The following is a 285,870-nucleotide window of genomic DNA, read 5'->3' as shown; positions in this document are numbered from 1 at the left end:
GCTGGATCTTCTCCCACTTTCTGAATCTAATTCGGAAAGAATTACCACATTAACCAGCGTCAAGGTTGTTAAAGTGATGGATAGCTCGTTAAGACGCGGTTCTCAAGAGGGAAATGCTGTCTGGACACCACAAAGTGGGCTCTGTCTGCCTTTGCAGGAGTCATTTGGGGCATTTGAAACAGAAGCATATACCCCTTCACACATACACACAGACCATCACTTTTCTTCCTTGTGCACAGAGTGTGATTTGTGTGTCTGACAGTTGCCTGAAGCAACCGACCAGCTTGGCCACTGTGAGAGCAGGATGCTGGGTTAGATGGGTCATTGACCTGATCCAGCAGCCATATATATATATATATATATATATATATATATTATTCCAAACACCACATAACATCTCTTATCTTATACAATGTTTTGGCTATAAGCCTAGGACTTCCATCAACTCCGTCTAATGATTTTCATTCTTCATCACTTAATCCTGCATTTCATTATTTTCACTATTACTTTTAATAGTCCATAACTAGTAATCCTTTTCATATGTTTTCCCTGCAATATTTCATACGGTCCTCCTTACAAAACGTCTTGCAATCCTACTAGCGTGGGCATTTGTTTCTTTACAGTTGGTTTTCAAATAGCCCACATATTTTCTCCAATCTTCTACGAACTTCTGATCCCGCCGGTTTCGAATTCTCCCTATCCTCTTATCCAATTCTGCATAGTCCGATCCAGCAGGCTTTTCTGATGTGCTTATGCTCCCAAAGGAAATCCAGGGCTTCCTAGTTTTGGCTCTGTCACTAGAGCTGTCAAGAAAGGGGCAGGGAGAGGACCCAGGGGACCAGGAGGATCACAGTAAGGCAGCCAGCACAACTCACATATCACAGAGCCCACATCACCACAGAGCTCCCTTCCAAACTGATGTCTATGGACTTCTTGGGCCTTGCAGAGAGGGCTCAGTGTGGGGTGTAAACACAGAGCAGTCAAAACATAACATTGCTAGAGTGGACATAGAAGGGGAAACTCTAGGCCAGCCAGTGGAAACTCGCTGTTTCTCCTGAGCTGTCCTGGACTTCCTGTGTAACTGGAGGTGAGTGTGGTCTCACCTGTGTACAAACCTCTTGAGACCAGACGCCATCTCTCTTTTGGATTCATCTCTTCAAGGAACAACACCTTAGGAGCCTGCTCCCTTATGGAGATTGTTGTTGTTCAGTTGTTCAGTCGTGTCCGACTCTTCGTGACCCCATGGACCAGAGCACGGCAGGCACGCCTATCCTCCACTGCCTCCCGCAGTTTGGCCAAACTCATGCCAGTCGCTTCGAGAACACTGTCCAACCATCTCATCCTCTGTCGTCCCCTTCTCCTTGTGCCCTCCATCTTTCCCAACACCAGGGTCTTTTCCAGGGAGTCTTCTCTTCTCATGAGGTGGCCAAAGTATTGGAGCCTCAACTTCAGGATCTGCCCTTCCAGTGAGCACTCAGGAGATACATGTAGGAAGCTATCTTACATGTAGGAAGCTATCTCATGGAGATAGCTTCCTACATGGAAATACATTTATCTAAGCTAGCCTGCCTTCTGAGATTGTGCTGTAACTCAGGATAAAAAGCTGTGAGTAAACTCTTTATACTTTTAAAGAGCACTGTGTTGTGTCTTTTCTTTTAAGAGGGAAAAGGGGGGATATACCAGGAATATATATTCTTTTAGAGGCTTTAGCAAGCCTGCGCAACCGTTTCTGTTGTGTTTTAAAAGGGGAATGTATGCTGATTTTGGAGCTTGTTAACACAAGCTAGGATAGGATATATCAGACAATATGTCCTCATCCACATTCCTAAACATTCCCACACTAAGGAGGAAGGCAAACCTGTCCAGCTTTTCTCAGGGAAGACTGGCTGGTGGGTAAGAAGCCTGGAAGGGCAGAAGACCAGATTCCCCACCAACCCCACCACCAGCTCCTACCAACTGCCTCATCTTTTGCTCTCAAAATCCTGGGCATGCCTTGCCTGGGTGATACAGTGGTGCCCCGCTAGACGAATGCCTCGCTAGACGAAAAACTCGCTAGACGAAAGGCATTCGCTAGCGGAAGACTGCCCCGTAAGACAAAAAAGTCTATGGGGCTGCCTCGCAGGACGAAAAAAAAATTTTTTTTTGCGCGAAGACCTCCGCGCTCCATTGCCGCTTCGCTAGACGAAAAATTCCCTCTACGAAGACACTCGTAGAACGAATTATTTTCATCTAGCGGGGCACCACTGTAACTTGTTCATTGGCCATCTAATTAATTGTGTGCTAATCACTAATGTGCAATTAGCCAGCATTCTCCATCTGTCTCAAATATTAGTGCCTTTTCAGAGTTCAGGCACTAGCAAGACTCAGCGTGTGGAAATCGAGAGGAAGAGTCCATCCTCTGAAGGCGGTGGGCTCTCTTTCATTGGAGGTTTTTAAACAGAGGGTGGCTGGTGATTCCCAAGAGTTGTGCATTTCAAAGCTTTGCCATAGCTTGTCTTTGAGGACTTAGAGAACATAAGCACTTGAGAAGAGCCTGCTGGATCAGGCCAATGGGGGCCCATCTAGTCCCTAAATGGCCTCGGTCCTGTATACCTGAAGGGGTGTCTCCACCCCCATCATTCAGCCCGGACACTGAGATCCAGCGCCGAGGGCCTTCTGGCGGTTCCCTCACTGCGAGAAGCAAAGCTACAGGGAACCAGGCAGAGGGCCTTCTCGGTAGTGGCGCCCGCCCTTTGGAACGCCCTCCCATCACAGGTCAAGGAAATAAACAACTACCTGACATTCAGAAAATACCTGAAGGCAGCCCTTTTTAGGGAAGTTTTTAATGTGTGATATTTTTGTATTTGATTTCTGTTGGATGCCACACAGAGTGGCTGGGGAAATCCAGCCAGATGGGCGGGGTACAAATAATAAATATTATTATTATTATTATTATTATTATTATTAAGCATTCATTCAAGCACAAGAGCCCTCTTCATTCAAGCACAAGAGCTGCTGTGGTTTCCAGCAACTCATGTTCAGTAGCATTGCTGCCTCCGACTATGGCTAGTAGCGTCCTCCTCCATGAATTTGTCTAATCATCTTTTAAGGTAAAGGTAAAGGGACCCCTGACCATCAGGTCTAGTCGTGTCCGACTCTGGGGTTGTGGCACTCATCTTGCTCTATAGGCCTCGGGAGCTGGCGTTTGTCCGCAGACAGCTTCCGGGTCATGTGGCCAGCATGACAAAGCCACTTCTGGTGAACCAGAGCAGCGCACGGAAACGCCGTTTACCTTCCCACCGCAGCAGTACCTATTTATCTACTTGCACTTTTGACATGCTTTCAAACTGCTAGGTTGGCAGGAGCAGGGCCGGCGCATCCATTTAGGCGAACTAGGCAATTGCCTAGGGCGCCAAAATGGAGGGGGCGCCGGCCAGGCTTGGGCAGGGGGGTGGGATGGGCTAGCAGCAGCTTCTCAGCTACAACGGAGAAACTGCTGCTTGCCTCTCCACCACCCCCCACCTCCCACTAAAGCAGGCTTTAGCGGGGGTGGGTGGCAGGACGGGCGAGCAGCAGCTTCTCAGCTACAGCTGAGAAACTGCTGCTTGCCTCTCTACCACCCCCACCTCCCGCTAAAGCAGGCTTTGGCGGGGGGGGCACCAGAAGGTGGTTCGCCTAGGGCGCAATAAGCCCTAGCACCGGTCCTGGGCAGGAGCTGGGACCGAGAAACGGGAGCTCACTCCATTGCGGGGATTCGAACCGCCGACCTTCTGATCGGCAAGCCCTAGGCTCAGTGGTTTAACCCACAGCGCCACCGGCGTTTTAGAGCCATCCAAATTTGTGGGCATCACGGCCTCCTGTGGGAAGGTTGTGGTCTCCCCGCTTACGAAAGAACAGCAATGGTTTGCCATGAATATGAGATTCGCATTAAACAATTAGCACTGCTGAGAAACATTTCTGAGTGTTTGCGAGGCAGGTGTTTTGAGTTTTCTGTACCTGAATTTGTTGAGGGGAGGCTTGAGTGTTATCTTCTACAATCAAAACACCATTAAAGTGAATAAATGCAGATTATACAAAAGCCTGCATTAAAGCAATAGCAGTGAAGGTGACCTGGAGATGTGTGGGTGGATTTGATTCATCATCTGTGTGTGTGTGTCCCCCCCCCCCCACGGATCGGCCGTGGACAGCAAATGGAGAGGTGCTACAGCTCAGTGGCAAAGCGCAGGCTTGCTGTGCCCAGAGCTACAGGATCAATCCCCAGCATGTCCCATTAAAAGAAGCAGGGAAGTGATGATGGAAACAGCCCCTTTGCCACCACCATCGCAGGAGACCCTGGAGAGCTGCTGCCGTCTGAGCAGAGAATTTGGGGCGAGATGCCTTAGGGCTCTGACTCATCCAGCCTCGGTCAGTTTCATCCATGCAGTGCTGGGGATGAGAATCGGTGCCACCGCACTCCCAGCCCTTAGCACAAAGCTGCGCAGCTTTGCATGGATTTTAGCAGTGAAAGGAGCATGCCTTTTGGGACACAAAATGCACACACTTCAACATTTCTCTGATGAAAATAGGGACACCCTATTCTGTTGTTGTTGTTGTTGTTGTTGTTGTTGTTGTTTTACTATTAATACCCCACCCATAGGTTGCCCCAGCCGCTTTTGGCAGCTTCCAACATATAAAAACATAATTAAACATTAAACATAAAAAACTTCCCTATACAGGGCTGTCTTCAGAAGGCTCCGGGGTGAGAGCCAGTGTGGTGTAGTAGTTAAGAGTGAAAGACTCGTAATCTGGGGAACCGGGTTCGTGTCTCCGCTCCTCCACATGCAGCTGCTGGGTGACCTTGGGCTAGTCACACTTCTCTGAAGTCTCTCAGCCCCACTCACCTCACAGAGTGTTTGTTGTGGGGGAGGAAGGGAAAGGAGAATGTTAGCCGCTTTGAGACTCCTTTGGGTAGTGATAAAGTGGGATATCAAATCCAAACTCTTCTTCTTCTTCAGATAAGTCCATACCCTCCAACATTTCTCCGATGAAAATGAGGGCATCCTAAGGAACAGTGGGACGTTCCCGGATCAAATCGGAAACCAGGAAGGCTTCTGTAAATCTGGAAAATAGGGTCACTTGGAGGATCTGAAAATATTCAGGTCCAGCCCAGGGTGAAGGAGGTGATGGCACCAAGAACGCCCATGGATATGGGACTCAGGCCTGCTTCCTCAGCCCACAGCTCAGCCACCAACTTCAGAAGGGGTGCTTGGTCTGCCTCTGTCATGCAGGGCCTTGCTGGACCTTAGCCTGACCCCCAGGTGCCACATTTCTTGGCCTCTTCAAGTCCTGACCACTGCAAACAGTTGTGCTGTGCACTGACCCCAAATACTGAGAGAGCGTTTGGTGCCTTGTGTGGTGTAGTGGTTAAGAGCAGTGGACTCGTAATCTGGTGAACCGGGTTCGCGTCCCCGCTCCTCCACATGCAGCTGCTGGGTGACCTTGGGCTAGTCACACTTCTCTGAAGTCTCTCAGCCCCACTCACCTCACAGAGTGTTTGTTGTGGGGGAGGAAGGGAAAGGAGAATGTTAGCTGCTTTGAGACTCCTTCGGGTAGTGATAAAGTGGGATATCAAATCCAAACTCTTCTTCTTCTTCTTCTTCTTCTTCTTCTTGTATCAAGCGGCCTTTGCACAATCTTGCAACAGTTGAGAAACACTTTGGTCAGTGACACACGCATCCCTCCTCGCCTCCCTCTCGTCCCGCAATCTACCAGGATGACACATGCATTCAGACCCAGCCAGCTTCATTCCCTGCTCCCAGCCACTTTCTATCTCCTCCCCCCCCCACTCCTTAAGGCAGCCTTCCCCAACCTAGTGCCCTCCTGATGCACAACTCCCATCAACCCCAGCCAGCATGGTTCTGCTCCCAACACACACACCCAGCAAGACAGACCCATGCTGGTTAAGGCTGAGGGGATTTGCAGCCCACACCTTTGGGAGGGTGCCAGGTTGGGGAAGGCTAGCATAGCTGCGATTCATACATTGCACAGAATTAAACTAGATGACCCTGCAATTATTCTACAGTATTATTTTACCTCCAGGCATTCTACAGGATAGGAAATATTATGTTACTCTAAACAAAATATAAAATCAAAAAATCCTTCCAGTAGCGCCTTAGAGACCAACTACCGTAAGTTTGTTCTTGGTATGAGCTTTCGTGTGCATACACACTTCTTCAGATACAGATGTTACTCTGTTGTTGTTGTTGCTGCTGCTGCTGCTGCCACCTCCTCTGGCTGGAGGACCAGCCCTGTAAGTTGTTTTTCTGCATTAGAATTCACAGATATCCAATGAAGCTGAACACTTGAAGATTCAGGCAGAGCCGGCCCACCTATGAGGCAAGGTGGGGAGACAGCCTTGGATGGCAGGATCCACAGGAACAGCAGATCTGCACGTTCATCTTTATTCCTCCCTTGTTCCTGATGTAGATCTTAACTCACTAGTTCTTCCCTGGCAGAGAGGGGGGCGCCGTTTGGTCATTTGCCTCAGGCGTCAAAATTTCTTGGGCCAGCCCTGGATTCAGGAGAGATAAAAGAAAGGACTTCTTCATGCAGCCCATAGTTAAAGTATGGAACTTGCTCCCACAGGTGGCAGAGATGGCCACCAGCCTAGGTGGCTTTGAAAGTTGTTGTTGTTCAGTCGTTCAGTCATGTCCGACTCTTCGTGACCCCATGGACCGGAGCACGCCAGGCACTCCTGTCTTCCACTGCCTCCCGCACTTTGGCCAAACTCATGTTAGTAGCTTCGAGAACACTGTCCAACCATCTCATCCTCTGTCGTCCCCTTCTCCTTGTGCCCTCCATCTTTCCCAACATCAGGGTCTTTTCCAGGGAGTCTTCTCTTCTCATGAGATGGACAAAGTACTGGAGCCTCAACTTCAGGATCTGTCCTTCCAGTGAGCACCCATGGCTGATTTCTTTAAGAATGGATAGGTTTGATCTTCTTGCAGTCCATGGGACTCTCAAGAGTCTCCTCCAGCACCATAATTCAACAGCATCAATTCTTCAGCAATCAGCCTTCTTGATGGTCCAGCTCTCACTTCCGTACATTACTACTGGGAAAACCATAGCTTTAAGTATACGGACCTTTGTCGGCAAGGTGATGTCTTTGCTTTTTAAGATGCTGTCTAGGTTTGTCATTGCTTTTCTCCCAAGAAAGAGGAATATTCGTGGAGAAGGATTACGCTATGGGTGGCTATTAGCCAGGATGGCTCTTCTTAGCCTCCACAACTGGAAACAGCAATGCTTCTGAATACCAGTTGCTGGAAACCACCAGAGGGGAGAGGGCTCTTGTGCTCGGATCCTGCTTGCAGTTTCCCACAACAGGCATAAGAACAGGATGTTGGACCAGAAATGCCCTGGTTGGCCTGATCCAGCAGGCCCTTCTCAAATCCTTGCGTTCCTTTGCTCTGATCCTGCTTGCAGGCTTCCCACCGGGGCATCTAGGTGGTCACTGTGAGAACAGGATGCAGGGGGCTAGATGAGCATTTGGCATGATGGAGCAGAGCTCTCGTGCGCTTACCTGGGGAAATGGCCATTTCTCTTCCACCCACTTTGTTGTCAGTGCAGGGTTTTGTTTTATTGTTTGAGTCCAGGGCAGAAGCAAAATGAGAAAAGTCCCCACCTGGGGAAATTAGATCACCCAGCGGGGACCCCTGTCGGCACAGCATTCATCCTCCTGATTAATCCTGATGTGAGCCTGATGAAGGCCTGGAGGCTGATTGCCAGGGTCTTCCCCCCCCCCTGTGTCACCTTGCTCAGGAAGCCACAACCACCTCCAGCTGATTGAAGCTTCTCACGGGCTCAGGGATTGTTGCTGTCAGAGAAGCTGCCTTGTTGTGATTACAGAAGTGAAGGTGAGCCATCGGCATGGCAGAAAGAGAGTCTCCTGACAGCCGTGACCCCTCTGAATAAATACACCTCTGTTTGTCAAGCCAGAGAGCTTCTTTGGAACAGCGCCCTTGTCTGGGGAATTTGCTCACGGACACATCTGACCAGGACAAGCCCCCATTAAGAGAGCCCTGCTGCTTTGCGTCCTCTCGGAAAGATGGCAATTAAATCCAGGCATTGCCTCTGCAATGCAATGCAGGATCCTGTCACTTGCTCACTGTCGAGGCAGGAGGCGTCACTCACCGAAGGTCACCCTCCTCTTCTCTCCATAGCTCCGCTGTCTTTCCTCTCCCAGCTGCTTGTGGGGCTCGAGCACCAGAGGAGAGGAATCTGTCTGGGGTGCAGGTGATGTAAGTGGGGAAGCAGGGGTAGCACACTTGGGCAGGAGCAACAAGGCCTGTTCTAGAGAAACTAGGCTGGCTCCCTCCTTGCTGTCCTTTGAGAAGTGACTGTGTTTTAAGGAAAGGGATTTAAAAGAGCGCTGTGCTGTTTTTATTAAGGTAAAGGTAAAGGGACCCCTGACCGTTAGGTCCAGTCGCGGATGACTCTGGGGTTGTGGTGCTCATCTCGCTTTATTGGCCGAGGGAGCCGGCATACAGCTTCCGGGTCATGTGGCCAGCATGACTAAGCCGCTTCTGGCGAAACCAGAGCAGCGCACGGAAACGCCGTTTACCTTCCCGCCAGAGCGGTACCTATTTATCTACTTGCACTTTGACGTGCTTTCAAACTGCTAGGTGGGCAGGAGCAGGGACCGAGCAACGGGAGTTCACCCTGTCACGGGGATTCGAACCGCCGACCTTCTGATCGGCAAGCCCTAGGCTCTGTGGTTTAACCCACAGCACCACCCACATCCCCGCTGTTTTTATTACCTGCATTTTAATAATAACCTTCCATGAGTCCTTTTGTCTTTTTTTAACTAGCCTGCCACTGAGGCAAACTATCCCCAGTTCCACCAGTGCTGTCTAGAGACATCTCAAAGGGATTAGGAGGCTCAGCGTCCCCATCATGGGGAATTGTAGCACATGGCACCTTACGCTTCGGAGGGGGGGCAGTTGTGGATTGGGAGAATTGGCCCTGTATTGGAGATGATAAATGGGCCACGTCACTTGAATAGACCAGTCCCCCTTTTCCTGTGGCCTCGTTGGCCTAATCTTCATGCCACATTGTGACACCATGGTAGGGTAATCACATTAATTTTGTGAAACGGCCCTTTGCTGTATTTCCACCGTTATCCAGTCTAGGGAGGAATAAGTGGGACCCTAAATATGGGAACATCACACCAGTAATTAAATGCAAGGAAGCTTTGAAGACTTTTCTTGGCAAAATATACTGCTTTAATTCTATTTGTGTTAATATATCGTTAATATCTTTTTAGCTTTTTGTATTTTATCTGTGCTGTCTTAATTTGTATAAACCACCTGGCATCCTGGTCTGGGAAAAAGATGGGAGAGAGAGAGAGATGGACAGAATGTGGCTGGGATTGCAGCCCTTCACAGACGAAAGAGACACAAGCAGGACCACATCCAAAGAGGGCGAATGTGAGCCATGGTTGCGCTGTGGTCTAAACCACTGAGCCTCTTGGGGTTGCCGATCAGAAGGTCAGCAGTTCAAATCCGCTTGACGGTAGTGAGCTCCCATTCGTCTGTCCCAGCTCCTGCCAACCTAGCCGTTCAAAAGCTTACTAGTGCAAGTAGATAAATAGTTACCACTGTGGCGGGAAGGTAAACAGTGTTTCTGTGCACTCCGACTTCCATCACGGTGTTCCATTGTACCAGATGTGGTTTAGTCCTGCTGGCCACATGACCCAGAAAGCTGTTTGTGGACAAACGCCGGCTCCCTCAGCCTGAAATCAAGATGAGCACTGCAGCCCCATAGTCGCCTTTGAATGGACTTAACCGTCCAGGGGTCCTTTACCTTTACCAACTGTTTAGCAATGTCACAGTGTACCACCAACGGCTCCTTGAACAGTTCCCTGTGAGCCAGCCATGCCAATGGGAAACTCCCAGAAGGCTCTCAGGAATCTATCAGGATCCATCTGTGACCAAGTGGGGAAGTCCGAGAGAAGCCTCTCAAACCCCCTTCCTTGCCCAACAGCAAGGGAAACCACTGGGTCTTACGTTTCAGTACTTGTTCCCCCACCATCCCACTTACTCCTGCAAACCAGGTGGACCTGGGACGCACTAAAGCAATCGCTCTGAGAAAGGTTCGGAGTCAGTGCCCCAGCACTGCTCAGTTCACACCCTTGTGATTCACACTGAGTGTAAAGGCAGCCCTCCCTTTCTCGGAGACCTCAAAAGGGTGCTTTGGTCTCCAATCCTAAACTCCCAGTAGCCTGAATGCCAACAAGCACCTGGGCACGCATGGATTCCAAAACCCCGAGGGTGGCAAACATACACACTTCAGCAGTCAAATTAACTTTGCTGTGAATAAAAGTTAAGGGGGAAACAGGCAGAAGGTCAAAACAGAACACAAAATAAAACGGAGCCCTGTGGCTCTGAAACTGAACTACCAGTCATCCTCATCCACTCACTGCACTGGTGGTTCTGGTTTACTCAGAAAGGCTGGTCAGCTTCATAGAAAGTCGGTCTTGGATCCCTGGTGCTGGAAAGAGAACGGGACCCCCTGGTGTTGGGAGGGGAACAAGCTGCAAGAAGAGCTCAGCTTCTTAAACCCTCTCCCCTGTCTCCAGGGAGGGAGGAAACCTTGGCTCTTTCTGGTCAGGTATCTCACATTTCCCAGGTACGGTAGTACCCTTTTTGCTTATGAAGAGGACTGGCAAGGGATGCCCCTCAGATGGACTGGCAAGGGGATGCCAGCCCAGGGTCCTTCTTCACACCATCAGCCTCCAATGTTGGACCCAGACCCCTAGAATTCATGCTGCTTAAAGTGTAGGATCTGCGGTGTAAGAGACCTGCATGGTCTTCTGAGATCTGAGAGAGACCCAGGGAGTGTGGATTGCCTTTACCCTCTGAGTAACTGACAAGGTTGCCACGGGTCTCAGAGTTCCTGGGTTTTAGGAAGCTGAGAGGGCCGTGCCAGGGAAAGGAGCGAGCTGCTTACCGTATTTTTCACTCCATAGGGCGCACTGGACCATAGGGCGCACCTCATTTTTAGAGGAGGAAACAAGGGGGGAAAAAATATTTTTCTGGTTTTCCTCCTATAAAAGCCCTGTTTTTTTGAGGATCAACTAAAAGTTTTGCAGCTTTTTTTGCAAATGGAAAAGCCCTGGTTTTTTGAGGATCAGCTAAAAGTTTTGCAGCTTTTTTTGCAAAGGGAAAAACCCTGTTTTTTTGAGGATCAGCTAAAAGTTTTGCAGCTCCTTTTCCAAAGAGGGAAAAGCAAAGAGAAAAAGCCCAATTTTTATGGGGTTGAACTCACATTTCTGCAGCTTCTAAAGGAAAGGGAGCCTTTTCTGCAGTTTCCAGACAGATAATCTAATCAGCCAGTCACATGTCGCTGGGGAAACAAACAACCTCCCTCTGCAGCACATTCAACAAAGGAGGGCGGGGCTGAAAGGGAGCCGGGGACTCTTATCTCTCTCCCGATCTCTTGCTGATCAGCTGCTGAGTGGGGTCCTTTCAAACCCCCTTTTCTCTTTGCAAAATAAAAAGCATGATCCTCTTTTGGCCCCTTGGCAATTCAGCTCCGGGGACCACCATTTGCTCCATAAGACGCACAGATATTTCCCCTAACCTTTTAGGCGGAAAAAAGTGTGTCTTATGGAGCGAAAAATGCGGTATATCTTGGACGGGCATAAGGCAGCTGGAAGCTTTCCCCCAGCAATTTGCATGTGGGTTGGACCGAGGAATGCTGGGCACCCATCTGAGGATCCCAGGATAGGGGAGCACGAGTAGTTTGGTTGCACTGGGTGTGGCGCCTCAGGGGCACTGCAAGGGGTGCTACAACTATGATGTAGAATGGAAAGCGAGAGATACCCGTAGCACATGGGGAAAGACCCTTCCTGGAACCTGGAGCCATCCAACATGCCTCCAAGCCGAAGAGTCCACTGGGCTGATCAGAACTGCGCAAACCTGCCTCCCTGGGAACCAGCTGCCCCATCCTTTCTTCTGCATTTCTGACGCAAGCCTACCTGTGCGAGCTGCTCTCCCCAAACCCCGCAGTTGAACGAGGGGCCAATTAACTCCCAAATGCTCTGCATTAGGTCCGCGCAGGAGGAAGATGTCGGGCGTCCTGGTCACAGGCCCATCAGCTTCCACAGCCCCAAATTATATTTGACATTTAATTAAGCCCCCTCGGGCACCTAAGCAAAGAGTGCCAGCTTCGGAAGCAAGATGACTGGGGATTTTCTTCCTAAGGAGCAGATTTGTTTGACTCCGGTCCCTGCTTATCATTTTGATCAGCGACAATCCAGCAGCTTCATGAGGCCGGCACAGCGGCGTTAGGGAGACTTGCTTAATGAGAAAGGGAGATGGGGGCGAAGTGTGGAGGGGGGAGGACAACCAAATCCGGGATTGCCTCTGAAATTGAGCAAAGCTCTTCATCCACTGTTCTCTGGGGCTCCCGTCACCTTCTCCCCCAGAAGCTGCCTACCTTCCCCCCCCCCCCCCGACTTGGGTTGTAGGGCAAGGAAAGGTGACTCGCAGACCCAGAGCTTGAGGCTCAGGCAGCCTGAACATAAGCAGAGGCTGCTGGATCAGGCCAATGGCCCATCTGGTCTAGTCTCCCATTCTCATAGCGGCCCACTAGATGCCCACTAGATGAGGGTGAAAGAGGAGAGTGCAAAATATGGTCTGAAGCTCAACATCAAAAAAACTAAGATCATGGCCACTGGTCCCATCACCTCCTGGCAAATAGAAGGGGAAGAAATGGAGGCAGTGAGAGATTTCACTTTCTTGGGTTCCATGATCACTGCAGATGGTGACAGCAGTCACGAAATTAGAAGACGCCTGCTTCTTGGGAGAAAAGCAATGACAAACCTAGACAGCATCTTAAAAAGCAAAGACATCACCTTGCCGACAAAGGTCCGTATAGTTAAAGGTATGGTTTTCCCAGTAGTAATGTACGGAAGTGAGAGCTGCACCATAAAGAAGGCTGATCGGCGAAGAATTGATGCTTTTGAATTATGGTGCTGGAGGAGACTCTTGAGAGTCCCATGGACTGCAAGAAGATCAAACCTATCCATTCTTAAAGAAATCAGCCCTGAGTGCTCACTGGAAGGACAGATCCTGAAGTTGAAGCTCCAGTACTTTGGCCACCTCATGAGAAAAGAAGACTCCCTGGAAAAGACCCTGATGTTGGGAAAGATGGAGGGGAGATGCACAAGGAGAAGGGGACGACAGAGGATGAGATGGTTGGACACTGTTCTCGAAGCTACTAACACGAGTTTGGCCAAACTGCGAGAGGCAGTGAAGGATAGGCGTGCCTGGCGTGCTCTGGTCCATGGGGTCACGAAGAGTCGGACACGACTGAACGACTGAACAACAACAGATGCCCATGGTGGCAGACCCACAAGCAAGACCCGAGCACAAGAGCCCTCTGCCCTCCTGGGCTTTCCATAAAGGAGATAAGAACCTGCTGCTGGATCAGGCCAACGGCTCATGTTCTTACGTTCCTCCTGGTAACAAAGCCATAGCTGCTCTTTCTGGTTTGTTTTCCTGCAAAACATCTTCCCATTATCATGTCTCCCTGCTGCTGCTCTTCCTTTCTCTCTTTCAAAAATGCTCCCATTTGTTGTTGCATAATTAGACATCAAGTGTTTGCTGGCGCACTGAAGCAAGGCCAGGGGAGGAGTCGTAGTTACAGAAGAATACAGGTACTGTTTTCATCCCCCACCCCCAATAATGCTCAGATTTTTGAAAGTGCAGCGGGGGGAGGAGGGAGGCTTGCTTATATATTTTATTTACATATCTCCCTATACCCACAGCTCTCAGGGCAGTCCACAAGATTCCCCTTCGGGATCCTCTATCAAAAATATGTCCCTCACACTCTAAGACAGTTCAGGAAGTTTGTTTGTTTGTCTGTATTCTTTATTTATTGCATTTATATCCCGCTTTTCCTCCGAGGAGCTCAAGGTGGTGTACTTGGTTCTTCTCCTCGCAACAACCTCACAACAACCCTGTGAGGTAGGTCAGGCCAAGAGACACAAAGTCATCACTCAGTGAGCTTCGTGTCTGAGTAGGGATTTGAACCCTGGTCTCCCAGTCTTAAAGGTAAAGGTACGCCTGACCATTAGGTCCAGTCATGTCCGACTCTGGGGTTGTGGCGCTCATCTCGCATTAATGGCCGAGGGAGCCGGCGTACAGCTTCCGGGTCATGTGGCCAGCATGACTAAGCCACTTCTGGCGAACTAGAGCAGCGCACGGAAACGCCGTTTACCTTCCCACCGGAATGGTACCTATTTATCTACTTGCACTTTGATGTGCTTTCGAACTGCTAGGTGGGCAGGAGCAAGGACTGAGCAATGGGAGCTCACCCTGTCGCGGGGATTCAAGCCGCCGACCTTCTGATCAGCAAGCCCTAGGCTCTGTGGTTTAACCCACAGCGCCACCCGCCAGTACAGCCTTTTCCCTCATTTAATCTTCACAACAACGCTGAGAGACAGGTCTCAGACTTTGACCACTACACCACACTGCCTCACTCTGATAGCAGGGAGTTCCCCAGCTCTTCCTTCCTTATCTCATGTAAAGTCCCTCGAATCCTTTCTTGCTCCTCAGCATCCTCTTCCCCAACCTGGTACCCTGCAGTAGCCCAGAACAGCTGGAGAGGGGCACAGCTGGTTGGCAAAGGCTTACTTTGAGGATGAGCAAGGAAACTCTGCCTCGGCCCCCCTCCCACTCCAAGTAGGGAAGTGTGGGGGCATCTGATGGGTTTTTTGGAGAGCCGCTCCTGGGGAAATGGCTTTGGGGAATGGAGCAAGCAAGGTGCTGAGCTGGGCAAGTTCTGTTTTCATCCACTCAGCCTTGCTCCAGGCCAGGCAGCAAATTGAGTTTCGCTAAAAGCTTGGGAGGCCGGCCTCCGATCCTGCCCAGGCAGTTGAGGGGAATGAGTGCGCCATCCATTAGGGGGATGTAATCAAGAAGGTTCCAACTGGGAGCAGAGACAAGGTAAGTGGATTAGGAGCTCCCTTTGTTGAAAAAAAAGGATGGGCAGACTTGGGCTTCGTGTCAGAAAACAATGTTAAATCTTCCCCGGTCAACATTTCTTTACTCTGGCCAAAGGGCTTTGGAGCTGGTGGAGGGATGGGAGGAGAATCCTGGAGCAGAGAGGCAGAGCGGAGAAACTGGCGTCCCTTCACTTAGTTGTAGCACTCACAACAGAGCACGTTCTTTTGAGATGCCGATGAGGACACTCAAGCAGCCGGCCGAGCTCATTGTCTTACAAAGAAACTGGGCATGGCTAGCTCAGCAATATAATCCTCACCTTGATTCTAACCCGCACTGGGTATAGGACCCCAAGAAGAGACTCGGGGCTGACTGCCCCCAACTACTGGTTACAAAATGGGAGGTTTTAGTCTTCCACTAGATGACTCAATTTAGCAGTTGGGCAAACATCTGGGCCATCCATCACATCTGGGCTTTGCCACAGCCACATCCTTCCTACCCACTGATCTTTGCTTGTTGCCTTTTTATCCCACCTTTTCCACCAATGAGCTCAAGGTGGCATGCATTATTTTCCTGCTTCGTATTTAATCACAACAACAACAACCCTGTGAGGCAAACGAGGCTGAGAGGCAGCAAGTGGCTGAGGGTCCCCCAGTGAGCTTCATGGCTGGGCAGGGATTTGAACCCTGGTCTTCCAGGTCCTCATCTGGCATTCCAAACCACTATGCCACACTGCCTCTTATACCCCGTGGCAAATAGCGTACAAATACGGGCTGCCCAAGGGCTTGATGAACTGAACTGAAATTTCCAGGGCTTTAAGGCAATCTGGCCGCAGAGAGCAAAACATTCACTTGGAATAAAATGAGCATTTACCAAACTGCTGAGAGCTCAGGTCTGCTGTTTTTATCAATTAGACGTGGAGGCACATTTCACTTACACCTGAAAACGTTTATGAAAGTGTGGTTCTTAAGGTGCCCCAGTGGGCGAGGTGCCTGTGTGTGTGTGTGTGTGTGTGTGTGTGAGAGAGAGAGAGAGAGAGAGAGAGAGAGAGAGAGAGAGAAGAGAGCAAAACCTGGGAGCCAACAATTAGCTTGGAAAAATTTATTCTGCATACACCAGCAGAAGACCACTGAATTATTTCAGCTTATAATAACAGTAATATCAGAGACACAAACAGCACATTATATATAAATAAATCTCAGAGAAGAGAGGAATATAATGAACAGTGTAGATAAGTCATGATTACATGGAAAACAAAACAGAATATGAATATGCAATTTAACTTTTAAACATAACTTTATGCAGGACAACACGCAACTTAACTATTGCAAACAATAATTTGGGCATATGGAACTAGTAATTTAAACAATTACTCAACTCGGTATTTATTTATTTATTCCTTTAAGCTTCCAAACCAGCTGAAAGGCTTTGCAGCGTTGCAGCTATATAGGAGCGTATCCTAAATATTAGGAAAAGAGAAAAGAGAAAAAGGGAGGCAATGATAGCAGAGATGCAAAGGAAATGGTTTCTGAGCGCTCAGGGAAGAGCTGAGAGATGAATGGGAAAGGGGAGAAGAAAAGGTTGGGGAAATAAAACGGGGAAGCAAAAACCTCGGCTGGGAATAAGCCAAAATATTAAATCACAAACAGGTGTATAAAGACTACAAAAGCTAAATCTCTTCAAAGTTGTTTACGAGCCAAAAGCCCAGCTCCAAAGGGCCGGTTTGGAGGAGAAGGGCCGGGAAAAGTTTCAGAAAGTGAAGGAGTGACAGGTTCAAAGCAAGGTCTCGGTGCTACTCTCAGTTTCTCTCAGCTGCAAACAGCACGAGCCAAAAAAAGGATCAGAAAAACTTGGAGCTTAGCACAGATCAAATTAAGCAAAGAAGAAGTGAGCTGTAAACCAACCAGTTCAGCAGGGATCAAGGAGACTCGGGAACGTCAACCAGCCCTGGTAGTCGCCCAGAACGACGAATCTTGTACCTTAGTCACATTGATACACTTTGGAACTCCCTGCCTATGGATATCAGGCAGGCACCTTCACTGTACTTTTTTTGGGTGCCTGCTAAAAACATTTTTGTTTAGGCAAGCCACCTCATATATTTAGAAAACTGATGCGAGCTCTAATCTGTTATTAGCCTATTGTTAACTTACATTTTCAAACTTCTTAAATTATTGTTTTTAATTGTTTTATTGATTCATCATTTTTTGTAAACCATTTTGAGGTCATCGTTGCTTTGCAGTCAAGCAGTGTATACATTTTATGAAATAAATACAGAAATAGGTAAAGGTAAAGGGACCCCTGACCATCAGGTCCTGTCGTGTCCGACTCTGGGGTTGCGGCGCTCATCTCGCTCTATAGGCCAAGGGAGCCGACGTTTGTCCGCAGACAGCTTCTGGGTCATGTGGCCAGCATGACAAAGCCGCTTCTGGCGAACCAGAGCAGCGCACGGAAACACCGTTTACCTTCCCGCCGGAGCGGTACCTATTTATCTATTTGCACTTTGACGTGCATTCGAACTGCTAGGTGGGCAGGAGCTGGGACTGAGCAACAGGAGCTCACCCCGTGGCAGGGATTTGAACCGCCGACCTTCTGATCTGCAAGCCCTAGACTCTGTGGTTTAACCCACAGCGCCACCTGGGTCCCTCAAATACAGAAATAGGTAATGGTAAAAGGACCCCTGACCATTAGGTCCAGTCGTGTCCGACTCTAGGGTTGTGGTGCTCATCTCGTGTTACTGGCCAAGGGAGCCGGCGTACAGCTTCCGGGTCATGTGGCCAGCATGGCAAAGCCGCTTATGGCGAACCAGAGCAGCGCACGGAAACGCCGTTTACCTTCCTGCCGGAGCAGTACCTATTTATCTACTTGCACTTTGACGTGCTTTCGAACTGCTAGGTGGGCAGGAGCTGGGACCGAGCAACGGGAGCTCACCCCGTCGCGAGGATTTGAACCGCCGACCTTCTGATCAGCAAGCCCTAGGCTCTGTGGTTTAACCCACAGCGCCACCCGGGTACAGAAATACATATGGCCAAAATGTGAACTTTCAAGGAAGATTTTTTTTTTAGGACTTTTTTTTAAAAAAATTCTCAAACAGAAATGTGGAAAAGTGTAGTTAAATGAAGGTAAGACTGGGGGAAAAGAATGCGGACAGGTTAAGCCCCACAACAACCCTGTGAGGTAGGTTAGGCTGAGAGGCAGTGGCCATGACCCAAGGGCACCTGGTGAGCTTCGTGGCCAGGTGGTTTGAACCCTGGTCCCTCCTAAGTACTGGCCAGACACCTGAAAACTGGAAGGGGGTACAGGTGGAGAGGGAGAGGGTTAACCCCTTGAATTACCAACCAAACCTTAATTATTAAAAGAGATCTTGTGTACACTGCCTTGCTTTCTGAAAAGAAAGAGGGGCGGGAAAGAAGCAGGGAAACTGGACTCTGGTCTCCTGGTTCCCAGACTCTTCAAGCTTTTCTGAGAGCAATCGATATTACGGTATTCTGTATCCAGCATATGAATGAAATCACGTTCTCTTGCCGACTATTTCTCCTAGCAAAGCCCAACACATTCTGCTGCGTCTGGCTTAGACCGTAGCCACCCGTGATCAAAGAGACTGCGATATCTTTCTCCTAGCCAACTTCAACCCCATTGCCCGGGTTCTCCGATATCGTGCAGAAGACATGGCGAATCAAAGGAAGAGTGTGCTGCAAGTGTGTGTGTGTGTGTGTGTGTGTGTGTGTGTGTGTGTGTGTGTGTGAAACAGCGTCCTGTTTATCCTCTTGCAAATGCTTCACTGATACGATCCATCACAAAGCTGGTGATCTTTATATAAGAGCAGCGAGACAGGGAGAAGAAAATCTCTTAGAAAGTTTACGTGGCTAGACAGAGATGATTATCTTAACAGCCACTTTTGATCTTAACTGACTTGGAGAGAAGAGTAATTATGAGAGATTATCTATCTGTCTATCTCTCTCTCTCTCTCTCTATCTATCTATCATCTATCTATCATCTATCTATCTATCTATCTATCTATCTATCTATCTATCTATATTATATCACTGGAGTATATGAAGGATAGAGGAAGGGGGTGCTAAACTTTTGATTCGTTTTGTTTAAATTTAAAAAAAAAACTTGCAAAAACAGAGATACCAGAAATATTGAAAACACCAGATGTCCCAGCAAAAATAGAAATTCTGTGGAGAGTATGTATTGTACAGTCATTAATAAAGCTAACAAGCTGGATTTGGGCCAGAAATGCAAGGAGATTAATGATTTTAAAATAAAATAGGAACAATTCCTCATTTTCTGGTATCAATACAGAATATCAGCCTTGAATTTCATTATCTCTCTGCAGAAAATAATGTGTATCTGTTTGAATTGTTTATTGTATGCTGTATTTCATCGTTCGGATGTTGACTGCCAGAAAATTGACCAGGGTACTCTTTTCATTTAAAAAGTGACACAAATGACATTATACAAATCTACGGGGCAAACCACACACACACACACCCTTGAAATACCACATCGCCTCGCTGCAAAAAGGATATTATACAGTTGGGAAAGATTCAGAAAAGGGCAACCAAAATGATCAAGGGGGTGGAACACGATTCTCCTATGAGGAAAAGTTGCATCAACAGAGCTTTTTAATTTAGAAATAAGGCAAGTGGGATCCCTCTCTTACAGTATTAGGACCCAGTGGAGGCACTCAATGAAGCTGATTGCTGAAAGCTTCTGGACAGGCAAAAGAAAGTCCTCTCTTGCGCAGAGAATAGTTGAAAAGCTCTCTCACAAGCTGTGGTGATGGCCACCAACTTTAAAATAGGATGAGTCAAATTCATGGAGGCTGGCTATGAATACCAGGTGCTGGTAGAGTGCTGTTGCCCTTCCAAGTGGCACCTGGTTGGGTACTCTGAGATGCTGGTTGAGATGAGCCTGATCCAGAAGGACTCTTCTTACGTTTCTATTTTCTTTGAGACGGTCATGTCCACAATGGAAGGGACTCAACATCCCCTTAACCCAGCTGTGGGAATGTTCAGGGAGGCAGGAGAAGATATATTGTTTATTAATACCCTTCCTAACTTGCACTAGCAAGTTCCTTTACTTAGCAGAGTTTTACATTCCCCTTTTAAATGCACAGCAGATAGCTGGTTGCAGACTTGTATAAGCCTCTCACTATTAGGTTCCTGGTAAGTTCCCTTATATTTCTCTTCAAAGAATAAACACGCCACAATCTTGTTTAAAGTCAATAAAAGAAGTTTACTCACACCATCAGTTCACAGTTGGATCCCTGAAGGCAGACTTAGTTACAAAGTATATACATGTGGATCTATCCCATGTAGGGATAATCCCAGTGTCCTCTGTTGGCCAACAGAGCATTTCTAGCTAAAAAGCTGTTCCAGTGATGGAGGAAGTCAAGGAGAGAGAGTATGGCAGCATGCCTTGTCCTTTTGTTACCTGAACAGGTAAGGTCATGCCCACCTCTAATCATATGCAAAAGAAGTATGCTCCAGCCCAGGAGGAACAAGGAAGTTTTGACTGGCTGGACCAAACATTCCCTTGCATGTCCACTCTAGGAAAACAAGGAATGTTGTATTTGACCGCTACTTATGTATCACATCCCACACCAGCTAACTAGCCTGAAATGAGGGCTGAAGACTGTGCAGATCCACTTAGATGCCAGAGTTAGCTCAGTGAAGAAGCACATCCTTCAAGAGCAGGAGAAGCCCTCAGGGGGGTGCTTCTTTCATCTTGGCAGGTGTCCAGAGGATCGAGGTCCTATGTGACCAAATGCTTGCCAGTGCCAGCACATTGCTATTTGCTTTCTCATGCACACTGGTGGACCTACATTTGAACAGTCATGGGGCCCTTCCACAACCAGCAACAAGGGTAACCCCTGTTTTCTTCTTCCATGGGGTTGTTCCACAACAGATCAACATGTCTTTAAATGTCTGCACAACTGACTCTCAAACTTTGGGGTTGTTGTTACAGGTAGGTTAGGTAGCCGTGTTGGTCTGCCATAGTCAAAACAAAATTTTAAAAATTCCTTCCAGTAGCACCTTAGGTAAAGGGTAAAGGGACCCCTGACCATCAGGTCCAGTCGTGTCCGACTCTGGGGTTGCGGCGCTCATCTCACTTTATAGGCCAAGGGAGCCAGCGTTTGTCCGCAGACAGCTTCCGGGTCATGTGGCCAGCATGACAAAGCCGCTTCTGGCGAACCAGAGCAGCACACGGAAACGCCGTTTACCTTCCCGCTGGAGCGGTCCCTATTTATCTACTTGCACTTTGAAGTGCTTTCGAACTGCTAGGTGGGCAGGAGCTGGGACTGAGCAACGGGAGCTCACGCCGTGGCAGGGATTCGAACCGCCGACCTTCTGATCAGCAAGCCCTAGACTCTGTGGTTTAACCCACAGTGCCACCTGGGTCCAACTAAGTTTGTTATTGGTATGAGCTTTTGTGTGTATGAAGAAGTGTGCATGCACACGAAAGCTCATACCAATAACAAACTTAGTTGGTCTTTGGGGGTTGTTGAAACACATACAACAAAAAAATCAATCCATTTGATGGTAGGTTCCAGTGGCAGAGCAGCTGGGGTGCCCACAGGGGTGCCACCACAGGCGTGTCTGCTGCCCAAGGCAGCTGCTTCACCCAGTCTTATGGGTGGGCCGGCCCTGCCTATCAGTGGCCACTAACCATGATGGCTATGCTGTGCCTCCATGCTCGGAGACAGTAAACACTTCTGAATACCATTTTCTGGAAATGCAGAAGGGGAGAGGGCTCTTGTGCTCAAATCCTGCTTGCCGGTTTCCCACAGGCTTCTGCTTTGCCCCTATGGGAAGAGGATGGTGAGCTAGATGGGCCATGGGCCTGATCCAACAGGCTCATCATATGTTCATTGGGAGGGGTGGCTAATACCCCAGAGGACAGGATCACACTTCAAAATGACCTTAACAGATTAGACAACTGGGCCAAAGCAAACAAGATGAATTTTAACAGGGAGAAATGTAAAGTACTACACTTGGGCAAAAAAAATGAAAGGCACAAATACAGGATTGGGTGACACCTGGCTTGAGAGCAGTACATGTGAAAAGGATCTAGGAGTCTTGGTAGACCACAAACTTGACATGAGTCAACAGTGTGATGCAGCAGCTAAAAAAGCCAATGCAATTCTGGGCTGCATCAATAGGAGCATAGCGTCTAGATCAAGGGAAGTAATAGTACCACTATATTCTGCTCTGGTCAGACCTCACCCGGAATACTGTGTCCAGTTCTGGGCACCACAGTTCAAGAAGGATACTGACAAGCTGGAATGTGTTCAGAAGAGGGCAACCAAAATGGTCAAAGGCCTGGAAACAATGCCTAATGAGGAACGGCTTAGGGAGCTGGGTATGTTTAGCCTGGAGAAGAGAAGGTTAAGGGGTGATATGATAGCCATGTTCTGATATATAAAAGGATGTCATATAGAGCAGTGTTTTTCAACCATTGTTCCGCGGCACACTAGTGTGCCGCGAGATGTTGCCTGGTGTGCCGTGGGAAAAATTGAAAAATTATATATAGTCAATATAGGCACAGAGTTAATTTTTTTCAACGTTTTCTAATGGTGGTGTGCCTCGTGATTTTTTTCATAAAACAAGTGTGCTTTTGCCCAAAAAAGGTTGAAAAACACTGATATAGAGGAGGGTGAAAGATTGTTTTCTGCTGCTCCAGAGAAGAGGACACGGAGCAATGGATTCAAACTACAAGAAAGAAGATTCCACCTCAACATTAGGAAGAACTTCCTGACAGTAAGAGCTGTTTGACAGTGGAATTTGCTGCCAAGGAGTGTGGTGGAGTCTCCTTCTTTGGAGGTCTTTAAGCGGAGGCTTGACAGCCATCTGTCAGGAATGCTTTGATGGTGTTTCCTGCTTGGCAGGGGGTTGGACTGGATGGCCCTTGTGGTCCCTTCCAACTCTAGGATTCTATGATTCATAGGTTGCTATGTGGACCCAGCCCCTTTGCAACCCGTTTCCCTTTGGCCTGATCTGCCGCTTTGGCAAGCTAGTCATCGGCAGCAGCTAACTGCCTTGGCTGCTCTTCCAGACAGACAGATGGGCCTGTGTCATCTGAAGCGTGGAGTCGAGGCTCAGCCCGGACAAGTCCAGCCAGCACTGGGCAGGTGTAGCAGCTTCTTGTCATGCACCCAGCTGCAGAGCCCCCAAAGTGATTTCCGCCTCGGGAGGCTGGTGGAGTGAGAAGGCAAGTGGCCGGTCACTCCAGATAGCCTCCTTCTCATCGCCCAGCCTCCACCGAGGCTGATCCCTCCGGCAATATCAAGGACTCTGGGCTTTGGGTTCACCTTCACAGGCAGGCAGCCTCCCCCCTCTCTCCCCCCCCCCATGAATGCCTTTTGCTCTTATGCCAGGAACCATAATGTTGCACTGAGAGGGCCAGTTCCCCAGGTCTCCCGTGCCACCTGCTCAGGATGAAGTCTGGACAGGAAAAGGGCACAGGAGCCAAAGGCAAATGGAGATAGATCTGCTGTTGATGGGAGGGGAAGAGGAGAAAGGATGGCAGCAGGCAAAGGAGGGGGGGGGCGTTCCAAGCAACAGGAAAGAGAAATTTTCTGGCATCAGCGCCGGAGAACCCTTTTTTTCAAGGCAATAAACGCACAGCAGTTTCTTTTCCTTTCTGCTGCATTTTTTCCTACCCCTCACACCGCGATGTTCTGTCATTGGGGGGCGGGGGGAGAGCCGTTTTCTCCACATCACCTGTTCTTTGCTTTTGATGGTAAGGTTGTGCAGAATGTGGTGATGTGGGGGGGGGGTCAAGGGTGCCAGCCGGCTAATGCCCATCAGACATCACAAGTGATGAGTAACCGCCAGGCGTCTTAAGCCGGGCAAGGAGCACCTGGTGACCCTTTAAAAGGAATTACGTCTCATCTCCAGACTTCCGCAGGGACTGAGCAGCCTTCTCTTCGGCCACTTGAGCACACCCAGACCTTCAAAACACGCCTGGAAAGGGCAGCTCTTTTCCCGTGTTCAAATTGAAGTTTGTATTTTATTTCTCTTTGAAGGATAAGCGCTCCTTGCTTTTTCCAGTGCTGAAGGATTCGAGCAGAGCACGGCCATTGCAAATCTCTGCAGCATGGAAAGCTGTGGGAATGTTTTGGGATGCAGGAAAGGATACATTGTTTAAGATATCCTATTCCAACTTTGTAAACAGAAATTAACAGGGTTCTCATTCCCCTTTTAAACACACATGCAGCAGATAGCTTGCTCAAACTCAGCTAGAGTCTCCATAAATATATGTCCTGGTATACACAGTCTTCTATAAAAGCATAAAACATTTACTCACAAGAAAACATCTGTTCACAATTGGGTCCCAGAAGCAGGCTTAAACTTAGCAAAAGTGATTCCTGCATTGCAGGGGGTTGGACTAGATGACCCTTGGGGTCCCTTCCAGCTCTACATGTCTATGATTCTATGGTCTCAGTTCTTCTCAGGGGAAAGGGACAGCTTAGCCATGAGCCATCAAGCTTTCCATCCGCATTTTCCATTAATTGATGGCAAAGTATTAATGACAAGTGAGATCAACTGCAATTGACAGTGGAGAAGAAGGAATATTCATTGCACGGCTCTTGCATTTGCATTCTTATTCATTTTGCATGAATGCAAAAAAAAGTGCACCCCACTCCTGTCCCCACATAGACGTGAACCACACAAGTGCCCCCCGCTTTGGCTTCTGGTTTCCTTTCCTTCTATCATTCTTTCACCTCGCTTTGGAAATGTTGCCAAGCACTAAACCGTCTGTCTGTCACAGCTGGTCAAACATGATGCTACCAGCAGAGGCTTCCAGGAGGCAAAGATAAACATGAGCATAAGGGGGTTTAGGAGAGAACAAGAGGGTAATCAAAGAGGGAGGGTAAACAAGAGGGAGGACAATTTAATTTCCTTATAATTGGAAAAGAAAGTCTCGCTCTTTGAACAGCTGTGTCCTCCTACAGGCTCCAAGATGCTTGGGAGATAGGCGAAGTGTTTCTGCAGATCGATCGGAGTCACCTGTATGTTCCAGTACTGCCACTTCCAGCCGTCAACCAACCTGATGCTCTCAAGATGTTGGGGACTAAGAACTCCCACCAGTGGCAGCTGTTGTAAGAATTCTAAGGTCCCAAATATAAAATGAACGTTCATAAATGTACAAGGCATAAAAGGTTAGGTTAAAATAGTATAGAAGTAGGTAGAATTGTAATTAAAGTTTGTTGATTAAAATAAGATAATGATTATGAGATTTAGTTAATAAGTAAGATAAGTTTAAAGAAGAGTATGATTAGGAGATAGACAATAAGTAAGATAAGTTTTAAAAGAAGTTTGAAAGTTGTTACAAAGTTACTACAGTATATTTGAAATGAACGCAGAAGAGAGGGTGTGAGGAAGTCCACTCAATAAGATTTTGAATAAGTTGAAGTTATCTTGATGAATTTATGCTTTTGTTTTTTGTTTTTGTTAGTTAGTTGTATTTTTGTATTGTATTTTTGTAATTTGTATTTTTGTAGAGTTTGTAGTTGTTGTGTAGTTGTAATCTGTATGTGTATTTTGATTGTTTCTATTTTGAAAATTTCAATAAATTTCTTATTAAAAAAAACATAAATGTACAAGGCAAACACATACATAAGTACCGTATATAAACCACGTGTCTGAAATAGTACAGGAGAGCAATCCTGAAGCCATTTCGACTCTCCCAAATTGACCTCAAATATTCCTCTGCAGTAAGGGAGGAAATGAGGAAAGCCTTTCCATTGTCCTTTTGCTTACAAATCCTGTCTTTAGGGCATATTTGTGTATGAATAGGGTGAGCCTGTGACCTGGGTGGCGCTGTGGTCTAAAGCACGGAGCCTAAGGCTTGCCGATCAGAAGGTCAGCGGTTCGAATCCCCGCCACGGGGTGAGCTTCCGTTGCTCGGTCCCAGCTCCTGCCCACCTAGCAGTTCGAAAGCATGTCAAAGTGCAAGTAGATAAATAGGTACCGCTCCGGCGGGAAGGTAAACGGCGTTTCCGTGCGCTGCTCTGGTTCGCCAGAAGTGGCTTAGTCATGCTGGCCACATGACCAAGAAGCTGTCTGCGGACAAACGCAGGCTCCCTCGGCCTATGGAGCGAGATGAGCGCCACAACCCCAGAGTCGCCTGTGGCTGGACCTAATGGTCAGGGGTACCTTTACCTTTACCTAGGGTGAACGTGTGACCTGGATTTAGGAACTAAAGTATTCACCATCACAAAAAAATGGCCAGGCTGCCCAGGTAAAGCAATCAGTGACCATTATCAGGTTACCTGCCAGACAGGATTTCTGCTGTAGACCGCCTCCTTCTGTGATGTATGTATGATGTTTTTAGGGGCGGTCTTTGTGGGAATGTTTAGGAATGTGGATGAGTATATATTATTTTATATATATCATCCCAGCTTGTGTGAGCAAGCTCCAAACTTAGCAGAGTTACATTCCCTTCCAAAACACAGCGGAAAACGGTTGCATAGGCTTGCTAAAACCTCTATAAGAAATATGTATTCCTGGTATATTCCCCTTGTTCCCTCTTAAAAGCAAAGACACAATACAGCACTGATTATTAGATATAATAGAGTTTACTTACAGTCATCCATGAGTCACAGTACAGGCTAAAAGAGGCAGACAAACTTAGATAAATCTATTTACACGTGATGAAGCTGCTTCCATAAGGGAACAGGCTTCACCCCTGCTTCTCTCAGCAGCAAGCTGAGAGAGAGCATCCTGCTTGTTCAAACGACGAGGCAAAATGGGAAGTCTTCTTTGGGATCTGGTTCCCAGGTAAGACCACACCTACTTCTGGTTCCTGTAACTCAGTCCAGGTAAACAGGAAGTTAAGCCTGGAGGACTGAGTTACCTTCATGTCCTCTCTAGCAGTGTTGGATTTGGCTGCTCTGCGTTTACATCCCACAGTCTTGAGCTACAGAGTGGACAATGCGCATCATTGTTCTGGGTCCCTCCTGCCTCCTGCGTGTGGTGAGTGAGGGCCCTGTTGCAACAGTTTAATAAAGATCAGGCTTACTAGTAACTTTGCTTCTCAATATACTCTGGTTGGCCTCTGTTATTTCCTCCTACCAGTAGGGAACCCACTTAAGGACTCTATCCGGGCTCTTGGACAGAGCCGTCTCATTCATAGGGGCAGGTGGCGCGGTGCACCAGGGCGCCAGGCCCCCCAGGGGCGCCCCCGCGAGCCCGCCGGCATACCGGGCGCCCCCTCCCCAACCTGCCCCCGCCCCTATGGGGCGGGGGATGAGGGGCCTGGCACTGCAAGCCGGCCACCCTCCGGAGCCCCAGCTGGAGTGCTGGGAAGGGCGCGCAAAGCTCCGCGCCGCTCCAGCGCCACGCCCCTCACCCCCCGCTCGCCCGCCTCCCTCCCGCGCTGGCCGCCCCTCGGGGGATGATGGACGTGGCGCTGGAGCAGCGCGGGGCTTTGCGCGCCCTTCCCAGCGCTCCAGCTGGGGCGCCGGAGGGTGGCCGGCTTGCAGTGCCACGCCCCCTCCCCCGCTCGCCCACCCCCCCTCCCGAGGGGCGGCCAGCGCGGGAGGGAGGTGGGCGGAGAGGCAGCCCACCGGGGGCGCCGAGGGATCGTCGCGCCAGGGCGCACGATCCCTTTGAGACGGCCCTGCTCTTGGATATGGAAAAGGGAGCAGTATTTTTCTTATAACACACCCAGTGGGAGCTGTGGTCCAAAACATCTGGAGGTCACCAGACTTTATATAGTTCTTCAGAGTATTTAGAGAATTTGCATTGCTTCAGTAGAAGCTGCTAAGCTTTGGAAACCCCCTTCCTAGAGATGACAGGCTGGCTGCCTCCTTGTCCTTTCACCATCAGCAGAAGACCTTCTTATTGCAACAGGCCTATGGGAACTGGCTCTTTTCTAAGGAAAGGGCTTTTTTATCATCTGCATCCGAATACAATTTGTTCTATGTTGTTTTAATTCTATTAGAGTTCAATTACTTTTCTACTATCACCTTTTATACTGTAATGGAAAAATCCCAGGTGTGGAACTGCCCAGCCACCTGGCCCTTAGGGATAGGCCCACTGGTTTCTGCGGAGTTAAATAAAAGAAGTCCAGCCACTGGAGCAAGGACAAGACAGGGTTTATTGCGCAATAGGTTACAGTCAAACTGCACACCCAGAACAGTGTTACAAGAACTTTTAAAACTCCTATCATATCCCAGAATACAGTTTGGAAACATCATCACTACATCATCACTACCTCACAAAAGGGAAGGGTTATACATGATTTACATATAGGAAAAACAGGAAAGACAAGATTAACATATGGGGAAAACAGAGCAATATCAGGGAGATAGCCCTGAGAAGTGTGAATGGGTGTTAAGTACTGGCAAGGATACCTTGAGCACTTATCTGGGAGAGAACAATGGGATTCTGGTTGAGGGATATTAGCCTGAAACACCCAGAGATTACCTGCTGAGGCATTTCCCTGTATACGTGGTCTCTCGCCTACTGGATCATGGCAGAGAGATGGGTCCCCTTAAGGGCATCACTCCATACCCCAAATGAGTTTACTCAGGAGGAGACTTTGCTTAGGTGACCCCCCCCCCATAATTTCCGTAACAATACGTTCTTCGCTTTCTGTAATATTTGTCCCATGTTCTTTTCATTTGTACAGGCCACCTTGAATCCTGGTCTGGAGAAAAGGCAGGGTATCAATCAATAAATGTAATAATATCGTAATGTTATTTGCACTGATCTGTTCGTTAATTAATTAATTAAACCAACAAACAAACAAACAAACAAATGAAGCAGGTCTTCGAATTGGAAAACTTGGGGGAGCTGCCAACTGTTTTGAATTTTTTTGCCTTTTATTTTACTGACTTCTGCCTACGTGCTTGCATTTCCAAGCCTTCATATTAGCAAACCATATTGGATGCGAGGAAAAATAATAAAGTAGCAAAATAAATAACAGGAATGCAATGAAAATAAATCATCATGAAATCGTTCTGTCATTTCCCCCTGCAAGTTTTTTTTCTTTCTTTTTTTTAAGGGTGGGTGTTGGTTTGTGCTGATAAACCTCTCATCCCACACTTGCTTAGTTTGTGCTCAAAAGTGGAAATAACAAATCAGCAGGCACCCGGCGTTGAATGACACACCATGTGGGGAATGCCCACAAGTACAAATGGAAAGCAGGTAGATTTGCAGAGGATCAGAGCCAGATCCCATTCACCCCAGCAAGCATTACAGAATCTTAGAACTGTAGAGTTGGGAGGGACCCCCAAGGGTCATCTAGTCCAACCCCCTGCCATGCAGGAATAACAGGTGTGCACCTGCGAAAACATGCAAAGGCAACTGTGCGTGACAAGATGAAGCTTCGCTGCCGTGCTGTCAAAGCGCAGAAGCGAATGTTCACAGAGAGTCGGAAATGCTCGGTTCATGTCACAAGCCGCTTTTCAGAACTACGTGCGCATTGGACATGGACTATATATTGGTTAAGAATTACATAAAACATAGGCAAGATAGCCAGGCCCTATGCTCCTTTACAGACTGCTGGACCCCAGTAATTTGTACTGGCTTCCCCTGCTCTCCCAATGGCCCTGGCCGTGGGTCCTGTGTTCCTTAGGCTTTGCCTCTGCAGACCCATCTTCTTATTCTGAACCCAGGATCAAGAGGCTTCCATCTCATGGTCAGGGCTGACCTAGGGAGTATCAAGACATCCCAGTGCCTAAGGCTGCTCAGCCCATCCCAGTCCCCCCAGGCCCATGTCCACTCGACTGTCTGTCTCCACATCAGTTGCCAAACACACACACACACACACCTTCCAGCAATCCTCTCCACCAGGAGGCCGGCCAGTAGGCACAGCTGCTATCTTGTTAGCGCAGGAGCAAGGAGGAAGGATTAAGTCTGATTGGCAGGCTGGCAGGCTGGCTAGCTCCATCTCTTAGCCTTTAGACAAATGGTTTAGATGTTTGCTCAGTTTTTGCCAGGCATTTGGGCTGAGTTTATATATTTCCCATGGCTGCTGTGGATGTTTCTCACGTCGCTGTTTTCCCCCGCCACCACCCCCATTTCTCTGTGTTGCAATAAATGTGATAAATAAATGCAAATGCGATAAATGTTCTTTAATTGTATGGTTTGTTTATATATATATATATATATATATATATATATATATATATATATATATACACACACACACACACACACACACACACACACACAAAATATACAAACCATACAATTTGGGAGGCTTTGATGGTTGAATATCCTAAAGAAGCATACTCACGTTGCATAATGTTGTGGGTTTGGAGGTCAGTCTGGATGATGCCCTGAGCTCTTTCAAGTTTTGGGGGTCCTGTATCCAAGGAGAGTTGGAATCTAATATTGCTGAACTAGTCATGTGTGTTGCTTTGTAAGACCTTCGTTGGCTACTTAAGTGTCTTCGGGGACCGTGGTGAGAAGGGCTGCGCTGAGGTGGAATGGTGGGAGCCTCCCCTTCCCCCGGCTCCTGGTCAGGATTCTGAATCTTCCCAGCAGCAGGAGGACAGTATGGATTTGGAACAGTGGTTTGCAGAGGGACATAGTTCAGAAGGCAGAAGCTGGGAAATACTGGATGGGGAACAGCTAGGAGAAGAAACACTGGGGGAGAGAGGGTTAACGGACTCACTGTATCTGGAAAGCATTCATCCGCTCAGCCCAAGGTCAAGAAGAGCAGAGAAGGTGGCAGCACAGAAAGCACAGTGGTTACGAGATCAGGTTACAAGATGTGGTAGCGACATGGGTGACTAGGGAGGAAGTAGGTGGAACCCTTAATTGGGAGCACCGCCGTTCCTAGGAAATGGATTCTTTGTTCTCTCACTGTGATCATTAAAGGTTTCTAACTGGTAAGAAGACTCCTTTTCCTTTGTTCTGCTTATCTACTTCCAAAGGGGGGAGGAAGCCTGAAGTGTCCTCATCAGCATCCCCAAAGAACGAGCCACGTTGCAAGAGCCTCAGCTAAGTGATGGGGCTCTCCAGGCTAATGGGTCTGCAGCCCCTCACCTAGCTGCTATCCAGCGTGTGAGACAGAGAGCTGAGCTGGAAGCAGACTGGAAGCTGGAGACACAGAGACCAGCTTGCTCTGCACTGGACCCAAAGCTAGTGACTAACGGAGAAGCAAGATCTTTTGGGGGGTGTTAGTGCTGTGAGCCCCTCCCACCTTATTTTCAGGTTGTATGGATGTGCAATAAAACCACATAACCTAAAGATATCACAATCTCCGCTCACCTTCATTCCAAAGTAACCGAATCTGAGTAAACATCTGGAACACCTTGGGCTCGGAAATTGGGGTGGTGTGGCACACTAATATCTTTGCACAGCCTCATGGCACCTGTGAGCTGTTCACGGCGCTTGCAGACACACCTTGATGTGGCAGAGGCAGAGAAGGAGAGGCAGCAAGAAGAAGCAGCTCCCAAGTTCAGCCATCAGCCTCGATGTTAGTGTCCCTCCTTTGCCTGCTCTGATCAAACCGTACAGGAAACCTCTTTTGAGATGTCTGAGCCAATCTCCCAAACTGCTGTCAGCGGCTGCCCCAGAGGTCCCTAGCAACATACCTGAGTCCCTTGATTGCTTTTATTGTCTCTTCCTCTTCGAGGCATCACTGCTGTGTCAGCAGGGATATTTATATACCTCCCCCTCTGCAGGCTCAGGATCCTGCCTGCTGGTTGTTAGCAACCTTGCCTGTCTTTCAGTCCTGCTCAAATTAGGCTTGGGATCCCTTGAACATCATATTCCTTGTGGCAGTCATACACTGACTCACCACAGCAGCGAAACCTTCTCCACAGACTGCAGGGAGCTGCATCTCTATGTCTCCTCCTAGGGTGACTATTTCCAACTCAGTTACAGGTGGGTAGCCGTGTTGGTCTGCCATAGTTGAAACAAAATCAAAAAGAAAATAACAGAACACCACTAGTAATCACATACAACTCCCAAATTAAAACAGTACAACGCATCATCAGAGATCTACAACCTCTCCTAGACAATGACAGTTCTCTTTCTCAAGCTCTGGGAGGAAGACCCTTCATCGCCTACAGACAGCCACCCAATCTCAAACAGCTCCTCACCCGCAATAATACAACAACAGAACTCAACATGGACACTGGTACCAGAGCCTGCAATAAACCCAGATGCCAACTTTGCTGCCACATAAACCCGGACAACACCATTACTGGTCCCAACAACATCAAACATACCATCTCAGGACTATTTAATTGCTCATCTTCCAACATTGTGTATGCAATCAAATGCCAACAGTGCCCTTCAGCTCTCTATATTGGACAAACAGGGCAAACCCTACACCAAAGGATAAATGGACATAAATCTGATATCAGGAATCACAAGACAGAGAAACCAGAAGGAGAACACTTCAATCTCCCAGGACATTCTATCAAAGATCTCAAAGTAGCTGTCTTAATACAAAGAAATTTCAGAAATAGACTGGAAAGAGAAGTGGCTGAATTGCAACTAATCACCAAACTTAAAACCATGGAGAAACCTGGTCTGAACAAAGACATTGGATTATTATCTCATTATACATAACAAAGCTATCTTTAGCCATCTCACCCCTTGCCTTTCCCTGCAAGACTAATTGCAGCCTCGTCAACAGGTTTTCCATACCTATCAGCTGATCACCCATTCCCACCCCCCTTCTGAGTAATACCCCTCCCCACTCCCTCACTATATTTAAGGGTGTGGTGACTTCTGTTTCAGTGTATCTGAAGAAGTGTGCATGCACACGAAAGCTCATACCAAGAACAAACTCAGTTGGTCTCTAAGGTGCTACTGGAAAGAATTTTTGATTTTATTTCCAACTCAGGCTCTCCCAACTACTGGAACTCCCTGCCTATTGACATCAGACAGGCGCCTTCATGGTGCTCTTTTTGGTGCCCGCTAAAAACATTTTTCTTTAGACAAGCCTCTCCGGACATGTGGAAAGTTGCTATATGTTTTAATCTGTTTTTAGTTTATTGCTGATTTTATCTTATGGGTGTTTTAAAGAGTGGTTTATGCTGCTTTTGCTGATAATCTTATTGTATTATTCTCTTTGTAAACCACAGTGTATAAATTTTATGACCTCTCCAGAGACAGACCTGACAAGTCTTTGCCTTCCCAGAGCCTCAGAGCCAGGAGGCCAATCGTGTCAATTTCACAATGCCACACAGCGGCTGGCAGCTGGCTCTTGAAAGCCACAAATCAGTTGGTGTGGGTGAGGCCGGGAAGTCAGTGGGAAAGAGGGTGGCACACGTGATGTGGAGGAAATAGAGGGGATCAGGAAGCAGGGGTGGCTCAGGACATTTGGGTGCTCAGAAAATTGTATCCCCTCCCTGGTAATTCTGTAGTGAAGGCGGTGAAGGTGTGAGTGTCTAGAGGCAGTTGGAGGATGGATGGCAGCTAACAGATTGAGGTTGAATCCTAACAAGAAAGAAGTACTATTTTGGGGGGACAGGGGGCGGGCAGTTGTGGAAGACTCCCTGATCCTGAGTGGGGTAACTGTGACCCAAAAGACCAGGTGCACAGCCTGGGAATCACTTTGGACTCACAGATGTCCATGGAGGCACAGGTTAATTCTGTGTCCAGGGCAGCTGTCTACCAGCTCCATCTGGTACACAGGCTGAGACCCTCCCTGCCCGCAGACTGTCTCGCCAGAGTGGTGCATGCTCTAGTTCTCTCCCGCTTGGACTACTGCAGTGCGCTCTACGTGGGGCTACCTTTGAAGGTGACCCGGAAACTGCAATTAATCCAGAATGCGGCAGCTAGACAGGTGACTGGGAGAGGCCGCCAAGACCATATAACACCGGTCTTGAAAGACCTACATTGGCTCCCAGTATGTTTCTGAGCACAATTCAAAGTGTTGGTGCTGACCTTTAAAGCCCTAAATGACCTTGGCCCATTATAACTGAAAGAGCATCTCCACTCCCATCATTCTGCCCAGACACTGAGGACCAGCTCTGAGGGCCTTCTGGCGGTTCCCTCCCTGAGAGAAGTGAGGTTACAAGGAACCAGGCAGAGGGCCTTCTCGGTAGTGGCGCCCATCCTGTGGAACGCCCTCCCATCAGATGTCAAGGAAATAAACAACTATCTGATTTTTTGAAGACATCTGAAGGCAGCCCTGTTTAGGGGAGATTTTAATGTTTGATGTTTTACCGTGTTTTTAATATTTTGTTGGGAGCCGCCCAGAGTGGCTGGGGAAACCCAGCCAGATGGGCGGGGTATAAATAATAAATGGATGTTGTTGTTGTTGTTGTTGTTGTGTTGGTTTTTTATTTGTTTATGAAGAATAAAGGCAGCAGGACTGAACCAGAGGTGGGGCATCTCAATTTTGTGTGTCCGCCCCCCCCCAAAAAATGAGCCATTATCAGCAGGGTGGAGGTGATTCTGTGGGCCATCAGCTAAGAAAACCAAGGCACAGAAGTGGCTACTGTGGGAGAGAGTTCCACTGTTTAACCGTGTGCTGGAGGAAGAAGGACTTTATTTTATCAGTCCTGAATCTTCTAACATTCAGCTTCTTTGGGTGTTCACGTGTTCCAATGTGGATCTTTTTTTGGGGGGGGGGGCAGCTTGAGCTCACAGTTGCAGTACATCATGGGTCAAAAGAACAGCTACCCCCAGGTGAATTAGTGGCAATATAGACACCAACGGTTAGGGTCAAAGAATTCGCCATGTATTAGGAAACAGAAAAGGATTGATTAGAATGCAGCCTGTTGCAAAAAAATGTAAGATCATTAAGTCCAGGCTCTGCAATTACCTCCCTGTGAGATCTGCAACGTTGATATTCTTCTCTGTTGCTGGTTTTATCCTGTATTTGATTTTAGGGTCATGTGGGTCTGGTTTTAAATTTAATAGTTTCAGATTTTTGCAGTAAGTTCCCCAGAGAATTTTCATTACTGCTTGGCACGTCAATACCATAAAAGAAATAAATGGAGTAAAAGAAATAGTGGCCAGCCTTCGGGAAGCCCAGAGGCAGGGCTTGAGAGCAAACTGTGTCCCCCCTGAGAGCAAACTGTGTCCCCCCCTGCCTTTTAGGGCCCTTTGGACCTGGAGGAGGTTCCATATCTAGCCAGGACTATGGCTGTGTTCTTATCCCAAGTGCAGATTTGCCTTATTCATTATTTCACGTACTTGTGTTTTTTCCCCTCTCTGAAGTAGTTATCTACTTGCCAGTCAATGTGTTGGAGGGACCGTTGCTTTAGGATGTTGAGAGGAGATAAATCATATCCCTGAAGAAAACCTTGGGAAGCCTGTTCCTTGGCAGGCTGGACTATTAAATCTGCTGGAGAGGCGAACGTGTCACGTGTATCGGTCTGAACAGCGTGTGATGTTGAAGCAACATATCACCTCTCAGTCTCCGCTTCAGCAAGCTAAACATCCCCAACTCCCTCAACCATTCCTCACAAGGCTTGGCTTCCGGACCCTTGGTCCTCTCTTGGTCACCCTCCTCTGCACACTTTCCTTCTAAGACTAGGGTGCCCAGAACTGGACTCCAAATGGGGTCTGACCAAGGCAGACCACAGCAGTACAATGACTTCTCTTCAGCCTTCTTCTCCTTTGCATGAGAGCACAGCATTGCAGAAGCCTTCCCCCCCCCACACACACAGTTAAAATCAGGTTTGTTTAAGCAATGAAGCATCTCCTAGCCTGTGAAGAGCACAGCCCTGACACCAGGAGGCAAGGAGTGGGGAGGGGGGACAATGTGGACAGTGAGGGCATGCCTGGGTCCCCCATTGCTTGTCTCCAAGAGCTTGCAGGGTTGACAACATAATGGCCCGGCCACTCGCTCCAACCATCTGTTTTCCCTCCTGTTTGATTTACTGCGTTCATTCTTCTTGGCAACGGAAGCTGAGCTTAATTAAAGGTATTTTTATGTGCATTAATAGCATTCGTTGTTCTGCTAGCCAAGTCAGCAGGATGGGGAGGGAAAGCAAAACCAGCTCTCCCAGTTGTTTCGAATGGCTGGGGTGGAATTTCTCCTTCCTGCTTCCAAGGAAGTGGGTCCTTTAATTCTGGACCTAACCACAGGGTCACAGGATTTATGCACAAAGATTTGATACCCATGCCCGATCCCAGGGCCGGCCCAAGAAATGATGCTGCCTGAGGCCAAGGACAAGATGGTGCCTCCCCTCAACCCAGGAACAAAAGCTAAACAGTCTGGCAATTGCATGCCACTTCAACTTCCTACAGTACCCCAGAGGGCAGGAGACACACCACTGTCTTTAGGATATATGGTTTTATTTACACATCTATACAAACTGAACAAGCATCTTAAAAAGCAGACATCACTATGCCGACAAAGGTCCGTATAGTTAAAGCTATGGCTTTCCCAGTAGTGATGTATGGAAGTGAGAGCTGGACCATAAAGAAGGCTGATCGCCAAAGGATTGATGCTTTTGAATTATGGTGCTGGAGGAGACTCTTGAGAGTCCCATGGACTGCAAGAAGATCAAACTTATCCATCCTTAAAGAAATCAGCCCTGAATGCTCACTGGAAGGGCAGATCCTGAAGTTGAGGCTCCTCATGAGAAGAGAAGACTCCCTGGAAAAGACCCTGATGTTGGGAAAGATGGAGGGCAAAAGGAGAAGGGGACGACAGAGGATGAGATGGTTGGACAGTGTTCTCGAAGCTACTAACATGAGTTTGGCCAAATTGCGGGAGGCAGTGGAGGATAGGGGTACCTGGTGTGCTCTGGTCCATGGGGTCACGAAGAGTCGGACACAACTGAATGACTAAACAACAACAAAACAAACTGAACAAAAGATGGAGGAGCTCACAGCCCTGACACCCCAACAGATCTTGCTTCTCTATTACTCACAACTTTGGATCCAGCACTGAGCATGCAGGTCTCTATGCCTCCAGCTTGCAGCCTGATAACAGCTCACTACCTATAGAACACTACCTATTGTTCTCCTCCCTAGCAGCTAGGTGAGGCCCCCTCCCTGCCCCATAGCCTGGGGGGGCCTTGTCACATAATTGTAGATGTTGCAACCTGACTCATTCCTTTGTGATGCAGATGAGGACACTTAGCGGCCAGCTAAGGCCATTGTCTTCTCAAGAAACCTGTCCTTTCAGCAACTTTCTCTCTTAGATTCCAACCATCCCTGGATACAAGATAGAAGACACCAAGAACTGGAAGGGATTCGGGGCATCGGTCACACTGACACAAACACACGCACCCCAACCCACAACAAAATGTTGAATGCATTTAATGTATCAGTTTTTGTTATTTCAATAGCAGAAGGAGTGGCATGATCAGAACGTAGGAAGCTGCAAATCATATATCAAGTCAAATTGTTGGTCCAGCCAGCTCAGTCAACACCGAGTGGCAGTTGCTTTCTAGGTTTTCAGGGAGGGGAGGGAGGTCTTTCTTTGCCCTACCTGGGGATGTTGGGATCTTCTGCATGGAAAAGAGAACATAAGAAGAACGTGCTGGATCAAGACAACAGCCCATCTAGTCCAGCATCCTGCTCTCACACTAGCTTAGCAGATGCCTGTGGGAAACCAGCAAGCAGGATTTGAGTACCAGCCCTCGCCCCTCCTGTGGTTTCCAGAAGCAAAGTTGCCTCCAACTGTTGAGGCAGAGAATAGGCACCATGGCTAGAAACCATCAGTGACCCTCTCCTCCATGAATCTGTCTAATCTTCTAAAACCATCCAAGTTGATGGCCATCACAGCTCCTTGTGGAAGGGAGTTCCATGGAACAATTATATGATGCATAAAGCCAGTGTGGTGTAGTGGTTAAGAGCGGTAGACTCATAATCTGGGGAACCGGGTTCACGTCTCCGCTCCTCCACATGCAGCTGCTGGGTGACCTTGGGCTAGTCACATTTCTCTGAAGTCTCTCAGCCCCACTCACCTCACAGAGTGTTTGTTGTGGGGAGAGGAAGGGAAAGGAGATTGTTAGCCGCTTTGAGACTCCTTCGGGTAGTGATAAAGCGGGGTATCAAATCCAAACTCTCCTTCTTCTCCTCCTCCTTTTATTGGTCCCATGGTGCTCTGCTACTGAGTTGTGATCCAGGATTGTGGTGCAGAGGGAAGGCAGTTGATCCCCACGCCCCCTTGCCATAGGCATGGCACAAACAGGGAGCCCTTTCAGCAGAGAGGACACAGGAGAAGCCGGCCTGTCCAGGATGCTGCCCCTCTCCACCCTGTTTCTGCCTGATTTGAATCTGTGCTCGAAGGCAGCTGCTGTGATGGCCTGGGAGTCAGACTCTGATGCTGAACCTGAGGGATCCCAGCCTGCACAGGATTCCCCGCCTCCAGAACCAGCCGAGCCGGGGCCAGGGCTTGAGCCTGAAGGATCCCCACCTGTGCTGGATCCCCAGGTGCAGGCATCAGCAGAGTCTGCTCTGGCTCCTGATGGGAGGGAGGACCCATTGCCTGCAGGTGCTCCACTCCCAGCCTCTTCAGAGGAAGCTGAGGCATCCCCTGGGTCCAGTAACCCACCAGCCTCTCCTGAGCTGCAGAGGCTCAGGACAGAGAGGCGAAGGGAGCTAAGTGCCTACAGGAGGAGTGCTCGCCTCCAGGCCCGGAGGAGAGGCGAGTCTCCGGAGGATCGGGGCAGCCCTAAGCATAGGGCCAGATAAAAGCCAGCCAGACCCAGCCCAAGTTGCGTGAGCAACTTAGTTGCAAGCGTGTGCTCAACCTGCAACCTTGTGCCTGAACCTGCCTTGGACCTTGACCTGCTCCCTGCCTCGCTCCCCACCGGACTGACCTCCTTTGGACCCCTAGACCCAGGACTGGACTTGGACCTCGCTTCACGGACAAACCCTTGGGGCCAGCACAGCTGCCATCTGAAGCGGAGTCAGCCGAGCAGTTCAGCACAGGGTTGTCCGCATAACAGCGCTGGCATTGATGTTGCCCAGCAGTCCACCAGCCAGCCAGCCAGCCAGGTGGAAGTCTATTAACTGGCCCCATAAATCTCACCTCCTCCCATTAAGACCCCCGGGTAGCAGGAAGGTCCTGCTCCAGCTGCCTGCCACACCTGCTTCCACGGTTCAGCAGCTCCTTCCTCAAATGGGAAAATATTTCACAGCCTCCGACACTGGGGAGGGGGGTTAATAATGCCAGACCTCATGGAGGCACCTCAATGATGCTGGGCCAAGTAATTCATGGTGCAGGACCGAGGCTGGCTCGTGGCAGGCACTCCATCTCCCCAAACTGCCTGTCTCTTTCACGCTCCCCTGTGAAGTCTCAGGGTGAAGCCGGAGCTGGCAAGTGAGGGGGCGCTGAAGGGCTCATCTCCTGTCACCACTGTAAGGTAACAAAGATCAGGTCCCCTTTGCCTATGAAAGCACGAGAAAGGAGGCACGGCCCAAGTGGTCCCAGTTAAGTGCCTTCACCATAGCTGTCAAGTTTCGGATTTGAAAATAAGGGATCAGCAGTCTCACCTATCCCGGGGACAGTCACATGTCAGTGGTGGGCGGAGCCAGAAGCAAAAGTGGGCGGAGCAGCAATGTAAACTCCAAGCGGGCTCGGGCTCGGAGTGGAGCAAAGAGGAGGGCAGCCAGCAAAGAGGAGGGCAGCCATGTTCTCCGCGCGATGGAGCCCCATCGTCTTCTTGTCTGATCCCATCAAAACAGGACAGGAAGCAGCAGCTGCTCAAAGGCAGCCAGGCTCCGCCCGCCAGCTAACCCTATTGCCTGGCTGAGGGGCTCGGTGGCAACAGATAGGGGCTGATGCAGGGGGAGGAATACACCCCCCTGTAAGCACGGGAAACGGCTCCCACTTGCTTTGAGGGCTGAGGCTTTTCTCTCCAAGTAGGCGAGGTCTTCCCACCCAGTCCCTGGCCAGCAGGGGAGGAGCTGCTTCCATTAAAAACGGGAAATTTAAGGGAAATAAAAAATAAAGGAGAGCAGCCGGAAACTGCTTGAAATAAGGGAGAATCCCGGGGGAAACGGGATACTTGACAGCACTGGCCTTCACTGGAGCAGAGGAAGGAGCAATTGTCAAATATTTGCTGTGCCTGGAGAGGAAAACCTGAGGCTTACCATTCACAAGGATCTGGTGTGAAATGAAAGACCGGCATACTATAGCATCTGTCAAGAGCACTCCTGTGTAAGGAGGAACTAGAGAATGAATCTTCAAAACTGCCTGCAAACCTAGCCTTACGAGGAATGGCGGCAGGAGTTGAGTGTGTTCAAGCTTCGCATGAATCAACAGTGTGATGCAACAGCAAAAAATAAATAAAAATAAAGATTAAGATTAGATGAGAAGGAGGATTTTACAATGTTACAAAGTTACTAAAGAGGATTAGAAATGAACGCAGAAGAGAGGATGTGAGGAGGTCCCAATATAATGTTATGAATAAGTTAAGGATCGTTAGATTTTTGTATTTTTGTAGTTTTGTAGTTTTTTTGTTTGTTTGTTGTTGTTGTTTCGTTGTATTTTGTATTGTAGGTTTTATTGATAAAATTTAATAATTAAAAAAAAAAAATCTAATGCAATTCCAGAGTGCATCAGCCAAACTTGAGTGCTCAGATCAAGGGAAGTATCATAGAATCCTAGAGTTGGAAGAGACCCCAAGGGCCATCCAGTCCAACCCCCTGCCAAGCAGGAAACACCATCAAAGCATTCCTGACAGGTGGCTGTCAAGACTCTGCTTTAAAGACCTCCAAAGCTTTTAACCTCTCTAGCAAGCCTGAGTTCATTCTGTGCTTTAGCTTTCCTGACTTTGTTTCTACACGTGCTGGCTATTTGTTTGAATTCCTCTCTGGTGGTTTCCCCCTTTCCCCATTTTTTGTACATATTTTTGTACATATTTTTGTACATAGTATCAGTCCCTGCCTGGAGTCCCATGTCCAGTTCTGGCCACCACAGTTTAAGAAGGATATCGACCAGCTGGAAGGCTTGCAGAGGAGCTGACCAAGATGATCAAGGGTCTGGAAACCAGGACTTATGAAGAATGGTTGAGGGAGTTGGGTATGTTTAGCCTGGAGAAGAGAAGAATGACAGGGGATATGAGAGCCATCTTCAAGTATCTGAAGGGCTGCCATGTGGAAGACGGAGCAAGTTTGGTTCCTGCTGCTCCAGAGGGTGGGCCTGAACCAATGGATTCATTTTTGAATAATTTTTACTCATTTTATCATATATAACAAGACAAACACACAACAACAAAAGAAAAACATAACATAAACAATTAAACGCTACAGTGAAATATACTATTTTTTATCTAATTTTCATAACATCTTAATGGGACTTCCTCCGATCTTCCCTTCCTGGTTTCCAATTTAACTCCTATTTTAAGCAAATTCATCTTCATATTCAATTTTGCTACCTCTTATTATCCATTTAATCATTTATTCATTTTATAACCCATTTTTGCATATTATCTTAAATATCGTATTTATTTTACTCAATGCTATTTACCTTTTCTTCTTTTTTATCTACTATTACTAATAATTCCAGGAACCGCTAGGTATAGCCTCTGAATTTCTTATCTTAAACCTTAAAATAATACATTCATTAACTTTTATAATTTTACAGTTTTCCAGCTCCCCGTCCCCCTCCCAGTCTCGCAATATCACTGTCAATTCAGCAAATTCCTCTTTTCTACCTTCTCTAACTCCTCCTCTTACCAGCAGGTTCTCCCCCCCCCCCCCGTGTCAGTGAATTCCTTAAAATCTCTTCTTTTAATTCATTCTAATTCATTCATCAACCTTTTATTGGCATCAAACAAACAAAAATACATACAAAACAGAAGCAGATTAATACTTTCACAGTGGCACAGACTATGTTAGAAGAGAAAAGAGACAAGACTCCGCTGTCCACAATCACATCTCTGGGACTCCTGATAACTCAGACGACTGCAGAATATTACAACGAGAAAAGAGCAAATGTAGGTATTGAGCTACCAATTTGGTAAGCTCCTGGTCAGTCCCCGTTAGTAGGAAACGTAAGACTTCCCGCTCTGGCCTTCTCCTAGGGATACACAGCTGGTCCAGGAATTGCTGGCGGAGATCAGCGTAAAGTTTGCAGTGAAAAACCATATGAACAAGGCTTTCCACCTGATGGACATCGCATGGACAAATCCTCTCGCCCTCCACCCTGCCTGAGAACCTTCCCCATAGGAGGTTCGATGGATTTGCATTGAACCTGGCCAACGAAAAAGCCCTTCTTTCTGGGGGGGGGGGGGGTTCAGTAGAAAATCAAGATAATTAATAACATAATAACAAAAGAAAGATGTAACAGCAATCGATCTCCCTATCCCAACATTCCAGTTCTAATGAACCAATGGATTCAAATGACAAGAAAGGAGATTCTGACCAAATGTTAGGAAGAACTTTCCAACCGTAAGAACTGGTCAACAGTGGAACAGACTCCCTTGGAAGATATTGGGCTCTCCTTCATGGAAGATTTTCCAACAGAGCTTGAATGGCCATCTGTCGGGGATTCTTCAGCTGTGATTCCTGCACTGCAGTGGGTTGGACTAGGTGATCCTTGCGATCCCTTCCAGCTTTCCAGTTCTGTGGCTCTATGAAACACTCCGTGTGAAATAGTAAAATCCAGTCTGTATGACGTCCCGGAGGCCATGCTGGAAAGAACAAGCAGCTCACATTCTGTTAGGCAGTGTGTGGGTAGTACATCATCACAGTTTTCGTTTCTAGTCCTCATTAGTGGCAGTGGGGTCCCGGCTGCCCCAGAAGTGGGACGTTGCTTCTTCACAAGATTTGGCACAGGCATGCAAGGGAGATGAGCTTAGCAGCCCAACTTGCTCTTCTTCTGGGAACTCAATATGTGCTGGTAGCCACATTATTTATTTTTAAAATTTTATTCCACCTGCTTAATCAACAAAACCTCTAAGTGGTATATATGAATCGCTATAAAATATTCATCGGAAATACATACAAGGTTGAAAACAAACAGAGAAGGCACCTCCCTTCCCCACTTAGCCCTACGCTGGGCTTCCTGGCACCCTCATCCGAGGAGCAGGAGGCAGGAGGGAAGATTCATTTTTCCATCCCCGCCGTATTAGGCAGTTGGCCCCCTACCTCTCTCGCCCTGATCTGGCCACAGTGATCCATGCGACGGTCACCTCCAGACTTGATTATTGTAAGTCGCTCTACGCGGGGCTGCCCCTGAAGCTGACCCAGAAACTCCAGCGGGTGCAAAATGCCGCGGTGAGGCTCCTCACGGGGTCTTTGCCGCGGGACCACATTCATCCTGTGCTTTACCAGCTGCACAGGCTCCCGGTGGAGTACAGGGTCAGGTTTAAGGTGCTGGTTTTGACCTTTAAAGCCCTATGTGGCTTAGGCCCTCGTATCTAAGGGACCGCCTCTCCTGGTATGTCCCGTGTAGGACCTTAAGGTCCTCAAATAATAATCTTTTGGAGGTCCCGAGCAACAAAGATGCTAGGTTGGCCTCAACCAGGGCCAGGGCCTTCTCAGTATTGGCCCCGATTTGGTGGAACAGCCTATCACAAGAGACCAGGGCCCTGCGGGATTTGGCATCTTTCCGCAGGGCCTGAAAGATGGAGCTGTTCCACCTGGCCTTTGGGTTGGTTTCTGTTTGATATTTATGCTTCATTCTTTTATTGGTGGGTTATTTGAAAATGAGACTGCAGTTTTAATATTGAATTTTTAAATTTGTATTTTAATCTGTTATTTTAAATTGATTGTGTTTATGTTTTTGCTGTGATTTTAATTAGTGTTAGCCGCCCTGAGCCCAGTTTTTGGCTGGGAAGGGCGGGGTATAAATAAAAATTTATTATTATTATTATTATTATTATTATTATTATTATTATTATTATTATTCTGCTCCCAGAAGAGGCTCATTGGGCTTTCCTGGGCAGTGGCAGACATGCCAGCTTGGCTGTGGCCCTGCCTTTTCATTAGCAGACTGAAGCCCACCTGCCTTCCTAGGCCTCTTGTTCACATCCGGGCATCACCAAGGGATGCTGAGCTGGCACTGCAGTCTGGGAATCTAGTCCATCTGCCACACAACCCTCTTGCCAGGGAGGTGGTGGGTTCTCCTTCACTGGAGGTTTTTAAATGGAGGAGTTCTTTAGCTGGGGTCCCTGCATTGCAGGAAGTTGAACTAGTTGACCCTCCGGGCCTCTTCCTGCTCCACAATTCTATAATACTATGTTGCGCTGGAGGGTTTTAAACAGAGGTCAGATGGCCACCGGTCAGGGATTCTTCAGCTGTGCTTCCTACATTGCAGCGGGTTAGACTAGATGGCCCTAGGCGTCCATTCCAAATCTACAGTTATATGGGAAAGTTATTTGGGGTGATTCAATAGAAAGTCTGCATGGGGCACTAGGGCCATTAAGGGGGTGGGCAGTGTTTGGCCATTGGAGGGCCCCCTGGAGCCAGAAAGCTCCTTGCTTTGCCTGCTCAGATGTGTTGCTGGTGGACTCCAGCAGCCTTGGCCTGGAAAAGGGGAGCACCATGCAGCTGGAGGTAAGAAGAGTCCAGCCTGCTTGACCTTTTCTGGTTAGCAGAGGCAGGCCTTGCTCACATTTCAGCAGTGGCGTAGCATAGGTTGCCAGTGCCCAGAGGTGGGGAGGGAAACGGATGGAGTATGCATGTGTCCATGTCACCTAGGAGATAGCAGCTGCAGAGATAAGAAAAGAAGAGTCATTCCGTTGTCTGCAGAGGTCAGGGGTGCCAACTATAGAGGGCGGAAGGGGCTTTGGCAACCTCAATATTTGTGGGCAGGGCAGCCGAGCCCCCCAATATTGAGGGGCCCCCCATACAAACAGGAAATCCACAAGTAGGACCCGAATGCAAGAGCACTCCACCTACTCTGTGGTTTCCAGCAACTGGTCTGCAGAAGCATTGCTGCCTCCAGCTGGGGAGCCAGGGCAGAGCAGAGCCATCCTGGCTAGGAGCCCTCGATAGCCCTCTCCTCCGTGAATTCGTCCAATCCTCTTCTAAAGCCAACTAGGCGGGTGGCCATCACTCGATCAAGATGCTATTTTCAGACACAAAACGCCAGCTGAGGAAAAGGTGCAATTCCACACTAAGAACCATCACAGTACAGTGGTACCTGTGGTTACGTACTTAATTCGTTCTGGAGGTCCGTTCTTAACCTGAAACTGTTCTTAACCTGAAGCACCACTTTAGCTAATGGGACCTCTTCCTGCTGCTGTGCTGCCAGAGCACGATTTCTGTTCTTAAGTGGAGTTCTTAACCTGAAGCATACTTAACCCGAGGTACCACTGTATACCTGAAGGAGCGTCTCCACCCTCATCGTTCTGCCCAGACACTGAGGTCCAGCTCTGAGGGCCTTCTGGCCAGGGGCGTAGCAAGGGGCTTTTTTGCCACTGCGCTCCCTGAGGCAGCGGGAAATGGAGAGGGGCGGGCCAGCGAGGAGGGGTGTCACCCCTCTCGCTGGCCCAACCCCTCTCCATGCCCCGGGACGGCTCCGCTCAGGGAGCACAGCAGCAGAAAAACCCAAGAAGTGAGGTTACAGGGAACCAGGCAGAGGGCCTTCTCGGTAGTGGCACCCGTCCTGTGGGACGCCCTCCAATCAGATGTCAAGGAAAGAAGCAACTACCTGACTTTTAGAAGACATCTGAAGGCAGACCTGTTTAGGGAAGTTTTTAATGTTTGATGTTTTATTCTGTTTTAATATTCTGTTGGGAGCTGCCCAGAGCGGCTGGGGAAACCCAGCTAGATGCGTGGGGTATAAATACTGGGTAAATGATGATGATGATGATGATGATGATGATGATGATCACAAAGGTGATCAAAAGTGGAAACTTCCACTACCAGAATAGTTTCATTCCAATCTGTGTTGTGACCCCCACATGGAATGCCGTGTTCAGTTCTCTTCACTGTAGAGCTGGAAAGGGTTCAGGAATGGGCAAGCAATGTTATCAAGGGGATGTAGAAAGACCTCTGTGAAGCAAGTCGACAGCATTTGGGGCATTTTAGTTTAGAGCAATGGTTCCCAGTGGGAGTAGTACCACCCCCTGGAGGGCAGTGGGATTGCCTAGGAGGGCGGTAGAAGGCAAGTGGGTAGCCGGGGGGGGGGCACTGGAGGTGTAAATGACTATCAGAGTTTCAAAAACCTGGTACCACTGGATCAAGTCCATCCATCATGTTGAATTAATTGGACTCAATGGTTTTAATCGGATTTTGAATAAACGTGTGTGGGAATATGTTTTGAAAGGTGCTTTTGCACCTGTTTGTTTGGGTTTATTTTAGGTATCCTTCCGCTTTTGGGAGAAAGGGTAAAAGATCCTGCAGAGACTTTCACTGCATGGATCCCTCCGCATTTGGTTAAAGCGCGGTAATTAGCCACTGCAACGGTCAGCAGTTAGTTTTCCCGCCCAAATGCTAGCGCAGTAACAAGGTTGTGATTGGTTATTGCACTTGTTATGACGTTGTTTGAGTATTCAATAAATAGCCCTAGCTCCTTGCAGCGTGTGTGGAGAAAGCGCGAGACAAGCTAGAGAGAACATCGTTGCGGACAAGCCAAGATAGAAGTTGAAAGTGAAACCCGCCACTCAGGGCAGTCAAGAGCTTCTTCTTCACCTGACTGCAGTCTCCTTGTGTTTATTTCTTTTACTTCTAAAGCCTTTATTTGGCCGTCTAATTTTTGGCCATCACTTAGCTTAGCCTATCTTTTCACCCGGAGACCTCCGGAATCTCCGGAACCTACAGACCACTGCAGAAACCTTTGGAATCATCAAGCAACCTTCAGAACTCACGACGAACTACCTTCAGACCGTAGCCAGCGGACCTTTTCACGGCGCAGTGGGAGCGGGATCTCCAGGATTACTGGCCATCCCATCTGCTGGCTACCCCCACAAACGTGTGATTAATTGTTATTGTTTCGAATTTTGTTGTGTTATTATCTTCATTAGTTGGCTGTGCAAACCACTACAGGTATCTCCCCACCTGTGCATGATCATCACACACGTTCCCACTGACACGTGTGACGCAGAGCTGTCAACCTTCCTTTTTTTTGCATTGGGAAACATCCATAGCTGTCAACTTTTCCTCTTTTTTTTGCAATGGGAAACGGCGCTGGAATAAGGGAATTTCCCGCAAAAAAGGGGGAAAGTTGACAGCTATGGTGTGATGAAAATGGCGCCAATGGGGGGCGGGGTGGGTCCCCACTTGCAACACACGAAGCGGCCTGGGAGGGAACCCCTGCATAAGTGGGGACCCCCCTGTATTCGGAATAATGCATTTTATAGGGTAGGGGGCACTGAAGGTGAGTTTATGGAAACAGAGATGGGTTGTGGCCCAGAAAAGTTTGGGAACCACTGGTTCAGGAAAAAAAGGCAAGAAAGAGGAGGCATGATAGAGGAGGCATGATAAAATTAGGGAAAGCAGCAAGGCATTCACCTATTTGGAATCCGGCAGGAAACAACATTTTGGCACATAGGGCTCCATTAGCCACCGGCTGTTCTCTCCTCCACAGCACTCAAGAGCAAACACACTTTGGACTGAGGCTAGTTTTTGAGATCGACACTAAAAGACGAATCGACAAAGTCATGGAGGAGAAGGCTAGCCATGGCTACTAGCCAGGAGGGCTATGCTCCGTCTCCACAGTTGGAGGCAGAGATTCTTCTGCATACCAGTTGCTGGAAACCGCAGGAGGGGAGAGAGGGGCTCTTGTGCTCAGATGCTGCCAGCCTGTGCACTCCTTTCCCAACTCTACGATTCTATGTGCTATGCATTTGTGAAGTCTATATCATTTTTACTTGAACTGGCCATTTCACTCCTCTGTCATTGTTGCATTCTGACAATTTAAAGCTCGCAAACACCTTGCCCCTTAATGCCATTCTGCCACTACTAAAAATAAACAAATGATTTTTGGACTTATGTGGCTAAAAGGTTCTTGTTAATTCCTCCATGTAATCAGGAGCAAAGGGCAACTTCACCCAGCCTGTGTCTCAGCCCAGGATTGCTGCGTTTGTAAGAACTTGGTCTTTTAGTGTGGCAGCCCCTACACTTTGGAACTCCCTGCCCATTGACATAAGGCAGGTGTCTTCACTGTCCTCTTTTCGGCACCTGCTGAAAACATTCTTGCTTGGGCAAGCTTACCCAGACATTTGGAATGTTGATGTATTTTTTTTTAAATCTGCTTTTAGTTCACCACGGGTTTTATTTTTTTTGAATGTTTTAAAGAATTGGCTTTCCTGTTTTTACTTATAAACGTACTAATAGACCCGGCCACGCATTGCTGTGGCACATTTTGTGGAAACAGCCCTGAGACTTCCCCGTCACCTGTTGTTTTCCCCTCTCCTGTTCCCCCCTCCCTGTCCTCTCTCGTCGTGGACTCTCTCTCTTTAGTTTGTGCGTGGCTTCCCTCTGACGACCCCCCCCCCGCCTCCCTCTCCTCTCTCCTCCTGGGCTGCCTGACCCCCCCCCCGAAAGGAGACCTCGTTTTCGCTTCCCTCCCCACAGTTTTTCCATTTAAAATGCTGCCTGCCTGCGGTAAAAATGCTAGCTCCGTCCCCCGTGCACACGACCCCGCTTTCGCCTACCAAACTTGGGTTGGTTCTCCAGAACCAGCAATGGTGTCCAGCATGCTTTCAGGTTTGCTACGTTCCCCTCCCAGTTTCTGGGCTGTTATCAGAGCGATAGAAGAAGAAGAAGAAGAAGAAGAAGAAGAAGAAGAAGAAGAAGAAGAAGAGGAGTTTGGATTTGATATCCCGCTTTTCACTACCTGAAGGAGTCTCAAAGCGGCTAACATTCTCCTTTCCCTTCCTCCCCCACAACAAACACTCTGTGAGGTGAGTGGGGCTGAGAGACTTCAGAGAAGTGTGACTAGCCCAAGGTCACCCAGCAGCGGCATGTGGAGGAGCGGAGACGCAAACCCGGTTCCCCAGATTATGAGTCTACCGCTCTTAACCACTACACCACACTGGCTTTATGCATCATATAATTGTTCCATGGAACTCCCTTCCACAATGAGCTGTGATGGCCGTCAACTTGGATGGTTTTAGAAGATGATTAGACAGATTCATGGAGGAGAGGGTCACTGATGGTTTCTAGCCATGGTGCCTATTCTCTGCCTCAACAGCTGGAGGCAACTTTGCTTCTAGAAACCACAGGAGGGGCGAGGGCTGGTACTCAAATCCTGCTTGCGGCTCACATTCTCCTTTCCCTTCCTCCCCCACAACAAACACTCTGTGAGGTGAGTGGGGCTGAGAGACTTCAAAGAAGTGTGACTAGCCCAAGGTCACCCAGCAGCTGCATGTGGAGGAGCGGAGACGCGAACCCGGTTCCCCAGATTATGAGTCTACCACTCTTAACCACTACACCACACTGGCTCTTTTAGCTATTTCAGAGTCACTCACATAGCAGGAAGATGGTCTGTGTGTAAAGGAGCTGCAGCAATAAATCTCTCAGGAGCCGGCTTCTTCCTTATGCAGAAGTTTTACTATTTACAGTTACCAGTTACCCGGCATGGCTAACTCCTGGCACAGCAGAACAGAAAGAGAAAGCGTCCCAAACGCTGACTCACAGAAAAACAGCACGTCATATGATCAGAGCAGTTTTCACCCTGTAAGCTCTGAAATATATCACAGCATGTGGGCTTTGACGTCCACTGGAGGGCGCTTTTTTTGCACAAATTCACGAATTTACCTGGGAAAGGTGTGATATTTTTGCAATCTAGGTACCTAAGATCCTTCCCATATGGCCAAGGAATGTTGTGTCCAAATTTGAAGGCAATTGGTCGAGCGGTTACGGAGCATTGCGGATACATCAAAAGACCCATTTTGGACATTTATATATATATATAGATTCTCTTTGTTAACTGCTTTGAGTTTGGTTTTTTTTTTTACAATCTAGCTGTATACTGATGTCATGAAATAAATGAATTAATAAATAAGATTTCAAAATATCCTATCTGTGTGGTTACATAGGTGTAGAGGCCTGGTAACAAACGCAAAACGAATTCAGAAGGAAACAATGAATCAACGTAAATTAGCAAAGACATCACATGCAGTTTTGAGCCATAAGCTCCTTTTAAAGATAAGGTAAACAGTGATATATAACCACATAACATTTGTGCTTTTCCAAAAAGATTAATGGGCCAAGTGGGGGCTTAGGGGGGCGGGAAATTGGTTATGATTAATATATGATATAAATAGATAGCAAACAACATATAAAGCATCACGTTTGACCAAGCCTCTGGAGAGGCAAGCCTTCAGAAGAGAAACCTACCATATAGGTCCTTGATCAATAGTAATGGTTTGGTGAATAATGTCCTAGCGATTTCCTAGAGAATTTGTAAGCAGACGCCAGCCGGAACATCGCAAATCCTCCACTCATTCCGTCTATGCCTGTATCCTCCATCACAATATAGAGGGTGAACCACTCCTATGGCTGGTGGACAGCCCAGAAGGAAGGTACCAAGGATGCGGGGATCTTAAAGAGGATGAATGAAGCTGAATGTTCTAAAATTCAGGACAGAGAAAAGAAAGGACTTCTTCACACAGTGCATAGTTAAATTGTGAAACTCCCTCCTGCTGGGGGCAGTAACGGCCACCAACGTGGACGGATTTCAAACCTAGATGGCTTTAAAAGAAGATTGGACAAATTCATGGAGGAGACGCTATCAATGGCTACTAGCCACAATGTCTATTCTGTGCTTCCGTGGTCAGAGGCAACAATGCTCTTCCCAATAGAGGCATCTGGTCGGCCACAGCGAGAAAAGCAGATTCTGGATTAGATGGGCCATAGGGCTGGTGTTATGTTCTTGTGTTCATTGGTTCCATAGTTCACAAAGAGGACTCCCCACATCCCCAGGACTCTGGCAGTGATCATAAAGAAGGCTGATCGCCGAAGAATTGATGCATTTGAATTATGGTGCTGAAGGAGACTCTTGAGAGTCCCATGGACTGCAAGAAGATCAAACCTATCCATTCTTAAAGAAATCAGCCCTGAGTGCTCACTGGAAGGACAGATCCTGAAGCTGAGGCTCTAATACTTTGGCCACCTCATGAGCAGAGAAGACTCCCTGGAAAAGACCCTGATGCTGGGAAAGATTGAGGGCACAAGGAGAAGGGGACAACAGAAGACGAGATGGTTGGACAGTGTTCTCGAGGCTACCAACATGAGTCTGACCTAACTGCGGGAGGCAGTGGAAGACAGGAGTGCCTGGCATGCTCTGGTCCATGGGGTCACGAAGTTGGACACGACTGAATGACGAAGAAGAAGAAGAAGAAGAAGAAGAAGAAGAAGAAGAAGAGGAGGAGGAGGAGGAGGAGGAGGAGTTTGGATTTGATATCCCGCTTTTCATTACCCGAAGGAGTTTCAAAGCGGCTAACATTCCCCTTTCCCTTCCTCCCCCACAACAAACACTCTGTGAGGTGAGTGGGGCTGAGAGACTTCAAAGAAGTGTGACTAGCCCAAGGTCACCCAGCAGCTGCCTGTGGAGGAGCGGAGACACAAACCCGGTTCCCCAGATTACGAGTCTGCCGCTCTTAACCACTACTCCACCCTGGCTCTGAGCAACAACCACCTCTGGTTACGAACTTAATTCGTTCCGGAGGTCTGTTCATAAGCTGAAACCGTTCTTATCCTGAGGCACGCTTTTGCTAATGGGTCCTCCCACTGCATGCGCGCCTCTGGAGCACGCATCCGGGGCAAAGTTCGCAACCAGGAGCAGCTACTTCCAGGTTAGCGGAGCTCATAACCTAAAGTGTTTGTAACCAGAGGTACCACTGTATCTGATCTTTCAAATGAGCTTGGGTAGTTAACACCAGCCTCTCAGGGCCACCATGAGGGAGTAATTCCTGCTGAGTGACAGTTAGGGTTTTTTTTTTTATAAGATGTTGGATGGCACAGCCCAAGCCAATGAACCTTAACAGTTTGGATGCACTCCAGTGGAATGATAAATCACACATGCAACAGATAAATCAGATACTGCTCTGGGCCTCTGAATAGCAGTTTTGTTTTTTATTTTTACATGCTTCCAAGGAGGTCCAGAAAAGGAAGGAAGTGAAGGGGAGAGCAAAGGGGGGAGTCAGCATGCAGACCCTTTCTCTGAACAAAGAAGGGCTCATAGAATCATAATATTGTAGAGTTGGAGCAAATCTCAATGGCCTTCTAGCCCAACCCTCTGCAATGCCGGCATCACAACTGAAGAATCCCAGGTAGGCAGGCAGCCACCCAACCTCTGCTTAAAAACCTCCAATGAAAGAGAGTCCACCGCCTTCTCAATCTTCTCCTGTGGGAACCTGCTCCCACAGGAGGCTGGAATGGCCACCGACTTTGCTTTAAAAGGGAATTCAACAGATTCATGGAAGAGCAGGCTATCAATGGCGACCAGCTATGATGGCTCCACTCTGCCTCCACAGTCAGAGGCAACGATGCTTCTGAATACCAGTTGCTGGAAATGGCAGGAGGGGAGAAGCAGGGGTGTCTTACCCATAGAGGCTAAGTGGCGTGGGGCCCTGGGGCGCCAAGTTCTGGAGAGCATCAGGGAAGAGGCGGAGGAAGTGCCGTGCCCGGAGCCTCCGTCTGCCGTGGCCACTGTGGCACGAAGCAGCCAGCTGAGCCAGGAGGCGCTGCGTCCAGCCTCCGCCTCTTCCCCACCAGAGGAGCCACCCTCCAGCCGCTGCCTGCCTCCTCCAGCCCCACCGGCAGTGCCGTCCTCCCTAAAAAAACTCTGGGAAACCGGGGGGGGGGAGCGCCGGAGGGAGCTTTGCACCACGGCGCTGAATATGCTTAAGGCCGGCCCTGGGGAGAGGGCTCTTGTGCTCAAGTTCTACTTTTGGCTTCCCAGAAGAGGCATCTGGTTGGCCACTGCAGGAACTGGATGCTGAAGTAGATAGGTCCAGTGGCCTGATCCAGCAGGCTCTTCTGATGTTCTTATTTTCTTATGACTTACACAGAAACCCTCTAAGTACCTTCTTCTCTGAACAGGCTCAGAACCACCAGCTTAAACAGGACGTGTAATGCTTTTTCTGTGGTTTACTGTCAGGGACTGGGCAGAGGAGGAATTATGGAGACCGCCTCCCCAGCCTGACACTTCCAGAGAAGGAGACAGTTCAGAATTACAACCGGGGTTTGAGGAAGGTCACAGCTCAGAGGAAGATGAGGGGGGAAACTGGGAAATAATTGGAGAGGAGGAGGGGGAAAAGAAGCACCAGGGGAGCGACGGCTGATAGACTCAGTGTCTTTAGAGAGCATTCCAGACCCTCCCTCCCAGAACATGGCAGGCCTTGAAAGTAGGAGAGCAAAGAGCTCAAAGGCACAGGGCACATCCCAGCACCTGTAGTGATGACTCATGAGGAAGTGGGAGGGAGTGGAGATTCACTCAGAGCAATGCCATTATTCCGAGAGGCCACATTCCCAAGCCTCTCTCTGCGAATATTGAATAAAAGCAGGCGGTAAGACTTTCCCTTGTCTTGTCCATTCCTGGCAACCTGCCATGGGGGTTGGTTCCTCTGCTGCCTGACATTTACTGTCCAGGGTTCATTTTGGGTTGAGAGGTTCCTACGGGGAAATAGAAAGCCTCTGCTCCTCTTGAAGTATAGGGAAGGGGGTGTTGTTCCCCTCCCCCCCAAATCTTTTATTTTGCATCGCCATCCCATCCCAGCAGCATCCAGCTCACTTTGTTTTTGCTGGAGACACAGCCTCAGCCTCTCTTGCCACAGCCACCCGCCTCTACCCTGCCCACCTAGTTAGGGGTCTTGTTACCCACCTCCTGATGGAGGGCTTCCCTCGGCTCCTCAGTGTCAGGATCCAGGCTCCCTGGAGCCACCGAGATCATCTGCATAATCTTATCCAGGCAATTTGTGCAGGCCACCTTCGGGTCATAGCGATCAGTTGAAACCACTTATCTGCCCATTTTCTCCCCCATAATATTAGGCTAATTTGATTACTCTGCAACCTGGCTGTGCTGTGGCAGAATAATTGGGAGGCTTTTCACCCAAGGCAGGTCAGTGGCATTTGGATTCCCAGACTCTGCTCTGTCTATCAATGCCAACTTCCAGGCCCACTGAGAATGGAGTGAGCACATCTGTGGGCTCGATTTGGCTTGTCTCCTTCTCACCGACCCTCTGCAGAGTTACAGGGAAGGAGCAGGACTATTTTGGACAGCTTTCAGCCAGCCTGGGCTGATGTCTTTCAGGCTGATGCTGAGGCCTACCTTGCAAAACTGTAGGTAAAATGGAGGAAGCAAGGAGGTCTCCCTCTCCTCCTTCAAATTAGCTTCCTTCACAGCTATATAGAACAGTCAGTGGTGCCTATTGGATGTTGTTGTTGTTGTTGTTCAGTCGTTCAGTCGTGTCCAACTCTTCGTGACCCCATGGACCAGAGCATGCCAGGCACTCCTGTCTTCCACTGCCTCCCACAGTTTGGCCAAACTCATGCCAGTCGCTTCAAGAACACTGTCCAACCATCTCATCCTTTGTCGTCCCCTTCTCCTTGTGCCCTCCATCTTTCCCAACATCAGGGTCTTTTCCAGGGAGTCTTCTCTTCTCATGAGGTGGCCAAAGTACTGGAGCCTCAACTTCAGGATCTGTCCTTCCAGTGAGCACTCAGGGCTGATTTCTTTAAGAATGGATAGGTTTGATCTTCTTGCAGTCCATGGAACTCTCAAGAGTCTCCTCCAGCACCAGAATTCAAAAGCATCAATTCTTCGGCAATCAGCCTTCTTTATGGTCCAGCTCTCACTTCCGTACATTACTACTGGGAAAACCATAGCTTTAACTATACGGACCTTTGTCGGCAAGGTGATGTCTTTGCTTTTTAAGATGCTATCCAGGTTTGTCATTGCTTTTCTCCCAAGAAGCAGGCAAAGGTGCAAATGTTGGGATACGGCATATGTGCTGGTTGTTGTTCAGTCGTTCAGTCGTGTCCGACTCTTCGTGACCCCATGGACCAGAGCATGCCAGGCACCCCTATCCTCCACTGCCTCCTGCAGTTTGGCCAAACTCATGCCAATCGCTTCGAGAACACTGTATGTGCTGGACAGGACTCCAAATCTTCCACAAGCATCTCAAGAAATTTGGGATAAGTAACATCTAACTGGTTGAACAAAAACTATCACTGCATTACAAAGCCTTTTATTCTTGGTACTCCTTGTGCTTCTGATGGTTTCAGTTACAGCTTAATGTCTCCGTATATCTTGCAAGTCATGTGCACAACATCCTTTGTTCTCTTTATTTCTTATGACAGTACTCTCCCCTTACCTGCCTGTATCTTATCACAAATATCAGGATTGACTTATTTCTTTTAAAAAGGAAAACTGAGGAAAAGAAGAAAATTATGGGAAGATACAGCAATGGAAACTGAAGTAATAACTGACTGCACTGTTCCCACGTATCTAATTTTTACCATTTAGCTACAGTAAAGAAACTGAACTATCAGAGGCAGGGAATTAATGTAACACCTTTCAACTGCTGCCAGAATTATTATTTTTCAAAACTGGGGGGGGGGGGATAAGAAGACCATACACGACAGATGAAGAAGAAGAAGAAGAAGAAGAAGAAGAAGAAGAAGAAGAAGAAGAAGAAGAAGAAGAAGAGGAGGAGTTTGGATTTGATATCCCGCTTTATCACTACCCGAAGGAGTCTCAAAGCGGCTCACATTCTCCTTTCCCTTCCTCCCCCACAACAAACACTTTGTGAGGTGAGTGGGGCTGAGAGACTTCAGAGAAGTGTGACTAGCCCAAGGTCACCCAGCAGCTGCATGTGGAAGAGCAGAGACGCGAATCCGGTTCCCCAGATTACAAGTCCACCGCTCTTAACCACTATACCACACTAAAACCTGGGACACAGAATGCATGGTTAAGTTTACATGCATAGTGAGAACCAGAGAAGGGGGGAAAGGGGGGGGGAAATGTATTGGATTGTATTGTTTGATAATCTGTATGGATTGAAAATTTTCTCAATAAAGTTTTTTTAAAAAAGAGAGAGAGAGAGAGAGAAATGGGGCCCTTTTTTAAAACATACAGGAGGATATAAAATACAGATAATGTTAACCCATTTTTTTGTTATTTGGAACCCTGTAATATTTATTTATTATGTTTGATTTTTTGGTACAGAAACCTATTCCTATATATTTAGTTCTATATAAAAAGGTAAAGGTAAAGGACCCCTGATGGTCCAGTCCAGTCGCAGATGACTCTGGGGTTGCGGCGCTCATCTCACTTTACAGGCTGAGGGAGCCGGCGTTTGTCTGCAGACAGTTTTTTCTGCGTCATGTGGCCAGCATGACTAAGCCGTTTCTGCCAAACCAGAGCAGTACACGGAAACGCCGTTTACCTTCCTGCCGGAGCAGTTCCTATTTATCTACTTGCACTGTGACATTCTTTCGAACTGCTGGGTGGGCAGGAGCTGGGACCAAACAATGGGAGATCACCCCGTCGCAGGGATTCGAACCGCCTGTTGTGTATTGCTCCCAGAACCCAAGACATAACACCGCCGACCTTCTGATCGGCAAGCCCAAGAGGCTCAGTGGTTTAGACCACAGCACCACCCACGTCCCTAGTTCTATATACCCCCTACTAAATTTTATTTAGCATCTGTTATTATAGTTCATTATGTTCCGAGAGAGAGAGAGAGAGAGAGAGAGAGAGAGAGAGAGAGAGAGAGAGAGGGAGAGGGAGAGAGAGAAGCTCTGGCAGAGGGCAGCCAGCAAGCTGCCTCTGCTCTGCTGTGGGTGCCATCCTCAAAATGAATCTGGTTGTCTCCCTGTGACCTTTGCTTCTTAATAACCTGCTTCAACCACCACATCAGTCATCTTGCCCTTCTCGCCACCTTTGCAGTGGAAACATGGATTTTTCTCCTTCCTGATGTAATGATTACACGAGAAATATTTCTTCGACGCTGGGGAAATCACCAAGGAGAGGACCGTCAGTTCAGGCCAAACCCTGGGAACCAGAAACATGCCTTAGTTAGAATCTTAGAATCATAGATCTGGTCCGGCCCCCTGCAATGCAGGAGTTGCAGCAAAAGCATCCATGACAGATGGCCACCCAACCTCTGTTGAGAAACCTCCAAGGAAGGTTTTGATTTAAGGCCTTGCATTAAGTCATTCCAGAAAGAGAGAGAGCAAGGAGAGAAGGAGGTCTCTCCCCACCCCCTCCAGTATGCCCACTTGCCCCACTGATGAGCAGACAGCGAGGCCCAACTCTGCTCCAGCCTCAAGGGGAAATGTCCCATGTTTCCTGTATGTGTGTGTCTCAAGTTAGACAAGGCAGGTATTCCCCTCCATACCTTCCAACATTTCTCCAATGAAAATAGAGACGTCCCATTCCATAATGATATTTTTTACTATTTATACCCCCCCAACTGACTGGGTTGTCTCAGCCCCTCTGAGCAGCTTCCAACATATATAAAGGTAAAGGTAAGGTAAAGGGACCCCTGACCATCAGGTCCAGTCGTGTCCGACTCTGGGGTTGCCTTCCCGCCGGAGCAGTACCTATTTATCTACTTGCACTTTGACGTGCTTTCGAACTGCTAGGTGGGCAGGAGCTGGGACCAAGCAACGAGAGCTCACCCCGTGGCAGGGATTCGAACCGCCAACCTTCTGATCAGCAAGCCCTAGGCTCTGTGGTTTAACCCACGGGGCCACCTGGGTCCCTCCCAACATATATAGAAACATATAATTAAACGTTAAACATTAAAACAGTTCCCTATACAGGATTGCCTTCAGACGGCTTGAATGTTTCAGTGTATCTGAAGAAGTGTGCATGCACACAAAAGCTCATACCAACAACAAACTTAGTTGGTCTCTAAGGTGCTACTGGAAGTAAAAAAAAATATTTTTTAATTTGTTTTAACATATATAGAAACATTAAACATTAAATGTTAAAACAATTCCCAATACAGGATTGCCTTCAGACGGCTCAGGGGTTGGAGAACTACATTCCGGGATCAAATCAGAAACTGGGGCAGCTTCTCTAAATCAGGGGCGTCCCTGGAAAATAGGGACACTTGGGGGGTCTGCCCTTCCATAGGGATAGCATTCACTGTCCATCTTGCTCCTCAGCAATGGGAGAACAGCCTGCCTCTTGGGGATCAAGGGCAAGACAGACAGTAAAATCAGCATATCTGGGCCTCAGGTAGATGCTTCAATGAAATCTAACTGTGGGATTTCTCCACATGTAAAGGTAAAGGTACCCCCTGACCGTGAGGTACAGTCGTGGACGACTCTGGGGTTGCGCACTCATCTCGTTTTATTGGCCGAGGAATCCGGCGTACAGCTTCTGGGTCATGTGGCCAGCATGACTATGCTGCTTCTGGCGAACCAGAGCAGTGCACATAAACGCTGTTTACCTTCCCACTGGAGTGGTACCTATTTATCTACTTGCACTTTGATGTGCTTTCGAATTGCTAGGTGGGCAGGAGCTGGGACCGAGCAACGGGAGCTCACCCTGTCGCGCAGATTCGAACCGGCGACCTTCTGATCGGCAAGCCCTAGGCTCTGTGGTTTAGACCACAGCGCCACCCACATCCCTTCTCCACATGCAGATTTGTGAAAATTCTAGTTATGCCTCCGACACTCATCACTTATTGGCTTCCAGCAGTAGGAAAACAGGCCATGTGCTACCACAACCCAGCACAAAGTTAAGGGTGCTGTGCTGCACAGTGGTTAGAGTGTCGGACTAGGACTTGGGATATCAGGGCTTGAATCTCTACTCAGTCATGAAACTCAGTGGGTGACTTTGGGGGCCATTCACTGTGTCCCAGTCTAACCTACCTCGCAAGGCTGTTGTGAGGATAAAATTAGGAGAGGAGAACCATGTACAGACCCTTGAGCTCCTTGAAGTAAAAAGGGCAGGGTATAATTGAAACAACTAAATAAATAAATTGCAATCCAAGGGTTTAAGTGATGACAAACCCATGACAATTGCGTGGCCAGACCATAAAAGGTGAAAATAACAGGAAGTCACCCGGTGACTGGAGGTCGACAGAATAACCAAAAAGCTCATTTGCGCTTGTATCGTGACTTCCCTATGAAACGACGGTAAAAAGTAGAAAAATACAAGTGGAAAAGCTGCCACAAATAAAATATTTTCCCTGATGTTTAGGGAAGCAGCACTTGAAGGAAATAGTCTTTGACATTCTACTAAATGTCAATTTTATGTGGGACCCAACTCTGAAGATGAATCCTCCAAACGTTAATTGGAGACATGAGGTTCCCATTAGCTGGGGCAAAACGTTGTATCCTCCTGCTTCAGATGCCTTGATTGATAAAATTATTCTTTTATGGTCTAATTAATCAGAATGTCATTCTGCCTGCTGGAATTTGTTCAGGGAGTGCCAAGGTTCACTCAGCTGCAGGAGGAGGAGGAGGGGGGGGTGGGACTTCCTCTGCAAAGGGGGCAGAAGGAAGGGTAGACCCACAAAAGGCAGAGCCAGTTGGCATGCAGACACACACAGAGAGAGAGAGAGAGAGAGAGAGAGAGAGAGAGAGAGAGAGAGAGAACGCAAACCAGGTTTTCTGGTGCTTTTCAACTTTCTGAAAGCTCTGAATGCTAGGTCGATTTTCTAGTTCAGGCAACAGTATTTCAGAGGAGGCATCAATATAGAATCATAGACTAGAGTCACAGAATTGTAGAGTGGAAAGAGATCCCAAGGGTCATCCATTACAACCCCCTGAAAAGCAGGAATCACAGCTGAAGTTTCACCCAAAGATGGCCACCCAATCTCTGCTTTAAAAAAAACTTCCAAGAAAGGAGAGTCCACCAGCTTCCAAGGGAGTCCATTCCACTGGCAAGCAGCTCTTACTGTCAGAAGGTTCTTCCTAATGTTTGGTCAGAATCTCCTCTCCTGCAATTCAAATCCTTTGGTTTAGGCCCTACCCTATGGGACAGCAGGAAACCAACTTGCTCCATCTTCCACGTGACAGCATTCCAGGTATTTGAAGAAGGCTTTCCTATCACCTCTCAGTCTTCTCTTATCCAGGATAAATACTGTTCTCCCCCTCCTCGTTTAATCCCCACAACAATCCTGTGAGGTAGGTTAGGCTGTGGTCTTCTCCAGGTCATAGCCCAACGCTCTAACCACTACACCACACTTGTTTTCTATACCACACTTGCATTAAAAGAAGCAAAGAGGTTGAGTTTCCCACCTTGCCTTTCTTTCGAGACAGCCGGAGGTCATCCAGCCATGTCAAGCACTGGACAGCTCCCTTGGAGTGTCTTTTTGGGGGTGTCTCTGGAGCAGAGGTGCCCCAAGACAAGATGATGCCTCCTTTCCATGTTTAGAAGCGCAGAAGAAGAGAAGAAGAGGAGGAGGAGGAGGAGGAGGAGGAGGAGGAGGAGGAGGAGGAGGAGGAGGAGGAGTTTGGATTTGATATCCTGCTTTATCACTACCTTAAGGAGTCTCAAAGCGGCTAACATTCTCCTTTCCCTTCCTCCCCCACAACAAACACTCTGTGAGGTGAGTGGGGCTGAGAGACTTCAGAGAAGTGTGACTAGCCCAAGGTCACCCAGCAGCTGCATGTGGAGGAGCGGAGACACAAACCCGGTTCCCCAGATTACGAGTCTACTGCTCTTAACCACTACACCACACTGGCTCTCAGCAGACTGGCGTCAGAGCTGACTCAAACCTCAGTGTGGGCAACAGGATAGCACAGTGTTTTTCAACCACTGTTCCGCGGCACACTAGTGTGCCGCGAGATGTTGCCTGGTGTGCCGTGGGAAAAATTCCAGCCAGAATATCAGCTTTGTGTTCAGCCAAACAGGCCCTGGTTGCGCACTGAATAAAGTATTTTATAATTTTTCATATTTCTGTTTACTTACTATTTCATAATAAAGTAATTATAAAATACTTTCTTTGTGTTTATTTGATTCCTATTCAAGAGAATTACTTTATATATAGTCAATATAGGCACAGAGTTAAATTTTTTAACATTTTCTAATGGTGGTGTGCCTCGTGATTTTCTTCATGAAACAAGTGTGCCTTTGCCCAAAAAAGGTTGAAAAACACTGGGATAGCAGCATCCTCAAGCTCACCTGAGGGCTACTGGCTAGAGTAGGGGGTGCAGGGCACTAGCCCCTCTGCACTCCAACAAGGGGGAGCAGCCAAGGAGACATTGCTGCTGTTGCCCCTCAGCTTCTGCCACCCGAAGCAGGTGCCACCCTCTGCCCAATAGTCAGGCCGGCCCTCTGCTTGAGTGCTGTTGGGGTGGTAGCTGAGCTGAGTCTTCCCCCTGCATCTTTCTAGGAGCCTCCCCATCTCCCTTCTCCGCCTTGCCCAGAGACACAGGACCCCAAAAGTACCCTCAAGGCACAAGGTATAATAAAACAGCAAGTGCCTTCATTTCCTTTCAAAAGAACTTTCTTAAAGTATTCTGAAACACCATAAACAAGCAAAGCCACCCATCCGGCTAAGTGCGCTGGGATTAGATGTGGGGAGAAATGGCCATTATTACCGCTGGCTAATGGTCCCTATTTTGTTTACACTTTCCACTTTCCCCTCTAATAGCTGCTCCAGGTCTCCCTGTCATTTTTCTCTCCTCGTTGCTATTGCTGGCAATTACTCCCCAAGTATTTGCATTTAATGATAATGCCAGGGTCCTGCTTGCCAGGCGCTCTGAATGTGCATGCGTGGCTCTAACTAGGAATGCCGTGATTGGGAAGTGAAAAGAAGGAAGGGGGGGTTGAACCAAAAGTCCCTTCCTGGCAACACCTAGAAACTGAAAAGCCCTTTTGGCTGCCATTGAAATTTGAATTTCAGCAGTAAATATGAACTGGGATTTTGTACATGTTATGCAAACAAGGAACCAGAAAATGTAGCTTTTCAGAGATGTGGTAGACTGTGGGGGGAGGGAGGCATATATGGATTCACTATGAGACAGGAAATCCTAATAGCCTCCCCACCCTGCAGATGATGGTTAAAAAAGAGAGGTGATGATTTAAAAAAAAAAAAATACCAAACCATAATCAAGACATGGTGATTTTAAAAAGGAATCATTTCCCCGTTGGCTGAGGATACATGACTGTTGCATGCCTCTGTGTCTCGGGAATTAAGCCCTTTCTGGACACAATTGCTTAAGAATATTGGCCGGATCAGGCCAATGGGGACCCATCTAATCCAGCATCCTCTTCTCACAGTTGCCAGCAGTATGCCTGTGTGGAAACTGAGCACAAGAGCAGAACGCTCACCTTCTGTGGTTTCCAGCAACTGGTGTTCAGAAGAACTCCTGCTTCCAGCAGGAAAAGCAGAGCAGAGCCATTGATATCCCTCTGCTCCATGAATTTGTCTGAATGGTAGTCGGTGACCATCACAGCCTCCTGTGGGAGAGAGTTCCAAAGTTTAACTGTCTGCTGCGTAAAGAAGGACTTTCTTTTATCTGTCCTGAATCTTCCAACATTCGGCTTTATTGGATGTCCACAAATTATGAGAGAAAGGAAAACTTTTCTCTCTCCATTTTCTTCCTCCCAGGCATTACTTGACTCAAATGATGTGCAAGGGAGGAAATCTTCTCATTGTAATCCTGACCCTTTTCTACAAGAAGACAGACTAATGTCCATCCAATGGGGTCATAGAATCATAGAATCATAGAGTTGGAAGAGACCACAAGGGCCATCCAGTCCAACCCCCTGCCAAGCAGGAAACACCATCAAAGCATTCCTGACAGATGGCTGTCAAGCCTCCGCTTAAAGACCTCCAAAGAAGGAGACTCCACCACACTCCTTGGCAGCAAATTCCACTGCCGAACAGCTCTTACTGTCAGGAAGTTCTTCCTTATGTTTAAGTGGAATCTTCTTTCTTGTAGTTTGAATCCATTGCCCCGTGTCCGCTTCTCTGGAGCAGCAGAAAACAACCTTTCTCCCTCCTCTATATGACATCCTTTTACCGGTATATATTTGAACATGGCTATCATATCACCCCTTAACCTTCTCTTCTCCAGGCTAAACATACCCAGCTGCCTAAGCCGTTCCTCATAAGGTGTCGTTTCCAGGCCTTTGACCATTTTGGTTGCCCTCCTCTGGACATGTTCCAGCTTGTCAGTATCCTTCTTGAACTCTGGTGCCCAGAACTGGACACAGTATTCCAGGTGAGGTCGGACCAGAGCGGAATACAGTGGTACTGGGCCTAATAGGATGCTAGCAAATAATACAAAGGATCATGGGTTCGAGCCCCAAGTTGGTCAAAAGAATCCTGCATTGCAGGGGTTTGGACAAGATGATCCTCGTGGTCCTTTCCAACTCTAAAGTCCTATTTCTCCCAGCCAGACCCAGTTATGAGCTTTGGCATCAGAAGCCAGTAGCAACTTTGTCCCAAGAACTGAGTATGTTCTGGGTGAGCTGTTGCACCATGATGGTTGTGTTGGCCTGTTAGCAGGACAAGGAGGCACAGCAGGCTCCTCCGTTGCCCATGGGGCCTTTGCTCTGCCCCTCCTCTCTGGCCTCTTTGTGTCGCAGAGTTTCTGTCCTCTCTATTTGCTCTGAACATCCAGACAGATCAGATTTACAGCCTGAAGGCTCGAAACCTTTCAAAGGTCAGCGTAGCTTCCTCTTGCTTAATGTGAGAAAAGCCAAGGGCCGTCCTCAGATACATCATCCCAAGTGCTGTCCATCACAGATCCAGAGAGGACAAAGGCATGGGACTCACATTCCAAGGGATCTCCAACCTGCACGTTCCCCAAAAGGATATTATTGTCTCCAGTTGAATAGAGCAGATGATGTGTTAAGAGCAAGGATATTATTGCCTCCAGTTGAACAGAGCAGATTATGTGTAAAGAGCAGAAATATTAAGATGTTGTGGACCACAAGTCCCATCAGCCACAGCCAGGATGTCCCATGATCAGAAACGTTGAGGTTGAACAACCTTGAGAGGGTGCCACAGTGACTGGCTGCCCCTCTGTCAGAGCCTGGTTTTCCTTCCTCGGCAGATTCATTCAGCTTGGATCACCCTAGACCTGAGAGCAAAGGAAGGTATCTGCTGCTACAACAAAAGGGCCATCTAGTCTAACCAGATGCCCCAGTGGGAAGCAGTGTTTCAATGCAATAATCTGGAGTAAGTCAGTGGTGGGGCAAGCAGGAAGGAGAGCTTTTCCCCAGATGGAAAGGGGAAATTCTAGCACATAGAATCATAGAATTGTGGAGTTGGACAGTACCCCAAGGGTCATCTGGTCCAACCCCTTGCAATGCAGGAATCACAGCTAAAGAATCCCTGAAAAAGAGCCATCCAACATCTGTTCAGAAACATCTGTTCAGAAACCTCCAGTGAAGGAGAGTCCACCACCTTCCGGTGGAGCCTGCTACACTGTCAAACAGTTCTTACCATCATAACGTTCTTCGTAAGGTTTAGATGGAATCTCAACCAGTTTGGTGTAGTGGTTAAGAGCGGCAGACTCGTAATCTGGGGAACCGGGTTCGTGTCTGCACTCCTCCACATGCAGCTGATGGGTGACCTTGGGCTAGTCACACTTCTCTGAAGTCTCTCAGCCCCACTCACCTCACAGAGTGTTTGTTGTGGGGGAGGAAGGGAAAGGAGAATGTTAGCCGCTTTGAGACTCCTTCGGGTAGTAAAAAGCGGGATATCAAATCCAAACTCTTCTTCTTCTTCTTCCTTGTCATTTGAATCTATTGCTTTGGGTCCTCCCCTCTGGATCAGCAAAAAACAAGCTTGATCCATCTTCTATGTGACAGTGCTTCGATATTTGAAGACAGTTCTCATATCACCTCTCCGTTTCCTAGTCTCCAGGCTAAATATCTCCAGAGCCTTCAACCGTTCCTCATAAGGCTTCTTTTCCAGACCCCAGATCAGCTTGTTTTTCCTCCTCTGTGCATCTTCCAGCTTGTCTCTATCCTTCTTAAACTGTGGTGTCCAGAACTGGACACAGGACTCCAGTACAAGAATGGCAGAAGATCGACATTTCGCAGAGGGAGGATGAGCCTTCGATTGCCACTGGCCCAGCCCTTGTGGGAAACCTGCGGTCAGACACAATGAGCTCCCCGACATTCTCAAAGGGCATATAAAGAGGAAACATTGCAAGAGGCAGAGAATCGGCATCACCAACCAGCATGTTCGCACAGTGTAGTTATCATGGATCACTTTCCTAAGCTGAAGGGTAGACCAAATCAAGGCATGAGGATTAATTTTCTAGTCAGAGCTGGTAGGTCTCATGGGGAAAGCTGTTGCGAGTTGTTACATTTTAAACATCTGCCTTGCAAGCACCAAGTCTCATGTTCAATCCCTGCTGGCGTCTCCAATGGGGTTGGGAAAGACTCCTGCCCGAAACCCTGGAGAGTTGCTGCCAGTCAGTGTAGACAACACTGAGATAGTTGGACAAAGAGTCTGATTTGGTATAAGGCAGCTTCCTATGTTCCTATATTCAAGGTGAAGGAAAAGCCTCTACAGAGGAAGGAGAGGTGCTGGGGAGGAGATCTCCAGCCTCTCAAAAAGTCTTTTCCTCTGCTGCTCTTTGCAGCTGCAATGAACATACAGAAAGCCACATGAGATTCCAGAATTTGGGAAGGGGGATTTTCCAGATCATATGTCAAATATTTCTGGGGCAATAAGTTTTGCCCACAATGCATCCCAGGAAGGAGCTGGTAATGGGAGGTCATGGTAAAGGTGAGAGGAAGACAGTAATTGCAGCTTTTCCAAGAAGAGATTCACTCTGTCTGTCTGTGTGGGAACTGGGCTGGTCTTCCCTCACAGTGGGGTCAGTCTCACTTGGTATTCAGAGAGTGGAGTTCACAGAGAACAAGAAAAATTGATTCGTCTGGTTCAAGGAAAGCCCTTCCTAGGCACTGCATTCCTGGAGGCTGAAGAATTCGCCATACTGGAGCTCTCTCTCCCTCACTCTGATTTCATAAAATCGTAGAATTTTAGAATTGCAAGAGTCCTCCAAGGGGAATCACAGGAGTTGTGAAGTTGGGCATCTGCCAACTCAAAGTTGCAAAGGCCAGCACTCTCCTTCATGCGGCTGCAGGAATAGGAAGGACCCAAACTCTCTGTGCAGATGACTTAAATACCATGATGGGTCCCCATTCATCCATAGTGCTGACTGGCCAGGAAGGACCTTACAAAAGCCAGCCTTCTCCAACCTGGTGCCCATGCAGGGGGTTTGGAGTACAATTTCCACAGTCAGCACAGGGACAGATGGGAGTTGTCGTTCAAAGCACACGGGGTTGTTGAAGGGAGATATAGAATCAGAAAACTATAGAGTTGGAAAGGATCCCAAGGGTCATCTTATTATTATTATTATTATTATTATTATTATTATTATTATTATTTGTACCCCGCCCATCTGGCTGGATTTCCCCAGCCACTCTGGGCGGCTTCCAACAAAAATCAGATACAAAAACCCTGCAATGCAGGAATCACAGCTAAAGAATCCCTGACAGGTGACCACCCAAGCCCTGTTGAAACACCTCCAATGATGCAGAATCCATCACTTTCCAAGGGAGTCTGTTCCGCTGCAATCTTTGAAGTGTTGTTTCCTGTTGCAGACTTGGCGTTCAGCTTTGAAGCTGCCTGTATTCTGAACGCTTGCTGCTGAGCACTCTTTAACCCTAAAGCAATCACACTGAGACTCTTGGTACAGAAGATGAGAAAGCTACGTTCATTATAGGAAATGCGTGCTTAGGTAGATAGGACCCTTTGCTAACTAAGCTGGAGAAGCAAGGAGCCAGCACTTGCTCTTTCATCTCTGCAGGAGAGAGAGAGAGAGAGAGAGAGAGAGAGAGAGAGAGAGAGAGAGAGAAGGTGTCTCCTCGCCTTTGCAGCTTCATAAAGGAGAAAGAGAAGGAGCAGGGAGCTAGGTCAGCAGCCCTAAGAATATCAGTTCAGCATTTTAGGAGAGGTCATAGAATCATAGAATCATAGAATCACAGAGTTGGAAGAGACAACAAAGGCCATCCAGTCCAACCCCCTGCCAAGCAGGAAACACCATCAAAGCATTCCTGACAGATGGCTGTCAAACCTCCGCTTAAAGACCTCCAAAGAAGGAGAATCCACCACACTCCTTGGTAGCAAATTCCACTGCCGAACAGCTCTCACTGTCAGGAAGTTCTTCCTAATGTTTAGGTGGAATCTTCTTTCTTGTAGTTTGAATCCATTGCTCCGTGTCCGCTTCTCTGGAGCAGCAGAAAACAACCTTTCACCCTCCTCTATATGACATCCTTTTATATATTTGAAGATGGCTATCATATCACCCCTTAACCTTCTCTTCTCCAGGCTAAACATACCCTGCTCCCTAAGCCGTTCCTCATAAGGCATCGTTTCCAGGCCTTGGACCATTTTGGTTGCCCTCTTCTGGACACGTTCCAGCTTGTCAGTATCCTTCTTGAACTGTGGTGCCCAGAACTGGACACAGTATTCCAGGTGAGGTCTGACCAGAGCGGAATACAGTCTTACTATTACTTCCCTTGATCTAGATGCTATACTCCTATTGATGCAGCCCAGAATTGCATTGGCTTTTTTAGCTGCTGCATCACACTGTTGACTCATGTCAAGGTCAGCATAACACAGCCTAGGAAGATTGGAAGTCCCCCCCCCCTCGCTCAGTCTCTCCCTCTCTCTCTCTCTCTCTCTCTCTCTCTCTCTCTCCTCTCTCCTTGCTCCTGTGAAATCCCATCAGCCTTAACACAAGCTGAGTTGCACCCCAACATTTCCCATGTGTAGAGAATTCTTGATGCACATTACAGAGGACTGTGCTGGATTAGAAGAAGTTGGGTCCAACCAACAAAGAGAGATTTAAAAAATAATAATAATCCTGCTCTTCAGCCAAAGGAGGATTGGGAGGGAGGAAGAAATAACTAAACCCCTTTAGTTTTGGGGAAATATCAAAATGGGCAGGCACTGTGGCATGAAGCAATAATGAATGGTCAGAATCAACTTTCTAGCAGAATCCAGCCAGCTACCTCTAGGAAGCCCATAATGAGGGTATACACACACACACACACACACACACACACACACACCCCTTGTCCTTCCTCATCAGTGGTCTCCTGCCTCTCCTGCTTGGGTTCTGTCACCAAAATGAAGCAAGAAGAACCTCTGAACAAGATGGGGGCATCCAGGGGCGTAGGGAGCTGCTTTGCTGCCTGGGGAGGCAAACGCGGGGGCACCCCCCTGGGGGCGGGGCACCACTCCCTAGTGCATGCGTGCCCCATGACATCACGGTGCACGCGCAGCATCCCAGGTGGACTGCACATGTGCAGACATGCGCAGTCCACCCAAGATGGCAGTCGCAAGTGGCTGGCACCCCTCCCAACCATGCGGTGGTGCAGCAACTTTTAAGGCTGCAGCACGCGAACAGCTGCACAGCGGCTGTGCTGCTGTTCATGCGCTGCAGCCTTAAATGTTGCACCCCACGCGCCGTCAGCGCCGATCGCGGAGGCGGGGCACCGCCCTGAGCGTCACCCCCCAGGGCAGGACCCGGGCCAACCCGCCCCCCCCCGCCCCCTTGCTCCGCCCCTGGGGGCATCCCAAGGGACAGCTGGTCCTCTCCATGCTCTGCAGCCATCTGGATTGGGTCAGGGAAACAAGGTCCAAATGCAATAGCTTGCTGCACACAATGGTTCACCCTTCATCAATGAATGAACTGCGTGGAAAGAAAAGGTTAATCCGGCTGTCCCCTGCCAGCATGTTTGTCAGACTTGCTGTCTACAAGAATCAGCCCTGCCTCATGCAGACCTGCATCAGATCTGAGCTGGCCTTGTTGCCGGGGGGGGGGCAGGTCCACAGAGGAGATGTAAGAAGCCAGCTTCCCCTGCCCCCCCCCAACACCCCTCCTGCCCTCCAAGGGTGACTGAAGGCAGCAGACAGGCCACCTGGAGGCAGCTTTTGACTTTGTAGTGCAGCACATGGTGTGTCTCTCCTCTCCAGGGATTGGGAGTCCCTGTCTCTGTACACAGCCTGGTTTGGGTTGTAGTTTTGCAAGCACAAGGAGAGAAGCTGGCCAGCAGTGGGGAGTTTGGGGGCAAAGGTGAACTTCCCCCAGATATGTGTGCATGTAGATAAAAAGGAATTATGTTTGAGTGGCAGCCAGTGGGGGAAGCTGAGAATAAAAATTCTCACCTGTCAATTTGTGTAAATACTGCAAAATTAGAATATACATTTATGTAAAGATTTAAACAAAACCATAATAAGAGCTCTTCTTCTTCTTCCTTTGGCGATCACTCGTAACTGAGTAAGATTGTCTTCCATAAACACGGTTTTAACAGTGAGTCCGTAAATGACTGTGGAGGCCAATTCTGGATCCTCATGTCCTTCCACAGCAATAACATTGGTTTCCAGGCAGGAGTTGATCACAGTGTGGATTTGCCAAGCGTGCCTTCCTCTTAGCACGTTTCTCCCTTGCATCCTGAGTTCGAGTTTCTTCAAAGCCTATGACACCATTGGTAAAGGCTGTTCTCCAATTGGAGTGCTCACAAGCCAGTGTTTCCCAGTTGTTGGTGTTTATACCGTATTTTTTTTAGATTTCCCTTGAGAGAGTCTTTAAACCTCTTTTGTTGACCACCAGCATTACGCTTTCCATTTTCAAGTTCGGAATAGAGTAGTTGCTTTGGAAGACGATAATCAGGCATCCGCACAAAATGACCAGTCCAACAAAGTTGACGTTGAAGAATCATTGCTTCAACGCTGGTGATCTTTGCTTCTTCCAGTACACTGGCATTAGTTCGCTTGTCTTCCCAAGTGATGTGTAAATATTTTCGGAGACACCGTTAATGGAATAAGAGTCTGCTGTATCAGGCAGTGGCCCTTTTTGTCCAGCATTCTGTACTCACACTGCCCAAGCAGATGCTGCAAAAAACCCACAAGCAGGAGCCCAAGAGCCTTCTCCCTTCCTGCTGTTTCCAGCAATTGATTTTCAGAAACTTTGCTGCCTCCAACTGTGGAGGGAGGAGGGCACAGCTTACAAGGCCAGTACCCATTGGTAGTCCACTCCTCCATAAATTTGTCTAATCCTCTTTTAGTGATAGCACTGTAAAATTGTAAGGGACGCTGAGGGTCATGACATCCAACCGCCCGCAATGCAGGAATCCCAACTAAAGCATCCATGGCAGATGGCCATCCAACCTCTGCTATAGAATCTCCAAGGAAGGAGAGTCCATCACCTTCTGAGGGAGTCTGTTCCACTGTGAAACAGCTCTTACTGTCAGAATTATATTCCTGGTGTTTAGTCAGAATCTCCTTTCTTGCACATTATATCCATTGGTTTGGGTCCTACCCTCTTGAGCAGGAGAAAACAAGCTTGTTCCATCTGCTACATGGCAGCCCTAGAGATATTTGAAGATGGCTAATCATATCTCCTCTCAGTCTCCTCAGGTTCCTGTGTATCAATGAAGCTAGTAACCCCAGTGCCGGGTGTTCCCCTGTTGCCTGCAGTATTGTCTCCCTCACCCTCAGGATTTAGTTTGAAAGCCATCTGGGTTGGTGGCCAACACTGCCTCCTGTGGGAGAGAGTGTTTGAAGAAGGAATTTCTTTTATCCATCTTCCAGCATTCAACAAGGGGGGGGGTGGAATCTAAGAATTGAAATTCTCTCTTGTAAATTTGTATAAATGCAAAATTAGGATGTATGTTTTTGTAAAAATCGAAACATACATTTATTTAAAAAGGGATTCTACTGTGCGGTTTTACATCTGCTGTAATGCTCACTCAGAGCCAAGAAGGCTCTACTGGCAGTTGTACAGAGGCATTTTGTCAGCTGCCAGGGTGCCAAGACCCATTAGAATCATGGAATCATAGAATTGTAGAGTTGGAAGAGACCCCCGTGCAATACAGGAACCCATGACAGATTCTGATTCCAATCTCTGTGTAAAAGGAATGAGAGTCCACCACCTCCAAGGAATGAGAGTCCACCACCTTCTGAGGGAGTCCATCCAGCTATCGAACAGCTGGATGAGCCAGTGTGGTGTAGTGATTAAGAGTGGTAGACTCATAATCTGAGGTTTGAGTCAGCTCTGATGCCAGTCTGCTGAGAGCCAGTGTGGTGTAGTGGTTAAGAGCGGTAGACTTGTAATCTGGGGAACTGGGTTCGCGTCCCCGCTCCTCCACATGCAGCTGCTGGGTGACCTTGGGCTAGTCACACTTCTCTGAAGTCTCTCAGCCCCACTCACCTCACAGAGTGTTTGTTGTGGGGGAGGAAGGGAAAGGAGAATGTTAGCTGCTTTGAGACTCCTTCGGGTAGTGATAAAGCAGGATATCAAATCCAAACTCTTCTTCTTCTTCTCTTACCACCAGAAAGTTCTTCCTAAAATTTAGTAGGAATCTCCTTTCTTGTCATTGCAATCCAGCAGTTTGGGCCCTACCCTCTGGAGCAGCAGAAAACAAGCTATTTTGGATCACCACTCCCATCAATCCCAACATCATATGGAAACTCCGCATGAGTTGAAGCTTCATAGATTTCATAACGGAAGCCTGCCAAAATAAAAACTATCAAAAGATGCCATGAAACTTTAGATAACTGAAGTTGGAGATTAGCATTGGAAGCGTTAGTTGATATTCCTGCAATGCAGGGGGTTGAACTAGATGACTCCTGGGGTCCCTTTGAACTCTACAATTCTATGATTCTGTGAAATATTCACCTTCAGAAGTAGTCTTTTGCTCATTCAGGAACCAGGTGGACCTGTCCATGGTCCTGAAAATCTCTACACTTCCCTACAGAGCTGCTTCAAACACCGGACCACCACTTTCCCAGAAAATGCCTAGAGTTTCAAACACACACACACCTCAGCCAGTGTGATATAGTGGTTAGAGTGTCAGACCATGACCTGGGAGACCAGGGTTCGAATCCCAACTCAGCCATAAACCTCTCTGGGCTACTGCTTCTGAGCCTAACGCACCTCACAGAGTTGTTTGGCGGCTTAAATGAGGAGAGGGAGGACCACATATGGCACCCTGATCTCCTTGGGGTGTAACTAAACAAACTATGAACAAACGAAATGAAGGAAAAGCCATGAATAGCTCAGAAAGCCTGGCTTGTGGACCTAAGCAGCACCTTTTCCTTTAAAGCAGGCTTACCATAAAATAATCTCAATCATCGCATGAGCTTTTTCCAAGGAGAAAGTGAATGAATGCAGGATGGAGAAAAGGGAGGTTTTTCGGGAGGCCAGCTGGCCCCAAAAGAGCCCTTTTAGGGCCAGTAAGGCTGAGTGGGGAGATGGTGTGAGAAATGAGGGAGAAGCTGGTCAGCATCTGCCCCACTTGTCTCCCATGATTAAGGGCCTGCATGTTTCAGTGGGAAGCATGGCTTGCATTTGTGACAGTTCCATGCGAGATGAGTTATATAAGCTGTACAAAACCGGAGTCAGCAATAATGAGGCTCCAGCAAAATCTTGCGCTGATCTGTGCCGGTGTCCTAATCGCAGCCGACAGCCAGGCTCTGTGGCTGGCTGACAATGATAATATTAACGTCAGGGCAGGGGAATATCAGGCAGGGAAAGCACTGTTCAAGCAGGGATTACTCTCCTGGTGGATAATAACCAGGCCTTATCGCTGTGTCCCTAAAACCCAAGGACATGTAGGGCTGGGTGAGACATGCAGCTGGAGCCAGCAAGACTCATCTCTGGATGCCTCGTCCTTCCTGCATGCGCCCATCTCTAAGTAGACTTGTCCTTGAAAGAGAGAGAGAGAACCACCACAATGCACAATACACAAACGCTCACAACCATTCACTGCCAGGCTTCTGCAAACACACCAAGGAAAAGCATGCAAACAAATAAATTCCTCCTGACTCAGAGTTCTGGGGGCCACTGCCTCACAGTGATGCCTAAGAGGGACTCTGGTTATCTAGGTGAATAAAAGAAGACTTTATACTGGTGGGGAGGGGGGGTTGAAACATTTTGCTCTTGGCCTGCATGGGATACTAACAGGTTGAGTTGCGACCAGCATGGGATTTTCATTTTCCTTTGTAATTTTCCTTGTTACATTTTCTGTCACTTATCCTCAAGCATAGTTCAGGGTCAGGATAAAAAATGCTCTTGCTCGTGATGCACAGTTTCCATTACATAGCAGCAAAAAGAAGCTGCCTTTTACTGAGTAAGACTAATTCGTCCCTCTAGCTCCATACTGTCTACACTGACTGGCAGCAGTGGCTCTCCAGGTTTCAGGCAGGGAACGCTCCCAACCCTACCTGGAGTTGCCGCCAGTGGGAATTCAACCTGGTGAACTCTCTTTCATGGGAGATCACTGCCAGCGATTCTTGAGCCATGGTTTACAGAGGGGTTGGACTAAATGACCCTCAGGATCCCATCCAAACTTGACAATTATATAATTCAAACAGAGCTGGAGCAGTGATGAATGCCAGCAGCAACTGAGAGAGACATCTCCATATCCTCAAGGAAGGAGATCATGAAAAGACACAGTGTCAAATGTATAGCAGTGAACAGATAGACAGAAACACAAATATTTTTGCTGTTTTGCAGTCATGAGCCTGTGATGTACCCCAACTCCAGACAGACAAGTCCCTCTGACACATAAATGCATATTCAGTCCCCCCCCCCAAGGACACAGAGAGAGAGAGAGAGAGAGAAAGAGAGAGAGAGAGAGACCTCTACGCACAGCTAGAGAATTCAGGGCCTCTGCACCAACATTTCAGCCATTTCTTTTTCCAGGGTGGCTGGAAGTAAGTCAGAGCATTGCCAAGATCACAGGAAAGGTGAAGGATTTCCTGCAGTATCCCCCCAAATCTTCATTGAGTTGTGGGGGCTACAGCTTAGGAATCCCATGCTACCAGTAGGGACAATAAGAAGCATCCACACTTATCTTTGGCCCCATGCTTTCTAGGCACATGTCTGCACTTTAAAGTGCCATGTCTTTAAACATTTTTTCAAACGTGTTTAAAGGGTGTTTAAAGAATATTTAATGAGTAATGGTATAAGCAGAATCCTAATGTCAGATTTAGACAGAACCTATATACAAACAAGATGTGATAAGAAGAAGTAATTGAGTAATAAATAGAACTACATAACTGTACATTATAATAATACAATAATATAAAATACAGTGAGAATAATTGGAAGTTGTTTTTAACAAATTAATATTTTCATTTATTTGTTCTATTAGTTTTGTTTGTGTTAATTTCTAGTGCATGTTGTAGAATGTATGTGATATATATGTTTCGATTATTTTTAATCAATAAAGAATTTAAATCTCAAAAAAGTGCCATGTCCAAGTGTGTGTGTGTTTGTGTGTGTGGTGTTGTTGTTGTTGTCGTTGTTGTTGTTGTTGTTGTTTTGCCTGAATGCTTTCACCAGGAAAACACTGCCCTTTAACACTGAATCAGAGCAAACAGTGAGTTTTCCCTGGGAAGGAAGTGGGGGCAGAGCCATGCATTCTAGGCACAGAACAAGCAGAAGTGTGGACAAGTTCGTTGTGTCGATCCCACAGCTATTAATATGGCCCAGGCATCCCTCCAGAAGACCTCTGGCTAGAAAACTGCCCTTCTTCTGTCCTCATGATGCCTCAGATAGAAAAAAAATGCAAATGCTCCACATGGAGGCCAGTGAAAACCAGCTGTACACTGGTGGGCTGTGGAATTACCAGGGGGGGGGGGGCGCATAATATCTGGAAGATGGTGCAAGCTTGTTTTCTACTGCTCCAAAGGGAGGACCTAAACCAACATTGTTTACCTTCCCACTGCAGTGGTACCTATTTATTTACTTGCACTGGCGTGCTTTCGAATTGCTAGGTTGGCAGGAACTGGGACAGAGGAATGGGAGCTCACCCCATCATGGGGATTCAAACCACTGACCTTCTGATCAGCGAGCCCAAGAGGTTCAGTGGTTTAGACCTGCCACCTGCATTCATATTACAAGAAAGGAGATCCCTGTTAGGAAAAACTTTATGATGGTAAGAGCAGTTGAACAGTGGAATTGATTCCCTTGGAAGCTGGTGCCTTCCCCTTAACTGGAGATTTTTAAGCAGAAGTTGGGTGACTCTCTGTCAGGGATTATTTAGCTGTGATTTCTGCATTCCAGGGGCATGGACTTGGTGACCCACGGGAGTCCCTTCCAACTTTACAAGTCTTTTTGAGTGGGAGCACCGAGCTCTGAATCTGCCACAAATGCTTGAGGCCTGTCAGCACTTTGCCTCCAGACCTCCCACAGGAGGTGCCAGCAGAAGGGCTTCATCAAATGGGCGTTCACCAGCAGTGACTATTTTTCCAATTGAAAAAGTTGGCCCAGTAAAATATGCCATCTTGCACTCTGCCTTTAACACTTGCAGATGCCTGGCTGCAAGACGCCATCCCCTCCTTCACCCCCAGTCCAGGTCACAGGAGAGCAGTGCAAAGACTAAGCCAGGCTGTGGGGTGGGGTGCCGCAGGTCTTGGGCCCAGTCTTATTCAACATCATTATCAATGAAGAAGAATTGATGCTTTTGAATTATGGTGCTGGAGGAGACTCTTGAGAGTCCCATGGACTGCAAGAAGATCAAACTTATCCATTCTCAAAGAAATCAGCCCTGAGTGCTCACTAGAAGGACAGATCCTGAAGTTGAGGCTCCAGTACTTTGGCCACCTCATGAGAAGAGAAGACTCCCTGGAAAAGACCCTGATGTTGGGAAAGATGGAGGGCACAAGGAGAAGGGGACAACAGAGGATGAGATGGTTGGACAGTGTTCTCGAAGCGACTGGCATGAGTTTGGCCAAACTGCGAGAGGCAGTGAAGGATAGGCGTGCCTGGCGTGCTCTGGTCCATGGGGTCACAAAGAGTCGGACACGACTGAACGACTGAACAACAACAAATCAATGACTTGGATGATGGGCTTGAGGGCATCCTGATCAAGTTTGCAGATGACACCAAATTGGGAGAGGTGGCTAATACTCCAGAGGACAGGATCACACTTCAAAATGACCTTAACAGATTAGAGAACTGGGCCAAAGCAAACAAGATGAATTTTAACAGGGAGAAATGTAAAGTACCACAACTCCCATTGGCCTCAGCCAGGATAAGTGTAGTTGTCACGATCCGGGCTGGCAGCAAAGAACGTCAGGACCAGAGGCGAGTGGATAGGGCAGAGGGTCCGAGGAGCTGGGAGCCGGGGGCCGGGAAGCACGCGGTACAAGTCTCAGTCCGAGGTTCAAGGCACGAAGTCTCAGTCCAAGAGGCAAGGTCATGGTCCAAGAGTCAAGGCACAAGGTCACAACCAATGAACAAGGAGGCACGCAGCAAGGCAGGGAATGTGTTGCTGTGGCAAAGAGCTGAGGGAAAAAGCTGACCTTATATCCAGGGCCGTCTCGTCATAGGGGCTGGGTGGCGCGGTGCACCAGGGTGCCAGGCCCCCCAGGGGCGCCCCCGCGAGCCCGCTGGCATACCAGGCGCCCCTCCCCAACCTGCGCCCGCCCCCATGGGCGGGTGGGCGGGCGCTCGCGCGCCTGCAGGCGAGCTGCAAGCCAGCTGCCCTCCGGAGCCCCAGCTGGAGCGCTGGGAAGGGCGCGCAAAGCCCTGCGCCGCTCCAGCGCCACGCCCCTCATCCCCTGCTCGCCCACCTCCCTCCCACGCTGGCCACCCCTCGGGGGATGAGGGGCGTGGCGCTGGAGCGGCACGGGGCTTTGCGCGCCCTTCCCAGAGCTCCAGCTGGGGCTCCGGAGGGCAGCCGGCTTGCAGCGCCACGCCCCTCATCTCCCGCTCGCCCACCCCCCCTCCCGAGGGGCGGCCAGCATGGGAGGGAGGTGGGCGGAGAGGCGGCCCACCGGGGGCGCAGAGGGATCGTCGCGCCAGGGCGGCTGATCCCTTTAAGACGGCCCTGCTTATATCCCTGCTGGCTCCTGCCACCAGGTGCAGTGAGTTACTAAGCAGCCTCACCTGTGCAGCCACAGTGAGTTATCCAGCAGCCTCACCTGTGCAGCTGTGCCCTGCCTCCCTAGAACAAGCCGAATAGGCCCTAGTCCTGCCAAGCCCTGCTGGTCCCAGGGCCTGGATGCAGCACGCACTCCTGAAAGTAGTATTCTGCGGCTGATGGGATAGTCCAAAGTATCTAGAGGGCGCCGGGTTGAGGAAGGTCTCTTCTCTGCATTCCTGCATTGGCATTGTATCTCAAGCTCTTCCCAGAAGGAAGGGGTGAAACCAAAGAATGGGGTGGAGCAAGCAGGGCCTGCCAACTGGAGAGACACCAGCCTGCTCATTTCAGAGCCAGTTCCCGAAGGGAGGCTGCAAACTCAGAAGTGGTTTTCCTGCTGACCCTGCCAGGAAATCTGATTCATGGTTTCATCAATATAGTGCATTTATACATCAGGAGGGAGTAATGGGGATGATGCAAAAGGGCCTCTTGCAAAACCAGCTTGCACAGGCTCAGCAGCCAGCTACGTCCAGCCCCACGGGGCTCTTGGTTGCATGTGCTGGCCAGCCCATCCCTGCCCATGCACCCTTCATGAGTCAGAAGTCACCAAATTGCTCAGGCAGCAGATCTGAGCCTCCTTTTCATGGCTTGTGCCCGGCCACTTCCCCTCGCAGCAGCCACTCAAAGCACTCCTTGCGCATTGGAATCAGCAAAAGCATGAAACGTCTCCTAGAGCTTTGAACAAAGGCACCAGGGGGGTAGTACCAGCTGTCAGGGCATAAGCAGTGGGGGATCCTGCTAGCAGTCTAGGCAGCTTTCAGAAATCTATCTCTGCCGCAGGGTAACTTGAAAGGGGCTGGGTGAGCAAGCAAGTGGAAGGCTGCCTGGTCCAAGCCCAGTTTAAAGGGAAAGACCCCTAAGAAAGGTGAGTTTTGGAGCTCCCCATCCACAGACAGGAGAGCGCAAAATATGGTCTGAAGCTCAACATCAAAAAAACTAAGATCATGGCCACTGGTCCCATCACCTCCTGGCAAATAGAAGGGGAAGAAATGTAGGCAGTGAGAGATTTCACTTTCTTGGGTTCCATGATCACTGCAGATGGTGACAGCAGTCACGAAATTAGAAGACCCCTGCTTCTTGGGAGAAAAGCAATGTCAAACCTAGACAGCATCTTAAAAAGCAAAGACATCACCTTGCCGACAAAGGTCCGTATAGTTAAAGCTATGGTTTTCCCAGTAGTAATGTACGGAAGTGAGAGCTGGACCATAAAGAAGGCTGATCGCCGAAGAATTGATGCTTTTGAATTATGGTGCTGGAGGAGGCTCTTGAGAGTCCCATGGACTGCAAGAAGATCAAACCTATCCATTCTTAAAGAAATCAGCCCCAAGTGCTCACTGGAAGGGCAGATCCTGAAGTTGAGGCTCCAGTACTTTGGCCACCTCATGAGAAGAGAAGACTCCTTAGAAAAGACCCTGATGTTGGGAAAGATGGAGGGCACAAGGAGAAGGGGACGACAGAGGATGAGATGGTTGGACAGTGTTCTTGAAGCGACTGGTATGAGTTTGGCCAAACTGTGGGAGGCAGTGGAGGATAGGGGTGCCTGGCGTGCTCTGGTCCATGGGGTCATGGAGAGTCGGACATGACTGAACGACTGAACAACAACAAATCCACAGACAGGCAGCAGTGATAGGAGAGTAAACTGAACAGGCCTCCCAGTCACAATCTGTCTCGAGATGCCTCTAGCTAAATTGTAGTAAATATTTCCCAATTTGCATATTATTAGCACACACAGATTTTATGCAAACCACTGCCTTCTATGCATTTCCTTAGGATGCCTTCAGTGGCCTCCCCAAAGATTCACCTTCAGGGAGGAGAGATTGATGGCCGGAGGGGGAAGGAACGCCACACGCGGCAATCTTTTCAGCAGCTGCAAGCTTCAGCCTCTGCTATATTTTAATGCACCAATATTTCTCCAGGATTATGCTCAGTCACTTCTTGGCCTGTTATCACTCAGCTGGGTATTTTTTATGTGGCTGCAACAAAGGCAGGCCGTTCCCATCACTTGGGCAGCCAAGAGCAGAAGGCATCTGGGCAGCGTTGGAAATAGGCTTCCAGCAATGAAGAAATAAGGCACGCTGCTTGCAGAGAATGTGTGAGGCTCGCCACCCAACTGGGCAAATTTCCTGCACCGGAGTGAACAGTCCTCACACATCATGTTCCTCCTCCCATGGAAGCATAGCTGTCAACTTTTCCTCTTTTTTTTAAGGGAAATTCCCTTATCCCGAATAGGATTCCTCGCAAGAAAAGGGAAAAGTTGACAGCTATGCATGGAAGTTTGTTTGGCCATCCATGGATCCTCTTCAGGGAAAGGCAATCTGAAGCTAGATGGACCAATGGTCAGATTTGGTATAAGTCATACCCTCCAACATTTCTACCATGAAAATTGGGATCTCCTATTCAACAGCAGCAACAACAACAACAACAACAACAACAACCCCAGTCATTCTGGGCGGCTTCCAACATATATAAAAACATAATAAAACATTAAACACTAAAACCTTCCCCATACAGGACTGCCTTCAGTTGTCTTCTAAAGGTTGTATACTTGTATACTGTGGTGTAGTGGTTAAGAGCGGTGGACCTGTAATCTGGTGAACCGGGTTCGCGTCCCCGCTCCTCCACATGCAGCTGCTGGGTGACCTTGGGCTAGTCACACTTCTCTGAAGTCTCTCAGCCCCACTCACCTCACAGAGTGTTTGTTGTGGGGGAGGAAGGGAAAGGAGAATGTTAGCCGCTTTGAGACTCCTTCGGGTAGTGATAAAGCGGGATATCAAATCCAAACTCTTCTTCTTCTTCTCTTATCTCCTTGTCACAGGGGTTGCATGACTCCATACCCTCCAACATTTCTCTGATGAAAATGTGGGATGTAAAAAGAACAGGGGCAGTCAAACCCAACTTTTTCTAGAAGGTTGTCTCAGTCCTCAAGCCGGAACTTCCTGTCTTCCTGGACTGAGACAAAACTTCCTTATATGGAACTCTACAGTTGGGAGCGAACTCCACAGTTGGGAGAGGCCAATTGTAGCTCAGGCCGGGCTCCATTTTGTCGCTTGTCAGTTGTCGTGTTGATCTCTCTCTCTGACAGTTTAAAAGCAGCATTACTAAAAATGTACCGTTGGCACTAGGCCAAGAGTAGAAAAAGGGGGACTTTCTCTCATAAGGAGAAAGTCACCACACGTATATTGTTTAGTAACTTTTAAGCCTGCCTCTAGGATCCTGTATGTGACTAGATGATTACTTGTGAGTAAACGTTTTTCACTTGACCGAAGACTGTGAAGTGTCTTATTGAAAGAGGGATAAAAAGGGGAAGACACCAGGATAACATTTTATGACTCTAGCGAGTCTATGCAAACTATCCGCTGTGCATGTGAGGTAAAAAGGGAATGTTAGCTCTGCTGATATTATCGAGCTTGTAAACGCAAGTTGGGATAGGATATCTAAAACAATATATCCTCTCCCACATCCCTCAACATTCCCACAGAAAATATGGATGTCCTAAGGAAAACCGGGACATTCCAAGAACAAATCAGAAACCGGGATGGCTTCTGTAAATCCAGGGCTGTCCCTGGAAAATAAGGACCCTTGGAGGGTCTCATAAGGCAGAGCCTATGCTCCTGTTCCTTTAGTGTGGATTTCTTACAAGGTGACACAAAGCACCTCTTGGAAGACACCAAAACAAAGTCCCACAGAAGGTCTGGTTGGGGGTCCCCAAATCCCTAGGCAAGTTGACATGGGTTTGCTTGAGGATATGTACACACTTGTGCGTACACACACACACACACACACACACACACACACACAGGCTTCTGGACTCTGCAATACCTTCTTGAAATATGAATCTAACCTCCTCTCCCCTTTTTTAAATTAAAGAGCTCCAACCCTTTCAAGGTGTTTGTCATTAAGCAGACTGATTTTCCATCTGCCTAGTTACAGACTGGTCCAGGCAAGCTGATAAATTCGGCTTTAATACTAGGCCATGAAAAACGTCAAACTTTGCCAACATTTAAATAAATGATCAATGGCCAGCTTTTTGCTCCCTTGGAAAGGACGGCAACCGCACCAGACGAAGCTCTTCCAGCTGGGCCTGGACTCTACCTCGGAGTGAGGAACCAGGAATTGATGTCACTCATCTCCAGCTAATGGCATATTCAGCCCCCGTTTCTGAAGAGGTTCCAGGTCTGAACTGTGATCTGCTGCGCTCATGCCGAAGTAATCCTTATTTAATGCACCCGGATTCACTCGCTGGAAAATTCAGCTGGTGTTCAGCTCAGCGTGTAAAATGGTGTGCAAATCACACGGCCAGAGAGGATGTGTGTCTTTGAGGACCCAAAGGATGCCGTGTTCAGATGGGCATCCCTTGAAGGGGGCCCAAGAGAGAAATCCACAGATGCACCCAGCACAAAAAAATAATACGCACCTGCCACAGCTGTGACAAGCATCCTCGAGCCTCGCCGGGGAAGTCGCTTCAAGGGGCACTTGGACAAAGCTGAGAGGGGAGGCAGATTTGCGTTTTGTCCCCCAGTGGCGGGTTGGCACCAGCAATCAAAGCACCCCCTCCACCAGCAGATGCTTCAGGGGGAGTATTGAGGAGCTACTATGTGTGATGGGCTGGGACTCGGGCTCAGAACCGGAGGAGGCTCAGTCCGCATCGGATCCTCTGCCGCAGGCTTCAGCTGAACCTAGTCTGGGGCCTGTTCCTGAAGAGCCTCTTGGGCTGAGTCAGGGGCCTGAGTCTGTCCTGGCTCCAGGTGCTGAGGATATTTCATTGCCGTCAGCTGGGCCATCAGAGACTGAGGCGGCCCCTGGGTCTAGTAACCCTCCGGCGTCTCCCGAGCTGCAGAGACTCAGGGCTGAGAGAAGGAGGGACCTGAGTACTCGCAGGAGGAGTGCTCACCTTCAGGCAAGACTGGGTGGTGAGTCATCGGGGGGATCGGGACCGGCCATTACCTTGCCAGATATAAAAGGGCAGTCAGATCCCGCCCCAGGTTGCGGGAGCAACATTGCTGCTTGCCTGACCCTGACCCTGACCCTGACCCTGACCCTGACCCTGACCCTGACCCTGACCCTGACCCTGACCCGACTTCATCGGACTGACCCCTCGTTGATGCCTTGGACTTTGGACAGGACTTGAACCTTGCCTCTTGCATTACTCTTTGGACCAGCACACTATAGAGCCTGACACCCCCTGACCCCAAGGGCTCTGCTGTTGCGCTTGGGCTGAGGTACCTCAGGGACAGGCGTAGGCCTCAGGTGGCCAAGCACCAGACTCCTCTCCCCTGCCAAGCCTGTACCTGGTTGCCTCCGGCCTGGAGGGCAGGGGGGACTCTGCAGAGACACCTGGAACCGAGGGCAGCTGCTAGAGAGAGCCAGCCCTCCTCTCCTCAGAGCTGCCTTGGGCTCCTTCTCAGGACCATCTTAAGCATATCCGGCGCCGTGGTGCAAAGCTCCCTCCGGCACACACACACACACACACCCATTTCCCAGAGTTGTCCATTTTTTTTTTTAGGGAGGATGCCACTGCTGGTGGGGCTTGAGGAGGCAGGCAGCAGCTGGAGGGTGGCTCTTCCGGAGCAGAAGAGGTGGAGGCTGGACGCGGCACCTCCTGGCTCAGCTGGCCGCTTCGTGCCGTGGTGGTCATGGCAGACGGAGGCTCCGGGTGTGGCGCTGCTTCGGCACGGCATGCAGAGGCAGGTGAGGGCAGTGAACTGATGCCGGGGGGTGCCGCATCCAGCTTCCGCCTCTTCCCTGGTGCCCTCCAGAACTTGGCACCCTGGCGCCCCGTGCCACTATCCTCTATGGGTAAGACGCCCCTGCTCCTTCTCTTACAGTGGGCCAGCCTGCAAGTCCAAAGTAAGAAGCCCAACCCATCCTGACCTCCACCCTCTCAGCCCCCTGATGGGGCAGGCAGGTCAGTGGGCGGGCAGGCAGGCTCTTTGGCTTTCCTCCATAAAGTGAGCACAGCAGGGTGGAGGTCACAAGGAGGGGGGCATGCTCTCATCCCACACGTGAAGCTGGGGCAGGCAGAACCCTCCAATTGTCCTTATTTCCCAGGGACATCTCTGATTTAGAAAAACCGTCCCAGTTTCTGGTTTGATCCCAGAATGTCCCACGTTTCCTTAGGATGTCCCTATTTTCATTGGAGAAATGTTGGCAGGTATGGAGTTATCTAACCCCTGAGCCGTCTGAAGGAAATCCTGTATAGGGAAGGTTTTTTAAAAAAATGTTTTATTATGTTTCTATACGTGTTGGAAGTTGCCCAGAGTGGCTAGGGCAACCCAATAAGATGTGTGGGGTAGAAATAGTAAAATTATCATTATGGAATGGGATGTCCCAGTTTTCATCGGAGAAATGTTGGAGGGTATAGACAGGCAAGAGGCTGCAAGGCAGGGGGCACCATCTTCCAGCTCACCTCAAAATGTCTTGGATCAGCCCTGGATAAGTGGTTGCACAGCACTGACATGCTCCAGCCTCCTCTGGACAGAGCCTTTCCTGGGACAGGCGTGACCCACAAGCTCCCCTGCCTCCTTGCAACCCCTTCCCACTCAACAGCAGCGGTGCTGGGGCACGTTCATCCTTCCCCCTTCCACGTGGAGCCATCTGGATGAGGCTGGCCCTCCTGCCACACCACGGAGGATTGTTAACACAAAGCATATGCCGCCTTTGAAATTAATAATAATTTTCACCCTCGCCAGCTGCTAGTAATTGGCTTCACTTTCACACAGATAACGGAGAGCAGCAGCGTGGAAATCCAGCATCTCCTCTCATGACGCAACAGCCGATTCAGGGGAAGGCTGAGGCGCTCTTCCAAGGGAGTCGCAGCTGAGGCAGGGCTATCCCTGGGCCACAACACAGGCAGAAGCATCAGTCACTCAGGCAGCACACAAGCCACAAGCCACAAGCCCCCCGACAAGCATGCAAACCTCCTCTGGCTTCCATTCCTGCACTCAGATTTACCGAATTTATTTATTGCATTTCTATCTCACCTTTTCCTCCAAGGAGCTCACAATGGCTTCCTCTTCATTTAATTCCCATAACAACCCTGTGAAGGGGGTATAGATGGAGAGAGACAGTGACTGGCCCAAGGAGCTTCATGGGCGAGTGGAGATTTGAACCCAGTGGTCTCCCAGGTCCTAGTCTGACACTCTGACCTCTACGCTGTGGGGTGTAATCCACTGGGAGCAGTCAAGTACAACATTCCTTGCAATGCTAGAGAAGACATGCGAGGGAATGTTTGGTGCAGCCAGTCGAAACTTCCTGTTCCTGTTCCTCCTGGCTGGAGCATCCTTCCTCTTGCATGTGACTAGAAGGTGGGCGTGAGCTAACCTGTCCAGGTAACAAAGGGATGAGTCACCTCCCTTTCCTTTCCTCTTTTCCATCTTCCTTTCGCCGTGTGAACTGCAGGACTGCTAGCCTGCAGTCACTAGGTAAATCTCCCTTATGGGGTAAACCTGTTTGTATATGTTTGAAACTTTAAGCCTGATCGTGCTCTGCCTGATCATGCGTAAACTTTATTTTTGTTACTTATGAACTATGGTGTCTTTATTCTTTTAGGAGGGATTCAAGGGAACTTACCAGGAACGTATAATTCAATCTGAGACAGACTGAATTATATAATAGTCAGAGGCTCACACGAGCCTGCAACCAGCTATCTGCTGTGCATGTAAAAAGGCGAATGTGAACTCTGCTAAGTAAAGGAAGGATATAAACAAACAATATATCCTCTCCTGCCTCCCTGAACATTCCCACATACGTTACCACTGGCTCTCTGCTTTGGGGGCAGCCTGAAAGGACTATGGCTTCTGACCATGCGCCCTTGTCAGCGTCAGAGAATTATAGAAATCAGAGGCTGAAAAATTAAATGTGTGCAAGAAGGGTTGAGCACGTGAAGCTTGGAATGTGAAGGTTGTGTTTGCAAGAGAACCACGAGAGGCACTTTTAGGCTGGGGAAGGGCAGCCTCTGGATGCAAACGATGCTAGGCACCCAGTATGGAAGCGGCAGAGACAGCCAAGGCTCTTTTGGGCTGCCCGGCTCCTGCTTCTGCCTACTTTGGATTTGGGGCCATCCTGGTTTAACTGGTTGCTTTAGGGCCAAGGAAGAATGTCTGGCCTTGCAAGCAGTTTTTTTTTTTTTTTGCCAGGAGGTAGCAGGGGGATTATCTATTAAAGGTGTGAGGAACCTCAGGCAGGGATGGACCTCGGTCTTTGACATTTCAGTGGTTCCCTGTGCGAGGCCAACATTTGGTGCCCCCTGCCTCTCGCCTTCTGTTCTGTGTGTGCACCACATCATCGTTTCAGCACCCCAAGGTGCCCCCTCGACTCGGCACCCAGTGCAGGGGAACCAGTCACCCTGCCCTAAATCCACCTCTCTCTCTATTTAATTTATTCATTGCATTTAACCCCCTTTCCCCCCCCTCCAAGGATCTCCAAGGTGGCAAACGTGGTTCTCCGCCTCCTCCCCACAACAAACCTGTGAGGTTTCTGGCACTGGGCTTGTGGGTTCCTCTTTGAAAACTCTGCAGGAATTCACAAATGCACCACGCACATAATAGCTTTTATTATAAAGGAGATTATAAAACAACATGCAAAGATCTACATTGCCTTGACATTTTGCAATTTCAACTGCTGTAGCAATAGACGTTCCCAAGTGACGGCCAAAGGATGACATTTGAGTATGACATACCTTGTTATCTGTCATACATTCTGCAATACTAGCTTCCAAGACTGTGGGGATATCTCCCCCCACCCGCCCCCTAAAAATATGCACCAATAGCTGCTTTAGATCACCCCCACCCTGCCAAATCTCATTTCCAGATATTGACAGGAGTATTCCTTCCAAGATCTTCCTTCTATGTCTTTTAGAAAGATTTGCTAGTGTTGCTTAGTAAATGATTCTGCTCCTCCTTCTTCATCCCACCTCCATCTTTTGATATACACCTCTTCAGGTTATCTCCATCGCTTTCTGTTGTTTGCTTCCTGCTTTCACATCAGCCCTGTTGTTAGTTTCCCAGTCAACCCACTGCAATTGGTGGTTGTCCCCTTGGACTTTTGAAACTGTGGAGTCTCCACACTAAGGGCTCATCCACACTTAGCTTTGCTCCACATTTCTAGGCACAGGTCCATGTTTTCCCATTCTTTTTTCTTCTTTTTTTAGCCCTGCAGTTTCTCAGCGGAAAACCCAAATCTCTGTTTGTTCCGATTCAGCATGAAAGAGCAGGTTTCCTGGGGGAAGCAGTGGAGCAAACAAATGTGTTTGGACACGGATCAGGAAAGAGAAGACCTGTGCCTAGAATGTGTAGACCAAAGGGTATTTGTGAATAAGCCCTAACATTGCTTTATTCTATCAATTTGAGTCGTCTATTGCTACATATCCTGCATCTTTCTGTTTTAACTTTGCAGCCTTTTCCACTATATCCACACTCAGGCTGTGGACAAACACGATTTCATTCATATATATATATAATTTCATTTCTGCAACAGCGTTACATAAAACTGGTAGCAAGAACCACAAAGCTAAATGAAAGGCAGAAACAAAACCATTCTTCCGTCGCAAGATTGGATGGAATGCGTCCATAGGATGTTGTAGAAACCAGTAAGATTTGGAGGGTGACAAATTCCTCCAAACAGATTTGTATTCAGGTGTCAGAAGCAAACAAAATGGCTGTGTATTTGCAGGACACTCATAAAGAAGGATGAGTGGAAAGCCATGCCACCCCGTCTACATGGGTGTGGAGCAGCACTCTCAGAGGAAGGGAAAAACCATCCCAAGCAGAAATTGGAAAGTTAATAATTATAGGGGATTGGTGGTGGGGAGGGGGGATGTACCAGCTAATTCTTTACTTGACACAGAGAAGACATGAACAATTGCTTAAGGACAACGCAACATGCCATGGGAAGTGCTTGCTGGTTTGCCACTGGGGCATCTGGCTGGCCACTGCAAGAACAGGATGCTGGACTAGATGGGCCATTGGCCGGATTCAGCAGGCTCTTCTGATGTTCTTAGAGTGTTGGACTAGGACCTGGGAGACCGGGGTTCAAATCCCCTCTCAGCCATGAAGCTCTTTGGGTGACCTTGCGCCAGACACTCACTCTCAGCCTAACCAACCTCGCAGGGGTGTTGTGGGGATTGAAGAAGGACGGGGAGAACCATATACACCACCTTCAGTTCCTCAGAGGAAAATGGCTGGAGAAGAAGAAGAAGAAGAGGAGGAGGAGGAGGAGGAGGAGGAGGAGGAGGAGGAGGAGGAGGAGGAGTTTGGATTTGATATCCCGCTTTTCACTACCCGAAGGAGTCTCAAAGCAGCTAACATTCTCCTTTCCCTTCCTCCCCCACAACAAACACTCTGTGAGGTGAGTGGGGCTGAGAGACTTCAGAGAAGTGTGACTAGCCCAAGGTCACCCAGCAGCTGCATGTGGAGGAGTGGAGACACGAACCCGGTTCACCAGATTACGAATCCACCGCTCTTAACCACTACACCACACTGGCTCTCATAAATACCCGGTAATAAATTTATGAGACACTGGCAATAAATAAATGAATATTAATCCATTGTCAACATTTCAACGAGTTGATTTAGTTACACAACCATAGCACCGGTTCTTGTGAAGCTCTGTTCAGGCAAAGGGATGCTCCCCTTTGCAAAAAGCTGCTATGAGTTGTAGCCCAGATCTTACCTTCTGTGGCAGATGAGCCCCGAGGGGGAGCACACGGAATGTCTCCATGCAACCACATCGCAGACTGTGGAGGTGGGTGTGAGTGGAGGCTGCTCAGAGACAATTGCATGATGTGGCTGACAGATTAGATAGAAGAGGAATCTCTTCAATTTGCATAATTTGCCTTAGTTTTGTAAAACAGCACAAAGCATGAGAGCGGAAACAAGCAACCCATACCAGGTACTACAGAAACAGGCCAGGGGTGCAGGGCTGCCATGTGGCTGCAGCTGTCTGCAGGGGCGGAGGAAGGTTGGTGTGGTGGGTGCGGTCTGCCCCGGGTGTCACCACTGAGGGGGGGTGACAAAATGCCGGGTGGCACTCACCACAGGGCCTGCAGTGTGCCTGAGCCACGCGTCTCTCCTGGGAGAGACGAAGTGGCTTAAGCATGTGCAGGCTCCACGCTGCCCAAACGGTCAGCCCGCTGCCTCCCCCCCCCCCAGCTGTAGGGTGTGAGGGATCCTATTCCCTCCCCTTCAATACTTCCCCAACAGTGACTCTCCCTAAATTTTACTGACAACTAGGATGAATCCTTCAGTGTTCATATGGGAGTTGTCTCTGGGGTACCTCAGGGCTCTACGGTTGAAAACCTCTTGCCACCTATGGGATCTCCCCACCAGGTTTCCCAGCTACTGCAGTTTGCCTTCCCTTTAGGCAAATAAGTGGCACACTTGGCTTCACTGTCCAGCCCTCTGTATGACAGGAGAATAAGCAAACGGTTTCCTCTTCCACAGGAAAGCTTTGTTCTCTCCTCTTAGTCAAACCTCTTAAGGTACTGATACACTGCCAGAGTCAACGAACGTTTAAGCACATTTAACTTTATTAGGTAACGTGAAAACATGGATGTCTCGGGTTATTACTGGTACAAATCTTCTTCTCATGTAATTCAGCTTTGTTATAATATTTCCTGCATCCCTTTAGCAATGGTAATGACCTTTCCTCCCATTCCCCAAAGCCTAACCTCGCATTTTCTCTCTCTAATCCTCCACCCCCAACTGCCAACCCCCCAACTGCCTTTTTACGGTTGTTCCCCCCTCCTTTTAGAATGCCAACTAGCTCCGCCTCCCAGGGAACATCTACCTAAAATGGGAGTGATGGGTTAGCCCATGATGAACCTGAATCATCAGCAGGCATTATTCCGCCACATAGGGCGGCTGAGTGGGAGGAGGCAGGCAGACTCCGGAGGCCCTGCAGTGCGCCCTGCCCCTATGGGCAGCTCGCCTCGCCCCGCCCTCACCCTGCCCCTATGGGTGGCTCGTGCCGCCCCTGGGTGCGCTGCCCCAGGCGCCCAAGCGGCTTCCTCCATCACTTAGGACCCATTTATGCCCAACATTTCCAGAATTTTGAAGGATTCCTTGATTGCAGAGTAGGGCCCCATCCTCCTGCTACATTCTTAAAGAGTGTTGTAAGTTTGGGGAGGTGTCAGCCTGGATGACGGCACAAGTCCCTCCCAGACCGGGTAATTTGCATGAGCTGAGCTCAGAAGCAAACTGGAAGCTGGAAACGTAGAGACCTGCTTGGTCTGTGCTAGATCCAAAGCTATGACTAACGGAGGACACGGATGGCGCTGTGGTCTAAACCAAAGAGCCTAGGGTGTCGGGGTTTGGGTGCTGGAGCTCCTCGTGCACGGCCTTGGACTGGTTATGCACGAGGTACCAGTTGCGGGGAAAGCGGCCAGCGTTCCGCGTGCTTTTGAGCACGGTCGCCGGCCAAGCCTCACAGTCTGAAGGATGTTGAGTAAGCCAATTGACGACTCCGAAAGTTTGTGAGTTCCTAGTTGCCTTCTTAGTGAAAAGTTGCCTCGTGAAATAAAATATATACCCTGACTCTGAATAGGCGGACCAGTTTAAAGAAATTAAAATTTTTTACTCTACTCCCCCCTTTAACCCCAAAGGAAGACAGACACCGGTTGTATCTTTAGTGGCTTCGGCAGAACCAGCATAGGCTCGTCCCCTAAGCTAAGTTCTCCTAAGCTTAAAGTCCCTGCGCGCCCAATCTTCCGCGAGGCTAACTAAATAAACTAAAACCGAAATATCTTCCGCGGGCCTAACCCTAGGCTAACCTAAAAGAACCTATCTAAAACTAAAACCGAATGATCTTCCGCGATCTAACTCTAACTAAAGAAAAACCCATCCAACCCATCCAGCCCGCTCCTAGTCCCTTAAACTAAACTTGACTTCAACTAAAACCCAACTAAAAGAACGTAAGAAGAACGTGCGGTCTCGGTCTCGGTCTCATGCCTAAGCGGGGTGCCTCTGCCTTTTATTAGGGAACAAACGTGACATCATCATTAGTACTTTAACCAATAAAATCACTGTTGCTGCCCTCCAAAAAGGCGGGAAGCAAGTTTAACGCTCATTAACAACTTTGAACATGACCGGATCTATAAAATAAAGGCGGATTAATCTCATAAGTGAACCACACTATTCATTCATGCTTTCACTTTCACTTTTGCGCGCAATTATACCAAAAGTAGACCTCGAAAAACTCATAAAATAACCAAATAAATATGAATCCATGGCGGATCCGTGAAACGTATTCCGACATATCATCTTTCTTTTTTTGTTTTAAATTAAATTATTTTTGATTTAGTTATATAAAAAAAAGAAGGTTAGAGATATCATAAGCATTTATCTGACACAAACATTACCATTTGTATTGATATAGACCTCGACATGAAAAAGCGAACGTCGACAATGTCGACAGTGTCCACACCAAAGTCTACATCAAAACTGAGATATACCAGTAAATACCAGCAAAACCATCAACATCCACCCCTTTCATAGGAGGAAATACTTGTACAGTAAAGTAGCAATAAAGTCATGAAAATAACAAACCACTAGCCGAACATAAAAAGTGATCGATCCGATACACTGTAAACCTTCTAGGCATATATAAATACTTCAGTATGTAGTGTAACACAACAAATCACCTCATAAGCATGTATACTTTCGCGTGCAGCGTAAAACAACAAATTACTCCCCAAACACAAGAGAGGACCTGATACAGGTCCAAAATTAAAAATAACGGATAACGACTGCCCAAACATAAGAGAGGTCCCGATCCGGGACCCAAAATTAAAGTATAACTAGAGCTGGGGCTACATAGCCTACCCAGACCCCTCCCCCATTTTTTTTTAATTTTTATTTGGAAAACTGAAGAAAAATGGATAAGGTAACAGAAAAGGGGTGTGGCACTGAGGCTACAGAATCGAGGGAACTTTCAGGAAGGTAGATTCTGGACTTACCACAGCGACCACAGGTAACGGGGAACTAGGGTCCGATTCCAGAGAGGGGATTTAAGCCACCTATGTACAAGTGGTTTTCGCCACAAGAGGGGATTTAAGCTACCTACATAAAGGTGTCCCAGCCAGGATGAGGATTTAAACCATCTACGCAAGGGTTTCCAGCGAAACGAGATGGGATTTAAACCAGCTACATAAGGGTCTCCCATCAACAGCAGGAAACAGAGTGAAGGGAAAAGCTGGGAACCTGGTTTACTGCCAAAAGGTAGCATATAGAGGGGGATTTTTCAAAAGAAAATAGGGGTACCAAAAGGGTAGGATGCCACCAGACTTGACATATATATCTTGAACAAATCCGAGAATGACCAATTTTTTGACCAAGGAAAATATTTCAAATAAGGTATATAAATGTTACCACATTTTGAACTACAACTTTTGTAAGCACAACGAGGAGATTTAAGATTATTGAAATAAAACATATATGCAGGAATATGTCTATGACTAGAACTGCACAAAGACAATGCTTTGACCTTACATAAACATTTCCATATCATCAAAATTGTGACGCTCTAAATGGAAACCATTTCAGAAAAGTTTCATGTATATAAGCATCCATATCATTAATTACCAAGCTATATTGAAAACACATGTAATATGCGAGGCGGATATTTCAAGAAGCATACAAAGGTAAATATGCAATTTTTACAAGTACAATATAAAGTACAAAACAGGTTTAGAACTGCAAAATGGTGTTGGAGAGGAGGATGAAGACGATGAATGAGTTGCCGGTCGTCTTCTTCTCCGACTACACACGACCATGTAGAAGAAATAGTCCTGGAACTCAGGAAAAGTTCATGGGGCTCAGGAAAGTACTGAAACATCGAGTTCTGAAGAAACAACGATACCTGTAGAAGAAAGGAGGTTAAGCAAGCAAATCAAGGTGATCTGCTAGTGAATGCAGGTATGGGAGTAACTGGAACAAATCCAGGCAGCCAGGAATCAGAGGGCTGCCCAGAGGCAAACAAAAGGCCTAGGCAGTAGGAGGGTAATGCAAACTGCCCAGAACTCAACTGGTGCTGTTAGTTGAGCACTTTTGAAGAGTTGCTGCATTTGACACTGGAAACTAGTGCAGTCAAACAACGAGGTGGATATTCTTAACTTGGTTCCTTAGCTCTCCAAGGGCGCACACATCTGGCAGGCACCCAAACAGCCTTTTCTTCAAGGGCAACGGCAGCATATCCACGACCCCAAGTGATGAGTGGAACTGGTCCTCGCCATTCAATGTCAGGCAAAAGGCGATAAGAGACCAAAGGTCGAGGAAGTTGTTCTTCTTTCTTGAAGTGGAGATCCACTGGGGAATGAGGCTTGTTATGTGGAAAGAGAAGAAAATTTAAGGTGAACAGCACCTTTGCAACTGCCAAAGGGATCTCCGAGGCTGGAAGGTGACGTCCTGCGGTCTGTTTGTGGAGCAGAGTTTTGAAAGTGAGGTGTGTCCTTTCAATGAGAGCTTGGCCTGTCGAATTAAACGGAATCCCGTGGGATAGGGAAATATTCCATTGCACACAAAAGTCATTAAAGGCCTGAGAAGCATAGGCCGGGCCATTATCTGTTTTAATGGCTTGAGGTTTTCCCATAACTGAAAAGGTTCTCATGCAGTGCTGTATGACGTGCCTCGTAGTTTCTCCCTTCAGTGCTGTAGCCCAAATGAAACCTGAAAAGGTGTCCACTGTGACATGCAACTTAGACATAGGAGCAAGGGCTGGGACATGTGTCACATCCATCTGCCACAGCTGATTCGCCTCCGTGCCTCGAGGATTTACAGCATCAAATGGCAAGCAGATAGGAGACTTGGAGCACGAAGGGCAGCATGAAATAATGTCCCTCGCTTGTGACATTGGAATGTTGAAGGTCTTGTGTAGAACCTTTGCTGATTGGTGGAAAGTTTCATGGCTTGTCACAGGATTGTCGAACAAGGAGAAAGCTAGAGTCCTGAGGGCAGCGTCTGCTACTGCATTTCCTTCCACCAGGAATCCTGGAAGGTTAGAATGAGAGCGCAAGTGTGCAGCAAAAAAGGGAAATGAACGTCTCTGTAATAGTTCTTGAAGCTGCGCGAACAAATTAAAGAGATTTTCATCCATGGACGGAGACAGATAAGCAACTGGAAGCGCTGATAACAGTCTATATACATACTGAGAATCTACAACGAGGTTGAATGCTTCTGCAGTGAAAGTCTGAAAAGCAAGAATCACTGCTGCCAGTTCTGATCTTTGTGCTGAAAGTTGTTTCTCTGTAAACACAGTCTTCCATTGTCCATCCTCCCGCCATGCAAGGACACCATAGGAAGAGGAGCCATCTGTGAACAGAGTTTTTGCAGTGGGAATAGGCTGAAGCACCAACATGGATGAAAGGTGATAGTTTACTTGCTGCAACAAAGTGAATCTTTTGTCCTTAGGGGGATTATACAAGAATGAACCAACAAAATCTGCAATAGCAATCTGGAAACTATCTGAAAACTGAATCAAAATTAGCACTTGTTCTTGAGAAAAAGGAAGGTAGATGGAAAGCAGATCATTTCCACTCAGGCGAATTGCACGGCCTCTGCACTTAACAAGGAGATCAGCAACAGCGTCCATACTGGGGTACACATTCCTTTGAGGCGTGTGTGAAAGATGAACCCACTCCACGATTGCCACTTTTGAGGAAGTATCCGGAACGTATAAAGCTGCTGTGGGCAATCTTGGTGTAGTGAAGATGGCACATGAAAGAGTGCAGTTAGCTGTTGGCACACGATCTACAGCTATTTGATGTAGTTTTGTGTTTACCCCTTGTAAAGCACGACGCATCTCAGAGGTGCACGGAATAACATCCGAAGGAGATGTATGTCCCTTAAGAGCAGAAAACAATGGTGAGAGTTCAGATGTTGGAACTGCTAGAGACTTTCGAGCCCAATTTATCTGTCCCAAGAGATGCTGCAGTTGTGTCAAGGTAAAGGACTCTGGGATGACTATGCTTGGCATCTCTGGCAGGGCTGTATCTTGAAGCAGTTTGTGACCCAAGTAATGAAATGGAGCAGTGCGCTGTACCTTTTCTGGGGCAATACAAAGCCCAAAAGAGTTCAGGATGCGCGTAAGATGCTCGATATGATGCTCTGAGACCTTTTCTCCATGGATCAAGATGTCATCCATGTAATGGCAAACCTCTAAGGCTGGATATTGTGCTCTGAAAGGCTGCAATGCTTTATCCACAAAGTTCTGGCAGAGAGTCGGTGAATTCACCATTCCTTGAGGGAGTACTTTCCAAGAGTATCTGGAAGCTGGTCTGGTGTTATTGAGCACAGGTAGAGTGAAAGCGAACTTTTCTTGATCTGCAGGTGCTAGCGGGATAGTAAAGAAACAATCTTTGAGATCGATGATTGCGAGCTGATGGTTTCTAGGAATGAGGTTAGGGTTAGGAAGTCCACATTGAAGGGGACCCATTGGAACAATTCTCTCGTTGATCTTTCTCAGGTCTTGAAGTAAACGCCATTTTCCACTTTTCTTCTTGATGACGAAGATTGGAGTGTTCCAAGGGCTATTAGAGGGTTGCACACGATCCTGGAGTAGTAGCTCTTTGATTAGGGCCTCTGCTGCAGCGAGCTTTTCTGACGTCAGCGCCCATTGGTCGACCCATACAGGGGGTCCTTCCTTCCATGTGAGTGGAAGAGCATGTACTGGCGCTGATGCAAAGGCCCACATCAAAAATGTGTATGGACAACAGTTCTTGCTTTAGACAATAAGTCTCTACCCCAAAGGGTGATAGGCACATCCATAACGAGTGGACGGAGCTGCACCATGGAGCCTGAGTCTGACTGGAAGGTAATCGGATGCACGCTCTGGTGGGCGGGTTCGAAACCTCCGACTCCGAAGACTTCCTGGGTGACAGTCGTTGCCCACTGGTCAGGCCAATCCTTTCTGGCGATCACTGTGACATCTGCGCCTGTATCAAGAAGACCCTTGATCTTTCGTCCACCCATTTCTAAGACGAGATGAGGGCGTTCTTCTGTAATCTTGATTAGCGCCATTGCTGCCTGAGGAGGCAAAGAGTCTACAGGAGCTGTAGGCGTAGAAGTAAGCAAATAGAGTCTGGCAATTTCCAAGCCTTTTGTTAGGACACAAGGAACAGTTGAAAATCCTGGAATCAGCAACTGCGATGAATCCGTAATTCGAACTAGGCCTGCAGTCAGTGTGACTGTGGCAGGGAGGCGATCCATCCTAGGCAGGATAAGGCAAATCGAGGTGTCTGGGAATGGACCACGAATGGATGTTGGCAATTGCTGAGCAAACCATGGATTTGAAAAGTAACAGTCCTCTGTTAAGAAGAGTGGTATACCTGGGACAGAAGATTCTTCTTGTTCTTCGTTGGCAGTGTCTGAAGACATCTTTTTGGCTTCGGGTTTTTTGCACTGCTGAAGTTGGCAACTCTGAAGCTGCTTGGCGTTGAGTTGGCAAACCTGAGGTTCTTCCGTTGGTAAGAGTTGCTGATGCTGTTGAACCTGCTGGCATTCAGTCAGTTGTGTATCGAAGTGACAGGATGGAACTTCTTCTTTGACACAAGGCAGTCGAAGTTGTTGTTCCTGATAGTTGCTTGATTGTGGCGGGCTGAGCTTAAAAGCTGGAGGTGACACAAAGGTGTGGGCATTGTTAACCGGAGTGATGTTGAAGCTTCCATAAGAGGGAGCTGGCTCACTCACTTGTATTCTCTGGCCACATGGAAAGTGATCATCAGCTGGGTTGCAACTTGAACACTGCTGTTTCACCAAGGGCAAATGTCCTTCAACGATAGGCTGACCTTGATTTGAAGGTGAGTAAAGCTCAGGTGTTGCAAGGTTGACTTCAGTAGGATGTCTTCTCAACGTTGAAGGCAATTCTGCAATCAGAGACTTGACTGTGATTGCTTGCTGTGAAGCGGGGGTGACATCAGCAGGAACTGAAGGGCGGTCAGCAGAAGGTGAACTGAATGCTGTATTCTCTACTGGAACCCTTTGAATAGGTAAGGCAGATGATGAAACCTCTGGAACCTGAATGTTTGATGAGGTCACATCTTTTCTCTGGACATCTGGAGAGTAGGTATCTCTCTGGATCACTCCTTTTTTCTGATGACCTGGATAAGGAGTAGCGTTGTTCACCTTTCTGGGATGATTGACCTTCATGATGTTCTTGAACTTGCACCCTATTGTTTTACCGGGGCCGGGGCGCGGCCCGCAGAACCGTTTCCCTGAACTGGAGATGAGGTAGGTGATGTATTTTGTGGATTCAAACGACAATCATTCGCCCAATGAAATCCTTTCTGACAGATGGGACATCTCTCTGGCGGCTTGGCAGAAGGCCTTGGCGTTGTTGTGCACTGCGACCTGAAATGCCCATCGCCTCCACACCCATAGCACTTCTTGACTGGCGTAGAGCTGTCTTGACGTGGCATCTGTACCGCAGCTGCCAAGAGTTGTGCTTTGTAGGAGTGGGTACCAACATTCTGGCAGACGCGTAGCATCTCAGTCAATGTGGCGTCTGGACGAGCTGCAACTGCTGTTAGGGCATTCTTGCAGTCATCATTGGCATTTTCAAAGGCAAGTTGTTTTGTCAGCATGTTTCTGGCATGACGATCTTCTATCTGGCGTTCCACTGCAACAATCAGGCGATCCACGAAGTCCCCATAAGGCTCCTTTGGACCTTGCCTAACTGCAGCGAATCCTGATACTGAGCTAGCATCTGTGCGATTGGGTAATCTGCGCCAAGCTTTGACCACGATGTCTGCTATGGTGACAAGTGCAGCATCAGGTATGGCTAGCTGTTGATTGAGATTGGAGTAATGTCCTGATCCTGTGAGCATATCTTCTGTGGCGAGTGGCGTTGCACGTCTGGCTGCTACTTCTTTCCACTCTTGCAGGCACAGGAGAGCATCTGTAGGCGACAGGAAGGTGCGAAGAATCAACTTCCAATCAGATGGCAGAAGTCTACTAGTGGACAGTCCTTCAAGTAAGCTTCTAGTATAAGGAGCTTGAAGTCCATTTTCGCGTATGGCTTTTCGTAGTTCACGTAGTGTTTCAAAAGGAATAGCTTGATATCTTGCAGGTTGTCCTCCATTGGCACGAATCACTGGAAAGATGTGCATTGGATCAGCACTAAAGTCTATTTGTCCTAAAGCTGCTTCCAAAGCTTGGGTTCTGCAGATGGGTTGCATTGCTGTTGGATCTGTAGGTGGCATCAGTGAGTTTAAATCTTCTTGATGCTTTCCAAATGATGAGCCACTAGATGGTGCTAAAGAGTCTTTGACATCTGGATGCCTTGAAGATGGCTGACTATGAAGACAAGATGGCTGACTTGAAGTTGGATGAAGACAAGATGGCTGACTTGAAGTTGGAGCATAAGGTTGTTGGCCCTGTACTGCAAGTCCTGGCATCTGGATCATCATTGTTTGGCTTTGCTCTTGTCTTGGAATCTGCATTGGCATTGGAGGTGCTGAAGGGTTGGTAAATTGCTGTTGTGCTGCTTGCATTGAAGCTTGGATTGCTGTTGATTGGAAATCAGCTTGCTGCAAAACTGGAGCTGCTGGCTTGAGCGCGGCCTGCAGGGCAGCAGGGTTTGCTGGCAAAAAGGCTGCTTGCTGCTGCTGCTGCTGGATCGCTGGCAAAAGCGCGGCTTGCGATGGAGGAAGCGGGACCGTTGCTTGGAGCGAGGTCCGCGGCTGCTGCTGACTTGAGATCGCTGGCTGGTAAAAGGCCTGCGATGACTGCTGAGCGACTGGCGGTGGGGCAGTCCGCGGCGGGGCTTGAAAGGCCGACGGCGTCTGCTGCACCGGCACAGGCGGCAATGAATCTGGCAATGACAAATTGGACAAGGGCGAGTGCGTGTACGACAACGGGGCCTGAACTGGCTGCTGCGAGGGGGCCGAAAATGGCACAACCGCAAGCGGCAGCACAGGGGCACTATTAAAAGCAGTATTTCCCAAATTCACTGTTCCATTAAGCAAAACATTTCTTGGAGCGATTTGTTGAAAGCAGTTTCTTACTTTGCTCCATACTAATTGTACAGGAATTCCGATTTTCGGGTTGGCCATAAATTCTAACCCGATCCTTTCCCATGAAGCTAAATCTTTCGTTCCCTCCTTAGGGACCCAAGGGCAAACTTCCCCAATAGTTTTAACTAAAAGCTCTACTTCTGATTCAGAGACAGGGTGACCATTTCTTTTCAAAAGGTACAATAAATCTTCGCAAAATTTAACTTGAGCAGTTGAGAGTGAGGAGCCCATTTTTAACACTTTCCAAAAACTTTTCCTCCCCCACCCGTAGGCTTCTACTAGGGGACACCGGTTCTACCCGTAGGCTTTAACCGAAAAACCTGGCACCCGTAGGCTTTAGCCAGAAAACCTCCGCCCCCACCCGTGGGCTTCTACTAGGGGCTACCGGCCCTACCCGTAGGCTTTGACCGAAAAACCTGGCACCCGTAGGCTTTAGCCAGAAAACCTTTCTCTCCCACCCGTAGGCTTTTTCGGGAGACACCGGCCCTACCCGTAGGCTTTGACCGAAAACCCTGGCACCCGTAGGCTTTTGCCAGAAAACCTTTCCCTCCCACCCGTAGGCTTTTTCGGGAGACACCGGCCCTACCCGTAGGCTTACACTAAACTCCTTGCCGCTCTACCCGGGGACCCCTTGGGGCAAAATACACGCGCGCAATTTCTATTTACACTACTTTGGGCAAGCGGTGGATTCGCGCTACTGCAGCGAAATCCTGGATAAACCGGGCCGTTATACCTCACCTCTCAATGTCTGTTTCCGAGCCACTTCCGATATGTTGCCTTTAACCGGAGTCTTCGTGGAAGCGATTTTCAACTACGCTTCGCCTCAGAGAGGGGCACCACTTGTCGGGGTTTGGGTGCTGGAGCTCCTCGTGCACGGCCTTGGACTGGTTATGCACGAGGTACCAGTTGCGGGGAAAGCGGCCAGCGTTCCGCGTGCTTTTGAGCACGGTCGCCGGCCAAGCCTCACAGTCTGAAGGATGTTGAGTAAGCCAATTGACGACTCCGAAAGTTTGTGAGTTCCTAGTTGCCTTCTTAGTGAAAAGTTGCCTCGTGAAATAAAATATATACCCTGACTCTGAATAGGCGGACCAGTTTAAAGAAATTAAAAAATTTTACTCTACTCCCCCCTTTAACCCCAAAGGAAGACAGACACCGGTTGTATCTTTAGTGGCTTCGGCAGAACCAGCATAGGCTCGTCCCCTAAGCTAAGTTCTCCTAAGCTTAAAGTCCCTGCGCGCCCAATCTTCCGCGAGGCTAACTAAATAAACTAAAACCGAAATATCTTCCGCGGGCCTAACCCTAGGCTAACCTAAAAGAACCTATCTAAAACTAAAACCGAATGATCTTCCGCGATCTAACTCTAACTAAAGAAAAACCCATCCAACCCATCCAGCCCGCTCCTAGTCCCTTAAACTAAACTTGACTTCAACTAAAACCCAACTAAAAGAACGTAAGAAGAACGTGCGGTCTCGGTCTCGGTCTCATGCCTAAGCGGGGTGCCTCTGCCTTTTATTAGGGAACAAACGTGACATCATCATTAGTACTTTAACCAATAAAATCACTGTTGCTGCCCTCCAAAAAGGCGGGAAGCAAGTTTAACGCTCATTAACAACTTTGAACATGACCGGATCTATAAAATAAAGGCAGATTAATCTCATAAGTGAACCACACTATTCATTCATGCTTTCACTTTCACTTTTGCGCGCAATTATACCAAAAGTAGACCTCGAAAAACTCATAAAATAACCAAATAAATATGAATCCATGGCGGATCCGTGAAACGTATTCCGACACTAGGGCTTGCCGATCAGAAGGTTGGCGGTTCAAATCCCTGCGAGGGGGTGAGCTCCCGTTGTTTGGTCCCTGCTCCTGCCAACCTAGCAGTTCAAAAGCACATAAAAGTGCAAGTAGATAATAGGTACCGCTCCATTGGGAAGGTAAACGGTGTTTCTGTGCGCTGCTCTGGTTCACCAGAAGTGGCTTAGTCATGCTGGCCACATGACCCGGAAGCTGTTTGGGGACAAACGCCGTCTCCCTTGGCCAGTAAAGTGAGATGAGCGCCACAACCCCAGAGTCATCCACAACTGGACTTTATGGTCAGGGGTCCCTTTACCTTTTAAGATCTGTGGGGTATTAATGCTATCAGGTTTATGCTCTGTCTTATGCTCAGGTTTCTAGATTCCACTCGCCTTCATTCCAAGGAAACCAGAACTTGGTAAAGTGCCTGGAACCACTGGAATCTCATACTGCTCAGAGATTGGGGTGACGTGGAACAAAGAGACTCTGTTTGCAGAGGAGGGAAACATGTCCTTTTGCCTGTCTCTTCCCCACCCCCCTGGTCTCCTCATTCCTCAGCATCCTCCCCCAGCCCTCCTCCCCCCCACCCACTCAATCTTTTTCAGCAGTTCTTGTCTTTCCCTCTTAGTCATCATTAGGGTCAGGCTGATCCCGTTAATGGTATTTCCATAATTGAACAAGGAGGATGGCTGTGCAATATCTCGAGAGCTGAAATACTCTCCAGGGCTCCATCAGCTCAGCTTTAATGCAGTTTATTGTTATTTTAGCCTTCGTCAAGTATTCAGCAGGAGCTGGGGGGAAATATGCCAGGCTGACGGGCAGCGAAACGCGGAAACAATTAGCCAAAGAGCTCTTGCACTCGTGCAAGAGGGCAGCGGCGCAGCTGAACTGCCAGTCCAAGGACTAGCTCCCTGCCCCTGATATGACCAAACAGCTCCGAGGCGCATGACCTCCCAGGCTCTGCGCAAGGATGCACCTGCCACTCACCTGCAAGGGCTCCCTTGTCACACTCTATCTTGCAAGGCCATCTCTGCTCAGATTCAAGGAATCCGGCACCAAGCTGATCCAAGAGGAGACCACAATCAATCCAGATGCCAAAAGCATATTCTCTGCATCATTTCAGTCATCTTGCAAAACACAGAGCCAGTGTGGTGTAGTGGTTAGGAGCGGTAGACTAGTAATCTGGTGAACTGGGTTCGCGTCTCCGCTCCTCCACATGCAGCTGCTGGGTGACCTTGGGCAAGTCACACTTCTCTGAAGTCTCTCAGCCCCACTCGCCTCACAGAGTGTTTGTTGTGGGGGAGGAAGGGAAAGGAGAACGTTAGCCGCTTTGAGACTCCTTCGGGTAGTGATAAAGCAGGATATATCAAATCCAAATCCAGACCCAGGGTCAGTTTTGCAGGGACCCCCGGGAAGGTTTATGGGGCCTAGAGCAGGTGTGATGCTTAAGGCCCTACAAGGACCCAGGCAGGTGTGTGGCTTATTCGCAATTGACCAGAGCCTCGAGCGAAATGAGTCAGCATTTCACTATTCGGAACACAGGGGTAGCAAAGGCTGCAGGTGACCCCGAACTTGAATTCCCAGTTTCAGTGGGCTGTTTTGAGCCTCTCCCTGGGCAGAAGAAGCCAGAGTCCACCAGCAAAATTGCCAGGGTTTAACAATAGCAGAGATTGGGTGGCGGCAGGAGGTCACCCGCCCACCCACCCTCAAAACGAAAGGGGTAGCAATAAAGGCAGGGGTCCTTTCTCTTTCTGTGGTTATTTCTTCTGAAAAAGCGTTTAGATGTTTAAAGTGCAACACATCTGCAGGTAAGACGAATGGGGGTGGGGTGGGGTGATTGCTTCAACAGGGGTCAACTCATAGCTGTCAAGTTTCGGATTTGAAAATAAGGGATCAGCACCCTCACCTGTCCCAGGGACAGTCTACGGTTCTCAGGGACAGTCCATGCCGCGGTAATCCCCCCACCCCAGGCTACAAATTAATTTACACCAGGAAAGAGCTCCCAGGAAAGAGAAATCAGGGCAGAGAAAAGAAAGCACTTATTCACGCAGCACATGGTTAACCTCTGGAACTCCCTGCCACAGGGAGCAGCGATGGCCACCAACTTGGATGCCTTTAGAAAAGGATTAGGCAAATTCATGTAGGAGGAGAGGACCACTGATGGCTTCTGGCCAGGTTGGCTCTGCTCTGCCTCCAGTTAGGGGCACCAATGCTTAATCTGAGAACCTGTTGCCGAGAAACATCCGTCTATTTTCTCTTGTTCTTTATATGTCTGTCTGTTTGTTATTAGGTATTTATATTCCACCTTTTTCTCCAAGGAGCTCCCTGGTCCTAGTCCTCATTTAATCCCCACAACAGTCCTGTGAGGTAGGCAGGCAGGCAGGGCTGAGAAAGGCAGGGACCCAAGGAGTCCCTGGACTCCAACTCTCCTTCCCAGAAATAAGGGAAATTTAAGGGATATCAACAATAAGGGATAGCTGCAGGAAACGGCTTGGAATAAGGGAGTTTCCCGCAAATAAAGGGATACTTGACAGCTATGGGTCAGCTGAGTGCTGGAACTGGGCTGGGGTGATGACTGAAGGGGCTCCAGCCTGAGGGGGTTTGTGGTGAGGAGCTGAATTATCAAAACCAGATTCAGCCCAGGGTTCGGTGGCAGGCAGTTCTGAGGCTTGAAAGGCCCTTGCCAGAGAGGAGGGATAAGAGATCTTAAGATCCCCCTGGAAGAAGGCTGGGGAGGGTTGGGGGTTGTTGCTCAGGAGCAACTCCTGGGTAGGAATGAGCTCTGGGGGTGATGAACCCCAAAGCAGCAGAGGGCGAGAATGGCAAGTGTCCATCTATTATGGGGCGGCTTCCACGAAACCCCAGTGGCCAGGAGACCTCCTTGGATCAATAGGTGTTTGGGGTGACCGACTAATGAGCTAAGAGGTGTTAAATGAGCAGAGGAGGCCAAGGGGATCGATGGCGAATGTGAAGGAAACGCAGCTGGGCCTTGGCAGCTCTCACAGGAAACACTTGTCTGGGTGTTTACGAAGCTCCAGTAATTGCCAATTAATTTCACTCAAGCAACGATAAAGAAGGGGCAGGAAATGGCTGCTTTCGGCAAGGACATGGGCAGGAGCCCCAGAGGCGAGCGGACATCAGTGAGGTTTCTCTCCATCCCCTGACTCTGGAGAGGCCTGGGTTTCATGAAAATGGGAATAAGAAGGAGGGAGGGAGGGAGGGAAGAAATTGTCCCCTGCCAGTGACTGGCACAGAAAGCAGGACCCTCTGGGAGGGATGAGGGGGTGTCTGGCCAACTGGCCCTTCTGCATATGATTTTTGCATTAGCTGGGATTCTTGCATTACAAAGGGTTGGACTGGATGCCCTTTGGAGGTCCCTTCGAAAAACAACAATTCTAGGAGTCAGGTGGCCATCTGTTGGGGATTCTTTAGCTGATTCCTGCATGGGACAAGGTGGTCCTTGGAGGTCCCTTCCAACTCTGCAATTCTATGATATTCTCTCTCTCTCTCTCTCTCTCTCTCTCTCTCTCTCACACACACACACACACACACACACACACACCAAGCCATACAGTGGGGGGGGGGGAGGCAGGGTAACCACTCAATGTAATTTTATATTGCAGTGGTACCTTGGTTCTCAAACTTAATCAGTCCCGGGAGTCCGTTCCAAAACCAAAGCGTTCCAAAACCAAGGCACGCTTTCCCATAGAAAGTAATGTAAAAACGGGTTAATCTGTTCCATGCTTTTAAAAACAACCCCTAAAACAGCAATTTAACACCTATTTTACAATCTTAACGAGACCATTGATGCATAAAATGAAAGCAATAATCAATGTACTGTACTGTAAAATAAACAAGACAGTATTGTAGATGATAAAAAGTTCTTCTTCTGTAGGTTCTCTGTTGGCAGGAGAATATAACAGAGGCCAACCAGAGAATATTGAGAAGCAAAGCAGCTAGTAAGCCTATTAAACTGTTGCATCAGGGTCCCCTGCTCACCCCACGCAGGGAGGGAGGAGAGGAACCCAGAACATGGGTGAGCAAGCCCTTATATAGACTTTTGAAATTGCCCACCCTATAGCTCAAGAACCACCCCCAATACATCATAAATACATCACAGAAGGGGTGGTCTACAGCAGAATCCTGTCTGGCAGGAAACTGGCCATTCTTTTGTGATGAAAAATACTTTAGTTCCTGAGTCCAGGTCACAGGCTCACCCTATTCATACACAAATGTGCCCTTAAGGCAGGATTTGTGAGCACAGAGACAATGCCGCGGCTTTCCCCATTTCCATCCAAACTGCAGAGGAATATTTGAGGTCACTGAAAAGAGTCAAAATGGCTTCAGGACTGTTTTCCTGTACTGTTTCAGGCATGTGGTTTATATATTTACAGTATGTAACACATGGAATGGACAAAGCGCCCAGAGAAAAGCCCTTTTCTCCCTCTTCCGTAACATCCAATGAAGCCGAATGTCAGAAGATTCAGGACAGATAAAAGAAAGAACTTCTTCATGCAGCGCAGAGTCGAACTGTGGGACTCACTGCTGCAGGAGCCACCAGACGGGATGGCTTTAAAAGATTAGACAAATTCATTTGCTGGAATACCAGTTGCTGGAAACTGCTGGAGGGAAAAGGGCTCTTGTGCTCGAATCCTGATTGCAGGACAGCCATCTGTTTGGCCACTGTGAGAACAGGATGCTGGACCAGATGGGCCCCCATTTGGCCTGATCCAGCAAGCTCTTCTTATGTTCTTATGCTACGTTCTTAGATGAAATTATTATTATTTTTTGTGGGAAATTAATCTCGGCTTTCAGAAATGGCCCTTGTTCCTTGTTGATGAACGTTCACAATTATTATGGCCTCTAAGAAAAGAAAGAGACACTTTGTCTCTTGCAAGAAAGAAGTAAGATCCTGCCTGGGGAAAGTGTTTCGCAGATGCTCAGAGATTAAATACGTAAAGAAGAATCTTAGCTCCTTTGCTAAGATAGGAGGTGGAGCGGGAGGCAGCCCCACAAATCTTTTTCCAAATGGTGATGAAGAAGAAAACTTGTTTTGCTTGTTTCGTTTGCTGGGGGGGGGGTCACCTTTTTAATTGACTCCTGCAGGGAAATATTTCAGCAAGCCATCAGCAGCATGCCCCCTTGTAACCTTAGGAGCACATGACGGTAACCACAGTAAATTGTGGTCCCAAACATTTTTTTACATGTTGTTGTTGTTGTTGTTCAGTTGTTCAGTCGTGTCCGACTCTTCGTGACCCAATGGACCAGAGCACGCCAGGCACGCCTATCCTTCACTGCCTCTCGCAGTTTGGCCAAACTCATGTTAGTAGCTTTGAGAACACTGTCCAACCATCTCATCCTCTGTCGTCCCCTTCTTCTTGTGCCCTCCAACTTTCCCAACATCAGGGTCTTTTCCAGGGAGTCTTCCCTTCTCATGAGGTGGCCAAAGTACTGGAGCCTCAACTTCAGGATCTTTTTACATACAGGCTTGCTAATAAAGTCTAACACAGTGGTTCCCAATTAGGGGTCCGGGGACCCCTGGCGGTCTGCAGAATGCACCCAGGGGATCCACGGCCCTATCCCTTGCCTACCGCTCCGCAGCTAAATTTCTGCCATTATTGCATGGTAATATCACAAATTTTATGGTCTGTTTTAGTGCAGTGTGATTTTCCAACATACAGTATTGGCCAAAATCTGTTTTGAAATCGCACCAATATTGCACAGTGATCTCAGCCAGTGTCGGAATTACATATAAGCTAAACAAGCTATAGCTTAGGGCCCCACTCTCTTGGGGGCCACCAAAAAAATGTAAAGGAAAAAAATCTGGATGTACATTTCCAAAATCTATATATATAAAAATGTCCCCATTGTGTGCGCGGCGGACACCGATGTTCTCCGTAACCGCTGTACCAAAGCGCATCAAATTTAGGACACAGCGTAACATGACCATGAAGGAAGGGTCTGGCATCATAAAAATTGAAAAAAACCACACCTGTCATGCCTAAAATATAGAATAAAGGCAAAAAACAATGGCGCGTCTATTATACCTCACCAGCAAAAGGAATGAAGACTCCAACAGCATCCAATAGAAAGGCAGATCGCCCATCGACATCATCAGACCTGGCCAGAGCAACAATGCCTGTGCCCTCACCTAAAATGGCCGCCGAAGCTTTGCATGCTCCAAGAAAAGAAGAAAAAAACACAGAGCAGGAGGCATGCCTGAGAGGTCGCACTGAGTAAGACCAGCTCTGAGGGGATTGTGTCGCTGGGGTGCGCAATTTTGGGACTGGATAATTTTGGGACTGGGGTGGGGGAGAATGCTCTTTAAGGTTGTCAGTGCCCTCACCTAAAATGGCCACCGCAGCTTCGCATGCGCAAAAAAAAAAAAAGACGGAGCAGGAGGCATGCCTGAGAGATCACACTGAGTAAGACCGGCTCTGAGGGGATTGTGTCGCTGGGGTGCGTGATTTTGGGACTGGCGTGGGGGAGAATGCTCTTTAAGGTCGCCAGTGCCCTCACTTAAAATGGTGCTATTTTTACATGAGTAGAATGTGTCCTTTTATGTAAAATGCATCTCTGGGTTATTTGTGGGGCATAGGAATTACCGTAGTTCATTTTTTTACCCAAAATAAAGTCCGGCCTACCACATGGTCTGAGGGTAAGTGGACCGGCCCACGGCTGGAAAAGGTTGCTGACCCCTGCTCTAAAGGGACAGGGAAGAATGAAAACAGGAGCTTCCAGAATACTCTCGGGGTCAGGAGAATTTTTAAAAGCAAAAAAAAAAAAAAACCAAAAAAACCCCACAGCAACGCGTGGCCGGGCCAGCTAGTATAAGATAAAAAAACAAATCAAATAAAACCTACATGCAGCAACAGTGTTTTGTTTTGTGTTGTGTTGTGTAGGCTCCTATGATGTAAGCAATGGGCCCCGCCCGCTATCCTGCTCCTAATAATAATAATAATAATAATAATAATAATAATAATTTGTTATTTGTACCTCGCCCATCTGGCTGGGTCTCCCCAGCCACTCTGGGTGGCTTCCAACAAATATTAAAGTACATTAAAAAACTTCCCTAAACAGGGCTGCCTTCAGGTATTTTCTGAATGTCAGGTAGTTGTTTATTTCCTTGACCTGTGATGGGAGGGCGTTCCACAGGGCGGGTGCCACTACCGAGAAGGCCCTCCTCCTGGTTCCCTGTAGCTTTGCTTCTCGCAGTGAGGGAACCGACAGAAGGCCCTGATTGATGGGGGTGGAGACGCTCCTTCAGGTATACAGGACCGAGGCCGTTTAGGGCTTTAAAGGTCAGCACCAACACTTTGAATTGTGCTCGGAAACGTACTGGGAGCCAATGTAGATCTCTCAGGACTGCTATTATGTGGTCCCGGCGGTCCACATCACTGGTTTGCTCATTTCTATATATAGGGTGCCTACGTTCTGCATGGACAGGTTGCATGGCAACATGTGCAAATGGCTTTAGATACGTACCAATAGTGGAACCTCGAGTTGTGGATGTAATCCGTCCCGGAGGCACGTCCACAACTTGAAGCGTTCACATCCAGAAGCGCCACACCTGTGCACATGTGCGGTGCGAGTTAGTGGTTTTGCGCATGCGCGAGCGCCGAAACCCAGAAGTAACCGTTCTGCTACTTCTGGGTTGCCGCAGGACGCAACTTGAAAAGATGTAACCTGAAGCAGACGCAACATGAGGTATTGCTGCATTAGGTCCATAAATTACCATATAGCATATATTCAACAACAACAAAAACCAGTGGCAATTTGTTGTTGACAAAGGACTGCTGGACATATAGAGGGCCCCATTACCTTCAGTAGCTTAGGGCCTCATGACACCTAAATCTGGCCCTGATCTCAGCCAATAATGCAGCTAGTCTGAGCTGCCTTCCTTCACGCTGAGGGAAAACAGGGCAGCTGATCACTCTCAATTCAAGGCACCCTGGCGCTACCTTCTCCTGGCACGGAGGCAGTGCAGCTTTCCTCAGTTAGCAGGAAAGCAGCAGCAGCCACAGCGGAGATCCATCTTCGCTGGCTGCCCCACTGATGCACTCCACATCCCCATCCTTTCCCACTCAACATGCAGTGGAAAATGACTCTGCTTCTTCTCCTCTCCCCTCCCCCACCCTATCTTCATGGCTACTCTTTCCCTCAGGGACCCGGGTGGCGGTGTGGTCTAAACCACTGAGCCTAGGGCTTGCCGATCGGAAGGTCGGCAGTTTGAATCCCCGTGACGGGGTGAGCTCCCGTTGCTCGGTCCCAGCTCCTGCCCACCTAGCAGTTTGAAAGCAGGTCAAAGCGCAATTAGATAAATAGGTACCACTCTGGCGGGAAGGTAAACGGCGTTTCCGTGCGCTGCTCTGGTTCGCCAGAAGCTGCTTAGTCATGCTGGCCACATGACCCGGAAGCTGTCTGCGGACAAACGCCAGCTCCCTCGGCCTATAGAGTGAGATGAGCGCCGCAACCCCACAGTCGTCTGTGACTGGACCTAACATTCAGTGGTCCCTTTACCTTTACCTTACTCTTACTCTTTCCCTCATCCCCACACCTGATCTCTAATTTCAGGTGTTGTGTTATATCGGAATATCACAATGTTTAGCTACAGGTATATCACGATGTTGAAAACCAGATATCGCTCAGCCTTAGTCTGTTTTTAAGCGTACAGTGGTACCTTGGGTTAGGTACACTTCAGGTTAAGTATGCTTCAGGTTAAGAACTCCGCTTAAGAACAGAAATCGTGCTCTGGATGCGCAGCAACAGCGGGAGGCTCCATTAGCTAAAGTGGAGCTTCAGGTTAAGTACGCTTCAGGTTAAGAACGGACCTCCGGAACAAATTAAATACTTAACCCGAGGTACCACTGTACCTGAAATCCTTTGCTTGTTAGGGGCTGCCCCACATTTTGTTCAAAAATCTGCTTTGCAGAGGTAACTACCACAGAGTTATCAAAATTTTCAAAAGAAGGGGGTCCATGGCTTGGCTTTTGAGAAACGGGGTTCTCTGCAATTAGCTGATTATTTTACTTCCTAGTGCCACAAATGCAAAAATATTTGGGAGGAAAAATATACCAGATGTTTCCATCTTATTTTGGAACATAGGAAGCTGCCTTGAGCTGAGCCAGACCCCCTGGGGGCTCCAGCTCAGTAATGTCTACCATGCCGGGGGTGGGGCTCAGTAGGCCTGGCACAGGCCCCAATTGGCCCCAGCACCTTATTTATTTATTTCATAACAATTATACACCACTTGATTGTTTTTATATAAAAAAAACTTCTCAAACGGTTTACAAAAAGAAAATAAAAATGAAGTTATCAATAAGAAAAATTAACAATAATTTAAGACTTTCAAAAAGATAAAATAGCAATAAGCAACAGCAGCCAGTGTATTGATAGCCAGAAATTGGAAAAAAAGATATTACCTAATATAAGAGATCAGCAGACTTTAATGGTGGAATATTTGCAACTAGCGGAGATTACCGGAAGGATACGAGGACAAACAAAACAAACTGTCCGTAAAGAATGGAGAAGCTTTAAGGAATATTTGGTGACTAATGGTGTAAAGGGAATTCTCACGGCAGAACTAGACTGAACCGGGTATAAAATAAAATTAAAAAACGAAAAAGATAAATAGAAAACAATACAGAAATGTATAACTGTGCAATACAAAAGGTTTAATGTGTAAAGTACGGTGAGACTAATTGGAAGTCATTTTTAACAAACAAACAAAACTTCTCGAAGTGGTTTACAAAAAGAAATTAAAAATGAAATTATCAATAAGAAAAATTAACAATAATTTAAGACTTTCAAAAAGTTAAAATAGCACTAAACAAACAATAGATTTTAAATGCTTTTAAGGTAAAGGTAATGGGGGACCCCAGATCGTAAGGTCCAGTCGTGGACGACTCTGGGGTTGTGGCGCTCATCTCGCTTTACTGGCTGAGGGAGCCGGCGTTTGTCCGCAGACAGCTTCCGGGTCATGTGGCCAGCATGACTAAGCCACTTCTGGCGAAACCAGAGCAGTGCACGGAAACACCATTTACCTTCCCGCCAGAGCGGTACCTATTTATCTACTTGCACTTGATGTGCTTTTGAACTGCTAGGTTGACAGGAGCTGGGACCGAACAATGGAAGGTCACCCCGTCACAGGGATTCAAACCGCCGACCTTCTGATCGGCAAGCCCTAGGCTCTGAGGTTTAACCCACAGCGCCACCCGCTTGGGTTTTAGTGGGTGGCAAAAACAGTACAGCAAAGGTGTCTCCCTGATGTCAATAGCACACCCTCCAACATTTCTCTGATGAAAATAGGGATTTCTTACCATACCCTCCAACATTTTGGGATCAAAGTAGCAAGCGGCGATAGCGACGCCGAAGAGGATCTTCTTCACCACCTCTATTGCACCTGCAGAAAACAGCCGCAGGAGACACTTTCAGGTGGTTCGCACTTTAGCGGAACCACATGCAGCATTGGGGCCTGGTAAGGCCCCCAAGATCTCCTGTGATGATTTTGCAAAAGTTTTTTTTTTGCAGATGAGGTCGCTCAGATTCGGAAAGAGGTAGACTCCACCGTGGGAGCAGGGCCGGGGCGGGAGAGTGCTAGAGTCCTGTCTAGTCAAGTTGCGTGGGATCAATTCCAATCTGCTACCTCCGAGGATGTGGACAGGCTCCTTGGACGAGTGAAACCAACCACCTGTCTCCTTGATCCTTGCCCATCCTGGCTAATAAAAGGGAGACGGGAAGGGCTGGGCGATGGGCTCTGCGGGGTGGTGAAATGCTTCTCTCTGCGAGGGAGCCCTCCCAGACCCGCTGAAAGAGGCAGTCATCAAACCGCTTCTTAAAAAAATCATCCCGATTGTTGCTTGGCAAGGGAGGCTCACTGGCCAGGACGCTCACTGCTGTCAGCGAGCCGCACCTTTCCCATTCACAGGTGTGCTTTGATTTGGGATCATGCTACTAGCCGTGACTGAGGCTCGCTCTGCCTCCACAGTTGAAAGAACCAATGCTTCTGAGTTCCAAGATCCGGAAACCACAGGAGGGGAGGGAGCTCTTCTTGTGCTCAAATCCTGCTTGCTGGTTTCCCACCGGTATCTGGTTGGCAGGGCCGGCGCGTCCATTTAGGCGAACTAGGCAATCGCCTAGGGCGCCAAAATGGAGGGGGCGCTGGCCAGGCTTGGGCAGGGGGGGCGGGGCGGGCTAGCAGCAGCTTCTCCACTGTAGCGGAGAGGCGCTGCTTGCCCCCTACACCACCCCCCACCTCCCGCTAAAGCAGGCTTTGGCGGGGGGCGGGCGGTGGGACGGGTGAGCAGCAGCTTCTCCACTACAGCGGAGAAACTGCTGCTTGCCTCTCCACCACCCCCCACCTCCCGCTAAAGCAGGCTTTGGCGGGGGAGCAGGGGGCACCAGAAGAAGCCCTAGCACCGGTCCTGCTGGTTGACGGCTGTGAGAACAGGATGCTCCCTTTGGTCTGATCCGGCGGGTTCTTTTGAGGTCCCTTGGGTTGCAGTGCTCTCGCCCTCCTTTTCCACCTGTGGCTGCAGCGCCCATCGAGTTCTTCCTCCTGCTAGGAGTTCTTCCTCCTCCTCCTCCCTCCGCAGCAACAGACAAAACCCGCGTGTCAGGGAGGCAGAGCAAGAGGAAAACCAGGCCTCCCCAATTATGCAATTCTGTGAGTGGAGGCCTCTGTATTGCCTCGCCCTGTCAGTTTGACTGACATAAATCCCAGCATCAGGGATGGGGATTGTCATTTAGCACCTCTAATACCTCCCGGGTAATGTCATTACAGCCTCCTCCTCCAGCCACTAATGCGGTTTGGAGCTGCACCGTGGCGGCACCCGGGACTCGGCGCCCGCCCAGAGAGAGCATGTGGTAACAGAGTAGCTGCCTAATCTGAGGAGACAGTCGAGAAGGAGGGGGTGGGAAAGAGCAGTGACCGTGCACAGGCAGAACGAAACCCACCAGTTCACACTCTTGTTTGCAAACCACTGCCCCATAGGTTAGCTCCCAGGTGCAAATACAAAGCACTCCCTCCCTTCTTCTCCTTCTTGGGATCACAAATGGTGATGGGGTTGGGGGGTTGGAAACCAAGCCTTATGAGGAATCATGTTTGAGGGAGTTGGTTAGGCTTAGCCTGGAGAGATGATACGAGAGCCATCTTCAAACACCTGAAGGGCTCTCACCTGGAGGAGAGGCTCTGAACCAATGGGTTCAAATTACAGGAGAGGAGATTCTGACGAAACATTAGGAAGAATGGGCTTCCTCGGGAGGTGGTGGACTCTCCTTCTTAACAGAGGTTGGATAGCCACCTTGGGGAGGGGGATCCTTTAGCTGTGATTCCGGCATTTCACGGGGTTAGACTAGATCAGGCACCCCCAAACTTGGCCCTCCAGGTGTTTTGGGACTACAACTCCCATCATCCCTAGCTAACAGGACCAGTGGTCAGGGATGATGGGAATTGTAGTCCCTAAATATCTGGAGGGCCGTGTTTGGGGGTGCCTGAACTAGATGACTGGCAAGCCCAATTAGCTCAGTTGGTTGGAGGGTGGTGCTGACAACGCAAGGTTGTGGGTTCGATCCCTGTAAGGGCCAGCTGCACATTCCTGCATTGCAGTGGGTTGGTCTAGATGGTCCTTAGGATCCCTTCCAACTCAATGACTCTTAGGGTCCCTTCCAACTCTACAATTATATGATTCTAGGACTTCTGGTCTGCTTCTTAGATTGCGGGTTAACACCCATCATTGCCACCCTTCCCTTCATTCATATGCCAGAGTAACTTGCTATGTCCTCCTCCTCCTCTGTCATTGGGGTTAGCTAAGTTTGATAGTAGTGCCAAGGCAAAATCTCTCCAAGATTTCTAGGCAGGGCCTTGACATGCCCACAACTGACAAATCTGAGGTGGTTTGGAACCCTGTACGGTAAAGGTAAAGGGACCCCTGACCATTAGGTCCAGTCGCAGACGACTCTGGGGTTGCGGCGCTCATCTCGCTTTACTGGTCGAGGGAGCCGGTGTACAGCTTCCGGGTCATGTGGCCAGCATGACTAAGCCGCTCCTGGCAAACCAGAGCAGCGCATGGAAACGCCGTTTACCTTCCCGCTGGAGTGGTACCTACTTATCTACTTGCACTTGACATGCTTTTGAACTGCTAGGTGGGCAGGAGCAGGGACCAAGCAGCTCACCCCATCACGGGAATTCGAACCACCGACCTTCTGATCGACAAGCCCTAGGCTCTGTGCTTTCCTCTAAATGGTTGTTCGGCTTATCATTCACTCGCAAACCCAACTGTATTGTTTCCAAAACAATGAAAAATAGAAGAGGAAACTTATGGAGCACCTGTTGTTGTCGTTCCACACACACACACACCCCACAAAACAAAACATAGCAAACTATGGAACTCACTCCCACAAGAAGCAGTGGTGCCCACAAGTCTGGGTGGCTTTTAAAGAGGATCGGACAAATACATGGATGACTACCAGCCAGAATGACTTTGCTCTGCCGCCAAGGTCAGAGACAGCAATGCTTCTCAATTCCAGTTGCTGGAAACTGCAGGAGGGGAGATTGTTGCTTTTGTGCTTGGGCCCTGCTTCCGAGTTTCCCACAGGCATCTGGTTAGCAACCATGAGAACAGGATGCTCCCCCAGATGGACCATTGGCCTGATCCAACAGGCGCTTTGTATGTTCCAATGCTCTCAACCCCTGTCGTCCTCCTTCTCCCTGCCTGGGATCGTTTTCTGCCCTTTCGATGGAAGAGGTGGTTCTCATTCAAGAGCAGCAGCGACAGCAGCCCTCACTCTCCCCACAATCTGATCCAAGCCCTGGGCTTTGCTGTCTCTCTCTCACACACACATACACATTTGTTCCCCAGCTGAGCAGCTCCTGCCAAACAGCAGCCTCTGGATGTTGCAGAGCTGGGCTAAGTCTCTGTTTTGATGAGCCAAGCTCTGAAATGCATTAGGCTCAGTGTAACACAATCCGAGTGGCAACTCTCTAATCAGGTTAGGTTCCTCACCTGATGACAGGCAGGGCCTCTCTGAGTGCCATTTCATTTGCAGGCTCCTGTTTGCTCTTCTGCCAGCCCCCCCCCCCCCGTCCTTGCCTCTGCCTCATAGCTTCCAGGGGTGTCTCAGCAACACTTAGCATCCTGGGGCCCTTCCAGGCTGCTGCTCTTTTGCATTCAGTGACATTATTAGGCAGAAAGTGAGGAGGAATTGAAGAACCTTTTAATGAGGGTGAAAGAGGAGAGCGCAAAATATGGTCTGAAGCTCAACATCAAAAAAACTAAGATCATGGCCACTGGTCCCATCACCTCCTGGCAAATAGAAGGGGAAGAAATGGAGGCAGTGAGAGATTTCACTTTCTTGGGTTCCATGATCACTGCAGATGGTGACAGCAGTCACGAAATTAGAAGACGCCTGCTTCTTGGGAGGAAAGCGATGACAAACCTAGACAGCATCTTAAAAAGCAGAGACATCACCTTGCCGACAAAGGTCCGTATAGTTAAAGCTATGGTTTTCCCAGTAGTAATGTACGGAAGTGAGAGCTGGACCATCAAGAAGGCTGATCGGCGAAGAATTGATGCTTTTGAATTATGGTGCTGGAGGAGACTCTTGAGAGTCCCATGGACTGCAAGAAGATCAAACCTATCCATTCTCAAAGAAATCAGCCCTGAGTGCTCACTAGAAGGACAGATCCTGAAGTTGAGGCTCCAGTACTTTGGCCACCTCATGAGAAGAGAAGACTACCTAGAAAAGACCCTGATGTTGGGGAAGATGAAGGGCACAAGGAGAAGGGGACGACAGAGGATGAGATGGTTGGACGGTGTTCTCGAAGCTACTAACCTGAGTTTGGCCAAAATGCGAGAGGCAGTGAAGGATAGGCGTGCCTGGCGTGCTCTGGTCCATGGGGTCACGAAGAGTCGGACACGACTGAACGACTGAACAACAACGATATTATTAGCAGCAAAGTGGATTTGGCGCTTTTGCACAGCAAAACTGCTCCCCCCCCAAAAAAAAAAATAACCCCATGCTTTTTCTAAGAAAGAAAGTGGTAGGAAAATGTACTGGGAAGTGGGTGTGGGTGTGTGCGTAACAATTGCTTGACATAGCACAATAAGACCTCCCCTCTAACAAACCAGAATGAGTGCTCCACAAACAGCCACCCTGAACACCGTTCAGGATGATGGCTCCAGGCTCCGTAAAGATCCTTCATATGAACCTGCCCAGGTTTTGAGGTCTTCAGGAGAGTCCCTTCTCTCGGTCCTGACACCCTCCCAGGCACACTTGGTGGGGACGCGAGAGAGGGCCTTCTCGGTGGCTTCTCCGAGACTTGGAACTCCCTCCCTAGATAAGCCAGACTGGCCCCCTCCTTGCTGTCCTTCCGCCAGCAAATGAAGACTTGCTTTTTCCAACAGGCTTTGGGAAGCGACTGCGTTAAATGAAAGGGCTGGCGCTGTGCTGTTTTTATTGCAATTATTTGTATGTTTTTAATAGATCATACACACACACACAAACACATATAATTATATTAATGTTTAATTGTTTTTAAATGAAGGGAGGACATTGATATCCCCCCCTGCACACTCCACAGTTGGCTCAGAGTACTCTTGGGAGACAAGACTGAGCAACACCCTACAGGAGACACCAGGATGCATTAATGAGAATGAATAGCTGCAAATAATGAACGTGAATGAATAGCAGCACATGGTGGATATTAATTAACTGCTGATGGCTTTTGACTGGCAGATTCTCATTTTGAAATGTTTTCATCTGCCACGTTTGTTTCCATTATTTTTTGCTCTCGCATTGGTTTTCTTTTTATGGGATTCTTGCAGACCACACTTAGCGGTGTGAATGCATCAGAAGGGCGGGCTGAAAGTTCTCTGCAGTAATGAACACATGATGAACAACAGCACCACAGGTTGGCTTGGTTAAGAATTGTTGATTAATTGTTAACCATGAACACCTGCTCTCCTCCAAGTCAGCCAGACTTTCAGTGTTGACGGGGGGAGGGAGGAATGAGGAGGGCCTGGTCCTTTCTGCGGCTTGTACTTCCTGTAATGTCCGCCCCCCCCCCAGCACGCTTTGAGTACAGGCAGCCCAATTCCACCCCGTCACCCACCTAAATGGCTTTAAAAGAACATTAGACACACTCGTGGAAGAGAGGGCGACTGATGGCATAAGGTAAAGGTAAAGGGACCCCTGACAGTTAGGTCCAGTCGCAGACGACTCTGGGGTTGTGGCGCTCATCTCACTTTACTGGCTGAAGGAGCCGGCGTACAGCTTCCGGGCCATGTGGCCAGCATGACTAAGCCGCTTCTGGCGAACCAGAGCAACACATAGAAACGCCGTTTACCTTCCCGCCGTAGTGGTACCTATTTATCTACTTGCACTGGTGTGCTTTCAAACTGCTAGGTTGGCAGGAGCTGGGACCGAGCAATGGGAGCTCACCCCATCGTGGGGATTCGAACCGCCGACCTTCTGTTCGGCAAGCCCTAGGCTCTGTGGTTTAACCCACAGCGCCACCCGTGTCCCCATTAGCTGTTAGCTGACGGCATTAGCTGTTAGCTTATGCTCTGCCTGGACTGAGGCAGCAACGCTTCTGAATACCAGTTGTTGGAAACCACAGGAGGGGAGAGGGCTGTTCTTGTGCTTGCATCCTGCTTCCTGGTTTCCCACAGGCATCTGGTTGGCCCCTGCGAGAATTGGATGCTGCACTAGATGGCTTGATCTAGCAGGCTCTTCTTGTAAATGATGGAACATGTTCGCACAGGAAGCAGGGATGGCCAACAACACACCCTGAACAGCAATAGCCTCTTCACCCATCTTCACTTGGAGTGTTTACCTCTTTTGTGTGGCCCAGGCACCTACTGGATTTAAATTTCTCCCTGCAATATACTGAGTCCACAAAATAAGCCAGGGGAAGCAATTAACATAGTTTATCCATGTTGTGGGATAACATGTTGTTGTTGTTGTTGTCCCGCTGCTTTCCCAGAGGAAATTTGTGTTTTACCACTTTGGGTTTATCCAGACTTCCCCATCTCCCGACGCTTCTGACTCAGTCGGAATAAACAGCAATTCAGGTGAGCTCCCATTGCTCGGATCCAGCTCCTGCCAACCTAGCAGTTCAAAAGCACGTCAAAGTGCAAGTACAGTAGATAAATAGGTACCGCTCTGGCGGGAAGGTAAACGGCGTTTCCATGCGCTGTTCTGGTTCACCAGAAGCGACTTAGTCATGCTGGCCACATGACCCGGAAGCTGTCTGCGGACAAACGCCGGTTCCCTCGGCCTATAGAGCGAGATGAGCACCGCAACCCCAGAGTCATCCACGACTGGACCTAACGGTCAGGGGTCCCTTTACCTTTACCTTACTCTTTCCCTCATCCCCACACCTGATCTCTAATTTCAGACATTATGATATATCAGAATATCATGATGTTTAGCTGCTGATATATCACAATGTTGAAAACCAGATATCGCTCAGCCCTAGTCTGTTTTTAAGCGTACAGTGGCACCTCGGGTTAAGTACGCCATTTCTGTTCTCATCCTGAAGCAAAGTTCTTACCCCGAGGTGCTATTTCTGGCTTAGCAGAAATAACTTGAAGCGTCTGTAACCTGAAGCGTCTGTAACTTGAAGAGTCTGTAACCTGAAGCGTCTGTAACTAGAAGTGTCTGTAACTTGAAGCGTCTGTAACCTGAAACGTCTGTAACTTGAAGCGTCTGTAACCAGAAGCATCTGTAACCTGAAACGTCTGTAACTTGAAGCGTCTGTAACCAGAAGCATCTGTAACCAGAAACGTCTGTAACTTGAAGCATCTGTAACCAGAAGCATCTGTAACCAGAAACGTCTGTAACCCAAAGCGTCTGTAACTTGAAGCGTCTGTAACCTGAAACGTCTGTAACTTGAAGCGTCTGTAACCAGAAGTGTCTGTAACTTGAAGCATCTGTAACCAGAAGCATCTGTAACCAGAAACGTCTGTAACCCAAAGCGTCTGTAACTTGAAGCGTCTGTAACCTGAAACGTCTGTAACTTGAAGTGTCTGTAACCAGAAGCGTCTGTAACTTGAAGCGTCTGTAACCCAAAGCGCCTGTAACCCAAAGCGTCTGTAACCCGAAGCGTCTGTAACCTGAAGCGCCTGTAACCTGAAGCGTCTGTGACTTGAAGCGCCTGTAACCTGAAGCGCCTGTAACCTGAAGCGTCTGTAACCCGAGGTACCACTGTAATTGCCATCACCTTTATTTTACTAGCCCTTGAAAGCCTTGGCAATTTTCGATGAAAGTTTCAATGTAACATTTCCAGTATAAAATTTCTAGTACATAAGTTGCAGTGAAATAATTAAGTTAAAATAATTTGCTTATTTCCCAGTACCATAGAATCCCAAATGTGATCAGTGCTTTTTTCCTAGAAAAAAAGGTGCTGCTACTGCGTACCAGTGAGTAACAGCAGAAAAAAACACTGCCTTTTAGACGTCTGCAGCAGTTTCTGCCCCGATCTTTTCTGTTTCTTTCACAGTAAGTTTCCTTGCGGTTAAACTGATGCATTATAGGTCACAAAAGGACAAAATGCCTTTAACAAAAAACAGATGACTTCTTGATCAGAACAAAATGTTAATCTAGACAAAACGTTTCCCTCTCCCTGATTTCCCCCCCATTTGGCCCATCATATAAGGGACATTTTTAATGCATAATATACATTCTCCGTCTGATTCAAGTTACAGATACAAAGCTGTATGGAGACAGGGACCTGCTTGCGCCTGCCGTCCAACATGGCAGAAATTCAAGAGAAGAGCTGTGCATGATGAAGAACATTGAATTGTCAAAGTCCCAAGTTCTTTGATGGGTTTTGTTTTGTTTTTTAAAAAAATCCAATGCTATGGAGAAAATTTAAATGCTTGCCACAGCCATTTGGGATTGTGGCTCCTTTGCGATTGCAGGCTGCATCTAACTAGCTTCTATTCAGAGTAGAACTACTGACGTTGTTGTTATTCAGTCGTTCAGTCGTGTCCAACTCTTTGTGAACCCATGGACCAGAGCACGCCAGGCACCCCTATCCTCCACTGCCTCCCGCAGTTTGGCCAAACTCATGCCAGTCGCTTCGAGAACACTGTCCAACCATCTCATCCTCTGTCGTCCCCTTCTCCTTGTGCCCTCCATCTTTCCCAACATCAGGGTCTTTTCTAGGGAGTCTTCTCTTCTCATGAGGTGGCCAAAGTACTGGAGCCTCAACTTCAGAGAGCCAGTGTGGTGTAGTGGTTAAGAGTGGTAGACTCGTAATCTGGGGAACCAGGTTCACGTCTCCGCTCCTCCACATGCAGCTGCTGGGTGACCTTGGGCTAGTCACACTTCTCTGAAGTCTCTCAGCCCCACTCACCTCACAGAGTGTTAGTTGTGGGGGAGGAAGGGAAAGGAGAATGTGAGCCGCTTTGAGACTCCTTCGGGTAGCGAAAAGCGGGATATCAAATCCAAACTCTTCTTCTTCTTCTTCAGGTTTTTCCTTCCAGTGAGCACTACTGACATTAATGAAACCTAAATGAGCCACATCTATTCACTTCAGTGGGTCAACTCTGAGTATGACTAGCGATATAGGGAAGGAGGGGAGATTGCAGGAGCTATGAGGCTTAACCAGTTAGGAAGGTTTGGAACCCAAGGTCCATTGATGGCATGCAGATACGTATTTGTTTAGCTTTCCAGGTGGACACATTTTGCCCTCTTTCTCCGAGGGCTAGAGACTTACTTTTTAAAAAATGAAAGCTCTGAGTCTGGAGCTCATGTTCACAGGAAACAGTAAAAGCCTTCATGGGTGCCATAGTGCCCATAGGGGCCAGGTTAGTGCCGCCTGGCCTAAATTGTTGGTGCATCATGAATGCACCACAGTAGTAAGCAAACGAGATGTGCAAAGTGAAACGATAAGGATTGTGTGGGTGGAGAAATCAGTTGAAGAAGGGAGGGAAATGGCATGGAACAAGAGAGGTCGAAAACTGACGAGGATGACGGACAAGGGAAAAAGAGGTAGCGGTGATGCTCCAATCATTTGATTGTATAGCTCAGCTTTCCCCAACCTGATGGCCGTCTGGAGATTTTGAAGTACAATTCCCATCAGCCCCGGCCAGCAGAGCCGCATCAAGCTGAGGCTTATGGGAGTTGTATTTTTTTTAATATAAAAATTTATTGATTTTTCAAGAAAATTAACAAACAAATAAAAACAATGCAAACATACAAATTACAAAAACAGATATACAAACTACAAAAAATAAAACAAAAAAACTCATACAAAACATCAAAAATTACATAAAACACCTAATTAACTATCTTAATCTTATTTTGAATCTTAATTGGGGGGACTTCCTCACGCCCTCCCTTCTGCGTTCATTTCAAATATAGTTTAGTAACTTTTTAGCTACTTTGAATCTTCTTTACAAGTTATCTTAAACCTTATCTATCAACTTGTATATAATACCTTATTCTTACCAAAATACAGAAAAAAAATCAAATATATCACTAACTTAACTTCTTATATACTCTATAAACTGAAATTGTAATGCTATTGCCTATAATATCCACTGATTTCAATTTCAAATATCTAACTTTTCACATTGTTTCAAATATTCTTTAAATTTCTTCCAATCTTCTTGCACCTTCTCCTCCCTCTGATCTCGGAGTTTCGCGGTCAGTTCAGCAAGTTCCATATAGTCAATCAACTTCATCTGCCATTCTTCCACTGTAGGTAGTTCTTCTGCTTTCCAGTTTTTAGCTATTAAAATTCTAGCAGCTGTTGTGGCATACATAAAAAGTGTTCTATCTTTGTTGGGAGAGGCTTATCGGAGTTGTAGTCCAAGCCATTTGGAAGGCACCAGGATGGGGGAAGGCTGGTTTAGGCAGTCTGAAACAAACACAACACATTGATTCTGCTCTGTGTTTGTTTCTCTTGCCGGTGATCTCCTAGAAGCACTGGGGTGCTATTTGTTTGTTTGTGGTGTTTTCTGGGTAACAAACACATTGATGGAAAGAGATGCTGCAATATGGAACCTCCAGCTCCCTCCCAGGCTAGAAACCCCTATGCTGTCTTCGGATGGTAGCACGGCCCCCTTGGCACATCTCCATTCTGGAAGTGGCTGGATGTGAAGAGGCAATTTCACCTGCCCTGCCTGACTTGTGAGGGGCCATCTCAGTACTTCTTCACCCCCTCTGCATTAATGGTGCCCCCGTGCCAAGATACACCATGAACACAATATAACCTCAGCCCCCGGTGACTCTCCACAAACGTCCAACCAAACAAAGGGCCCTCATTTGACTGTGAAATGAGAAAAAGAAATGAGAACATCATTTCAGACCAGAGCCTCTGAGGATTATTATCGCCGCATTTTTTTTTTCAAAAAGTGACCAGCAGCAACAGACCTCCGGTTTAGACCAGAAAATACCTTTCTCTAATTTGTAGTCCCTGGAAGAGAGCTGCAAGCTCTGTCCTCGCCAGCACAGGGACGGGGAGAAGCCCAGGGCTCCACAAAATGGACATTGGCTGCCACCTGCCCTCCTTTCTCCTCTAATCTTGGAGTGAGGACCATTCACTGGGGGGTGGGGTGTTAATTTTGGTTCTGGGGCGGAGGTAGCATCAAGCCCATCCCTCTCACATTCCTCAGAAGAGCAAGTGGACTTCTTTTCCCATTCAAAATCCCACTGACACACACACAGCAGAGTAAATATTGATACTGTAATAAAAATTAGGTTCGGCCCCAGAAGGGAGTCCACGAACCCGAGGGAGAGCCTCAACAGGGCTCCCTTCCTGTCAAGAGCACCTAAGAACAAATAGAGACGATACAGAATCTCCCAAAGCAAGGCGATAGCCCTTTATTAGAAAACTGCTGCAGCAGGGTGTTTTGCAAGCAAAAAGACCCCTAACAATGGCGCGCAAGCTCCTATATAGACTTTTGAAATTGCCCCCCCCTCCAGCTCAAGACCACCCCTCCATACATCACAAATTGGGAGGGTCCGTTAGCAGTGATCTGAGCATCATGGATCCTGCCCCCATGTCTCCTCTTGCCCTCCACCAAAAACCCATCAAGTGAAGTAAAAGATATTTACATTTCCCTATTTCCCAAGTTAATCACACCCTTTTGTCTGGCACTCAGGTATCAGGATGCCAGAGATTATCACTCAGGCAGGGGGCTGCTGAGTAGCTGGAGGGGCAACCCCCCCTTTGTTCCTGAGACAAAGAAATACTTGGTCAGTTGGGAGTCAAAATGGAGTGAGGCCTGTCTTCCTGTGCTGTTTTTCAGACATGTGGCCTTATTTGTTTTGGTACATTAATAACAATTATTATATATAAATAAAATACCTTAAAATTCTTACAACAGATACACACACACACACACACACACACACACGTGTGTGTGTGTAGCACGAAGCCAAACAGTCTGGACACATAAGCAGGAAATGTCCATATGAGTCTCGCACAAACACACACACAAGGACCCCAACCACCGTTTTAAGAAATTTTATGTAAAGGAAGGCTTCAGCCGGCAGGAATGGGGAAGGTGCGTGGATGTTTTTCTTGCTAAGTTCAGAAAAAGGCCAAAGAGCTTCACACCTTCACAGAAGTCCATTCCCTTCTGGGTGCACCTGAATGTTCTTTGGCCTCCCACAGGAAGGTGCCACCCATCCACATGGAATCTATCCCACCTAAGTTCTGAGTAGTTAAACTGGGAATGCGACGACAAAATCTGCATCAATGATTTGGTTTCCCGTAGCATTCTTTTTCTTAAAAAAAAAAACCATCTGTTTCTCTTGCAACATCTCCTTTTGTGGCAGTGTGTCAATCAACTCAGCATAATTGTCCCAACCTAATGTTGCATATAGAGTTGAAATTCCGATTTGAGAAAGCAACAGCCTCGTTCTCTTATCAACACCTCTCTCTCTCTTTGGTACATTGTCTTCGGCTAAATGTAATTTTCAAAGCAAATGTTTGTTCTGTTCTCCTTTTCCTTTTCCTCGTTCGGCCACTGAATAAATCTGCGCAGGCTTGGAGACCCTCTGGATACGGACGTCTCAGGATTCTGAACACACACACACCCCTTGTCTCCATGCACACGCCCAGATGTACACAGGAACCCAGCTGGCAAGCACTTGGGTCCTTCACTCAGAGTCTTGCTGCATAATTGGGCAAATGCCACTTACAACAGGGAAATTAACAATCAAGCAGCATACCAGGGCTTAGAGGAAAAGAGGGTGCAGTTTATTACAAGAGCAGAAGAATCCATTAATTACCTAGGCTGTACTCAGACTGCACTGACAATTGCTTGTTTATTTCTAAGGGGAGGTAAAAAAAAGAGCAAATAAAGAGAAGGGGAGGGAGAGTCAAAGGGAGAACAGAAATAGGCGTCAGATTCCAAACAAGCCTTGGCAGCAGCAAAGTGGCTCTTTGCTTGAAGTAGGTAAAAGTGTAGACTTTGTCATAAAAATAAAATAAAAATTTCTTTCCAGTAGCACCTTAGAGACCGATTAAGTTTGTTCTTGGTATGAGCTTTCGTGTGCATGCACACTTCTTCAGATACACTGAAACAGAAGTCACCAGATCCTTAAATATAGTGAGGGAGTGAGGAGGGGTATTACTCAGAAGGGTGGTGGGAATGGGTGATCAGCTGATAGGTGTGGAAAACCTGTTGAATTGCAACTAATCACCAAACTTAAAACCATGGAGAAACCTGGTCTGAACAAAGACACTGGAAAAGAGAAGTGGCTGAATTGCAACTAATCATCAAACTTAAAACCATGGAGAAACCTGGTCTGAACAAAGACATTGGATTCTTATCTCATTATACATAACAAAGCTATCTTTAGCCATCTCACCCCTTGCCTTCCCTGCAAGACTAATTGCAGCCGTTAAGAGTCGTCAAAAGGTTTTCCACACCTATCAGCTGATCACCCATTCCCACCACCCTCTGAGTAATACCCCTCCCCACTCCCTCACTATATTTAAGGATCTGGTGACTTCTGTTTCAGTGTATCTGAAGAAGTGTGCATGCACAAGAAAGCTCATACCAAGAACAAACTCTAAGGTGCTGTTTGGTCTCTAAGGTGCTACTGGAAAGAAATTTTTGTTTTGTTTTGACTATGGCAGACCAACACGGCTACCCACCTGTATCATAAAAATGTTAGAAAGGCCTGCTGGATCAGGCCAGTGGTCCATCTGGTCCAGCATCCTGTTCGCACAGTGGCCAACCAGATGCCTGAGCAAGATTCAGGGACAAGAGCCCTCTCTCTCCCCTCCTGCGGTTTCCAGCAAGTGATATGCAGAAGCATTGCTGCCTCCAGCTGTGGAGACAGAGCAAAACCATCTTCCTCCATGAATTTGTGCAATCCCCTTTTAAAGCGGTCTAGGTTGATGACCATCATCGCCTCCTGTGGAAGTGAGTTCCATAGTTTAACTCCGCACTGCGAGGACTTTCTTTTATCTGTCCCGAGTCCTCCAACATTCATCTTCTCAGGAGTTCTAGTGTCATGAGAGTCGGAGAAAATTCTCTATCCCCTCTCTCCGCGCCATGCATAATTTTATCAGCTTGTGTCATGTTGTGTCTTATGCACCTTTCCCACCCTAAACTAAAATGTCCCAAACACTGCAGCCTTACTTCTTTGGGAATAAACATTTTTAAAATTCAGTTCTATTAAAATATGCCACTCTCATCCATGTGATGTGCAACCACCCGGAGATGGCTTTCTTTGAATAAGCTGCCAGCAGGTGCTCTTTTGAGCCACACCCACCAGGGAAATAATCATTCCTGGCTAGAAAATGTCCCCAAGTTGGCTGTGAAGGTGCTGAACTCACTGGGGTAAACGGGCCAATCACTTTAATAACATACATATATGTATAAATGTATACACACATTGTTATGGGGGTTAGACCCTCCTAAATGTGTTATGAGTTGGGGAGCAGATCTTAGATTTAGTGCAAGGGTCGGCAAGGCTTACCAACCATGGGCCGAATCACTCCGGCGGAGATCATCTGTGGGCCGGACCAGCACAACGTGATGCGGGAAATTGCGTCTGCACATGTCCGCAGCACCGGAAATCACTTCTGCACATGCCTAGATGCCGAAAACCGCCCTTGCGCAGAAGCAATTTCTGGTATCTGCGTGTGCACAGGCGCGATTTCCGGGGCCGTTCGGAGAGTCCCCGTGCCGTGCTGCACCGGTTTAGCGCAGCGCGCGGGAGACTCGCCGAGTGGGCGGCTTGGTTCGGGGGAGGCTCATGGGCTGGTAAAACGGTCTTCATGGGCCGCATCTGGCCCATGGGCCGCACGTTGCCGATCCCTAATTTAGTGAATGTCAGGAATAAACCAGTGCTTGCAGTATTAAGGGAAGTTGCTAAATGCTGAGTCTAGCAGGGTCAAAAAAAGGCAGGCCAAACCTGTATGGCTGGCTGGAAAGGGGTGGAGCCCTGCCCACCACATACACACACCCTGAGTGAGTAGCAGAGGCAAAGGCCAATGGCAGCAGACGATGGGCAGGTTCAGGATTTCAAGTTTGAGTGACGTAGGCTGGTGGGAGGCCCTTGGAGTGGGTTAGAAGCAGGGGCAGAACTCCGTGTGAGTTGGGGGTGACGGGATGGAGGAAATAAATTACAGAGGGTGGCTTTTTGCTGTCCTTGGAGTCCAATGCTGCGCTCCCGCAGGAAGCCAACCCCTCTTGAGTTGTGAATGCTCTGAACTCTCTCCATCTAGGCGCGGGTTGTAAATATGTGTAAATAAACCATATTTCATAAAGACACTGCAGTCTCCGTTGAGACTCATCGTCTCAAAAGGGAAAACAAACCCTGGTAAGCGCTTCTGCAACCCCTGGAATCTCACACCTCCCAGCAGAGATGGGGGGGCATGTAACAATATATAAAGCCCCCATTTGAATGCTTTTCAGTCATGCTTGTGCATTACTTAAGAAACCATAACCATTACTCAAAAGCATCCAAATAGGTGGCTGATATATAGAACTACACATTGTCGCAGGGTGTGTGTGTATGTGTTTTAAGTTACATTGAAAGTCACGAAATTGCAGAGAGATGATCACTTGCAACAGTAGAATGGGAGGGAGAAAGCTCCCTTCAAATAATTTTGCCCTCCTGTGCAGAACAAGCAAGAAAAAATGGCCAGCTTAACTTCTAGATTGTTGCATCAGCAATTGGGCCCATATGGCATAAGAGAGTCTGACTGTTCTACTTACTTTATTTCATAAAATTTATACACTGCGTGATTGTTAAAAATCCCCAAAACCTCAAAGCGGTTTACAAAGAGAATAAAACAATAAAATTGTCAGCAAAGAAACCCCATCAATAACTTTTTTAATCATTCAAAACATAAAATCAACAATAAGCCAAAAACAGATGCATCCACATTCTACGTGTCTGGGTAGGCTTGTCTAAACAAAAATGTTTTTAGCAGGCGTCCAAAAGAGTACAGCAAAGGCGTTTGCCTGATGTCAATAGGCAGGGAGTTCCAGAGTTCAGGTGCCGCCACATTAAAAGATTGAGTTCTTAGAAATGTGCAGCGGGTTATTATGTGACACCTGTAGCAGTTCCACTTCCACCAATTGAAGCAGTTGAGTGGGTGTATATGTTGTTGTTGTTGTTGTTGTTGTTGCTACTGCTGTTCAGTCGTTCAGTCGTGTCCGACTCTTCATGACCCCATGGACCAGAGCACGCCAGGCACCCCTATCCTTCACTGCCTCTCGCAGTTTGGCCAAACTCATGCCAGTCGCTTCGAAAACACTGTCCAACCATCTCATCCTCTGTCGTTCCCCTTCTCCTTGTGCCCTCCATCTTTCCCAACATCAGGGTCTTTTCCAGGGAGTCTTCTCTTCTCATGAGGTGGCTAAAGTACTGGAGCCAAAGTACTGGAGTATATACGGTACTAATAGTATGACTTGGCCCAGTAGCAAATTGGCAACCAGTGCAGTTTGTCAACCGCAATGAGATACACGTTTACCATCATAATGCTGGAACTTCTGCTAATTAACCTGCCAGCAGTCCGGTACACACTTAAGTGACCTCTAGCTCAATGGGAAACATTTCTGAGAAGAAGAAGAAGAAGAAGAAGAAGAAGAAGAAGAAGAAGAAGAAGAAGAAGAAGAAGAAGAAGAAGAAGAAGAAGAGTTTGGATTTGATATCCCCAAAGGAGTCTCAAAGCGGCTAACATTCTCCTTTCCCTTCCTCCCCCACAACAAACACTCTGTGAGGTGAGTGGGGCTGAGAGACTTCAAAGAAGTGTGACTAGCCCAAGGTCACCCAGCAGCTGCATGTGGAGGAGCGGAGACGCGAACCCGGTTCCCCAGATTACGAGTCTACCGCTCTTAACCACTACACCACACTGGCTCTGTGTATAGATGCGTATAGAACTGTGCTGTAATTAAAGCAGCAGAGCCAGGGGTGATAATTTCCCAGGCCATCCAAAAGCGTTGCGTTCCTCTCGCTGACAGTCACATATCCGCACACCGGAGCCCTTCGGAGTTGGGAATGTGTCCATTTCTTCTCCCCTGCGCTGCCGCCCCGCCGGCACCCGACATTTCAGGAGAGCAGAGTCTGGATCTCGCCGGCAGCCAACGAGGCCCATGGGTGGCGCGGGACTGCCGATACCTGCCTCTTTCCCCCGCTGCAGCAAAACCCCAAGTCCCCAGAGGGTTGTTTCGTTTTTATGGTGAAAGCTTTCGGCTCCAGCAGCATCCAGGAAGGAAATTCAAGCTCTCAGCACGACAGGAGCCCCCGCTTCAATACTGCTGCGTTAATTGCTTAAAACAAAAAAAATCCCCTCAAAACTATAACCTGAACTTAAAAGCGAGCTTGGGGGCGGGCGGAGAGGGGGTGCGCGGTTTGAATCCTTCTCCTTCTGCGAAAGAGGCCTGGCTGGTCCACAGCGAGGCTCCCTGCTGCTCTACTCTGCCAAGGAAGCCACTGGAATCAGGATGACAATAAAGCAAAGTGTTTCATTTATAATTCAGAGGCAGCTGGAAAGTGGTTTTTAAAAACGGGCTGAGGCAGTCGAAACTCTGGTCTCTTGACATGCTTTCCAGAAGAGGCCCCTTGGGGGGGGGACGGTGACTTTCAAAAGAGTCGCTCGGCCCCCTACACGAGCCATCGCCAAGGCCTTGGCCCTTGAGAGGTTCTCCCCCAGGACAGGCCCTCCTGGGGTCAAAATGCCAAGCAGCGCTCTGGTCTGGGCTTGCCAGAGGTCAGGGGCATAGCTGTCAAGTTTCGGATTTGAAAATAAGGGATCAGCAGTCTCGCCTATCCCGGGGACAGTCACATGTCAGTGGTGGGTGGAGCCAGAAGCAAAAGTGGGCGGAGCTGCAATGTAAACTCCAAGCGGCCTCGGGCTCGGAGCGGAGCAAAGAGGAGGGCAGCCAGCAAAGAGGAGGGCAGCCATGTGCTCCGCGCAATGGAGCCCCATCGTCTTCTTGTCTGATCCCATCAAAACAGGACAGGAAGCAGCAGCTGCTCAAAGGCAGCCAGGCTCCGCCCGCCAGCTAACCCTATTGACCGGCTGAGGGGCTCGACGGCAACGGATAGGGGCTGATGCAGGTGGAGGAATACACCCCCCTGTAAGCACGGGAAACGGCTCCCACTTGCTTTGAGGGCTGAGGCTTTTCTCTCCAAGTAGGCGAGGTCTTCCCACCCAGTCCCTGGCCAGCAGGGGAGAAGCTGCTTCCATTAAAAACGGGAAATTTAAGGGAAATAAAAAATAAGGGAGAGCAGCGGGAAACTGCTTGAAATAAGGGAGAATCCCGGGGAAAACGGGATACTTGACAGCACTGGTCAGGGGCAGCTGGTCCTTTGGGGTGAATGGGGCGCTGGCCCACTAGCCACAGGCAACCCTCAGCCAGCTGCCTGCCCGTCAGAGATGGAGACAGGTACGCAGGTCAGCACAAAACAATGAATCACCCAGTGAAGGTAACTCTTCATTCAAGGAAGTCAACCACAGCTCAGGCCTAGTGAGGTCAGCAATTCTTTCTAGGAGGTCTCGCCCCAATGAAGCAGATGCAAGGACCAAAGGTTGTCACACACACCCCTTCCCGGTGTCTACTAGGACTCCTCCTCTCCAGGGTCTTTCCCACGCAGTCTGAGGCTGCGTCTGCATGCAACCACCCTCTGCTGTGCCCATTTCATTTCTCTGTGCGTTCCAGGAGAAAGGAGGGGAGGGGAGCTGGTCGCAACAGGGTGGGGAGACTCCCTGGATTCTTCAGCAGCCTGTCCCCACCTCCTCTCCAGCCCCAACTTCCACCTGGGAGTCTGAACTGTGCTCTGCCGCTGCCTCTTCCTGTTCACTAAACCCTGTTACCTCTTCTTTTTCCTCCTCCTCCTCCCAGTCTGCTCCTTCTTCTCCCTCTGACCTCTCATTGTTGTCCGACCACCAATCCCTTGGCTCAAAGCCTTCTTCCCGTGGGGGTTCCCTAGGGGGTTCCCAGGCCAGTGCCTTCTTCCCAGAGGCGGCGGTTCCTGGAGGAGAATGAAGGGGTCGACGCTGCACTGTGCATGCCAACATCATGTGCATGGTGTCAGGACATCGGAGGAGCCAGAGGAGAAGCCACTGAGGCCTCTGGTTGGCCACTGTTAAAATAGGATGCTGGATGGTGCCCATTGGCCCGATTCATCAGGCTCATGTTCTTCCATTCTTAAAAGAGTACAGGGTGGCATAACTCGAGGGCGGGCACTATAAGACAGGGCAGCTCTTCCTGGGCCACTCTGGGTGCCCCCCTGATGGGAGTTAACTCTAGCTTGCCCCTTCTCTCTGGTCAGATCACACCCAGGAACTCAGCTCAGTCCCAGCTGGGTGGGCACAGCCTCCTCTGGCAGTGCCCGAGGCAGGGGAATCCGACATGGACGGCCCAGCTTTCCAGGATGCTCTGGGGCTCCTCTTTCTTGCTCGGCTCCTAGGATCAAAGATTCCTGCTTGGGCGAGCGCTTCGTTCAGGAGCAGCTTCTGAGCTGGCAGTGGGGCAATGCTGCCCTCCCGTGGCAGGACTGCTGCACTCCACCAGCCTCCCGGCACACACCTTTCTCAGCTGAAACTGGCGATGGAGCAGACCTGCCTGCCTGCCTGCTCAGAGGTCACTTGGGGCTGGGATATGTGGCACTTACATTTGCCAATGGCCAACCAGTTGTTGAAAAGATAAACCTATGCTGCCAATACTCGTAGTAGACCAGTATACAGTAAGCAGCACATAAACGGCGCGCATAAATCTACCAAACCATTCCACGTTCCGAATCCTATATTAGTAATCCAAAAATCGAGAGGACAATGTGAAAAATCTAATAAAGAAGCCACAAACAGAAAACTCATTCAAGTTAATGCAACAGGAAAATTTCAGTCTTTAAAGTTCCTTTAGCCAGGCTCCTGTGGATATTGACGAAGATAAGTCCAGTCAGATGAAATATCGAAGATGTTACGCACAAATGTTAGACAGGGTGCCGCCGTTTGTCCCCTGTTTCGCCCATGGACAGTTTCGGGCTTCTTCAGTAAATTCTTTCCCAGGGTTTACTGTATTTTCATACATTCACTGGTGGTAGAAGCCAAACTTTATTAGTATTTAAACATTCAATACAAAAGGTATCAAAATTTCTAAATAATGTCTGAACAGACAAGTACAAAAGTCAATACAATTTACATGTTATATTTCATCTTTACACATTCATTGTATGAATAATCAAGGATTTCTACATCATTTCTGAGAAAATAAATAAATAAATAAATAAATAAATAAATACAATGGCCAACCAGTGCCAAGGCAGAGGGGAAACAGAACGAGACCCTGTTTTGTTTTTCTCTTTTAATCTTTAATATTATTACATTCAGTTGAATCTTGACATAAGAACATAAGTAGATTCTGCTGGAACAAGCCAAGGGCCTGTTCCAGCCAGTTGCACAAGGGCACTCTGCTCTCCTTCAGTGGTTTCCAGCAGAAGGACATTCAGAATCACTTCTGCCTCCAACCGTGAAGGTAGAGCATAGCCATCATGCCTAGTGGTCATCGGTAGCCTTCTCCTCTGCGTGAATTTGTCCAATCCCCTTTAAAAGTCATCTCAGTTAGTGACCATCACTGCCACCTTTGGCAGCGGGTTCCATTAACTCTGTGCTGCACAAATAAACACTTCCTTTTCCCTGCCCTGAATCTTCCAGCATTCAGCTTCAATGGATGTCCAGTTCTAGTGTTATGTGAGAGGAAGAGAGGGGGGGGGAATCTCTTCACTTTCTCCATGTCATACATGATTTTTTTTTTTAATCTATCATGTCACTTCTTTCTGCCAGAGTGGTGCATGCTCTGGTTATCTCCCGCTTGGACTACTGCAATGCGCTCTACGTGGGGCTCCCTTTGAAGGTGACTCGGAAAGTGCAACTAATCCAGAATGCAGCACCGAGACTGGTGACTGGGAGTGGCCGCCGAGACCATATAACACCGGTCCTGAGAGACCTGCATTGGCTCCCAGTATGTTTCCAAGCACAATTCCAAGTGTTGGTGCTGACCTTTAAAGCCCTAAATGGCCTCGGCCCACTATCCCTGAAGGAGCGTCTCCACCCCTATCGTTCAGCCCAGAAACTGAGGTCCATCTCTGAGGGCCTCCTGGCAGTTTCCTCCCTGCGAGAAGCGAGATTACAGGGAACCAGGCAGAGGGCCTTCTTGGTAGTGGCACCCGCCCTGTGGAATACCCTCCCATCAAATGTCAAGGCAATAAGAAACTATTTTACTTTTAAAAGACATCTGAAGGCAGCCCTGTTTAGGGAAGTTTTTAATGTTTAATGCTGTATTGTGTTTTTAATATTCGATTGGGAGCCGCCCAGAGTGTCTGGGGAAACCCAGCCAGATGGGTGGGGTATAAATAATAAATATTATTATTATTATTATTATTATTATTATTATTATTATTATTATTATTATTATTATCATTGCCTTATCTCTAAACTAAAAAGTCCCAAATGAGGGGACTCACTCCATCCATATCACTCCAAAATTTAACCCTCTCAGGCTCCAGGTATTTTGGTTCTGGATGTTCCGCGACAACCCCTGGTCCATTTGACACCCCTTCACCAAGCATATTTGGCTACCACCAACCGTGTCCGAGCAGTTTTCTTTTTGGTCCTGCCACTTTCCCTGGGAAAACTCAGTTTACTGCCAAATCTGAACCAACGGCGATTGGGTTTTCTGTGGAGTGCTATTCATTCTGATTCAGCGGTGGGCAGTGGATATTCCCAGGGAAGGTAGCAGGACACACAGAAAAAGGGGAGACCTGGAAATTGTGGGACTTTGCCTGGAAAGAGTGGGGCAAAGGGTCAGTTTGGATAAGCCCTAGATGAGCCCCGAAAGCTTTCTGCTTCTCCATGAAACGGCCCAATCCCCTTTTAAAGCCATCCAAATTGTTGGCCATCGCTACTGCCAGTGAAAGCAAATCCCAGAGTTTGTGCACTGTGGAAGCTCAGTTTGAATGGCAGCACAGAAGATACCCAACAACGTAAGAACATAATTTTAACTGCTCTGGTCTGCCACAAATATTTTTCCTCGAGTCTGCTTAGTTAACGAACCATGATAATTTCCCCAAGAAATATGTCACTGTATTGGGGGCGGATGCTTATATATGCTTCCTTTAATTTGCACTGAAATTGCCAAGTTCTAGGACTCCCAGATTTTATCCAACCTAGTTTTTTGTTTGGTTTTGTTTTCATTTGGCTGCGATTGAACATTCCCTGCCACCATCAGCGGGTGTGAGACTAGTTCTCTCCAGGTTTGTGGGACACCTTTGATGAACAAGCTCCCAACTGGGTCCCAGGGCCAGATTTAGGTTTGATGAGGCCCTAAGCTACCGAATTGATGCTTTTGAATTATGGTGCTGGAGGAGACTCTTGAGAGTCCCATGGACTGCAAGAAGATCAAACCTATTAAAGAAATCGGCCCTGAGTGCTCACTGGAAGGGCAGATCCTGAAGTTGAGGCTCCAGTACTTTGGCCACCTCATGAGAAGAGAAGACTCCCTGGAAAAGACCCTGATGTTGGGAAAGATGGAGGGCACAAGGAGAAGGGGACGGCAGAGGATGAGATGGTTGGACAGTGTTCTCGAAGCTACTAACATGAGTTTGGCCAAACTGCGGGAGGCAGTGAAGGATAGGCGTGCCTGGCGTGCTCTGGTCCATGGGGTCACGAAGAGTCGGACACAACTGAACGACTGAACAACAACAAAGCTACTGAAGGTAATGGGGCCCTTTATATGTCCAGCTGTCCTTTGTCAACAACAAATTGTCGCTGTTTTTGTGTTGAATATATGCCATATGGTAATTTATGGACCTAATAGGTATCTAAAGCCATTTGCACATAACAAAATATGTATTTTATCAAAGTAATTGTTGAACTGAAATACAATTAAGAAGAAGTATATTAATAGTGAATTGGGGAGGGGGGCAAGAGAGTGGGGCCCTAAGCTATAGATTGTTTAAAGGTGAAGGTAAAGGTACCCCTGACCATTAGGTCCAGTCGCAGACGTCTGTGTGGTTGCGGCGCTCATCTCGCTCTATAGGCCGAGGGAACCGGCATTTGTCCACAGACAGCTTCTGGGTCATGTGGCCAGCATGACTAAACAGCTTCTGGCGAACCAGAGCAGTGCACGGAAATGCCGTTTACCTTCCTGCCGGAGTGGTACCTATTTATATACTTGCACCTGATGTGCTTTCAAACTGCTAGGTGGGCAGGAGCTGGGACTGAACAACGGGAGCTCACCCCGTCGCAGGGATTCAAACTGCCGACCTTCCGATCGGCAAGCCCTAGGCTCTGTGGTTTAGACCACAGCACCACCCGCGCTGTTTAGCTTATACGTAAATCCGGCACTGCTGGGTCCAATGGTGCTGAATGTTTAAGTCCTATTTCCACAAATGGCTGACAAAACATGGGGTGCTCAGCCCCATTATCAAGGCTGAGCCATAGGCAGTAGGCTGAGGCTCCTTCACTGCCTTGGATGGTAAATGCAGCATTCTGCAGACCTGCAGCTCACCACCAGGGGCACACATATCCCAAGGCTATGGGTTCGAGTCCCACTAGCTCCTGACAGCCACCTGGCCGTAATCTTGAAAAGTACTTTCCATGGAAAGAACTGGGGTTGGAACTCAAATTTAATATGCAATAACTAAAGTGTGCAACGATACAAGACGATATCATAATATATATGAAACAATAAATGCAACTTTAATTAACACAACGAGAAACAATATTAGAATCATAGAATCCTAGAGTTGGAAGAGACCACAAGGGCCATCCAGTCCAACCCCCTGCCAAGCAGGAAACACCATCAAAGCATTCCTGACAGATGGCTGTCAAGCCTCCGCTTAAAGACCTCCAAAGAAGGAGACTCCACCACACTCCTTGGCAGCAAATTCCACGGTCAAACAGCTCTCACTGTCAGGAAGTTCTTCCTAATGATTAGGTGGAATCTTCTTATGTAGAGAAGATCGCACATGGGTGAAGGGAAGCAATGGATCGGGCGCAGGGAGGCATAGGGCAATACTTGGAAAATTGTTAAGGATACATGGGTGATTTAAGAGGCAAAGAACAAGGAGTTAAAAGAAGAAGACTAACATTAAAGAGCAGATAAACAAGGGAATTTGAGAAGAATTTGGTACAAATGAAAATACATGAGTCATGTTTTTTGCTTGTATTCTGGTTTATTTTGGATGTAAAGTCTTCTGTTGAAAGGACTTTACATAAAATAAAATAAAATAAAATAAAATAAAATAAAATAAAATAAAATAATAAAATAATAATCTTGAAAAGTATTTCCTGAATTGTTAGGTTTATGGAAGAGGAAGTGGAAGTGGCAAAAACTGTCAGACGTGAGCCCAAGTTTGCAAAGTGGTTGTTACCCAAGGTCAGGAGTCACCAGTAGAATACTCCGTGGCTGGGATGTGTATGCTGAGCCCCTCCCTGGTGCCCTTGGGGCCTCCTTCCCTCTTGAAATGAGGCTTTAAAGAACCATTCTACTGTAGATGTAGTGAGTTTGCAATATTAATTTTCTCGTTAATCATTTAGTACTTATTGATGTTTTAAACTATGTTTTATGGGCGCTTTTTGCCGATTTGTATATCTATGTATACTGCCTTGATTTTGTTTTTTTTAAAATGAATGTGTGAATTATGAATGCGTAAATAAATAAACGATGACATCGGGGGATTGGGTGCTTTGAAGACCCAAAGTCGGAACTTCAAAGCACCTCGCAGGCCCTGCTAAAACAGAGGAAGGAAACCTTTGTTTTAGCAACTGTTTAAACCTGTTGTGATCAGGAAGGAGTTTGCTTTGAATCCTGCCAAACTGAGTAGGATTTATCCCCTGGATGGGCAATCACTGAGTGCAGCCAACAGATAATTGAGCCCCACTCATCAGCTGATATCCTTGACCCATCAAAGTGACATGAGCTGAATGACAGCTGGATGTTGGCTTTCAGAAAATGGTCTCATGTGCCTAATTTAAGGTTACCAGGCGTCCCCGTTTCCCAGGGACAGTCCCCGGTTTTACAAACCAGTCCCCATACAAAAGTCCCCGGATTCATTGAAAAAAAATCTGGTAACCTTAGCCTAATTTGAGTCCCACTTACTTCTTCATTAGTTGTTCTCCACAAGATCCTCTTTAAAGCTCCAGGTGGTTTGGGACCCAAATTTCTGAACCAACACAAGGGGCTTCTCTTTGAATTTGACTGTTACAGGATGATTGTTGACATGGGACGGAGCCTTTTTTGTGGCAGCCCCTGTTTGGGGAATGCCAACGTGGCTGTCCTTTCAGCAACAAGTGAAGACATACCTGCTTACTTCAAGACTTCTTGTAGGTGTTTAATAGAGTTTTAGCTTTCTCTGCTCTTTTCAGCAGTCTCTTTCAAGAGTTAGGAACCCCACAGAGATCCCCGGAAACACCACTCCAAAGGGGGAGAAAGAGGAAGAGCTACAGGCTAAGCCATCAGAGTGGGAGAAGCTCAGAAGACTGGAAGAGAGACCGAGGCCACAAGTGGAAGGCAAGCGCGGCCAAGGAAGGGCCTGCAGAATGAAAAACACCTTATGCATGTTTGCAGAGCAGCTATACAGGTGAAACTCGAAAAATTAGAATATCGTGGAAAGGTTCGTTTTTTTCAGTAATTCAACTTAAAAGGTGAAACTAATATATGAGATAGACACATGACATGCAAAGTGAGATATGTCAAGCCTTTATTTGTCATACCGTATTTTTTGCTCCATAAGATGCACTTTTTTCCTCCTGAAAAGTAAGGGGAAATATCTGTGCATCTTATGGAGCGAATGGTGGTCCCTGGAGCTGAATCGCCCAGGGGCCAAAAGAGGACCATGCTTTTTATTTTACAAAGAGAAAAGGGGGTGTTGAAAGGACCCCGCTCAGCAGCTGAGCAGCAAGAGATTGGGAGAGAGATAAGAGTCCCCGGCTCCCTTTCAGCCCCGCCCCCTTGCCCAGGTCTCCATTGTTGAATGTGCTGCAGAGGGAGGTTGTTTGTTTCCCCAGCAACAAGTGTCTGGAAACTGTAGAAAAGGCTCCCTTTCCTTTAGAAGCTGCAGAAATGTGAGTTGAACCCCATAAAAACGGGGCTTTTCCTCTTTGCTTTTCCCCCTTTGCAAAAAGAGCTTTGCTTTTCCCCCTTTGCAAAAAAAAAACCCTGCAAAACTTTTAGCTGATCCTGAAAAAACCAGGGCTTTTCCCTTTACAAAAAAGCTGCAAAACTTTTAGCTGACCCTCAAAAAAAACAGGGCTTTTCCCTTTGCAAAAGAAGCTGCAAAACTTTTAGCTGATCCTCAAAAAAAACAGGGCTCTTAGAGGAAAACCAGAAAAATATTTCTTTTCTTGTTTCCTCCTCTAAAAACGAGGTGCACCCTATGGTCCGGTGCGCCCTATGGAGCGAAAAATACGTTAATTGTGGTGATTATGGCGTACAGCTGATAAGAACCCCAAATTAACAATTTCAACTTAGGGGTTTTCATCAGCTGTACGCCATAATCATCACAATTATAACATACAAAGGCTTGACATATCACACTTTGCATGTCATGAGTCTATCTCATATATTAAACTCCAGTAGCTAATGAAAACAATTGCTTACATAAATTGACTTTTCCACGATATTCTAATTTTTCGAGTTTCACCTGTATATTATAGCCTTCACCCTTTAATGTATTTCATGTAGGAAAGCCGTACTGGCGCATAATGCATCACATTGCACACAGCCTTCAAAACTGCAACAGGCCTGCTCTCTCCTGCTCAGTTGAATCTACTCCCCCTTGCAATAATGATAGCCAGAATACTTCCTCTATAAACATACTTGAGCTTTGAGAGGAGGGCAGGGAGGGAGGTTACACCCTGGGCTCATCTCCCAACCAATTAAACAAAGCGATCCTCTCATTTCCCATCCACCCCCTTCATTCATTCATTCATTCATTCATTCATTCCACCCACCCATCCTCTCCTTTCACTGTGCATTTTTCTTGTTCTTGAGGCTCAAGATCACCTGATCATATGCACTTTCTCCAAGCCCATTTTGATCTTGCACGGGGGCATACGCTGCCACCATCTTAGGCACAGAGTAGTCGTCCAAGCTTGGGTTGTAGGGGTATTCGTGGCCGACAGGGTCCTCGGGAGTGGCCTGCACCTTCCAGGCGTCCCCTGTGAACTCCTGGGGCTCGTCGTACACCAGGTGGGCCAGACCTTCTGGGTCATCATAGATGTGGTGCAGCCCCAGAGAGGCAGGTGACAAGCCCAACCCTCTGGTCCTGGCATGCAAGCCCGCTGCCCCCGGTGGCTCCTCGGTGCTAGGCAGGGGGAAACAGCTGCCACCTGAGCTTCCCGGCGACTTGGAGATGGCGTCAAATGGCTCTGCGTACTCAGACATTGATCCCTGCTGGGGTTCTCGCCTGGGATGGGCATCAGACCCCTCCGTGTAGGGGCAGTTGGTGCTGGAGAGGGGGCAGCTGGCTGTGGGCTTGACTAACCTGCCCTTCGCTGGCCTTCCTTGCCAAGTGGACTCGAAGGAGAGGGATTTGGTGCCTGCAGCACGGAACGACTGCCCTTCCACCAGCACTGTGGCTTCCCCCCCCTGGGAACCGTCGTCAGGCTTGGCTGGACTGGCGGCCCCGGCAAGAAGGGCGGCGCCTGAAGATGCACTGGTGGAGTTCCTCTGAGCATTGATGGCAGCTTCAATGACCTGGATGATCTCGCTGCCCTGCTTGGTGGCAAATTCAAAGCTGCCTTCGCCAGAGGCACACCTCCGCCCAGCTTCAAATGAGAAGATGGCCTAGGAGAAGAAACACAAGGTCTCCTGGGGTCAGTCTGTAGGGAGGGACAAGTGGACCAGCAGCTTGAAATGCTCCTCTCTGCTGGGCAAAGTCAGGTGAGACCTAGGCCCATCAAGGTGAGCAGAGAGTGAATGGGACCAGGAGGCTGGGAGCTCCCATAACAATTCTCCATCTTCTAAGGACATAGGAAGGGCCTGCTGGATCAGGCCAGGGACCCATCTAGTCCAGCATCCCGTTCTCGCGGTGGCCAACCAGATGCCTCTACTGGGAAACCTTCAAGCAGGATTTGAGCACAAGACCACTCTCCCCGTCCTGTGGTTTCTGGCAACTAGTATTCATCAGCATTTCTGCCTCCAATTGTGGAGGCAGAAAAGAGCCACCCATGGCTGGTAGCCATCAATAGCCCTCTCCTCCATGAACTTATCCAATCCTCTTTAAAAGCTATCTAAGTTGGTGGCCCTCACTGCCTCCCGTGGGACTTAAAATGCTCCTCTCTGCTAGGTGAGACTTAGGACCCCCAAGGTTGGTTGGCAGTTATTAGGTAGGACCAGGAAACTGTGAGGTGGGAGTTCCCATCACAGCCCTCCATCTTCACATCTGGTTCAGCCCCAAGACATCACCCTAGAGAACTGAAACATAAAGGTAAAGGTAAAGGTACCCCTGACCGTTAGGTCCAGTTGTGTCCAACTCTGGGGTTGCAGAGCTCATCTCGCTTTACTGGCCGAGGGAGCCGGCGTACAGCTTCCGGGTCATGTGGCCAGCATGACTAAACCGCTTCTGGCGAACCAGAGTAGCGCACGGAAATGCCGTTTACCTTCCCGCTGGAGCGGTTCCTATTTATCTACTTGCACTTTGACGTGCTTTCGAACTGCTAGGTTGGCAGGAGCAGGGACCGAGCAACGGGAGCTCACCCCATCGCGGGGATTCGAACCGCCGACCTTTTGATCGGCAAGCCCTAGGCTCAGTGGTTCAGACCACAGCGCCACCACCCGCGTCCCCATAGAACTGTAGAATTGTAGAGCTGGAAGGGATCCAACGGGTCATCTAATCCAAACCCCTGCAAGGCAAGACTCACTTCCTCTGCATGGTTCCTTCCCTGAGATTTGGGAAGAGAAGGACTCTGGGCATTCTGCAGGGGACAGAGTGGAGGGGGGCCAGAAAGCCCCACCCAGCTCACACAAAACTTCTACCAAAGACAGGAAATGGCTCTGCAAAATCATGATTTCCCCACTACCACTCATTTCCCAGGCTTGACTCCCATCTCAGCTGCCTCCTCCCTTTACCCAGGGGCGTAGCATCTCCTACTGCCGCCCGAGGCAGGTGCACACTGTCAGTGGAAAAGCAGGTGAGCAGGACAACCCTCCCCTCCAAAAAAAAACAGCCAGGAAGGGGCAGCGAGGACACAGGCAGTGGAAACACATCTGGACAGGAGGCACATCTGGAAGGTGTGGTCAGTGAAAAGGAGGCAGCAGCAGACCATTGGCGACTTCCTATCCACACCACCAGGTCTGCTTAGGAACAGCAACTGTCTGGCATTGCACACCTGAAATGTGCTGTGCCGGAGACAAACACCCCACAGCCATTACCTTGTCATGGCCGAATCTCCGCAGGAACTTGTACGGCCAGGTGTAGATCACTTCCCCCGCTTGCGTGTCACGCAGCTCCAAGGCATCCGCTTTGGCACAGAGAAGGAAGATGCCCCAGATCTGACAGCGCTCAGAGGCCTCTGTTGCCCTCACGGCCACGGGAAACTGCCTCTCAGCGGCTGGAAGGAAACGTAAGAACCTAAGGAGATCCTGGCTGCGGTATCAGGCCAATGGCCCATCTAGTCCAGCATCCTGTTTGGCCAACCAGATGCCCTAATGGGACACATGCAAGTAGGAGCTGAGGGCAAGAGCCCTCTCCGCCCCGCCCCCCCGGCCCCCTGCAGTTTCCAGCAACTGGTACTCAGAAACACTACTGCCTCGGACAAGGGAGGTAGGCATAGCCATCGTGGCAAGTGGCCCCCATTCTTTTCCTGTGGCAGCAGCACCCACACTTTGGAACTCCCTGCCTATTGACATGGGGCGGGTGCCTAGTCTGTGCTCCTTTTGGCAACTGCTATGGCTGCTTCTTGGGAGAAAAGCAATGACAAACTTAGACAGCATCTTAAAAAGCAAAGACATCACCTTGCCGACAAAGGTCCGTATAGTTAAAGCTATGGTTTTCCCAGTAGTAATGTACGGAAGTGAGAGCTGGACCATAAAGAAGACTGATCACCGAAGAATTGATGCTTTTGAATTCTGGTGCTGGAGGAGACTCTTGAGAGTCCCATGGACTGCAAGAAGATCAAACCTATCCATTCTTAAAGAAATCAGCCCTGAATGCTCACTAGAAGGACAGATCCTGAAGTTGAGGCTCCAGTACTTTGGTCACCTCATGAGAAGACTCCCTAGAAAAGACCCTGATGTTGGGAAAGATGGAGGGCACAAGGAGAAGGGGACGACAGAGGATGAGATGGTTGGACAGTGTTCTCGAAGCAACTAACATGAGTTTGGCCAAACTGCGAGAGGCAGTGAAGGATAGGCGTGCCTGGCGTGCTCTGGTCCATGGGGTCACGAAGAGTCGGACACGACTGAATGACTGAACAACAACAACAACAAAAACATTTTTGCTTAGAGAAGCCTGCCCAGGCATGTAGAATTCTGCTGTATGTTTTAGTTTACTGCTGAGTTTATCTTCTGAATGTTTTAAAGAGGGATTTGTTTGTTTGTTTGTTGCTTTATTCTCTTTGCAAATTTAATGAAATAAAACGGCAATCCGTGTCATCACAGGCTTCTTTCCAATGTCCTGCCCCCAGCCCGCTTTCTCGGGTGCAGGTTCCCCCCAAGGACACTGAAGGTGTTGTAAACAAAATCTGCCCTTATTCCCTTATGGGGTACCCAAGAGCCCTTATAGAGTCCTTTGTAGGTTCTCCATCAGTAGGAGAAAATAACAGAGGCCAAACAGAGAATATTGAGAAGCAAAGCAGCTAGTAAGCCTGATCTTTATTAAAGCTGTTGCAACCGGGTGCTCCCCCCACACACAGGAGAGAGGAGGAGGACCCAGAGCAAATTTGTGCCCGCCCTTTATAGACTTTTGGAATTGCCCACCCTCAAACTCCAGACCACCCCCAGAAACATCATACATACATCACAGAAGGGGTGTAGCCCAGGACCACCTTCCCCAATACATCATACATACATCACAGGGGGTGGTCTAAAACAGAATTCTGAGTGTGTTGTTTATCTCCTGTCTGGCAGATTACCTGACTGCATTATATGGGTATTGGCCACTCTTTTGTTATTAAAATGGTAAAGGTAAAGGACCCCTAACAGTTAAATCCAAAACAAACAAACAAACAAATAATCCTTCCAGTAGCACCTTAGAGACCAACTGAGTTTGTTCTTGGTATGAGCTTTCGTGTGCATGCACACTTCTTCAGATACACTGAAACAGAAGTCACCAGATCCTTAAATATAGTGAGGGAGTGGGGAGGGGTATTACTCAGAGGGTGGTGGGAATGGGTGATCAGCTGATATCTGAAGAAGTGTGCATGCACACGAAAGCTCATACCAAGAACAAACTCAGTTGGTCTCTAAGGTGCTACTGGAAATAATTTTTTATTTTTTTTTCGACTATGGCAGACCAACACGGCTACCCACCTGTAACTGTTGATGACTGTTTATGGCTGCAATTAGTCTTAAAGGAAAAAGATATTTTTGTATTTATGTACGTGTTTGCCTTGTACATTTAATTTATATATTTGAGACCTTAAATTCTTATAACAAGGACAAGTGGTGGGAGGGAGGGAGGGCAGGAAATGGGGAAGAGACGATAAGTGCCTGGGGAGCATCAGGCAGCCGTATCGGAGTGAGCCCTGCACGGCCCACAAAACCACAGTCAGGAAGAGGGCAAGCGAGAGCTACGGCGGAGGCAGATTTTCCATGACGCCGCCTCGGCCAGAGTGAACACTTTGCATGCCTGTTCTTGGAAGACAAGGTCCACTGTGGTACATGCTGCATGCATGCCTAGTCCCCACCATTGAGCACAGAGCCCCAAGGAGAGTGCTGGAGCTCTAAGAGTAGTGTTGGGCAGGGGCATAGCAAGGGAGGGGTGGAGGGGGAGGGGGGCCCCGTGCAGCGCCCCTGCTGGGGGTGACACATCGGGGGCGGCCCCGCCCTTTGAGCTTTTTTTAAACTTTTTTTTAAAAGAATTACTTTTTTTTCTTTTTAGGCCCCCCCTTGCTGGCCACCCCTGTGGCTCCGCCCCGGCAGCGCTGAAAATAGCCCCTCCCCTTCCAGCGGCGGAGCTCGGCATGGAGGCAAGGGGCGGGCCAACGAGGTGGGGTGCCATCCCCTTGCCTCTTTGCCGAGCTCCACTGCTGGCTGTCTTGCGGAGCCGGGGCATGGAGAGGGGCGGGCCAGCGAGGAGGGACACCCCTCCTCGCTGGCCTGTCCCTCTCCCTGCCCCGACTTGCGCTCCATCAAGGGAGCCCGGGCGGCGGATTCGGGAGTCTTTGCATCCCACAAAGACTCCCGAATCCGCCGCCCAGCACCCCTTCGTGCAGCGGCTGCTCACGCAGGCACGAGCAGCCGTGGCACGAAGGGGGCCACGGCTTCGGGAGTCTCATGACGCACGCATGCACACACCGCAATGCCCTGCCCCCAGGGGTGCCTCTTGGCTTCCCGCCCCCGGCAGCCAAGGGGCTAAGAACCCCCCTGGTGTCGGGCGGCTGGAGATGGAGAGCTGGTCCTTTCGATCTCCCCCCCCCCCCGGACACAGAATCATAGAACTGTAAAAGTGGAAGGGACCCCCCCCCACCCACACACAAGGGCCATGTAGTCCAACCTCCTGCATTGCAGGAATCTCATCTAAACATAAATCTGCTCTCAGTTTGCAAGCCCCATCTCTCAATGTTGGCAGCGCCTTCCTCTTTGATCCCTGCCCAACTTGGGGTCTCTTGCTCCCCTCTCCTACCTTTGCAGGTGGTGCTGTACAGGGAATTCTCTGCCATGGAGAGAGCAGGGGGAGACGTGGCCTTGCCCTTCAGGAGTTCCTTCTCCAGCATCACTTTCCAGTCTTCTGTGCTTCTCTAAAACCCAAACAGAACATATTGTTACCAGAAAACAGCGGGGGGGGTGGCTTCTACAGCCCAGCTCCCCATTAAGGGACTCAAGAGACCCACAAGTTCCTTATCGGCCAGAGAAGCATCAGGATCCTATGAAAGCAAGGCAGGTCTTTATTTTCCTGTTGCAACAAAAGTACCTGCATCCTCCCTGCCTTAGGTAGGAGGCGAGGACCCTGAACAAAGGTGTGAAAGAACTTTTAAAGGCTTCGGAAATTTCCCAGCCCCTTAGCCAAGGACCACCCAAAAGCATCATAAGCGGGTCACAGAAAGAGGCAGTCTGCAACAGAAATTTGAGAGAGTGGCTTGTCTCCTGTCTGTCAAAATATCTGATGATGTCTTTTGCTCATTGCCCTACCTGTAACTGCCCTATCTTGTTACAGGTGGGTAGCCGTGTTGGTCTGTCATAGTCAATTTCCCAAGCTCCCTTGCAACGATGAATCCCGGCAAATTCAGAAACTGTTCCTCTCTTGCCAGCACGGTGTAGCGTGGATACAAAAAGCAGGCAGACGAGGAAAGATGAGAACCCAGGATAAGACCATGGTCAGCCCTCGGGATTTGCCCCCCTGACACTGCCCAAGTCTCAGCCTGCATCCCCACTTGACCAAGCAGGGTGCAAGCTAGGATCCGGTCTCTGATAGGCACGCCAGCTCTTTGTCGGCAGGAGGGAGGGGGAAAGAGCCAGCGCAACACACACACAGTGGCCAACTGTGCCTCGGCAAGAGGGCAAGAGCTCAATTGTTATTGAGATTTTGGGAGGGGGAGAAAGACCAGTCGTTGAGCTTTTATTCAGGAGGAGAGCTTTTTTCCCCTTTTAGGCTGCGGATAACCATTTAATTTTTAATTTTTATTTTGCTTCTAGGGGGGGCAGCTGCCCCCCCGGGTACACCCATGAGTAGAGCCCTCTGCTGGATGGGGCCATCGTGGCTAGGAGCTATCCATATTGTTATAAGAATTCTAAGGTCTCAAATATAAAATAAATATTCTTAAATGCACACATATATAAATATATGAACTACGTTTCTGAAATAGTATGGGAGAGCAATCCTGAAGCCATTTTGACTCTCCCAATGACCTCAAATATTCCTTTGCAGTAAGGGAGGCAAATGGGGAAAGCCTTCCCATTGTCCTTTTGCTTGCAAATCCTGTCCTTAGGGCATATTTGTGTATGAACAGGGCAAGCCTGTGACCTGGACTCAGGAACTAAAGTATTCACCATTGCAAAAGAACGGCCAGGCTGCCCAGGTAAAGCAATCAGTGACCATTATCAGGTATCCTGCCAGACAGGATTTCTGCCATAGACCACCTCCTTCTGTGATGTATGTATGATGTTTTGGGGGGTGGTCTTGGGCTACAGGATGGGCAATTTCAAAACTATATAAGGGCTTGGGCACCATTGTTCAGGGTTCTCTTCCCTCTTGCGTGTGGTGAGTGGGAACCCTGTTGCAACAGTTTAATAACGAACAAGATTAGCTGCTTTGCTTCTCAATATACTCTTGTTGGCCTCTGTTATTTTCTCCTACTGATAGGGCTCTATGGATAGTGCTCTTGGATACCCCATAAGGGAAAAGGAGCAGTTTTTTTTCCTTTTAACAATAGCCTCCTCCGTGAATTTGTCCAGTCCTCTGTTAAAGCCATCTCTGGTTTGCAGGTCATCATCACTGCCTCCTGCGGCAAGGCGTTCCACAGTTTAACTATGTGGGAAGAAGGACTTTCATTTCGTCAGTCCTCTGACAGACCATGGGCCAGAGAAAGGCAGTTTCTAAACTGCTACAGGAGACTCTTGAGAGTCCCATGGACTGCAAGAAGATCAAACCTATCCATTCTCAAAGAAATCAGCCCTGAGTGCTCACTGGAAGGGCAGATCCTGAAGTTGAGGCTCCAGTACTTTGGCCACCTCATGAGAAGAGAAGACTCCCTGGAAAAGACCCTGTTGTTGGGAAAGATGGAGGGCACAAGGAGAAGGGGACGACAGAGGATGAGATGGTTGGACAGTGTTCTCGAAGCTACTAACATGAGTTTGGCCAAACTGCGGGAGGCAGTGGAGGATAGGCGTGCCTGGCGTGCTCTGGTCCATGGGGTCACGAAGAGTCGGACACGACTGAACGACTGAACAACAACAACAACAAACTGCTACACACACTGGGTGAGGAGGTGCAGCTTCCCCCACCGCCCTCTGCATGAGACCTGTACTACTGAGCGCCATTTTCCTCACAGTGAAAGCATGCTTGCACAGCTCCAGGATCCAGGCCTCCGCCTCAGCCCTCTCGGCAGCCACCAGGTAGCATTTCTCAGTGGTCTCCAGGAAGAAAGCCGCCGTCTCCTTGGGGCTGCCGGTCTCTCCGCCTGCCTCAGCCACCTGCACACAGTCCTCCAGCTTGATGAGGCGTCGGCTGTTCTCTCCTTTCTTGGCTTTCTCAGCGGACTCCAGGAGCTCAAGGCGGGCCGGGGCACAGGCGCTTTCCCTATACAGGACAGCCCAGAACTTCCGCCATTTCTGAGGGGGAGAAAAAAAAATGCACACGAAGGTTTGTTTCTTTAGTCATAAAAAACCCCTTTGTATACTGCTATATCATAAAAGTGTGTCACAGCAGTTTGCAGCAATTAAGAGCGTTTGTTTGTTTGTTTGAATTGAATGTATATATACAGGTGAAACTCGAAAAATTAGAATATCGTGGAAAAGTCCATTTATGTAAGCAATTGTTTTCATCAGACATATATGAGATAGACTCATGACATGCAAAGCGAGATATGTCAAGCCTTTGCTTGTTATAATTGTGATGATTATGGCGCACCGCTGATGAAAACACCAAAGTTGAAATTGTTAATTTGGGGTTCTCATCAGCTGTACGCCATAATCATCACAATTATAACACATAAAGGCTTCACATATCTCGCTTTGCATGTCATGAGTCTATCTCATATATTAGTTTCACCTTTTAAGTTGAATTACTGAAAGAAATGAACCTTTCCACGATATTCTAATTTTTCGAGTTTCACCTGTATATAGGAAGGGGGCGGAGCACCGCCAGAAAAACACAGCAAAACTTCTTCTAAGGTGAGGCGATACATAACCTTGTACTTCACATGCATACAATTTAATGGAAGAATCGTAACAGTCGTTTTTTCTATGATTTACAGACACTATATCCTTTTAGGAATCAAAGAAACAGACACCATATATATTTTTCATACACTTCCATCATAAAAAACAAGGTAAGGAACCAAATACTATGAAAAGCCACTTTGGTTCATATATAAGCACGAGACTTTAAAACTTCTTGTAATAATAATTTTTCTAGTGTTGTTGAATTATGACCTTTAGTGAATGATACTTTAAAATTCTGTTTAAAACCTTGATACAACTCGTTTTATGTTGTTTAATAATGATTTTGTAAAATGTTAAATTCTGAAACGTGATGTACTCTGTGCTATTTAATATTATTTAATATTATTTGATATTGCCAGCTGAAGAAGGCATCCATGCCGAAACGGGGCCCTGTCCTGGTCTCCCTGGCTTGCATCTGACATGTATTTGAGAAGCCTTGACATCTGTATCTAGAAGACTTCAAAGAAAATTTCCATATGAAACTATTTTATGTTTAAGACTGTAATTCTTTACAGAATTGATATTACATTTGGAATTACTTACGAGTAAACGTATGTTTTTTGGTTAAAACTTTTGGCCAGAGTTCTTATTTGGATTCATTGCAGTGACTCTGGGAGGGGCGACAAGATGCCCCCTGCCTCCCCCCAGGTGTAGAGTGGCTGAGGGTGCGGCATCCATACAGGGTGCCGGACATGCGCCGCCCCGGGTGCCGGAGCGGTTTCTTCCGCCACTGTATATACCGCCCTATACCCAGAGGCCTCAGGGTGGTTCACAGAATAATCTCAGGGCAGTTCACAGAATAAAGATAAAGATCTCGGAATTCAGTGACATGTTTAATGGAGGTACAGATTAGAAACACATTGGTGCAAAAAAAAAAACACACATTGGGGTGGTGGAGACACATACCTATTCACAGTTATTGTACAAGATGCATTTACACACACTAGGCAGTTAAAGTTGAAGTGCAAGGGGACAAAAGTTGTCACACCAAAATTTGCAAGCTATGCACTATTGTAGCCAGTAACAAATAGAGTCAACATTTTGTCCAAGTTGGTCAGCAGCCACAACTGGGTGAGGCGGCATGGAGCCGTCCTGTAAGCTCTGCTGTCAGAAGCAAAAAGTTTTAGAAATGCACTAACTACGTTCATAGAAAACTCAGGTGTTCTCATGTTCTTGACCAGAAGCTCCCATCAGCAATCTTGCCGCCACATTGTACACGAGTTGGAGCTTCTGAACTAGACCCAAGGGCAGCCCCACAAAGAACGCATTACGGTAATCTAGCCTTGAAATTACCAACGCCTGGACAACGTAAGGTTCCGCCTGCCTTCTCTTCAACTAGGCCAGGGGTCGGCAAAGCTTCTGTGGCTTGGGCCGGTTCACAGTCCCGCAGACGCTGCGGTGGGCCGGAGTGCATGCGCTATTTCTGGCATTCCTTCCTGGCGGAGGAGGCATGTGCAGCTTCCCATTGGCTGCAGGAGCTTTCTGCAGCCAATGGGAAACCGGCCAGCGTCACGGAAGGCGGTCCCTGCTGTGCTCCGCGCCGGTTTAGCACGGAAACTGACCGAGAGGGCAGTGGGGGTCCATGGGCCAGTTAAACGACCCCCATGGGCCGCTTGTGGCCCATGGGCCTTAGGTTGCCGACCCCTGACCGAGGCTGTGTTCATACTCTAAGAACAAATGAAGAGCGTGCTGGTTCAGGCCAATAGCCCATCTAGTCCAGCATTCTGTTCTCATGGTGAATGAACAGGTGCCTATTATGGAAAACCTTAGATAAATTGGAGTTCTTGTTATTAATATACCAAAAAAACACACACACACATACACACCAAGAACTCTGGCCAGAAGTTTCAATACTAGGAATAAATCCTACTCATGAGTTACAGTCAAATAAAGGTATATATTCTGGTAAGAGTAACAGGCTTGTAGATTCTAACAGAAAAACAGCTGGTCATTCACACTCTGCCCTTTAGATACATTTAGTTTATGATGTATCTATTCAAGAAGTGCAATTTGCCAAACCAATGAACACCAGCAATCCAAATTCTTAAGATGAAAGTCCTTATAGATACAGGTAGGTAGCCGTGTTGGTCTGCTGTAGTCGAAACAAAATAAAACAAATTCCTTCCAGTAGCACCCTAGAGACCAACTAAGTTTCTATCTGAAGAAGTGTGCATGCACACGAAAGCTCATACCAATAACAAACTTAGTTGGTCTCTAAGGTGCTACTGGAAGGCCTTATAGAGTTTGGCAATTCAGCCCTGAGCTGCTGTTAAGGGAGATGAGAAATCAGCTCTTTGCTTTTCAAATCCTGTTCGGTTTCCATAGACAGGTTCAAAAGAGCCAGGTGCAAAGATGGAACAATAATTTGTTTAAGTATCAAAGAGATCTTGGCAAATACCTTGTTCCAACATTCAGCGAGGAGTAGCCAGTCTTACCTTCCCAAAGGTCTGGTGCTGGAGCAGGTAGAGTAAGCCTTTCTTCACCACTGTCTCTTCCATGGTCAAGGAGGAGGAGTGGTAGCAGCAGGTTGGGACACACAATGTCTCCTTGGCCCCACTCCTGGCCTCTCTGTGGGTGCGCTGCACGCTCAGCACTGCTCAAGAAGGCTCCGTTTTCCTTCCTCCACCACCCTCTCGCTCTCTCTCTCTTTCTAAAAAGCGTTTTCACATGTCAGCTTCCTGTGGTTGCGGTCTCACCAAGAACGGGGCAGAAGCTGAAGACACAGATCACTGTGCCATATGCACACAGAGAAAAGCATTTCTCCCTCTCGCTCAGCAGTAGAACTCGTGGACACCCAATGGAGCTGAAGGTTGGAAAATTCAAGGCAGATGGAAGGCAGTACGTCTTCATGCAGTCCCTAAACTGTGGAACTCACACCCACAGGAGGCAGGGGTGGCTTCCAACTTGAATAGCTTTAAAACTGATACAAGTTTATTAAATTTGTGAGGTCCATGCCTTTACACAAAATACCATAAAACATTATTAAAAAGATAAACAATAAAATTATTAAAATAAGTTAACATTCATGCCGCGTTGTCCCAGCAAAGGAGACTACCCAAAAAACCCCACCATTCAGGAAAGAAGATACAACAACAGGTTAGGAGAGCAATGGGAGGGACCTCACCACTTCATCCAGGAACCATACCCTAGTTTTCATAGCCTTCACCACAAAGACCGCTACCACGTGGGAAATCCATGGGTCAGCGTCCACCAGCAAAAACTTTACTTGGTCCTCAGAGTTGACTTTGGTCTCTTTGGTTCTCATATGACAAGGACATATACTGTGCTCTACCGGGATTTTTGCAAATCTGCCTGACAGATAGGCCGTAAGAATAGTTTGAAAACGGGCCATGGTGAAAGCTCTCCAAAGGGTGGCATCAGTGATATTCGCCAAATAATTGGCGCAGGTTTTGACTGTTTTCAGTTGGGGAAACCAGTGGAAGGACCCTGGGTTCTGTATTTTTGTGATGTCTAACCGGGCGTCTCTCTCCAGGATCCATTGAATAGCTTTAAAAGGTAAAGGTAAAGGGACCCCTGACCATTAGGTCCAGTCGTGTCCAACTCTGGGGTTGCGGCGCTCATCTCGTGTTAAGCTTTAAAAGATGAGGCAAATTCATGGAGGAGACACCTATGGACTCTGTGTCTACAGTTGGAGGCAACAATGCTTCTGAAGGCCAGTTGCTGGAAACCACGGGAAGAGAGATTGTTCTTGTGCTCGAATCCTGCTTGCTGGTTTCCCACAGGCACCTAGTTGTTCAATGTGAGAACAGGATGCTGGACAAGATGGGCCATTAGCCTGATCCAGCTGGCTCTTCTGATGTCCTTCCTTTAGCCCTCTAAAAGACAGGGTGCTGGGCTGTAGGATCCATGAGATCCGTTCCAGCTGTACGATTCTACAATTCTATGACACACGCACTCACCGCTCCTCCTCCGTCCACAGCGCCAAGGGATTCTGGCCGACTCCACAGCCAACGCTGATCTCAGTACCCAGGGAAATTCACACAGGAGTATTTCGGTTGACACAGAAGAGCCCTGCAGCTGCAGCAGATCCAAGGTTTCCTGTTTCCCACGACGGTGAACCAGGAGCCACAATGGGAAGCCCACCAGTGGGTCCTAAGCACAAGACCCCTCTCTGACAGTTGCTCCAAAGCGACTGGTATGCAGGGGCAGAATGTCTCAAGCAATTAAGACATAAAAGTAGCCATCATGGCTGGTAGCCACCAGCAGCCTTGAAATTGTCGAATTCCCCTTTAAATCCATCACCGCATAATAATAATAATAATAATAATAATAATAATAATAATAATAATAATATACCCCAGCCAGCCACTCTGAGCAGCTTCCAAGTTCCAACCTAATATAGAAACACAACTTTGTGAACAGGAGGGCTGTACACTTTTTCAAAAAACACAAAACACCAGTCCCTGCCCCCAGCTCAGCATCTAAAAGACACAACACAAAAAGGAAAGGGAGTGGGATGGAAAGCAAGCGAAATCAGCCCCTCAGATAACAAAGATATGGAGTTCTTCTCCTGTCCTTGAAGCTTTTAGAAGGGAAACAGAGGAGGGAGGGGAGAGTGACAAATGGGATTGTTCTCAGACCTCTCCCTCTACTGGCCCTCACTCTAAATAGTTTTATTTGAATTCATGATGCCTGTCTGGCTACTACGCTCAATGCTGTCAAATTCCCCAAATATTCTTTTCTGCAGGCTTCTATATCCGTGGACTGCTGCCTTGCCTTGGTAATGGACTGGATGAGAGCCAAAAAACTGAAGCTCAATCCAGATAAGACGGAGGCACTGTTAGCGGGCGGTTCCCTAGACCTGATGGGTGGGAGGTTGCCTTGATATGGTTCCGCTGCCTTTGAAGGAATGGGCACGCAGCTTGTGAGAACTTCTGGATCCTTTGCTGTCAGTTTGAGTTCCCGTAGCTAAAAAGAGAGTGAACAATAAATTTAATAAATAATAATAATCATGTTGTTGTTGTTCAGTCGTTCAGTCGTGTCCGACTCTTCGTGACCCCATGGTTCAGAGCACGCCAGGCACGCCTATCCTTCACTGCCTCTCGCAGTTTGGCCAAACTCATGCCAGTCGCTTCGAGAACACTGTCCAACCATCTCATCCTCTGTCGTCCCCTTCTCCTTGTGCCCTCCATCTTCCCCAACATCAGGGTCTTTTCCAGGGAGTCTTCTCTTCTCATGAGGTGGCCAAAGTACTGGAGCCTCAACTTCAGGATCTCTCCTTCCAGTGAGCACTCAGGGCTGATTTCTTTGAGAATGGATAAGTCTGATCTGTTTGCAGTCCATGGGACTCTCAAGAGTCTCCTCCAGCACCATAATTCAAAAGCATCCATTCTTCGACGATCAGCCTTCTTGATGGTCCAGCTCTCACTTCCGTACATTACTACTGGGAAAACCATAGCTTTAACTATATGGACCTTTGTCGGCAAGGGGATGTCTCTGCTTTTTAAGATGCTGTCTAGGTTTGTCATTGCTTTCCTCCCAAGAAGCAGGCGTCTTTTAATTTCGTGACTGCTGTCACCATCTGCAGTGATCATGGAGACCAAGAAAGTAAAATCTCTCACTGCCTCCATAATAATAATAAAATAGTAATAATAATAATGATGATGATGATAATAATAATAATAATAATAATAATAATGCTGCACAGGCTATAAGGCAAATTGCAGCAGGCATTGCTCCCTGCGTACAGATGACAAGGGGGCTCTGCATAATTTCCTGAGCTTCACAAAGAGAATTTCTGAATATATATATATTTTTAGACATAAAATCTTAGCAAACTGCTTCTGATGTTAACTGGGGGAGGCGGGAGGCTTGGAGAATGATATGCATACTTGGTTTTCTTCACCAGCTGAACGGAAAACATGTTAAAGGGTGGATTGGCTTTTAGAGCCCTGGGCCTCTGTGATGGCCTGGTGGGAAGCCAGGAGGTCAGAAGAGGATCAACAGAAGCAGCTAGTGGGGACATCTGGAAGGAGGAGTGGGGGGATTCTCTGGGAGAGGGGGTCTCACTCAAGAGTCATAGAATCGTAGAACTGTAGAGTTGGAAGACACCAAAAAAAGTGTCTAGTCCAGCTCCTGCAATGCAGGTATCAAAGCAGGAATCCAGGAAGTACAAAGCTTAGAGGTGGCATTGCCATACCAGAACATCCCCCCAGTGCTGCTCCCTGGCTCTCGCCCCCCCCCCACTCTATCTTTATCCTAGAGGTGGCCAGTATGGTGCAGCTGCCCAATGTTGTTGCACTACAACTCCCAGAATCTGGTGACCAGACTGCCTGGGATGGATGGGAGTTGTTATAAAAATTAGGTTCAACCCCAGAAGGGAGTCCACGAACCCGGGGGAGAGCCTTAGTAGGGCTCCCCTCCTCTCAGGAGCACTTATGAATAAATAGAGACGATACAGAATCTCCCAAAGCAAGGCGATAGCCCTTTATTAGAAAACTGCTGCAGCAGGGTGTTTTGCAAGCAAAAGACCACAAACAAAGGCGCACAAGCTCCTATATAGACTTTTGAAATTGCGCCCCTACAGCTCAAGACCACCCCTCCATACATTAGAATTACATCAAAAATTGGGAGGGCCTGGTAGCAGTGATCTGAGCATCTTGGACCCTGCCCCCATGTCTCCTCTTGCCCTCCACCAAAAACCCATCAAGTGAAACAAAAGATATTTACATTTCCCTATATCCCAGCCAAGTTAATCACACACTTTTGTCTGACACTCAGATATCAGGATGCCAGAGATTATCACTCAGGCAGAGGGCTGCTGTGTAGCTGGAGGGGCAACCCCCCCCCCTTTATTCCTGAGACAAAGAAATACTTGGTCAGTTGGGAGTCAAAATGGAGTGAGGCCTGTCTTCCTGTGCTGTTTTTCAGACATGTGGCCTTATTTGTTTTGGTACATTAATAACAATTATTATATATAAATAAAATACCTTAAAATTCTTACAACAGAGTTGTAGACCTAGGGCATCTGGAGAGCACCAGGCTGGCAAAGGCTTTAGGATCTCCTAGAACACACACAAGATGCTGGCATTTCTCTGCCCAGAAACAGCCTCTTATTTAGACCCGCAAAGTGGATAGGACAGAAAGTGTTACAGGTCTCCCAGGAAGAATATTTAATAGCTGGTTGTTTTCATTCCCTGCTTGCTCATAAAGCAAATGCAGCCCACACTTCACTGGAAAGGCAAGCCTTTCTCCTCCACCCTCCATTGCTCTTGCCCTCCCCTTCCTGCTCTTGCAACTTCACAACCAAGAGAGGTGCCCTGCCAGGAGGGCCCAGAAGGTCAACCCACTTCTGTCATGCTCAGGCCTCAGAAGAAGGGTGGAGCATCCCTAAAGGCAGTGGGTGGCGCTGTGGTCTAAACCACTGAGCCTCTTGGGCTTGCCAATCGGAAGGTCAGCAGTTCAAATCCGTCAGCAGTTCAAATCCGCACGATGGGGTGAGCTCCTGTTGCACTGTCCCAGCTTCTGCCTACCTAGCAGTTCGAAAGCATACCAGTGCAGGTGGATAAACAGATACCGCTGTGGCGGAAAGGTAAACAGTGTTTCCATGCGCTCTGGCACTCATCACGGTGTCCCGTCGCGCCAGAAGCGGTTCAATCATGCTGACCACATGACCCAGAAAGCTTTCTGTCTACAAATGCCGGCTCCCTCGGCCTGAAGCGAGATGAGTGCCACACCCCATAGTTGCCTTTGACTGGAATTAACCGTCCAGGGGTCTTTTACCTTTTCCCTTTTCTAGAGCATCCCTCCTCTGTCCCATAGCCAATAGGTTAGGCATAAGCAAACTCAGCCCTCCAGATGTTTTGAGACTACAACTCCCATCATCCCTAGCTAACAGGACCAGTGGTCAGGGATGATGGGAACTGTAGTCTCAAGAACATCTGGAAAGCCAAGTATGCCTTTGCCTGCAATAGGTGCTTTATAGCTATAGTTTGGAGGGTAGGGATCCCCCATATATAATGCAGATTTGTAACATGATAGTCCAGACCAAAATGAGAGGGGGGTGGACATTTATTTTACACTGGGACAATTTTTTGAAACTGTGTGTGGCATGGAGAAAGTGGATAGAGAAAAATTCCCACCCACCCCCTTCTCTCACAGCAATCGAACTTGTGGGTGTTTGATGAAGCTAAAATTAAGTACAAGAGTAAAGTCTTGTTGTCTGGGCAGCCCAAGACCTTCATACACACTGCCCAGGCTTGCGCCCCAGGGAGGTCGCTTAGGTGCTGCTAATGCAGCAGCTGGATTTCACTTCTGGAGGCGCACTCTATTGTCTTTTGAGACAGATGGATGTCAACCAGCACATAGTGAAACTTAACTCGCTCTGCAGGAGGCAGTGATGGGCACCAACCTAGACAGCTTTAAAAGGGGTTTAGACAAATTCATAGGGAGGGCTACTCAGCATGATGGCAATGCTCTGCCTCCACAGCTGAAGCCAGCAAAGTTTCCAAATACAGTACCAGAAACAACTACTGCTTGCAGGTTTCCCAATGGGGCAGCTGGTTAGAAACTATGAGAACAAGATGCTGGAATAAATTGACCTGATCCAGCAGGCTCTTCTCATGTTCTTATACACACTAAAAGGTTATTTAATTCCTCTTCACTTTCTGCCATCAAGGTTGTGTCATCAGCATATCTGAGGTTGTTGACATTTCTTCCAGCAATCTTAATTCCGGTTTGGGATTCATCCAGTCCAGCCTTTCGCATGATGAATTCTGCATATAAGTTACCGTAAATAAGCAGGGAGACAATATACGGCCTTGTCGTGATCCTTTCCCAATTTTGAACCAATCAGTTGTTCCATATCCAGTTCTCACTGTAGCTTCTTGTCCCACATAAGAGATTTCTCAGAACTTTTGTAATATGGCCCCCCCAAAATGGATCTTCTCAATTATGGATCTTCTCAATTTTGTACCCCCTCGGTTCAGTGCACCCTGCGCACAGGAACCACTCACGCTGCCCTAAATCTGGCACTGACGTACTCCACTTTGAACTCCTTAGGGTGTGGTATAAATGCAATAAATAAATAAATAATAAAAGCGACTTGGGGTACAGTGGAAAATGCCCTTGGCACAAACAAGAACAAGCCAAGGGTAAGAGGTAAAATGAAAAGCGATGTTTCTGAATACCAGTTGCTGGCAACCACAGGGGGGGGGAGGCGAGTTCTCTTGGGATCAGATCCTGCTTTGTGGGTTTCCAACAAGAGGCATATATCTGGTCCGCCCCTGTGAAAAAGAGGCTGCCTGGTCTGACCCGCTTATGGACTACAACTCCCATCAGCCCCTGCCAGCGCGGCCGCACGACGCTGAGGGTGATGGGAGATGTAGTCCAAAAATACCTGAAGGGCGCCCGGTTGGAGAAGGCTCCCTCAGACGCTTCCTTCCTGTCCCCACACCGCCTGCCCCTCAGAGGCCGGCTGTTTCAGACTAGCTCCCTACCCCCCCCCGCCCTCCATGGAGGAGCCCTGCCCCGCGCAACGACGCGCGGCCCCTTTAAGAAGCCATGTAAACAAAGTCCGATTCCACCCCGCACATTCCCCAGCCCCATCCGTCCCCGCGCGCGCGCGCGCGCAACAGTTCCCCCCCCGCTCCTGCGCGGTGACGTCACTGCGGCGCGACCGGCGGCTCCCTCCTCTACGCCGCCGCAGAGCAGCCGAGCCATTCCGAAAGCCCGCGCGGCGGCCGCAGCGGCGGCGGCGTCCCTGGTTCGTTCGCAGCCCTTAGAGGCCCCGCTTTACGCCGAGTGCGTGAGGAGGGCCGGCGCCAGTGCGCAGGCGCGGCAGCCCTGGCTGGGTCGCCTGCGGTGGGAGGGGGCGAGAAGCGGCGGCGGCGGCGGCGGCGGCGAGAGCGGCGGCGGGAGCGGAACATGAATGGAGCAAAATGGCGGATCATGTGCAGGTGAGGGGATGCGCGAGGGAGCGGGGAACCCGCTTCGCCTGGCCCTGAGCGGGGCTCGGGGGACAGGCCGCGCCGCCGGGCTAGAGACCTGAGGGGCTCTCGGGGCCTAGCCTGGCAGGGGCCACCCGGGGGCCGGGCCTAGCCGGCCGGGGGCCATGAGAAAATGCGCGCGGGGGCCGAGCTCGGCGGGCGCTTCCTGGGCCTGCGCCGGAATGGAGGAGGAGGAGGAGGGGCGCCCGGGAGAAGTTCGAGGCCGGCCCTTCAGGACCCGCTTCTGCCCGGCCGGTGGGAGGGTGGCCCCGGGGCCGGCTGCGGTTCGAGGCGCGTGGCTCCCCCGGTCACGGCCAGAACCCTGGGCCCGTGTAGCTCAGGACCGCCTGCACTGGCTGGCAGGCAGCGGCTCTCCAGGGTTTCCAGGAGGGCTCCCCACTTGGAGATGCCGGCGGGGGCTGAGCCTGGGAGCTTCCCGCATGCAAGGAGCGCCATGGCCCGTGGCCAGGCGGAGGAAGAGGCGCGGGCGGGAGAAGCGGGGTCGGATCCGGTCATGGGTTACTTCAGCGGGGTTTGATGCTGAGGAGTCGGAAGGGGTTCCGGCCCTCTCTGATCCAGCTTTCTGGGTTTGGGAAGGGGGACAAAAGATAGAGCACAGCAGAGTTAGGGAGCCCAAAACCCCAACAACTAGCCTCGGCCCACTTCTTAAGTCACTTGCCTCGGCTGTACTGTACTCGCTTCCACGGGAGGGATAGCAAAAACAACCTTCTGCCCTCTCTCTAGTCCCAGGTAGCGCAGCGTTATGCCGGGATTTTTATTCCTCTCAGTTGCTCTTTTGCAAACTCTGCTTTGGTCAGTCCAGCCTCCTTGGTGGCCTTTTTTGCCAGGACTGTGCTGTGGTTTAGAAAGAATGGAGAACTTGCAGGAGTTGTGCGGAGGGGGATGTGGGCCTTGGGCTCCTCCAGGGCAGTGGCTCTGGGCATAACATCCCCCAGCCTGCTCCTTCTGGATTTGGTTACCTCCAAGTGCCACAAGGGTGAGCTGTTCATTTGCTGGTAACTTAGCTGTGCAAGTTCTTGGAGATGAAATGCTTTGGAGTCACTTCACACATTGCAAAGAAAAATGGCTCCCTGCTCCTCCACCACCCATCATAGGTTGACATGTCTTTTCTGAAAGGCATTTGTGTAACTCCTTATAATTATACCCCCAGGAACAGCAGCAGACTGAGCCTCCTCTGGGGAGGTAGGTGTGTACCATCTCCCCTCAGATTTACAAGTGGCTGTTGTTGACACCAAGCGGGAATGCGAGGGCCTGTCTGTTGGAATGCATGAAGTGCCCCAAGTGTTTCCCAGATATTTTTCTTTTTCTTTTTTTAATTTTCCTTAGTTTTGCCATTAATATGAATTAGTAATGGTCTGATAAAATGTGAATTTCGGCTGTAGATCATTCTTTCTAGCAGAATAGTTAAGCTATAGAACTCACTCCCACAGGAGACGATGATGGCCACCAACCTGGATGGCTTTAAAAGAAGATAAGGTGAGACAGCTATTGATGGCCACTGGCTATGAGGTCTATACTGTGCCTTCACAGTTGGCGCAGCAATTCTTCAGAATACACTACAAGAGGCAAGAGTGCTCCCTATGCTTGGGTCCTGCTTGCAGGCTTTCCTTTGGAGCATCTGATTGTCCACTGTGAGAACGGGACACAATGGACAATTGGCCTGATCCAGCAGGCTCTTTATATGTTCTTACGTTAATCTTTGGATATATTCACTAGTCATTTGTTTTAATACCCCATATGCGCAAATGTAAAATAAGTTTCTCAAGTTTCATCGTGGCAAAACATCTGGTTTTCTGTTAAGTTTGTTCAGGCTGCCTTTATACCAGGTGAGCTTTCTTGTCCATTGAGCCCAGGATTGTCTACTCTAGCTTGCTGCTGCTCTCTAGTCTTCAGTGAATGCCTTTTCCACCGCCTGATTCCCTAACTAGAGATTGAACTTTGCTCTACTACCAAAAGTTTCAAGTTACCATCAACTGGGATGATAATTTAAATTGATTCCAATGAATGCATTTATTTATTGCATATATATCATACCTTTTCTCAAAGGAGCTCAAGGTGATGTACATGTTTCTCCCCTTCCTCATTTAATTCCCACAACATCCCAGTAAGGTAGGTTAGACTGAGTGGCAGCGACTGGCTCAAGGTCACCTACTGAGCTTTGTGTCCAAGTAGAGATTTGAATCCTGTTCTTCTAGGTTCTAGTCCAGCCCTCTAACCACTATACCACACTGGCACGAGTAGAATAATAGAATTTCAGAATGGGAAGGGACCACAAGAGTAATCTAGTCCAACCCTCTGCAATGCAGGGATCTTTTGCCCAATGTGGGGCTTGAACCCACAACCCTAAAATTAATTCACTAGAGAATTCCCTTCTCTAGTGAAGTCTGGTGTATACCAAATGTGAAAAAGCCCACTGTTTCACTGAGAAACTGCAGGTTCTGGTTGGCTTCCAAGCAGCTTGGATTTAACACATCTTGATCAATTCAGAACTTTATTGCTTGGATCATATTGACTATATGTGGTGGTCTTGTGAATAAATGAAGATGGCTTATCAGCTTTAAAAAGAAAAAATACTAGCCCTCCTTGCATAAAGATATTCTTGGTCATTTGTCCTGAAAGAAGAGCCAGCTCTTACTATTTACCAAAGCTTCCATATTCATCGAAAAGTTTTGTGGGCTACATGTGACCTGGCAAGCAGTTATTAACAGGTCTAGTGTATGATCCCCACACCAATGCTTGGGTGAATATATTTCATTGCAGGGTGTATGGGAGTCCAAATGCAGAGAGGTAATCTGGATTTTCTGATAGATCTCTGGATTGTTTGCAGCAAACTGGCACGGAGTTCTGTCTCCTAGTTTAAGAGTAGCAACAACAAAATTACCCTCCTCCCAAAACACACAAACAAAACTAACCTAATTTGTGCTTCTAAAAAGGAGAAAGCTTGGGGTAACTAGGAGTCCTTTTAGTGGAAGAACTGTGAGCTCTAGAATTCAAAGCACATTCCTGGGTTCAGGAGTTCTTCAGTGTATGGTTTTTGCACCAGCTTTGATTGATAGATCTTGGGGTTCTAGTAAAAATTGTAAGTAAATCCAGCAAGCAATAAGCCTGTCTGCATCTCCTAAGGGCATCCTTCAATCAGATAATAGGAAGTTCCATAGAGGAAGTTCAATAGAGAGAGATCTGTGTTTGCCAGGTGTTACCTGTCAGTTTAATATTGAAAAAGGAGTAATGAACAAATAATGTATGTGTACATGAGAATGGAAGTTACCTAGCAGGTAAGAGCCTGCTGGATCATTCCAGTGTTACATCCAGTCCAGCATCCTGTTCTCACAGTGGCCAACCAGATGCCTATGGGAAACCAGGAAGCATGACCTGAACATGACCATTTTTCTTTCACTCCTGCGGTTTCCAGCAACTGGTATTCGGAAGCATTTCTGCCCTCCTGACTAATAGCCATTGATAGCCCTCTCCTCCACGAATGTGTAACCTTTCATCACATTCTAAAACCCAAGAAGGTATCTGTAAAAAATAAATAAAGCCCCCCCCCTTTGTTTTGTTTGGGCAGCCCTTCAAAAATACTGCCACAGGTGCAGAGATTTGCAGTTTTCTTCCTGCAGATAGGTTAGCCATTTTCTCTTGTTTTTTAGTCTATAGGCCCTTGTTGCTTTCAGTCCATTGCTGTCTGAATGTAGCACACGGTAGATGCCTCTGAACTCAGCTGCATATCAGGAGCAGTAGCTGCTTGAACCACCTGACTGTTTCTCTCCGCCGTCCTGCTGTTTGTCCTCCGTTCTGGGATTTAATGGTGAAACTGGTTGGGTGGTTTTGGAAATTGTTCTAGGAGAGATTTCTTTACTGTCACAGCAGGATGTTGTTGGCTGGTGTGGATTGCATTTGAATAGAACTTTTCTGGAAGCAGGCCTTGTTCGGTATCACATTTGGGCTTTGAAATAATTCGTCGTAGGTAACATTGGATAGTTAGTTACCTTGGAGGGTTTTTGCCTCACTCTGTAGCACAGGGGTCCCCAAACTAAGGCCTGGGGGCCAGATGCGGCCCAATCGCTTTCTCAATGCGGCCCGCGGACGGTCTGGGAATCAGCGTGTTTTTACATGAGTAGAATGTGTGCTTTTATTTAAAATGCATCTCAGATGGGTTATTTGTGGGGCATAGGAATTCATATATTTTTTCAAAATATAGTCCTGCCCCCCACAAGGTCTGAGGGACAGTGGACTGGCCCCCTGCTGAAAAAGTTTGCTGACCCCTGCTGTAGTATATGGCATGTTGTCTAGAGTTGTTGTTTTGCACTTGTCTGACAGCCCTGTACTTGCTCTTAGTTTGTGGTACACTGCTGTCATCTGGATTCGGTAGATAGCCAGATCAGAGTGGAGGTGGTGAATGGCATGAGATTGGACAAGATGGCACTTGGGCTCTTTTAGTTCTGATCTTATGTAAATGTTCACTTCCCCTTGTAAGTCATCGAGGCAAGCACAGTCCAATAGAGATTATGGCCTGCTGGGGTCTTGATCAGTCTTCTTGTTTTGCAATCCTTGGGAATTGGAAAAAGGTGGTCTGTTTAGGCCATGAAGCTCCACAACTTAGAATCATAGAATTGAAGAGTTGGAAGGGATCCTGAGGGTCATCTAGTCCAGCCCCCTGCAGTGCGGGAATAATTTGTGCAGTTTTATGCAAGACTTCCTCAGCCTAGTTTCGTCTCTCTGTATGTTTCAGACTGCAACTCCTTTCAGCCCCAACCAACTTGGCCATATGATGCTAAGGCTGAGGGGAGTTGACTCTAAAACATCTGGAGGGCACTGGGTTGGGGATGGTTGGTTTGGATACAGTAGCAGATCAGTGCTTATTCTCTAGCCCTGTAATGGCTTGAAAAACAAGGCTGCCACTGTCAGTTGAGGGAGAAAGTTGGTGTGTTTTTGCTCGCTGCTCATGACTTTTGCTTTGGACTTGAAGGGCTGTTATTGTGCGTATCCATTGCAGAAGATGCTCAGAGTGGCTTGATGCTGCCATTCTGGGAAATTATGGTGAAGCCATCATCTGCTCCAGTCCCATTTGAAAGTTTTTCCAAAGAGCAGGTTCTGCGATAGTCAAAAAAGTACAGTGGTGCCCCGCTAGACGAATGCCTCGCTAGACGAAAAACTCGCTAGACGAAGGCATTCGTCTAGCGGAAGGCTGCCCCGCAAGACGAATTTGTCTATGGGGCTGCCTCGCAAGCGGTTTGCATTGCCGCTTCGCTAGACGAAAATATTCGCAGAACGAATTATTTCCGTCTAGCGGGGCACCACTGTACTGCAAAGTTGGTCTTTCCCTCACCCTATTCCTGCCCCACTTGTACTACTTTTGAGTTTTCTTCTCTTCAGTATTGCTGCCTGTTGAATGTGTGTCTGTCTGTGTTGCTGTTGTGGGACTGCTTGTGATGTCAGCACCATAAAACAACTGACTTGGTGTATATTTCTTTCATTCAGTCATTTGGGAAGAGAATCTACATAACACAAAGTAGCACTTTTTCAGTCCTTTCTGTAGCATTCCCCCTGCCCCCAGAGTATAAAGTGACTTTAATAATAATAATAATAATAATAATAATAATAAACAACTCCATTAAAGCAAAAGGTGCCTAGATAATCAGTTGCGGCAACTGTAACCGAGGTTTAAGGTGCCATTCGGTGATTAGGTTATACATCTGAGTTTCTAACGCTCCTTGTTGATAACTGACTTGTACTATGGCAGTACTGACATCTGTTACACTCTTCACTACACTGCCTGACATTTTATGAGTACCAATGCCCACTTAACTGTTCAGCATGCTACCAGTACCTGCCATCTTTTTAAACCGGTCACCTGACCAATATAGTGTTTCCCATTTGGTTCTGACTTCAACTTCTGGAGTGGCTTTAGACTCCACCCTGGCCTCAGTTAAGGTTACTAAGGGACTTTTGGGAACCCTTTGGTCCTCGGGAATTGGCCATCAAAAGTTTTGCTGTCAGCACTCCCATCACTAGCAGACGGGCTTTTCCTGATGTTTCACGTCTCCCAAGAAGTGCAGTCCTCTCTCCAGGCCACTTCCTGACATCCAGTTGCTGCAAGACACCTGAGGCATTTAAGCATCAGCTTTGACTTCACATATGCCCCTGTTCCACTAGCATTTTACATTTTGGTGGCAAACTCCACCGTTCCATTCATACTTGGTGTGTGAGCCCCGTGGGTTGTTGGTTGCCACCAGGCTTCCAAATTAAGCAGGGCGCATTTCAAACTTAAAGATTCTCCCTTTGCAAGCACCTCAAAAAGTCTGCGTGCCATTTTCTGCGCCTGGCTGATACTCGAGGATTACCGAAATGTATATATTTTGAAGCCTCGAAATATATGTTAAGGATAGACAGTATGCTGAGGACTTTAACAATAAAGAGTAGAGTGTTTTGAAAATTGAAGCATGGTACCAATATTTTTATTGTAAACACCAAATTAAACATGTATTAACAATTTCTCTTTAAAATGTGATATTAACAGTGTTTCACTTTTGTGAATTGTGTATTAGTTCATGCTTATCAAAATAATAAACAGAAAGTGTTGCCGACCCCTTCCCCCAAATGGTGACTAGACATTCTGTTTTGGCACCCACAACCCAGGTTCCAGGAGCCATTTGGCTCTTAGCTTTTCTATCCCAGTTTCTAACACTGGTTGCTGTACAGTACTGGGTATGCAGTAGAGCAGGGGTCAGCAAACCTTTTCAGCAGGGGGCTGGTCCACTGTCCCTCAGACCTTGTGGGGGGCCAGACTATATTGGGGGGGGGGAATGAACCAATTCCTATGCCCCACAAATAACCCAGAGATGCATTTTAAATAAAAGCTCACACTCTACTCATGTAAAAACACCATGCAGGCACCACAAATAAGCCAGAGATGCATTTTAAATAAAAGGACACATTCTACTCATGTAAAAACACGCTGATTCCCGGACCGTCCGCAGGCCACATTTATTTATTTATTTATTTTTTAAATAAATTTTTATTATTATTTTTCAAATATACAACAAATTAATTCAGCATCTAATACAAATTATATCCCATAACTCCGCCGAGTTTGACTTCCCTCCCCCACGTCAGTCGGTTTTGTAGTCCAATCTTATCGCACAGTTTTTTATTCCTCCATATTAGTCTATGTCAAAGGTTTATTCCAATCCTACCAGTGTCTTCAAACTTCCTCTATTCAATCTTAAGTACTCCACAAATTTACTCCAATCTTTTTGAAACCTCGAGTCATCCTGGTTTCTGACCCTGCCAGTCAGTTTTGCAAGTTCAGCGTATTCCGCCATCTTCGTCTGCCACTCATCAATCGTTGGTAATTCCTGTAATTTCCATTTTTGGGCAAGCAATATTCCGCAGGCCACATTTAGAAGGCGATTGGGCCGCATCTGGCCCCCAGGCCTTAGTTTGGGGACCCTTGCAGTAGAGTTTGTCTCACTTCCCATGGCACCATCAGTTAAACCCTCCATCTTCTCCTTTTAAAAGAGGCGATCAAAGCCCTGCTTTGAAAGGCTGCCGTGGGATCTACCAGCTTCATGGGTTCCGTTCAAAGTATTTCGCCGTTGCCAGAAAGACGGAGACTTCTTGCCCATATTAGACAAAAAGAATAGGGTTTTTTTATAAAAAAAATCTATATTTAACTTCATGAAGTAATCAAAATACTTTACAACAAAACAAAGAGTCATGTGGTGAGTTTCTGTTATAAATCCATAGTGCATGGTTGGACATGACATTGGGACATGAAGAGATTCAATCCAAAGTCAGACTAGAAAATAAGATCATTGTTCTCACAGGAACAGAGAGAGCCAGTAATAGTGGATATTGGTATGTTGTCAGTACCAAATAAAAAATTGATGGGAACCTACCAGACCTGAGATTGTTTCTTAATAGACATCAGAAACATGCACCATGGGGTGGTGTAATCCATTGGCTTGGTGCCTTGAGAAGCATGCGCCCAAATGGGTCAACTTTTCTGAAATTACAATATGTATAGGGCCTTCAGAAACCAAAGGCGAGTGGGAGGTGACATTATAGAAGTTCATAAAATGGCTCGGCTCTGCCTCCACAGTTGGAGAAAGCAATGCTTCTGAATACCAGTTGCTGGAAACCATAGGAGTGGAGATGGCTCTGGTGCTCCAATTCTGCTTGCAGGTTTCCCACAGGCATCTAGTTAGCCACTGTGTGAACAGGTCAAGATGCTGGACTAGATTGGCCCCCTTTAGCCTGATCCAGCAGACTTTTGTAGTGTTATTATGTAAGAGGAGGTGCAGTAATTGCTAGATCTTGTTTTGAGATTTACACCTTGGAAAAAACTCCAGCTAGTGCTTCTTCAGTGCTCTCCTGCTCGCTGTCTCATGCTTCCATCCTTATCTAGTGTGCACAGGGCTCCTTCACTGCATTGCTGCTATGCTCAATACTACTTTATCTAGGTTTGATATTGTCCAGCCATAGTAAGGAATAATCCCCACCCTTGGGTTGGCCAAACACATGCCTTCATTGGCTGGCAGCTGGGAAGTGAGCATTTGGCAGGTCTGAACAGGATGGTGTACAGTCTTCTGTAGCTGGAGGGGCAGACACAGAATGGGGCACCAAGGGGGTTGAAATGTTCTGCACTCTTGTCATTTGAAAAGGAAAACAGTCATCCCTAAGAATCTCCAAATAACACCTTAGAGTGTGTTTGAATGAATCAGGTTTTTTTAAGTGGCCACATACTGAGTTTTTCTGTGGCTCTCAACCTTGCAGTCTGTTCTGTATGGTTTCATTGCGTTTTTTATAGTGTGATCTGGCCATGTAGCGTTAAGTAGTTTATTTTATGACTTTTTGTGTAGATGTACATAAGATGGACACGGGTGGCGCTGTGGGTTAAATCACAGAGCCTAGGGCTTGCTGATCAGAAGGTCGGCGGTTCTAATCCCCGCGACGGGGCGATCTCCCATTGCTCGGTCCCAGCTCCTGCCCACCTAGCAGTTCGAAAGCACATCAAAGTGCAAGTAGATAAATAGGTACCGCTCCGGCAGGAAGGTAAACGGCGTTTCCGTGTGCTGCTCTGGTTCGCCAGAAGCGGCTTTGTCATGCTGGCCACATGACCCAGAAGCTGTACGCCGGCTCCCTCGGCCAGTAATGTGAGATGAGCGCTGCAACCCCAGAGTCGGAAACAACTGGACCTAATGGTCAGGGGTCCCTTTACCTTTACCTTACGTAAGCCACATTGTGATGGTTTTACTGAAAAGGCAGTCTAAGAATTCCTCACTAATACAATGGTACCTTGGGTTACAGACGCTTCAGGTTACAGACTCCGCTAACCCAGAAATAGTACCTCGGGTTAAGAAATTTGCTTCAGGATGAGAACAGAAATCGTGTGACGGCAGTGGGACGCCCCATTAGCTAAAGTGGTACCTCAGGTTAAGAACAGTTTCAGGTTAAGAACAGACCTCCAGAATGAATTAAGTTCGTAACCAGAGGTACCACTGTAATAAAAAATAGAGTTCCATATCCGCTTCCCTCATTCTTCAAATAATGAATGCAAGAAGATGGAGAGGGTTTTTGCAACTAAGAGATTTATTCAACTTAGGAAATACAGGAAGACTCCAAGAAGCTGGGCTGCGTTAGCACAACCTGCGCTTTACCTACACTGCTGTCTAGTCTTCCAAGCTTGAAGTTGCACCTTCCAGACAGGAAGGTGAAAGAGCAGAGCTGTTATTTGTTGCTACTCACTCTGTTGTCTGCTGGCTTCCTAGACCAGGATGAGGTTGCATCGCTCTCTGTCCTTTTTGCCTCCAGCTCAGTCCACGCTGGCGGTTTCAGGTACCAGTTATTCCATCCCCTTATAAGAGCATACGAAGAGTCCTGCCAAATAACTCCCATCTAGTCCAGCCTCCTGTTCTCACAGTGTCCAACCACATGCCCCAATGGGAAATTTGCAAGCAGGACCTGGCCACAAGAGCACCCTCTTGCTGTTGCGGTTTCCAGCAGCTGGTGTGCAGAAGTATAGTTGCCCCCAACTGTTGTTCTGGATCACAGGCCCCAAGGAGTGGTTTGATGCAGGGACACCAAAGAAGGATGTCAAAAACACCAGGATGGCCAGTTCTAGTTCTTTGTAAACTTACAACACAATGTGCAAAGCCTCACAGTGAGAGTTCGTCATGACTTGTTTGCACCCAAGCAAACATGTATACATCTTTTATTCACAAAGCAGCTTACATCAATTTACCCAGAACCTCCAATCACACCTGGTCCGTGAGGCCATAGGTGGCTGCTATCCAGTGCTTCTCCCCTTCTGGGCCTAGAGCCCAGCATCCCAAGTCCTACAGATAAGTACAGCATCAAAGTAAGCCAATTAGCATATATCAAAGCAAATGAATATAAACATATATGAGCTCATTCTTGCAACAACTACCAATTAGTTTGGGGTTATCTTGACTACCAAGATGGCGCTTGCAGGCCTTCTGGAACATTTCGCCTTTGGTTCAGCATAGCTGCGGAGGCAAAACGTAGCCACTATGACCAGCTCTCTTCTCCAATATGAGTCTCTGCCCATTCCTTGTTCCTACACCCCAATTTGATCCTTCTCATGCTCTCCATCTCTTCTTCTGGCCTTTAGAAAAGAGGAGAGCCTGCTAGATCTGCCCAATGGCTCATCTTGTCCAGGATCCTGTTCTCACAGTGGCTGGCCAGACACCCGTGGGAAGCCACAAGCAGGATTCTCACACAAGAGCACTCTCCCCTCCTGTGGTTGCCGGCAGCTGGTATTCAGAAGCGTTGCTGCCTCCAACTGTTGAACATCTGGAGGCAGCAATGCTTCTGAATACCAGTGGCATGCCATCTGAAGCCATTTACTAACTTATTAATTGGCTAGTAGCAGTATCTGCATAGTCCCTCTCCCACTGTTTTCCTTCCATGTCTTGCTCTGCCTCTAGACCTGGCTTCTAGCTGACTATCTCAGCTCACATCTGGTGGAATACCAGAGTTCACTTTGCTGCCTGTGTGGAGATTCCACATACAAACGCACATGCAGTCTTGAAGGCTTCTCCAGCCTTCCTTCCCAGTATGAAGCATTGACCTTTTTCTGTGCTGCTAATTCCTCAAAATCCTCCTGAGCACGGCCACTTGTCTCAAGATGTGACAGACCTGCTGAGTCTGCCACGTTTTGGGATGTCAGTGCAAAATAAATAGTGGGCAAGGCACAGGGGAGTCTTCTAGCCCTGCTTGTTGCTGCCTTGGAACAAAAACTGGTTGACATCTGCATAAAACCCCAGACAATACAAGGCACTTGGTGTTTCATCCCCTGGCTTTCAGAACCAGCATTTCAGAAATAAATGTATGCTGTGCAGCTTCGAGAATTGAGCGCTTTTTGAAAAAATGTCTAGACTTTTAAAGTGTCAGGCTCCTGGGAATTAACTTTGAGGATTGCTGTTACAAATGAAATGTAAGCACATAATGAGGATGGATGTTAGAGAGTGAAATAGACCCAAATGCTGGTGCATATATAGAAACAACATACGCCCTTTTTCTCTAGCAGACAACCCTGTATAATGTACCAATCATTCTTGGCACTCTTGATGTTTAATGTACAGAACCAGCGTTTGTTGGAAATTCTCATATGTTGATATATCAACTGATGTTATAATTCCTCCGTCATAGTAAATCTTGGTAGTTTTGAAGTACTTTTTCATTCCAGGCTGGTGATCTTCAGATATCTTAGATCAGTGGTGTCCAAACGTTTTTAGGATTGAAGTTGTTGAGGTTTTTTAGGATTTTACCCCAGGAAATAAACTGTCGCAGGGGCCAGATTAAACCGGCGGCGGGCTGGATTAGGCCCCCGAAGCGGACTTTGGACATGCCTGTGTTAGATGATTTATTTCCTCATGGGCAGGAAGTTTATAAATAGTTTTGTGCAACATAATGTGAATAAGATTTTGGGAAGTATACATAACAGGTTTTCACTAAGGAAACTGTGTCCCACAGCACACATGGAGAAGAGAACCACGTTGATTCCATTGCCAAAAAATTCCTTAAAGGTAGAGAACTTTTCTCTTTTATACACTCTGTTGTTTTCTCCCATCTATTCTTTTAAACCTGTTTGGGGGACAGATCTTAGAAGAGTAGTGGATAATAGTGCAGCGAAACCATGCCTCGTTCCCCCATTTAAATCTGCCTCTGCAAATATCCAAGAAAAATCTTTTAAAAATAGACCATCAGTGGTTCTTTACATATAACTGGAGTCAGTTCACCTGTGTGTTGGAGAAGATGTAACGAAAGAAGACCCTGTTCTTACAGATGTGTGCACAACTTTTGGGTAGAGGTCATGAAAGACATTTCTGAAATAATAGGTGTACTGCCTTTAGACCTCAAACTGTGTCTTCTATCAATTTCTGAGAAATCAAATATGGACTTAATACATAAAGCACTTTTTTTTTTGTTCATAACTGCTTGTTTGACCATATTGCAGGGCTGGAAGGACTCCCGTTTTTCTTTAATCATTTGATTCAACAAAGTAATGTTTATTCTCATTTCTGAGTAATGAAGTTATAAATTGAGGGTATCTTGGAGTTCAACTAAGCCTATGGATTTTGCCTCCGTTTGGTGGCCATTTGTTACTTATATGATAGGCCAATCATGGCGCGGTGGCAAGTCCTGATGAAATGTTGCTTTGCTTGGTATTCATAAGATTTGTCTTGTACTCTCTGTATGAGGTTGGCTTTTGGTGCAACATCTAAATCAATGTGTGCTTAAGAATGTGCCTTAATTTATGAGGTAATGGCTGTGAACCCTGGATCTGTGGGGAGGTTGGTACTTTCCTCCCTTTTATTTAAGTTCATATTTTCTACTGGATTGTTGCTTCACTGTCATGATAAAGTCTTGAAAAATTAAATGGTAAATGGCTATCTAAAAATGGTCAAATGCAGTGATTTAGTAGAATGAGAACTGTGAAGCCTCAGTAGTTAGAAACGATTCTCCCATTTTTTAAATAACTTGCACAAATTAAATACAGTATTTGGCTTATTCAGGTTCAGATTGTGTGCCCAGGCCTACAAGCATGGTTGGCAGCACTACCAAAAGGAGCCCACTGAACTGGAGGCCTTGGAAGTCCTGATTCCAGGACGGAGCTGGTATTTAATGTGGTGGTGGTATTTAGAAGAGCCTCTGGACTATGGGTGCTTGGAAACAGTGTTCCTTCCAGGTTTCCCTTTGAATTGCTATTACTTCCAAAGGGCCAGAATAGGAGAATGAAAATCTGGGTTTTTGCTTCGTATAAGGTGGCAGCACAGTTCTTTTAGGAGTGTAGTTTTCACACCCAAGCAAAATGTCAGGGTTTCAAGATTTGTGTTCAGCTTCCCCATGGATGCATTTTTTCCTAGCAGTTGCCCTTAAAGGAAGTCTACCAAAAATATAAAATAAAATAATCAAGCTCTCCTCTTTGGTTTGTTGCAGAGTCTAGCCCAGCTAGAGAACCTGTGCAAGCAACTGTATGAGACAACCGACACCACAACACGGCTCCAGGCAGAGAAAGCCTTGGTTGAGTTTACCAACAGTCCGGACTGCTTGAACAAGTGCCAGCTTCTCCTTGAAAGAGGGAGTGTACGTAGGCAGAGAAACCCACCACCCTGCTTTCAAACCACCTAAAGTGTTCTCTGGGTATTTGCCTGTGCTCATGGCTTGGGTACAGAAAAGCACTGCAGAGGTCCTGCTGGTGTAGTCTCTCCTCTGCTCTGCTTACAGCCATGAACTTGAGAACTGATCACTATTGGGTCTCCTTCTGCTTTCTTTTGGAGTAATTTACACAGAACATCTTGGCCCTTTCTCAATGCTTTCTATTTAAAAATACTTCTAAAGCACTATAAAGGAAGTTGAGTGGAACTATTTCAGAATTAATGTGGTCCACTCTTGGATCTGCATGAATAATAGTTCATAAGATTCATTGCAAACCAGCATGAGAATTCAGACACCTCCGGCAGACTTCCACAGTTCCTAGCCTTGAACACCTCCTGTGATAAATCCTTGTGCTCTTCTTACACACTCTTTCCTCCAGTATACACTACAGTCTTTCCTGTGAATGCATTTGAGGATCAGGCCCTCCTGTCTGTCATGGACTGGCTGTGAATGCAGAGGAATGGTGGAAGCCACCAGCTGGGGTACACAGAAGGAAAGAGGGGGCTCAGAGACACAGGATTGGTGGTGGGACGAGATTGAATGGTCAGAGGGAGAAGAAGTAGCAGACTAGGAAGAGGAGGTGTCGGAAGCTGAAGAGGTAATGGTTTAGTGAACAGGAAGAAGCTGTGGCAGAGAGCAGTCCAGAATCGGGCAGAAGCGGAGGCTGGAGAGGAGGGAGACTAAGACACACAGATGAGGCAGAGGGAGTCTTCCGCCCTGGTCTCCTAGAACCAATAGAGCAGGGGTGGCCAACTCCCAAGAGACTACGATCTACTCACAGAGTTAAAAACTGGCAATGATCTACCCCCTTTGGGGGGGGGGGTTCAGGTCAAAGTTCCTGAGCTTTTTTTTTAGGAAGGAAAGCCCTGTTTTGGGGGGTTCAGATCAAGGTCAAAATTGTTGAGCCTTTTTTTAGGGAGGAGGAAAGCAGGGCTAAAATCATGAGCTTTTTTAGGGGGGCCAAAGTTATTGAGCTTTTTTGGGGGGAGCCAGAGATGTCCAGTGATATACCGGTAGATCACAATCTGCCTATTGGACGTGCCTGCCATAGAGGTATGAAGAGGGTGGAGCAAAGATGGATAAGGCAAAAAAGTCTCAAGTTGCTTGGGAAGGACCGGGGGTGGGGGAGAAAGATTTAGAGAGCTGTGGGAAGGTGGGGACCTGCAGTCCTCACTTCTGCCTCATTGGAGCAAAACCTAATGGGAAGAGTTGCTGTGTTCATTAGGCCTGAGCTGCTTTCATTTCTTTGAATATAGAGTTTACTTCACTGACATATTGTAAGTTATTGCTGAGCGGCTCCCAGTTCATGCCTTAACACTGCCTCACCAGTGTGAACATACTTACATCCTTCACCTTTGACAATCACTTGGAAAGCTTTGTACCTTTTTCCTACAATTTAACCATTTGCTTTCTGTTTGCCTTTTACAGTCGTCTTACTCCCAGTTATTGGCTGCTACATGCCTTACGAAACTGGTGTCACGCACAAACAACCCTTTGCCCTTGGAACAGCGAATAGATATACGTAAGTAGAAGAAGAGAGCCAGCATACGCAAGATCGAAATCAATTACATGAGGAGTTTACAAGATGCCCACGATATTAAAAGAGGACGCCAAAATCTTCAGTTGGGCAAACCAAAATATCACAAAAGTGCAGGAGGCTTTTGAGTTCTCCCGAGCTTTTCATCAAACAGTGTTACACAGGGGAGAAAAGTGAGGAGAAAAAAGGTACAAGCACAAGGCTGATGTTGTAACATTGAGATCAGCTTGTAGGCCCAGGTCCAAGATAGTGTTGACTAGCTGAATAAGTCTCTCCCTGGTGTTGCAGATACTAGGTTGCACACCTAGGATTCTGGGATAAAGAAACTGGCTGCTCCTCATCTCTGAGAAACTGACGTTGGGCGTGTAATCCAAACCAGTGATGATAAACTGTGGCCCTCCAAATGTTCTTGTACTACAGTTCCCATCGACTCCTTTGATCCCAAATGGTCAGGGATGGTGGGGTTTGTTGTAGTATAGCAGCATCTGGAAAGCCGCAGGTTCCCCCTCCCAAATCTTAAATGAAGCACGCAGGTTCCCGAGCAGAACATCTAATCTTCAATTTATCAGAGAGAGGGGTCAGCCAATGTTACGTCATCCCCAAATCTGAAGTGTGTAACCTGCTAAGTGTAGCACTTGGGGGGGGCTTATTCAGCCTTAATTTCCATCTTGGGGCTGAGAAAGCAAGCTGACATTGGTGTCTCAACATAAGCCTGATTTTTGCATCTTATTTTTCTTGTCCCCCCTTATCTCGTGATCTGTGTAGCATCTTACCTGATGAAGAGTTCTGGAGAATTGTTCATGGAGTTCAGTCGATTATGCTTGGCACAGTCCTAATAACAGTATTGCCAAACTGGATTTTGGAGTTTCTCTTACAGACCAATGCAGCTACCTTTCACTTTTTGAACTTTTGAGGGTGCTCCGTACCTTTCTTGAATGCTAGCCTTCAGTAATTGTAAAAACTATTCAGTCATTTAGTGGCAGAGTGCTTAATCACCATGCTGCTAGTATGTGACTTTTTTGGCAATGTTTTTTTTTAAAATTTAATTTTATAATGTATATTAAACAGAGAGAACAATTATAACAACAGATAAAAATTAAAAGATGAAAAACAAAGTTATAAAATAGGCACATAGAATGTGTACAGTAGCACATGGGTTAAATAACAAAGTAAGTAAAGACTATCAGCCTTCTCAGTATTATCAAGTATAGTTCCACATATGTTAGGCTTGTGACAGGCGTTGTCTTGAAAATGACAATTCCCCTGTATATGTCACAAAAGAATGCCAAATTATATAATAAGTGTCTGGAGGTTCTAGTCCTTATCGAAATCTCAAATTATGCATAATTTTCTCCTATTATAGCTATATTCCAGAGTGAGTGTTCACTGAAAAAAATTGGGCTGTTTTCCATTGAGTTGCAATCACCATTTGTGCTGCCAAGATAATATACAAGGCCAATTCTTTTAAATCTTCCATTCTTCAGGACACATTTTGTCAAAACTACAACTGCACATGGCATGTTTTTCCAGGGGAGTTATGGGCTGGCTTTGTCTTATTACATAATTATTTAAAACATATTTACCTTTCCTATCCTTAAGGAGCCCAGTGCAACCTACTAATGTAAACTGAAGCAATCGCTTCTCAAACTTTTTAAAATGGTTAACTATTTGTTGTTGTTGTTCAGTCGTTCAGTCGTGTCCGACTCTTCGTGACCCCATGGACCAGAGTACGCCAGGCACGCCTATCCACTGCCTCCCGCAGTTTGGCCAAACTCATGTTAGGTTAACTATTATTAAGTCCAATAAGCACTGTGGGTTAAACCACTGAGCCTAGGGCTTGCTGATCAGAAGGTTGGCGGTTCGAATCCCCACAACGGGGTGAGCTCCCATTGCTCGGTCCCAGCTCCTGCCCACCTAGCAGTTCGAAAGCACGTCAAAGTGCAAGTAGATAAATAGGTAAGTTTCTGTGCGCTGCTCTGGTTCACCAGAAGCGGCTTTGTCATGCTGGCCACATGACCCAGAAGCTGTATGCTGGCTCCCTCAGCCACTAAAGCGAGATGAGCGCCGCAACCCCAGAGTCAGACACAACTGGACCTAAGCCACCCATAAAGTGTTAAAGCAGCCTAGAAACACATCAGCCATTCAAAAATAAATTAACTGAAACAATTATGTACAGTACAATTGCATCTTACGTGGAGGCTCAATTCCTAGGGTTCCACAGATACTCAAAAATGGTATATACCCAAACCTTTGGAACCCTTACCCTCACAAGCACAAAGTGACCCAAATGGACCTGGCATAAAATAACTTTTAAACTCTCTTCCTTGCTTAGAGGGCAAGGCCTACTCCAGCAGGCTAAAGATGCTTGCACAAAATCTCATAGGAACTCTGGTGTCCCCACAAGATCTCGCAGGAGCATCCCAGAAGCAATGTGCCAAGTGGGCCTTACCCCACAAGCAAGGGGGAGAGCTTAAAATCTGTGCTTGGAAACCCCAAATGGACCCAGCACAAGGCAGCCTTCAACTACGTGAGGTTAGAATCACACAAGTTAAATGTGCACAAGTACAGTCATATCTTGGTTTTCGAACAGCTTAGTTCTCGAACGTTTTGGCTTCCGAACGCCACAAACCAGAAGTGACTTCCAGTTTGCGAACTATTTTTGGAAGCTGAACGTCCGACGGGACTTCCGATTGGCTGCAGGAGCTTCCTGAAGCCAATCAGAAGCTGTGCTTTGGTTTCTAAACGTTTTGGAAGCCGAGCGGACTTCTGGAACGGATTCCGTTCGACTTCCAAGGTACAACTGTGCTTCAAAAAGGAACCAACCCTTTATAGCCCAAAAGCTTTCCTGAAAAGGAAGATTATGTTCATCCCATGGAAGGCCACTAGAGGGGGCAAGATGCGTGTCCCTTGTGTAGGAATTTGCAGAGCCACTCGCAGAGAAGCAACCAAGGAGAAGCCCCACTCTCCTTGGTCCCAACTAAACATATCTCTGGGGCAGTTGATACTCACAGCAGGGCCTCTGACACTCGTCAGCAGGTGGGCAGGTCCACACAGGAAAAGGTGATTCTGGTCCCAAATCATAAAAGGCTTTCAAAGTCGTAGCCAACGCTTTGAATTAGGCCCAGAAGCAACTTGGGAATCCAGCTTGGCTGTGTCAGTAAGGGGGTGGCACACTTTGTCTAGGCAGCCCCTCTTCAGCATCCTGGCCACAGCATTGTCGAGCAATTGTAGCCTCTGAGCACTTTTCAAAGGCAACCGTATGTAGGGAACTCTTTGTAGTAATCTAAACATAAATGGGTGGTATTCAACTAAGTTTTACTCAAGTGTTTTACTCAACTAAGTTTTACTCAATCCACTGAAATTAATGAACATGATTAAGGGAGGTCCATGAATGTCGGTGGGTCGGAGGTTAGTTGACTACTAACCAATGTATTTATGTGTCACCCTGAGAAACTTGCTCTGAGGTTACTGTAGGTAGATAGAGTAACTTCTGGCTAATGACAGAGAAGTGGACGTTTGACCTCAGAAGGGTTCTGATCTTTCCAGAGTCACATGTTTTCTCCCCCCCATACCATATGGTGTGGGGTCCTCAACATATAGCAAGTAGCATGTGCCTGCCTGTGTAGAAATTACAATAAATGTTCCACTTCTGAGTTTGATACCGTGGTACCTCTAGTTACGTACTTAATTTGTTCTGGAGGTCCGTTCTTAACCTGAAACTGTTCTTAACCTGAAGCACCACTTTAGCTAATGGGACCTCCCGCTTCCGCTGTGCCGCCAGAGCACGATTTCTGTTCTCATCCTGAAGCAAAGTTCTTAACCTGAAGTGTTATTTCTGGGTTAGCGGAGTCTGTAACCTGAAGCGTATGTAACCCGAGGTACCACTGTGTTATGTAATTGCCAGGGACACCCTACAGGCACAACTATAGAAGCATTGAATTGCGGAGTGGGGATGGACATCAAGGGCCATCTAGTCCAAGCCCCTGTGGTGGCTTTTCTGTGTTGCTGCTGCAGGGGAGGGAAGTTGTTTCAAAAGGTCAGCTTCAGGAGATGCTTTATTTATCATTTTTCAGCTCCTATCTTTGCTATTCTTCTTCATCTGGATGTTTCCGTGTCTTCCAGGGAACTACGTGCTCAACTACCTTGCCACCAGACCCAAGCTGGCAACTTTTGTTACGCAGGCACTAATTCAGCTCTACGCCAGGATCACAAAGCTGGGCTGGTTTGACTGTCAGAAAGATGAATATGTTTTCAGAAACGTCATCACTGATGTCACAAGGTTTTTACAGGTTGGCCGTTTCCTCCACCCCACCCGCCCCACTTGGCGCATGTAGTGCTTTCACCAAGAGGCTTCTTCTCGGGATGCCATCAGACAGTTGCCACCAACCTAATGCTGTCTAGCTGTTTTGGACTGTTAACTCCCAGCCAGCAAGGCCATTTGGCGCTGGGGCTGATGGGAAACCCTTCAAGGTGGTTTGCAACAATAAATTAAAATAATGAATAATAGAGAGTACCCAAAATATTAAAACCAAAAGCCATCAATGCACAGTACAGAATCACTTCTGCCCAAGGGATCTTAATTGTCTCTGTGTGTGCAGTAACATTTGTCCTCTTGCTGCTTGACCTCCCTTGTCATTCAATCTGACACTGCCTGTTCCTTCTCCAGGACAGTGTAGAACACTGCATCATAGGAGTGACAATCCTGTCTCAGCTAACAAATGAAATTAATCAAGTAAGTGCCTCAGCCTTCGCCGGTAAACTCAGTGTCAACTCTTCTCCTTTGGATTGCTGCTGTATGTTGTGCACCGATTTCATGTCCTTTGGTGGTAAGAAATTGAGCACTCCCTCCAGAGATCAGTCTCTGCCATCCCAGGCTTCGCTTACACCTCTTCCCTATCCAGAGGGCACTGCTTTCTATGAAAAGCATTATCTGACGGTGACCCAGAGTTCTTTCTCAGCCAAAAGTACTCATTTCTTCAGTAAGAATGGCAAAGCCACTCTTTGCAGAATTGCAAATAATCACGCTCTTCCTCCAGCTTCTCCTTTCCAGGCATTTAGGTGGCTCAGCCTGCACCTCATGCAAAGGAGACAGTCAACCTCAGTCAGGAAACTTGGGCATTGCCTGAATGCTGCCAGGCTGTCACAGTTTTGTTCTGCAGAACTGTAAATCATTGAACAGACTTCTAAATTGTTAGCTGGGATTCCTGCATTGCAGGCTGTTAGACTAGATTGCCTTCAAACCCCCCTAGAGTTCTATGAAATTAGTGCTCTAGGTGGTTAGCATGCTTTATTTACTGGCAGAGGGCAGTATATGGGGTGTTCTGCTGTTTCGTGTTTTTCCTTTATTGGGATGCTTACGTTGACTCTGCACTCTTTAACCTGAGTTCTAATGATCTCTTTCTCTCTCTCCCTTTCTCTCTTTCCCTGCTCCCCACCCCACCCAGGCAGACACTACACACCCACTGACCAAGCACAGGAAAATAGCCTCTTCATTCCGAGATTCATCTTTGTTTGATATTTTCACTCTCTCGTGCAATTTACTAAAACAGGTGATGTGAAAATAACTTTTTTTGGGGGGGGGTATGGAACTTTGGACAGGGTTTTCTTCTAGCTGTGGGTTTAGGACCCTGAAATGGCTTCTGTGAAGAATGTTCTGTCAAGCAAACACCTGTGTGGCTTTAAATGAGCTGAGCTGTATTGACGAGAAATTTAGCTGCCCTGAAAAGGGAACTAAATAAAAGGTGAAACTAATATATGAGATAGACTCATGACATGCAAAGCGAGATATGTCAAGCCTTTATTTGTTACAATTGTGATGATTTTGGCGTACAGCTGATGAGAACCCCAAATTAACAATTTCAACTCTGGGGTTTTCATGAGCTGTGCACCATAATCATCACAATTACAACAAGCAAAGGCTTGACATATCTTGCTTTGCATGTCATGAGTCTGTCTCATATATTAAACTCCAGTAGCTAATGAAGACAATTACTTACATAAATGGACTTTTCCATGATATTCTAATTTTTTGAGTTTCACCTGTATATGTCCTGCCCGAGGGTAGAAGATTCAAGAGGTGCTGGCTGGGGTGTGAATAATAATAATAATAATTATTATTATTATTATTATTATTCGTCACTGAGGATTTTTCTCGCTCTCCTAAGGCAACAACCCCTTGCGATGTCATCTAGCGGGCTCAGGGGACAGCCCATGATATCATGTGCTGTGTTCACCACCCTCTGCAAAGACTTTCTTTCCGTGGCTGTCAAGCCAACGTACCACACTGTGATACAATATGAGAGGAGCAGTGTTGGGTTCAAATCCCCACTCGGCCATGAAGCTCACTGGGTGACTTTTGGCCAGTCACTCACTCTCAGCCTCACCTACCTCACTGGTTTGTTGTGGGGGTTAAATGAGGAAGGGGAGAATCATGAACACCACCTTGAGCTCCTTGGAGAAAAATGTGATGTGTGAATGCAATAAATAACAGAAATAAAGCAGCAGAAAATTGAGGGGAGGGAGACACTGATTAAAAGCCATATCCATTTACATGGTTTTTGTATGCTTTGTTGTATTTTATGCACTGAGACTTGCCGTTATTTTTATTTATTATAGATTAGTAATTCTTTATTGTAATTGATAAGTGTAAACTGTCTATTATTTGCTGGTGTTTAATTTTACTGTTTACTATTAAATTCTAATGAATTGTTGACTATTGCTTTATTTATGTTGTTTATTTTAAAGTTATTGTGACTTTTTATATTGGATCAGATTGTTATTATTAGTGTTCAATGTTTTATTGTGTTTTTATATGTGTTGGATATAAAACCCAACCAGATGGGCAGGGTGTAAATAAATAAAAACATTGTTATTATTTATTAAAACTGAGCTCCACAGGAAAGCAGCTCCACTTTTTCTTTTTTGCTATAAGATTGGGACATTTCAGTGTTTCTGGTAGGGGAGCCCTGAGATGAAACCATTTTGCCTCCCCACTCCAGAATCCCCTTTGCCTTTAGGCTTGGCAGCCGTCTTGAACTCTGCCCATTAACAGATGTGGTTTTCCATTCTATTTTTCTTCTTTTGATAGGCTTCAGGGAAAAACCTGAACCTGAACGATGAAAGCCAGCACGGCCTCCTCATGCAGCTTCTCAAGCTCACACACAACTGCCTGAACTTCGACTTCATTGGTACATCCACAGATGAGTCCTCAGATGACCTCTGCACCGTGCAGATCCCCACCAGCTGGAGATCAGGTAAAGCCCCTTTCTTCCCTGCTCCGGCCCAGCCGTGAGAGGCCTTGGGAAGTGAGCTGTGTGAGGGGAACTTGATCAGTAGCAGGTGTGACTTTGCAAGCTGTGCGCAGTCTTCCCATCCTCTCTTGAGTGACCAGCGTGCTGACAGATCCCCAATTCAAGTATTCCTGTGCTGGGGTTGTTGAGAGTTGTAGTCCAAAACATCCAGAGGGCACCAGGTTGGCACAAGTGAAGTGCTTTGAATGCTCCACACCAGGGGTCCCCAAACTAAGACTCGCGGGCCAGATACAGCCTGAGGGACTCAGTTATCTGCCCCGCGGCGACCCCCGCCACCACCGGCCGCTCTTACCGGCCCAGCGTGGCTGCCCACGTCCGGGTCAGCGGAGCACCGGAAATAGCTTGTGCGCATGCGCAAGCGTCATTTCCGGCGCACTTCCAGGTCTGAGGATGCCCGTGCGCACGCGCACAAGCTATTTCCTGTGCTCCGCCAACCCAAAGTGCGCCGGAAATGACGCTTGCGCATGTGCACAGGCTATTTCCGGTGCTCCGCCGACCCGGAAGTGCGCTGGAAATAGCATGTGTGCACGCATATGGGTGTGGGCTCCCCTACCCTCCGGCCCGCCGCATGGTCGGCGCTGGAGGAACCGGCCCGGTGCCTGGTAAGTTCGCCAACCCCTGCTCCACGCTGTAGTTGTGTAGATAAAGGTGAGTATGAAATTGTGAACTGTTTAGAAATTGGTGCCCGAGTTTTGATTTTGATTTTTTTTAATACTTACTTTCCTCTTTCCTCCCTGTCCCTTGCATGTGGTGGGTGAATGAATGAATGAATGGATAGATGGGTGGATGGATGGATGGATGGATGGATGTTTAGTGCAACCTTTACCATCCTGGTGCCTCCTCTAGCTTTTGGACTGAAACTCGCTTTGACGGCAACTGGCTAGCGGTGTAGTGGGTGTTAGGATTCTTGCTCCTTGTTTGCAGTCATGGGATTGTTGTCTCTCACATGACAGTTTATGTTTTCATTCCACATAGTGGGAAGTGACAGAGACATGATGTTTTGTGCTACTGTGTTGCAGAATGTAGGACTATTGTCCTTTGTTTCCTTCTCTCTTTGCTTTCTGATGAGAAAGAGGAAGGAACTAAGTCAGAATGCTCTGAGTGTATTATATGTAAATAAAGTAGATTAGCCAAAATGCTGAGCTATTGAGTCTGTTACACGAACCGTCAATACTCTGCAGGTTCCTAAGTGTGCTGATGCTTCTTGGTATCGGTCGCTGTGATGTTCGGGCTGAAGAAAGCTTTTGAAGCTCCCGAACGATCGACCAGGAGGGAGAGAACATGCCAGTTGGGCATGTGTCTCTGCCACGATCCTACATGCGAATAGGATGATCCTAACCTAACAGTGGGGGCAGTGTTGGGAGCACAGCCACGCATGCTGGGGTTGATGGGAGTTCTAGTCCAAAACTTACTGAGTGCACCTGGTTGAAGAGGGCTGGTTTAGTAGAAGCTTCGAAAACAAGAAGCATAAGATGGCACTTTTAAACAAGGCTGTACTCGGTAGTTGCTGCTCGGTTCATGCCAGTTAAAAAATTCTCTCCAGAATGACTGCCTCCCTCAATGGGGAACCAGTGTGGGGTGGTGGATCTTTCAGCAGAAACATTCTGCAAATAACATTGGTTTTCTTTTTGTTGTTGTCTTAGAGAGAGAACAGTTTGCTTCTGCATGCTAGTTTCATTCAGCAGCTGCTGCTGAGTATTAAGAGAACTTCCTTAATGTTTGTATTGAAGTCTGAAAGCTCTTTGTTTCCAGTCTCAACTCTGTGCGGGTGGTGATGTTTAAAATTTCTATACTGCCTCCATCCGAGGATCACAGGGCGGTTTACAATATAAAAACACAGAAATACATACCACAGTAACAAACAAAAACACACACAGTTTAAAAGGCCATGGTGTGTTTAATCAGGCAAAGGTTTGGGAGAAGAGGAATGTTTTTGCCTGGCATGTAACATACAAGATATGTAACAAAGGTGGCAGGCGAGCTTCCCTAGGGCAGGGGTCTGCAACCTTTAAGACAAAAAGAGCCACTTGGACCCGTTTCCGAAGGGGGGAAAAAAAACTGGGAGCCGCAAAACCATTGCGAGATTTAAAACAAATATAACACTGCAGAGGAAAAACCCTTATTATTATTATTATTATTATTATTATTATTATGAGCCAATGCAAAGAATAGAAAAGGAAGTATTATATTTATTATTATTAGGACGACGTTAAATCTTATTTTGTGCACATTTAAAGCAGCAGGGAGCCTGCAAGTACTATCTGGCTTCAGGGCAAAGCCTTGTTTAAGCTGCCTGGAAAGGCTGACAATCTTTTGATCTCTCCTCTCAAACCAGCTGAGCTGGGGATCTCTGGGCGTTGCTTCTACCCCCCCCCAAAAACGCACGATCTCTTCTCTACCCCAAAACCAGCTGAGCTGGGGATCTCTGGGCGATGCTTCTACCCCCCCCAAAAGCGCACGATCTCTTCTCTACCCTCAAACCAGCTGTGCTGGGGATCTCTGGGCCATGCTTCTACTCCCCCCCCCCAAAGCGCACGATCTCTTCTCTCTCCTCAAACCAGCTGAGCTGGGGATCTCTGGGCGATGCTTCTACCCCCCCAAAAGCGCATGATCTCTTCCCTCCCCTCCCCCCCCAAAGCACACCATTTCCGCGCCCTAGGCAGCCGCCCCGGAGCCGCGGCAGAGCTGTCAAAGAGCCGCATGCGGCTCCGGAGCCGCAGGTTGCTGACCCCCGCCCTAGGGAAAGCATTCTACAAGCAGTTAACCAGTTCTTATATATGGATAACTGTGCTTTGCTTCCTTGTGACACATCAGCTTTAAGTCGAAGCCTCATTTCACACTGAATTTAAGCCAAGCTATATGTGACATGAGAAGAACCATTCATGGATCCCCTGAGGTCGTTCAGCATCTTTAAAAGCAGTTGAGAGTGGGGATTGGGGCCATGGTGCTGCAGATTGCTCTCCAGTTTTAGAATCATAGAGTTGGAAGGGACCATGAGCGCCATCTAGTCCAATGCCCTGTAATGCAGGAATCTTATATTCATGATGAAAGACCCTTCAGTTCCAAGGGCATCAGTAGGGATGCTGCGCTGAGCAAAGCTGAAGGCCTGAGATAGTAACGAGTGCTGGGTTGAACCACTTTGCCAGAGTCCGGGTATCCACAGTGATGTGTTGTTTGTTTGTTTGTTTCTTCCAGCCTTTCTAGATTCCTCAACTTTACAGCTGTTTTTTGACCTGTACCATTCCATCCCTCCTACGTTTTCACCTCTGGTGAGTGTGGCATTCCTGACTTATTGGGCAGGGGCATACGTCCCCTTGAGAAGATTCACAGGGTGGGTTTGATCACCCTGTTGGAGATCAGGAGGAAGTTTTTCTCTCCCACCCCCACAAAATGGTTACCGTATATTCCGGCGTATAAGGCAACTGGCCGTATAAGACGCCCCCCCCCCCAACTTTTCCACTTAAAATGTAGAGTCAGAGGCGAAGGGCGACACGCTCAAACATACCGTGTTTCCCCTATTTTAAGAGAGAGAGTCTGAGGGAAGGGAGGTGTATGCGTCGCCAGCATTGACTTCCAAGCCCTCTCTCTCTCTGGCCCTAGGATGTTCCGAGGGGAGGGAATGGCGGTTGGCGAGGGAGGGAGGGAGCAAACACTGATAGCAAACAGGCTACCTACTGAGAACAGAGACAACAAAGGCAGAAAATGCTAAGAGATAGAAAACAAAAGAAGCCAGCTGAGCAGCAATTAAGATTGCTGACTTGGTAAATGGTAGCAATTAAGGAGCAACTGAGCCAACAGGAAAGCGGGGTGTATAGCAGCTCGCAAACAGCGAGAAGGAAACCCTCACTGCGTTTTAAAAGGCTGCTTTATGCCTTCGGTAAAAGCAAGGAGCTGATCGGCAGGAGGGGAGGAGGGCATTCTCCAGCGAGTGCGGGGAGAGAAAGAGAGGACGCAGGAACTCTCCTCACGGTATATACACGCCGCGCTCGCCGGGAGAAGAAGCTCTCCGTCGCTGCAGTTGCTGCTGCCGCTGCTCCCATGCACAAAACACAGCCAGCCAGGAGGGCACGGCAAATCCGGAGCGGCAGGGCGGTCACGCTCCGCAGCGCGAAGGCTGTGTTTACAAACTCAGCCAGAGAGAGGGAGGGAGAGGCACGGCCAAAAGACAATGGTGGCGTCTCCTCCGAGCCCTATAAAGACGACACCCGGCGTATAAGACGACCCCCGACTTCAGAGAAGATTTTCCTGGATTAAAAAGCCGCCTTATACGCCAGTATATACGGTACCTGCTTGTTTGCATTGTCTTTCCACAACCCATATGCCAATGCAAGCGTGCATTTGGTTTATATTTTATTCCAGACACCTTACGGTTCTCCCTTTTATTCACCCTCCTACCTTCAGGTCTTATCGTGTCTAGTGCAAATCGCCTCTGTACGTAGGTCCCTATTTAACAATGCAGAAAGAGCAAAGTTCCTGTCTCATCTCGTTGATGGTGTCAAGCGAATACTGGAAAACCCTCAGGTGAGTCTGTGTCAGAACTGTGGGTGAATAAGCACAAAGCTTCATCATACACGTGGTTAACTTTGGGCAGGCAAAATCAGGGGAGAGGAATAAGTGGCTGTAACTGAGAAAATGTCCCATGATTGAGATCCGTCAGTATGTGAATGCTTCATACAGAAACCAGCAACATTATGTGCCAAGATATTTTTTTGGCAAGTCTCTGTGCTGAGCTCTGCAACCTATAGTGTGTGTGTGTGTGTGTGTGTGTGTGTGTGTGTTGCTGTTGCTGTGTGCACTGTCCAGTGTTTTAGTCACTCCTTCCACATCTACTGACCATGCTCTGTTCTCATTGGACTGTTATTCCAGTTGTTGAAAACCACTGGCGAGGAGAGTGCTCTTGCACAGGTTTCTGATTGGAACATCTGGTTGGCCATTGTTAAAAGAGGATGCTGGACTAGATGGGCCTTTGGCCCAATCCAGCAGTCTCTTCTTACGTTTCCTCCCCTCCCCTTGTGGTCCCCCCCCTTTCTTCGGCAAACCTTTCCCCCGAGTTGCTAATTCCTTCTTGTGTGTGGACGGTGCCTTTTGTGGTAGGTAAAGGCAGGAACTTGGAACAAGGTCTCTCTTTGTATAGCTGTTTATTCTGCTAGATAAGAAGAAGCTACAAGGAGATGCAGGTCACAAGAGCCTCAGCCTACTCCAGGATTCATAAATTTCACCCGGCCATTACCTGCCATTCTTGGTGCACAGCAGGTTTGAGCGACTTTGCTGTGCCTCATCTGAAGACAAGGGCAGCTGTTGACTCCACACAGTGTGCCAGGCTGGCTCACAGTGGTAGGACGCCCCCCACCACCATTGCAGAGCGAGCCAGGGGTCTTGGGTGTGTTCAGTTATTTAGTGCCTGAACAAATTAGTGTTTTGGATACTGTACTTGATGGCAGCCCCTACCACCGGCAGTGTTGGGCCGCTGTCGCCTGGACTTTCAGGTAGACCCATTCATTGCAAGCCACAGTGATGAGCCTTCACACCACAGCTGTGAGGGTTATAATAGCTACACATTGGAAAAGCAGATATGTACCCACCAGATTTGATTGGATACAAAAACTAAGGCCTTTTTTGAAGATCAGCTAAAGGTTTTGCAGCTTTTTTGCAAAGGGAAAAGCCCTGGCTGTTTTTTTGTTTTTGTTTTTTTGAGGATCAGCTAAAGGTTTTGCAGCTTTTTTTGCAAAGGGGGAAAAGCAAAGAGGAAAAGCCCCATTTTTATGGGGTTTAACTCACATTTCTGAAAAAATCTTAAGGAAAGGGAGCCATTTCTGCTGTTTCCAGACAGATAATCTAATCAGCCAGTCACATGTCCTGGGGAAACAAACAACCTCCCTCTGCAGCACATTCAACAAAGGAGGGCGGGGCTGACAGGGAGCCGGGGCTCTTATCTCTCTCCCGATCTCTTGCTGATCAGCTGCTGAGCGGGGTCCTTTCAACACCCCCTTTTCTCTTTGTAAAATAAAAAGCACAATCTGCTTTTGGCCCCTGGGCAATTCAGCTCCAGGGACCACCATTCGCTCCATAAGACGCGCAGGTATTTCCCCTTACTTTTTAGGAGGAAAAAGGTGCGTCTTATGGAGCGAAAAATACAGTAGCGGCCTTTGAGTAGTTTCTGTAGATAACAAATTTAAAAGGAAAATTGATAGATAAGAAAATATTATAAATAAAAAGACATTGGACAAATATAGGCAGTAAGTTTATTAGTACAAAATGGAAGAGACGGAAGTCATTCATTTATGAAAAATGTTATTTTAAAATTACATCTTTTTTCTTTTTTGTGTACAGTAATACTTGTCGATCTATGATAATAACAATTACGAACATACTCTGAAAACAAGAATACGTATAATTGTAAGATGTAAAGTCATGATGTAAATATATACTTGTGAGTAATAAAGGAAAAACTAAAAGAAAAAGAGGGACGCGGGTGGCGCTGTAGTCTAAACCGCTGAGCCTAGGGCATGCCGATCAGAAGGTCAGCGGTTCGAATCCCTGCAATGGAGTGAGCTCCTGTTGCTCGGTCCCAGCTCCTGCCCACCTAGCAGTTCGAAAGCACATCAAAGTGCAAGTAGATAAATAGGTACCACTCCAGCAGGAAGGTAAATGGTGTTTATGTGCGCTGCTCTGGTTCGCCAGAAGCGGCTTAGCCATGCTGGCCACATGACCCAGAAGCTGTCTGCGGACAAACGCCGGCTCCCTCAGCCAGTAAAGCGAAATGAGCGCCACAAACCCAGAGTCACCCGCTACTGGACCTAACGGTCAGGGGTACCTTTACCTTTTTAAAAGAAAAAAAATATGAACCTTCACTAGTTGCCAGCTGTGAGGGCAGAAGCTTTTTGTGCTGTGCCACACTTTTATGTTGTGAACTGCCCTGTGATCTTCGGATGGAGGGTGGGATAAAAATTAAACAAATAATCAATCCAGTTTACTGATTCTGGTGCCATGACCCATTTCGAAATTTGTTCCTTTCCCAGAGCTTGTCAGACCCAAACAACTACCATGAGTTCTGTCGACTTCTGGCCCGCCTGAAAAGCAATTACCAGCTCGGGGAGCTGGTGAAAGTGGAAAACTACCCTGAGGTCATCCGCCTCATTGCCAACTTCACAGTGACCAGCTTGCAGGTGAGAAGCTGCGTGGTTTTGGTTTGGCACCGTGTGTGTGTGTGTGTGTGTGTGTGTGTGTTGCGGAGGGAGGGTTTTCAGCGGTGGGGGGGAGCACCCAAAATCACGCTGCAACGTTTGACCTCATTAGGTTGAAACTAAGAGGGAAGTGGTGGGGTGCCCTCTCAGAGTCGCCTTCTGTGGGTGTATAAGGTACACAATAGTCACTACATGCATCACGCAGAATTGCCTTGGTTTGTTCCTCGCTGCACAGCATTTTAGCTCATTAAGAGCAGAAAACACTTCCAACCGTGCAGACCCCAGCAAGGCAAAGCGTACCTTCTGTCTGGGCCACCAGTCTTCAAAACATCTCCTCTCCCCATGTGGTATATTTGGGAAACGTACTGACATTTGGTAGCCTGCATGTGGGGGAATTTAGAAAGTGTGTGAAAGGATATTGTTAGGAGAATCTACTTACTGTATGTTTCTGTAATGTTTCTATGGGGGGAAATCTCAGCCTTGGACCAGTTTGATAGAAAGTAGACACTGAATTCTTCTTGCTTAACCAGGCATCCAGCTCTGATAATGCAGGCATGCTTTTCCTCTGAGAATGTCACATGTGCGCATGTGTAAAGCTAAGGTGAGGGAGTGCCTGTGTATAAGCTACTCTTGTTCTGACCCAATAAAAGCAATCGTAAACGTTGCAACTGGAGTGGTGAATTGAAGAAAATCCGCTACCTTGGCCAGTGTGGCAGAATTTTGTTTAATTTTATAAAAATGGAGGAGCTTCCTTTGTTGTATTCAGGTGCTGAGATGCATGACACACACACCCAAAATAAGGATGTTCAAGGTCCCAAGTACAGACTTTAGGTTCCCCTTTAGAAGCATACAGGTGTCCAAACAGATCTGCACTGTGCTGCTTACTCGACTTACAGATGTTGATGGCTGTTTACTTGAATGGCTCCCATGTCCTTAAGCACAAAGGCTGGGGGTTGGGGTGGAGGGTGCTGGCCAGCCTGCAAGTGGCATTCCGTTTCCTTCCCTTTGTTCCCACAGCACTGGGAATTTGCTCCGAACAGCGTTCACTATCTGCTGAGCCTGTGGCAGCGCCTGGCAGCGTCTGTTCCTTACGTCAAAGCCACAGAGCCGCACATGCTGGAGACTTACACGCCTGAAGTCACCAAAGCTTACATCACTTCCAGGCTGGAGTCTGTGCACATCATACTGAGGTAAAGAGGCCAAGAGAAAAGTGGTACTCAAGGAGTGGAGGGAGAACAGCCTGCACAAACCCTTGTTGGTACCTAAACAGTTCAGAACCCAGTTATCTGAAGGACCCCTGTACTCATATGTACCTACCCAAGCTAAAAGCTTGGCCCTGCGGCTGCTGTCCAGTGCACTGGTAAAAGCTGTTAGGTTGGTGTGTACCAGCCGCAGCGCCTTTTCTGTGGTGGCCCCCTAATCCTACAACATCCTTCCCAGGGAAATACACATGACTTCCCTCCCCCTCTCATTGGCCTTTTTTCATTCTGGTCTGTGTTGGGGTGATTTTAGGGTTACTGTGTTTTAAGAACTTGGTTTTATCTGCATCATCTGTTTCTTTCTTTCTTTCTTTCTTTCTTTCTTTCTTTCTTTCTTTCTTTCTTTCTTTGTTTTTTAAATGCTTTACAACTTGGGGATTTTAATATTGATCTGTTGTCTTGGGAGTTATTACCTACACAAAAATATGCTGTGGTTATTTATTTACTTATCAGTCTTATTTGTAGCCCCCTCTGATTGGAATGTTCTCAGTCCCAGAGTGGGAAGCAAAGTATTTTTTTTATAATAAAAAAACGCATAGAAAAACGATATAGAAAAATTACAAAATCATATAAACAGGACTAATAAACAGCTAAACAATTCTATCATAAGGTAAACAGGTAAAATTGCATCAGCATAAATGAGCGAATGAAAATGAATGAATGAATGAATATTTCCAGTTTAACAAAATGTGGGCCTCAGGCTCAACAGAGCTGCCAGGTAGTGATTTACAGGTGGATTTGCTGGCCTCCTCCAGAGAGTTGCCACAAAACAACCACGTAGTGGGCCTTGCCTTACAGCCTAGAGGTGAGAACTTTGAGAAACAAGCTTGATCCACCTTCTGGGAGCAGCGTTTCACTCTCTCTTCCTGCCTTGCCGCTTGCTCCCCATGCAGAGACGGCTTGGAAGATCCACTGGACGACACGGGACTGGTGCAGCAGCAGCTAGACCAGCTGTCAACTATCGGGCGCTGTGAATATGAGAAGACGTGCGCTCTCCTTGTGCAGCTGTTTGACCAGTCAGCTCAGTCCTACCAGGAGCTATTGCAGAGTGCGACGGCCATCCCTGTGGATGTGGCTGTACAGGAAGGTGAGGGCTCAGAGATAAGCCGCATCACTCCTGTCTATCACAGCACAGAAGATTTCGGGGGAAGGGGTTCTATAGGGTGCTGATACTCCTTCACCCTTTAGCCAACCCAGTGTACTTTAAGATTGTGACCCTTCGCATATTTTAATCAGTTTGTCATGGGTATTTGCTCTGAATTTTTCAGGTTGTAAACTGAAGGGGACTTAAATTGCTTTCCTCCAAAGATTTTGTCCGCAAAGCAGATATGGCATGCAGCAGGAAGGGACTCTGTTTTGGTTGCTGCCCTATCTTGCATCATTTGCTGCAAATTATAGTATGTGTTGCAGTAATGGAGCAATGGAAATGGCAGAGGACTTTGGGACAGTCAAAGAGTAGGTGGCAAGTTTCAGCTTAAGAGAAAAATATCAGAGGAAAGGGGCATTAGAACCTATTAGGTGCTGGTTGAAACTGCTGAGGTTAAAGAAAAAAGAATAGCAGTTGTTCAAGGGTTACCTGTGGTTAGGAGGAGGAAGAAATTAAAGTCCTGACATAATCTGCAATTTAAAGCCACTGCTTTGAACTATAAGAACAGATCAGCAGTGCAAGAGATTGTCAGGAAGACAGTAGAAACTCTTCCCTTTTTTTAGAAGGAGAGTGGTTGAGATATTTTTAGTATGAACTGTAGATGCAAGGGAATCCCACCTTTCCCAGTAGTTGGACCTTGATCTTAGCTTTTCAGGGAAACACTTCTGCGGATCAGGACTCTTGCTCTTCTGGTTTCAGGACGCCTGACATGGCTCGTCTATATCATTGGGGCTGTGATTGGTGGCCGAGTGTCATTTGCCAGCACAGACGAGCAGGACGCAATGGACGGCGAGCTGGTTTGTCGGTAGGAGCCGTTGGATTCCTTAGCAGCCCTGGTTTCTTCATGCTGAAAACACTAGAATATGGAAAGGGCCATAATGAAGAGCTGTTATCTGGGATTGGTGGGTGGCTGGCTGGCTGGGAGAATTAGTGGCACAGCTCTGTGGCTGCTCTTACCTTCAGGGTTATCACGAGGGCTGTGTACTGCACAAGTTTGAACTCCGAGGAACGTCCATCCCAGAATTAGTGGAAGCAGAATAGATTATACAGATCTCCATCTTATTCTGCAGAGACTGCTTGCACATAGAGAGGGTCTAGTCAAATACAAGTTGTGCATTCCGGAGTAAAACATTATTAGGAAAGTGTAGGAAACACTTCTAAAACAGCAGAAAATGTTGGGTGAGAAGCATTTTGAACTACTTAAAATACCACACAGGTCAGGGATCCCTGAGAGTCTTTTAAGCCCTTGTAGTGGATTTTCTTCAATTAATCCACACCAGTTGCGGCATCCATCTCCGATTATGCATGCATGCTTTTCCTCTGAGATTGTGACTTAATTTTTCTGCTTGTGTAAAGTTAATGCACAGGAATGCCTGTGTTTACTTGCAAGCCTGTGTACGCTGCTTTTGTGAGTTCCCAATGGTTGCTGTTGTTCTGACCAAGTAAAAGCTGTTTTAAACATTGCAACTGGAGTGGTTAATCAAAGAAAAACCACTACACCCTCTTTGGCTCAATCCTACCTAAAATTTTGGGCAGCGCATTGAGTCATTTTCAGCCTGCAGAGAGCACAGAAGCCTGCCTGAATATTCCCTCTGCCCACTGATACAACTCGTTCTTGCATGCTGCTAACTGGTGGTTGGACACCAGTGAACAGGAGCAAGTCCTGCGTCTCAGAGACACCTTCCAGTGGTGACTATCATGGCCACAGGCTGCCTAACTGCCCCATGCTTTGCTCTGCTCACCGGTCTATACGGTGGCTGCATCTTTAGCCTGGTGTCCAGTGACGCCAGTGTCTGCCCTACAGTTAGCCCCCTCTCCTTGTGTCGAGAGTGTGTGTAGAGTTCTGCGGCTCATGCTCTTCATGCCTGCGTTCATCTAACATTGGGGTAACAGAGGCACCCTTTCCACATGGCAGGGGCAACCTCAAACTTGCTGGCTAAGTACTGAGCCTTTGTGATGTTGCATGGCCTTCAATTCCCACCCCCTCACTTGTTGCCTCTCTAGGGTTCTTCAGCTCATGAACCTAACCGACTCGCGCCTGGCTCAGGCCGGCAATGAGAAGCTCGAGCTTGCCATGCTGAGCTTCTTTGAGCAGTTCCGGAAGATCTACATCGGAGACCAGGTGCAGAAGTCTTCCAAGGTAAATGCCTCCTCTGCCTCCCAGTGGCTTTTATTTTTTCGGGCCTACCTGCCCTCATGCCATAATGAAAGGCTCCACCTGCGACTGCTTTTTTTTGTGAGTTGCTGGCTGTCGGAAGTTGGCCATGGTTAAGGCTAGCGGCCAAAGCAGAAGTCAAATGTTTTCATCGTGCTGCTTCTCTGTACCCAAATCGAGAGGTGCAGGGTGCTTGGAGGAGTTCCAAATGAATACAGCTGCCTCCAAATGGGGAATACTGAGGTGGGGTGTGGGCTAGACTGAGGGCAGCATGGCTGTGAATCCTGAAAGAGCCTCCCCACAAGCAGCAGGAAAGAAAGCCTGAAGACTTTTGGATTGTTGGAAAGTCTTCAAACCAACCTAGCACACAAATGGAGTCCGGCAAGTTTCTGCTGCGCACGTACCTGCTGTACATTCTCATTTGCTTCTCCTGTGCCATCTGCAGAGTATCGTCTTGCGCGACGGTGTGTGTGCATGCCAGCAATTATAGACGACAGAGTCCAGCTTCTTTTCCTAATCTAGAAGCTTTATTTACAAGGCATAAATTACATTCCAGGAGAGACACACGACATTTTAGCCTTCTCCTTTCTCCGGACAAAAACGAAAGAGGAAAGACACAGAAACAACAAGTATCACATTACACAGAGCCTTCCGACGACGCTTTTCCTCTTGTGGGTGGGACGACCTGGTTGGGCTTGTTAACCATGAAAGCTCCATACCTCTACAAAGCCTGAGCTTTTGTTGACTGCTGGCCACAATAACTATGCTCTGCCTTCACATTTAGGCCAAAACGCTTCTGAATACCAGTTGCTGGAAAGCACTGGAGGGGAGAGTAGCTCTTGTGCTCAAATCCTGCATAACCACAGTGAGAACAGGATGCTGGACTCGGTGGGCCATTGGCCTGTTGCAGCAGGCTATTCTTGTATTCTTAAATGATTCTAGGAGGCAGGTGCCGTACTAAACAGCCATGGAGTGTTGTGTTTTCTTTTTCCTGACCTGCTAGGCTTCTGTTTCCTCCAGGCACCTGTGGTCTTAAAGGAAAAACAACAATTTCTACTGAAGCCTCTTAAGCTTGACTTTGTTTTCCGCTTCTAGCTATATCGGCGGCTCTCGGAGGTCCTTGGGCTGAATGATGAGACCATGGTCCTGAGTGTCTTCATAGGGAAAATGTAAGTGTTCTGACTCCTTGCCAGTTGCGCTTGTCCATCATATATCTCTGAAGCCCTTGGGCCTCTGCCGGGATGCTCAGAGAGTGGAGCAGGAACACCTGGCTACAGGCTGAACCTCTGGCCTGAGTTTGGCTGATGGGCTGCTCCAGAGATGCACCTGTCCTCCTCCTCTACACCTTCCCCCACATGAGATTTCTCCTCCCAGCAGTGGTTTTACCTGGAGAGGAACTCAGCATGCCAGTCACCTGCCTGGGCAGGAGTGAAAAGGCGTGCTCCATTTTGCACGCCAGCCACCTTCCAAGGCAGGACTGTTCTGCCCCCCCACCCCCCGGTATCATTGCTTAGTTTTAAATGGTTGAAGGCTCCTTTCTTAGAAGTGTGGCCTGGGGTGACCCGGTCGAGCTCCAGAGGGGCCAAGGGGGTCAAGCACTTCCCTCCCCAGCCCCCAGGCCGAATCAGCCCTTGGCTGCCCACCTTGAGGCCTGTGGCTGCTGGGTGAGACTCTTCACAAGGGCTTCTGGAATTCTGCAGCCGGTGGTGGAAGGGGCAGGTTGCCTCACGGCAGAGGGGCATGTTGTCACTGCCGCCGGATTCTCTTGCCCTTGCTGCAGAAATCGGCCCAACAGTGCCACAGCATTCCACGGGCCCTGAGTTTGGGCCAGTGTAGCTTTGGGATCCAAGTAGTGAAGATTATCTGAAGGATAATTTTCTAGTCAACCAAATGTAAGTACTGTGACTTTACGCTGGTATTTTCTGGCTTGTGTCGTTGTCTGTGGCTTTAGGGGAGGATGGAGATGGGTGAGAGAAAGGAGGGGCAGTCTTGAATCTGAGTGCGTTTTTCCCCCTCCCCTTCTAGCATCACCAACCTGAAGTACTGGGGGCGGTGTGAGCCGATCACCTCCAAGACACTACAGCTTCTCAACGACCTCTCCATTGGATATCCTTTTCAGCGGACCTCTTCCTTGGGTTTGGGCACCAAATGGGCACTCCCACATGTCATTGCAGGCAGCTGTCGGGCAAAGCCAGACTTACTTGCTTTGATGTCCTTCAGGGCTCACTGTCCCATTTCCAGCCTGGCACTTGATAACTTTGGTCTGCCTCAAAATCAACACCCCATCTCTCATTTTGCCCAGGGAAAAAAATGGCCCCCTACCCCCTGGGCGATTGATTCCAGCTAAGCACTAGGGTTTTGCACTAGAACGGGCTAAGTTCATTTTCTTAACTCGCTTTGTATTTGTAAAGTGCAGATAAATTGGGGAAGAAGCTTAGCCTAGTTGGGTAGGTGCAACTAGGACTTTAAAAAGCAAACTATTAATCAATAATTATGGGCTTGGAAGAGGACCCAGAAGTTGCCGTTTCAACTCCCAGCCCAATGCAGATTAATCTCTGCAGTCCTGACCATAACTAGGGAGCAGATCTACCACATGAATGTACAGGTAAAACTCAAAAAATTTGAATATCGTGGAAAGGTTAGTTTCTTTCAGTAATTCAACTTAAAAGGTGAAACTAATATATGAGATAGACTCATGACATGCAAAGCGAGATATGTCAAGCCTTTATTTGTTATGGCGTACAGCTGATGAGAACCCCAAATTAACAATTTCAACTTGGGGGTTTTCATCCGCCGTGTGCCATAATCATCGCAATTATAACAAGCAAAGGGTTGACATATCTTGCTTTGCATGTCATGAGTCTATATATTAAACTCCAGCAGCTAATGAAAACAATTGCTTACATAAACGGACTTTTCCACGATATTCTAATTTTTCGAGTTGCACCTGTACTTGCAGAGCAGGTAACTTGCACACAGCAGAAGGAAGGTGAAAAATCCCATGGTGGCTGTGTTCTGCCCCCAGAGTTGGAGTGTTTCTGAGAATTCATTACTGGAAACCACAGAAGGGGAGAGGGCTCTTGTGGTCAGATCCTGCTTGCCAAGTTTCCCACAGGCATTTGGTTGGCTGCTGAGAGAGCAAAATGCTGGACTGGATGGACCATTTGCCTGATCCAGCAGGCATTTCTCAAGTTCTTAGGGTCACTAGCCAACCCGACCTATGGGTCAGGGACGGAGTGTGTGAATGCATGAGTCCACGGAACTGCAGGTATTGCAATAGGCATCTTTGACATTAAGGGCCTAACTCAATCAAGTCATGCTGGCTGGGGCTGATGGAAGTTGTAGTCAGAATAATCTGGAGAGTACCAGGTTGAGGAACCGATCTTCCTGGGTTTGCATGAGGGTACCTTGTTGGCAGTCCCAGGAATCATCCCTTCACCCTCCCAGGGCTTTCTAACCAGTTTTTGACTGGTGCCGTTTCCTTAACATTGCTTCTACCTACAGCAGCGTTAGGAAACTGGTGAAACTCAGCGCTGTGCAGTTCATGCTGAACAATCACACGGTAAGCTTTCGGCCAACTCTGGTGCTTCACTGAGGGCGAATGAATTTGCATGGTGAAAGGTGTCCCTGATTAGGATGAAGTCTTCCTGGCCCAGGTAGCTTCTGTTCCCAAGGTCTCTGCTGAATACTTGGCAGCTCTCATGTCTCCTCTAAAGGGTTATTGCTTGTGCTGTGCTGCCCCCTGTGGTAGCTTTTCATGCCGTGCTTCTAGATGGCAAAATTCTCCTACATCCGTGCCTGAATCATCATGGGAGGCCTCTGTGCTGACAACCTGAGAGACAGACAGAGATGGAGAGAGACTGTAACTTGAGGGATTGAGGGCAGCAATACTAGCAGCATCTGTGCACATAGAGTGGGAGAAGCCCTTGATAGGGCCTGGTGGCCCCCTCCAATCCCCATGCTAAACCCCCCAGCATTTTAGGCCTGAGCCTAGTTCCTCAGTAGTCTTTGTAGATATGCCACAAATGAGTTATTCTAGATCAGTGGTCCCCAAACCTTTTGGGGGGGGGCCACCCCTTTGGTTCCATAAGCTCATCTGCAGTGCCCCCACCCTATAAAAAACATACAGAATACAGTGGTACCTCTGGTTGCGAATGGGATCTGTTCTGGATCCCCATTCGCAACATGAGCAGAGCGCAACCTGAAGTGCCATGTCTGCGCATGTGTGTGGTGCTCTTCTGCACATGCGCGACGCGCCAAACCCGGAAGTAACCCATTCCGGTACTTCCGGGTTTGGCGCGTTCGTAACCTGTGCCGAACTCAACCCGCAGTGAACACAACCAGAGGTATGACTGCAGTGGTTTGCACAGCCCAGTAAGGCAGATAATAGCCCAGTAAAATTCAAAACAGTAACCATTAATTGTACATTTTTTCAAAATAAAATAAAAACTATTTAGTTAAATTAATTAAACAAAATTGATGGATTCGATCCAGTGATGCCAGGTTTTCAAAGCCTATCACTCATTTACACCTCCGGTGCCCCTCTGCTGCCCTCCTGCCTCTTAGCACACACACACACCCCAGTCATCCCCCACACTCCGGAAGGGGCCGTACCACCCAATTTGGGAACCACAGATCTAGAGGCTGGGCTATATGTTTGGAACACAGCTGCCCTTCAAGATTGCCAGAAGCCTGCTGTTTTGTTCTTGGGCAGAACCCATTGTCCTTCCTACAAAGCTTTGTCCCCAAATCCACATGGCAACGGAGCTCTGGGATTTCTGCTGTGGCTATTTTGGACCCTCAAATCCCACCGAATTCACTAATGCTACCGGCCTGCAGACCTGCCCTTCTGTTAGTCCCTTGTAGGACAACGACAACCTGAAAAAGAGAGAGAACCCTTTCAGTTTATAAAAGCCTTGTCTTCCTGCTTGCCTGGAAGTGATTATTGCATTCCCAGGTAACTAGACAGGCCCCCTTAGCCCCCTCCCCATGAGTTTCTAGTCTGTCTGTCATCTCCTTTGCACACACCTCCGCAACCCTGAATCTGAGATAGCAAAGCATCCGAAATAGGAGAAGGAAGAGAGAGACCAGTTCCTCTTGCTGTGTAGAGAGTATGCAAAATGTTTTTTTTCTGGAGTGCATGAAAGTTGCTTTGAGCCTGGGATTAAAATATTTTAAATAAACACATGCCCCCAGCCCTTGTGAAGAGAAGCTTGTCAGGATCTTTGCCTCTGGAAGGTGCTAAAGAGGTCTGTTTTCTAGGCTGTTCTAGCCCTTTTGGTCAGGGTTTGCATAGCTTTTTGCGGTTGTTAATTTTCAGGATACAGACCGGTTCAAAGTTGCTTCGCCTGTTACCTTTACAATGCTTGGGCATTTAACTTGAGTCATCCACATTTGTCCACTGTGCCACACAGGCTCATGGCAGCTCTGCCTTGCATGCACAGGTCCAGGTGTTTCTATGGCTGCCAAGCATTGGTGATAGCATTTCAAATGCTAGTAAAAGGAGGATGTTTTGCTATGATTTCCTGTTACTCACGCTTCAAATTGAATTTCAAAACCACGCCTAAAACATGGCACTTGAATAGGCAGATAAGTGAAAAATCCTGTGCATTGTAAGTCACCTAGTGGAGCTTTAGACACTTGACAGCTGGGATTGATTACCAAATTCTAGGCAAGCTGCCTCAACTGCCAAAAGCAGGGTGAGGAAGACGGTGTGCTCTTGACTGGCCAGTGTGGGCCCAAGCCAGGCACAAAACTTGCCCCTTCACGCCATGACCAGCTGCTCCTCAATAACCTAATTTTTGTTCTTCAACAGAGTGAGCACTTTTCGTTCTTGGGTATTAACAATCAGTCCAACCTGAGTGATATGAGATGTCGGACAACTTTCTACACTGCACTTGGGCGCCTCCTCATGGTGGACCTAGGTATTGCACTCTGTTCTTAGGGGCCCAGAAACAGGCCGCTAGACTCTTCTAGTCTTAACTACCTATATACTCGAGTATAAGTCGACCCAAATATAAGCCGAGGCACCTAATTTCCCTACAAAAACCTGGGAAAGCTTATTGACTCAAGTATAAGCCGGTTCACCTTTGCTGCTGTGGTAGAGGAGGAGGAACGAGCAGCCCGAAAGCAGCCCTTTAGGCTGCTCCTTCCTCTTCCTCCTTTGCTGCTGTGGAGCTCACCCCATCGCGGGGTTTCAAACCGCCATTCTTCTGATCAGCAAGCCCTAGGGCTCTGTGGTTTAACCCACAGCGCAATGTTCCCTTGTGTTATACAGAGAAGGCTGGGATCCTGCCCTGTTTAAGCAGGAGCCAGGGAAAGTGAGCACCTGTGGGGTTTTAATACTTCCTTAACTGATAGGCTTTCTGCCTTCTGGGGTCGAAAGTTTGCATTTATGTGAGCAGTTCAGGAATGGAACAAGCTGCCTGGGGAGAGTAAAGAACCGCCGTTCTTGTACACTTCTTAAGGAATGGTTGACTGGGGTGAGCGAGTGGCAGCGGCGGCACAAGCGGAGAGAAAGGGCTTCTTTCTCGCTGGCCCCACCGCCCGCCTCACTTGAATATAAGCCGAGGGCAGCTTTTTCAGCAGAAAAAATGTGCTGAAAAACTAGGCTTATACTCAAATATATACGGTAATTTAATTATTGGTGGGGGCAGTTAAATGAGTTAACTTCCTGTAAAGGAAACAAATCTGCTAGGCTAGGGGGGAAAGATCTGAATGTTGATCTTTATCTTGTACACATTAGCACCCCAAAGTTGACTAGACGGGCCAATTGAGGAGAGAATTGGTTCTGCTGACGGCGACCCCAGATTTGTGGTGTGTGTTGCTGTGTAGAAGATAACAGTCCTTCATGCCTCTCTTCCAGGGGAGGACGAGGATCAGTATGAGCAGTTCATGCTGCCTCTCACGGCTGCCTTCGAGACGGTGGCGCAGATGTTCAGCACCAACACCTTCAATGAGCAGGAGGCAAAGGTAAGGAAGGTCCAGCTCTCGCGCCCCCAAGTCTTCAGCCACCTCCTCGCACAAGCCTTCAAGCCACAGAGAGCTTCTTTCGCCTGCTTGGCAAAAACATTCTGGACTTCAGCTTAATCTATCAGCCAATGGACCTGCTCACTGGGACTGATGCAAACTGTAGTCCAAAACTTCTAGTGGGCGCCTGGTTGGCAAAATCTGGCTTAGAGGCTCTCTCTCAACTTGTGTGTGCGACCTAGAGGGCTCTTCCACATAAGGTCTCTAGTGATGGCCAGCTTCCTTCAGAATCTGAAGCAGGGATTACCTGTCGATGGAGGATGGTATCCTTTGACTTGGGCTCAAGGCAGGTCTTTTATAAATCAAGCATACTGCATCAGGCCCATTAGGAGGAGGCTCTCCCTCAACACACACTCACCCTCAAATTCCTGGTCCTGCCTGCTGTTGAGGCTAGACCAGGGGTCAGCAACCTTTTTTAGCTGTGGGCTGGTTCACCGTCCCTCAGACCATGTGGGGGGAGGCGGACTACAAGGGGGGGAATGAACGAATTCCTATGCCCCACAAATAACCCAGAGATACATTTTAAATAAAAGGACACATTCTACTCATGTAAAAACACACTGATTCCCGGACCGTCCACAGGCTGGATTGAGAAGGCGATTGAGCCGCATCCAGCCCACGGGCCTTAGGTTGCCTACCCCTGGACTAGACGTTTGTCAGAGCTTTTCTGCCTCTCTGAACTTCCTCATTCTCTTTTGGCTACCAGTAATTTTTCCCCCTCCCCTTCCTCCTTCTGCAGTGCTTTGCCTCTGTTTGGCCGCTTAAAATTTTACTCACTGCATACAGACCTCATTGGGCTTTCAGGATGCTAAGCCATCAGGCTCCTCATGCAATCCTGGCCTGAAAAGAGCAATGACCAGCGCTTAATTTCATTCAGCGAGAGGTGGGCAGACAACCACTCAGCAAACAGACTCTCATCATGGATGTTTATTTATTTATTTCCCACCCATTTATACCCCAGTTGGCAACAGAGGGGGGCTGTCTCCCCGGCTTTTTCTCTTATCTGGCCCTGATCATTTCACATTACTCTTGAAACTGTCACAGGCAGCAGATGCTAGCCTGTATGCGATTATTATTATTTTTCTTCTCATCCCACGACAAGATGGTGGTGTGCTTAGAATGAATCTATGGCCTAAACACAGAATCATGGAAACGACCTCTAAAACAAACCTTTCTGTGGTTCCTGGTCAGAGTTGCAAACTATTCTGGGAAGAAGCCCTCAATGACATGCTAATTGAGACATTATTCTTACTCTTATTTTATTTGTACCCCACCCATCTGGGGGCTAGAGGATTGCAGGATCGGGGCGCAGCGTTGATGTCAGATGACACCATCGCTCCTAGAACAAACCAGAGTCCCAGCACCAGCCAAATGTGCCCTTGACAATTCACACCTTCCCTGCTGCCAGAAGGGGAACGGGGGAGGAGGGGATCATCCTAGCAACAGTTTTGGCCGTACATTGACCAGTTAATGTCACCAGTGTCCGCGTCTTCAGAAAAATACACCCTAGCCTCCCTGGCAATGCAATATCTGCTTGATATCCACAGTACAAAACAATTCCAGATTCTCAGAAATGTTTGGGGTGTACAATAGGGGTGTATGTTTGCTTTTTAAAATGAATTTTAAAAAACAAAGTGAAAGAACCCCATTTGCTTTAAGTATAAAAACAAATGGTAATTCAAAAGAATGAGTTTTAAATGAGGGGGGAAAGCCATTTGTTTCTTTTGGGGTGAAAATTTGAAACTGTCTGGAACAGCTTTTATAGGTTGCAGGTAGCGAGAAAAGGGCAGTCTGACTCTGTCTGCACCTTTAAAAGTTTCCTATAAAATGGGCCGTTTGTCTTCTCCACTTGAAATTTAGCAAGTCTGATACCGTCGAAAGAGTTGTAGGATGCTTTTCAGTTTTATGTCATTTGGACGGAAAGCCCTACAATTATACAGCAAAAGACTAGCTAGATTTCCTACCGAAAGAAATGGAAACAAAAATGTGAGATTAACGAAGTCAAATGCACTTGCTCCAGTTCAGTAATGGAAAACAAAAACAAACAAAACAAATGGCATTTTAAATACTGAAAACAAATAGAGTAACTAACTGAGATATGTGTCTTGTTCACCTCTTGATGTATACGCCTGGTATTTTTCTTGCCCAGGAAAAAGGTTAACTTAGAAGTTAATTGTTGTACCTTGAGCACCTTTTCATCTTGTGCAGTAGAGGCACCAGGCAACCACCAGATTTACTCCCTCTGAATGCATCTGAGACACTCTAGACTTCTTGGGAATCTCTGTCGCCAGCTCTGAGCCCACCCTTTCAGGCTCTTGCCTGTGTTGTCTTCACAAAGCTTATCCTTCTCCTGGGACAAACACAGAGACCAGGATAGAAAATTCTTTCCAGTAGCACCTTAGAGACCAACTGAGTTTGTTCTTGGTATGAGCTTTCGTGTGCATGCACACGAAAGCTCATACCAAGAACAAACTCAGTTGGTCTCTAAGGTGCTACTGGAAAGAATTTTCTATTTTGTTTCGACTATGGCAGACCAACACGGCTACCCACCTGTAACTGAAAAACAGAGACCAGGGTTCAGTTGCTGTGATAGCACATCACCAAAGCTGCCTGGCTAAGCCACCAAGACTTGGACACCAGGGTCTGAATCTTTCTGTGTGCAAAGTGATTCAGAAGCATTTTGGCATTTCCAAAGCCACCTGGTGAATGGCAGAGTACACCGTTTATTCGAGGTTCCCAACAAAGTGTGTCAAAGAAGTAGGTCCCCCATCTTTCCCGTCACCTGACCAGAAACCTTGGGAAGTCCTGGTAAGATGGAAGAGATTGCATCGTGGAAGAGATGAGCTGGCTGCCTAGCCCTACTCCACAGCCACCTGTACTCTTTGCTCCAGAGCAGGGGTCAGCAACCTTTTTCAGCTGTGGGCCAGTCCACCGTCCCTCAGACCATGTGGTGGGCCGGACTATATTGGGGGAGGGGGGAATGAATGAATTCCTATGCCCCACAAATAACCCAGAGATGCATTTTAAATAAAAGGACACATTCTACTCAAGTAAAAACACGCTGATTCCCGGACCATCCGCGGGCCGGATTGAGAAGGCGATTGGGCCACATCTGGCTCACGAGCCTTAGGTTGCCTACCCCTGCTCCAGAGGAAGCAGGCTGTTCTCCATCTCTAGCCAACAGAGAGAAGCCTGCCCCATCCCCACTGAGTGACCGAGAACCCACCCAGGCTTAACATCCAGGAGAGTTGGGGCTATATTAGTTCTTGGCTGTCTTGCTGCTGCTGGCATAAGCCAGTTGTGGCTCTTAGGGCTTCTGTAATGTGGATAATCTCTGCTATTGTATCCCTGACCTGTTCTTCTTAGAGTCTGTTGTGTCCCTCTCCTTCCTTCTCTTATCTTGAGGGGTTTAGTTTAATGCCAGTTATTCAGACTTTTTGGTTGGTCTCAGCGGCGTTGTGCCAAGCCCTCCTCCTGATGGATGCTTCAGTTTTCTTGCACAAGCCCTGCCTTGAGAGTGAGCGAGAGGGCAGGAAGAATGAGACAATGGGCCTGTAGATGTAGGTGTCTGGGGACTCAAGGGTGTTCTTTCCACCAGTGAGATGCACGCAATGTGCTCCGTGGCTTCCCACTATGGGGGGAAGATGAGCACTGAGCTGAACTGTGTTCCGATGCTGTTGCTCAGGGAGTACAGTACGATCTCATCTTACGTGCAATTGACTCACAATTTCAACCGTGCGTGGTTGGAAATGGGCTGGTTGAAATTGCACAGTTTAAATGCATACAAGACAGAGAGTTCAAAAGCTCTTTTTGCAGCGTGTTTTCCTGGCACGGAAGGAACTTGCTTAATGGGCAAGTCCTGCTCAGCACGTGGGCTCTGGGTGCTCTCGTGGGAACTCGGATGACCCACAAGAGCATCCCAGAGCCCTTGCCTGGTAAGCAAGGTGGAATGTTTAAAAGCTTTCCACCTTGCTTGGGGGGCAAGGCCTGTTCGGCGCACCAGGTCTGGAAGGCGAGGATACTTGTGCAGGAGTGATTCCAAGGAATGGTTTTAGCGCACATGGTTTTGCATGTACGCACCATCCTCAGAACATAACCCAAGCACAAGGTCTGATCATACTGTATCAATTTCTACATTTCCTTTTGGGTGAACTCTTGCTTCTTTCCCCTAACCCACACCTCTCCCTTCACACAGAGGACGTTGGTTGGCCTGGTGAGAGATTTAAGGGGAATTGCCTTTGCCTTCAACGCCAAGACCAGCTTTATGATGCTCTTCGAGTGGATGTATCCTTAATCCTTATGTATGTCCCTTCCTTCTTCCTGCCACTGCTGAAAACTGCCTTGTGTTGCCTTCAACCCTCCTGATGATAGTGCAGCTCAGGTGATGGGCCATCAGCCGCTTCATTGAGAATTGAGTCCCCTACCAGACCTTGGCCTTAATCTGTTCTTTTTCCATGGAGTAGCAAAACTGTCTGATGTTCCCCGATCAAGAAGCAGGGCATGCGGGCCACGGAGTGCCACCTGTAGAATTCCTCCTGTCGTGACATCTGGGGAGGCTACATGACTGTGGCCAGGGAAGAGAAACCACAAATAAGGTGCAGACATAGTGGTGGCAGTGGGTCCCAGCCGAAGGGATCCAGTAAAGTACTCGTCCACTTTTCAAACTTATTATCTGCACCCTAATCTGGCAACATCAGGTATCTTTTGTGAGTACCCATGCTGTCCTACCTTTAGCCAAATAACGCCCCGAGTTTTAAGAACCTGAACGTTTAAAGTCATCCTGTAAGCACTGTTGCCTCCTTAACGTCTGCCTCACAGCTACCCGTCCTACATGCCAATCCTGCAGCGGGCAGTTGAGCTCTGGTACCACGACCCAGCCTGCACCACACCTGTGCTCAAGTTGATGGCCGAGCTGGTGCACAACAGGTAGGTGGGAAGAGGGTTGGAACTGCCAGGGCTGACTTGCCTAGGAATGCAAGGGGGCCATTCTTATATCTGCAGGGGCCTTGCCGGGATAAGGGGAAGAGAGGGGCTGAGGAGTGGTTCTAACAATCCAGTATTGGCAAGAGAGTTAAACAGGTTGTTATTTTTGTGTCAGAAGTGCTGTTAAACAATTAATAAACACTGCCTTTCAGTTAATAATTTCCAGGGCACCACCATCAACTTACCTACAAGGTCACCTTGCTTCATATATGCCCACTGGGCGGAACTGGCACTACTGCAGGTGCTATGTAATACCTATTCTGCATTTGTAAAGACTCAGTATTTTAGTGTGGTGGCACCTGCACTTTGGAAATCCCTGCCTTTTGACACCAGGCAGGCACCTTCATTATATTATTCTTTTTTGTGCCTGCTTAAAAAAAACATTTTTGTTCAGACAAGCCTTCACAAATGTTTAGAAAGCTGATGTGAGTTTTAATCTGTTTTTGGTTTATTGTTATTTGAACTTTTTGAAAATCTTAAATTACTGTTGTCATTTTTTCTTACTGTTAATAATAATAATAATAATAATATTGTTCTACCTTTTATGTAAACCGCTTGCTTCTTTTCTTTTACAAACAGCGTATAAATTTTATGAAATAAATCTGAATAAGCAGACTTAACAGTAACAAAGAGCAATGCAAGAAACAATCACAGGAGAACATTTAAACATTTGTTTATTTTATTTATTTATTCGGATACCACCCTTCACTCAAAGATCACAGGGCAGTTCACAACATAAAACTCACCAGAAGCTTAAGTGTAACCACAGGAACCAGGTCAGTTCTCCCTGGAAACAGCATAGAAGACCCCCTGCCCTCTGGTTGCCTCTGTTTGCAGGGGCCTCTGAAGATCTGGACAAACCAGGAGTAGTCCTTTGAGCACAAGAATTCCACAAGAGACCATAATGGCTTTATGTTTTCAGTAGCTTTTTAAAAGGATAGCTAAATTAATGGAGGATGGACCTATCATTGGCCATTATATGAGCTCCAGCTCTTTTTCTCCCCATACTTCAGCCAACTCACATCTTTGTTGCTTCCTCTTCCAGATCCCAGAGGCTGCAGTTTGATGTCTCCTCGCCCAATGGCATCCTGCTCTTCCGGGAGACGAGTAAAATGATAACTACCTATGGTGGGTCTCTCGAGGGAACGGGCGTCACTTTTCTCCCTTGGTGGGCTGCACTAGGTTGCAGTGGATGACCAAGAGATGCTCCACTCCTTGACTGGCCTTAAACAGGGTGGGGGGCCAGAGGGAGGAGAAGGTGCAAGAAGATTGGAAGAAATTTAAAGAATATTTGAAATGACGTGAGAAGTTAGATATTTGAAATTGAAATCAGAGGATAGTATAGGCGATAGCATTAAATTGTCAGGTTAAAACAGGATATAAGAAGGTAGAATTGTGATTTTGTGTATTATTGGTTAGGAATAAGATCATAGATATAAGAGGATAGATAAGGATTAAGAATAGTTGAGAAAGAAGAATTTAAAGGTGTTATAAACTTACTACAGTATATTTGAAATGAACGCAGAAGAGAGGACGTGAGGAAGTCCCCAAAATAATGTTATAAATAAGATTAGTTTAGTTAAGTAGATGTTTGTTTGTGAGGTTTTGTTTTTTGCTTTTTTTAGTGGTGGTGTTGTGTATTGTTTGTTTTGTATTTTGTATCTAATTTTGTATTTTTTAAAAAAATCAATAAATTCTTATTAAAAATAAATAAACAGGGTGGGGGGAGGAGGCAGGCTGTCTGAAGACCTGGAGCAGGAGGGAGAAAATACCTTCTTGCCAAAAAAATAAAAAGCCAGGCCATAGCTCTTCCCCCAGAACTTCCTTGCCCTCTGGCACTTTTCCAAAGTCGCTGTTGACAGTCTCACTTTTTCTTCTCTAATTACATTCTGTGCTAGGTTATTCACATGAATTTTTGGATTGTTTTAGAGTAGAACCAAAGGTCATAGCGAGCAGCAACAGAGGGAAAACTATGCTGCGTTATAAAAATAACGTTTAAAAACAGGAGTACATTAAAAAAGCACCTTTCTGTATCGATATAAGGATTGATATCGGCCTCACCCCTTGTGAAGTTGAGAGGGGAAGTAATGGTCTCCTGCACATTCAGTGTGGCTTTTCGACTTCCACTTCTCTGTTGACCTCCTGAGAATAATATACTTTGGGCTGAGGTTAAAGGGGGAATGTACTGAGCAGAGTTGAGATAACTAGCCTTTTTAAAAAAAAAATGCTTTTGCAGGAAATCGCATCCTAACCTTGGGGGAGGTTCCAAAGGATCAAGTGTATGCCTTGAAGCTCAAAGGGATCTCCATCTGCTTCTCCATGTTAAAAGCTGCGCTGAGTGGCAGCTACGTCAATTTCGGTGTCTTCCGTCTGTATGGGGACGATGCGCTTGATAACGCCTTGCAAACCTTCATCAAACTCCTGCTCTCCATCCCCCACAGCGACCTTCTGGTGAGCTTGTCCGCCTGGCACCAGGCCCTCAAACCTTCCCCCACTTTGGGGCACCTTGGGCAGCATTCCACGAACTCAAGTGCAAGGATTGTCACTAGCACAACAATACTTCTCCCCACACAATCCTCAAACCTGCTTGAGGGTTGGAAGAGCCCCTGGAACAGATTTGCAGGCGTGGAGGGGAAGAAGTTAGGTCGCACTAGTGATAATCCTTGCACTGATGGGATCCTGGCTCAGCACTGCTTCGCATATAGCCCCTTGTTTTACTGCGCTTGCCTGTGCACAAATGTCACAGTTGGTTTGCAGTTACCCTGCGCCACAGATGGGCAACCTGCTATCAATATTTTCCTTCTCAGAGCTTTTACAGTTAAGATTCCACCTTTTTCATGCCTTTATGCATTTCCCCCTATGTAGTTTTTGACAACCTGTGCTACAAGGTTTGCATTTAATCCTGCATGTTGCTACTAACGGGTGATTTGGGCAGGAAGGCTAATGCCCCTTGGTAGACAAAACCATGTGGCGTTGTGGGACCCAAATGGGAAGTTGGTCGGTAGATGCTGAAGAACGAGAAAGTGTGCTGTGGAGAATAAAACCACAAATTCCTCCTCTTACTTACCACCTCTCTTTGCAAACACACACCTTGAAATTCTGGTGTTGAGGGTTCACGGTACATGGGCTAGGGCCTTGCACAAGCTCAACAATCAAGCAGGTATATTTCCCCTGTTATGGGAGAGATGCTTTGAAACATACTGCTTCTGACAGCAGGGTTGCAGTGGGGTTGTATAAGCACTGTGCTGTTGCTCCCTGTAGCAGTTTTGGGACGCGCCAGAAAATGACTCTTCACATCTCTCATGCCCACATTCTCCCTTCCTTCGTTTGCAGGACTACCCTAAACTCAGCCAGTCCTATTATTCATTACTGGAAGTACTCACCCAGGACCACATGAATTTTATAGCTAGCCTGGAGCCGCACGTAATCATGTATATTCTTTCTTCCATTTCGGAAGGTCTCACAGCACTAGGTGAGTGTATCCGTGTTCTCTGTGTCTCCCCTTGGATGTGTCAGGGATGGGCAGGAGCCTGAGCAGTCGGGGGATGTATGAGCAGAGGAAGCAGGTGGGGAGGAAGATCCAAGGGGCCAGTGACCTGTGGGGTGGGGTGGGGTGCCTCCCTGTGAGGCAGCTGCCTGTGGTGGTAGAACGGGTCAGGAGGAGGAGACTAGGCAATTGAGACGCATCACAAGCTTGCAGCCATAGGCACCTAGATAGATAATTTAAGAATGATGGTGCCAGGCGAGCCTCCACTGACGGGGAGCCACTGTTGAAAAGGCCCGTTCTCGTGTTGCCGCCCTCTGGACTTCCTGTGGAGGAGGCACACGAAGGAGGGCCTCAGATGATGATCACAGAGTCAGGGTCGGTTCATATGGGGAGAGGTGGTCCTTGAGGTATTGGGAGTCACCCCACTCTGCCCCTTCTTTCCTGTCTTTGTAGACACCATGGTTTGCACTGGCTGCTGCTCCTGTCTGGACCACATCGTCACCTATCTCTTCAAGCAGCTCTCCCGCAGCACCAAGAAGAGGGCTGCCCCCCTGACGCAGGAGAGCGACCGGTTCCTGCACATCATGCAGCAGCACCCAGAGATGATCCAGCAGGTATGGGGGGGGTGCTGGTAGTGGTGGCAGCGGGTGGCCTCCTTGGCTAATCCTATGACACTCATGGAGCTGAATTGCTGAGGCCCAACATTGATTTATTTAGTGCATTTGTACCCAATTCTTCAGGCAAAATGACTCCCAGAGGGGCTTGCATACAATCCAAACAAGACAGTCCCTACCCACAGGTTTACAATCTTCAGGAGCAGGAGGTGCCTGGTGGAGCTGGGCATCCAGCAAAGCAGATGGAATAAGGCCAGCTCCCTGTGTCTCCCACTGAGGCCATCTGATGGAGAATGGCTGCCCCAACAGTTGAGGGGAGAGGAGACCTGATGAGCGAGAGGCCAGTCGGCAAGCACCTGTGACAAGATGCTAATTTGCAGCCTCCCGACTCCTCCCTTTCAGTGCAAGCTTGAGAATTCTTGTGTGGCTATTCGTGTGTGCACCTGCCAAGGGTCAGTTAAGGCTACTGGACAGGGTGAGAGAGAGCCTGTGCCCCAGCCCAGCAAGGGTAGTTACTTAGCTGATGCCTGTCATGCTCATCCAGGTCACACCGAACAGACTGGATGAGTCTTCTGGTGTGCTTAGGGATGCACATTACCATCACCCAGAGTTAAGTTTCCTTGACTGACTGTCTACAAGCAGAGATGCAGCAGACCCTTCCCCCTTTAAATGGTTCCGTTCAGTCATATGTCTATTAAAAAAAAATAATCCCTGTGATCTCTGAAGAGTGTAACAGCTAGCTTGATTTGGTTCATTCCTTCTAGATGCTATCAACAGTGTTGAATATCATCATCTTTGAGGACTGCAGGAATCAGTGGTCCATGTCTCGGCCTCTGCTTGGTTTGATACTGCTCAATGAAAAGGTAAGAAACTTCTTGGAGAGTTGTTCAATGGCTGGGACTCCTTAAAAGGAGCGCTCAGGAGATGCCGACTCCTGTCAGCACAGTCCCTCGGATAGCTTAACCAGCATCTCCTCTTTTCTCCCCCCTTCCAGTATTTCTCAGACCTACGGAACAGTATAGTGAACAGCCAGCCTCCAGAGAAGCAGCAAGCTATGCACCTCTGCTTCGAAAATCTCATGGAAGGCATAGAGCGTAATTTGCTCACCAAGAATCGCGATAGGTCAGTATCTCTCCTGTGCTGCAGAAAGCAGACTGCATAACAGCTGGGGATGGAAATCTCCCCTGAGGCTGCCAGCAACTCAAGGCCCCCCCAGGAGCCACCGCAGGCATCAGGGGAGACTCTTTGCCTCTAGAGCTTCTCTCTGTAACTGGAAAACATATGAGGTCATGATCTCCGTAAGAACTGCTTGGAATTTGCTGGGCAACACTAGCGGCTCAGACACGGGGCGGATATTAGGAATGGGGAATGTTCACAATAACTCTTACTTGAGGGCAGAAGCAAGTACCATGTACTTGCAAGTATTTAAAGCAGTCTTCCCCTCTGCCCCCACGTGCCCTTTTCATTAAGTCCTGGCATTTCCCAATTGGCAAGGCCCTGAGCAGAAGAATATAATACTTTGCAAAGCCTGTTCTGCAGGCTAAACTGTCCTAAACAGATTATTTTAGGGAGGTGGGAGTGGAAAGTTGGAAATGTCCACAGCTTTCGAATGTCAGAAAGGAAATTGGTGAGGGAACGGTTCTTGACCAAAAGTAAGGGAGCAGACTTGGCTTTGGCCATTCCACCCCAACCATTAGGAATGTCTTCCCAACTTGAAGAGCAGTTCAGGGATAGGACAGCCTGCCTAGGGTGGCTGTCGAAACCCATTCCAAGAATATTTTGCAGGTACCAATAGGCCCAGCTTCAGGGAATGTGTGCACACAGCTGCTATCAGCCTAACTTTCTAGCTGATTATTACAGAATTATTGTTCAAACCAAGAGATTTTCAGAGAATGGGGGTGTTAAAGCAATTTTAAGGGAAAGATCAGAGAGGGCTAGAACTTAATGGGAAGAGAGTCCGGGTCTAAAGAACCTCGCAAGAAACCAGGACACAAATTATGACCCCTGCAAGTCTTTACCAAACGCCGACTTGCCGTGCCTCAAGAAAGGGCTATACACTTTTATTTTCAGTTGCTTTTCTTAAAGTGCCTTAAATGAAGTTACCAATTCACATCCCTGCAGCAAAATTGAGAACTGTCCTTATACTTCACTGAGCAGCCTTCCAAGTGATTCTGAGAGTTCAGTTGTCAGTACAGATGTTGAGCATCCTTTCCCAGCCCCCGTGCATGTCAGCAGAGCGCGTTTAAATGCACCCCACCCCATTCTGCCTTCTTCCAAGCCCCAAAAGGCCCACCCGTTTGCGATCGCATGTCAATTGGACATGCCTAAAGTGGTTGCTGCCTGTATTTAATAGGTTGACGAACATCTTGTGATGGTGGATTTTGCCCGCTTTCTCTAACCCAACTTTGGCTTGCCTCCTTGGCAGGTTTACACAGAACCTGTCTGCATTCCGGCGGGAGGTAAATGACTCTATGAAGAACTCCGCCTATGGGGTAAACAGCAACGACATGATGAGCTGACATCTCGCGAGGAACCTCTCTCTGGCCTGGGCCGGGGAGGTTAACTTTTCCGATGGAAAGACAAAAGGGCATTTCTGATCCCTGCTGGTCCCTGGGGCTAGGCTGCAGGAGGAAGGGGTGTTGGAAAAAAAAAAGTTCACCAGGGCAGAGGGGGCTCGTTTCCTTGGGGGGCGGAGCAAGGGGGAGACCAGCGTATTTCCCTGGGTGAATGTTGGAGAGGAACCCCAGCGTCCTGCCGCAGCCTGCCTTGTATAAACATGTACATTTTTTCATAACATTTTGAACAAGGTTTATATTGACTCAAGTTTAAAAAAAAAAAAAGTGTGACTGAAATTTTTACAGAGTTTAGTGCACCAATGCTGAAGTGAGGGTTGTATGTGAGTGAGGAAGCTGTGTCTCCTGGCCGCCTGCCGTGTTCCTGGGCAAGGGGGTGTGAAAATGCAGAGTTATATTTAGTAACCAGTGTAGAGAGAGAGGGGCACAAGAAGTGTAAAATTCCAAATGTATATTTTTCTTATACATCCCTTTTAACTTGCACCATCCTACCCCAATCTTCCTTCTCTCTCTCCCCCCCCCCCCTTGTTAGGAACTCAAAGCCATGCCATGCTCCATGCTGTTCTGTGAGTGTCCATCCCCTCTGCCCCATCAAACTGACACAGCTCTCTTCCCGCCTGGTCCCAGCTGGCCAGCCCAAGGAAGCCTGAGCTGCTCTGTCCGTGCCTCCCCTCCCCACCCCAGAAAGTTGCACCTGGCTTTTTCCCTCCGTGTGTGGACCTCCTCGTTTTCTCAGCTGCTGGAAAATGCATAGAGAATCTGCTTCAGGGCCTGAGCTAGTTTCTCTCCTCCCCAAAAGGCAGCCTTGTAGAGCCTGGCCATGGGTTTCTTGAGGCCATCTCTGCTGCTTGTCTACACCTGTCTACAGTAGGGACTGTGGGGAGTGGGCACAGGCTTGCTACCAAGGCAGGCCCAGCATGACATGTAACAAATCCCCTTGAGAAAAGTCCATTTCCCCCCCACCCAAAAAAAAAAATGCTGCACCAACATCAATGTTTTTCAATATTTAAATTTACTTGGAGAAAATAATGGGGGGGAAATGACCTGTTTGCCTTGTACTTCCCCATTCTTCTTGCTGCTAGTTCTGTGCACCCCCCACCCACCCAAGCCCAGCCCTAACCTGCCCTGGTTTCTCTTCCCAGATAGCACCTCCTCGGTTTTTATTCTTTTTTGTTCTTTCTCCTCTGGCGACTGTGTGTTGGGTCCTTTTTGCGTGAGCAGATTGCTGGATGACTTGTAAGGGTGTTTGCTGCATACAGTGTAAGCATTGTGGCTGCAAATAAACTTCAGTGGTTTCTACTGAGCTGTGTGGAACCAGGCCAGAGTGTTACTCTTGTGTGACGTTAAATGACGGTGGTGTGTGATGACGCACGAGCCAACAGGCAGGTGCCTGGGAACAAGAGCATAACTTCTTGCCGGCAGTAGGCAAAACCCTCTTAGCACCTGCTTGCTTCCTCATCCCTGCTGGAAAAATATAGTGGAGGGGCGAGAGTGGGGACGGGAGGAGAGGTGACGGTACCATAACCATCTCCAAAAGTAGCCAGGTTAAAATGATCTCACACGCAGCATACGGTCGCATTTTACATGCATTCAATTTGTGCAATTTCAACGATACTCAGTTGAAGGCCGCTGACTGAAATCCTGTAACTTCAGATGCAAGTGAGGCAGAGAGCTTCAAAGTTCTTTTTGTGCTGTGAAAACCCAGTGCAAAAAGCTTTTGAGCTCTCTGCCTTTCTTGGGAAGCAAAGCTCTCTAATGTGCACATCAGTTCTGGAAGCCCCGGGATGCTTGTGCTGGAGTGGCTTCAAAGGGCTTGAGTGCACACATTTCTGCATATACACAGAACCCTTGGAACCAAACCCCCACATAAGGTGCAATTGTACAGTACAGGCTTGTTGCCGGTGGGTGAGGGACAGGACTGGACTGCTTCTCCAAACTCCTTTTTATGCTGCAGAGTTCCATCCTCTGATAAGTTAGAGGAGCTGCCAGAGGAGTATCTGTCAATACCCACATTGAGGAAGCCTTTTTTTTCTTTTGGCTCCAGCACATGCAAGGGTGGGTGCCTTAGGTACATGAAAGGCACACTCATTCTAGACAGAGGCATAGAACAACATACCAGCACCCTACAAGATTTTTCTGAGATCACTGGTCCCAACTAGATTTTTTGTAAACATGACAGTATCCTACATAGTGCGGGTGAGTGTGTGACTTGTAGCTTGGTCACCATATTTAACATGGTCGTTGGTGATCATCCCACAGCTTTTAAGTTTGTTGTATTCTGCGAATCAGTGAGAGAGGGTACAAAAACCAGGTCCCAGTTAGGACTCACCTGCTGCTGATTTTCAATTTAGCTTTTAATGTTGAGTTTGTTTCCATAGTATTCGGACTCTTGACATTATCAGAGTCTGTTGCTATGGCTGAGCCCACAAATGCGTCACCGTTATCCATTATTCAGATCATTTTGGCACCTTAAACAACATTCCAGCAGCAGCAGCTGTGGCTTTTACACCTCTGCCTTGAAACAGGAACAGTCTGCAGCTCGGCTAGAGTCGATGCTGGCGCAAAGCCATGATCCCCGTCCATTCTGAATGTGTTGCCCTTTCTGAGAGTAGAACGTCTCACCCGGAGCTAACCTCTTCTGTGGCTGAGCTGGCTTTCTTGGCACTGTTGTAGACCACACTGTTGTAGCCTTCTCGGTTACGGGCTATTTCAATGGCGAAGAATTGGATCCTGGTTGCTAGGAAGAGAACTTTCTTTAGGATGGGCATGACACTTAGGGATCTCAGTCCAGGTTCCAACTAATACACCACACTTCCCCGCAAACACATGCAGAACAAAGGACTTGGAGGGAGGGTGCATGTGCAGTGGGAGGCTCCATTTTCATTCATCAAGGATGCTCTTGGACTGACCAGCAAAGCCATTCTATGCATCAGCCTCATGACCTCATGCAGGGGGTTGTACTAGATGGTTCATGGGATCCCTTCCAACTCCACAGCTATATGACTCTGACCTGGCCAGAGGAAGCACAACTGAAAGCAGAAGAACTGAAACCTTACCAAATACTGTGTTCTCTTCTGTGTAACCTTTACTGCAATCCAGACGTAGAAGTGTGCCATAATTAAAGTCCTCAACTACCCCATCGAACTGCAAGCAGAATGGACGCCATTTCTGTGGAGGAAGAGCATTCAGTTACTTCCTGCCCAGCAAGAGTCTCAAGAGCAACCAGCCTCAAGCCTCACACACCCAGCACAAACCTCTTTAGCAGGTTCGGATTTAAGATCCTCAGAGTCGAGCACGTCAATCTTAAGATGGTTAAAGCCCTTCCTGAATTCAGTGTAGATCTGGTCGTCAGCTTTGGTAAGTTTCAGGAATTTGGGATCAACTGAAGAAATGAGCTACGCATGGGGAAAGTAGGCAAGGTTAAGTGGGAAGAACAGAAAACAGGATTGCTACCACCGCTCTTTCATCCAGGCTGTTAAGTGACTGAAGCAAGGCTTCTGCACGTCAGTTTTGTGATGCAGGGCTCACACTCAAAGCACCTACAAAACATGAGGAAAAGACTTGGTGACAAGACCTGACTCCAAGAATCATAGAGTTGGAAGCAACCAGAAGGGCCATCCAGTCCAACCCCCTGCCAAGCAGGAAACACCATCAAAGCATTCCTGACAGGTGGCTGTCAAGCCTCCGCTTAAAGACCTCCAAAGAAGGAGACTCCACCACACTCCTTGGCAGCAAATTCCACTGTCAAACAGCTCTTACTGTCAGGAAGTTCTTCCTAATGTTTAGGTGGAATCTTCTTTCTTGTAGTTTGAATCCATTGCCCCATGTCCGCTTCTCTGGAGCAGCAGAAAACAACCTTTCTCCCTCCTCTATATGACATCCTTTTATATATTTGAACATGGCTATCATATCACCCCTTAACCTTCTCTTCTCCAGGCTAAACATACCCAGCTCCCTAAGCCGTTTCTCATAAGACTTCGTTTCCAGGCCTTTGACCATTTTGGTTGCCCTCCTCTGGACACGTTTCAGCTTGTCAGTATCCTTCTTGAACTGTGGTGCCCAGAACTGGACACAGTATTCCAGGTGAGGTCTGACCAGAGCGGAATACAGTGGTACTATTATTACTTAGAATCATAGAGTTGGAAGAGACCTCAAGGGCCATCCAGTCCAACCCCCTGCCAAGCAGGAAACACCATCAAAGCATTGATCTAGATGCCCAAGGGGCATAGACAATTATGTGGCCAATCCTGCCAACTGTAATTGACACCAAAGTCATCAAATGGTGAAGCTGTGGGGCTAGGAAAGGGTTGTCCTATATTGCTCCCAACACCCTCTTAAGGTTGGGGGGTGGTTGGCAGCTTTATGCCCAAGGTGTCCAGAGCATGAAGGCTAAACCAGGGGGGAAATATTCCCTTTCCTGCGGAAACAGGAGCTCTTGGCCGCAATGCGGTGGATACCCCACCTACATGCTCCACATCTTTCTGTGGCCAGAGGAAGCTTATATAGCAGTTCCTCAGCCATGGAACTCGGAGCTCCTTTGCTGAGCATCAATTAAGCCCTCAGGGAAGAGAGGAGATATTTTGCAATTGGATTCTATCTAACCCAGTGGGAGGGAAACGTGATCAGAATTAGTGGCTGGGCTCCCAAGGCTATGCAAGCCCTCAGTTTATACAATGAACCAGTCACTGCTGAGGATATTACCCAATGCTAGCTGAAAGGCCAGAAGAAACACCTGCTCCTGAACTACCTGGAGAGCACCGCTGTCATACAAACATCAATTACCTGGATGTGGGGATGCCCTCAAGTGTGTACACTAAATTAAGTGAGCCAAGCAAAGTGTGCTTTGCCGCAGGACTGGGACCTGGGAGACCAGAGTTCAAATCCCTGCTAGCCATGAAGCTCACTGAGAAAGCTCGGGGTGGGCCATCACTGCCTCTCAACCTAACCTACGTGGGGCTTAAGGGGGGGGAAAGAACCATGTACACCACCTTGAGTTTCTTGGAGAAAAAAGGGTGGTTATAAATGTAATAAATCAGTGTGCTTGAGCACACACAGGCACTGTGTATGCAGAAGCACAGCTCCCCCCCCCCCCCAATGCCTAAAACCTGCTATAGGCAAGCAAATGGGGCATTTTTGCCACTCTCCTGCTCTTTCATTTCCTCCACCTGGGAGCCTCTATGTCATCCTCCAGGGCTTGGAGAATGCACCTCTTTGCCTTGTCTTTTGACACTCGAGGCTTATGGCTTATGTTTCTTTGGACTCGCCTTGTTTTTATACTTGGAAGTTGCTTTCATACTGTGTTTGAACCCACCCTGGGACCTTAGGTTGACAAATAAGACGAATTAATACCGAGCGGGGGCGACCGGATTTAGGGGCGATGCAGTGTCGGCTTCGTTGTCACCTCCAAAGGCAGGGCGGGCTCCCCTCCTCCTCCTGTGGCCTAGCAGGACCCCCCCCCCCTGCTGCCCACCCCCTCCCCTCCCCTCCCCCGGCAGGACTCACGTTGAAGTAGACCTCGGCGTGCTGGTGGGCCTTCATGGCCCAGATCATCTCCACGGTGGGCTGCAGAGAGAGAGAGAGAGAGAGGAGGAGGTACCAGGCTGCCCCCCGTGTCCCCGTGAGGGTCCGGCCCGCCACCCGTTCCCCACCCGGCCCCTCGCTCACGTCGTTCCCGTAGGCCTCGGCCGGCAGCGAGAGGGCGGCGGCTGCGGCGGCGGCTTCATGGGCGCCCTGCAAGGTGGGACAGAGAGAGAGAGAGAGAGAGAGACATATAGCCGGTGAGAAAAGGGGGAGGGCGACGTCGCCGCCATGGCAACCCGGCCGCCCCTTCCCCTCTTCCTCACGCTCACCAGCGCGGCCAGGCCGCCTCCTGCGGGCGCCGCCATCTTGGTCGCGGGGCGGGGCTGTGCGCAGGCGCCGCCGGAAGGGGCGGGGCCCTGGAAGCGGGGCGGGGCTTTCCCCCTGGCAGCTGCGCGGGGCAGGGAACTGAGAGCGTCCAGACTCCAGGCGCGTCTCTGGATTCGCGGCCGAAGATGGACACACAGTGGTCACTCAGGCTCGTTTCCAATGGCATTTCAATGGCTGCTGCTTTTGTCCAGTGTTATTCAACATCCGCGCTCAGCTCTCTGGGAAGGGTTCCTGCATTTCAGGGGGTGGACTAGATGGCCCTTGGGATACCTCCTGGCTTGCAATTACAGTATCTATGATCCTTCGCTCCGTGCAACAGGCAGCGCAACTCCCGGGCAGTCAGATCTTTCTCTGAACGTATCTTGCAAGCAGCGTGCTCCCTTATATTGTGTTTTTCCTGCATTACAACCGGTATTCTAAAGTATTCAAACTATAAGAAATAAAATTTAAAGCAAAAATTTAAAAAGCACACCGCATCTTGCACAGTGGTGCTAAGACCCTGAGCAGTTTTCAAGCGGTCCATGGGGGTAGTTTGGGAACCACTGATTTATTGCGAGTGCCGGGGTGTGAGTTTTGTGGCTGCAGAGCTCTTCTGCTGGGACAGAACTAGGGTGGCCTCCTGGCTCTGCGAGTCACTTGAGAGAGACCCGCCCTTGTTGGCTTGGCCTGAAGGGAATTGTGCCCCAGTAACACTAGAAGGGTGAGGACGTACAGAGATGCTGCTGCCGCAGCCCCTCCAAACCCAGAGCAAAGGGCCACAAGCCTTCTGCTACGCAGGGAAGAGCTTCAAGTTGTGGGCCACCTCCCTTTTCTTGTTACACGTGTAGGTATAGTTGAGAACAGGGGGCAGTTGGATGCCTCCAGGAAGCCCACCAGCAGGGCAGAAGTCTTCTGCAGCTTCTGTTCTCTAGCAGCTGGTATTCAGTGGTACACTGCCTCTGATGCTGGAGGTTCCATAAAGCCATCCTGACTGGTTGCCTTTGGTAGCCGCCTCCTCCTCCTCCTCCTCGCATTCGTCCAATCCTCTTTGATAGCCATCTAAGCCGCTAGCCACCACCCCGTCTTGTGACAGTGAGTTCCAAAAGTTCAGCTACATTGGCAAAGAAAAAGCGCTTTACGTGCGTTGTTTATGCATCCTAACACTGTGACACCAGATGGCGCTGTGGAGTTTCGTTTTTGCTAACCCGGTTTCTCATACTGTACAAAGTTTAAAACGCGTTTAACTGAAACATTTCTTTGATGTGTCTAGATCCTGAATCTCCCTGCAGCTTCTATCTAACACGACAGCGAGAGGGGAAAACTTGCTTCTCTCTTTACTGCCTCTTATCGTATCTTACATGCCTTTATCGTATCTTCTGTCATGAGTTCCTTGGAGAAAACGGTGGCAGTATACAAATACTGTAGTAGTAGTAGTACTACTAGTGATGATGATGATGATGATGGACCTGAAATAAAAGTAATCGGTTGCCCTACCATCTGTAGGCCCCAGAGGGCACCAGAGCCCCGCAGTACTGCCCGCTGCTGTGTTGTGCCCGTTTACGCAGCAGGCTCTTTTCAAGGAGGGGATGCGTGGAGGTGGGGGGGGGGCATCTTGGCCAGGGATGAAAGCGGCCCACCGCTTCTGCCAGAACCTCCCGTCGCGTTATAACGGTACACTAATGAGCCTCATGAGGCAATGTGGGGGGTCAAACCACCCCAAAACATCTAGGCGCTTGAGGCTGAAGCTCCGAACTGCGCGGAGACAATCAGGCTAATTCAAAGGACGCGAAATTCCCCGGAGAGGCGCTGGTGGCCCCCCTGCGCTGCCCCCGACTCTTCCAGGGGAGGGCTTGCGCCCAGTGGTGCGTGCGATCAGCCTGTCCCCCACGCGCCAGGCCCGTCCATCTTGCCATGCAGGGCGGCTCCAGCGGCAGCAGGCAACCCTCTGGACGTCCTCGGTACGGGTGGCTGAGTGTGCGCTGGAGCTTCCCCGCCGGATGGGTTGCCCGGGTGGCGCGTCCTGCCGAGGATGCCAAGAAGCCCCTGAGCAAAAGGAGGGAGACGCTTCCACCGCCCCCTTTCCTTCGTCCTCGCTGGGGGGCAGGACAGTCGAGCTCAATGGCGAGTTAATCCTCCCGCTCACGGAGCGTGCGAACCCGCCCTCCCCAGCCTAAATATCATCCGAATGGGGCATGGAGAAGGACGAGAAGGGGCTGTGCTTGACGGGGGCGGGGGTGCAGGTGTGCCTCCAGGCAGTCCGCCCTCTCCCCTCTGTGTTATGGTCAGGCGGCCTGGGCAGATCGCCAGCTCCAATCCTGCCCGGGGTCTGGGCGCCCAGAGCTGCCATCATCCAGTTCCAAGGTGCCGGGCGCGCACGCAGGGGCCGGGGCCGGGCTCAAGGGATTGTCTTGCTGGGAAGGCGCCTTTGGTGGAGGCTAGGCGCTCCGTGCGGCCCCCCAGGACGTCTGCCCGGCGAGAGGAGGAGGGGGCGGCCGTTCGCTCGCTCGCCTCTTCCCCCGCCTTGCGCAGCAGCAGCAGGCGGCTGCTCCTCCTCCCCACGCGGGTTGCTGCGGGAGGCGGCCGGGCGGTCGCGCTGGCAACGCGCAGCGCCAGGCGAGAGATGCGGGAGGCAGGAGCGGCGGCAGCAACAGCAGCAGCAACGAGGATGGCGCCGCCGCCGGGAAGGACCAGCGCCCCGCCCGCCGCCGGGCCCGCGTCGCGCCTCTGAAGGTAGGCGAATGGCTCCAAGGGCGGACAGAGGCCGGTGGGCCAGGCGCGGCGCAGGTGGGGGGGGGGGCGGCTGGGCCCAAGCTCTCCCCGGCTCCAGAGGACGCCTATTGCTGCCTTGCGGGGCGAGGCTGCGCCACCGCCCCGGCCAAGGGCATCCAAGCGCCTGACACCGCTAGGGCGCGCGAGGAGGCGCCCTCGGTAGTGGGAGGCATCGCCCTGGCCCGGCAGGAGCAGCTCCACGTCCAAGGGAAGCCGAGGCTGCCCGCCGGCCCTGCTGCTGCTTTGCGGGGGGGGGGCAAGTTGCATGGGACCCCCCAGAACTGGAGTCGCGTGGAATCAGTCTATGGAAATGGAATCAATCCGAGCTGGGTCGCCGGCTGCTTCTTCGCAGAGGCGCTCGGAGATGCCCTTCCCGGGAGGGTCTGTCCAGCTTGGACTGAAGTCCCCTCCCCCCCCCCTTGGCTTGGGCCTTTTAAATGGGGCTCTCCGATGGTCCGTCCCGTCCCCCAGCTGCCCGCTCTCCACCTGGCCTGGTGGTCCAGCCCTGCTCTCTTTGTGGATGGAGAAGCTCCTCGGGCATGAAGGAAAGACCCTGCAGAGGCAACAGCCCGGGACTGAGCCTGAGCGCGGAAGCGATTGCTGCGTCGGATCCCTCGGCCTTCCCAGCCGGGAGGGTTCCGGCGCAGGGTCCGTAGGGGGCGACACTGAGGCATTTGGGGAAGGGGCAGAGCGTGAGCAGGGTGTAGCTGCGAAAACAGTTGAATGGAGTAGGAGGCGGGCAGGGTGAGCTTTCTTCAAACTACCTGGGGAGGCTCACGAGTGGCAAGTGGGAGCGCAGGAGTGCGCAGGCAGGGCTGGCCTCGAAGGCGGGGGCTCCAAATCTCAGCACCTCTTGTAGGGGGAAATGAAGCACCTTTGGGCGCGGGGTAGGGAAGGTGTCACAATGACTGCCAGCTCGTGGGGATGCGGTGGGGGCAGATAAGTCATGGCCTGGAGGGCGTCAACCTCCGAAACAGGTGCAGCGCTGCACCTGTTGGGCGCCCGTCAAAGACGGGGGCGGTATGTGTGGGACTGAGACGGGGGTCCAAACCCAGCGCGGGCTGGCAGCTCTAGAACCCTCCCCGGCTAGGCGAGGCAAGTGCAGGGCCTGATCCTCAGGCCCAGAGGCGGCCCGGCTCCCGTCTCTCCCCGCAGGCCTCCTCCTCCAGCCGGGCGCGGCCCGCTCGTGCTTCGTCACGACGCTCCGCTTGCTGGCTGGCTGCTTCCCCGGCGGCGGCGGGCGGAGGCTCCCAGGCACACAACGCGCGCGCCCTCGGAGCGGCAGTCTTTGGCGTCGGGTGCTCGGCGCTGCCCGCGCAGTCCCCACAAGCAGCAGCCTCGCTCGCCCGGCCTGGTAAGTGGCGACTTTCTAAGGGGGCAGGAGGCAGTTGGGGGTACACCTGTTGGGTGTTTGTCTGCCGTAGACCTCTCAAAGACAGAGCGGGGGGCAAATAAGCCAGTCTGGCCTGACCCCCCTTTCCTCCCCAAGCTAGCGGGGAATCGCTCCTTCCTTCCGCTGCGCCTCCTGCATACTTGGACTAATTTTTGCGGCCGTCGAGCGGGAGGCGGCTTGGTAAGCAAGCGTCCCCCAGGCCGGGCAGAGCTGAGCTACTCCTTTCCGAGGTGAGTTCCATAAGGCACCCCCGGCCCGGCGGACTCTGCCTTGTTGTTGTTCCTCACAGCCAGGGAAGGGCGAGGCCAAGAGCGCCAGTCTAGGCGTCTAACCAACCAGATTAAGCAGGGTTGCCAACTTTTTTCCGGCGCGGCTCCTGTGCCACATGTCGAGCTCGAACTGCGCACCCGAACACAGATGCCGGGATGGCGGTCTGGACTCCGGGGGATAGGAAGCGCTGCTTGACGGCGTGAATCGGGCCCCGTCGGGCTGTTGTTAAAGGCACGGGAGTCCGGCCAAGAAAAGTTGGCAGCTGAGTTTCCGAGGGAGGGTCGTCCGCTGGGGTTCTCCAGGGTAAAAAGTTGGCTCCGACGACCTTTTCCAAGTTCCAGCCCGAGTCTCCTCGTGAGGCGGCGCCAGGACTGGCCTCGCTCCCGTCCAGCCCCCTCCGCGAGGTGTTTCGGGGTTGGGCCTCCTCCCTGCTCCCTGGTAAAGGCTAAGAAGGGATCGGGAGCAGCCGAACCAACGGCTGGCAGGTTGACAGATCGGCCTCTTGCGGACTGGATGTGCCTGGGGTCCCCGAGAGTTGACGAGCGCTCCGACGGGCGTGGCAGCCTCCGGCGTCTAAAGTTTGAAAAGGAGCTTTTATTGGCGCAGGAGCCGCGGAGCGCGTAATTCGCCTTGCAAAGCCTCCCTCGACGGCTGCGGCGCTTTCGGGCGCCCCTGCCAGCGATTTCCTCCGCGGTTTGCAATTCCACGTATGTAAATATCTGCCCCACTCGTCGTTCTTCCTTTATTTTCAGGGGAGAAGCGGTGCAAAAGGCCCCCGTTTAGTCCCCAACATGAGATGCGTACCTGCAACCCTGGCGAGCTGTTGCTGCCAGTAAGTGTGGGAAAGATTGTGCTTAGGTGGGCCATTGATCTGACTGCCCAAGGCAACTTCCCGTGCGCCCCTGTGTCTATAAACCCCCCCGCTCCGCAAGCTCAGGAGCTGTTTTGTCAGACCCGCAAACAGTGCAAAGAAGAAAAAGAGGGACGCCAAAGAGGTGGGAAGGGAGCCCAGAATGTTTTGAGGCCGGGAGGGCGTGGCAGATGAAGCAAACGGGCTGGGAGGGGGCACCATTGTAGAGCAGCAGTAGCAGTAGAGGTCTCTCGGTCCTTTTTCCTGCTCCAGACTGAAGATCCCACCTGCTCTTTGGTGCGGGAAATTGTCAAGGTGGACAAAGCCGAGGGGGTTGGACTAAATGACCCATGGGGTCCCTTCCAACTCCACAGTTCCATGAATCTATGATTCTGTGCCGTTGGCTGTGATTAAAAGAGAGTGGCAGGCAAGGCCCCACTCACAGTCCCCTAAGGGGCATCCTTAGGGAAGGAATTTTATGACAGGGGTGGGGGGTGGGGGCGGGGAATACCTCCTCTTCCACCCAGGGCTCTTGGATGGAAGTCTCCCTCAAAAAACAGATTGCCATGACATGAGATCCTCTTTATCCTCAAAAGTACGGAAGAAGTGTCCTGCCCAGTGGGACAGGAAGGCGTGGGTGTCCATAGCCCCCTCCCCCACCTACTGGAGGTAGAGCATAGCCATCATGCCTAGTGGTCATCCACAGCCTTCTCCTCCACGAATCTGCCTAAATTCCCTTTAAGGTCAGCCAGGTTGGAAGCCAACATGGCGTCATTGGTTGTGGGAGCAAATTCCTTAAGTTTGTGCCGGGTGGGGAAAAGTCCTGAACCTTGCAACATTCTGCTTCCTTGGGTCCCCTGTTTTCTAAGCAGTTCTTGTGCCGCTGCCATGTGACTCTGCCCCCCTCTCTCTCACAGCCACAGAAGACCACTCCTTTCCAACTTTTTCCTTCAGCAGTATCTACTGTTGGGGGTGGGGAGGAGAGGTAATCACCCTCATCACCGCATGGCAAGGGGGGGGGAAGACTCAGTCTTTTTTTTTTTTTAAGGTTTTTTATTATTTTCCAATAGAACAAGGTAAAAACAAACATAAACACAATAGAAACATAATACATAATAAACAATAAACAAAATAGAAAATAACAAACAAACAAAGAAAGATCACATACAAACCTTACTCAACACCTATCTTTGTTTTTTTCTCTTGTCTTTGACTTCAGGGGACTTCCCCTGTTCCCTCCACTGCCTTTAAAGTCATATATACTCTTTAGGTAACTTTGTTTCTTTTTCCATTAACCTTTACCAAATCTCTTAATAATCTTTAGATTTACTTATCCAATATAAATCATCCCTTATATTCTATATCTTAAAATATTCTTATACCATTAAATCATTCACATCCCAAATTTCTTCTAAACAATTATATCTTACATTAACCTGCTAAAGCCATTTCTTCTAATTAATTCTGCTCAAATACTCAAACATTCAATTTTACACATTTAAGTAAGTAGTCCTTAAATTTCTTCCAATCTTGCGACACCGTCTCCTCCCTCTGGTCTCGGATTCTAGCGGTCAGTTCAGCGAGTTCCATGTAGTCCATTAACTTCATCTGCCATTCTTCCACTGTTGGGATCTCTTCACCCTTCCAGGTTCTTGCCAATAAAATTCTAGCCGCTGTTGTGGCATACATAAAAAATACTCTATCCTGACTGGGTATCTCTTCATTGGTCATGCTCAAAAGGAATGCCTCTGTTGGGGGTGGGGAGGAGAGGTAATCACCCTCATCACCGCATGGCAAGGGGGGGGGAAGACTCAGTCTTTATGGGGTGCCAGCGGAAGACCTCAGGGTGCCATTTCACACCTGCGCAGCATCAGACCACCCTTATCCACGTGTTTACTGACAAGGAGAAGCTCCTTTGGGAGGAAAGGAGTGTTGGGGGCAGCAGGAGTGCCAGCTTGACCCCGTGACCATGGGTGCCCGGGGCAGTGGGTGCCATGCACTGTACATGGCCCTGGCACCAAAAATTGTGGGTGTCCAGAGCCCCTTCATGGGAAATTTTGTGGGTGCTCGGGTACCCAGGGCCCCAGGGAGTTGGCACCTAAGGGAGGCAGCAATGCTGTTGTCTACCAGTTGCTGGAAACCAAAGGAGGGGGGAGGGATCTTGTGCTCAGGTCCTGCTGCTTGTGGGCTTCCCAGAAGGGGCATCTCTTTGCCTTGTGTGAAAACTGGATGCTGGCCTAGGTGGGCCATTGACCTGATCCAGCAGGTTCTTCGTATGTTCTTGTGTTACATTTGGTGCTTTAGGGGGGGAAGGTGACTTAACATATGATGCAGATAATTCTTTTTTATATAAATAATTTTTATTATTTTATACTAAATTACTACAAAAAATAAAAATATACATTCACATACATTCTTTCAGTTTTGGCTAACATAGCCTTGACTTCACTCAGACCTTCCACATGGCATTCAGAATTATATCTTTAATACTATACTTCTTTAATCTATCATTGCTTACATTATCATAAATCTCTTACTCACTCTAACTACCCTACTTACAATAATATTTCTACACTTAACTACAAAGCTTCTTGAAGTCCTATTAGCGTATTCAACTGCAAATTGTTTATCAAGTAATTCGTAAACTTTAACCAGTCTTTGATGAATTTCTGGTCCCGCTGTTCCCGGATTCTTCCCGTCATTTTATCCAGTTCTGCATATTCCATCAATTTCACTGTCCAGTCTTCTTTTGTCGGTGTTTCTTCTTGTTTCCACCTTTGTGCTAGCAAAATCCTAGCTGCAGTCACTGCGTATTGGAAAAGTTTAACGTCCTGTTTTTTTAATGTCTGTACCTATTATACCTAGTAAAAAGGCTTCTGGTTTCTTAACAAAATTATATTTCAACATTTTTCTCAGTTCATGATATATCATGTCCCAATATGCCCTCACCTTCTTACACTCCCACCACATATGATAAAAGGTACCGACACTTTCCTTACATTTCCAATGATGCAGATAATTCATCCATCCTCTCTGCAATTTCCTTTTCAGCCTTTAGCACACCTTCCCCCCCCCATGCCATATAATGGCGCAACTGCCTCCCCCTAGTTGTTCCCCTGGTACTTATGCGCCTTGCAGTTTGTTTTCATGTTGGTCTTGGTGTTTGTTTACTTTGGTGAGAGATGCTCCCCTTTCCAAACGCCTTGAGCTTTCCAGCTACTTGTTTCTGGAGCCCATGGTGCAGTCCATGCTCAGTGAGAGAGCTGGGAGGTTTCCTGTTCTTTCTCCTGGCAAAGGAAAGGCATGTTTTACAAGCCATCTGCACTTGGGAGAGCAGCTCCCTCCTGGGGCTCAGGGTAAGGCCCAAATGCCCGAGGAGGGAGATTAGCTGTCTGGCACCAGTGAGAAGGGAAAGAATAGAAGGAGATGCTTCATACTGAATGGGACGAAGATGCTGAGAGGCAGAAGGGAGCAGGGGAATGCCCCCAAATATGCCTGTCCCAGCTGCTGAAGAATCATAGAAATGTAGATTTGGAAGGGACCCCAAAGGTCATCATGTCCAACCCCCTGCAATGCAAGAAACAGTATGTTGGGACGCACCAAAATAATACCTGATGAAAGGGGGGCTTTCAGAGGAGGGGTTAAGATGGACATGACAATTGCTTGGGGGTCTCCAGGAAAAATGGGCTGGGAGAGGGGGGAGAGTAGGAAGAGAGAATCAGGTAGGCGGCAGAGAGAGCTGAAGGGAATCGTGTCCCCTTTTGGGATATCAGCCACATGGTCATTTTGGTATGCAGTTCACGAGTTTAAGAATGTTTGCCGCACATTTTGAATGAAGTGAAAGCAAATTCCTGTTGACATAGGCAATCCTGTTAAATTAAAATCAGCTTAGCTGTGAGACGAACTGCGAGATCTAGACCTCCAGATTGTTGCGATGGACAGGGGCGCTTTTTTTTGTGACTTGCCCCTCCGGTGATGAGGCAGCTGTGACCCTTTTCCATGTCCGAACAAGCGGCAGCTGTCCATCTTCATGGCGCAGCTTAGGCTACTGCGGTGCGAGGAGCTGCCCTTGAAGGCTGATCAGAGGCTTCTGCTAGTGTGTGTTGTTACAGTCTGTCTCGTGATAGCATTGGGTTGTGGGGTTCTGCTACCCTTGTGTTCCAGTGTCCTGGCTGGCTCACACTTCAAAGGTTCAGTGTTAACCGATAAAGAACAACCACTTGGGGACCAAGACTATAAAAACTGGCTCCTGTCCTCCTATCCTACTTCTCCAGTCTGCTGAGAGCCCCCTTCTTCTTCTTTTTTAAAATATTTTTATTAAAGATTTTCTTGATTTACAAGGTAGTGCAATGTCTCTCTTGTATTTTTCCATATAACATTTTTACAAATCAGTTTTTGTTGTTGAGACATTGGGAAGAAAAGGGGGAGAGAGGTGGGTGGGACAGGGAGATAGGTGGGGTGGGGTGACGATGTTTCTTGTTTACTTGATATGAGTAGGGTTTGGTGTCAGCGTTGTTTGTGTAGGTTCTCTGTTGTTTGCTTGTGCTCCTTTGGCGGTGAGAGAGGTTGGGGTTGGCATGGGGTGATTGTTCATTTGTGGTTGGCGGTGGTGATCTTTGGTTTCCTGTGTGAGTGGGGTTGGTGGGTGTTTTGGGTCAGGTTAGCCATATTGATTTGTATGCTGTCGGTATATTTTTATCATTGTCCTGTTGGGTTGTGTGTGAGATGAAGGGGAACCATACCGGGGTGAAGGTGTCTTCTTCTGTTTGTCCCCATGTCTGTTTCAGCTTACTGGTTAGTTTTTTCTAGTAGGGCTGTTTCCCATACTACTTGGTACCATTGGTCCATGTTTACTCCTGACAGGTCTTTCCAGTGTCTGGTTATGATGTTTCTGGATGCCGAGAGTAGATGGATTATGAGTTCTTTGTGTTGTAAGTGGGCATTATTGTTTTGGAAGATGTTTAGTAAGACCAATTCTGGGGTGGTTTCTAACACTTGCTTGGTTATTTTACATATTTCTTGTGTGGTTGTTGTCCAGAATGTTTGGATTTTGGGGCACTCCCTCCACATATGGAAGTGTGTGCCTGTGGAGGTGCACCCTCTCCAGCATTTTGGTGAGGTTCCTGGGCGTATTAGCGCTAATTTTCTAGGCGTTAGATACCACCTGTAGGTTAGTTTTAGGGTGAGTTCTCTTCTTTTTGTTGATATGGATTTAAAGGGGGGTATAGACCACATTCTGGTCCATTGGGTGGGGTTGATTTTGTATCCTATGTCATCCTCCCATTGCTGAGAGTCCCCTTCTATTCATTTTGTCCCATCCACATAGTGGACCCACCAGACGTTCTGGAAATTTTGGAACTCAAAGCATTTGTAGGAAGCAACATAAGACCTGGCGTTTGATGCCCGGTGTCTGGCTGGAATGGGTGTGATCCTAATTGGAGATGGTATGGATTTGGCATGTGTGTTTTATTCTGTTCTTTTTTTATGAATTTTGTGGGCTAACCCCAGTTTTCAGGATGTGATTTATTTATTTATCTCGTGAAATGTGTACACGCCTTGGTTGTAAAAACACCGCCCCCCACACCCACACACTTCAAAGTGTTTACAAAAAGATGAAACAATAAAAATTCCAATAAGAAGAATTAGCAACAATAATTTAAAACTTTCAGAAAGTTAAATTAAATATAGACTAAATACAGATTAAAACTCGCATCAACTTGCTAAACATCTGGACAGACTTGTCCAAAGAAAAATGTTTTCAGCAGGTGCCTAAAAGAGTGCAGGGAATGTTCTAACTTTATGTCAATAGGAAGGGAGTTTTGCCGCAGTGGAAGACCAGGTTCTTACAAATGCAGAAAAGGTTTGATGTGGCATGTGTAACAGTAGTACATTCAGGATGTCACTGAATGGAGCTCCTCCGAGGAGACCTGTGGAGCACCCAGAGAGCATCATAGAGGCACTCTACCTTCAAGTTCTACTTAGCTGGGACAGGTGGCCATTGGCCTCAAGCCCTGGCTCTGAGTTTCTCAGGTGTATCCAGCTGGCCACTCTTGGCAACACAGAACACTGGACTGAATATGCTCTTGTGGACCTTTAGGAGATGGGTCTAGTCCAGATGGGTCAATTATGTTCTTATATTTATATCTCGCCTTCCTTCCACCATGAAACCCAAGGAGGCATGCATGAGACATTCCCAGGTTGCCCCATCCAGGCACTGGCCAGACCTGCCTATTTTCAGCAAAGTAGTGCCACACATACCTGCAGACCAGACCCCTGGGAATTAGGGAGGGCTAGTGAGGTCAGATCCAGCAGGACAACGCTTAGGTTTCGTTCTGAGGATTGGGAAAACCAGTCCATGCTCATCATGATGAGAGAAGTGCCAAGAGGTATCCAATGCTGACTTCATAAACAGATAAACCAACCAACACAGTCCTGCCTCCTCTCTGGAAAATGTTGGAATGTTTTGGGTAGCAGGAGAGGATATATTGGTTAGCTTTCATCCTTCCTAACTCACACTCATGAGTTTATTCACACAGCAGAGTACATTCCCCTCTTTACACAGCAGGAAGCTAGTTGCAGATTCGTTAGAATCTCTTAAATTAAGCAATCCAATCTGGCATGCCCAGATTGGAGTATATTCCTGGTAAGACCCCTTTGATTCCCTCCCGAAAGAATAAAGACACAACAGTCTTCTTTTAAAAGTAATGAGGAGTTTACTCACATTCAGTTCACAGTTGGATCCCTGAAGGCAGGCTTTAGAGTTACAGAAGAGGGTTTGAGTTCATCCCATGTGGGAACTCATCCCACATGCTGCTAGCTGAGAGCCGGCAGTGCAGTCCAAGAGAAGAAAAGGCATTAAAAGAGGAAGGTGGCTGCGTGACCGGACCTTTTGTGGGGTCTGGAAGGGTCACGCCCACCTACCTGGTCACATGCACAGGAAGGATGCTCCAGACCAGGTGTAACAGGAAGGTCAACTGGCTGGACCAACATTCCCCTGAATGTCCACGCTAGGCAAACAGGAAATGTTGATTTGACTGCTTATGTTACATCCCACAGAAAAGCCTCCCCTTCAGCCGGGAGCTTGCCTTGTGCCAAGCCTAGCCACTGGTCCGTCTAGCTCAGGGACCAGGGTTGTCCACACCAGCAGTGGGAAGCCTCTGAACCCTCCACCCCACCCTCAAGGTGTTGCTGGATCACAAGTCCTTCCCCCCCCCCACGGTCCGTGTTGCTGGCTGAAGGTGAGGGTTGCGGGGAATCCAGCAGCACCTGAAGATGCCACCGGTTGAACAAGGGTGTTTTCCAGCCGTGGGATGGAACTGGGCACCTTTCTGGGTGCAAAACATTTACCCTTCTGGAGAGCAAAAACCCCTGCCCCCTGCCCCGGTATGATGCTCCATCTGGGCACCTGGCCCAGTGGTTCATTGTCTGGCTGGGTTGAGCCAGTGCGGGGGGGGGGGGGGGGGGGCAAGAAGGCATTGGGCAAGACTGCAGTGGATCCTGCCTGCAACAGATCCTGCCCTGGTTGGCTCTCAGCTTAGGAGCACTTTTTTATCCCTAGAGCATTGGGGAGGAGCGCAGGAGGAGCAGACAGTCAGGATGGCACAGAGATTGGGGGGGGGAGTCTCTAGCTGATGGGGAAGGGGGCCCCCTTCCAGCTGCCAGATTTATGCAAGTGCCCTGACCTCTTCTACCCTCCCCCCATTGCCTCACCACAAAGGAACTTAGGAAATGTCACTCGGCTGCTCTCTGCTCTTCCGTGTGTTCCGGACATTCAGATCCAGAGTTTTGGGAGTGCGGCAGTGCCAGGGCTGGGCTGCCAGGAAGCTGCCAGGGAAGGCTGAAAGGTCTGTCTTTTCCCACCAGGCAGCCCTCCCTAATGCACTTGTGGACATCCAGGCACACACATTGGATGCCTGGACAGAACAGGGAAGGCCCTTAGCTGGCTGATAAGGTTTGTGCCAGAAAGACTCTGAGAGAAGGCACTGAGGGGCTGGGGACGGGGAGGAGATTGTCAGCCAGTTTCTTTTTTTATGTTTGCAGGGGACCTGATTGCTGCTTCCGCTGCCTATGTTGCTCCTCTCATTTTTTCTGAGAAGGGGAGGGTGGTGCCATTTCTGTGCCTTAAAAACTCTCTACTTTGTACAAACAAAATAGAAAATTCTTTCCAGTAGCACCTTAGAGACCAACTGAGTTTGTTCTTGGTATGAGCTTTCGTGTGCATGCACCAAACTTAATCACTTAATCACCAAACGTAAAACCATGGAGAAACCTGGTCTGAACAAAGACATTGGATTCTTATCTCATTATACATAACATAGCCATCTTTAGCCATCTCACCCCTTGCCTTTCCCTGCAAGACTAATTGCAGCCGTTAACAGGTTTTCCACACCTATCAGCTGATCACCCATTCCCACCACCCTTCTGAGTAATACCCCTCCCCACTCCCTCACTATATTTAAGGATCTGGTGACTTCTGTTTCAGTGTATCTGAAGAAGTAGAACAAACTCAGTTGATGTCTAAGGTGCTACTGGAAAGAATTTTCTATTTTGTTTCGACTATGGCAGACCAACACGGCTACCCACCTGTAACTCTACTTTGTACAGTTGTGGTCGCCTCGAACTCCAAAAGGATATTGTAGTGCTTGGAAAGGTTAAGAAAAGGGCAGCCAAAATGATCAAAGGGGTGTTGCGACCCCCTCCCCCAAAAAACAAGGTTGTAGAGTTTGGGACTTTTCAGTTTAGAGCAGAGGTCATCAACCTTTTTGAGTCCATGGCTCCCTTGACCAACTACCTGCTTTCTGGGGCACCCCTGTGGGGCTCAGGAGCCCAGTTATGTCACCCCTTGACTGCAGAGCTGGCAGCCCCTCACCCCTTTTCGAACACCCTCCCTTGTGGGGTGTTCCCTCAGCCTCCTCCCCTCTCCTTGGGAGTCCTCCGGGCAGCCACTGCTGCCATCCTGGTCTCTGAGCTGCATCCCCTGCCCCAAAGAGAGGTGCCTCCTCCCACTGCCCCACAGGGGCCTGGGCTAGCCCTAGAGGCACCATTTGCCTGGGGAGCTTATAGCCAGGGCTGCTGCAAAAAACAGCTGTGCAAGCCTTTGGGAGCCAGAGACGTGAGAGGACATCCGAGGAGGGAGGGAAGGAAAGAAAGAGGGACAAGAGGCCAGTGTTGCCCGCAGCACCCCTGACCATTATTCAAGGCACCCCAGGGTACCACGGCACAGTGGTTGAAAACATGGTGGAAGTTTGTAAAATAATGCATGGCTTGGAGGAAGGGGAAAGAGGAAAGTTTTCTTCCCTCTCTCACAGCACTAGAAAACAGGCTTCCTCAACCTCGCCCCTCCAGATGTTTTTGTGTTTTTATATATATATATTTTTTAAAAAATTCCAACATAAAAAGAAACATAAACATAAAAACACTACAAACAATAAAACACTACAAACAACAATAAAAAATACAAAAATACCAATATTTGTTGTTGTTCAGTCGTTCAGTCGTGTCCGACTCTTCGTGACCCCATGGACCAGAGCACGCCAGGCACACCTATCTTTCACTGCCTCTCGCAGTTTGGCCAAACTCATGTTAGTAGCTTCGAGAACACTGTCCAACCATCTCATCCTCTGTCGTCCCCTTCTCCTTGTGCCCTCCATCTTTCCCAACTTCAGGGTCTTTTCTAGGGAGTCTTCTCTTCTCATGAGGTGGCCAAAGTACTGGAGCCTCAACTTCAGGATCTGTCCTTCTAGTGAGCACTCAGGGCTGATTTCTTTGAGAATGGATAGGTTTGATCTTCTTGCAGTCCATGGGACTCTCAAGAGTCTCCTCCAGCACCATAATTCAAAAGCATCAATTCTTTGGCGATCAGCCTTCTTTATGGTCCAGCTCTCACTTCCGTACATTACTACTGGGAAAACCATAGCTTTAACTATACGGACCTTTGTCGGCAAGGTGATGTCTTTGCTTTCTAAGATGCTGTTTAGGTTTGTCATTGCTTTTCTCCCAAGAAGAAAATTTCGTGACTATACCAATATAGTACTAGACATAAAACATCCTTAACACCTTTTGGGTGACTTCCTCACATCCTCACCTTCTGCGTTCACTGAATATCATCATTAGTAATTTCTTAACATTAAATAATCATCATATCTAACTAATCATTATATATCTTGAATCTATTTTTCTTATCCTATCTTCTATCTGCTCTTCTTCCTGTTATTTCTTTTTAATCTGTAGCCTATCCAGTCTACCTGCTCTTTTCTTACATACTAATCTTAACATAAGTTTTTTTAAAATAGTCTTTGAATTTCTTCCATTCTTTCTCCACCACGTCGTCCCTCTGGTCTCGGAGTTTCTGCGAGCTCCATATAGATTTATAATGAACTTTAAAAGGTGTTGAATAACACATTTACTAAAAAAAAAACAAAAACCCAGAGGCCTTCTTGCTGGGCATTGTAAACCATGAAATCCCACTAAAAGATAGATCAATCTTTATGTATGCCACAACAGCTGCAAGAATGTTATTACTTCCAGATGTTTTTGGCCTACAACTCCCATGATCCCTAGCTAGCAGGAGCAGCGGTCAGAGATGATGGGAATTGTAGTCTCAAAACACCTGGAGGGCCGAGGTTGAGGAAGCCTGCTAGGAACTTAAGGATATTCCATGAAGCTGAAGGCTGGAAGATTCAGGACAGAGTGGCTGGGGAGACCCGGCCAGATGGGCGGGGTATAAATAATAAATTATTATTATTATTATTATTATTATTATTATTATTATTATTATTATTATTAAAGGAAGGACTTATCCACACAGTGCAGGGTTAAACTATGGGCGTTGCTTCCAGAAGCAGTGAAGGCCACCCACCAAGTTGGGTTTAAAAGAGGATTAGAGAATTTTTTTGGGGGGGGGGAGCTACTAGCCATAATGGCTCCAGGGTCAGTCAGGGTCAGTCTTCAATTTGGGGCATCTGTTTGTCCACTGTGAGAACAGGAGCAGGGCCGGCGCATCCATTTAGGTGAACTAGGCAATTGCCTAGGGCGCCAAAATGGAGGGGGCGCTGGCCAGATTTGGGTGGGACGGGCTAGCAGCAGCTTCTCCGCTGTAGCGGAGAGGTGCTGCTTGCCCCCTACACCACCCCCTGGCTCCCGCTAAAGCAGGCTTTGGCAGGGTGAAGGGTGGGTAAGCAGCAGCTCTCCGCTACAGCGGAGAAAATGCTGCTTGCTTCTCCACCCCCCCACCTCCCGCTAAAGCAGGCTTTGGCAGGGGGGCGGGGGGCGCCAGAAGGTGGCTCGCCTAGGGCGCAAGAAGCCCTAGCACCGGTCCTGAACAGGAGGTTGGACTGATGGGCCATTGGCCTGATCCAGCAGGCTCTTATGTTATTACAAGGTAAAAATGCTGCTATTTGTTCCTTTGTGGTGAGTCCTCCTCCTGACTCTTCCATCTTCCTGCATTTGTCCGCCTCCCCAACCCCCCCAGGACATTGAGCTTCTGGGTCTCAGGCAGGGAAGGCTCTTTCCTGCTTCCTGATCCTGTTAACTTGAGATGCTGCTGGGGGATTGAACCTGCAGAGTGTCTGTCTGTTCTGCCACAGAGCTTTGCGGGGAATACCAGAGGAGGCAAATCCCTCCTCAGCCAGTGGAAGATTCATTGGGTGAGGCGAGAGCACAGTGTGGCCTGCCAGCTCTGGAGACTGACTGGACAAGTTCCAACATGGGGGAAGAGGGGATCTCGCCACCCAGATTTGAGAGGAGGCACTGAATAGGGAATGTCAGTTTGGCGACATCAGTTGAATGATGGTCTCTTTCGGGGCAAATACAGTGGTACCTCGGGTTTCAGACGCTTCAGGTTACAGACTCCGCTAACCCAGAAATAACGCTTCAGGTTAAGAACTTTGCTTCTGTATAAGAACAGAAATTGTGTTTTGACGGCACAGTGGCAGCGGGAGGCCCCATTAGCTAAAGTGGCGCTTCAGGTTAAGAACAGTTTCAGGTTAAGAATGGACCTCCGGAATGAATTAAGTTCTTAACCCAAGGTAAAGGTAAAGGGACCCCTGACCATCAGGTCCAGTCGTGTCCGACTCTGGGGTTGCGGCGCTCATCTCGCTCTATAGGCTGAGGGAGCCGGCGTTTGTCCACAGACAGCTTCCGGGTCATGTGGCCAGCATGACTAAGCCGCTTCTAGCAAACCAGGGTAGCGCATGGAAACGCCGTTTACCTTCCCGCCGGAGTGGTACCTATTTATCTACTTGCACTTTGACGTGCTTTCAAACTGCTAGGTGGGCAGGAGCTGGGACCGAGCAATGGGAGCTCACCCCGTGGCAGGGATTCGAACCACCGACCTTCTGATCAGCAAGCCCTAGGCTCTGTGGTTTAACCCACAGCGCCACCTGGGTCCCTTAACCCAAGGTACCGCTGTATAAAAATCAATCACGAAGCAGTGGCAAGAGTTTTATGTATGTGGGCAAGGACTGCCAATCTCCTGGGTGTCCTGTGGGTAGCAGAATAGGCCGCTTGGGCAGGCTGCGATGATGTTATTAGTCCATAGGAACATATGTAGAGTCTGCATCCTGTTCTCACAGTGGCCAACCAGGTGCCCACAAGCAGGATTTGAGCACAAGAGCCCTCTCCCCTCCTGCGGTTTCCAGCATTTGGCATTCAGAAGCATTAATGCCCCTAAGCTGTAGTGGCAGAGTACAGCCATCATGACTAGTAGCCAGTCTTTGTGGTCTTGCCCAAGCAAATCCCTGGGTTCCCGTGAAAAGCTTTGCAGAGTCCCTGACTGGCATCAAAACATCCAGTAACTTTTTCTGCTGGGCGAGTTTCCTCTCTCACCAACAGTCCGGGGTGGGTTTCAGATTCCCTGGAGGTCCTTATTGCCAAACTGCGTGCTGTAAGAGAGCCATTTTAGTAGGTTTGTTGCATTTTGTAGAATTATTGAATTGTAGAGTTGGAAGGAACCCCAAGCATCATCTAGTCCAAACCACCACCCCCCTGCAGTGCAGGAATTTATATCCCAGACTTTCCCCCAAGGTGGCGTAGATGGTTCTTCCCCCTCCTCATTTAATCCCCATAACAGGCGAGGCTAAGAGGCAACAACTGGCCCAAAATCACCCAGCGACCTTCATGACTGAGTAAGGACTTGAACCCTGGCCTCACAGGTCCAACACTCTCTTGTAGCTGGTGGGGAATAAATAACCTCTGAGCCCCAAAGCACCATCTGCACCGAGGCCAATGGGACCTGGCCTCTTGCACAAGCACCCACCGGCGCCGTGGTGCAAAGCTCCCTCCGGTGCTGCCCCCCCCAATTTCTCAGGGTTGTTGACCTTTTTTTAGGGAGGACAGTGCTGCTGCCGGTGGGGCTGGAGGCTGGAGGGCGGCTCCTCTGGCAGGGAAGAGGCAGAGGCTGGATGCGGCACCTCCCGGCTCGGCTGGCTGCTTCATGCCGTGGTGGCCACAGCAGACAGAGGCTCCGGGCGCGGCGCTGCTTTGGCATGGTATAGCAGAGGCAGGTGAGGTGGCGACCTGATGCCGGGAGGTGCCGTGTCCAGCCTCCGCCTCTTCCCTGGCGCCCTCCAGAACTTGGCACCCAGGCGCCCCGCACCACTAGCCTCTATGGGGTAAGACGCCCCTGCCCACCTTGCTACAGCCTTCCTCTGCTGAGAACACGTCACTCTGCTCCTGGGCCTGGCTCTGAGGTTCCTGTTTGGTTCCCAGCCCCCCCTCCTCCTCTGCAGCCCCGAGAGGCAGCCTCTCCCTCTCCCACATGCACACCAGAGCACGATGAGTTGGCTAATCCTGCTTTTAATCGCAGATTATGCATCCCATGACTCCCTCCCTGTCTATCAGAACTAGGCAGTGCAGCTTCCCCTTCACAGAGGACCTGAGTTCCAGGACTGCCCCAATATACTTGGGTGCCTAGTGCGAAATTCCCCCCTTTGCTCCCTACCCCATTACACACAGAGAAATTGACATGGGACCCAGTCCATTGGGGATTTCTCTCCATTGCAATGAGCAAGCATGCACTTGTCTCGTGTCTTTCAGCGGACCTCACACAGGAAAACATACAGGTGCAGGTGACTTGTTATATTATGTTGCTGTTTATTTATCTGCCACCTTTCAGCCAGAAAGGTGGCTCCCAAGAATAAAACAAGTATAAACAAATGCAGTGATGTAAATGACAAAATATTGCAGTGCAGCAAACATGCCAGCGTGCCAATACAGTCTAAATTAAACGCCTGACATTGCAAAAGTATTAAAGCCCATTCATTTTCCTGCCAAAAAGGCAGCCGGTTATTCCCCACAAAAACATCGAAAGAGCAAGAATGAGAAATTCAGCAGCAGCTCCTCCTTGTAAGGGTCCCAAGGCAGCCTTCTCCTTGCAGGAGTTGAGAGGCAGCTCAGCCCAGTAGCCATTGGCACAAGCGCCAGAGAGGTCAAGAAGCCGGTTTGCAGCGCCTCCTCTCTCTCCCACCGGACAGCAGTAGCTGCCTGGAATGCTGAGCCCTGTTTGGGGGTGGCTGAGATCCAAGGCAAGGCTGCGATGCAACACGCCCAGCTGTGTAGCTTGCAACAGCAGAGGAAATGTGTGCATCTGGACTTGGTTTTCCCACCTCGTTCTGTTCAGCAGGAAACGTCAGCCCAGCTGCTGACACTTTGTCCCACCAGCTTGAAACACACTCGCCTGCATCTGAAGCTTCTAGCAAACGAGACAGTCAGTGGCTTGTCTCTGGTTGCTTGTTTGCAGGAAGCAGGACTGGTCCATTATATTGTGCCTGCCTGAGGTGGAGGGTGAGACAGGGCACATCCAGAAGCTGGCTGATGGCAGGCACATACGGGTAGACTTCTCCTCTAGGGCATCTTTGCAAATCTCCAGATGGAACCTGCTCTGCTTCCTGCACCTGTGGCTCAGATGCCAGCTTTGGAAATGGAAAATTCTGAGTTTGGGCCGTAGCTGTCAAGTCTCCCTTTTTTTGCGGGAAACTCCCTTATTCCAAGCCATTTCCTGCTGCTATCCCTTATTGTTGATATCCCTTAAATTTCCCTTATTTCCGGGAAGGAGAGTTGGAGTCCGGGGACTCCTTGGGTCCCTGCATTTCTCAGCCCTGCCTGCCTGCCTACCTCACAGGACTGTTGTGGGGATTAAATGAGGACTAGGACCAGGGAGCTCCTTGGAGAAAAAGGTGGAATATAAATACCTAATAACAGACAGACAGATATATAAAGAAGAAGATAAAATAGACGAATGTTTCTCGGCAACAGGTTCTCAGATTAAGCATTGCTGCCCTTAACTGGAGGCAGAGCAGAGCCAGCCTGGCCAGAAGCCATCAGTGGTCCTCTCCTCCTGCATGAATTTGCCTAATCCATTTCTAAAGCCATCCAAGTTGGTGGCCGTCGCTGCTCCCTGTGGCAGGGAGTTCCAGAGGTTAACCGTGTGCTGCGTGAATAAGTGCTTTCTTTTCTCTGCCCTGATTTCTCTTTCCTGGGAGCTCTTTCCTGGTGTAAATTAATTTGTAGCCGGGGGGTGGGGGGATTACCGCGGCGTGGACTGTCCCTGAGAACCGTAGACTGTCCCCGGGACAGGTGAGGGTGCTGATCCCTTATTTTCAAATCCGAAGCTTGACAGCTATGGTTTGGGCTGTGGTGGGGAGATACCCTTTCTGGCAACTAGCATAGAAGCAGCAGCCAGGCCAGTTTTGGGGGTGATGGTTGCAGATCGCCAATGCCAGGAAGGGGCTTCTGCCGTCTGCCTTGTGAAAAGGGCATATGTAGGCCAGGCTGACATGCTATATAGAAAAAGGGTGTGGGGCTGTCTGTGTGTCTGTGTCTGTGTGTGTGTTTTGCTCTTTCCCCGAGCCCGACTGCACTCAGCTCTCTCCTTATGGCAGTTTCCGTGCCATTAACTTGGTGGCTCCTACATTAAGATTTCATTGTCTCTAATGGACTCTGCTGAAAAGGGAGAGGGGGGGAGGGGCACTTCCTTGAGCGCCCCCCACCCCCCACCCCCCCACCCAGAAATCCATGGGAAACTTGTGGCTTTGAGCTGCCAGTCGCTTGTGATTCGATGGAGGCTCTTCAGATGGAACGAGAGAAGTGTACACACCTCCGTTTACTCCAATGCGCTCCCGCTGCTGCTTTGGGGAGTGCCATGTCTGCATATTAGCCACACTCCATTTCTCTCTCCTGTGAGATGCTCTGCTTGACGCAGTTTCTCCCCCAAACCAGCTTCAATCTGATTTGATGGAGGGGGAAAGAACAACCTAACTGCGTTTTAAGGGGGTAGTGTGGTAGTTACAGCCATGTCTACTAGCCAGGATGGGGCTGCTCTGCCTCCTCAGGGGGAGGCAGCAATACTTCTGAGTATCGGTTGTTGGAAACCACAAGAGGAGAGAGTTGCTTTAGTGCTTAGGTCCTGCTTGCAGGTTTCCCAATACGGTACAGTAGAGGCATCTGGTCAGCCACTGTGAGAACAGGATGTTGCACTAGATAGGCCACTGGCCTGATCCAACAGACTTTCTTGTCAAAACAAAATAAAAAATAAAAAAAATCCTTCCAGTAGCACCTTAGAGACCAACTAAGTTTGTTCTTAGTGTGAGCTTTCATGTGCATGCACACTTCTTCAGATACACTGAAACGGAAGTCACCAGACCCTTATATATAGTGAGAGAGTGAGGAGGGGTATTACTCAGAAGGGTGGTGGGAATGGGTGATCAGATGATAGGTGTGGAAGACCTCTTAACAAATGCAATTAGTCCTAAAGGAAAAAGCAAGGGGTGAGATGGCTAAAGATAGCTTTGTCATGTATAATGAGATAAGAATCCAATGTCTTTGTTCAGACCAGGTTTCTCCATGGTTTTGAGTTTGGTAATGAGTTGCAATTCAGCAACTTCTCTTTCCAGTCTGTTTCTGAAATTCCTTTGTATTAAGACAGCTACTTTGAGATCTTGTATAGAATGTCCTGGGAGATTGAAGTGTCCTCCTACTGGTTTCTCTGTCTTGTGATTCCTGATATCAGATTTATGTCCATTTATCCTTTGGCATAGGGTTTGTCCTGTTTGTCCAATATAGAGAGCTGAAGGGCACTGTTGGCATTTGATGGCATACACAATGTTGGAAGATGAGCAATTAAATAGTCCTGAGATGGTATGTTTGATGTCGTTGGGGCCAGTAATGGTGTTGTCCAGCAAAGTTGTCCAGTAATGGTGTATGTGGCAGCAAAGTTGGCATCTGGGTTTATTGCAGGCTCTGGTACCAGTGTCCATGTTGAGTCCTGTTGTTGTATTATTGTGGGTGAGGAGCTGTTTGAGATTGGGTGGCTGTCTGTAGGCGATGAAGGGTCTTCCTCCCAGAGCTTGAGAAAGAGAACTGTCATTGTCTAGGAGAGGTTGTAGATCTCTGATGATGCGTTGTACTGTTTTAACTTGGGAGCTCTATGTGATTACTAGTGGTGGTCTGTTGTTTTCTTTTTTGGGTCTGTCTTGCAGCAAGTTCTCTCTGGGTATCAGTCTGGCTCTTGTGTTTCTGTGCTGTTTCTCTTTTCGGGGAATTGTTTTAAACAGTCTTTAAATGCATTGGATTTAAATTCAGTCACTTTTGCGGTTGCTGCAGAAGATCCTGGCAGTCACTGGTGTAACTTGTGCTCCTGTGTCAAGGTTGTGGCACAACTTCACATTTGTTCCTCTGCCTTGTTGTGTGAGGTGTTTGGTCCCCTGTGAAACTGCATTTTGGCTCGGAAGAGCATGGCTGGAACACCACCTGCACCTCTGGCTTTCATAGAATAACAGAATTGCAGAGCTGGAAGGGACTCCCAAGGGTCATCTAGTTCAACCCCCTGCTATGCAGGAATCACAGCTGAAGATGGGAGGAAAGCTACTTTATGTCCCAGCCAGACCCACAAGCCTTTTTGCTCCTGCCCATGAGTGCCCCCAGAAGCTCCCTGCCAATGCCCTCCCTGGTCATGGGTGCCACACGCACCCTGTAAAAATGCTCTTTTCCACCTCAGAGATGTCTCCATATGCAAGGAAGCCCTTTGTGCCCAGCAGGCATCCTGAAGCCTCAGGCACCCATTTTCAGGGGCTCCTGGGACTCTAGAAGGAGCTGAAGGACAGCGCAACCTGGTGGGTGATGCCAACAGAGGACATGCAGGTGAACTGAGGAGTCACAAGGTGGCAGGTGGCACCCGGCCCAGTTCTACTGGGGACTTAAGGAAATGCACTTCCAAGTTGGCAGCATGCCTGGACCGGCATACCTGTACCATATCCAGGTGGTGAGGGCGGTATAGACAGGGGGAAGTGTGGCGTAATGGTCAGAGTGTCATACTAGGACTGGGAGACCGGGGATTGAATCTCTGCTTGGCCAGGAAGCTCACTGGGTCACCTTGGGGGGGGGGCAGTCACTGCCTCTGAGTCTGACCTACCACACAGGGTTGTTAAGGGGATTACACGAAATGTGGGGAAAGATCCATGGAAATGCCACTTTGATCTCCTTGGAGAAACAGGCAGGATAAAAATACAAAACACTGACCACGAACAATTATATGTTGCAGATATATTTTTTCCACATTTTTATTATGCTATTTTTTGTTATATACATGAGAAAACTTGGTATACTTATTTGTATAACATTCTTGTTTGTAAAACCCAATAAAGAACAAACAAATCAAGAAGCCTTGGCCAGGTGGGAGGGTGGCGTTTTTGGTGCAAGTTCCGCGCTGGGAAGGTGAGGTGAGCCACCTCCTGGGCTGTGGCTGGGGGAGCCCCGGAGCCTCTCCGATCCCCTGGCCCGATGGGCGCCTCCTCTCCCTCCCTGCCTGCCTGCCTGCCTGCGGGCCCCTCGCTGGGCGAGTCCGGCCGGCCCCTCCGGCTGCTTCTGGAACTTGTGACCCGGCCGAGCGCGCTTCTGGCACCGTCAGCGGCTTTTCCATCGCCGCGGCCTCCTGACCCCGCGAGCTCGTGCAGCCGGCAGAGGAAGGCAGCGAGGCGGGGAAGGTCCGGCCCGGCTGCCTCTCTCTCTCCTCGGCTGTCGGAAGCGCCCTCCCCGCGGCTGCCGGTCCACGCCCGTGGGAACTCTGGACGCGCTCAGAGGCACCCTTGGGCCTGGCCGGGCGCCCGCCGCGGCTCCTCCTTATCTGCTCGCAGCCGGCGGGCCGGGCGCGGCGCCGCGAGGTTGGAGGGGGCGCGAGCCGGGCGGGCCCCTGCCTGGGCGCGCCAGATAAGCACCACCGGCCAACGCCGCCGCTTCCCTCGCTGCCCCCCGCGCCAACGCCGCCGGCCTCATTCAGAGGGCGCTCAGCAGCAGCCGAAAGGCAGCCAAAGCGCCATTGCGCGCCTCCGCCCCGCCGGGCGCTCACGGCTCGTTCTGAGTATTTCCTCTGTATGTGCTCCGGGGCAGAGATCTCGACTGCTTCCTTGGAGACCTCTGCGTGCGCCACGAGGACGTTAACAGAAACGCGGCTTGATTGGCGCAAAACCCGTTCACACGGAGGAGCTCCGGCAACCTTCCTCCGCGTGTTTTGGACTACGATTCACACCGCTGCTCCTGGCGCTGCAGGCTGGGACCGATGTTTCCCAAAATATCTGGAAGGGATCTTTGGGTGTGGCAAAGACCAGCGGACCCATGCCTTAGTTTGTGCCAAGGGGCACTTCGTCCACGTCGCTGCAGAGCCACTGGAAATGCAGAAGGACGAGAGGGTCTGTTTAGCAGTTTGAGGAGGAAACGTGTTGAATGAGGGGTTGCTGCCAGTGCCACTGTGCTGATCCTTTTAGTCCAGCTGGGCAAAGATGCAGAGTGACGGGTGCAGCTTTCGCCAACCTGGTGTCCTCCAGGTGTTTCGGACTACAACTCCCACCAGTGACATGTGGCTGTGCCTCATACAGGGCTGATGGTAGTCCAGAACTCTTGGAAGGCACCAGGCTGGTGCAGAGTCACCCTTCCTAGTTTATCGACAGCTTGGGTCCTATACCAGCCCCTTGTGAAAACCACTAGCTGGGCTGGCACCTTGTTAAGCTGTGGAACTCTCTTTCACAGGAGGCAGTGGTGGCCACCAGTTTGGTTGGCTTGCTTTAAATGAGAGCTAGCCTTATATTCCTCTGTGCATTTTTCCACCCATGGCTACCGACCACAATGGCTATGATCTGCCTCCATTCCCCCCCCCCCCATGGTCAGAGGCAGTGATGCTTCTGAATACCGATTGCTGGAAACCGCAAGAGGAGAGTCTGCTCTTGTGCTCAGGTCCTGTTTGTGAGTTTCCCCTTATGGGTGTCTTGTTTGGCCACTGTGAGAACAGGATGCTGGACTAGATGGGCCATTAGAAGATTCAGGGCAGGTAAAATAAACTCCTCCTTCACACAGCAGATGGTTAGCCGGTGGAACTCCCTCCCACAGGAAGTAGTGACGGCCACCGACTTGAATGGCTTTGAAAGAGAATTGGACAAATTCGTGGAGGAGGAGAGGGCTGTGAATGGCTACCGGTCGTTGGAAACCTCTGAAGGGGAAAGGGCCCTTGTGTTCAGATCCTGCTTGCCGGTGTTCCCCAAGTATCTGATCGGCCACTGTGGAGAACAGGATGCTGCCCTAGATTAAGGTTACCAGATGTCCCCGGATTTACAAATCAGTCCCTATACAAAATCTGTTGAAGTTGAAAAGTGTCCCCACAGATTCATTGAAAAAAATCTGGTAACCTTACCATTGGCCTGATCCAGCAGGCTCTGCTTATGTTGTTACGTTTTGTGAGAAAGGGAAGCAGTGCTGGCTGAAGGCGAATGGCTCCCTTTGGCCAGTGACTGTCCCCAGAAGTCTTACCTGAGGAGCCAACTTGCTGATCTGGCTCATGCAGAAGTCCCACGGAGAGCCGCCTCACAAGCCCTCTTGAGAACAAAGGGACGTGTCTTCCTCACCCAGTCCTCCTTTCCCTCCCCTTGACTTTCTGAGCCTATGGAAAATGCCTATGGAAAATCTGAGTGTCTGGATGCTGCCAGGCCTGAGTGGCCGGCCTCTCCGGCACACACAATGTGCCCTTCATGCTCCCTGCCTGAACACAGACCAGGCTTTCAGGCCAGATGAACGGGACATGCCTGGTCCCAGCATCTTCCACGGGGGATTCCAGGCGGCGGCAGAGGCCTCCAACAATCCCCTGCCGTCCAGGAAAAAGCTCTTCTGCAAGGACGTGAGGCAACTAAGGCACAGAGAGAAGGGCGGCGGAAAGAGACACGCTGCCTTTCCCGATTTCACCCAACTTTTTCTAGAGGCCCATCCCTTCTGCAAGCATTGCAAGACAAATTCCAGAGGCAACAGCACCTTAAAAACCTAACAGGTTCATATAATGTGGTTGGGATTTTTGTGGGCCAGAGGCAAAGCCGGCACAATAACTCTGGTAGCCCTTTAGGCATCTATTTGCTGCAGAAGTAGCCACTCAGAAGAGGGGCGTACCCAGGATCAAAACGGGGGGGGGGGGCAAGCCATGGTCGTTCAGGTTGTGACATTTCAGCACGGAAAGGCGAATGAAACCAAAATTTTAGGAAAATTATATATAATTATAGCAGTGCTTTATTACGGTAGTTATTAAAATTATTTGCTTGAATTTTTTTTTTAAATTTTTTATTCTAGTTACATGTCTTATACCAGGGGTGGCCAACTCCCAAGAGACTGTGATCTACTTTCAGCAGTGATCTACCCCCGTTTTTTGGGGTTCAGCTCAAAGTTGTTGACCTTTTTTGGGGATGAGGAATGCCCTGTTTTTTAGGGGTTCAGTTAATTTTTAGATTACTGACCACATTATGTAAACAGCAAACAAAATCAGCTTCAAAAAACAGAAAAACTTCCACCCCCCAAACAGAAGGCCCCAAATGGCTGAAAAACTCAGTTTCCCAGGATCCTCAGCCCTCGCAAAGGAACTACTCACCATGCAAGGGAACTCAGTTTCCAAAGCTCCCTTGCAACGATCAGCCTGTGCAACACACACACACACTGTCGGCCAAGAGCTCAATTGTTATTGAGATTTTGGGAGGGGGAGAAAGACCAGTAATTGAGCTTTTTTAGGAGAGCTTTTTTTTCCCTTTTAGGCTGCCGATAACCATTTAATTATAATTTTTTTGCTTCTAGGGGGTGCAGCTGCCCCCCCTGGGTACGCCCATGATCAGAACAACACTCTCTTTCCTGGTCAGTACCAGCCAGTTCAGACCCCATGAGGCTACGTGACATTATTATTATTATTATTATTATTATTATTAATAATAATAATAATAATTTTGCCCCAACATGCATCACTTTACCCTTGTTGACACTGAATTTCAATTGCCATTTTACAGCCCATTCACGCTGTTTGGAGAGGTCCTTTCGGAGCTCTTTGCAACCTCTCTCTGTTTTAACAGCCCCCCCCCCCCCCGAACAATTCAGCGTCAGCAACCGTATTTGGCAACCTCTTCACTGCTCACTCCTAACTCTGGATCCTTTATGAACAAGCTGTGCATATTTGAGGGAGGGGCAGGGTGAGCATTAGGGCAGCCCTTTGCAACCTGGTGCCCTCCAGTTGTGCTGGTGGGCTGATGATGGGGAGTTACGGTCCAAAACATCTGGAGGGCACCACCAGACACGAAAAGGTTGTGCTAGGATGGGCTCTGTGGTTGCGCCTTTGAAAATTTGCACTTTGAAAAGGTCCTTGTTGCAGCCTTTCCTTTTGTTTCCAAAATGGCTACATGGCTTTTCTATTCAAAAACACACTAATTATACATATACAGGTGAAAATCAAAAAATTAGAATATAATGGAAAAGTCCATTTATGTAAGCAATTGTTTTCATTAGCTACTGGAGTTTAATATATGAGACAGACTCATGACATGCAAAACGAGATATGTCAAGCCTTTGCTTGTTATAATTGTGATGATTATGGTGCACAGCTGATGAAAACCCCAAAGTTGAAATTGTTAATTTGGGGTTCTCATCAGCTGTACGCCATAATCATCACAATTATAGCAAAAAAAAGGCTTGACATCTCTCGCTTTGCATGTCATGAGTCTATCTCATATATTAGTTTCACCTTTTAAGTTTAATTACTGAAAGAAACGAACCTTTCCACGATATTCTAATTTTTCAAGTTTCACCTGTACATATGCCAGCAGAATGATTAAAAAGCAAAGTCATGGAGGCAGGAGTGCCAGCTTGGCCCCACGACTGTGGGTGCCATGTTGCATGGATGATCTTGGCACCAAATTTTGTAGGTGCCCAGCCCCTTCATGGGGGATTTTGTGGGTGCTCGGGCACGCGGGACTCCAGGGAGTTGGCATCTATATGGAGGAGAGGGCTATCAACGGCTGCTAGCCACAATGGCTAGGCTCTGCCTCCACAGCTGGAAGCAGCAGTGCTTCTGAATTCCAGTTGCTGGAAACCACAGAAGGGGAGAGTTACTCTTGTCCTCACTCAGGTCCTGCTCATGGTTTTCCACAGGCATCTGACTGGCCACTGTGAGAACAGGATGCTGGGCTAGATCATGGGCCACTGGCCTCAGGGGTGGTTTTAGGGTGGTGCATCCGATGTGGTCGCACTGAGTGCTGCGATGCGCTGCAGGGGGCACCGCAACAATGCTGTAGAACAGAGCGCAAAGGGGGGGGCACTGAATTTTAGCCTTGCCGAGGGTGCCTCTGAAATTTTAGAGCCCAAAGTCCGCTACTGCTGGCCTCTTATGTTCTTGAGTTCTTAAGGCAGCTGTGGAATACTGTGTCCAGTTCTGGGCACCACAGTTCAAGAAGGATACTGACAAGCTGGAACGTGTCCAGAGGAGGGCAACCAAAATGGTCAAAGGCCTGGAAACGATGCCTTATGAGGAACGGCTTAGGGAGCTGGGTATGTTTAGCCTGGAGAAGAGAAGGTTAAGGGGTGATCTGATAGCCATGTTCAAATATATAAAAGGATGTCATATAGAGGAGGGTGAAAGGTTGTTTTCTGCTGCTCCAGAGAAGCGGACACGGAGCAATGGATTCAAACTACAAGAAAGAAGATTCCACCTAAACATTAGGAAGAACTTCCTGACAGTGAGAGCTGTTCGGCAGTGGAATTTGCTGCCAAGGAGTGTGGTGGAGTCTCCTTCTTTGGAGGTCTTTAAGCAGAGGCTTGACAGCCATCTGTCAGGCATGCTTTGATGGTGTTTCCTGCTTGGCAGGGGGTTGGACTGGATGGCCCTTGTGGTCTCTTCCAACTCCGATTCTATGATACTATGATACTATGATACAGAAATCCCTTTGTTTCATCTGTGGCTAAAGGCTGCATTCTGTTCCTTTGTGTAGCTGTTTGCTATTATGGATATTGTCACTATTCGCTGTTATGAGAGAAGGGACCAAACCAAATTCCACTTCCTCTGGGCCTGGGACTTTCTGTGGGCTCCGCCGTGTGGATCTGAACCATCATGGAGTTTCCTTTGCGCAGATCATGCAACTTGAGAAAGGGTCTGTGTCATTGATTCCTAAATGTTCCTTCTGTTTTTCCTGCGAGATGATCTTCCTCATGGGTCTTTCCAAGTGTCTGCTCTTTCCTCTTCTCCCTCCCTTTCTCTTTGAAGCAAAAAGTTAGGGGCCTAGGAGGCTGCCTTAAAAAGGTAAAGGACCCCTGACATTTAAGTCCAGTCGCAAACAACTCTGGGGTTGTGGTGCTCATCTTGCTTTACTGGCCGAGGCAGCTAACATTTTGACCGCTGACATTTTTTCCGGTTCATGTGGCCAGCATGACTAAGACGCTTCTGGCGAACCACAGCAGCGCACAGAAATGCTGTTTACTTTTCCGCTGGAGCGGTACGTGTTTATCTACTTGCACTTTGACGTGCTTTCGAACTGCTAGGTTGGCAGGAGCTGGGACCGAGCAACAGGAGCTCACCCCGTCGCAGAGATTCGAACCGCTGACCTTCTGATCGGCAAGCCCAAGGCTCAGTGGTTTACACCACAGCGCCAACCCCAAAACCCTTGGCCTAGCTGGCTTGGTATTGGCACTCTAGAATTCCAGACAGGGAATCTTTCCCATCCCAACATGGAAGTTCCAGCCGGGATGGAACCAGGGATCTTCTCCATGCAAAGCAGACGCTCTGCCCCTGAGCTTCGGCACTTCCCCAGGGTTAATGATGCCTGCTCACAACAAGCAAGCACCAGGGTGAGCAAGAACCATCCGCCCACCTCAGCACTGCTGCTGCCTCCTCCTCCCAGGAAGCAGCGGCTGCTCATTAGGGCTGGCTCTGCTTGTCAGCCGAGTGCCTCCGCCCGCCTGGCTGTTGCCAGGGCCTTCCTCTGGAGCCTTCCCTGGGGGCTGCTGCTTTCAACAAAAGGGCTCATTACCTCTTCCTTGGCGGGCAAGTGCCAGGCGGGCACGAGAGGCGGGCATGGATCAGTTGCTGGTCACCAGCCCAGAGACAGGCGTCTTTGGCAGACCCAGACCCAGCGGAGCCGGTTCCCCTCCACAGAGCTAAGAGAGAGACCCCCCCCCACACACATGTCCTCAGGCACTGCTCAGTAGCTCTTTCTGATATTTTGGGTTGCTGTGATTTTACTGAGTTGCATTCATTGCTTGATAAATTAATGGTTCTGGTTTGCTTTATATAGCTAAAAAAAAAACCAATGCAATTCTGGGCTGCATCAATAGGAGTATAAGCAGGCACGTCCAACAGGTAGATTGTGATCTACTGGTAGATCACTGGACGTCTGGTAGATCACTGGCTTTCCTCCTCCCTAAAAAAAGCTACAAAATTTAGACCTGAACCCCTAAAAAATGGGCCTTCCTCTTCCCTAAAAAACTTTGACCTGAAGCCCCCAAAAGGGGGGTAGATCACTGCCAGCTTTTAACATTGAGAGTAGATCACAGTCTCTTGGGAGTTGGCCACCCCTGGAGTATAGCATCTAGATCAAGGGAAGTAATAGTACCACTGTATTCCGCTCTGGTCAGACCTCACCTGGAATACTGTGTCCAGTTCTGGGCACCACAGTTCAAGAAGGATACTGACAAGCTGTCCAGAAGAGGGCAACCAAAATGGTCAAAGGTCTGGAAACGATGCCTTATGAGGAACGGCTTAGGGAGCTGGGTATGTTTAGCCTGGAGAAGAGAAGGTTAAGGGGTGATATGATAGCCATGTTCAAATATATCAAAGGATGTCATATAGAGGAGGGTGAAAGGTTGTTTTCTGCTGCTCGAGAGAAGCGGAAACGGGGCAATGGATTCAAACTACAAGAAAGAAGATTCCACCTAAACATTAGGAAGAACTTCCTGACAGTGAGAGCTGTTCGGCAGTGGAATTTGCTGCCAAGGAGTGTGGTGGAGTCTCCTTCTTTGGAGGTCTTTAAGCGGAGGCTTGACAGCCATCTGTCAGGATTGCTTTGATGGTGTTTCCTGCTTGGCAGGGGGTTGGACTGGATGGCCCTTGTGGTCTCTTCCAACTCTAGGATTCTATGATTCTATGTGCTTGATATTCCATTGTTTACAGCATTTGTTTTCCCTCCCCTCACGCTACTGTGACTGTTGTGAGCCGCTTTGACCTCAGTGTTTGTTGTTGGGGAGGTGGAATAAAAACGTTAAAATTGAATAAAAATCAAATAACACCCATGAAAAGGGGGGTTGTGGGGAAGAGACTGTTAGCTGAACACTGCTGGGAAAAAGGGACTCGGTTTGTAAATAGTTTTGGTGTTGCTGCTGCTGTGATTTGTGCTCAGTTAGGAAGAACTTTCTGACGGTGAGAGCTATTCAGTGGTGGAACGGATTCTCTTGCGAAGTGGTGGACTCTCCTTCCTCGGAGGTTTTTAAACAGAGCTTGGCTGGTCATCTGCCAGGGATTGTTTTGCTGTGATCCCTGCATTTCATGGGGGTTGGATTACATGACCCCCGGGGTCCCTTCCACCTTTACAGTTCTACAATTCTGTCTCCACGGATGGATTTGTGAAGATGGTGTCCCATCAGGCATTCCATTCTCGGCAGGTGAATGAATCCATCCCATCGCCTGGCCTGCCCCAAATTTCCTCTGCTCCGTGTGCTTCAGGCTCTCAGCCTGAAGGCACTTCTGGGACTGGGCAGCTGCTCACCCATTTGTTATCTCTCATTGCAGAAGGAGCCGCTGATCCAAGTCCCAGCCAGCCAGGAGGGATGGGAACAGCCAGGTGAGCAGGTAGGTGGCCCCCCACACCCATCTCCCCATCTCCAGCAGAGGCTGGCTCTTTGGGGCCTCCCTCCATGTGAATCTGTTATAAAAATTAGGTTCAACCCCAGAATGGAGTCCACGAACCCGGGGGAGAGCCTTAGTAGGGCTCCCCTCCTCTCAGGAGCACTTATGAATAAATAGAGACGATACAGAATCTCCCAAAGCAAGGCGATAGCCATTTATTTGTTACTGCTGCAGCAGGGTGTCTTGCAAGCAAAAGACCCTCCAACAAAGGCACGCAAGCTCCTATATAGACTTTTGAAATTGCCCCCCTCCAGCTCAAGACCACCCCTCCATACATCACAAATTGGGAGGGTCTGGTAGCAGTGATCTGAGCATCCTGGATCCCGCCCCCTGCCTCCTCTTGCCCTCCACCAAAAACCCATCAAGTGAAACAAAAGATATTTACATTTCCCTATTTCCCAGCCAAGTTAATCACACCCTTTTGTCTGGCACTCAGGTATCAGGATGCCAGAGATTATCACTCAGGCAGAGGGCTGCTGAGTAGCTGGAGGGGCAACCCCCCCCCCCTTTTGTTCCTGAGACAAAGAAATACTTGGTCAGTTGGGAGTCAAAATGGAGTGAGGCCTGTCCTCCTGTGCTGTTTTTCAGACATGTGGCCTTATTTGTTTTGGTACATTAATAACAATTATTATATATAAATAAAATACCTTAATTTTTTTACAACAAATCTCTTAGCTTCACCTCTGCAATCCTGAGATCATGCTGGCCTGAACCCTCCCCACCCCCAGCCCCCTGACACTGAGCCATGAATCTTTCATGTGCCTGTCATCTGCCCCTCATGTTCCATTAGCTTCAGTTCCCCTCACTCTGCTATCCCGCCACCCCCCCACCTGCCGCCCACATTCCACGCTTGGAAACCTCAGCCCCCTAATAGGGTAGGAAGGCAAAGCCCATAGAGATCTGGATATGGCAGAACTGTGGAGGTGAAAAAGTCCTGTTGGGAGTTGCCTTCACCCGTTTGGTTCCTTCCTTCCTGACCCCCTCATCTGTACGCCTCTTTTCTGTAGTCGAATCATGTTCAAAGTGACTCACAACAGCAACGCTGCCTTCAGCTGTGGAGGCAGAGCATAGCCATCCTGGCTAGTAGCCATCAATAATCTTCTCCCTACTGCCTCCAGTGGGAGGGAGTTCCATAGTTGAACTAGGTGCTGTCACTGCTGTGTGAAGAATCTGTCCTGAACCTTCCGACCTTCAGCTTCTTTGGATCTCCACCAGTTCTAGCATTATGAGAGAGGGAAGAAACCTCTTCTCTACCCACTTTCTCTGTGCCGTGAATCGTTGCCTTTCTTCCAATTTGTCAAGGAGTCAAAGGGCCTGAAAAGAGGAAGCCCATTTAGGGATGGGGGTAAGGAGGGCGGAAGGAGGGAGGGAACACGGCCACTAGAAAACTGGATGCGGCCGGAGCATCCAGCCAGCTTTGCTTTTTGCCCCCTTGTCAAATGATCTGGAGCCTTCAGCCGGACAGTGTCCCTTTAATTCCTCCTGATGGTCAGTAATGCAAAATGCTATATGGTGACCCCTTTTTAGGATGCTTTAACTGTGGGAATGCTTAGGAATGTGGATAAGGATATATTGATTAAGATATCCTATCCCAGCTTTTGTTAACAAGCTCTCCAAACTTAGCAGAGTTGCATTCCCTTTCTAAAGCACAGCAGAAACGGTTGCACAGGCTTGCTAAAGCCTCAAAATAACATATATATTTCAGGTATATTCCCCTTCTTCCCTCTTAAAAGTAAAGACACAACACAGTGCTTCTTTAAAAGTATAAAAAGAATTTACTCACAGTTTTCATCCTGAGTTACAGTACAGTCTCAGAAGGTAGGCTAGCTTAGATAAATGTACAGGTGAAACTCGAAAAATTAGAATATCGTGGAAAAGTCCATTTATGTAAGCAATTGTTTTCATTAGCTACTGGAGTTTAATATATGAGATAGACTCGTGACATGCAAAGCGAGATATGTCAAACCTTTGCTTGTTATAATTGTGATGATTGTGGCGCACAGCTGATGAAAACCCCCAAGCTGAAATTGTTCTCATCAGCTGTACGCCATAATCAACACAATTATAATAAAGGCTTGACATATCTCGCTTTGCAGGTCATGAGTCTATCTCATATATTAGTTTCACCTTTTAAGTTGAATTACTGAAAGAAATGAACCTTTCCACGATAAACTAAGTTTTCGAGTTTCACCTGTATTTACATGTGGGAAGCTATCTCCATAAGGGAGAAGGCTTCACCTGGCCTCTCTTGGCTGGAAGCCAAGAGAGCACCCTGTCCTAAGGTGTTGTTCCTTGAAGAGATGAATCCAAAAAGAGAGAGAGAGATGGCGTCTGGTCTCAAGAGTTTTGTATACAGGTGAGACCACACCCACCTCTAGTTACATAGGAAGTTATCTTTGTACAGGTAAACAGGAAGTTTGGGCTGGAGGACTGAGATACCCTTCATGTCCACTCTAGCAATGGTATGTTTTGACTGCTCTGTGTTTACATCCCATATTAGCAGAGAGAGAGAGAGAGAGAGAGAGGAGGTGCTGCATGTCATTCATAGCTTTTGCATCGCCTTAAATCCACATGGAGCCTTTTATTAATTTGTCATTTATTTATTCCATTTCTACCCTGCCTTTTTCTCCACAAGCTCAAAGTGGTGTACGTGATTCGCTTTTTATCCCATTCATTTTCTCAGTATAATTCTGAATAACCAAGGAAAGTTACTCCCATTCCTTTTTACCGATGGGAAGATGAGGATGAGAGATTGCAGCTGCTGCCTGCTTGGCTGTGATTTCCCAGGATGTGACCTGTCAGTTCGGGGGTGGAAGGTGGAGGCAGACTGCTCCCCTTGGCTGTTCCAAAGTGAGAGAAACCACAACAAACATAACCTGCTGAGTATCATAAACATAATATCTTATTTTATTTCATTACCACCGAACGGGGTATGAAATTCAACTACAGGTGAAACTCGAAAAATTAGAATATCGTGGAAAGGTTCATTTTTTTCAGTAATTCAACTTAAAAGGTGAAACTAATATATGAGATAGACTCATGACATGCAAAGCGAGATATGTCAAGCCTTTATTTGTTACAGCTGATGAGAATCCCAAATTAACAATTTCAACTTTGGGGTTTTCATCAGCTGTGCGCCATAATCATCACAATTATAACAAGCAAAGGCTTGGCATATCTCGCTTTGCATGTCATGAGTCTATCTCATATATTAAACTCCAGTAGCTAATGAAAACAATTGCTTACATAAATGGACTTTTCCACGATATTCTAATTTTTCGAGTTTCACCTGTAAATGCTAAACAAGGATTACAATATAAAATATATACAGGTCTGCTTCACATGTGTAGAAAGCGGCCCATAATAATCAATGCATGGAGGAGTGATAATAATTCATAAAGTTCAGTAATGTTCTATGCATAGGAATACTAGACATGAGCAAAATACGTGGGATATAATAGTTCCATGAGATGATACAAGAAGGAACAAGGATTTCTGGAATATATTCTCCCTGTTTCGCCCTTCGGCTTCTTCAGCAGTACGGAATCAAACACGATATTATGACAATGTACATCACAGGTATTCCAAAAGGTTGAAATAAACTCTTGTGATACAGTAAGGAATATTCTCCCTGTTGCACCCTTCTACTTCTTCAACATTATGGAATCAAACACAATGCTATGGCAGGACACATCACAGGTATTCCAAAAGGCCGCCCTTTGATGTACATTGATAAACTTTATGAATTATTATCACTCCTCCATGCATTGATTATTTGGGGCCTCTTTCTACACATGTGAAGCAGACCTGTATATGCAATCCTTGTTTAGCATTTAGTTAAAACAAAATAAAAATTTCTTTCCAGTAGCACCTTAGAGACCAACTAAGTTTGTTCTTGGTATGAGCTTTCGTGTGCATGCACACTTCTTCAGATACACTGAAACAGAAGTCACCAGATCCTTAAATATAGTGAGGGAGTGGGGAGGGGTGTTACTCAGAGGGTGGTGGGAATGGGTGATCAGCTGATAGGTGTGGAAAACCTGTTGACGACTCTTAACGGCTGCAATTAGTCTTGCAGGGAAAGGCAAGGGGTGAGATGGCTAAAGATAGCTTTCTCATGTATAATGAGATAAGAATCCAATGTCTTTGTTCAGACCAGGTTTCTCCATGGTTTTAAGTTTGGTGATTAGTTGCAATTCAGCCACTTCTCTTTCCAGTCTAGTTGAATTCCAGCATTTAGTTGAATTTCATACCCCGTTCAATGGTAACGACATAAAATAAAATATATTTATGATACTCAGCAGGTTACATTTGTTGTGGTTTGTGCCACCAACGTTTTTTGGTGGTTTGTCTGATTGTTCCAAAGTGATGACAAGAGGAACCTTATAGGACAGACTGTTTTGGACTTCCAACTCCCAACAGCCCCGTACGATGCTGTGGGGCTGATAGCATCAAGGCCCTGCTGTCCGGGGCAGATAAGAGTTGGTTCAAAAAACATCTAGAAGGCACCCAGTTGGGGAAGGCGTTCTCTAGGCATTCCTGCAGAAACTGGCCCTGGGTGAAATCTGCTCTTTCTAATGTAATCTGCCTCCTTCTCTTTGGACAGGACTTGGTGAGTGAGTCGGACCCTCAAGCAGGAGACTGAATGGAGAAACTACAGAAGGTAACTGAACTGGTCTGGTCTGGGCCTGCGGGTTCCATGGGTTCTGCGGGGCTCTCATTATGGGGTGCAGAGGGGGATCTCCAAGAAACCAGGTTGTGCAAAACAACTTTGGTGTAGGCAAAACAACTTTGGTGTAGAAATTGTGATGATGGCTCCCAGGTCCATCGCATGACAAGTTCCTGGCAAGCTGGGTCCCACTGCAGAGACTGTGGGCATGCTTTTCCAAGGGCTCAGGCCAAAAGTAAGATCCAGCAGAATTAAAATGCATTTTCTTGAATTGGCGTGATTTTCACGCAAGTTTCCCTACACCCCGCCCCCTCCTTCATATTAATTTACTATATTTATTCATTTCAAAATAAATAAATGGATTGTTATTTAAATTTTCCTCGGGGCAAACAAAAAACACCTAATACAAATTCCAGGGGGGGGGGGGGTTGGCGGAATTGAAGTAACCAGATGACACAAAAATAGATAGGATGTAGAATTACCAAAAGAGGTAATTCATACGTTTTTAACCTAAAGGCCAAAATTGTTTCAAAATAATAAAGGTAAAGGTAAAGAGACCCCTGACAATTAGGTCCAGTCGTGTCCGACTCTACGGTTGCAGCCCTCATCTCGCATTACTGGCCGAGGGAGCCGGCGTACAGCTTCTGGGTCATGTGGCCAGCATGACTAAGCCACTACTCAGACATGTTTCCTTTTCTGTGGCATGTGGCACCCCATTTGTTCTCCTTCACACCCCCATCTTCTCTCAGGTTCTCCTGTCCTGTCCTCCCCCCTCACTTTCTTGACCTTGCTTTCCTCCCAGAGCCCCCCAGGTCAATCCTCTTCCCTTCCTCCATACCTCATTTTTTTCTGTTTCCCTATTGGCTGCTCCTTCCCCCTATTGCCTCATCTCCTCCCCACCCCTCCAGCATCCTTAACCCAGTAGGCAACTGTGACAAATCAGCCACGGACCCTATTGACTCCTATCCACCTGAGGCCATTTTCAAATCCCCAGACTGCATTGCCAGGGTGCAGGGGCAGACATGCTAGGAAACTAATAGGGAAGTTTAAGCTTCAGGGCCCCTAATCCCAGAGGAGCCCCAGAAGTGACTCTTGTCCACATTGCTTAAAAACGTTGGGTTTAGTAGACCCCGTTTGAGTGACATGACGCAAACGGATTAATTTTTGTTGCTGCATGCATTTCAACAATCCCAAAGCTTGGCAGTCGGTAGCACAGATGTTGTAAAAGTGTGGTGTTCTGTTATGGGACAGCCCCACTGAAGAAGAGGAGGAGGAAGAAGAAGAAGAAGAAGAAGAGGAGGAGGAGTTTGGATTTGATATCCCGCTTTATCACTACCCGAAGGTGTCTCAAAGCGGCTAACATTCTCCTTTCCCTTTCTCCCCCACAACAAACACTCTGTGGGGTGAGTGGGGCTGAGAGACTTCAGAGAAGTGTGACTAAGCCCAAGGTCACCCAGCAGCTGCATGTGGAGGAGCGGAGACGCGAACCCGGTTCCCCAGATTACAAGTCTACCGCTCTTAACCACTACACCACACTGGTTCTCAAGAAGACAGCAGGGGTTATCCAGACCTCAAAGCTGGTTGCGAAGGGGCCCCCATGACAGTGCAAGCTTCAGGGCCCCCAAAATGTAGGTCCACCACTGTCTGGGTGTCAATGTTTTGAGTTTGGCAGGGGGTCTCTAGGCCACTGCCTCAGAAGTCTCCTAAAAGTGACCCGTTTCACCCAGGCACCATGCAATGACACCACTGTGCCGCTGTTAATAAACGAGAGAGGATGGTCTGTGAAGTGGGGTGGAACAGCTAAAAAGTGATGCAGCATTAACAAGCCTGTGTTTGGATTCTCAGGCAAGCCTAAGGCAAGATTCTGCAAGCTATTTTTTTATTTAGTTTAAAATCTATGCCAATGTAAGGAGCAGTTGAGCTCAAGCCCCTTCACTCTTCTTAACGTTTTGAGGCCTCCAGGCTGAGGAAGGACTGTCTTCGCAGGTCTGCAATGGCAGCAACAACTTTTGCCTTTGTGAGGGAAACCTGTGGTTGCAAGGTTGACGGAGGGGAAAGGGGTTACTTGGCTCTGTATTAATCTTCTCTTTAACTTCACTGAATGTAATAATCAGTCCGCCCATCAGGTTCTTTCAGTACCTGCAAATGAGAAGCTGAGTTACAACACTACGGGGAGGGCTGTGATGTGACCAGGGATCTAACTGGAGCTACTCTCCTTCAGGGTTGAATGGGGTGACCCGCAAGGTCCCTTCGGACTCTGTGAAATTTGAAAACCCTGTTGGCAGGATTCATGTCCTTCAAAAGGTTGCTGTAGAATATCTGCAGAGTGATCAGTGGGTTTCTGTTCTGTTCAGCAGAAATATGCAAAATGTGGGGACAGTTCTAGTAAAGCAGATTCCAACACCCATTTGGAAACATTTTTGGGAGAAAGAGCCAACACCCTCTGTTGATATTTTATTAAGTCGATTTTTTTTTTAAGTGGCATGTTAGTGACACCCCAGAAGTCTGTGATTCCACTTGATGAGCTGAATTTGATGAGTCAAAACAAAATAAAAAATTCTTTCCAGTAGCACCTTAGAGAACAAACTTAGTTGGTCTCTAAGGTGCTACTGGAAAGAATTTTTTATTTTGTTTTGACTATGGCAGACCAACATGGCTACCCACCTGTAACTGAATTTGATGAGTGTTCAGTTTTTCCAGCGTCTCTGCTGGGATTAAATTCACTCCAGAATCCACACCCAGGAGGGTGCATTAAAGGGGGGGAGATGGCTGAAGCAGGGAGCTTCCCAGTCTCCAGCCACCCAACACCCCTTGAGGTTTAGCTTGCTCCATCCTTCCCCAACCTGGTGCCCTCCAGATGTTATGAATGGCAACTCCCGTCAGCCCCAGCCAACACAACTGGCAAAGACTGCCGTGTGCTCTCTCGGTAAAGGTAAAGGGACCCCTGACCGTTAAGTCCAGTCGTGGACGAGTCTGGGATTGCGGCACTCATCTCGCTTTATAGGCCAAGGGAGCCGGCGTTCGTCCGCAGACAGCTTCTGGGTCATGTGGCCAGCATGACAAAGCCGCTTCTGGCGAACCAGAGCAGCGCACAGAAACACCGTTTACCTTTCCACTGGAGCGGTACCTATTTATCTACTTGCACTTTGACGTGCTTTCGAACTGCAAGGTGGGCAGGAGCTGGGACCGAGCAACGGGAGCTCACCCCGTTATGGGGATTCGAACCGCCGGCCTTTTGATCGGCAAGCCCAAGGCTCTGTGGCTTAGCTCTCTCGGTAGCTTGGCTAAAAAGATGAAAACGTGAAGAAGAGGTCAGATAAAATACCCCCCGATCAGGTTTCTGTGATCAAGAAGATAGGCTTATTGACAAACACAAAAGGCTGTAGAATTGCAGTGGAGTTAAGGGGAAAAATAAAAATAAATTTCTACCTTGAAATGTTTGCCACGGCTGAGATAATCAGCAAGTAAGTGGCAGAAAACAAAGCATGGAGTCAGGCTGGCTACTAACTCCAGTTTTGGCTGTATATTCATAGGAAGCTTAGCCAGGACATTCGGGTGGGAGCACCGGTTCACGATTTAAAACAGTAGGACAAACACAGCCAGCACGGGGAAAAAATTCCATGTCTGGTGTGAAGCAAATGCAACTCTGTCCCCTTAGAAATGGGGGCAGGTTGTCTCATTCAGGCACAGGCCGACAGGATTACAATAGATGTCACTTCATTCCTGCATCGCAGGGGGTTGGACTAGATCACTTTTTGGATCCCTTCCAGTTCCACCTTTTTATGATTCTGTGGACACTGAAATGCTCAGTCCAGCGGGGACACTTGCTAAGCCTTCTTCCCACTTCTCTGTGACAAACTAGGGGGCAAAGGGAAAATTCTGCAGAATCTTGGAGATGTGAAAGAGGTCGGTATCACTGCAGATGTATTTTTATAAATCAGCCAGACATTGCAAAAAAAAAAAAAAAAAAAACCCCTCCATGATTTTGTAGTGGTCCAGCAGGTGTCCTGTAACGTTACATTGAGGACGCTGTAAGGAGAAAGTGCACAGATCTCGGAGGAAGTTTGATGACTGCCGCAAGATTAATACTTGCAATGATGATAATAATCGCAAACCCCTGGAGTAATAAAGGAACACCTGCTTTAGGGTTGGGAGTGGGAGGTGTGGCTTATATTGTTAGGGAACAGGCTCCAGCATCTGTGGGGACATGCAATTGTGACACAAGCTCTCTTCGGGGAAGAAAAGGCAATTATCTGTTTGTCATATTGGAATAAAATCTGACTGCAGAATGATGTGAGGCAGCAATACAGGGGCTTGTGTGTCCTTTGGGACAGAGGACAGTCCTCTGTTTGAAGGACTGTCGGGTAAAAGCTCAGTTTAAAGATGGCCCAAAGAAGGGAGAGAAGCTGTATGTGTTTGTGGAGCGGGGGAACCAGCCGCGTGAAGTTCCTCATTCATAGGAAGCAGGACTTGGACAGCGGATGGAATTATAAAATGACCAAGGGTCATTTATTCCAACTCTCCTCAATGCAGAAATCACCACCAGGGCCGGATTTAGGTTTGATGAGGCCCTAAGCTACTGAAGGTAATGGGGCCCCTCTATATGTCTAGCTGTCCTTTGTCAACAACAAATGGTCACAGTTTTTTGTGTTGAATATATAGTATATGGTAATTTATGGACCTAATAGGTATCTAAAGCCATTTGCACATGTTGCAATGCAACCCGTCCATGCAGAATGTAGGCACCCTATATATTGTTGTTGTTCAGTCGTGTCTGGCTCTTCGTGACCCCATGGACCAGAGCACGCCAGGCACGCCTATCCTTCACTGCCTCTCGCAGTTTGGTCAGACTCATGATAGTAGCTTCGAGAACACTGTCCAACCATCTCATCCTCTGTCGTCCCCTTCTCCTTGTGCCCTCCATCTTTCCCAACATCAGGGTCTTTTCTAGGGAGTCTTCTCTTCTCATGAGGTGGCCAAAGTACTGGAGCCTCAACTTCAGGATCTGTCCTTCTAGTGAGCACTCAGGGCCGATTTCTTTAAGAATGGATAGGTTTGATCTTCTTGCAGTCCATGGGACTCTCAAGTCTCCTCCAGCACCATAACTCAAAAGCATCAATTCTTCAAACCAATTATGATACACTAAGACCAAAACACCAACACGGCTTGCAAATATAAAGAACAATTTTACTTGAATAAACACACTAAAGTGCAACATGCACGTCAAAGCCTGGAGATACTTATAGACAGTCAACTAATGGCACAACTCTGCCAATAATGTATATAATAATAATGCTGTAAAGGTAAAGGGATCCCTGACCATCAGGTCCAGTCGTGTCCGACTCTGGGGTTGCGGCGCTCATCTAGCTCTATAGGCCGAGGGAACCGGCGTTTGTCTGCAGACAGCTTCCGGGTCATGTGGCCAGCATGACAAAGCCGCTTCTGGCAAACCAGAGCAGCTCACGGAAACGCCGTTTACCTTCCCGCTGGAGCGGTTCCTATTTATCTACTTGCACTTTGACATGCTTTTGAACTGCTAGGTGGGCAGGAGCTGGGACCGAGCAACGGGAGCTCACCCCATCACAGGGATTCGAACCGCCGACTTTCTGATCAGCAAGCCCTAGACTCTGTGGTTTAACCCACAGTGCCACCTGGGTCCCTTTGTCATAGCGCAGTGCAAACACGCTAATTTTCCTGCAGATAGTTCTCTATTAGAAGCGCAAAGTCATGTAAATGGGGAACGGTCACAGGAAAGGATTCTTCACATAGTCATCACAGGCAGGGGTCATGCGGGGGTAGCAGACACAGATGAACACCTCCTCACCGTCCCTCGGCAAAAAGCAGTACAGTAGATCAAAAGACCTGTACTCCAGATGATAACCAGGTTTCGCAACAGCTTCTTCAGTTCACAATACTATATACTTAACATGATACAACAAGAATATAAGATCTTCACAGGCACAGCAAGAAGAAGCTGTTGCTTTCGCCGAGGGACGGAGAGGAGGTGTCCGTCTGCGTCTGCTACTCATGCATGACCCCTGCCTCCACACATGGCTATGTGAAGAACCCTTTCCTGTGACCGTTCCCATTTACACGACTTTGCGCTTCTAATAGAGAACTATCTGCAGGAAAATTTGCGTGTTTGCACTGCGCTGTGACATTATTATTATTATATACATTATTGGCAGAGTTGTGCCATTCATTGACTGTTTGTCTACAAGTATCTCCAGGCTTCGACATGCACGTTGCACTTTAGTGTGTTTAATCAAGTAAAATTGTTCTTTATATTTGCAAGCCGTGTTGGTGTTTTGGTCTTGGTGTGTCATAAACGGCTCTTACAGTCAAAAAGTTGCTCCTGATGTTTAGTTAGAAGACGCCATCCGGCCACAGTGGCAATGCCCCTTCAGTTTTCTCTCAGCCATAGTAATTATTTATAGTTTTGCACTTGTACTTACAAATTAGCCTACATAAATGGGTGTCCTCTTTTCGGGGGTGATGCATAGAATAGTTGTAGAGTCGGAAGGGACCCTGAGGGACATCTAGTCCAACCCGCTGCTACCGTGGGCAGCGAGTCTTGCCCCTGCTGTCAAAGGAGGGAAATAAATGGCCGAGGCTGCATTGAAATGGAAGCCATCGATCAAATGTCAGATGTGGAGGGTTTTATTCTGTTTTGTAATTTGACTGCTACGAAGCATCGCCAGATACCTTGGATCCAAAGAAAGAAATCTATTCCGCAATTCTTTTTGTAGGATTATATTGTAATATATGCAGGCCAAACGAGGTCTTCATTTGAAACGTTTTAGAAAGGCTGCCCCGTCTCGCAGGCTGGCTTTCCAGTGTGCCCCTCCCCACCCTGCCTTTTAACATCCAGCGAAACTTGGCAGCCGTCTCGCTCGCGGCTTTGTGATGTGTAGCCAGTTCTAAGAAAGGTTTTCTGTTTCTGTCCCCGACTGGATAGCCAAGAATCTTATCAGTCAGTCTCCAGTCCCCTTTGGTGGCACATTTGCAAGGGGGGCTGGAATCCCGCAGCACAACAAGTCAGCAGCTCTGCCCAAAAAACAGCACTTTGGGGACACACACAGCAACACATCTGATTGGCAGGAGGGAATACAAATGTATATTTGTGACGAAGCCAGAGTTTACTGTTCCTGCTGGAAGGAAATCCTTGCTGGAAAAGGCTCTTCAATACGCTGCCTACATGGCCAATACAAATTTCCGTTTGGCCCCGTTGAGTGGCATTGACTTTCGTTCCTGCAGCAGCTGCTGCTGTGCATGTATGGAAGACGGAAGAAGATTTTTAAAATAGTAATAATAATAATGCACTCATATGCAGGCCTTTAATCCATTGGTAGCCATGCAGGAAGAAGAAGAAGAAGAAGAAGAGTTTGGATTTGATATCCCGCTTTATCACTACCCGAAGGAGTCTCAAAGCGGCTCACATTCTCCTTTCCCTTCCTCCCCCACAACAAACACTCTGTGAGGTGAGTGGGGCTGAGAGACTTCAGAGAAGTGTGACTAGCCCAAGGTCACCCAGCAGCTGCATGTGGAGGAGCGGAGACGCGAACACGGTTCACCATGAATTTGTCTAATCCTCTTTTAAAGCCATCTAGGCTGGTGGCTTTAGTCAGAAGGTCGGCGGTTCGAATCCCCGCAATGGGGTGAGCTCCCATTGCTCGGTCCTTGCTCCTGCCCACCTAGCAGTTCGAAAGCACGTCAAAGTGCAAGTAGATAAATAGGTACCACTCTGGCAGGAAGGTAAACGGCGTTTCCGTGCGCTGCTCTGGTTCGCCAGAAGCGGCTTAGTCACGCTGGCCACATGCTGGCTGCGGACAAACGCCGGCTCCCTCGGCCAGTAAACCGAGCACCACAACCCCAGAGTCGGACATGACTGGACCTAATGGTCAGGGGGTCCCTTTACCTTTACCTTTAGACTGGTGGCCATCACTGCCTCCAGTGGGAGGGAGTTCCACAGTTTAACCATTCACTGCATGAAGAAGAAGAGTTTGGATTTGATATCCCGCTTTATCACTACCCGAAGGAGTCTCAAAGCAGCTAAGATTCTCGTTTCCCTTCCTCCCCCACAACAAACATGCTGTGGGGTGAGTGGGGCTGAGATACTTCAGAGAAGTGTGACTAGCCCAAGGTCACCCAGCAGCTGCATGTGGAGGAGCGGGGACGCGAACCCGGTTCCCCAGATTACGAGTCTACCGCTCTTAACCACTACACCACACTGGACTTCCTTTTGTGTCACTGAACAGAAACGTTTTATCAAAAGTTCCCTTCTCTGCCATTGTTTTTATTGATTTTCATATTATATATTTATATATTCTTACATTCTTGTTTCCACACTATATTTACACTTTGATTCATATTAGCATACTGCTCATATCTATACATGGTTCTTTCTATAATCTCATATAGAATGCTCCATCAATTATACGTTGTAAGGTTTATCTCAGACCTGCCAATGTTCTCATATGTAAACAGTGTTTCTCAAGGTAGGTTATAAATTTCTTCCAGTCTTTTTGGAACGTCTAGTCGTCCTGCTCACGAATTCGTGTGGGAATGTTCAGGGATGCAGGAGAGGAGATATTGTTTAAGATATCCTATTCCAACTTGTGTTTACAAGTTCAACAATATCAGCAGAGTTAACATTCCCCTTTTAAACACACACAGCAGATGCTTGCTCAGACTCGCTAGAGTTTCTTTATAAAATGTCCTGGTATTTCCCCCTTATTCATCCCTCTCAAAATAAGACACGACACAGTCTTCTATAAAAGCATAAAAAGAGTTTACTTACACATCTGTTCACAAAAGGGTCCCAGAAGGCAGACTTATAGCTTAGAAAATAGTATACATGTGGAGACTATCTCCGTACGGGAGAAAGCCCCTTTGTCCTCTGTTGACTGGAAGCCAAGAGAGCATATTTGCCATAACTAGATGCTGCTGTGCTGAGAAGCCGATCCAAAAGAGGAAGATGGAGTCTGGCCTCTGTGGTTTTGTGTTAACCTGTCCAGGTGAGACCACACCCATCTCCAGTTACACAGAGGAAGTCCATCCCAGCCCAGGAGAAACAGCAAGTTCCGACTGGCTGGCCTAGAGTTCCCTTTCTATGTCCATTCTAGCAATGTTGTGTTTGTCTGCTCCCGTGCCTCACATCCCACAATTCGTCCCATCAGCCTGGCTAATTCTGCATACACTGCCATCTTTGTCTGCCATTCCTCGATAGTCGGCAGATCTTGATGTTTCCATCCTTGAGCTATCAGAACTCTGGCTGCCGTTGTCACATACAGAAATAGTTTTTCGTCTTCTTCTTCTTCTTCTTCTTCTTCTTCTTCTTCTTCTTCTTCTTCTGACTTCTGACAAAAAGACGAGAGTCAGAAGTTCCCTTTTAGCCTGACTCCCGGCATTTTTTCCACAGAGTTCTGCACATTTGGCATGAATTTACACACACACACACAAAATATTAACCTTTCCTCCCCTTGCAAAATTCTCGTTTTGGCCTCTGGTAACAGACACCCTTTCCCTTCTTCCTCCTCTTTCCCCTTCATTATGCATCACAGGAATTTCCTTTGCTGCTCCCACCCTGGTGTCTGTTGTTGGAAGTTGGAGGGAAGCCGAGCAGATTTCGCTTGGCCTGTTTCTTTGTGTGTTGTGATGTCCCCCTGTGCTTGGTGCTTCTGCAGCCGAACAACTGACCTATTTTTAACACCCCATCAGTGAAATTAGCCCACCCCCACCCCCCACCTTGGAAGTTTCATGGGAGTCCAAAGTCTGGAACGGCGAAGAGAATGATCTTCGTTGAATATTTCAACCCCACAGCCCAGAAAAATGAAATGAAGTAACAATAAAAAAATATGAAGGAAAACAATATACAAGCACAAATTGATCAGTAGGTTAACAGTTCCATTTAAAAAAGAACAAAACTCAGCAGCAGTGAGGACAAAAATTAGAATTGCCGAGCAGCTTATGGGGAAGTCAGTACCTCCTGCCGTTACCCAGGGAGGGAACATGAATCGTTGCCCACAATCTTCCACAATAGAAACCTCCCACCCTGCTTTTCCATAAATATGGGTAGAAAAGAGAAAGGAGGCAACCTCTTCATTTGTTTGATCGTTCAGTCGTGTCCGACTCTTCGTGACCCCATGGACCAGAGCACGCCAGGCACGCCTATCTTTCACTGCCTCCCACAGTTTGGCCAAACTCATGCTAGTTGCTTTGAGAACACTGTCCAACCATCTCGTCCTCTGTCGTCCTCTGTCGTCCCCTTCTCCTTGTGCCCTCCATCTTTCCCAACATCAGGGTCTTTTCTAGGGAGTCTTCATAGACACCCCCAAAGTAAAGAGACCCCTCCCTTTTGGCACTGGGGCAGCAGCAGCCTTTAATCAGCAATCTCTGTGCTAAAAGGTGCCCCTCGAGCCACAATCGGGGTTTCCCTTCTCCTCTTCCTCCTCCCAGGCCCCAAGGTTGGTGATAGCCATTAGGAAAGAGGCAGGCAGGTGGATTTGCTGGTAGCCTGGATTGCAATGGGATTTCAGTGGAGACAAATAATGGCCGGAGGTGTTGTTCTCATGTACTAGCATTCCCTGTCTGTCTGTCTCTCTGTGTGTGTCTCTCTCTCTCTCTCTGTGTGTGTGTGTGTAGTGACATTTAAAGGGGAGGAAGAAGCTTCTCGAACGGCCATAAAGCTCTTGCAAATGCAGCGGTTCTAATTTTTTGGCCACACATCCTGGCCTTTAGGGAAGCAGCGCCACCTGGTGGCTGTTGGCTGGCTGCTGCCCTGGAGAAGGCGACTGCCATCAATCTCCACCTGCCCGCCCACACCCACTGCCCCCCTTCCTTAAAATGGCATAGTTTTTAAGAGAGTTTCGGGGCACCTTGCAAGGTACCGTATTTTCCCATGTATAAGACTAGGGTTTCCCTCCCCCCTAAAAAAATAGTGTCAAAAATTAGGGAGCGTCTTATACATGGATAGTGCTGAGGGTGGACTGTCGATTGGTGCGTCTTATAGATGGAAGGGGGCATCTTATACATTGGGGTGTCCTATGGATGGGAAAATACGGTAATTTAGACTGTGCACCAAGGGCTCCACAAAGCTAAGAGGATCCTTTTTCCATCCCTCCACATAAAACACTTCCGCCCCCCGCCCCCCATCTCTTGCAGGGCATCAGGTTGATAACTCCTGCTCTATTATTGCCCCCTTAGTGGAAGAGCCGCCTCTTCCCCATCTGAGTGGGGTCCCTGATTTTTTTTTAAAAAAAATTATTGATTTGTTAGCCAAGAAAACAACAACCCTACAAACCTAACAAAGAGAAAGAAAAAACAAAGAACCAAATATTTAAACCGTAAAGCACCACAGTCTGGAAGGACAGCTCCAAAGGGATAATAGAGTATTAACTCATACAAAGGTTCCCTTTAGAAATAACAAAAGATTTGTTAAAAATATATGCCTTCTCCAACTGTGAGTTCCACCATTCCTTAGAAGAAAGGTCCTTTTTAGTCTTAAGTGAGCCAGACACTTGCATGTATTGATGGCGATGTATAATAAATAACATTATGTGATATATATAGACTGTATATTTTAAAAGGTTATCTGAGATTGGCCCTTTAGGTACGTTTAGTTTAGGGCAGGCATGTCCAAAGTCCGTTTTGGGGGCCTAATCCGGCCCGCCGGTTGGTTTAATCTGGCCCCCATGGCAGTTTATTTCCTGAGGTAAAATCCTAAAAAAAAAACCCTCAACAACCTCAAATCCATAAAAAACCCAAGTACTTCAACCCTTAAAAAGGCTCAACAACTTCAATCCTAAAAAAAAAGTTAACAACTTTGGTTGGCCCTCTCCCCCTTAAACCTTGCAAAAACTCCCCCAGAACTTGGATTCTCTTTCGGTAGCAGCCCACAGATATGCCTTTATAAAGGCAAGATTCAACGTCTTCCCTTCCAATGTAATGGAAAATAGAATCTCTAATGGACAGATATCTCTTTTATGTGACTGTAACTGTGGATCACCTGAATCGCTGCACCACATACTCCTTAGCTGTCCTCATTATTCCTCGCTCAGGAGTAAGTTTCTTGCTCCATATTTAGTGGGATGCACGGGTGATGCCAAAGAAACCAAACTGAGATTTCTACTGAACGACGAAGATCCATCTAGATCACGCACTGTTGCCAAATACTTGAACAGAGTCTTAGCTCTAAAGAAGAAAAAAGGGCTCTGATACCCCGCTAATCCAGGAGCCAAAATGCGAAAATAGATAGTCGGACAGCCTGTGCTTTTATTTAGTAACAAGCAGAGGCGAAGGTTTTAAATATTATAGGTTGTTTTGGAATTGTATTTTTATGTGTTGGGTCAGTGGCCGTAAATAAAAACTTACCGGTACTTACTTACTTGGTCGGCCCTCATGGCCCTTCACTTCATCAAATCTGGCCCTCTTTGAAAAAAGTTTGGACACCCTTGGTTTAGGGGATATCCTTTCAAGAAGGGCGGTTTGCCAAATCCTTGAACACCAGCAATCCAAATTATTAAGATCAAAGGCCTTCCTGGGCTGCCGCTGTTAAGAGACGAGAAAGGAGTTCTTTGCTTTTCACCCCCCATCTGACTCGTGTCTTTCCCCCCTCGTTCCAGCACCAGCTGACATCCCCAGGGAGCCTGTGCTCTTCCCGGGGCTCCAGCGTCCCTGGGTCACCCTCCAGCATTGTGGTGAGTACCATGCAGATGGGACTCTTCGCTTTCAAGTGATACCTCACCTCCATGCGTGGATCTCTCAGCTGATTAAAGCGTGGTGCTGGCAATGCCAAGGTTGCAGGTTCGATCCCCGCATGGGGCAGCTGCAAATTCCTGCTGGGCAGGGGGTTGGATTAGATGATCCTCAGGGTCCCTTCCAACTCTCAGGGGCGTAGCGAGCTGCTTGGCTCCTGGGGGCGGCAAGCCAAGCGGCACCCCCGGTGGCGGGGTGTCGCTCCGTGCGCATGGCGTCATGACTGAAGCAGGGAAACCAGTGTGGCTGCATAAGGAGCTGAGATTTAAGAAGGGCATGGATAAAAAATGGGAGAAAGGGGAAATTATGAAGGAAGGAGGAGTATACATGAGTAGCCAACAGCTGCAGGGAGAAAGGTCAGGCGGGTCAAAGCTCAGGATGAACCAGCAAGTATTAGGTCCTCTGCGTGGAGAAGATAAAGAGATCACCCAATAGCATTTCTCCACCACCCAACAGTGTGATGCAGCAGCAAGCAAAGCTAATGCTATTCAGCAAACGTCTAGTATCCAGATCAAGGGAAGTAATAGTCCTGCTTTATTTTGCTTGGGTCAGACCGCACCTGGAGTACTGTGTCCAGTTCTGGGTACCGACCACAGTTTAAAAAGGATATTGAGAAGCTGGAAGGTGTGCAGAGGAGGGAGTCCATTCCACTGTCAAACAGCTCTTTAACTGTCAGAAAGTCCTTCCTGGTGTTTAATCTCCTTTCTTCTAATTTGAAGCCATTGGTTCGAGTCCTACCCTCCAGAGCAGGAGAAAACAAGCTTGCTCCATCTTCCACGTGGCAGCCCATGAGATATTTGGAGATGGCTATCGTGTCATATTTTCAGCCAATTTGTTATCAAAAAGAGAATGTTTGCGTTGGTCTAGCTGTGTTTCTACCCCATGATATTTTATGTAGGCAATCTTCTATCAAGTCAGGCTCAAAAGTTTGTAGCTTTTAAGTTGGCTCAAATTAATATGTTGTGCAACGAAATACATCATATTTTTCGCTCCATGAGACGCACAGGGGAAATATCTGTGCGTCTTATGGAGCGAATGGTGGTCCCTGGAGCTGAATTGCCCAGGGGCCAAAAGAGGATCATGCTTTTTATTTTACAAAGAGAAAAGGGGGTGTTGAAAGGACCCCGCTCAGCAGCTGATCAGCAAGAGATCGGGAGAGAGATAAGAGTCCCGGCTCCCTTTCAGCCCTGCCCTCTTGCCCAGGCCTCCATTGTTGAATGTGCTGCAGAGGGAGGTTGTTTGTTTCCCCAGCGACATGTGACTGGCTGATTAAATTATCTGTATGGAAACTGTAGAAAAGGCTCCCTTTCCTTTAGAAGCTGCAGAAATGTGAGTTGAACCCCATAAAAACGGGGCTTTTCCTCTCTGCTTTTCCCCCTTTGCAAAAGGAGCTTTGCTTTCCCCCCTTTGCAAAAAAAGCTGCAAAACTTTTAGCTGATCCTCAAAAAAACCAGGGCTTTTCCCTTTACAAAAAGCTGCAAAACCTTTAGCTGATCCTCAAAAAAACCAGGGCTTTTCCCTTTACAAAAAGCTGCAAAACTTTTAGCTGATCCTCAAATACAGAGCTTTTCCCTTTGCAAAAAAAGCTGCAAAACTTTTAGCTGATCCTAAAAAAACCAGGGCTTTTAGAGGAGGAAAACCAGAAAAAAATTTTTTTTCTTGTTTCCTCCTCTAAAAACGAGGTGCGCCCTATGGAGTGAAGAATATGGTAGCTTTAGGTTTGGTTCTGAAAGTGTGTGTGTTTTTGAATGCCTCCTGAATCAAGACCTGGAGTGCTAACGCTTCTGTCTTCCTTCCCAGGCAAAAATGGACAATGAAGTCTACAAGGACTTAGCCGCAATCCCCAAAGACAAGGCGATCCTGGACATAGAGCGCCCCGACTTGATGATCTACGAGCCCCACTTTACCTACTCCCTCCTGGACCAGGTGGAGAGGCCAAGGAGCCGAGAGGTGGGCGAGCCCAACCCCGCTTTTCGGGCCTGGCGTGGGCGGGTCCTTTGCTTTGCCCAGAGTACCATAGCAAAAGCTGTTTTGAGGTTATGATTCTGTAGGGGCTGTTAGGAAACAGTAAGGCCAGTTCTGTAATGGCTGGCTGGCTACTGTGAGGTTTTTATGTTGTTCTCTGAACTTCCACGAGCCCCACTGTGGCTTGCAGTATAGACACGGAATCATAGAAAACTAGGGTGGAAGGGACCCCAAGGGTCATCTAGGCCAACCCCCTGCAATGCCGGAATCGAATCTCAACTAGATCATACATAACCTCTGTTATAAACCTTCCAAGGGAGTCCCTTCCATTGTCGAATGGCTCTTACCCGTCAGAAAGTTCTTCCGATGGTTCTGCCAGAATCTCCTTTCTTGGGATTTGAATCTATCGGTTCGGGTCCTCCTCTCCGGAGAGGCAGAAAACAAGCTTGCTCCATCTTCTGTAAGAGAGCCTTTTAGACGTAATAAATGACTCAGATGTGAGCTGCATCAAATGAAGTTCTCTTTCTCTCTCTCTCTGACTCCCTTCTGCAGCGCTCCCTCTCGCCCAAATCCCTCTCGCCTCCTCCTTCTCCAGAAGTAAGTGTTTCTGCAGGTTGCCTTGGAGATGGGTTTCCAAGATGGGTTACCAAGAGCAGAGAAGAGGCCAGTGGGAGGGAGGGAGGGAGTGGAGAAGGGATGAGCAGGGCTGTCAATGCGATGGGGGGGGGTGGATGTGTGCCTGCATCTGCCTGGGAGCTCCAGAATCCCTGTGGCCAAGAGGCAAGCCGGTTTGCAGGACTCCTTGCCACACGACAGGCCCTCCTCCTCGTCTTCTGCAACGTGAGGGAAAGGGCCGTGTGGCAATTCGGGCAGGGGCCGGCCCACCCATTACTGCTGACGAGGCTGCTGCCTCAGGCTGAAGACAGCTGGGGGGAGCTGCAGATCTGGGGACCCCAGGAACCCGCCGCCCCCTGTGCTTGTAGCTCGCAGCTGCCACCGGGGAAGAGCGGAGCCGCTGTTTCCACCTGCTCCTCTCTGGCCTCCTATTTTCTCCCGTTTTGCCTCAGGCGGCAAAATGTCTTGGGCCGGCCCCGAAACCAGACTGCCGGCCTCCTCTGACCTCCTTTGCTCTGCCCACAGGTCACTCGCGACTGGATGGAGGAGAGCAAGTCTCCAGGGAACGCCTCCCAGTCGGGCAGCCGCCGAGCCAGCAGCACCAGCCGAAGCGGAGTCCACCATTTCCACCGCCCTGGTAGGGCCCCCCCCCCTCTTCCCAAAGTCGCCTTGGGGCTTTCCCTGACACCCCCCCTGCCCATGCTTAGACTGCTCCCCCAGACCCTTCCCCCTTCCATGAGCTCCAGCCTCTCCAGGGGATGTCAGTCATAGAATTGTAGAGAGTTGGAGGGGATCCCCAAGGGTCATCTAGTCCAGCCCCCTGCAATGCAGCTGTCACACTCGTAAGTGGGGCTGCCTTTGAAAAGGGCTCAGAAACGTCAGGTGGCTCAAAGAGCTTCAGCCAGACAGAATATTGACCCCCCTTGTTAGAACAGCTTCGCTAGCACAATTGAAAGTGCTGGTCGTGACCTATAAAACCCTGTGTGACAGGCCCAGGCTCTCTGAAGGACCATATTCCCTTATAAGAACGTGCCCGGGTTTTGAGATCTTCAGGGAGCTCCTTCTCCTAGTTCCACCACCCTCACAGGCCTGCTCGGGGGGGGGGGACACAGGAGAGGGCCTTCTTGGTGGCTGCACCTAGACTTTACAACTCCCTCCCTGGAGAAGCCCGGCTGGCCCCCTCCTTGCGGTCCTTCTGCCAGCAGAGGGAGACCTTCTTATTCCAACAGGCCTTTGGGAACAGACTGTTGATTTTTTTTTTAAGGAAAGGGCTTTTAATAGTGCTGTGCTGTTTTATCATTTGTATTTTAATAGACGGGTTTTTTATTTTTAAAAATTGCTTTAATTCTATTAGAATTGAATTACTTTTTATATTTTTTTTAACTTATTTAATTGGTGCTGTTTTAATTTGTGTAAGCCGCCTTGAGTCCCAGTCTGGGGAAAAGGCAGGATGTAAATGATGATGAAGATGATGATGAGCAGGAGGTTAATACAGTGGTACCTTGGTTTAAGAACAGCTTAGTTTTGTGAACAGCTTCGATTAAGAACGCTGCAAACCCAGAAGTAGGTGTTTTGGTTTGTGAACTATACCTTGGAACAAGAACATGTTCCGCTTCCCGATGAGTATGTTCTATTTGTAAATTAAGTCCCCGCTGCTATGGGAAAGCACGCCTTTAAGAACGCTTTGGTTTAAGAACGGACTTCTGGAATGGATTAGGTTTGTAAACCAAGGTAAAGGTAAAGGGACCTCTGACCATTAGGTCCAGACGTGGACAACTCTGGGGTTGAGGCGCTCATCTCACGTTACTGGCCGAGGTCAGCTTCCGGGTCATGTGGCCAGCATGACTAAGCCGCTTCTGGCGAAACCAGAGCAGCACACGGAAATGCAGTTTACCTTCCCGCCGGAGCGGTACCTATTTATCTACTTGCACTTTTGACGTGCTTTCGAACTGCTAGGTGGACAGGAACAGGGACCGAGCAACAGGAGCTCACCCCATCGCGGGGATTTGAACCGCCGACCTTCCGATCGGCAAGCCCTAGGCTCTGTGGTTTAACCCACAGCGCCACCCGTGTCCCGAAACCAAGGTACCACTGCAATAATAATAAACAACTCTCACCATACCCAGGGTAGCAAAGGCTGCCCCAACGTAGAAAAGTTACAATACCACAGAGGGGATTTCTAAGAAGCTGCTTTAGAGAAGGACTGAAGGGCACAGGCAAAATATTCCCTGCCTGAAACCCTGGAGAGGAGCTGCCAGTCACTGTACTGTAGACAGGGGCGTAGCAAGGTAAATTGGTACCCGGGGGCAAAAAAAAAAAAAATTGTCACACACACCCCCCAGAGGCATAGGAAGGTCAGGTGGTACCCAGTGCAGAAAATTTATTGTCAACCCCCCAATTGATCTCCCCCCCCCCGCAAAAATGGTTTTACGTTATTTCATATTTTCTTACAAAGGAATAATAACAAGTAATAATAATAATAATAAACTTTTATTTCTATCCCGGCCTCCCCGGCCGAAGTCGGGCTCAGGGTGGCTAACATCAGATACATAACATTGGTATAAAAAAAAATACCTCCTAAAAATATCTCAAAATCAAATTAAAGTCTAATTAGATGGCTTTCCACAGGGTTAGGGTTGGGAACAGTAGAGTGTTCTCTGAACTGAAATTTCAGCCTTCATGACATAGGAAAACAGCCAAGTGAACAGCTATTTTGGTGGAGGAGGGTCAAGATATTAACCGATATGCACGACATTTCATATATAGCTATAAAATCCCTAATATAGTAAGATAAGACCTTCGGAGCAGGCATTAAAAAAAAAATGTTCCTTGATGATTTGTCACCCCCTACATTATGGACCCAGGTGGCGCTGTGTGTTAAACCACAGAGTCTAGGGCTTGCTGATCAGAAGGTCGGCGGTTCGAATCCCTGCCACAGGGTGAGCTCCCGTTGCTCGGTCCCAGCTCCTGCCCACCTAGCAGTTCGAAAGCACATCAAAGTGCAAGTAGATAAATAGGGACCACTCCGGCGGGAAGGTAAACGGCGTTTCCGTGCGCTGCTCTGGTTTGCCAGAAGCGGCTTTGTCATGCTAGCCACATGACCCGGAAAAACTGTCTGCGGACAAACGCCGGCTCCCTCGGGCTATAGAGCGAGATGAGCGCCGCAACCCCAGAGGCGGACACGACTGGACCTGATGGTCAGGGGTCCCTTTACCTTCACCTTATGGAACCCGGGGCGAACCGTCCCCCTGCCCCCTTGCTACGCCCCTGACTGTAGACAACAGTGAGCAGGACAGGCCAATGGCCTGACTCTGTACATTTAAGGCAGCTTGTTGGTACGCTCCAGTGTTGAAGGGCCTGGCCCAGGGGAGTTCAAGGTAGGGGGGGAGCAGGGGACCAGAGCAGATCTTGGGCCACGTAGAAGGAGAAATATGGGCAACAGCAGGCTGGAAATCCACCACGGGGGTCCCCCTGAGAGGCGGCCATCAAACCAGTTGCTCCATCCCCTGAGTGCCTCCCTGCTCCTTCCCCAGATACCAACACGGCAGAGATGAACATCTACAAGAAGCCCCCCATCTACAAGCAGAAGGGTAGGTGGTGCTCCCCGATGACCTCTGGGGCGGGCGAAGGTGGGGCTACACACAGCAGAGGCTCAGAGTCACCTGCCCTGCCCCCCCCCTTGCACCTTGCAGAGCAGTCGGTGACGCCAACTCCGCAGAGCAAACACCTGATCGAGGACCTGATCATCGAATCCTCCAAGTTCCCGGCAGCCCAGCCGCCCGACCCCAACCAGCCGGCCAAGATTGAGACGGACTACTGGCCCTGCCCGCCCTCCTTGGCAGTTGTGGGTAGGTGGTCCTTGCTGTGTTTTTCTGTCAGCCAGTGGGGTAGTGGATGGGCAAATGCAGGGGAGCATAGCTGTGGGGCCTTTTTTCCAGAGTTGGAGCAATGATGCCACCTGCCAAGGTGCCAGGGAGATTTGGTCTCCCTTTTTCTGGCAAACGAATGAGGCGATAACAAGGCTTTCAAGTTTGCTTGTGAGAGATTAGCATAGAGGAGGTTGGATAATGAGGAAAAGAATCGAGCAGAGGCTGGATACTGCTCTCCTTTTCTTTGATGGGGTTGCTGCTTTGTACTAGCAGTTTTAAACGGTAGCGATTCCTTACGAGATCCTTTGCATTTCAAAAAACAGCTACCATATTTTTCGCTCTATAAGATGCACCTTTTTTCTCCTAAAAAGTAAGGGGAAATACCTGTGCGTCTTATGGAGCGAATGGTGGTCCCTGGAGCTGAATTGCCCAGGGGCCAAAAGCAGGTTGTGCTTTTTATTTTGCAAAGAGAAAAGGGAGTGTTGAAAGGACCCCGCTCAGCAGCTGATCAGCAAGAGATCGGGAGAGAGATAAGAGCCCCGGCTCCCTGTCAGCCCCGCCCTCCTTTGTTGAATGTGCTGCAGGGGGAGGTTGTTTGTTTCCCCAGGACATGTGACTGGCTGATTAGATTATCTGTCTGGAAACAGTAGAAATGGCTCCCTTTCCTTAAGATTTTTCAGAAATGTGAGTTAAACCCCATAAAAATGGGGCTTTTCCTTTTTGCTTTTCCCCCTTTGCAAAAAAGCTGCAAAACCTTTAGCTGACCCTCAAAAAAAAGGCCTTTTGCCTTTGCAAAAAAGCTGCAAAACATTTAGCTGATCCTAAAAAAAAAACACACACACACAAAAAACAGGGCTTTTAGAGGAGGAAAACCAGAAAAATATTTTTTTTTCTTGTTTCCTCCTCTAAAAATGAGGTGCGCCCTATGGTCCGGTGCGCCCTATGGAGCGAAAAATACGGTATTTACAACATTCAAAATAAATGTATAAAAGCGGATTAAAACATACATCACCATTCTACGTGCCTGGGCAAGCTTGTCTAAACAAGAATGTTTTCAGCAGGGACCCAAAAGAATACAGTGAAGGCGCCCGCCTGATCTCAATAGGCAGGGAGTTCCAAAGTGCAGATGCCGCCACACTAAAGGACCTGTTTCTTACGAATGAAGAACAGGTATTATATGGCCCTGTAATAATGCCAGCTACACAGATTGAGGCGATATCGCAGGCAAACTGGTCCCATGTTGTTAAGGGTGGTTGATAGAAGAACAGAAACCCCTTGAACTTGGCCCAGTAGCAAAGCAGCCAACAGGGCAGATTTACCAGCGCAAGTGTTCTGTGCTGCCCGACTGTCAGCAACCGTGCTGCAGCATTCTGCACTCATTGCAACCTCCGGATCAGGTGCGAGGCAAGCCCCACACAGAGTGCATAGCAGTAATCTAGCAGTGGAGTAATCCATGTGAACGCTCAGTTTGGATTTGATATCCCGCTTTATCACTACCCGAAGGAGTCTCAAAGCGGCTAACATTCTCCTTTCCCTTCCTCCCCCACAACAAACACTCTGTGAGGTGAGTGGGGCTGAGAGACTTCAGAGAAGTGTGACTAGCCCAAGGGCAGGAGATTAAAAAGGTGCTGGCCAGGGTGTGAGTCATCCCTGAGAATGTTTCTCGCTCTTCTGAGGCAGCAGCTGCATGTGGAGGAGCGGAGACGCGAACCCGGTTCACCAGATTGCGAGTCTACCGCTCTTAACCACTACGCCACACTGGCTCCATGTTATTAAGGGTTCTATAGAGTCCTAGCTTCACTTTCTTTGGTCCCTTTCATCTTCCCCTCCCCAAATGGCTACTAAGGTTTCGGCCCTAAGCACACTCACCTGGGAACGTTCTCCTCTGAAATCGGGGTGGTGGGGTGGTGGTGGTGTCATTTTTGAAGGTGAGGAGACCCCCCCCCCCAGCCCAAGAAGCTGCCCGTTTCTTTGTGCGTCTGCCGTGTGCGAGACAACCTCCGGCTTTGTCTTTCCGCAGAGACCGAGTGGCGGCGGCGGATGGCCTCCAGAAGAGGCGAGGACGAGGACGAGGAGACCACGGAGGATGTGGGGAGCCTGCGAGAGCTGCAGAAGCAAGAGCTGAGCAAGGTGGGCAGGGGGCTTGGGGGCAGGCGAAGACCGGGGGGGGGAAGCTCCTGGGTGCCGGTGGCTCCTTGTGTGGCTGAGCTCCCCCCCCCCCCCCGCTGCTCTCTCTCTCCGCCAGGTGGCCTCCAACCTTGGCAAGCTCATTCTCAAGGAGGAGATGGAGAAGTCTCTCCCCATCCGGAGGAAAACCCGTTCCCTTCCAGACCGGACGCCCTTCCACTCCTGTGAGTAAGCAAGCTCCCACCCCAGGGGCTGATTTCCCATGCTTCTCATTCTTTTTGTCTTAAAACAGGAAGGGCCATAGTTGTCAAGTCTCCCTTTTTTGCGGGAAACTCCCTTATTCCAAGCCGTTTCCTGCAGCTATCCCTTATTGTTGATATCCCTTAAATTTCCCTTATTTCTGGGAAGGAGAGTTGGAGTCCAGGGACTCCTTGGGTCCCTGCCTTTCTCAGCCCTGCCTGCCTGCCTGCCTCACAGGACTGTTGTGGGGATTAAATGAGGACTAGGACCAGGGAGCTGCTTGGAGAAAAAGGTGGAATATAAATACCTAATAACAGACAGACAGACCCCCGTTCCCAATGCAGGCTGAATGAATGTATGACTGGGAATGAGAAGAGCCTTGTGGATCAGGCCAAGGGCACATCCGGTCCCAGCGCCCTGTACTCACAGTGGCCAACCAGGTGCCTGTGGGAGACCCGCAAGCAGTTTCCAGCAACTGATATTCAGAAGCACTGCTGCCTCTGTCTGTGAAGGCAGAACCTTCAAAGATAGTAGCTCTCCCCCATGACTTTGTCCACCTCAAGAGACAATGGAGTGTGCCTCCAGGGGTCTTGTGTCCACAGTTCCTGCTGCGGCTGAAGAGACTGGCAACTCGTATCTGCTGCCTCCCCTGTATTGTTTTTGCTGTGTTAGCAGCACCAAAGTGACGGAAGTCTGGGCAGTGTGTCTGGAGGTCCTGCCCCCCCCCTCAGCCTCACTGGAGTGGTCTAAAAGCAGGCATGTCCAACAGGTAGGTCGTGATCTACCGGTAGATCACTGGACACCTGTGGTAGATCAGTGGCTCCCCCCAAAGAAGCTAAAAAACTTTGGCTCCCCTAAAAAAGCTCAACATCTTTGCCCAGCACCCCTAAAATGACCAGAACCACCAAAAACAGGGATTTCCTTCCTAAAAAAAGCTCAGTGTCACTTTCCTCTTCCTTAAAGAAGCTCAACAACTTTTACATGAAACCCCCCCCCCCAAAACAGGGCTTTTCTTCCTAAAAAAAAAAAGCTCAACAACTTTGACCTGAACCCCCAAAAGGGGGGCAGATCACTCCCAGTTTTTAACTCTGTGAGTAGATCGCAAACTCTTGGAAGTTGACCACCCCTGGTCGAAAGGAAAGCAGAGCAATACGTTTGACACCAGCTTTGCTGCAGGAGTTTCTGGAAGGAGGCATTCGAGACGCCACCCAACAGTCTTAGGGACTGGGGATTTGTGTAGGCTTTACACCCTAGCTTTTTCTTCTTCGAAAGATGTCCCACAAGGCAGTGGGTTCATGAATTTGTCTAATCCTCTTTTAAAGCCATCTGGGTTGGTGGCTCTCGTTGCATCCTGTGGCAGAGAGTTCCACAGTTCAACTGTGAAGAAGCAGGTTTGGCCAGAAGAGCCCAGGAGGCACAGAGGCGGCTGCCCTCCTGCAAGTGTGCTTGAGCATTTGGCTCCGTGAGAGCTGTCCCTGGTGCCCTTCCAAGTGTTTTGGCCTACAACTCCCATCAATACTTGCCAGCCTGGCCACGCTCCCATCAGCCCCTGCACCAAAGAGCTGTGCTGCCTGGGGCTGATGGGAGCTGTAGTCCAAAACCAGCTGGAGGGCACCCGGTTGGGGAAGGCTGCTCTAGGTGTGCCCCTTGGCCAGAGCTCCTTGTCTTGCTGCCGCCCTGAGCAGCAGCCCCGCGCGTGGCCTGCCCCTTTTCCAACCTCCCATCCAGCGCTGCCATCTGCCCATGTTCTTGAACTGCTGCCTAACCCAGATTAAAAGGAGCCCTTCCTGCAGCCATATTAATCGCTGGTCTTCCTCTTTTTCCAGCTCTTCACGGCGGAAGCTCCAAATCTTCTTCCCTTCCTGCCTACGGAAGAAGCACCCTCGCCAGGGTAAGGTGCCAGTTAGGGGCCTCTGCCCTGAACCTTCCAACCTTCAGCGTCTATGAGTTGTTGTTTTTTTTAATATATTTTTATTAAGTTTTACATAACAAATTTAAATTCAAACACATCATTCACCTCCTCGTTTAGGATTCTCTGAATCCCTTGACTTCCCTCCGCCCTTCCATGGTTACCATTATCAATCTTTTTTATTTTATTTTGTTTTATCTGCTTATCTTATTTTCTCTAAACAAAATAAAAAATTCTTTCCAGTAGCACCTTAGAGACCAACTAAGTTTGTTCTTGGTATGAGCTTTCGTGTGCACGGACACTTCTTACAAAAGCTCATACCAAGAACAAACTTAGTTGGTCTCTAAGGTGCTACTGGAAAGAATTTTTTATTTTGTTTTGACTATGGCAGACCAACACGGCTACCCACCTGTAACTGGAAGTGTGATATTTTAAATGTATTTTAATGTTTGGTGGAAGCCGCCCAGAGTGGCTGGGGAGACCCAGCCAGATGGGCGGGGTACAAATAAATTATTATTATTATTATTATTATTATTATTATTATTATTATTATTATTATTATTATTATTATTATCTCTAATTTGTTAAAAGAATAACCCATTTCCCCCAGGGTTTTTCATACAAGCATTACTCAAATCCTGCCAAAGTTTAAAAAATTGTTTACAGTGTTCTCTTGAGCACATTATAATTTTTTTTTCTCCTTCCTTCTTAAAATTCTTCTCTTTCCCGGCTTCTGGTTTTCCCAGTCAGTTTCGCCATTTCGGCGTAGTCCATCATAGTCCTTCAGCTTCCCTGAGTTCTAGTGTTGTGACAGAGAAAGACTTTTCTCTTTCCCCTTTCTTCTCTCGGGACTTTCCCCAACCCACGGCCTTACGCTGCGCTCACTGCAGGCGCTTTCACGGGATGGATTGGGCCCATGAAATGCTATAATGCCCCTTGCCTGCCTGCCTGCCTGGAGATGGTGTTTGTGTGTGACTTTTGTGCTGCTGGAATGTATGTCGCCTGCTATGAAATGAGAGCAATGCATTTGCCACTTTGACCTGTTTTGCCGCTCGCACTGAGCTCCGTTGCATGCAGACCCTAGAAGGTTATCCACAATGGGGTGCAGGTCTTGAGCTGAGACACACTGCCCATCTCTCTGCTCTATCCCTTGGATGGAAGTAGAAAACGTGAAGGTGTTTGGAGGGAATGTGCATGTTACGTCGTGGGTGCTGCAGCGCCTATACGATCTCAGCCATGCGTGTAGGCAGCTCTGTGGTAGTGATTCAGCATGCTAGCAAAGATATGCTAGGAGTCAAGTTAACAAAAACAATCTCCTTTATTATAGTATGAACTTGGCTAATTCGAGGGAAAGGCGGACTCCTTCTATACTCTCTGACATAGGAGTTGGGGACAGGATACATTCTGATTGGGCGGGACCCAATCAAAGTAAGGATCCAAATTATGCTAACAAGTTAACCAATAGTCAAAACAAAATAAAAAATAAAAAAATCCTTCCAGTAGCACCAAGACCAACTAAGTTTGTTCTTGGTATGAGCTTTCGTATGCATGCACACTTAGCTCATATCAAAAACAAACTTAGGGACCCAGGTGGCACTGGGGGTTAAACCACAGAGTCTAGGGCTTACTGATCAGAAGGTCGGCGGTTCGAATCCCCGTGACGGGGTGAGCTCCTGTTGCTCGGTCCCAGCTCCTGCCCACCTAGCAGTTCGAAAGCATGTCAAAGTGCAAATAGATAAATAGGTACCGCTCCGGCGGGATGGTAAACGGCGTTTCCGTGCGCTGCTCTGGTTCGCCAGAAGCGGCTTTGTCATGCTGGCCACATGACGCAGAAGCTGTCTGCGGACAAACGCCGGCTCCCTTGGCCTATAGAGCGAGATGAGCGCCGCAACCCCAGAGTTGGACACGACTGGACCTAATGGTCAGGGGTCCCTTTACCTTTAAGGTGCTACTGGATTTTTTATTTTGTTTTGACTATGGCAGACCAACACGGCTACCTACCTGTAAGTTAACCAATAGCAACTGTCCACCGCACCTGTTTGAATCACCCTGAAGCGGGAACGGCAGTTGCAGAACTAGCAGTGAAACTCACCTGTGCATATTAAACCAATACATAACACTGCATATTCCACACGTCTCAAAGTCCTCCGGTTTCCTTTTTATGAAAGCAGTCTTGCCCTTGCTGGTACAGACCGGCTCGAGAACAGTCCAATCTGAGGCGGTGGAAATAATCTCAATGATCAGAAGAAGGGCCACCCTTCCAAATTGTGCCTGTCCCTCTGGCGCCTGCTTCCATTCTGAAACCATAGAATCATCAAATTGTAGAGCTGGGAAGGAACAGCAGGGAGTTGGATCATGTAGCCCATGGGTAGACAACCTAAGGCCCGGATCTGGCCCAATCACCTTCTAAATCTGGCCCGCGGATGGTCCGGGAATCAGCATGTTTTTACATGAGTAGAATGTGTCCTTTTATTTAAAATATATCTCTGGGTTATTTGTGGGGCATATGAATTCGTTCATCCCCCCCAAAAAAAAATATAGTCTGGCCCCCCACAAGGTCTGAGGGACAGTGGACCGGCCCCCTGCTAAAAAAGTTTGCTGGCCCCTGATTAATCCAACAGTTGAAGAATTCCTGACAGATGGACCTCCAAGGAAGGAGGGTCCAACAGTCTTCCGAGGCAGTCCATTCCACTGTCAAACTGTTCTTACTGTCAGAAAGTTCTTCCTAATACAGTCATACCTTGGATCCTGAATGCCCTGGAACTCAGACGTTTTGACTCCTGAACGCCACAAACCTGGAAGTGATTGTTCCAGTTTGCAGACATTCTTTTGGAAGCCGGACATCCGGCAGGGCTTCTGTGGCTTCTGATTGGCCACAGGAGCTTCCAAACGTTTCCAGCGATTTGGCTTCCAAACGTTTTGGAAGTCAAACGGACTTCCAGAACGTATTCCATTCGACTTCCAAGGAACGACACCATTTAGTTGGAAATCTCCTTTCTTGCCCTTTGAATCCCTTGCTTTGGGTCCTAGAAAACAAGCTTGCTCAGTCTTCCATGGGGCAACTCTTCGGGTATTTGAAGGTGGCTGTCAAATTCTGATCCACGCCATCTTTGACCATGAATCGCACAGCTGACATTGGCCCTGCAGAGAGACCTGCTGGCCTGGGGCTGAGGTCCCACAAGTAGCCCAAATCTCCTGCCATTATTGGGAGGTGTGGGGTGTGTGTGTGTGGGAAGAATCCTTCTGCCACAAGCAGAAAACCTGAGTAATAAAGGTTGCCTTCCTCCCACAAAGCTGCAGATCCCAGGAGATTTTGGGGAAAACGATGTGTGCTTTAAATGTGTGGTTGAAAGATTGAAGTGCCCCCCTCTTCATGCCAGAAAGGCACGAAGGTTGGCACGTCTCTGTGGGTACCCCTGACTCTTCTGCTACTTTTCTTTCGCCTTCTACAGCTTCAGTCCACAGAGTTCAGTCCTGCCGGCAGCGAGAAAGGGAGCCCAGGTAAGCGAAGCTACGGGGTTGGGGTTGGGGTTGGGGCAAAGGTAGACTTCTCATCTGCTGACGTCAGACACCTGCCCTAGCTTGGACCCTCTTCTGTTACTTCTGAGCCACTTCTGTCCTCCCTCCTAGTCACAGAATTGTAGAGTGGGCAGTGTTAGAAACTGGGATAGAAAAGCTAGGAGCCAAATGGCTCCTGGGACCTGGGTCTAGTTGCCATGGGATGGGGGGTCGGCAACACTTTTTATTATTTTGATAAGCATGAACTAATATGCAATTCAAAACAATGACAAACCTAGACAGCATCTTAAAAAGCAAAGACATCACCTTGCCGACAAAGGTCCGTATAGTTAAAGCTATGGTTTTCCCAGTAGTAATGTACGGAAGTGAGAGCTGGACCATCAAGAAGGCTGATCGCCGAAGAATTGATGCTTTTGAATTATGGTGCTGGAGGAGACTCTTGAGAGTCCCATGGACTGCAAAAAGATCAAACCTATCCATTCTTAAAGAAATCAGCCCAGAGTGCTCACTAGAAGGACAGATCCTGAAGTTGAGGCTCCAGTACTTTGGCCACCTCATGAGAAGAGAAGACTCCCTGGAAAAGACCCTGATGTTGGGAAAGATGGAGGGCACAAGGAGAAGGGGACGACAGAGGACGAGATGGTTGGACAGTGTTCTCGAAGCTACTAACATGAGTTTGGCCAAACTGCGAGAGGCAGTGAAGGATAGGCGTGCCTGGCGTGCTCTGGTCCATGGGGTCACGAAGAGTTGGACACGACTGAACAACAACAATATGCAATTCACACAAGTGACACATTGTCAATATCACATTTTAAGCAGAAATTGCTAATACGTGTTTGATTTGGTGTTTGCAATTAATAATATTGGTACCGTACTTCAGTTTTCAAAACACGCTACTTTTTATTAACATATTGCCTTTCCTTAACATATACTTTGATGCTTCGAAGCACATTTGTTGTTGTTGTTCAGTCATTCAGTTGTGTCTGACTCTTCGTAACCCCATGGACCAGAGCACGCCAGGCACGCCTATCTTTCACTGCCTCCCGCAGTTTGGCCAAACTCATGCTAGTCGCTTCGAGAACACTGTCCAACCATCTCATCCTTTGTTGTCCCCTTCTCCTTGTGCACATACATTTCGGTAATCCTTGAGTGTCAGCCAGGCGCAAAAATAAAGCACCCAGACTTTTTGAGGTGCTCGCAAACACAGAATCTTTAGGTGCGAAATGCGCCTGGCGCCCTGCTAATTTCGAACCCTGCCAGAGGGTCATCTACTCCAACCCACCACAATGCAGGAATCACATGTGGTCTTGGCCACTCAGCAATGAAGCAACCAAAGATGTCAGGGGGCTGTTCTCTCGTCACCTTCAGCCCCTTTCCTTCTGTCTTGCAGGTCTACAGGTGAGCACATGTGCCCAGCCGCAGGTGGTCCCCCCCCCCCGAGAGGTGATGTATCAGGCCACTTCCCCCCAAGGATACCCGGGAGAGTGACGGCGTCTCACCCAAACCCCAGAGGAAGGCTGAGGAGGGTTTGAGAGGGAGGCCAGGAGGGAATAAGGTGGTGCAACTGGCTGGCTCCTGTGGGTCCTGAGCCATGCCAAGCACTATTTCCATGGGAGAAGGTCCTGCAACTGTGTGGGTTTATTTTCCCTCCACAGAACGGCCAGAGAGGGCGGATGGACAGGGGAAACTCCCTCCCTAGTATGCTGGAGCAAAAGGTGAGAACCGCCCTTGGGGCCATGGGGGAATATCCACCGTCCTTTCACATGTGTGTGTGTGTTGGGGGGGCAGATGTAACGTGTCCTGATGCGCCTACAGAGAAATGCAATCAAGTGGCCCCTTCGTTAGCTTTTCTTTTCTTCCTCCCTGAAGATTTACCCTTACGAGATGCTGATGGTGACGAATCGGGGACGAGTGAAACTGCCTCCAGGCGTAGACAGGACAAGGCTAGAGGTACAAAGAAATAGCACTGGTGCAGATTTACCTTTCTCAATCCTGGCACCCTGCAAATCACTTCCTTGCTATTATCATCATCATCATAAGGGACCGCCTCTCCTGGTATGTCCCGGGTAGGACCTTAAGGTCCTCAAATAATCATTTGTTGGAGGTCCCGAGCCACAAGGATGCTAGGTTGGCCTCAACTAGGGCCAGGGCCTTCTCAGTACTGGCCCCGACTTGGTGGAACAGTCTGGCACAAGAGACCAGGGCCCTGCGGGATTCGGCATCTTTCCGCAGGGCCTGCAAGACGGAGCTGTTCCACCTAGCCTTTGAGTTGGTTTCAGTTTAACCCTGATGTTTCCGTTCTTTTGGTGTGATTGGTGGGCTACTTAAAAATGAGGCTGCAGTTTAGATTTAATTTTAAATTGTATTTTAATGAATTGTTTTATGTTTTTGTTGAGATTTTATTGGTGTTAGCCACTCTGAGCCCGGTTTGGCGGGGAAGGGTGGGGTATATTATCATCATCATCATCATCATCATCATTATTATACCTTGGAACCTGAATGTCTTGCGACTCAGAACATTTTGGCTTCCGAACGCCACAAACTCGGAAGCAAGTGTTCCAGTTTGCAAACATTCTTTGGAACCCAAACATCTGAAACGGCCTCCACAGCTTCCGATGGCGTGCAGGAAGCTCCTGCAGCCAATCGGAAGCCGCGCTTTGGTTGTAGAATGTTTACGGAAGTCGAATGGATTCCGTTCAACAACCATGGTATTATTATTGTTTTAGAAAATGTATAAGCCGCTCGATTGTCAGAAGAACTCAAAAGGGCTTACAAAAAAGATAAAGCAATTAAATTGGCAGTAAGATCTGAAGAAGTGTGCATGCACACAAAAGCTCAAACCGGTAACAAACTTAGTTGGTCTCTAAGGTGCTACTGGAAGGATTTTTTATTTTATTTTTTTAAGAAATAACAAGACATTAGGAGTTAAGATAACCAGAGACTAAAAACATATTAAGACTGGCATCAACTTTCTAAACATCTGGAAAGGCTTAAAGAAAAATGTTTTTAGCAGGTGCTGAAAAGAGTGAAGGTGCCTGCCTGATGTCAATAGGCAGGGAGTTCCAAAGTTTGGGTGCTGCTGCACTAAAACAGAGTTCTTAAAAATGTGAAACAGGTATTATGTGGAACTTGTAACTGCGCCTGTCCTGCTGATTGAAGTAGCAGAGGGGCCACATGTGGGGTAAGAAGGTCCAGATGTTGTTGGGCTTCAACTCCCAGCAGCCTCAACAGCCCACATGGCCAGTGGACAGGGATGATGGGAGCTGTAGTCCAATTTCTGCAAGGCACCAGTTGGTGTACATAATATTGAGCTAACCTTGGGCCCCCAGATGTTCTTGGACTACAACTCCCATCATCCATGACCACTGGTCCTGCTAGCTATGGATGATGGGGGCTGTAGTCCAACAACATCTGGGGACCCAAGGTTGAGAAACACTGAGCTAGACAAACCACTTGTCTTGACTCAAGATAAGGCAGCTTCCCATGTTCTTTGAATCAGACACGAGATACAAACCCCTTTCAAGACAAGCATTTTGCCTTACCCTCTATGTGCCCACTCGACCACTTCGATCGGCAGAACCAGAATTGTTATAAGCTCTTATCTTTCAGCCTGGCAGCACCTACCCTTTGGAACTCCCTGCCGATTGATAACCAAGCAGGCACGTTCACTGTACCCTTTTGCAGCGCCTGCCCAAATGTTTTAGAAAGTTGGTTCAGGTTTTCATTTGCTTCTAAAAAGTTATTTTAACTTTTCGTGTGCCTTGACTGTGTAAACCATTCGAGTGGTTTCATAAATCTTATGAAATGAATGAATGAATGAATGAGCAATCCCCCACGTTCTTCTTTCTCTCCCCATCCCAGCGCCACCTGTCAGCCGAGGATTTCCTGCGTGCATTTGAGATGTCGCCAGAAGAATTTGGCAAGCTGGCCCTATGGAAGCGGAACGAGCTGAAGAAGAAAGCCTTCCTCTTCTGATCCCGGCCCCCGCGCAGAGCCGACATGCCCGGCGTGACGCTCCTTGCGTGTGTGTCGACCCGTCTTTCATCACAGACGCTTTAGGGCTACTCTCGAGCTCGTTCAAAGGGACGTTGCTCCTTTCTCCCCACCACCACCCACCCACCCTCACTGCAGAGGTGGCTGCCATGCCTTGACTCTTGGGGCAGAGAAAAGTGGGTCAGGAATTTGGTGGGAATGAGTGGTGAGCACCCTGTGCTGGATGTGGCGGCGGCGGCGGGGCGGGGTGCCATGTCCCTTCCCCACTCCCACCCCGGTGAAAATCAGAGCAGCCATGTGTGGGGTGGGCAGAGGCCAGGGTGGAGATAAGGTGTTCTGTGTTGCCACCCTTAAGCTCATTCCATTGCTGGCTTTACTCCCAGACAGACCATGCATCCTCTCCCCCCCCCCCTTTGGCACACAGGCCCATCAGGTTTTCTAAACTTGGGCAAGAATGAGCCCCCGACTTGGCGCAGCGGGCAGATCTGAGCATCATGGCACCAGGCAGGCTCCCACCCTGCAGCAGGACCAGATTGAAGAGGGTCTCTCTCTGCCCCAGCACCCTCTTCTCACAGGGGGCAGCATTGCCACACTCTCCCACTGATTTCCGCCCCCTTGTGATTGGTACTCAGCTGCCTGCTGGACGTGCCTAGCCTCCGCTGGAGTGAACGTGGCCTGGGGCTGCTTCTCATCTAAATCGCTACCAAGCAGCAGGGTGATGGCTCCCTCCCCAGTATTTTGTGCCCACTCTCCAACATGTGGAATGCAGCCACTACCACGGTGCCCGCAGGCATGGAGAAGGGCCTAAAGGTGGGCTTCATTTGGAATCGAGGCATGTGTCCAGGCCCCAGTTCTGCAGGGGGTTATTGGACTAGGTGAGCCTTGGAGTCACTTCCAACTCTATGGTTCTAGTTTCTTCCCCACTGCCAAAAGCTCTCTTTCCAGGCCAGCTTCCTCTTCCCCTTTCCTCCCCAGCAATTCCCAACTCTTCCTGCAAACTGGCCCTGGGCCAGCTATATGTGGCACCTGTTTCCTGCTCTCCCTCTGCCCTGCCATCCCACCCATCTAGGCTGTAACATTCTTCTGTGCTGCACCTGCCCACCCACCCCAAAATCTGGGGGGGCCCTGCCACCTAACCTGCAAGCTCTATTCAGCAAGACTTTGAGGATGTGTCTGAAGAGAGGAATGCATTTACCTGTTGCTGTCATGCCCATGGTTCAGGCCCGCCTCTTCAGCCTATGTGCCCCCCCTCCACATACCCTGCACTCATACATACACAGATCTACCTGCCCTGTCGCCACAGCTTCATGCTAGTCCTGTGGAAAGGACTGCAGAGAAGGTCGCTTGATGCAAAGCCTGGGTTTGCCCCTGCTCCTGCACAACCGTAAAAGCCAGAGGAGTGAGAGCTCTTTTTCTGCTTCAGCCACCACAAGGCCCACAACTCTGTGCCACAGCCCCAGGTCTCTCAGAAGCTACTACAGCCAGTTTAAGTCATGCAAGGCAACTGCATTTATGCCAAGGGACAGGAGCCTCCTAGCCAGCCCCTTCTGTCTTGCGCATAGAGGCCAGGCTCTGCAAAGGATCGCCTTGGGAGTGCAGCCACTTCTCGGGCAAGATCCAGGCTGCTCTGTTGCTTTCCGTACCAAGACGGGCTTTCTTTCTTTAGGAGCCAAACAACTGTCAGTCTCAACCCAGACTGAACAGGAAGAGCCAGGACAGGAGGAGACTAGGCTGTCTCTACACTGCCACACATTCTGCACACCAAGAGCTGAGAAGCACCTGCCCACCCCAATCTCCTCCTCCTGGAGGCCAAGGCTCCTTTGAGCCCATCAACCTTCACACTCCCCCTGCCCCAGGGAGCACACAAGTCGTTGTGTGCAATACACGAGCACCCGTGCCTGTTGAACTACCAGGGCCCACAAGTCAGCATGGTTGGACAAAGTGATCCTTTGGGTCCCTTCCATATTGTATGATTCTAGGAACACAAACCAACGTTGCACAGGCTGCTAGACATCAGTAGGGAGTTGGCAAAATGGGTTGGTTTCTGCTGGGGCAGAAAAGCGCTCTCTCTCTCTCTCTCTCTCTCTCTCACACACACACACACACACACACACACACACACAGCAGTGGGGGGGCACTGTCCCAATGAGCACCTTCCTCCACAAAATCTACCGGCCCTTAAGTGGTGGCTTCTCACTGACTGGTAAAATTACTGGTCTAGGGGTACTGTATTTTTCGCTCCATAAGATGCACTTTTTTCCTCCTAAAAATTAAGGGGAAATATCTGTGCGTCTTATGGAGCAAATGGTGGTCCCTGGAGCTGAATTGCCCAGGGGCCAAAAGCAGATACTGCTTTTTATTTTACAAAGAGAAAAAGGGGTGTTGAAAGGACCCCGTTCAGCAGCTGATCAGCAAGAGATCGGGAGAGAGATAAGAGTCCCGGCTCCCTTTCAGCCCCGCCCTCCATTGTTGAATGTGCTGCAGAGGGAGATTGTTTGTTTCCCCAGCGACATGTGACTGGCTGATTAGATTATCTGTCTGGAAACTGTAGAAATGGCTCCCTTTCCTTCAGAAGCTGCAGAAATGTGAGTTGAACCCCATAAAAACGGGGCTTTTCCTCTTTGCTTTTCCCCCTTTGCAAAAGGAGCTTTGCTTTTCTCCCTTTGCAAAAAAGCTACAAAACTTTTAGCTGATCCTAAAAAAAAACCAGGGCTTTTAGAGGAGGAAAACCAGAAAAAAAAATTTTTTCCGTTTCCTCCTCTAAAAACGAGGTGCGCCCTATGGAGCGAAAAATACGGTACTTTTCATCAGGCTATTTGAAGAGGGGGAAGAGTTTGTCAAGGAGGAGAGGGGTGCTTCAAGCCACACTTCCAAGGAACATTCCCCAATCCAGACCAGCCCCAGGCCTACCTGTCTCACTTAGGGGGTCCTGCACTGCACCAGCAAAAAACCTCCCACCCACA

General features: G+C 48.3%; 4 protein-coding genes across 7 annotated transcripts; 2 read left to right on the top strand and 2 right to left on the bottom strand.

The window, feature by feature from the left end:
* Positions 1 to 136,802: 136,802 nt before the first annotated feature.
* Positions 136,803 to 148,491, bottom strand: DOK2 (docking protein 2). Its single transcript, XM_033156801.1, has 6 exons — positions 148,412 to 148,491; positions 145,083 to 145,364; positions 142,720 to 142,834; positions 139,281 to 139,486; positions 138,797 to 138,850; positions 136,803 to 137,720 (listed from the first exon to the last, which is right to left on the bottom strand). The coding sequence occupies exons 1-6, from the start codon at positions 148,472 to 148,474 to the stop codon at positions 136,899 to 136,901; spliced, it is 1,542 nt and encodes a 513-aa protein (XP_033012692.1). The 5' UTR covers positions 148,475 to 148,491; the 3' UTR covers positions 136,803 to 136,898.
* A 7,172-nt stretch (positions 148,492 to 155,663) lies between these two features.
* On the top strand, positions 155,664 to 210,223 carry XPO7 (exportin 7). 2 transcript variants are annotated; one of them, XM_033159194.1, is made up of 28 exons: positions 155,664 to 155,893; positions 169,409 to 169,555; positions 171,056 to 171,149; positions 175,287 to 175,453; positions 175,831 to 175,896; positions 176,609 to 176,713; positions 178,252 to 178,417; positions 181,670 to 181,743; positions 182,876 to 182,995; positions 185,494 to 185,640; positions 186,676 to 186,848; positions 187,811 to 188,004; positions 188,764 to 188,869; positions 190,069 to 190,204; positions 191,315 to 191,388; positions 192,245 to 192,325; positions 193,718 to 193,781; positions 196,035 to 196,143; positions 197,085 to 197,191; positions 201,444 to 201,532; positions 202,067 to 202,174; positions 203,277 to 203,359; positions 204,468 to 204,682; positions 205,565 to 205,703; positions 206,172 to 206,332; positions 207,097 to 207,195; positions 207,327 to 207,454; positions 208,758 to 210,223. In XM_033159194.1, exons 1-28 carry the CDS (start codon positions 155,876 to 155,878, stop codon positions 208,849 to 208,851), a joined length of 3,264 nt encoding a protein of 1,087 aa, XP_033015085.1. In that variant the 5' UTR covers positions 155,664 to 155,875; the 3' UTR covers positions 208,852 to 210,223. The 2 variants fall into 2 exon arrangements, with proteins under 2 accessions (XP_033015085.1, XP_033015086.1); XM_033159195.1 differs by lacking the exons at positions 155,664 to 155,893; positions 169,409 to 169,555; positions 171,056 to 171,149 and having other exon boundaries at positions 175,316 to 175,443.
* Positions 210,224 to 211,241: 1,018 nt separating this feature from the next.
* Positions 211,242 to 214,818, bottom strand: LOC117052340 (protein PBDC1-like). The gene is made up of 6 exons (XM_033159193.1): positions 214,755 to 214,818; positions 214,570 to 214,635; positions 214,408 to 214,467; positions 212,160 to 212,300; positions 211,962 to 212,073; positions 211,242 to 211,642 (listed from the first exon to the last, which is right to left on the bottom strand). Exons 1-6 carry the CDS (start codon positions 214,788 to 214,790, stop codon positions 211,524 to 211,526), a joined length of 534 nt encoding a protein of 177 aa, XP_033015084.1. The 5' UTR covers positions 214,791 to 214,818; the 3' UTR covers positions 211,242 to 211,523.
* A 2,464-nt stretch (positions 214,819 to 217,282) lies between these two features.
* Positions 217,283 to 283,641, top strand: DMTN (dematin actin binding protein). 3 transcript variants are annotated; one of them, XM_033159189.1, is made up of 17 exons: positions 217,287 to 217,521; positions 247,129 to 247,188; positions 251,852 to 251,908; positions 264,538 to 264,612; positions 266,471 to 266,620; positions 267,188 to 267,232; positions 267,776 to 267,887; positions 270,784 to 270,840; positions 270,943 to 271,098; positions 273,140 to 273,249; positions 273,365 to 273,470; positions 275,313 to 275,377; positions 278,848 to 278,896; positions 280,305 to 280,312; positions 280,570 to 280,629; positions 280,784 to 280,864; positions 282,776 to 283,641. In XM_033159189.1, the coding sequence occupies exons 3-17, from the start codon at positions 251,891 to 251,893 to the stop codon at positions 282,887 to 282,889; spliced, it is 1,206 nt and encodes a 401-aa protein (XP_033015080.1). In that variant the 5' UTR covers positions 217,287 to 217,521; positions 247,129 to 247,188; positions 251,852 to 251,890; the 3' UTR covers positions 282,890 to 283,641. The 3 variants fall into 3 exon arrangements, with proteins under 3 accessions (XP_033015083.1, XP_033015080.1, XP_033015081.1); XM_033159190.1 differs by lacking the exon at positions 217,287 to 217,521 and adding an exon at positions 218,811 to 218,914; XM_033159192.1 differs by lacking the exon at positions 280,570 to 280,629 and having other exon boundaries at positions 217,283 to 217,521.
* The last annotated feature ends 2,229 nt before the right edge of the window (positions 283,642 to 285,870 follow it).

This window comes from Lacerta agilis, chromosome 8 (genome assembly GCF_009819535.1).
Source record: "Lacerta agilis isolate rLacAgi1 chromosome 8, rLacAgi1.pri, whole genome shotgun sequence".
Taxonomy (NCBI): domain Eukaryota; kingdom Metazoa; phylum Chordata; class Lepidosauria; order Squamata; family Lacertidae; genus Lacerta; species Lacerta agilis.
The sequence above is the reverse complement of the archived record's forward strand: the minus strand, read 5'-3'. Positions and strand labels throughout refer to the sequence as shown.

What these genes read in the sequence shown, in the direction of transcription:
- DOK2 (XM_033156801.1), bottom strand. Translation starts at nt 148,474, where the DNA reads ATGGAAGAGACAGTGGTGAAGAAAGGCTTACTCTACCTGCTCCAGCAC. An exon ending in AGCACCAGACCTTTGGGAAG is followed by an intron (nt 145,365 to 148,411) that starts GTAAGACTGGCT and finishes TCTCCCCCTCAG; the next exon opens with AAATGGCGGAAGTTCTGGGC. An exon ending in TGTGCAAGCATGCTTTCACT is followed by an intron (nt 142,835 to 145,082) that starts GTGAGGAAAATG and finishes TTTGGGTTTTAG; the next exon opens with AGAAGCACAGAAGACTGGAA.
- XPO7 (XM_033159194.1), top strand. An exon ending in CCTCCTCATGGTGGACCTAG is followed by an intron (nt 196,144 to 197,084) that starts GTATTGCACTCT and finishes CCTCTCTTCCAG; the next exon opens with GGGAGGACGAGGATCAGTAT. An exon ending in TAAAATGATAACTACCTATG is followed by an intron (nt 203,360 to 204,467) that starts GTGGGTCTCTCG and finishes ATGCTTTTGCAG; the next exon opens with GAAATCGCATCCTAACCTTG.
- LOC117052340 (XM_033159193.1), bottom strand. Translation starts at nt 214,790, where the DNA reads ATGGCGGCGCCCGCAGGAGGCGGCCTGGCCGCGCTG. An exon ending in AATCCGAACCTGCTAAAGAG is followed by an intron (nt 212,074 to 212,159) that starts GTTTGTGCTGGG and finishes CTTCCTCCACAG; the next exon opens with AAATGGCGTCCATTCTGCTT. An exon ending in AGAAGAGAACACAGTATTTG is followed by an intron (nt 211,643 to 211,961) that starts GTAAGGTTTCAG and finishes TTCTCTTCCTAG; the next exon opens with CAACCAGGATCCAATTCTTC.
- DMTN (XM_033159189.1), top strand. An exon ending in CCACCATTTCCACCGCCCTG is followed by an intron (nt 267,888 to 270,783) that starts GTAGGGCCCCCC and finishes CTCCTTCCCCAG; the next exon opens with ATACCAACACGGCAGAGATG. An exon ending in GCCCTCCTTGGCAGTTGTGG is followed by an intron (nt 271,099 to 273,139) that starts GTAGGTGGTCCT and finishes GTCTTTCCGCAG; the next exon opens with AGACCGAGTGGCGGCGGCGG.